The sequence below is a fragment of the Pseudorasbora parva genome, chromosome 23 (assembly GCF_024679245.1).
Source record: "Pseudorasbora parva isolate DD20220531a chromosome 23, ASM2467924v1, whole genome shotgun sequence".
Lineage (NCBI taxonomy): Eukaryota > Metazoa > Chordata > Actinopteri > Cypriniformes > Gobionidae > Pseudorasbora > Pseudorasbora parva.
The window spans coordinates 9428744-9717101 of NC_090194.1; the positions used below are offsets into that span (position 1 = coordinate 9428744).

The 288358-nt window shown below is 37.9% G+C and overlaps 22 protein-coding genes and 5 non-coding genes across 49 annotated transcripts in view; 13 read left to right on the plus strand and 14 right to left on the minus strand.

Annotated features, from left to right (window-relative positions):
* Positions 1-40840: 40840 nt before the first annotated feature.
* Positions 40841-63873, minus strand: ltn1 (listerin E3 ubiquitin protein ligase 1). Its single transcript, XM_067433999.1, has 30 exons — positions 63756-63873; positions 62901-63107; positions 59913-60011; positions 59417-59647; positions 58721-58773; positions 58306-58486; positions 57300-57473; positions 55874-56064; positions 55222-55369; positions 54414-55148; positions 53841-53882; positions 53538-53727; positions 53203-53442; positions 52900-53053; positions 52618-52765; positions 52282-52489; positions 50466-50625; positions 50230-50334; positions 49411-49553; positions 49170-49305; positions 48038-48182; positions 47565-47775; positions 46743-46980; positions 45874-45954; positions 45410-45596; positions 44975-45146; positions 44216-44436; positions 43948-44142; positions 42908-43075; positions 40841-41839 (listed from the first exon to the last, which is right to left on the minus strand). The coding sequence occupies exons 1-30, from the start codon at positions 63795-63797 to the stop codon at positions 41777-41779; spliced, it is 5268 nt and encodes a 1755-aa protein (XP_067290100.1). The 5' UTR covers positions 63798-63873; the 3' UTR covers positions 40841-41776.
* Positions 63832-71181, plus strand: nle1 (notchless homolog 1 (Drosophila)). The gene is made up of 13 exons (XM_067434000.1): positions 63832-63940; positions 64131-64270; positions 65426-65643; positions 65763-65842; positions 65937-66013; positions 66109-66206; positions 66823-67015; positions 67127-67262; positions 67772-67818; positions 67892-68094; positions 69622-69781; positions 70550-70620; positions 70730-71181. Exons 2-13 carry the CDS (start codon positions 64136-64138, stop codon positions 70740-70742), a joined length of 1431 nt encoding a protein of 476 aa, XP_067290101.1. The 5' UTR covers positions 63832-63940; positions 64131-64135; the 3' UTR covers positions 70743-71181.
* Positions 71182-71356: 175 nt separating this feature from the next.
* slc25a1a (solute carrier family 25 member 1a) lies at positions 71357-81368 on the minus strand. The gene is made up of 9 exons (XM_067434001.1): positions 80989-81368; positions 80368-80475; positions 77014-77113; positions 76794-76932; positions 76052-76136; positions 72710-72814; positions 72511-72626; positions 72345-72418; positions 71357-72259 (listed from the first exon to the last, which is right to left on the minus strand). The coding sequence occupies exons 1-9, from the start codon at positions 81224-81226 to the stop codon at positions 72145-72147; spliced, it is 1080 nt and encodes a 359-aa protein (XP_067290102.1). The 5' UTR covers positions 81227-81368; the 3' UTR covers positions 71357-72144.
* A 4648-nt stretch (positions 81369-86016) lies between these two features.
* Positions 86017-130624, minus strand: LOC137062103 (uncharacterized). 8 transcript variants are annotated; one of them, XR_010901200.1, is made up of 8 exons: positions 118582-119631; positions 99531-99607; positions 95567-95624; positions 89956-90076; positions 89565-89626; positions 89258-89297; positions 89043-89169; positions 86081-87537 (listed from the first exon to the last, which is right to left on the minus strand). XR_010901200.1 is itself a non-coding variant. In XM_067432911.1 (6 exons), exons 1-6 carry the CDS (start codon positions 116313-116315, stop codon positions 86060-86062), a joined length of 729 nt encoding a protein of 242 aa, XP_067289012.1. In that variant the 5' UTR covers positions 116316-117518; the 3' UTR covers positions 86017-86059. The 8 variants fall into 8 exon arrangements, 1 of the variants encoding a protein (XP_067289012.1); XR_010901198.1 differs by having other exon boundaries at positions 118549-119631; XR_010901199.1 differs by lacking the exon at positions 118582-119631 and adding an exon at positions 118343-118540.
* On the minus strand, positions 100815-105066 carry si:dkey-175g6.2 (neurosecretory protein VGF). The gene is made up of 2 exons (XM_067433689.1): positions 104868-105066; positions 100815-103921 (listed from the first exon to the last, which is right to left on the minus strand). Exon 2 carries the CDS (start codon positions 103886-103888, stop codon positions 102146-102148), a length of 1743 nt encoding a protein of 580 aa, XP_067289790.1. The 5' UTR covers positions 103889-103921; positions 104868-105066; the 3' UTR covers positions 100815-102145.
* LOC137062101 (uncharacterized) lies at positions 130187-140464 on the plus strand. Of its 3 annotated transcripts, none has more exons than XR_010901197.1 (8): positions 130188-131013; positions 134061-134199; positions 134817-134956; positions 135261-135313; positions 135455-135579; positions 136826-137137; positions 137220-139469; positions 139581-140464. XR_010901197.1 is itself a non-coding variant. In XM_067432909.1 (8 exons), the coding sequence occupies exons 2-8, from the start codon at positions 130799-130801 to the stop codon at positions 137550-137552; spliced, it is 1317 nt and encodes a 438-aa protein (XP_067289010.1). In that variant the 5' UTR covers positions 130188-130588; positions 130782-130798; the 3' UTR covers positions 137553-140462. The 3 variants fall into 3 exon arrangements, 2 of the variants coding, with proteins under 2 accessions (XP_067289011.1, XP_067289010.1); XM_067432909.1 differs by having other exon boundaries at positions 130188-130588; positions 130782-131013; positions 137220-140462; XM_067432910.1 differs by having other exon boundaries at positions 130187-131013; positions 136877-137137; positions 137220-140463.
* A 633-nt stretch (positions 140465-141097) lies between these two features.
* On the plus strand, positions 141098-149303 carry im:7136398 (schwannomin-interacting protein 1). Its single transcript, XM_067433397.1, has 7 exons — positions 141098-141448; positions 144125-144348; positions 145334-145464; positions 145552-145639; positions 145745-145861; positions 148474-148594; positions 148748-149303. The coding sequence occupies exons 2-7, from the start codon at positions 144160-144162 to the stop codon at positions 148846-148848; spliced, it is 747 nt and encodes a 248-aa protein (XP_067289498.1). The 5' UTR covers positions 141098-141448; positions 144125-144159; the 3' UTR covers positions 148849-149303.
* Positions 149304-150678: 1375 nt separating this feature from the next.
* LOC137062495 (P2Y purinoceptor 3) lies at positions 150679-153620 on the plus strand. Its single transcript, XM_067433364.1, has one exon. The coding sequence runs from the start codon at positions 152109-152111 to the stop codon at positions 153381-153383; it is 1275 nt and encodes a 424-aa protein (XP_067289465.1). The 5' UTR covers positions 150679-152108; the 3' UTR covers positions 153384-153620.
* Positions 153621-154795: 1175 nt separating this feature from the next.
* LOC137062734 (PPP2R1A-PPP2R2A-interacting phosphatase regulator 1) lies at positions 154796-161297 on the plus strand. The gene is made up of 9 exons (XM_067433631.1): positions 154796-155692; positions 156044-156128; positions 156219-156275; positions 156382-156428; positions 156502-156559; positions 156648-156715; positions 156871-156926; positions 158463-158547; positions 158644-161297. Exons 1-9 carry the CDS (start codon positions 155607-155609, stop codon positions 158759-158761), a joined length of 660 nt encoding a protein of 219 aa, XP_067289732.1. The 5' UTR covers positions 154796-155606; the 3' UTR covers positions 158762-161297.
* c23h17orf49 (chromosome 23 C17orf49 homolog) lies at positions 161131-165398 on the minus strand. The gene is made up of 6 exons (XM_067433632.1): positions 165134-165398; positions 164956-165050; positions 164699-164800; positions 163590-163819; positions 163379-163480; positions 161131-161997 (listed from the first exon to the last, which is right to left on the minus strand). Exons 1-6 carry the CDS (start codon positions 165152-165154, stop codon positions 161933-161935), a joined length of 615 nt encoding a protein of 204 aa, XP_067289733.1. The 5' UTR covers positions 165155-165398; the 3' UTR covers positions 161131-161932.
* Positions 165399-165528: 130 nt separating this feature from the next.
* On the plus strand, positions 165529-167474 carry rnasekb (ribonuclease, RNase K b). Its single transcript, XM_067433637.1, has 3 exons — positions 165529-165734; positions 166153-166235; positions 166728-167474. Exons 1-3 carry the CDS (start codon positions 165657-165659, stop codon positions 166870-166872), a joined length of 306 nt encoding a protein of 101 aa, XP_067289738.1. The 5' UTR covers positions 165529-165656; the 3' UTR covers positions 166873-167474.
* On the minus strand, positions 167461-170175 carry med11 (mediator complex subunit 11). 4 transcript variants are annotated; one of them, XM_067433636.1, is made up of 4 exons: positions 170049-170175; positions 168493-168576; positions 167954-168084; positions 167461-167856 (listed from the first exon to the last, which is right to left on the minus strand). In XM_067433636.1, the coding sequence occupies exons 2-4, from the start codon at positions 168560-168562 to the stop codon at positions 167713-167715; spliced, it is 345 nt and encodes a 114-aa protein (XP_067289737.1). In that variant the 5' UTR covers positions 168563-168576; positions 170049-170175; the 3' UTR covers positions 167461-167712. The 4 variants fall into 4 exon arrangements, with proteins under 4 accessions (XP_067289737.1, XP_067289735.1, XP_067289736.1 ...); XM_067433634.1 differs by lacking the exon at positions 170049-170175 and adding an exon at positions 168704-168837; XM_067433635.1 differs by lacking the exon at positions 170049-170175 and adding an exon at positions 168756-168829.
* On the plus strand, positions 168987-170701 carry si:ch1073-143l10.2 (uncharacterized protein LOC565165 homolog). Of its 2 annotated transcripts, none has more exons than XM_067433629.1 (6): positions 168987-169124; positions 169210-169261; positions 169370-169457; positions 169976-170049; positions 170129-170404; positions 170486-170701. In XM_067433629.1, the coding sequence occupies exons 1-6, from the start codon at positions 169037-169039 to the stop codon at positions 170583-170585; spliced, it is 678 nt and encodes a 225-aa protein (XP_067289730.1). In that variant the 5' UTR covers positions 168987-169036; the 3' UTR covers positions 170586-170701. The 2 variants fall into 2 exon arrangements, with proteins under 2 accessions (XP_067289730.1, XP_067289731.1); XM_067433630.1 differs by having other exon boundaries at positions 170153-170404.
* A 714-nt stretch (positions 170702-171415) lies between these two features.
* Positions 171416-185744, minus strand: arrb2a (arrestin, beta 2a). Of its 4 annotated transcripts, none has more exons than XM_067433626.1 (16): positions 185608-185744; positions 185021-185051; positions 184881-184941; positions 184725-184769; positions 184033-184229; positions 181043-181102; positions 180849-180916; positions 179449-179584; positions 179288-179372; positions 179114-179186; positions 178776-178913; positions 175849-175932; positions 175400-175423; positions 172493-172569; positions 172322-172376; positions 171416-172221 (listed from the first exon to the last, which is right to left on the minus strand). In XM_067433626.1, the coding sequence occupies exons 1-16, from the start codon at positions 185628-185630 to the stop codon at positions 172137-172139; spliced, it is 1242 nt and encodes a 413-aa protein (XP_067289727.1). In that variant the 5' UTR covers positions 185631-185744; the 3' UTR covers positions 171416-172136. The 4 variants fall into 4 exon arrangements, with proteins under 4 accessions (XP_067289727.1, XP_067289729.1, XP_067289726.1 ...); XM_067433625.1 differs by having other exon boundaries at positions 171420-172224; XM_067433628.1 differs by lacking the exon at positions 175400-175423 and having other exon boundaries at positions 171418-172221.
* A 2307-nt stretch (positions 185745-188051) lies between these two features.
* On the minus strand, positions 188052-193807 carry ap4m1 (adaptor related protein complex 4 subunit mu 1). The gene is made up of 15 exons (XM_067432781.1): positions 193585-193807; positions 193063-193148; positions 192861-192967; positions 192659-192755; positions 192455-192565; positions 191591-191671; positions 191437-191499; positions 191276-191342; positions 191130-191183; positions 189435-189541; positions 189263-189354; positions 188909-188953; positions 188733-188783; positions 188525-188642; positions 188052-188450 (listed from the first exon to the last, which is right to left on the minus strand). Exons 1-15 carry the CDS (start codon positions 193640-193642, stop codon positions 188259-188261), a joined length of 1329 nt encoding a protein of 442 aa, XP_067288882.1. The 5' UTR covers positions 193643-193807; the 3' UTR covers positions 188052-188258.
* and3 (actinodin3) lies at positions 193808-201302 on the plus strand. Of its 3 annotated transcripts, XM_067432784.1 has the most exons (7): positions 193885-194036; positions 194129-194223; positions 199101-199243; positions 199512-199566; positions 199656-199697; positions 199831-199985; positions 200643-201302. In XM_067432784.1, the coding sequence occupies exons 3-7, from the start codon at positions 199157-199159 to the stop codon at positions 201255-201257; spliced, it is 954 nt and encodes a 317-aa protein (XP_067288885.1). In that variant the 5' UTR covers positions 193885-194036; positions 194129-194223; positions 199101-199156; the 3' UTR covers positions 201258-201302. The 3 variants fall into 3 exon arrangements, with proteins under 3 accessions (XP_067288884.1, XP_067288885.1, XP_067288883.1); XM_067432783.1 differs by lacking the exon at positions 194129-194223 and having other exon boundaries at positions 193808-193931; XM_067432782.1 differs by lacking the exon at positions 194129-194223.
* Positions 201303-201712: 410 nt separating this feature from the next.
* On the plus strand, positions 201713-201794 carry trnal-uag (transfer RNA leucine (anticodon UAG)). The gene has a single exon. It is a non-coding gene; the product is annotated as a tRNA-Leu (tRNA).
* Positions 201795-202023: 229 nt separating this feature from the next.
* Positions 202024-202097, minus strand: trnat-agu (transfer RNA threonine (anticodon AGU)). Its single transcript has one exon. It is a non-coding gene; the product is annotated as a tRNA-Thr (tRNA).
* A 273-nt stretch (positions 202098-202370) lies between these two features.
* trnas-gcu (transfer RNA serine (anticodon GCU)) lies at positions 202371-202452 on the minus strand. Its single transcript has one exon. It is a non-coding gene; the product is annotated as a tRNA-Ser (tRNA).
* A 172-nt stretch (positions 202453-202624) lies between these two features.
* Positions 202625-202758, minus strand: LOC137063220 (U8 small nucleolar RNA). Its single transcript, XR_010901357.1, has one exon. It is a non-coding gene; the product is annotated as a U8 small nucleolar RNA (small nucleolar RNA).
* A 1004-nt stretch (positions 202759-203762) lies between these two features.
* trnal-aag (transfer RNA leucine (anticodon AAG)) lies at positions 203763-203844 on the plus strand. The gene has a single exon. It is a non-coding gene; the product is annotated as a tRNA-Leu (tRNA).
* A 518-nt stretch (positions 203845-204362) lies between these two features.
* Positions 204363-210992, plus strand: vamp2 (vesicle-associated membrane protein 2). The gene is made up of 5 exons (XM_067432687.1): positions 204363-204645; positions 207273-207378; positions 208645-208803; positions 209069-209120; positions 210228-210992. Coding segments are annotated over exons 1-5 (336 nt in total). The 5' UTR covers positions 204363-204643; the 3' UTR covers positions 210245-210992.
* Positions 210993-218460: 7468 nt separating this feature from the next.
* per1a (period circadian clock 1a) lies at positions 218461-235553 on the plus strand. The gene is made up of 20 exons (XM_067434054.1): positions 218461-218608; positions 220526-220963; positions 222585-222838; positions 222928-223049; positions 223139-223340; positions 225250-225444; positions 225789-225867; positions 225959-226065; positions 226158-226311; positions 227186-227429; positions 228460-228568; positions 228681-228819; positions 228981-229096; positions 229283-229450; positions 229561-229878; positions 229968-230920; positions 231001-231184; positions 232729-232912; positions 233480-233630; positions 233930-235553. Exons 2-20 carry the CDS (start codon positions 220659-220661, stop codon positions 234095-234097), a joined length of 4152 nt encoding a protein of 1383 aa, XP_067290155.1. The 5' UTR covers positions 218461-218608; positions 220526-220658; the 3' UTR covers positions 234098-235553.
* A 2992-nt stretch (positions 235554-238545) lies between these two features.
* pcolcea (procollagen C-endopeptidase enhancer a) lies at positions 238546-245889 on the plus strand. Its single transcript, XM_067434055.1, has 9 exons — positions 238546-238701; positions 240849-240957; positions 241045-241303; positions 242103-242227; positions 243412-243548; positions 243659-244020; positions 244108-244200; positions 244788-244958; positions 245087-245889. Exons 1-9 carry the CDS (start codon positions 238613-238615, stop codon positions 245215-245217), a joined length of 1476 nt encoding a protein of 491 aa, XP_067290156.1. The 5' UTR covers positions 238546-238612; the 3' UTR covers positions 245218-245889.
* A 5339-nt stretch (positions 245890-251228) lies between these two features.
* si:ch211-237l4.6 (uncharacterized protein LOC446130 homolog) lies at positions 251229-254867 on the minus strand. Its single transcript, XM_067433119.1, is given in 3 exon segments — positions 251229-251912; positions 254467-254638; positions 254641-254867. Coding segments are annotated over 3 exon segments (393 nt in total). The 5' UTR covers positions 254707-254867; the 3' UTR covers positions 251229-251757.
* Positions 254868-257177: 2310 nt separating this feature from the next.
* Positions 257178-262569, minus strand: tmem88a (transmembrane protein 88 a). Its single transcript, XM_067433100.1, is given in 4 exon segments — positions 257178-257821; positions 257824-257851; positions 259840-260246; positions 262239-262569. Coding segments are annotated over 3 exon segments (657 nt in total). The 5' UTR covers positions 260218-260246; positions 262239-262569; the 3' UTR covers positions 257178-257570.
* Positions 262570-265927: 3358 nt separating this feature from the next.
* kdm6bb (lysine (K)-specific demethylase 6B, b) overlaps positions 265928-288358 on the minus strand; it is a 33236-nt gene continuing 10805 nt past the window's right edge. For 4 of the 5 annotated variants that reach the window (XM_067433048.1, XM_067433047.1, XM_067433046.1 and 1 more), the window contains 11 exons: positions 280854-280926; positions 280635-280758; positions 279736-279816; positions 278588-278780; positions 278271-278483; positions 277899-278033; positions 277315-277671; positions 274566-277039; positions 274076-274202; positions 273773-273878; positions 271667-272331 (listed from right to left, as the gene is read on the minus strand). In XM_067433048.1, coding sequence (XP_067289149.1) covers positions 272030-272331; positions 273773-273878; positions 274076-274202; positions 274566-277039; positions 277315-277671; positions 277899-278033; positions 278271-278483; positions 278588-278780; positions 279736-279816; positions 280635-280753 — 4107 coding nt within the window. In that variant the 5' untranslated portion in view covers positions 280754-280758; positions 280854-280926 and the 3' untranslated portion in view covers positions 271667-272029. Of the gene's footprint in view, positions 267617-269294; positions 269466-269555; positions 269683-269768; positions 269911-270021; positions 270210-270334; positions 270450-271158; positions 271308-271462; positions 271532-271656; positions 272332-273772; positions 273879-274075; positions 274203-274565; positions 277040-277314; positions 277672-277898; positions 278034-278270; positions 278484-278587; positions 278781-279735; positions 279817-280634; positions 280759-280853; positions 280927-288358 lie in introns of those variants that run through there. The other variant, XM_067433050.1, reaches the window with a different exon arrangement.

Consider the following 288358-nt stretch of genomic DNA (forward strand, 5'->3'; position numbering starts at 1 on the left):
TGTATTGCATCCTTCATATCTGAAAAGTCTTTAGTTCTATCATATTTATAAAAGACAGATGCGGTGTTCAGAGTCTTTCCGAATAAATCCGAGCGGCTGTAGGCGCTGTGTGGGCGGAGCTAGAGGCAGGAGTGAGCACAGCTACTGTGTGTAAAAGCTGTGTGACATCCTTAGAAAACGTGGAAGAAAACCATTGTCCTAAATAAACGATGGCTATCAATCAGATTCAGCCATACATATATGATCCAGAATCAGATCCAGAGTCTGAAATTGAAGAGGAGCAGCAGCATCAACGACTACAGCAGGAGTTTGGCCATCAAATCCTGTTCGCTAAACGGGTCTATTCTGGTGTTTTTCTGTTCCAGCTAGCTGAATATGTAAGTCTCCCTGAAAGTGCAATATATTAATTTGCTGTAGAGGAACTAAGACCATATGGGTATGTGTATGTAAAATATGTTTTGCTTGATTTCAAAAAAAGTAAAAAATAAAAACGATTTGACCAATTTTCCCTTTTTATTTTCATAATATGCTCAGCTGTTAAAAGTGTGAAAATAGACATAAAATAAAAATATTCTGTTTCTGTACAGAATTTGCCTTTGCATCTAAGGATGATATGAAACATTCCTAGCCTGGATGCCAGCCGAACTCAGCTCAGAGCAGGCTTTAGACGATGAAGGATGATAAACAGTAATTCAAAGGCACTTGGGTTGAATTAGTTCTAATCCTAAACGGAGAACTTGTTCGTATAGGCATTCACTTTAACTATTCCTTTCAGAAATTATGCTCATGTTGGTAAAGTACTCTGTGCATCCTAAAATTCTTTTTTTTACAACACTGGCAAAGATCTTTTACCTTTTTTGTCTAATGTTATTTATTCCTGTGTGCATGCAGACAGGGTTGGCAAGTTTTTACAACAAACCCCGCCAACTACTCGGTTCTCGGGTTAGCATGTATTATTTTTTAAGTTTGTTAAGTTTTTTTAATTTCCTATTTATTATTTTTCTTATTTATAATTTATTACCCAAACGTTTAATTCATACTGAAAGCCAGAGGGCGCCCTCGAATGGAAGGCGAGAGACGCTTTGATTAAACATGACGACAATAAACACGACTGCAGCAAAATATGGTGTATTTGAGTTCTTCAAGCCGTCAAGCCGAAAATATTATTATTTTCATAATAATAAAGTATAATGCAGTGCTGATTGACGTAGAATACTATAAAATAACGCATCGTCTGCCTCAGTCTGTGATGAGAAGACACATCAGCTCACAAACACTCGACTGACGATATGAAGTGAGGTAAAGCATGTTATTAAACGTTGTCTTTTGTTGAACAGGTTTATGAACGCTTCACTAGTTTGTGAAGATGGTTGACTCCTGTTGCTTTTTCAAACGCACGTTATAAGCGACTCAAACTCGCAGTCTTTCAGACGGAGCAGCGTTTATTCCTGATCTCAGAGCCGCTCTTCGCTAACACACTGGGCATTTATTTATATAATTAAAATCGCAGCCCTTGAGCTTTCATAATCGCACACAAGCCAAATCGCGATTGCAGTTCGATTAATCGTGCAGCCCTACTACTTACACAATTAAGTAATGATATTCTTGATATATAGTGTGGAGTAAAAAAATGCTTACCACAATTAATATTTTAATAAATAAATCTACCTCAGTTTTAATAAATTGTTCACCTGTTTGGGAAGTGTTTGTCATGTTTTGACAATAAAGGATAGTTTAAAACCACAGTTAACTGTCTGTTTTCTACATCTTTCACTCAGGAGCAAAATATGCCTTTGAACTTTAAAGAAATAAAGATTGAACATTTATCGTGATATTTATTAATATCGACTGATATGGAAAATTATATCGTGATAATTTTTTGGGCCATATCGCCCAGAATTACTAATTGACTTAATTTTTCTCTGTTGAATTCTATAGGGGGTCGCTGTGTACCTTTCTTGTTCTATGAATGTGAAGCTAGCGCTGTAGGCTGCATAAAAAGAAGATAGAAACACTTTGACTAATTAAACATGAAGACAATAAAAATGACTGAAACAAGATATGGTGTGTTTGAGTTCAAGCCCTCTCTGTTATTTTCATAATAATAAAAATGTATGCAGTGCTGACCGACATAGACTTTATCACTGTATAGAATACTAAAAAATAACGCATTCTGTAATGAGTCATATCAGCTCATAAATACTCAACTGACTATATGAAGTGAGTTAAACGTGTTATTAAAAGTTGTATTTTGTTGAACAGCATGCTTATGAACGCTTCTTGCTATTAGTTTGTGAAGCTGTTTGACGCGCTGCTTTTTCAAACACACGACTCAAATGAGCGACTCAAACTTGCAGTGTTTTCAGATGGAGCAGCGTTTACAAGGTTTAACTATATTTAGTTTTCCCTTCTCTTTGATTAATCAGAAATGGTGTTAGAACAGGTCTACATAGTGCCCATTTGGGCACATTTGCACCTGAAAATTACTGCGTGCAACTGTGAAAAAATATTTAAGCACACCAAATCAATTTGGAGTGACCAAATCGATTTTCATGAATTAGATGTGTAATACAATACAGAATAAAAACTACAACTCCCAAAGTGCATCAACACTGAGAAACTGTTTCCCGCTGCAATCAACTGCTTTCCATGCCTTCAGTCACTCTGCTGAGTGCAAAAAGCAATGGACTACACTTCAAACTAAGATTGTTTACGAGGTGAAACGGGTGTGACGACGCAGCCATGCGCACTTACCAGACGCCTCACGCAGATGATGTGCAGCCAAACCAAAAATAACTGAAAATACCACATTAGGATTATAAAAAAGCTCAGAAATTAACAGGGGCTTTGGGCAAAAATGCCACCAAAAACGAATTAATTAATTAATTTATAATTTTAAAAAGCCCTTGAGTTCTTGATTTTAATCTTTGTCACACTGTTAAAAAAATACTAAATGTATATAATTAACGAGTATATCATGATTTTTTTTTTTTTTTGTCTCATCCTAAATCACTATGGTACACATATAATAAGTGTTTATATTCTCGCTGGGGATTAGCACAATACCTGTACAACTCACCATAGACACAAACAGAGAGAAGTAGATCCGGCTGCAATGTTCTTCTGCATGACGTGTGCAGTTATGTTTATGAAGCGCCAGAGCACCAAAAGTTACGGCTTGCTATTGCTCGACTATTGGCATGATGGCATATGTGATACTGATCTTGTACAAAAGTCCAATAGACAAGTTGATATTAAGTAAAAACATTTTACACTGTCCACAACACTGTCTATTTCATGAAAATCAAAGTAGGGCTAGCCTAGGGGTGTGCGATATACATAATCTGCGATTAGGGTTGTGTATTGCCAAGAATCTGGCGATACGATACGTATCACGATACAGGGGTTAACGATACAATATATTGCGATATTGTAAGAAAACATTCTTTTAGAAAGATTAATTTAAAATAATAAAGAACACAACCATATGCATAAAAAAATGACATGTGACTGTTTTATTTAATTGATACAGTTTCATTTATATCACTAATCACTATTTTGTGCAATCTAAGTAAAGGGAAATGGTAAAGTGACTGCAGGATTCTTTATGTGTACGTTTTAAAGGTTCACACTTCAGCTCTGTAAACCACGGGAGCAGAACAATTCTATCATCTTGTGAGGTTTACTAATGCTAAATGCACACACACACACACAAACACACACACACACACACACACACACACACACACACAAACATTCACCTTACGATTCTCCGGCTGCGCACGCACAGTTACATTCTGAAATAACACACTGCCATCTAGCGGTTGGGTTGTATACAGTCTGTGGTTTAATTTGAACACAAAGCCACGAATCTTGGATGTTAATAAATAAATATTAATACAGTGTTTTTGAGAATCGATGCGGTATCGCCAAACAAAATATCGCGATACTCACATGTATCGATATTTTCTTACACCCCTATCTGCAATAATACCGTAATTGTCGTTTTAACGTTGTGCGATCTGACATTATCGAGTATATCCCTCACACACACCCAGAGAGTGTGTGTGCATACACTACATGCTGTAGTCATGAAGATTAGTGCGGGTGCCCGCTTTCAGGATGAATCAGTTGAATCAATGATTCAGTGACTAAGATAGATTAAGATAGTCAAATGATTCGTACTTTTCACAAGTAAGATTTAACTTTGCCATCGTACTATTGGTTGTATCTTGTCCTTAAAGGGGGGTTGAAATGCTGTTTTATGCATTCTGAGCTTTTTACACTGTTAAAGACTTAAATTCCCATCCTAAACATAGACAAAGTTTCAAAAACTAATGTTGGACGTTTGATGGAGTATTTCTGTGTCAAAAATACTTCATCCGGTTTCTCACAAGTTTCGGAGAGTTTTTTTCGAGTATGGGTCGGCATGACGTTAATAGAGCGGAAGGTCCTTGTATGGGCCGTACGGGCTCTTCTCCCGGTAGGGTGCGCGTGTGACTAGAGCGAGAGAGGAAATGCACGCCCATAAACACTCGCTCAGCTGCAGATCCAGTCGTCCGTGAACAATTATGTCGTTATAGTCCGCGCCGCGCTATCGACGCGTGAGTAAACATCAGTAAACGACGCGATCGCGTGCTTCGTCATTCAAATGCGCTAACGGTTACTCCATTGTTGTTCTATGTATAACGTTACACTAGTCTGACGTGAAAACCGTTTTGCTTGCTACTGCTAAGGTTTAGTCGCATACAATAGTCCATAAACCGAATCATGTCCTCATAAACTGCGAGTAAAGACACACAAATGTTGACAGGTACATACCACAGAGACGGACGTCCTGCTGTTGCTGTTTCTCCTGTTCAATTTATTTCAGCCTCCGAATCTGATTCTAGATCGACAGCCATGGGTTTCTCCACGCTTAAGGACGTAAATTGTTTCAACTTATTACAAGATCTTCTTTTACTTCAACTATCTGTTTCTGCTTCTTTATCATATTCATATTGTGTGGTTTTATAAATCACACAATAAATGAATTTGGACGTCTGGTCACATTATATCTTATATCAGAATATTATGTAACTGTTAAGCCCACTATAGCCCTATTCGGACGGTGTGGACGTCTGTAAAAACACATTTGCATACCAACTCAGTGATAAAACTAGTCTATTCGGATGACGATTTATTCCCGGTGGATGAGCGAGTTTTGTGATCTTCCGCACTTGGAAACACTGCTCTGCTGTAAAAATGTCATATGCTTGAAATAAAAATAATTTTAAAAAATCATATTTAATAAAAGGACATTATTAATTATTTAAATGTCTTGTTTAAAAAAAAAAAGTAATTTTAAAAATGAGTGGAAATAACCTCTCATTTCAAATGTTTACGTGTTTTTTTTTCTCTTTCTCTTTTGAGCGGTGATGAAAGATTATTCTTGTAAATACTTTCCAGCATTTTAGTAATAAAAGTGTAGGCTTCAGATCTTTAAAATGCATCCGAAAAATACCTTACGACCCTACGAGTAACAATTACCATCCGAATATGGCTTAAGAATATTAAAATACACTGAACCATGTGTCCTGTATCAGAGCTACATTTATGACCTTTACAGCACAAAAAAAACCACGCGTTAAAATCGGTTAGGTATTCAGTGAGATATGATTAATCAAATGCGCTGACAGCTCACTGCACCAGGCAAACAAGTTACACTAAGTGGAGCTGGCGACCGGTTCAAGATGGCGGCTACACGGCTCGACCGTGCCAATAGGCAGTAGCGCTCGATAGGGCGTCTATCTATATGATGTCTATGGATTAAGATAGTCAAATGATTCGTTCCTGAATGAATCAGTCGTTTGAATGATTCGGTTGAATCTCAATGACTCACTCATTAACAGTGACTTGCTGCCGCCTATTGGCGGTTTTAAAGTATCTTTTAATGTTTTAAATAATTTTAAATATCAGTAGGCTATTCAATGTTATGCGTTTAAAACATCAAAACATTATTTATACATTACTACAGGTCATTTGTCACCTCTAAGCTCATTAAACAGTCTGTAAATGCCACTTCAAATGCAGCTTCTGTGTTTCCTCTCAGTTGTGAAGATGAATTTTGTTGATTCTTATTTAATTTGGTTGTTACCAGCCCTGTGTCCTAATAATATAACTGAATTTGATTAAATTCATGAAATCAACTAAATTTGTTTATTTTGTTTATTATATTTATATTAAAATGTGTTTATTATAATTTGTTTATTTACTCCACAATTTGTGACTGATAATGCAAATCTTGGAATTTTTTTTTTCATTTTCAAATGGGGCCTTTGGAAAATGCATGGAGTCGCTCTAATTTATTTAGAGAGTGAACAATGTAACTTTATTCTAAATACCAACTATTTAAAACCGTAAAATGTAAAATGTTTAAATTGTAACTGTAACAGTGTTACTCATAACTTGTATCTTGAATACGTAACGAAGGTACATTCCGTTACTCCCCAACACTGGCTGTGTAAATATTTGCTTATAGTTTTACTCACCGCCTGCGGTTTCTACGTATGACCATGAACCTTTATCGTTGGGAGCGCTCCATCTTTCAACATTAGACGATCTGCAAATCCGGAGTTGAACTGGGCCTTGTTAAAAATCGTCTCTGAGATGCAGGGAACAATCAAAACAACTTGCGCGACTCCGTTACTGCTCCAGAAAAACAAACTCCACCACCTTAATGCTGGGTTCTTTGGGAAGCTGGACACGGTAGTCTTTCCTTGACAACCAAAAACACACTTCTTTGGTGACATTGGCCGCGTTTCCACCGCAGAAACTTTCCCCAGGAACTGGGAACTTTGGGTGGTACTCGGTGCGTTTACGGTTGGGACAGGATTAAATAGAGTTTCGGGTAAATATTTCCCCCCTCAAACGGCCCAGCTCGCGAGGTAACCGTAGTACTTCAAAGTTCAGGAACTTTCGGGGGTGGGACTTGGGAGCCGAACATGCTGATTGGTTGAGTTCAAGCAGCATTTTATTTCAACATAAAAGTCTGTTGCGGACCGGTGCGTGCGGTGAAAGTTGTTTGCTATTCGAATCAACAACAAAATACTTGGGTTTTTTTGTTTTGTTTTGTTTTGTATAATTTCTACATAGACTTAAATTATTTTGTTTTATTAATGTTATGCCCAGTTTAACACAAGGGCTTAAAGCAGCCTTTCTCAAAGTGGGTGCAGCGGCACACTGGGGTGCCCCGTGACTGTGTCAGGGGTGCCGCCAAAAAATTACGTTGGCTAAAAATAAATAGGGCTTGGGCGCCGCGTTGCATTCTGGGACGTCGCGGCCATGTTGATGGCCTCGCGAATGTAAACATACAGCAAGTCGAATGAGGAGAAGCAGAGTTGGGAGAATTAAAAAACATGTTAAAATCCTGAAAGGGATGTGGAATTTACCGGGATACGTTAAATAGGGAAGGCAGGGACCGCTATAGAGACAAAATCGGAACTATTAAAGTTTTGGATCCACATGAATTTCCAAAGAAAGAGCGGAGCACCGACGACGACAAAAACTTTAATTTGTTGGTCCCCAACAGACATTCTACTGACTATAAGTAACTTTGCAACTACAATTCAACCTATTCTACTGTGTTAGTTGACATGCTGTTGAAAACGTACATAGTTAGTAGAATGTTTAAAGTGGACTATCGGAATAAAGTCTAACCAAAACCTATATATTATTATTATTATTTTTATTAAATAAGAAATTGCTCTGCCTCCGTTTTTATTTGTTATTGCAATGTTATTGTTTACTATATTTATAATTTGCACTTCCTCCAGTTTCTGTGTCTTTTGTTGTTATTTTATAGATACCTATTTATTTGCTCATATAGTATTGAAAGAATTTATTTTTTTAAAGTGTATTTATTATTGTTATCTAAAGTGCACTCCGTTATATAAAGTGCAACAACTTGCACTCCGTTTTCTGTGTTCATTTTTTATTTGTAACCTTTTACCTTGAAGCATTCCACATTTCTGTGTTCTCAGGTTGCACTACTTGCAAATAAACACTAAAAAACATCTGATTGTGTGACAATTCTTGCTTTTTGCACATCGTACTGTTATTACTTCTTGTCCGTGGTTGAGCCTCCAAGCATGAAAGCGGTGGAAAGTTAATCCATTTTCGACATTTCCCATGGTGATTATGTGTTGCGTTGTTACACCCCAAAATGCAGCAACGGTTTACCATAGTTGAAATAACGCCAAAATAATCAAATTAAGACACGACTGAGAGGGAGTACGTCTATAAACAGTGCGCAGTAGTCCGAGTAGCAGTAAAGGATGCCATCAACATGGCCGCCACGCCAAGTAATGACGTCATGACGCCCAAGCCCTATAATAATAATAATCTGAAATTTCATATATAGAATATATTTGAATTTACATAAATACATTCTTCTTCTTTTTAACCCTTTCGCACGTATGATCATTCACACATGTGATTAGAACGGTCAGTGCATCACGTTCATTCAAATGTGCTTTCGCGTTGGCTTGCACTGAGCCAGAGACAGGCGCGCTCAGAGCTGTCATATATCACAACTTTTCAGTGTTTTCACCGGTTTTCACCCACATAATGTTTATTTTAGGTTTCAAACATATACGTACTAAAAAAACAATAGATTTAGAGTTTGTAAAATACACAATGATGAAAAATGAAGAGGCAATAATAATAATTTCCATTATAATTAGTTTTATTAATATCAGATACACATTGTGTAAGTAACTTTAAAGTTTACTCTATTCTTCTGCCAGTTCACCTGCCACTTACTTGTATGTATTTTGGGAGAAGTGGATGAATTCACGTCTTGTAACTTAAATCTAACAGATCCGATTTTCTGAACTGCGCCTGCGGCGGCGATGGCGGCGCCCATCGTGCATACAGCTCAACTAACGCGATCATTATAAAGTTGTTTAAACGACAAAACACTGCCACTTGTATATATTTGACAATCGGAATATCAGATATTTCAGGCCATATCTAAAAAATGTGAGAATATTTTGAATAAAAAAGGGAAAATGACATAAAGCAGATCATCATTCATTCTCTGTTGTTGCTGCGGTGTGTCACGTGACAAGCAATGACGCGTCACCATGGAAACCATAAAGTGCCTTCTAGACTGAGAAAAGACAGAAAATGTATTTGTGTCTCATGGGGAAGAAAGACTACAATTCCCAGAATGCTTCACTGCCCCGTGAGGCCATTCCCAAAGCCACCTACTGGATTACTGTGACTGAGTTGGAGAAGACACTACAATAAAAACTGAACGTGTCTGTTCAATATAATGAGTGAGTCACTGCGCGAGTCTCACAGCACTGAGCACTAACTGCTGGAGTGAGATAAATGAGCTGAGCTCGTGATGAGAGCTGAGGTAATCGCGACTACACTCGCGGCATACATTCACAACGCAAGTTCAGTCTGGTGCATTTCGGTTCATGCCTTTGCAAGCTTAACTTTCATAGAAATTAATTTCAGAAGTTAAAAGACTTACATTGCTCACCATAGCTCCGTTTAAATGAGTGCCTGTAGCTGCGAGCTGAGCTCTGAGTGTGTGATCTCCCTCCCCCATGCGCGGGTTCAAAACATGCGGAAATGGCTCCCTCTGCTGGCTGTAGTCTTTAGCCTCTGGCCAAACATTCCTCCTATGATGCAAATATCGTCTCAGGGGGATATGAGGGGGGAAAGCACATATATTTGAATATACTCCAGGGTTTCTACTGATACAAAGTCATATGCTAATCGCTGAAGTTCAGCTTCAGCGGTTCGCCAGTTTCTGTGTTTACCAGTAGCACGCAAACGCAACTCGGCTGTCATTATGTTAAGCCCCGCCCACCGACTCTATACACGATGTGATTGGCCTGACCAGAGTTTGGTTTTTACAGCTCAGAAGTGTATTGAGAGTTGCTAGTCGCTTCTGTTGTGCAGCTTATAGTCCCACTGAACCGGAAGTCGCGAGTGATTTTTTTCTCAGTGCTGTGACGCTTTTCCAATTAAAATGGAATATTGAATAGAGGGCAAGGTTTTACTTCAGCACTCCTCCTCTCCATCTCGCGCTCATAGCAGACGAACGGTAGAGGGGAGTGGTTATGCATTTTAAACCGCAAGCCTTCAAAATGACATCATCTAAGAAGGTACAGTTTCCTTTAACTTTTCAGATTTTGATTAAAGATTACTACAACAAACTATTTTTTCTGTGTATTAACTTGCACAGATTTATTGTTCACCCTAAGACCTGTAATATGTGCTAACTAAGTAAATAAGATAGATTTTGATTTCATGAGGACTTTAACAGCATCATTGATTATAACGGCAGTTTGGACAAGTGCACTGCAGATATACATGTAATTGACAGACCCTAACATTATAAAGAGTGTTCTTTGATCGTTCTCTGTAGTTTAATCATTTAAATAACAGATTTGTTTCATGCTACTAAAAAAACTACGTGAAGTTGATCGTTTTAGTGACTGGCTTGACTCACAGATGCATCAAGACGACCAGTGGCGGGACTGACAGTATTAAACGATTTAGAAAGAAAATCTGTGTGAACTTGAATGATTAGCTACACATCAGAACTCACTGATCCTAGATCAGGCATTAATGAAGACTGTTACTCACTGTTTGTGGCGGTGCGGTCAAATCCATATGGTAAAGCCTGTGCTGCTGACATCGCGACTGATAACTGAATCCTGAATGAATTCATTCTCTACTAATTCTCTGGGCAGGCAAAGCAGATGAAGGGGAGGTAACCTTTACCGGTTATGACATCATAACAGGAGAATTCAAGATCAGCTCGCCTGGACTGTCATTTTCTCAAAGGCAGAGAAAGACAGGCAGAATTTGGTTTACACCGATCCAATTTTAGCAATTGCAGAACATATTCAGGCTAGGGGAACTCATAATGTTGAATAACCTCAGAAAATGAACATTTCATGCAACGGGACCTTTAACAAAAACAACGCTGATCTACAGCAAAATAAGAGAATGTTCCAGGCTCACAGTATTTTACCACAGAAAATAATTTAGACTCATCTCGCAATCAAAAATGGTGTTCGCAGTAAAGCACTCACAATGGAAGTCTAGTGCTCCTCAAAATCGTTATCAATATCAAAATCAATATCATTTACACAAGATACACTATATTGCCAAAAGTATTGGGACACCCCTCCAAATCATTAAATTTAGGTGTTCCAATCACTTCCATGGCCACAGGTGAATAAAATCAAGCACATAGACATGCAGACGCTTCTACAAATATTTGTGGAAGAATGGCTCGCTCTCAGGAAGTCAGTGAATTCAATAGCTACAGTCCTCCAAATTTGCGTGGCCTTCAGATCTGCAATCAAGCCTTACAGTGGTGCAGTGGTGTAAAGCACACTGCCACTGGACTCTAGACAGGGAAGACATGTTCTCTGGAGTGATGAATCATGCTTCTCCGTCTGGCAATCCGATGGACGAGTCTAGGTTTGGCGGTTGTTAGGAGAATGGTACTTCCCTGTCTGCAATGTGCCAAGTGTAAAGTTTGGAGGAGGGGGATTATGGTGTGGGTAGTTTTTCAGGGGTTGTGCTTGGCCCCTTAGTTCCAGTGAAAGGAACTCTTAATGCTTCAGCATACCAAGACATTTTGGACAATGTTATGCTCCCAACAGTTTGGGGATGGCCCCTTCATGTTCCGACATGACTGAGCACCAGTCAAGGTCCATAAAGACAGTGATGAGCAAGTTTGGTGTGGAGGAACTTGACTGGTCTGAAGAGTTGAAGCTGTTATAGCTGCAAAGAGTAGGCCAACTCCATATTAAACCCTATAGACACATTTGTTCATAAGAACTACGCACTTATAATAGCAGTAGACACATATATAAAAAAAAACTTTTTCTGAACACCATGGACCGTTTGCCCTTCTGAACCTTTTCAAAAACTTTTTAACAAAAAAAGGCACGAGTCAAAAGTGCTCTGTGGTAAATTAACATCATTCCACAGGTGCCGTTAATATAGTTTAACTTGTTTTGAGCCCAGAAGATTGATTTAATAATGGCCATTATCTAAGTAAGAATCAACTACTTTTTAATTAGGCAAGTTTAATGAACTTATTTACTTAAAATAATTGTTGTAAGGGTGGGTAATTCCTATGTTCCTTGAAATCGACAAAATAGAATTAAAGTAAACTAAATTAAATGACATCAAGATTTCTGGAATTAAATCTAGCAAATGACAGCTTACCTGCCTGATTTTCAATACCAGATAAGATCCTGCTCTAAATGCATTTATGCCTGTTCTGAGAGCATTTCTTCATGCTGTTGAATATGGAGGCAGAGTTTAATGCATTTTGTGTCAGAAGTGAGAGAACTGAATGATATACTGTCTGAGTTATGAGAGTTTCACCTTTCCCATCAATCATTCACTGGACATGTGACCTTCTCCACCGGTACTTTGGATTGATGGGAATGCCGTCCATGACAAGAAACCTTTTAAAGGGGTTTAAGACACCCACAATCTTCTAGAGGACTGGAATACAGGAGCCACCGATAGCATGAGACTTCCTGTGGAATCATGAATTGGATTGTTAGCAGGAGTTCAAGTGTGTAAAAATTTAATTAAGTTTTGCCATCACAGGAATGAATTACATTCTAAAATATATTAAAACAGAAAACAGTTATTTTCAATTGTAATAATAAATAACTAAATTACTGTTTTATAGGTTTTTTTATCAAACACAGAGAGCATACATATCTGGGCCTCATTTGGGCCAACAATGGCACATACAGTCCATTTCTAGGAGCGGCAAATACACACAACAAGCCACAACTCACACTAAAACTGGCTTAATGTATGTTGGCCAGATGCGGCCTGTATAACTTTTGCCGCTGACAGAACTGAGCCGTATGTGCCCTAGTTGGCCAAGATGAGGCCCGGATATATGCTATCTGGATTTCATCATACTTCTCCATCTTGTTTAGTTTAAAAAAACTCTTTAAAGAGGATAAAAGCTGCAGCTCGAAAATTGAAAGCCGGCTCATATACGTACACCATCATTCATCTTGAAATCATTCTATGCACGTCTTCGGATTGGTTCTGTGAACTTAGAGGCTTTTGCTGACAAAGGAAAGTGGCATTTAGAGGTTTCTTGCCGGTATTTATAAATGGGCTGGCACTGGGATTTATCATGTTTGAGGCGGAAGCATTTGATAAACATATACTGTGTGGAGTGCATTCATTCAACATCGTTCTCATTTTCGACGGTTGTAGTGCTTAAAGGCTTTTGCATCTGATGACTTCATAAGATCTTATCTGGTTACACTTCATTTGGATGGTCCCCCTTCAAAGTTACCTAGTCAGTAGAATGTGTGAATAAAAGTGTTCTCAGATATTAAGCAGACAGTTATTTGACATTTATTAGTTAGTTGACATACAGGTGCAACAGTCAACAAGTTGTCTAAAGGGGGCCATCAAAATAAAGTGTTACCTCATATCTTTCCTAGGGTTTTATTAAAGCTGTAGTTCGTAACTTTTTGCGCTCTAGCGGTTAATAAACAGAACTGCATGTTCAGGTTATTTTGGCTATAAGTGGGTTACCCGGGTCTATAGTTAACTGCGATGGTGCAATGACAGCAATTGCTTGCTGGGTTGTTATTGTAACTTCTCATTTACCCAAAGCAACTTATAGAACTATACAGGGAGTGCTCACCTAGGAGAAATCTGTTGGAAAGTGTCTCATTTAAGGGCACAATGTTGATAGAGATCTTATATCGCTCCAGTTCACCAGTTGACCCCAGCGAAGTCACCTCCCTATAACCACAAAAGACTTCCACCACCCTGTTCAGTGACTGAAGCTATCAATCATCCCACACTGTTCTCTGAGGCTTTTGAACACATCTTTGTTCTTTTTTTTTACCTGAAATTAAATATGGTGTGCCAAGTAGCACAAAGCATCTTTCAATATAGATTGATTTCGTAGTCTAGGCATGCGTCTGCCATAGCATGTGAGAACAGCTTTTGATCGAACACATTTATATGCACTAAACAACAATGAAATCCGAATGCAGATTTGAACATGCATGAAAGCCAATACTCTCAAGTGTACAGAAAGGGTTTGCAGCCTTTTCTGTTCTTTTTCTCGTGGCCTGCATGTGTTTTGCTACAGCAGCAGGATGGAGAATGTAGTGTGTCTCTCGTGGAAAGTATGCCTGCTTTTGCACTGTATGTTAATGCAGTCGTGTGTCTGCCAGAATTTTCCCCTCACCTGGGCCTGAGCTTGAAGCAACAACAAGCACCATACACATAAACAAAAGAGATGGACAGTTTCTTGTTAGCAGGCTGCTCAGACATACACAGCCATATGCACAGACACATTGGGAGTATACATTCAGAGAGATGATGTCATACATATTCATCCTCCGCTAAAAAAAGAACCATCACTGTGCCGTCCCTGTGTCAGGCTGCATGGTGGAGATATTTTCTCTCACACAAACACAATTTAAAGGGATACTTCACACAAATATGACAATTCTGTCATCATTTACTCACCCTCGTTGAGTCGTTGCAAACCCGTTGGACTTTCTTTCATGGAGAGTTGTATTTTGAAGAATATCCCGGCGACTCTTTTCAGTATAAATGAAGTGTATGAGGGCTGGGGCTGTCAAGCTCCAAAAGCACCAAAAAGCAGCATAAAAGTATAGCCTATTATAAAAGTGGTCCATGAGACTCATGTATTCCAAGTCATCTGAAGTCATACATTATGTGACACACAATAGAAGGTTATTTCCTTCTTTTCATATCTCACAATTCTTACCTTTTTTCCACCTCAGAATTCTGCATGAGTGTGGTCAGGTGTCTAAAAATGCTGGGTAATTGCGACAACTGTGGAATTATGTGGAAAATGTAAAAAAATTGAGGGGTAAAAAATAACCGCAATTATCTTTTTTATATTTTGAATCCATGACAGAAATAAGCTTCCATAACAAAGATAAATATACGGTAAATTGTTCTCTTTGACACATTCACAAGAGCTCATAAAAGAAGTATAGCCTAGTGATTCATGAACAAATTGTGCTTTGATACAGATGAATCGATTGAACTGAATCAATTTCATTAGCGAACAAATCCTTTCATCTGATTTAACTAACTGATTCAGTTATCATTTTGCACTAGTTTAAAATTCTGGACTGATCTTGAATCTATGGTACAACTTACAAAAACCTTTTTTATCACTTGTATGACATTTTATACTTTTATGGTGTTTGGTGTTCACATTGGATGAGAAAGCAGCGACTGGTCACAAGCACAAAATCCTCCTTTTGTGTTTCACACAGTTTTGTTATTGTTAACTAAAACTGTTCAAATCTTTTTCAGTTACTGAAATTAAGCCAAAACAAAACACAGATATTAGATAAATAAATATTAAGTACTAAAATGAATAAAAATAAAATAAATCTAAAAAGAAATTAAATAACAAAAGAAATAAAAATTCAAAATAGTAATACATATAAATAATTCTAAAATATACTGTTCAAGGCTTTTTTTTATAAAATAAAAAAATCTAATGGATTTGGAACAACTAAGTTTTTATTTATTTCATTCCTTTATTAGTCTCAATAGAGCCATTTGTGGCTCTAACAAAAAACAATGAAAATGTTTATTTATTTATTTTTATTTCAGAACACTCTTTATCCTCACATCTGACTGACACCATTTTGGAAGTTGCACTCATTACCCTCTAAAGGACGCAAGAGATGTAACCATTAATATTAAAACAGTTCAACTCCATCGAGCGTATGTCTACCTCATTCACCTTGGGCTTGTCTAGGGAGCCAGTGTCTTATTTTACATTTTTATGTATGGCATGTCAGACTTGAGCAGATGGTATCTGTATGAATATGGGCGGCTTGTCACCCTTTCTTATCACCTCACACCCTTACCTGACGAATATCACTTCCTGAAACAAGACCCCCTGCAGGAAGTATTGGCAGAGGCCGAGGTGTGTCAGCCCGCTCTCAGTAGGACACTCCCAACCCAGACGTGACCTTCAGCGCCAAACTCCCTCAACTGTCTCGTGCTGCCTTATTCAAGATGCGAGTTGGAGACTCTTTCTGTCTGGTTGGTTTAGCATGCAGGGGTTTATTCAATCAAATTACCAGGGAGGTGCTTTAATGCTTGTTAACCTTCCCTACCACCGGTGTTCAATCGAAAGCAATTTCAGCCCGTTTTATTCACATTGATAATACGCCAATAACTGCTGTTGATTCAGCATTGATCAAACTAGTTTTTCGCCTTAAGGGAAACAAGCAAAGTCACTTTGTTATTTAGTAAACAGCTGCTGATGGAACAGCTCCGTCACGTCCTGTATTCGCGGTCTTTCATGTCTGTCTAGCCGTTACTTTTTTACAGTTTGGTTCTCTGTCATTGCACTGCAAAACACGCAAGCTTGCCAGAAACCTCGGCACACGTTTGGGAAGTCATTGCCCTCCCAGGGGAAAAATGTGAAATGCCTCATTTTGGCTGTCCTTCCCAGCACACATTATCCTTTGACTTGTTTTCTCGCTTTTTCTTTCAAACCTCTTCCTCTTTAATTTTCAATTGACTAAAATAGTACACTTACACACTAACATAATAGGTACTGTTTCTGCGGAAAGTGTTTACTGTGCACAGTGTGTACATTTTCCGTAAGCACTGAATGCCTGAATGTACCATTACAATAGCCAAAATATTAAAATATATTGCCAAAACAGAGAGCACACTGCACACAATACCCTATCCCACAAATGCTTGATTATTGCCTGTACACTTTTTAACCGGCCTTGGTTCACAAAATATTTTTCCATTAGGGAAAGTCTTCATTGAAGCATTACAAGCCATTAAACAAACAAACCAGCTGCGAGGTTAAACAACATTAAACTTTGATTTGAAGAAAAAAAGTGTTTGAAAATTGGACAAAGGTCATTGTAAAAAAGGTTAAAACAAGGTATCCTAATGGCTTTTGGGATGCCTGCTTTTACTTGCACATTACATCCCACTCTTAATTCGTAGGGTTTAATATGGAGTTGGCCCACCCTTTGCAGCTATAACAGCTTCAACTCTTCTGGGAAGTCTTTCCACAAGGTTTAGGAGTGTGTTTATGGGAATTTTTGACCATTCTTCTAGAAGCGTATTTGGGAGGTAAGGCACTGGACGTGAAGGCCTGGCTCACAGTCTCCGTTCTAGTTCATACCAAAGGTGATCTGTGAGGTTGAGGTCAGGACTCCTCCACACCAAACTCACTCATCCATGTCTTTCTAAAACTTGCCTTGTGCACTATAGAGCAGTCACGTTGGAACAGGAGGGGGCCATCCCCAGACTGTTTCCACAATGTTGGGTGCATGATATTTTTCATATTGTTATTGTTAACATTAAGAGTTCCTTTCACTAGAACTAAGAGGCCAAGCCCAACCCCTGAAAAACAACCAGCACCATAACCCCCCCTCCACCAAACTTTACACATGGCACAATTCAGTCAGGCACGTACCGTTCTCCAGACAACCACCAAACCCAGACCCCAAACTGCTAGATAGAGAAGCATGATTCATCCCTCTAGACTAGAGAACCGTCTCCACTGCTCTAGAGTCCAGTGACAGCGTGCTTTACACCACTGCATCCGATGCCTTGGTGATGTAAGGCCTGAATGCAGCTGTTCTGCCATTAAAACCCATTCCATGGAGCTCTCTATACACTGTTCTTGAGCAAATCTGAAGGACTGTCTGTAAGGTCTGTAGCTATTGACTCTGCAGAAAGTTGTCGACTTCTGCACATTGTACACCTCAGCATAATTTTTACATGGCCTATCACTTCATGGCTGAGTTGCTGTTGTTCCCAATTGCTTCAACCTTGTTATAATGCCACTAACAGTTGAATGTGGAATATTTACTAGTAAAGAAATCTCACGAACTGACATATTCAGGTGACTTTGGTGATTGAAACACCTGAATTCAATGATTTGGAGGGGTGTCCCAATTCTTTTGGCAATACAGTATATTTAGTGCAACTTGCAATGTTTTGTTTTTTGCAGAATCATGGGTATCTCAGGCCCCATTTACGCTGCATGGTTCAAGTGACCCAATTCCGATTTTTTCCTCTCATGTGGCACTAATCGGATATGACGTGAACATGTAAGCAGTAAAAAAACGCATGAATTCCGATATCCTCAGATAGGATTCAGGCCTCACTCATATGTGGTAATAAATCCGATATGATTCGGATGCATCCATTAGCATCTGCCATGTAAGCGGTCAAATCAGATATCCCCCAGTAAATGCGAGTCGTACGTCATTGAAAAAAGGACGGAGGCGAATGACATCAACTCAGGTGGACACAAACTGCGATCCAGTGTTGCCAAGTTTGCGGTTTTCATGTGGAATTGGGCTACTTTAACATAGTTTTGAGGCCTTAAGAGAGAAATGTTTTGCCGACTTTAAAGATGTGTGGAACAGTGCAGACAGCAAAACATTGTGCAATCATTTTGTCTGCATCTATTGCATATCGCGCTGTTTTACTTCCCTTCACCGGTTAAGAGCGTCTTGGGCTGTTTTCCCAGTGTACAGTGTAAATGCAAATATCGGATACGGGTCGCTTTTGAAAAGATGATGTAAGCGGGTCGTAAAAAAAATCGTATATAGTCACCAAATTGGAATTGTGCATCAAGACCTGCAGTGTAAATGCAGCCATAGTTTTCCCCATGAATTCACATTTGGGAAGTCATTGCCATCTCAGGGGAAAAATTTAAAATGCCTAATTTTGGCTGTCTTTCCCAGCACACATTATCCTTTGACTTGTTTTCTCTCTTTTTCTTATTTATAAAAATGTTTATGTAGTTTGAGAGCATAGGGAAACTAATAAGTCATTTGCACTGCTTCACAGCAGTGGGCGGGGCTAAAAGGGGATTTTAGCGCATTTGCTTGTTTTAATGATTGGTGTGAAAAAAGTTTTTTTGCAGAATCATGGGTAACAGTTTTCACCATGTTAAACACAATTGCTGAAAAAGAAGTTGAGAGGAGTTTGTTGCAGAAGTTGAAACAATGCAGGCTGAAGACTTTAAAAAAAACACATATACAAGCAAATAGTAGTCTTGTAGCTCACAGTAAGTCTCTCTTAAAGGTTTATAAGTTATTTATTGTTCCCTTCTGGGAAATATAAATAGGATTTTTAACCTCTAAAACCCGGCTGTTGCACTCTGTACTTTCCATTTCCCTTGACGTTGGCCATGTTCAGAATAGCATATTCAGAATGCAAATACCTGGATAACTTAGTATTTGCTATATACAACGCACTGCATAATATCCCACAATGCAATGTACTCGATTGGACATTCTAGTCCCATACTTTTTCCCACTCATTATTTTATCTGCCAAAAGCTAAAGCTATTTAAAATAAAATTTTGAAAAATGCTAAATAACAATGATGCAACATAAATAAATTAAAAACATGTCTATTTCTAAAATAACTTCATGTGAGGTTTGAAATGTTATTATCAGTTGATATGTCATATCAACAATGGTAACAAAAATCTCTATTTTTTTAAATAGTTGGTACAGTGTATACAAGGCAGTGTTCAGAAAGTGGTGAACTAGTATTCCTTTCCAAGCCATGTACTGATGAGAGGGCGGCTGGAATTACAAGCGCACAGTTTGATCGATCCTCCCTCTTGATTTTCCATTTCTTATTCGTGGTGTCAACAAGATGAAGAACTTCCATCCCCTCATCTCTATATTTAAACTATTCTCTAGTTCTTCCTAATTCATCATGCGCTTGCTGCTTCCTCAATGGGAACTAATGGTTTTGTATAAAAAGCATGTTAGTTCATTTCAGACACCCATGTGTGTTAGATTGGGCTGGTGTAAATGATTCTGTTATTTTTGTGTTCTTAAAACACAAGTTTATAGTTGCTACAGTAGCACATGGAATTAACCCTGAAGATATGTAATGCATTTCTTTCACACATTGCTGAATTATGTTTATTAGTTGTGTTTAAAAGGCCAAGAAGATTTGACACTTAAATGATACTTAAAATGTATAGATGTCATTGCATTAAAAATACCAAACATATAAATTTCCAACATATTCTGCACGGATCAAGTCATTTGCATGTGGAAAGACCCTTTTCCCTCTTGAATGTAATTACATTGCACTAAATGACGGCTCTTTGAATCCTTAGTGCAAAGCATGGTGGGTTGGGACTGCAATTTTAAAGAAATAAGGGACTAATTTGACATAACATAGATTTTTTTTGCACAAACCATTAGGGAATGTCTCCTTTTTTGCAGGTCAGCACAGGCTCGTGGTAAGTTACTGCCATCTATGGTCTGAAAGGCTCTTTTCAATCAAACATGTTCTTTTATTTAAAAGAGTCTTTTAAATTATTTAAAGAAAGATTAGTGAAGGTATGGGAATCACGAGTGCATAATAAAAGTCAGGAGATTCTAGAGAATGTTGCACCACATTTATAGATTGTACTAAGAAAGCATAATGCTGCAACACACCTAAATAGAGAAACCACATTGTTAAGTTGTGACGTAAGTAATACTGTTTCTGGGCATAAGCCTCAATATTCTATTGATTCATAAAAGATGAATCACTGTCTGGCCATCTGAGATTTTGGGATGGAGACAAGGAATTACAGCACACCGTGAATGTATAGAGCACAAGTTTGTTGTTGGCTTTTGGCATCTGATAGAGTATTTGGACCCAGAAGCGCTGATTCATGACATCAGACTTAACAAGTAAATACAGCAGATTCTAAAGAAGAAACCATAATGGTGCACCACATCTTTTGTAGGTTTTGTCATATTTCCTCTTCTCAAGTGTCTGTAACAGTTATCTAAATTAGAATGACTGGCACACAATTGAGATCCGCTCCATTCTAAATTCTCTGTGTCCACCTGCCTAATTTCAGAGGCAGGGGTATCTATCACGCTCTGATAGCATCTACATCCAGCAGGCGTTTATTCTGTCGCTACCACTCTGCAAGCTAATGAATCAGGGGTGGACCAAACTCTACAAAGAGATCCTATCAGGGCCTGCCACAGCGAACACAAGAAAAATGTATGCAGCCTTTTATTATAAGACAACTCAGCAGGGTGATGGATGGTCCAAATTTAGCCTCAGCAAACTTCACTGAGCTTCTGTTGATACTGCCTGATTAATGACTGTGTGATCCGTTCAACAAAGGGAGGAAGATGGAGGAAGAGGAGAGATGAGATTGAAGGAAATGTCTCCGATATTAAGTTTTATTGACTGAAGCATGCCGCTTGACGAGGTCTGGAATGCAAAATAAGTTGGCTGCTTAGTTAAAATAATTTGCCATTGACGTCTGTTGTGCTGCGCGAAGTATGAAGCCTGTCCAGCAAAATGGGCAGCCAGGATGATCCTCCAAATGATGCATTTGGAGCAGGAATGGAGAATAAAAGATCTCCCGTGGAAGTGGTCATCTGGAAACTTTTAAAAAATGCTTGGCTGCCCACATCAATCCAAAGAGGTCTATAATACCTGGAGAAAGCCATCCATTAGCATTCCCATTCATCTCAGTGTCAGTCGTTCGGCTGCCATATGCAGCCCTGTAAGAATATTTTGTTCATTGGTAACAAGTGATGAAATAAAATATACAGTATGATGTGATTTATAATTCTTTTCCAGCATAATGCTGTAGCTCTTGTCCAGCTAAACAAAGATCCATTGAATCAATCCTGCTGTGCTATAGTGTGCACTGACCAACAAATGTCCATTAGATCCATATCAAGAGGGATTTTCAAAAGGGCATTGAAGTCATCTAAAAGTAATGTTTTGGTAATAACCTCCCAATGGCCTTTGTAAATATTTATAGAAGATGTCCTATTAAGATCATGAATGGGGGTCCTAGACCCAGATAATCTGTAAACAGCTCTTGTTTAACCTCAGTAATTTGGTTCCAAAGATAAATCTCTTCATGGACCAATCAATTTTGTTTCATTACATCTGATCCAATCAAAGTCTAAACTATTTTACCTAAAGTGCCCCATCAAACATCAGCTGACGGTGGTTTCTGAAAGTCATAGGTAAGCGTATTCTAGCAGCAAAGTTCATAATTGAAAAGCCCTGAAACTTTTACAGTTTGATTGTTATGCTGATGGTCTCCATCGAGCCATTTTTTTTTTATGCCATCACATTCACATCAACCCCATGTCTCTGATTTATTGCCACTGCTTTATTAATTTCAAGTGCCACCGAACTTCCTGAATGGTGATGGATGTTCTTGATGCATTGTATTGATCTATCCAGGACTAGAAGACAAAATTGGGCTCTTGGATCCCTTGCAAAGATTGAAAAAAACAAATGTCACAAATCTCCTCATCTGTTGCTTACACCTTAATGTATTAAAAAGGACTGAAGATGGAGATGTCTTTCTTTCTGTAAACATAGCAATAATGACGATCGTATAGAGCCTGCTGCTGCAGCATAAATGAAGGATCCCAACGCATGCCAAAGACGTTGTTAGAGAAATTAGAACAATATAAATGAGGTGCATATAATAATAAAGGGTTCTAATAGGAGAATTGCCAAGCACTTATAAATATCCATGTATACGACACACACAGACAGTTATTACACAGACAGGACCTTCAGGCCTGGAGGTACTTGATCAGGTTTCAATTTTGAAAAACGGTATGTATGATTTAAATTATTAGATATACTCATACATAACCAAAAATAATTAGAATTTAACAAAAAAAAAATTTTTTATAAATCCATTTTAATTTCATAATAATCAAGTTTATATAACTTCTCAAAGCAACTCCCATTTTATATTTAATGATATTTTCTTTAAAATGATAGCAGTGAAGTTCAGTATAAAGTGAGCCTGTTCTTACAGTCCTACTGCTCTTCACTTACACAGTGCTTGTGCATGCAGTGTGAATGAATAGAAATGAATCATAAAAATGCCACTTTTGTCACTTTTTTGGCATCCAAGCTGTGCACATATTTTAAAAAACCTATATGGGTAAAATCTGATGAAAGCTGATGGAAGCAGCATTAGACTTTTCTTACATAATCATCACTTTAAAAGCTTTAAAAGGAGACGAAAGAGTTCGAAGGAATCAAAATCAGGAGAAATTGCACAAATCTAATCCACTTCTTGAAGCTAAGCTGTCGAGTAAGTTTCAGCACAGCACTCTGAACATGCACCGCTCAGCTTTCATAAAGTCCGTTCTCAACCCTGTCCCCCTTCAATGGGGCCCACGGTCGCCCGTCGCCGCCACGACAAGTACAATAACAAGGTCTTCCGCTGACTGGCGACAATTTTCTCGAACAATTAAAGCACACTCTGAGATTCATGTTCTCTTTTCTGGGTTACTGAGCGGGCTGTGTAGCTACTGAAGCCTCTCCCTCCAGGTGTGCTCAAACCTGCCATGGAGCGTGTCAGAGAAAGGAAGCCCATGGGAGACCATTAAGCAGCAGCCTTTCTCCCCACCGAGTGTAACAGCAGGTGGGGGTAAAAATAGTGCGCCATCTGTTAAAGCAAGAGTCTGAATATCCTTCCCGAGACTCAGCAGGGACTCAATTAAAATGTGCATTTTCCACAGTGGCTAAGGGGAGAAGCGTGGCCACCCCGGTCCATGTAGGCACAGATTCGGCTAAAGGCCCCCCAGGCGGAGCGGGGTCCACATTTACTGCTCGGGTGACAGAACCACCGAGAACTGGGCCGTTTGCTCCTTCAAGCCAATGTCTTTCTGTTTGACTTCCCAGTCCTTCAGACCTCTGAAAAAGGATATGGCTTTTTGTAAAGTGGTTAAGTGAAAATGTTTTAAGGCTCATGACACCTGCGGTTTAACCCCATGTGCATTCTAAATTTATTCCAACGGCCTCAGGAAATCAAAATTACAGAGCAGCTTAGAAAATCTGGGAAATGGTGTTTTCACACCCTAGCTTGTTATGGATATGGATGTGGATTCATCATAATACGGTTAATCACATTTGAATGTGTCGGGAGAACAGTACATCAGATGCGGATGCTGGTCTGCGCACGCGCATTCGCAGTCGCCCCGCAAGGGTCTAACCATTACCCACTCCAAATTCTGAGCCAAATTAGTATGAATGCTCTGGGTACAGGCACAAGTACCACCTGGCATATGGAACAATCAAAGTAGTAAGATGTTTAGTCAAGAGACCACCTGCCAGCCAACCATCTGAATCGATTATTTTTCAAAAAGTAGTCAAATAATCAAAACTTATTGACCCGAACAAGAACAGAAGGTTCAAAATGTTGCCAATTCTGTCAAACAGGAATGAAGACTGTTGATAGGTGATGCTGATGTTAACTGATATCAAAATGATCCTTCTTGTCTCGGGTAATGAAATCATCTGAAACTGAGATTCGACACTTATACATACATATATACACACACACACACACACACACACACACACACACACACACACACACACACACGTTGGTCTATGTGGTTTACAGGGACTCTCCATAGGCGTAATGGTTTTTATACTGTACAAACCGTATTTTCTATCCCCTTACACTGCCCCTGCCCCTAAACCTACCCATCACAGGAAACATTCTGCATTTTTACTTTCTCAAAAAAACATCATTTAGTATGTTTTCAAGGCCATTTGAATTATGAGGACATTTGATATGTCCTCATAAACCACATTTATAGTGTAATACCAGTGTAATACCCATGTAGTTATACAAATTTGTGTCCTCATAAACCACATAAACAGGCTCACACACACACACACACACACACACACACACACACACACACACACACACATATATATAAAAATGAATCCATGTATAAATATAAAAATGTTTTATCAAAAACAACATATGTCCTTCAAAAACAAGAGTATGTGTTACTACACACCAGCAAATTCACTCATCATAAAAATTCAAAGCTTAGGTATGATGTAAATGAGATTCATTGTGCGGTGTGTAGTTTAAGGTTTTGTGAGCTCCGGCACACTATAAACACTATAAATCATATAATTAATTCAGAATTTAAAGAAAACTTTTGTTTGACATGCAGACGACCAGCTACTGACAGCCATTTAATTATGCGAGTAAATCCGCTAAATTCTTCAGAGTCCCTCCTGAAATTGCTATGATTGACAGTAATAACAGACTGGACATAAAATCTAACAAGCCTGTGTCAAAATCGCTCAGTGCAAAAAAAACGAGTCTGTATTGGCAGAATACGTTCAGCTGCTTCTACAGTTATAAAGGGGGGGAAAAAAACTTTAAAATAAAGTTATTAAATTTGTTATTCAAATAATTTGTTACATTATTGGTAATAATTAATAATTATTTTTATTTTATTTCCAAGTACAGTAGGTAAATAAATAACCCTTCTAGGCTGTTAGGGTCTGGGCTTAAGGAAAGGGGGGGGGGGGTCCCTTCATCTAAATGGCATGAGACCTAGTGACTTTTTATGTACTTGCCATCATACTTCAGAACAATAAAAAGTACTAAAGTTTGCTTTAATAGTAATTTCTGTGATTCATCTGTGAAATTATGCCAAATCAGCTAATGAGTGGTGCAGCCCATAAGCCGATTCAGAATTTGGATCGCCAATGTCATGTGACTTCAGCAGTTTGGCCGTTTGACACACGATCCGAATTCTGAATCAATATGCTGAATCATAACCGTTAGAAACTTTGTTCGCCGATTAAAAATAAACACGGAAGAGAAGACAATGCTGAATAAAGTCGTAGTTTTTGTTATTTTAGGACCAAAATGTATTTTTGATGCTTCAAGAGATTCTAATTAATTAATTGATGTCACACATGGACTACTTTGATGATTTTTTTTTACCTTTCTGGAAAGGGACAGTATACCGTACATACATGCAATGGCGGAGCAGAAAGCGCTCGGTCTAAATATAAAATATCTGAAACTGTGTTCCGAAGATGAACGGAGGTCTTACGGGTGTCGAAGACATTAGGGTAAGTAATTATTGACAGAATTTTCATTTTTGGGTGAACTAACCCTTTAAGCAATAAGTGTTATGTTCCTACAATTTTTGGGCAAAGAAAGAAAATGTTTGTGTGAAAAGTTTTCTTGTTAGGGGTTGGATTTTGCATACTCTGTGTGAGATATTATCGATCACCTGCCTGTTTAAGTGACAAACTGTGCTACTTGTGGTTGTTTTATGAGATGTAACATACTTTTTATATTTCTGCTACAATTATGATGACCTGTGCTACAATATTTATTCTTCAAAAGCACTAAAAGTATCATTAATGGAAAAAATAATGAACTAGAGTTGTTAATATGAATCTGAACCATAATCATTCTTTTTCGAGAAGCTCTTTTGTTAATACTGAAATGTGTACTATTGTTCAATGCATAATTTCACATACACTTTTTACACAGTAAGGAGTATTTTGGTAATATTCTGGTGCCAAAAATAAAAGATTAACAATGTATTATTTCCCAAAAGTTCTAAAAGAATCATGAAATGTAATCATTAGCAAACTAGATTTGTTAGGAATCAGAATTGAAACTAGAATCGTTAAACTACTTACACGTCTCATCCCTTTCCATAACACTTCTCGGCTCGTTCTGAATTCTGTAATCTGTGGTGCACAGAGGCCTTTTATTTCTGTGTAACACAGCAGGACATGATGGCTTACACTTCAGTGCTGTGTTTGTGCACTTGTGAAGCTGAGAGTCTCAGACTATTCCTGAGCCACTGCTTAAGCGGAATCCATAAACACAGCAGAGGCTGCTATCTGTGTCCGGCAGCTGAATATGTGTCCTTACTTAATCCCGCTTTCTGGAAACGGTCTCCGTAAATCACCTGTCAACGGTAGCAGTACAGCTCGGAGGGCTTCGCGGAACGGGAACCGGGAAACGGTGCAGGAGAGTTCAGGAAACCGGTAGGACTTTTATTAAAAACATCTTTCACTCATAGATAAATGAGATCACCACAGGGGCAGGACAAAAAAAACTGGACTTGTTTTGCTACAAAAATAAATGACTGTGTCTGTCAGTGAAAAAAAAGAGAAGATTAAAAAGTTGTATCAGGTATTTCAGGCAAATCTTTTATTTTTAGCATTTTGGTGTCAAAAATAAAAGATTAACAACTTGTGTCTGGTGAGTTACTACTACTACTACTACTACTACTACTACCAATAATAATAATAATAATAATAATAATAATAATAATAATAATAATAATAATAAACATCATACAAAGAATAAAATATTAAAAAGTTGCATCTGGTATTTAGCGTAAATTTAAATGTTGGCCATTTTGTAAATATTCTGTTGTAACTTTAATTTTGTAACTTCATTTTGTAAATAAAGATTATTAACATGTAACCAAGTTACTCTTATTATAATAAATTAATGAATAATAATAATAATAATAATAATAATAATAATAAGTCAAAAATTAAAAATTAAAAAGTTGTATCAGGTATTTCAGGTAAATATTTTATTTTTGGCTCTAGAAATATTCACAAAACACTACTTCGAAAATAAAATGGCAGGCCTATGTGAAATTATGCATAATTCATATATTTTTCAAACAATACTGACATGCTTGTTGCTTAAAAAGTTTTCATCAATTTTCTTTTATTACCCTCATGTCGTTCCAAAACCATAAGACTTTCGTTCATCTGTTGAACACAAATGAATATCTTTTTGATGAAATTTCTGTCCCTCCATTGGCTGCTACACAACTACCACTCTGACGATTCAAAAAGTTCATAAAGAGATCGCAAAACTAATCCATATTTAAAGAATCTATTGCTTTATATGATGTACAGACTGAATTTAGGCTTTTATTGACATACACATTCAACTCACACATCAGTTTTGGTAAACCATATTCACTTGACGTGCAATAACTTTTGCGTCAAAGGGGGTAGATGTGTAGCTGTCGATGAATGGACAGTAGAACTGACTCTGATTTTATTTTCAAAACATCTTCATTTGTGTTCTGAGGTTGAGCAAAGGTGTTATGGGTTTGGAACGACGTGAGGGTGTGAGTAAAAAATGACAGAATATTCATTTTTGGGTGCACTGTCCCGGTTATTATAAACAACATGCTTGTTGCTTAAGCTTTCTCGGGTATTGGCAACATACTTGTAGCCTTAAGCCCATTTGGGTAATTGCATTTAAAGGGGCATGCTGCTCCTCTCAGTTGCTTGTAACAGAGGAGCACACCACTCTCCTTCAGCAAGGGGCACAATGCCCCAAAGTCTCTGCTATTTCAGAGGGACATGCTGCTCCTTTCCAAAATGTCCTATTCTTGCCTGTCTTACTCTTTCCAGCATCAGGGCCTGAAATAAAACCATAGCCAGGTTATACGCCACAAAAAAATTGGCATTCAGATTTTTCACTGTCAGCTTGTGGTTGGAAGATATTGGCTTTTTTGGGGTGGCTATGGCTGCATTCGTTGCTCTTATAGGCTGCATGGATGAGTGGGGAGATCTTGCCCAGAATAAAACCATACCGCCAATCTAAACGGCATGCTAATTGTCAGACTATTGTGGTCCTAATAGAATTCTCTCTTATGGCCTACGTTATAAGACGCCCAGCAGTGATGGTGCGCAGTTAAGGCTGTTGTACATAGATCGCATTTGAGGTAAAAAAAAAAAAAGTTTTATATAAATACTGTTCGGTTTCTCACTTTCTTAAGACATCAATGTGTTGTTACGAGCCGTAGGGTTTAATATGGATTTGTATGTGTATGTATTTTTACTCTCATAGGTCTCATACTCTAAAATGTTGCCATTGACATGCATTATACGACTGACAGACCACAACGGTTGGAGTTAAAAATCTTAATTTGTGTTCTGAAAAAACAAAGACACCTACATCTTGGATGCCCTGGGGGTAAGCAGATGAACATCAAATTTTATTTTTTGGGCGAACTATGCCTTTAAGCGCAGCCTAAGAGTTAAAGGAGCAAATTCGATTGGCTGAGATTGGTCTGGCCACCAATGAAAGATCTTAGAGAACCAATCATCGCATCACTTCACAATGTGTTGTTCATTGTTTCAGTTCACCCTCTAGCTCTAGCAATTAGATGTCAGATGTGGAATAAGCACATCATGTTTTGTTCAATAGCTCCAAACTGTTTTGAAAGGCGACAATACCTGTTCAGCCCTGCGCTCTCGCTTTAATAACAACAGATTGCTCTGATGATACTTTTTCACTCCACTGAGCAAATTATTTACTTCGTTCACACCATATGGGCTGTGAATTTAGGGCCCAGTCCCTGAGGTTTTGACACGTTAGATGCTTGACAGCACAGCCATGTGAGAACCGTGTCTGCCATTGACATCACACAACTGAAGACAGCACTATGTGATCAGATGGTCCAGAACTCATCACTTCAGCCACGAGAGATGTGAAACATTAACTGCAAAGCCATGAATTCACATAGCAGCTGATACCCCGCTAGACAGGAAGTGACTAGAGCTGATGTGCTGGTGTCAACTGTAAATCAATGCAGAAGAGCAACTCCCTTTTCAATAATGACTACCAATAAAGTGGCAGACTGACACTTTCTCATTCGGTAGAGTCCAGTGCCTGTCTGGCTTCTATCAATCTCGAAGTTACCGCTTCGTCCTCCATCTGATCCCTTTCTCTGAAAACAGCCGGGTTTCCTGAGCTGGGGGCAATTACACAAAGTAATATCAGACTGCCTATAAAAGTAAGGCTTTCGCGCAGAGGTTTCTTTTTCAAGAAAGGACTTGTGACACTCTTCCTGCCAACTTCACAACTTTGTGTCACTCTGGCTTTCTCGGTGAACACAGAGGCCAGCTACCTGGGGTTTTAATTACTGTTTTTCAATTAGTATGCGATTCCAACCACCTGCAGGTGTGTCCACGGACTCCACACTGCCATGGCATAATGGCTTTCCGTTAAAACTAATTAGGACCTGGGGAGAGGGACATACCTGGGCAAGGAAACAACTGTTGAGATTCCATATTCAGGTGTGAGCCAAAGTATGCAGGTCCTCCATGGACTTTTTACTAATTGCACAACCTCAATAAATACATGTCATCACATTTAAATGGCAAGTTACATATAAACAAGAGTATACCAAATATCAAATATGTATACACTGCCCGGCCAAAAAAAAAAAAGGTCGCTTTTTGGACATAAATAGACAAATGCTTTACATAGTGCTTAAATCTTGCATTGTCAATTCAAGATCTCGACCCAAAGACGATGTTCCAACTCTTGATGTAAATAAATGCATTGATGTTTTTTCAGTGATGATCAAGATTTGTGTACATTTTTAGTAAAGATCTTGTATTAACAATGAATGAGTCAAGCACTCTGTAAAGTCTACTGCAGCACATCCCAAAGACTTTCATTGATTTTAAGGTCTCGACTCAAACTCAGTCTGGACTGCCAATTCATATGTGAAAATGATTCTTCATGCTCCCTCCCAACCATTCTTTCACAGCCTGATGAATCTTAACATTGTCATGAAATATGGCCATGATACGTCTCCCTACATGGTTAAGAAATGAAACACTACACCCTAATTCTAAACCTAATTGATGAAGCTACTGCATCAATTAGGGTTAGAAGAACTGTTGTCAAGCTTTATATATATATATATATATATATATATATATATATATATATATATATATATATATATATATATATATATATATATATATACAGTCTTGTTCAAAATAATAGCAGTACAATGTGACTAACCAGAATAATCAAGGTTTTTAGTATATTTTTTATTGCTACGTGGCAAACAAGTTACCAGTAGGTTCAGTAGATTGTCAGAAAACAAATGAGACCCAGCATTCATGATATGCACGCTCTTAAGGCTGTGCAATTGGGCAATTAGTTGAAAGGGGTGTGTTCAAAAAAATAGCAGTGTCTACCTTTGACTGTACAAACTCAAAACTATTTTGTACAAACATTTTTTTTTCTGGGATTTAGCAATCCTGTGAATCACTAAACTAATATTTAGTTGTATGACCACAGTTTTTTAAAACTGCTTGACATCTGTGTGGCATGGAGTCAACCAACTTGTGGCACCTCTCAGCTGTTATTCCACTCCATGATTCTTTAACAACATTCCACAATTCATTCACATTTCTTGGTTTTGCTTCAGAAACAGCATTTTTGATATCACCCCACAAGTTCTCAATTGGATTAAGGTCTGGAGATTGGGCTGGCCACTCCATAACATTAATTTTGTTGGTTTGGAACCAAGACTTTGCCCGTTTACTAGTGTGTTTTGGGTCATTGTCTTGTTGAAACAACCATTTCAAGGGCATGTCCTCTTCAGCATAGGGCAACATGACCTCTTCAAGTATTTTAACATATGCAAACTGATCCATGATCCCTGGTATGCGATAAATAGGCCCAACACCATAGTAGGAGAAACATGCCCATATCATGATGCTTGCACCTCCATGCTTCACTGTCTTCACTGTGTACTGTGGCTTGAATTCAGAGTTTGGGGGTCATCTCACAAACTGCCTGTGGCCCTTGGACCCAAAAATAACAATTTTACTCTCATCAGTCCACAAAATGTTCCTCCATTTCTCTTTAGGCCAGTTGATGTGTTCTTTGGCAAATTGTAACCTCTTCTGCACATGCCTTTTTTTTTAACAGAGGGACTTTGCGGGGGATTCTTGAAAATAGATTAGCTTCACACAGACGTCTTCTAACTGTCACAGTACTTACAGGTAACTCCAGACTGTCTTTGATCATCCTGGAGGTGATCATTGGCTGAGCCTTTGCCATTCTGGTTATTCTTCTATCCATTTTGATGGTTGTCTTCCGTTTTCTTCCACGTCTCTCTGGTTTTGCTCTCCATTTTAAGGCATTGGAGATCATTTTAGCTGAACAGCCTATCATTTTTTGCACCTCTTTATAGGTTTTCCCCTCTCTAATCAACTTTTTAATCAAAGTACGCTGTTCTTCTGAACAATGTCTTGAACGACCCATTTTCCTCAGCTTTCAAATGCATGTTCAACAAGTGTTGGCTTCATCCTTAAATAGGGGCCACCTGATTCACACCTGTTTCTTCACAAAATTGATGACCTCAGTGATTGAATGCCACACTGCTATTTTTTTGAACACACCCCTTTCAACTAATTGCCCAATTGCACAGCCTTAAGAGCGTGCATATCATGAATGCTGGGTCTCATTTGTTTTCTGAGAATCTACTGTACCTACTGGTAACTTGTTTGCCACGTAGCAATAAAAAAATATACTAAAAACCTTGATTATTCTGGTTAGTCACATTGTACTGCTATTATTTTGAACAAGACTGTATATATATATATATATATATATATATATATATATATATATATATATATATATATATATATGGTGGGATCAGTGGAGACTTCAATTTGTATTCTTATCGTTTAGACAGGGAAAAGTATGGCAACTTTACCCAAATGTATTTTTAAACCTAGACTATTCACTAAAAAAAGTGATAAAAAGAGGCATTGAAAGAGAAATAGTTGGATACCTTACAGCTTGAAGGTTGTATTTGAGCCAGTCATATATCAGCAGAATGAGTTGGCCTGTGACAGAGCTCGGAGCACCTTGGATCTCGACCCAGTGATGGGCGTCCAGATTTCCTGGGCCGCTCATACACTACGCATTCCAATAGGATGAGAAATGTCGTTTGCTTTAGGCCACAGTATATCACTCTACGGCCTTGCCACTTGTTGACAACTGTGACCTTGTTAGAATCTATAAGAGAGACATCCACTTTCAAGTCGTAAAAACTGCAAAGCCTTAATACATTTTTCCCCACTAGTTCTACCCTTGAAGAGAGACATGTATATAGAAATATAAAACCAACTTCAAACCATCATCATACATGAGTATATTTTTAGGTTAGTTTTCTTTTGTGAATTTAATGATGACAATAGAATCATTCATCTGAAATTCACAGATGTTCTTTACAAGTTTGGTGTTTCAAGGGATTTCAGTTTGCTCTGAAAAAGATTAATCAGTGTGAAACAACCTTATTAATAAAGGAATTCACCAGAGTCTACAATGATTTTCTATTTCTGGGTGTTTAACACCAACAAAAAAATGTGCCAAACCAAAAAGACACCTCATTCTTTTTTTAAGAAAGCAATTACCATGTTCAATTACCAATGTGCCATTAAATGAACTCTTGAGGAGCAGTTTAGATTATAAATCAAGGTAATTGGCAATTAGGATTTGCTTAATGGTATAGAACAAAAACAAAGTTACTTCCATTACCCTAATATTTCTCATTTAAAAAAAAGAAAAAAAAAGCATTCCTTTACCCCAACAGTCTTGCTGACTTTGATTGTAGCATCTTATAAGATACGTACTCCAACTGTCTCGACAGCAAACAGACATTCTGCCACCGAGCATGTCATAAACAGGGCCTTATAAAAATTGTTTTCAGCATTACTGTCATGTAAGACACTCTCTCCCTTCAGCTCCCCGTGAGGCGGACGCCTCGGGCTCCTGCTCCACGCTGAGCCTCTCTGATCTCAAGACCTAGAGGCTATGACCTCATTAGCATACTTCCGTAAACAGACTACGCTTTCCGTAAACAACAGCCCGGCTCGGCGCAAACAACGGATGATACGGGCAGAGGTCGTCCTCTCCCACTGAACGGCGAGCGGCACCAATGTTTCGCTCGTAATGAATAGATATTTGAATGAGGGGACCGTGGTCGGTATGGGACCGGTTTTCTGTTTACAAATCCGCTAGGGTAAGTAATGATGCATTTGCCTCAGATGCATTGTTACAGCCTATCCTCTGCCAGCCATGGCCATTCCTTTACATGGCGGGCCGTTCGAGCTGGTGTAGCCGAGGACTGGCGTTAATGGCCCCTCTCTTAAAAGGCTCTTAGCTGAGACGCAGTCCTAAGCTTCTCCCTGGGCTCTCCATTTGTTCTACCTCTGCAGCCCAGTCACGGCAAATAAACAACCTGAAGCATGGAGAATGGCAGCTCCTCTCTCCTCTCCTCTCTAATTTAGATATCCCGGCTTCACAGCTGAGGGAGATTAAAGAGTGTGGCACATGGGAGACGGCCCACAGCCACAGCGAGAAGCCATCTGGGTACGCATCGCAGCCTCTACACCCGGTTCTTCCCGTCCTCCAATCAGAAAGAAAGGCAACGTTGAGAAAACGTGCCTATACCTAATTTTTGTGTACTTACTACACACATACAATTTGCTGCAGTTTCCAGCTGAAATTAACACTTAGAAGTAGTGAAACGCTTTTCACACAGCTTATGATTTCAAAGGTAGAGCATTGCATTATAAAGATTACTTTTCCTTGTACAAAACTGTTATAACCTCTTTTACCACAACTAACATAAGCTTGTTCATTTTCTGTTACAGTGTTGCACTCTCGATGCAGAGCTCTCAGGTATGAGTCCCGTGAGACACAATAAAAGAGCTCAAAGACTTGTAGAAGCAAGCTGAAATTACATTGTTGCTTCAGCAAATGCATTTTAGCTCATGTTTGCTTTTGTTAACACGACAGGTTAGGTTTAGGGTCAGTTATTGTGTAGGTAGGTGGTATGTTTTCAATTTTCAAACACTAGTTAGCTTTAACTTTTTTAAGTGTCACTCATCAGACAACATATGTACAACAAGCAGTGCAATAAAACATTGCAAGATTCACGTCCATCTGTTTCAGATAAAACGGAACATGCTTTTAAGCTCCACTCAGTTTTAAAAGTTTTGCAAAATGTACAAGAAGCCATTGTCTGATCATTTAGACACAAAATAGCACACGTCAACAAACTGAATGGTTAGAAGTGTCAATTGCAAACACTGCAGGCAAAGCTGAATACGCACAGCTCTGGAAAAAATTAAGTCTCTTAATTTTTTCCAGAGCTGTATAAATCGAACAAAGGGTTCACGCAGACAAAATTACCATAATTATGAGATTCTTATTAAAAGCACTGGCATCCTCAAACTTGTTATTACTACCAGGGTTCATTTACATTTTTACCAATAAATTTCCATGACTTTTCCAGGTTTTTCATGACTGTACGAACCCTGTACAACTCTTAATTTTCTAAATTGTATCACCTGATTGATGTAACACCATGTGGAAATGCTTAGAATGGTAGTGGCTTTGGCAGTAAAATGTTAGTAATTTGGTAATATTTTTGTTTAATAATTGTCTTAAAGGGTTAGTTCACCCAAGAATGAAATTGATGTCATTAATGACTCAGCCTGATTTCGTTGCACACCCGTAAGACCTCCGTTCATCTTCGGAACACAGTTTAAGATATTTTATATTTAGTCCGAGAGCGTATCTAAGTGTATGCACACTATACTGTCCATGTCCAGAAAGGGAATAAAAACATCATCAGAGTAGTCCATATGTGACATCAGTTGGTTAATTAGAATCTCTTGAAGCATCGAAAATACATTTTGGTCCAAAAAAAGCAAAAACTACGACTTTATTCAGCATTGTCTTCTCTTCCACGTTTTTTAAACCTCAAATAAAGATTAAAACGGTCATGACTCAGCATACTGATTCAAGATTCGGATCACCAATGTCATGTGATTTCAGCAGTTTGACACGCGATCCGAATCATGAAATGATGAAAGAGTTTCAGACTCATATTCAGACTCTTATGCAAGAGTCTGAATATGAACACATATACATGAAAATAAAGACATGTAATACAGTTTAAAGTAGCAGAGTTGAATAACTATTATAACTATAAGCTTATAAATAATAAGACATTTACACCGATCAGGCATAACATTATGACCTAGAATTGTATTGGTCCCTGTTTGGCTGCCAAAACAGCCCTGACACATCAAGGCATGGACTCCAGTAGACCCCTGAAGGTGTCTGGCACCAAGATGTTAGCAGCAGATCCTTCAAGTCCTGTAAGTTGAGCTGTGACCTCCATGGATTGGACCAACGGATGCTGGAGGCCAAGCCAACATTACCCTGCTGAAAGAAGCCACAGCCACCAGGGAATACCCTTTCCATGAAATGGTGTAAATGGGCTGCAACAATGCTTAGGTGGTATGTTTCCAAGTAACATCCACATGGCTGGAAGGACCCAAGTAGGGGTGGGCGATATCTCGATATTTAAAATATATCGAGATATTTTTTCAACTCGATATGGATTTGGACATATCGTATATATCGATATATTGTTTATTTTTAATTCTGATTCCGCCACTCTGCTTGTTTGCCTTCTCTGTGTTGTGCTCGCTCCCGCTCGCGCGCCTCCCGCCTCTTGCTTTTGTTCCCCCTCCCCTCGCGTGTTGTCTCATTGAACACGGCTGCTTCCACAACCAGGTGAGGATTAGTTATCATGTTGACAAGCGCGCGCGTTGTTCGGGACTCAGTTTAGAGACCATGTTTTCATTCTAACACAACTGCTTGCTAAAATTCATAAAGAAATATTAATGTTCATCATAGTTCAAAGCGCAAGTTTCACCCACAGTCAGGTGATTGACACTATTGGTGCGAGACGCGGTCGCAATCATGTCAGTTTATGATTTGTGTCTAACTGATCGCATGGTTTTCGGTTAAAATGTCAAAATGATCGCAAATCATTTGAAAACATTTATAAAGTATTGCAATATCATTACTATTATTATTTTGTCAGCTTTATCACGGGATTATGATGAATGGGTCTATTCATGTTTTAACCAAGAGGGAAAAACGCGACATCCCGGGTGTCCTGAGACACAGTGCTCTTCTGTCAGTTGTACTGTATCATATTATCATATAGCCTACCTTCTGACATTCATATTTCCTTCTGTAACTGGAAAAGAAGTGAAATTCAGCTCATGTGTAGCCTGCATGATGAGTTTGAATTTTGTCAAACTCATGACAAACATCACTGTTTGAACTTTGATACAAAATCAGTTTATTTATATCTCAGTCATGCCCCCATCTTTCTGCAAAATGCTTACTGTTTACTTTAAGTGTAAAAAAGGGAGTCTTTGATTCATCTTTTGAAAGCATGAAATAAATGAAAAGGAAATATTATTTATTTTCTTTTACAGTTAAATTATTATTATTTATGTAATCAGGGAGTTTTTTTTAATGTTGCAAAAGCAATTTGTTCCTACATGAACTGACTACCTCTTTGCACTTCAATAATAAAAAAAAGAATTTGTGGTATTTCGCATATTTGTTTTTGCTGTAGTTTTTAGGGGGTTATTTTTCCTGTAAAGATATCGAGATATATATCGTATATCGAGATATAGCAAAATATATCGAGATATATTTTTTGCTCCATATCGCCCAGCCCTAGACCCAAGGTTTCCAAGGAGAACATTGCCCAAAGCATCACACTGCCTCCACCGGGCACCCTCACTGGTCTGCGACTATGTAGGCCCAGACGCAACATACTGCGATGCATTGTATATTCTGACACCCTTCTATCAGAACCAGCATTAACTTCTTGAGCAATCTGAGCTACAGTAGCTCATCTGTTTGATCGAACCACATGGGCCAGCCTTCGCTCCCCACGTGCATCAATGAGCTTTGGTCACCCATGACCCTGTAGATACGGACCACTGTAGACCAGGAATGCCCCACAAGAGGTGCAGTTTTGGAGCTACTCTGACCCAGTCGTTTAGCCATCACAATTTGGCCCTTGTCAAACACACTCACTTACTTGCCTATTATTCCTGTTTCTAACACATCAACTTTGGGGACAAAATGTTCACTTGCTGCCAAATATATCCAACCAGCTAACAGATGCCATGATGATGAAGAAATAATCAGTGTTATTCACTTCATAATGTAAAGTCTGATAGGTGTACATTATTGCAGTACTGTAGTTTATTCTGGTGTTAATAGTGCTGTTATAACTAATGTATAATTAGTTGTATAAGACATGAACAGCTGTTCAGAATGTCCCAGATTGTCATTTAGTATCTACAGTAATTACGGCATGGCGTGAATGTGGCAAAACCTAATATGTGCATTACCGTGCAACGTATAACATGGCTGGTCAAGCCAATTTCAAGAGCTAGAGACATGTGACTTGACTGCATGAAATGTTGAAAGCATTTTCTTCATCATTAAATAATCCTGACTTGGCTGCATTAGCAGATTTTTATTTTTTAATGTTTTTTTATGCAGTAGAAATCAATAACTGAGTTTAGTGCAAACTGAAAGTCTTCCAACTGGCTAATTCTTGACCAGTCAATAGCCAAGCTCCTAGATGAGATTGGATGAATCCTACACTGCCAGTGGGTAGGAGAAAAAAATCTGTGAGTGGAAAAGTGACCTTATCGTCAAACAAGTGCATTTTCTAAGATAGCCAAGTGTGGAACTAGTCAAAAAAAAAATTTTTTTTTGGAAGCAAGAAGAGCATAGCTGGTCTCCACTAGGGGTCAGCCAAACCACTGGCCATGCAAATTGGCTACTTTAATGGCAATAATGAAAGTGGAAAGAAGGCGGAGGAGTGCTGGCCTGGTTTCATTGTGCTGGCAGAGCAGCAGTGACATGCTGCTATTTAGAGAGCTGAAAAGAAGCCTACAGCACTGAACTGAGGCGTGACAACTCTGGAAGTACCAGCAGTCCTCAAATGGGTCAGGATGGACTGAATATTAACTAGGCCCTGCGCAGTAGCTCTAGCAGCAGCATTATGCTGAAAATTGAACATGCAGCTCTGGCCCTGCCTACGCTTTCTGTAACACACACACTTTATGAAAAGGCAGGAAGAGTACTGATTGCATTAAGATTATAAGAATATCCTGTAAGAAAGAGGGTGTTTTCTGATAACAAAGTTTGTAGATCCATTGTGCAACACTAAGGAACAATATATATATATATATATATATATATATATATATATATATTCACACTATCACGCTCACACTATAATCTATCTATCTATCTATCTATCTATCTATCTATCTATCTATCTATCTATCTATCTATCTATCTATCTATCTATCTATCTATCTATCTATCTATCTATCTATCTATCTATCTATCTATCTATCTATCTATCTATCTATCTATCTATCTATCTATCCATCCATCCATCCATCCATCCATCCATCCATCCATCCATCCATCCATCCATCCATCCATCTCACAATAAGTCTATAATCTGGCATTGAGGATGCAATAAAGTAAATTTCGCAAATGGCTTTGGTTTGATCATTTTTAAAGCAATAACCCTCTCTTGACACTGAGCGAATTGAATAAAAAAACATTTTTTTACAGCAACAAATCCCAGGCAACCTTACATTGACACCATCCAATGCTGCCACCTAGTGGTTCACATTAATCCATAGCTGCCTTGTGGAAACATCAACGGTGAGTTCAACACTTGAAGCTTATGAACAATGATGGGCCAGTTTTCAAAGTATCATAATCCTAAAACACCACACCGTATCATCTGTCATGTTTAATTACCTAATGACTTCCAAACAAGCGTGTAATGGAATCAAAGCCTCCATTACAACAATAAATGACTCAAATGCCAACGATACAGACCTGAGAACTGAGAACCACTGCCATTTTGGCGCCAGCAGCTGCCGTCTAATTGTTCCCGTTTCCAAGAACTAGCAGCTAAGGCGTTAACGCTTTACAGTAACACAGAAATTGCTATTGGCATCCTGGGCCTAATAAATCCAATAAAAGGCTTTTGTGAGAGGAAATCAGGAGAGGCTGTTGTGACAGTGCTCGTTATAAGTGTGAACTCTGCGAAACTTTCCCCGCAAATTCTAGAACGTTGACCTTTTCTCTTCTTCCTCTCATTCCACCTTTTTCAGCTGACTTCTCTCTGACACATCGTTAACCATTAAGGCAGTCCTATTAGCGCAGAAGAGGGACAAAAAAGTATGCGTTTCTTCACGCAATATATCCTGAGCCTACCGACAATCCTGTCTCCCTAGTGCTCATTGTAGTCTTTACCGCTATTGATTTTTATCATAGATAAGGCAGCTAAATCTCCCCGAGAGCTCTAAATCCTTCCTCTCTGCACCCAGAAGCATCAGCTTCCCCCTCATGCAACAGAAAATGATCTTTTCTTTCTGGTTTTGGGGGACCTCTGCTCCATCCTCTCTCAGGAGAAAAGCCTCAGTCACGGCGTACAGAGCAACAATACAGAATGAGGATGACTGATAGCAGCTAGTGCAGGCTTTGCATTTAAGACATTGATGGGACTACTTGTGTTATTAAGTACATGGATATATACATATATATACATACACACATATAACACTGTAATTACATTGCAATAATCTATATATCCATATATTGATTATTGCAATGCAATTACAGTCTGTTATAAGAGTGTTATAACAAAACTGTAATGAAAAATATGCCAGTAAAAAGTGGTGCCATGTGGTGGTTTGACAACATAATGTATAAACTGCTTGGTCACACTGGTTGTGTAAAGGAAATCAACTACCCTATGGGATTGAAGATCAAAGGCATTCTCTGTCCCGCTTGTCATACACTTACAAAAGCTGCAATAACATGAACAAGTTAAAATTTAAACATGGCTAGAGGAGACACATGGGTTTGTTCATATTTGTTTCAGGCAGTGTTCTGCATCATGCAACACACGTGGGCTCTTCAGTGGGAACCTCTATTAAAAATTAATAGCTGAGCAACAGATGTATTTAGATGTGCTTTGATCACCAACCTTTTTTGCCTCAGAAATTATTCTTCAATGCATGCCTTCCCTGCGTAAATGCAAACTGCAGCTAACCCAAGAGCTTCGATAGATAATTTACCATGACTCTGGGGAACAGACACAGGCACAGATAATGTGACAGAGTGACTGACAGGAGCAGATTACGTAAAATGACTTATGATCAACAGTGAGGCTGAAAGTATGATAAACATCTGTATTTCAGGACCGCAGATTGGATGTCATGTTACACAATCCATGACAACTAAAGATCAAAGCAAACAGAAATGTCTGCTGCATACAGCATTATGCGTCATTATACAAAATATAATCAAGCCCAGTTTAAAAGCCAAAACTTTGTCCATTCTTTTTACACAGGTCATCCATATGGTCCCACATTTGCCGGATTAAAATCCATTATTTTTCACATTAGCAGAAGCTATGAGCTGTTTAATTTCAACAGATATCTAAATATGACTGGCCAATTTATGTAACCAGATGTGTGACAAACCATCTGCCCACCTTGGACACTTGAATTGAATTTAAAGAGATAGTTCACATACAAAAAAATATATATTTTGTGATTATTTACCTAGGTCATTCCAAATATATTATATCAGGGTATAACAACCTACATTTTGGACCATTCTTTTCACAAAGCTAGCATATGACTTTTAAATACATCACAATTCACACTGACTAAATTTGTTCTTTTATGGAGCTTGACAGATTGTTGTGGAGAAAAGTGTCAAGATTCTTCAAAATTCTGTGTTCCACAGAATACAGGTTTGGCATGACAGGAGGATGAGTAAATAAAGACAAAATGTCAACTTTTGAGTGAACTATATTCCATTAAATCCATGAATTATTCAGCCATTAATGCCCTGTTCAGCTATCTTTAATTCAGTCCGGCAGTTTGTTTTCTGGAAATCCCACTGTTTATTTGCTCATTCATTTCGTTGTTTGTGATGGATGTTGTTGGGTACGTCTTCAGAGTCAGAAACTAAAAGGCCACAGTAATTTGCAGCTGCGCAAAAATCATATGTACAAACAAATGAACAGAACACTTTTTCTGAGTCAGCTGTTCGCCAACGACGTCATTCACCTATTATTTGTGTCCATGGAGACAGAGCTTAGAAGAACGTCTCTCTGCACAGAGGACATGTGGATTTGTTGCTAGATGTGAACCATTTATACTGTGGAATGAAAGAAAATGGAAACAACTGGTCAGTGAGGAACGAGAAGCGCTAGAAAACATTCAAGGCTGCACATATTGCTGATTCTGAAATATCCACAAAAACGGAGTAATAAATAGAGACAGATTGAGAACTTCACTGCGGAGGGGAAATGATTACATTTCAAGTGCATTGGTGACCTTCTATAGAGTTTAAACCTCTGGTATGAAAAGGATGCAGTCACACTACCCATTTACTTTCTGAATACAGTTGAATATCCTGTTTGACTCAGAAATACATCAGATTACAGAAGTAAAATGTGTTTCATGTTGACTTTAACCTGCAGATATTACAGATAGTGAATACAGGGTTAAAATCTGTATATAGGGTTCCTACACATTTTCCAAACTCAAATTTCCAGACTTCTCTGTAAAAAACAAATTCAGATCATATTTAATATCTGATAAATCCAACTTCTAACATTCTGAGTCTGATTTTTTTAAGTATGCTATTTTGTTGCTAGATAATAGCCAGAAACTACTGTCTACTGTAGCTAATACAAATACAAATCAAACCCAGACAAAACAGCATTAAAACTGCAATGCTAAACAGTGCACTGTTATTCATTGTCAGTTTTATTAACTGTAAACCTTAGACCCCTACAGCAACATACTCATCTTCTAGGGAACTAGAAAACTAAATTGACATTGCTGCCTAACATTACAACATAACCAATCACAGTAGACCGTCTCTCCAGTCTAGCAGTCTAGATCTTTTGGCAGCGCTGGCTGAAATGTTTTCTGCTTGTGTGAAAATTATTTTAAGAAATTCTATATTTTAGATATATATTTCAGAAAACTAAATAGGACCATTAGTCTGAAGCACAATTGTTCCCCAAACTTATCAAGAAATTATTCAGATCAAATTCCATACTTTTCCAAACTGCAAAGGAGTGCTGTGTATTTGTAAAAAATCACATTAAATTCTCAAACCTACACTTACTGCTATCAGTGTTTAAAAATAATAATAACAATAATCTAAAAAAATAACTACAATGGAAAAGCAAGAGATAGTGTATGCGTCACTCACCAGACAGGCAGAGTGGAACTTCTTTTTGCAGGTACGGCAAGCTTTCTTTGGCAGCGAGTAATTGGATCCATGAATGACAGAGAAGCAGATCATACAGTCCTCCACCCCCTCAAAACGCTTGTCGACATTGTTCTTCCACAGCGACAGACCCTCCAGAATACTGCCATTCTACCAAACACAACACATCATCTAAATTAGTTTGGGCAGTTTTAGTTATTATTCATGTATTAAGCAAAAATCACTGTTACTCTAAAACACCAGTTCAACTGGGCCAATTCCAACCTAAAATGATAACACACCATTTACAGTGGCTTCAAAAAGTATTTGGACACTTCTAGACAAAAAGTCTAGAAGTCTACTAAATCTCACAAAAAGAAAAAGGTTTTCAGAACCAAGTTGTAAAATTAGTAAACTAAAAGTTTAATTTTTCATGAAGGAATATTTAAATTCATGTAGGAATATTAAATCTTAAATTTCACAAAAATATTTTATATACCATGTACAAATGTATTTCTCTATTTTATAAATTAAATAATATTTATTAATTACAGATGCATTAAATTGATCAAGAACTGTATTTAAATTACATTTCAAATAAATGCTGTTGTTTCTTTTCAAAGAATACTGTTTACAAAAATGTGCAAAAATTCCACAAACATGTTAAGCAGCATAACCGTTTTCAACATTGAGAAAGAAATGTTTATTGAGAAGTAAATAAGCACATTAGAATGATTTCTGAAGGATCAAGTGACACTGAAGACTGGAGTAATGAAGCTGAAAATTCAGATTTGCCATCACAGGAATAAATTAAATTTTAAAATGTATGAAAATAGAAAACAGTATTTTAAAAATCTAATAATATTTCGCAATATTACAGTTTTTACTATATTTTTTGATCAATTAAATGCAACCTTGGAAAAAAAAACTTTTCTGACCAAACTTTTCAATGTTAGTCTATAAATGTTTATTTTTGATTAAACTAAAATGTTATAAAAATTGTATTAAAAGGTTTAGATTTAGAACATTTATCCTTCCTGTACCTGGTGTGTAAGGTACGTGCTGAGCTGAAGCATCCAATTGCGCCACTGCTGAACGGCCACGCCCACTCTTCGCCCACTCTCCACTAAGATAGACCCAAGGGGATAATTCTGAGGCAGCTGAATCACCAGCTCTATGAAGATATCATCAACAGAATAAGTAGCGATCACCTCCCGGGTGGCAGAACGCGCTTTCACCTGTGAATACAAAACACATTAAATCACAATGCAAAAAAGCAAAGAACATGTCCTTCTCCTTAACTAAACTCACCATCATGTTCTCAAAAGTCAGGGTGCTGGACTGCACAGAGGCAATCTCCTGCGCAGACAAAACGCCACTGACGTACTTGCTGGTGAATTTATCCACCGTGCTAAAGACGCGTTTCTCTTGGCTGTTCCACCACAGACGCACCATTGCGGGCAAGTCCTTCAGCGCACCATAGTACACGGAGCACGCCAGATGGGGAACCTCAAACTGCAGACCTTCCATTTCTACAACACACACACTTAGTGAGATGATCTCAGATGTAAGAGAATAGAGATCTCAGAAGAAGAGAAATGCATGAATGTTATAAATCATTGGCTGTCAAAAGATAGGCCGCAGGTCTGTTCTGATTGGGTCACAAGGAAGCAGGCAGTGTTGGTATTGTTGACTAAAACTATCAAAAATTAAATAAATAAAAAAAATGAATAAAATAAAGATCAGATGAAAAACAAACTTTAAAAAAACGTAAACATTAAAAGTGTAACGTTTAAATACTAAAATGACAAAAAAATATAAAAAATAGAGACTAAAAATGCAAAACCACATAAAAAATGTACTAAAACTTTAAAATAAAAATAAAAGATAATTGAAAATATTAATAAATACTATAATAGTATATAAATAATACAAACAATAAAATAATTGTGCCTAGTTATAATACTAAATAAATAAAATACATTTATAACATTTTAAAAACATTCATTTCTGTTTACAATAAATAATTTTGGTTATGGGAAGTACAGTTATTAATGATCTGCAACTTACTCTGGGGGGAGAGAGACAAACTCTCAGTGAAGAAGGTTTTGGGTTCTTTGCTTGAGGGTTCTGCTGGCTGTCCAGGCACTGATGGGTTCTCTGGCATCAGACGGAACAGGTGGAGCAGAAGTTTATGAAGAGAACGAGACTTTTTCAAGTGCAGAGAGTACTGAGCTCGAAGCTGAAACACAAAGATTGACATTTTCGCAAAAGACATGTCATCTTGCTTGCATTACAAAACAAGTACTGTGGGCATTGTTCACATTTACTCTGTATCAGAAAGGGCTGGCAAGATGAAAGTTGTGACATTATGGCTCGATCACAACAAATGGACATGTCTGAGAGGCCATTTAACCTCTAGAATGTCTCTGTTAGAAGTGTATGAGAAAGGATGAGGCAATGAGTCACAGCTTTCCAGAGCATTATAACTGATAATTTACTCACATGAGATGAAGAAGCCTTGAAGAATGTAAAAAGGAGTTTCCAGGACAGAAGATATCCCAGAATGCAGCAGTGTTCCATACTGAGGGCCTGCACCACTGCAAACTCGCCCACTTGCACACCACCTAGAATATTCTCCAGTAGCTCTTCAGTGGCAGAAAGGATGCTCATCAACGCTGCAGGAGGAGACCTGTGGGAAGTGCACACAAGTCAGTCAACCAAAATCTTAGTCTTTGTGGGGAAATGTTTTGGTTCCTATGAGGCAAAAAGCTTAAAAATCATATACAATGATGTGGGTTTTTTTTGTGTGTGTGTGTAAACATGCAGAAAGTTTTCTTTGATGGGTAGGTTTAGGGTTAGGGGAAGAATATACAGTTTGTACAGTATAAAAATCCTTATGTCTATGGAAAGTCCCCATAAAAGATGAAAACCCAACATGCGTGTGTGTGTGTGTGCGTGCGTCTTACAAGCATGGTTCTTCTCCATCTTCGTCCTCAGATTTAGCGCTGGCACTCTCGCTGTCACTTTCTGGCAACAAAGGCATCACCCTGTAAGACACAAACACATCACTCACATTTCTCCCGAGACGACTTGACGTCATCGCTGAGGCTCATCCAAAGGCTTGTAATGGACATAGCATTACAGCAACAGTACAGAGGAGATCTCAGCTAACCCCGTGGAATATAAAACTGTTTCTCTCCCAGAGGCTTGTACTCTCAATGAATCATATTTAATTAAAGCCAAAGCGGAACGCATTGTGGATTAAACTTCTTCCGTACAATATGACCTTAAGGCTACGCAAAAACTGGCCGTCCCTTGGAGTATTCATTTCAATTACATTTACAATTATGTTCTCGACAGACACTTTCTAACCAAAGCAACTTACAGGAAAGTCCATTATAGCTTTTCTGCAGACGCTGCAGAACAGGCAAAAAACAAAGATAATGTCTAGGTGGTAAGACACACACTGACTCCTTAATGCAGTGTTCTACACTTAGCATATTATTTTTCTCCTAAATCCAATTATAATGTTAAACAAGTTTTCGTGTGCCAAAATGTTATATTTATTTAGTTTAACATGCCCATTTTCTGCCCTCTCGCCGACCCTTTAGTGGCAAACAGGTTGTTTTAGCTACTGTACCTTTAAGACTTTTATAGGTCATATATTATAAAGTTCATATATTAATGTGCTCATGTTTGCTGATTATGTAAAAGACCGTTTAGAATACATCTACGTATTATGTTGAACTTAAAACAGTAAGTCTTCTATAATACGACCCATTTAACCGCTAAGCTGGTGTAACGTAAGAGTTAAAGAAGGTAATAGAGTCTGTACTTGTGCAGGATGTGGTAGACAGCAAGCTGTAACGGGCGGGCTTTGAAGAGCAGTAGGGGCGAGAGGGTATTCAGCAGGGTCTGGAGGGGCTCTGGCAGACTGCTCCTCTGGTCGGCTACAAACCGAGGAGGGAGTTTATTCTGTGTGAGCAGCTCCACAGGGATGTAGGTAAGGGCCTCCCCTATCACCCTCAACACCGGCAGGGGGAACAAAGGGTCATCCGGCTCTGTAAAATCCACTGAGACAAAAGTTTGACATTTCAAGCAGTCTGTTAACCAAAAGACATCATGTTTCCTTAATATAATATATCAAAAGTCTAAATGTGTTTTAATTACACTGTTTATATAAAAATAAACTAATAATTCTACCAAAAAGATAAGCTAGTTTACCATATACAAAATACTGTTAAATTTATGGGTTTGCAAGCAAAAACTATGATTAAACCGTTCAATTTATGATGAAAAACATAAGGACATTCCTAACCCTCTAGGGTGTTTTGTGTTATTTAGGTAATATTTACTGCATTGTTTTAGTGTCATGTGTGTTACCCGTATGATGTTTTGTCTTTGATTGTACAATCTATCTATATATACATACACACAAGTATTGGCCATGTTGATAAAATATTACACTGTTAACATTAATTAATCCATTAACTAATATGAACTAACAATGAGCAATGTTTTTTGAGCAAAATATTTACAGTTTTTCTTAACCTTTGTTGATATTAATTCATAAAAAATGTTTCATTCATTTTGCATCCACTAATGACAACAGATACAACTTTTGGTTAACATAAAGGTCATTGTTAAGGCAACTCACTGGGGATCTTAATAAGCAGTGGGAGTAGAAGGTTGTGAATTCCCTCCAAAAAGAATTCCTTCCATTCTGAGGTCAGCTCTGGGAGAAGTTGCTCCAGACCAGCAGGGGGTGATGTGAAAAACTCACTCAGCCTCACAATCAGCTCACAGTTTGCACACACAAACAGCTGTACCCAAGGATTCCAGAATACAGCGCAGTTCTCACTGGTGGTCTGTTAAACAAAGACAGACGACATTTGTTTATGTTGTCATCTGTATGCAGCACGGTTCTCAGAGTAGTCATGATTATTTATAAGATCAGCCATATGTGTAAAGCATTTCAGATCTCATTTACACCTGGTGTTAAAATAAAATCTGTTCAAAATGCAGATTTGATTGTGCACTGGGGTAGAAAGGCCAGGACAGGACAGGGAGTGTGTCACTCTGAGTCTGTATACTGCATATAAACGGTGTGAATGAAGACAAAAATATCACCTCAAGCCATGCCAGCATTGAGCAGAGCAGGAGATCCCAATGAGTGTTTCCCAAGACTGTGGGAGAATGATCCACCATCCAGCACAGGAAGCGCATCATTTCTACTGCCAATGAGAGCCCTGCAGCGGAAACCGTTCCAAGGTCACTGCAAATGGACACAAAGAAAAGAGAATAGATTAGGGATTATCTTAATTAATGGTTTTAAAATAATTAGACTGTCAAACGATTAATCGTACATCCAAAATCAACGTTTGTGTTTACATAATGTGTGTGTACAGTGTATAATAATAATTATTATTATAATTTTATTATATATATATATATATATATATATATATATATATATATATAAATATAAAATTATAATTATTAAAAATATATATTTTACTATGCATTTTTAATTTTATATTTTGTAATCTTCATTTAAAAAAAATAGAAGTTATTTTTCTGTTTTTCAGCTACTTTTTTTAAGAACTGAATAAAATGTTTATATATTGTGTTATGTATTATTTCAAGTTGCGTTACATTTTTGATCTAAAATTATGACAGATTTTTTATTACTTATTAATGCATATTCATGCATTATGCAAATATTGTATTCTTTATTTAAAAAGATTAATTCAACAATTGATAGGAAAAAGTTTATTGATTTTAAGGTTTTCAATAATAATGATATTTTTCTGAAAGCATTGTGAGCAACATTGTTATGCATCATTTCATTATGTATCACATTGATACATCTTAAATAGTGATAATAACTGTTATTTTTTATTATTGCTTAATTTTTTTAATACATTTACCTATGCCTTTCTCCAGAGCAAGACATCAACAAATAGTTTTACACCATATAGTAGCGTATAGTTTTGTTGTTGTGTGCAAAAAACTTCATTAACATTTTAAGTGAACCTCAAGGAACATAATAAATAAAGAAACTTTTACATTTTTTTCTCTCCCAGAAAGATTCAATAAAATGGGCAAATAAAAAAAAGATATGGAGAGAAGAGCAGAAAGGGACTGAGTTTTGAATCCTGCACCCCCACAAGCATCACGCCCACAGCCCTGACATAATAAATACGACTGCAATTGCGGTCTACCTCATTACAGAGATACACATATAGCAGAGGCATCTCACCTGTTGAAGAGGAACCACTCCTCTCTACTGTTCCTCCATTCGGCAATAGTGGCTACGACAGCCAACAAGATCTCATCCTCCACATCTGTGCCGGCCTGTAGACAGCAGAGCAGCACGGCCAGACAGCCTCGCACACCTACGCACACAACATTATTCTTTCACATCAGTTAAGTGAGTGAGATTGGTCTTCCTCAGCCTATGTGACTCATCATGTGTTGTGTGGATATGATTTGAATCTCACTATCGATGGAGTCCTGCTCTCTGTCCTGCCAGTTAAGGAGCTCTGCAACACACAAGGCGATGAGGGATTCTCTCTCTTCACTGGCTAGAAATGGACACAGCGCCTGCACCGTACTCACACTGTGTTCTGAGAGGGGAAAGAAACTGACACACAAACAAGCCACAGAATTAGCAGAAACGTCACAACCACCTCACTGGTTAGGCTGACATCTCTCATCAGAACACTGTGCTGATGGCCAGCTGTAATCATGTGTATATGAAAAAGCTGACAGGCTGAGGTTACTCCAGGTCCTTCTCACATCAGTGTGTGCTGTTTAACACACTACTGATCCAGCAGCAGACGGGAGAAACTACCAGAACTGTCTAAGAGGCCAGTTCTATGAGAATTGAACCAGTTACAGACACTACCGTTTAAAAGTTAATAGTTTTTTTAAATAAAATTATTACTTTTATTCACCAAGGATGCATTATATTGACCAAAATGTAACAGAAAAAGACATTTTTTAAAGTTACAAAGATTTCTATTTTAACTAAAATGCTGTTCTTTTGAACGTTCTATCAAAGAAACCTGAAAACAATGCATCACGGTTTGCAAAAAAATATTAAACTTTCAACATTCATAATTTAAAATCTTTGTGTGACACTGAAGACTGGAGTCATGATGCTGGAAATTTAGCTTTGCCATAATTTACATTTTAAAACTTATTTTATATTGTAATACTACTTTGCAATATTACTATTTTTATTTTATTTTTTTATCAAATAAATGCAGGCTTGGTGAGTATAAGGACTTCTTTCAAAAACAAAGAAAATTGCCAACCTTTCTACACTGCCATATAAGCCTATGATGTCACTTGGGTCCACTTTGCTGTTCTGCATATATTTTGCCAAAGATAGTGACCAGAGAGAGCCCTCTTCTTGTGACCTGTGATAAAAAAAAATATATAAAAAGGTCAATAAATTAGGCTTATTAAAAACAAATTAAACATTTATACAAATTCTAGGTCATTACTAATGAACTTTGGCATTTCTGAAAGAAAAACAATACACATTTACCTTGTGAAAAGTGTGTCTATAAGAGTAGTTTTGGTCAGGCTGTTGTTGTGGATTCTCTGCTCTAAACTCCAGGACTGCAGCAGTTTATGATATTCAGACACCATGAGGGGTGAGAGCTCCATTTCTTCACACCACTGAAGTCCATAGAATATCTCTGAAACTACATAAAACTAATATTTGTAAAAACAAGCACAAAAAAAAACAAAAAAAAAACAAATGCTCATTATTTTTCCAGTCCAAAAATATTTTTGCTGTAAAGTGGCCTAAATTATTATTTTATCAAGAAAGAAAGAAAGATTACTTCCAACCCTGATTACAAAAAAAAACTCACCTGCCTGTAGCCTTAAGCCACAATATGTAATTTTTCACCCATAGAGGTCACTTATTTAAAACAAAAGGGTTGACGACACCTTGTAAAGCCCTGCATTTATGCCCGAGCCTGAAGGGCCCTGACTTTTTTACGCCCCTAGGGCCTGGCTTCAGGCCAATTTTCACGTCATACCTAAAACGCGGGCCGTGCTTCAGGTCTTTTTTTAGGCTTCATTTTATATTTATTTGATTAATTACTAAACAAACCAATTCAGATAGAATTGGTTTGTAGAATTGTAGTCAGATAGATATGATGGTGCTGCAACACGCATCGCTGCAAAGGAGCAAAGCAAGCCAACGCAAATGGCCCTAAATGAAACTTAAAATAAGTCTTAGATGCTCAAAAGCACAACCATCTTCAATAAAAATGGATGAGACTTAATGATCTCACCAGTGCTTAGGTCGCTCTTTTTCATGCGATCTTTGGATTTGAAATGAGCTGCTGAAAATAAAATGCATCTTGAATCGTTTGCCTTTGTTGCTGTGAACTCCGTTAAATGAGCATATACCGCGGGAATTGAAGATCGGATTTATATTCATTTTGCGTAGGTGTAAGGTATAAGACAACCTGCATGTTGTTTTTTTTTATTTTATTTTATTTTTAGATTGTTTAGCTCATTTTGTGTGCGAGAGCCACGAGCAGTATCAGCCTGCCTCAGCTCGTCAAAAATGCCTTTTACTGTGGTGGTACTAGTAGGCTAAATTAACTAACATTGTTTTGCTTAAAGTGTTTTATATCTATGGATTTTATTATAGGCAAGACAAGTCAAAGAGTTGATTTGAGAGGCTAAATTGATTAAACATGCGGTTAACTCTCTGTCGGCCGCTGGTCGCTTGGTCGTCACTTGAAAAAATTAAACCTTTAATTTAACAAACAAAAAAATCCTCTGAACATTTTTCTAAATTAACTTAATAAAAAAACTAAATGAAATATAACTACTTTGACATTAAAAACAAAACTGAACTTTTTTAATGGCTGCAACAATGAAAAAAAATCTAATTTACGTGCCGAGAATTTTGATATGCTGTCGGACACGGGCCGGGCTAGAGCCTCAGCGCCTTGGGCCAGGGCCGGGCCAGGGTCTAGATTTGAGGCCTGTACAAGGTTCTAACACCTTGATTTTGTGGAGTCTTCATAACGCAGCAGACGACTACTTCCTTTTTCCGGTTATGAGCATGTGTGGTAGCGCATTAAAGCTTCTTGAAAGTTGTGTTATAATGCTACTTTGCATTTGCTCAGCTGCCACTATGAGACACTAGGTATATAAGACGATATTAGGCATGGAAAAACATACATATTGTGCCTTTAGTAATCCTGAAGATACTAATTCGCTTGTTCAGATTGTTCAGATCTGATTAGGGTTGGAGCTAAACTCTTCCGGACTGTGGCACACCACCGCTGACCACCGTTGCCCATCCCTGTGCTAAACAAATAAATGAGTCTCACCTATGTGTTTGAGATCTGGAATTTCGGAGAAGTCTGCCTCCACCTGCTGGTCGTCAGGTGAAGTTGCCGTGAGGATGACTCTGCCCAGTAACGCACTTACACACAGGTGTGTGGGAAGCCGGTTAGAAGCCCTGAACTTCCACGTGTCCATGCAGAGTTTTTCACCAGTGACTCGGAGGCGACCACACAGCAGAGGGTGTCTAACCCACTGCAGAGATACATGAAGACAATTACATAAAAACAATGACAAAGAAATAGTATGTAGAAGAAGTACTTTATATACTTCAATTATTTCCTCTCAAAATGTGTGAATGTCATTTGTAATTGGATGAGGACCTGAGGGGGCAGGGCCCGTCTAATGCAGCTCCACTCCTCTTCGGTAGGAGCAAGACAGCAGATAAACTGAGACAGGAGACAGCTGGTCTTCTGGGCCGAGGCGATGGTCTGAGCTAGACTCTCTACAGCCTGCACCAAAACCTGCAGACTGACATCAATAACAGGAGAGATTTTAACAAGCTGTCACACAATTCATTCAATCATCCAAACTATTTATAAACCAAAAAGCAACCGAATTTGGACACAGGACATTTATTTAAAGATGGTTAGAAAAAGCCAAACCTTTTGACAGTCAATGGTGTGGAGAGCAACTGACTTTTAACCCAGAGAGCAATGTTGTGGAGAAGGGTGCCCTTTGTGACCCCAGCACCCAGGTGACTGATCAATGATTGAATGCCAGCTGAGTAGGCGTGCTGAAGCTTCAGGAGAAGAGCATCTGCCAAAAAACACCCAACATGCATTATGCATAATAAATATGCACAAATAAGGAGACCATTTTGTACAATAGTCACAGGTGTTTAGAATTCATTCAAATATTTAGAAACTGTTAAAGCATTTGTTTTTTTGTGTGTGTGGCGTCTTCACCTGAGAGGCGAGTGATGGTTTGGTCTTGTGCACAAAGCTGGAAAACAGTCATAAGCAGCTCCTCTGCAGATGCCAGCAGCAGGCAGCCCTTAACTGAAGAAAAGAAGGTGGCAGCCACATCAGAGATGAAAGTAACCAGGGGCTCCATGTTTCCGGCGTCAGACATGCCCTTTGCTTCTGACAGGGTGGCGTGAAGCTTGTCAATGATCTTCTCGACATACACCTTACCAATAAGAGGCTCTGCAGAGAGAAGAAAGGGTGAAACAAAATTATTCTACCCGTTAAGTCATTTAAATATAATGAAACAGACACAACTGTTCAATATAAAGACTTACCATTATTGTGCTGCTGTGACAAAGCGAGGCTGATGAGAGGCCAGCCGTGTGCATGATGGGATGATGAAGAAGGGGACCCATGCAGACCCATCACACACAGCTCTCCAGCCAGATCCACCAACCTCTCCCCTAACACGGGACCCCTCAGCCAGCTAATACACACCTCCAAACGGACAGGATCTGCACATGCCTGGTGTCATGAAAGTCAAGAGAATATTTAGTACGTCTTTTTAATAAAAAACACTGTTAAATGTAAAGCTAAATGTAACCTAATTGAAAAGCCCCTTTAATAAAAACAGTTACCTTTTCAATAAGTTGAAGAGTCACGTTCCAATTTAAATCCCTCTGTTATAAAGAGACAATAATTGATTATTGATGTTACATGTATGTAAATTAGAGAAAAAGTCTCTTGGTAGGCATGTAAAGAAAAAGGTTAACGTTTAATTAAAAAAATACTCGGGTCAGTAACATTTTTTTGTTTTGAAAGAAGTCTCATATGCTCATCAAGTCTGCATTTATTTGAATATTATTATATAATTTTTATTAAAATAACTGTAGAAAACAGTCTGAATTCTTTGATTAATAGAAAGTATATTTTATACTTAAAAACTTTACTGTCACCTTTGGTCAATTTATTGAATTCCTACTGAAAAAAAAGTATTAATTAATTTTTTTATCTTACTGACCCCAAACTTTTTAATGGTAACGTATAAGTTATCTCTAGCAAATATAAACATGCATTACCAAAAAAATGTATGTTAAGTTTGGTTAAACAGAAAAAAAGCCATATTTGTTAAGCCCTTAGTATAAAAATTAATATTATATTATATTATCCCTGTAGAATCCCAATCCCTCCCAAATATGCGGGTCTCTTACACTGATGTGGTTGAGGATCAAGGTCTTGTCAGCACTGGAGCTGACGCACTGCAGAGAACTGAAAACCATGTCCACCAGGAAGTCAGTGTCCTTCCTGCCGTCCTGTTTTAACCATAAAGACACTTTCTGCAAGAGGAAGCGGACAGCTGCGTTCTCGGCAAGTGGCGTGAGCTCCGACCCTATTTCAGGCTTCATTTCCTCCGGACTCAGCAGCACCTGGAACACCTGAGGGCTCGGGAACGCCCCGAGCAGCTGAGACAAAAACCGCAGGTGCCTTTCCGACTCTCGTTCACTCACATATGCCATGTTGAGCTCAGCCAGCTGGCACACCAAATCCAGCAGGTGTCCATTTCTCAAGGGACGGTCTTGTTCCTCCACCGCTGGAATTTCCCTCGGAGGTTCCTCCCCTTGGCTTTTTTCTTCCTGGTCTGTGAAACGAATTTTCACTGTTTTCTTCTTCTTGGTCTGTTTACTGGCACTGTTCGGGTTATGCATAATCTGCAGGAGCAATGCAATGCCCTCAAGGGCGGTTTGCTCGGCCTCCTCGTGGTCCACGCAAGTTGTGCACAAACGACCCAGACCCTCCCAGAAGTCTGACAGCAGTCTTTGAAAAGTGGAAGCCTCTTTTCCAGCTGCCCGCTTTTCCCACGAAAGCAGCATATCCGAGACCTGAGAGAACAGAGGGCCCGTCTGCAGCGATGGGTTTCCCAGAGCTTTGTCAATCAGTGGCAGAAGCTGTGGAGAGAGAGAGATAAATGCATGAGGCATCAGTATGTTTACTGAGATCTTTTCCTTGTGACCCACAGACCTGTTCTGAGATCAGCATGTTCTGGATGCTTCTCTGCTCCTGCTCGACTCCGGCATTCTGCAGTATGATAAACCGCAGACATTCCATCGTGGCAAAAATGATGGCTGCACTCTCTGAGGGACTGGACGTGGCGCGCTCACTTGACAACCTGGACCAAACATACCAGCATAAATAAAAACTGAGCGAAAAGATAATATAAAGCTCAATAATTCATGGCATGTATTCTTAATTAAAACATTATGCATTCATAAAACTACACCATCCTGTTTAAAGCCACAACATGGAATTGTTTGCCGCTAGAGCTGACTTATTCAAAACAAAGGCGTAGCTTGATGATGCCTGGATTTCGTGGAGTTTTTATTATGCCGCAGACAAACACTTCAGCCATTTCCAGTCATGTGTATGTGTGTTAAAGCAGCCCTTTTTTTATCATATTAGATACATTTGAGTGTGATGAAAGTTATGTTATAATACAGTACTCTGTGAAAATATATAACACTGTTCTAGTGGTTTTTGGATATTTTAATCCAAAAATCTTACATATTGTGCCTTTAATTCTAAGGGTCATGGGAGGATAGATAACATAAACAGGCTGCAATTACATGATTACATGAATGAATGACTATGCAAAAAAGAAAATGACATTCTTTACCCCTGAATGACGGATGTGAGGAATGTCCTAGAGAACTCCAGGTCGGGCTGTGTGACCTCTGCTGGCAGTTTGCTTATAAATGGCAGCAGGTTTGGATGCAGCGATGTTGCAAGACCTCGACCTCCTTCATTAAGAAGAACCCAGAGCTTCGGCATCACGCCTTTCCTGGCACTGACATGCGTCCAGCAGTTCTGCTCAGATTTCACATGATGACAGTGAATTTGAATTTCCAATGACAATAGACAACAGATAACGGTGCAATAACATTTCTATTACAATGCAAAAGATTAAAGGGTTAATTCACCCAAAAATAAAATTGATGTCATTAATGACTCACACTAATGTTGTTCCACACCTGTAAGACCTCCGTTCATCTTCGGAACACAGTTTAAGATATTTTATATTTAGTCCGAGAGCGTATCCAAGTGTATGCACACTATACTGTCCATGTCCAGAAACGGAATAAACACATCATCAAAGTCGTCCATATGTGACATCAGTTGGTTAGTTAGAATCTCTTGAAGCATCGAAAATACATTTTGGTCCAAAAATAACAAAAACTATGACTTTATTCGGCATTGTCTTCTCTTACGCGTTTGTGTTAAATCCTCAAATAAAGTTTCAAACTGTCATGAATCAGTGAATCGATCAATGATTTGGATCGCCAGTGTCATGTGATTTCAGCAGTTTGGCACGAGATCTGAATCATGAATCAATTCGCTGATTCACAACCATTTGAATCTTTATTTGAGGATTGAACACAAACGTGGAAGAGAGAAGACAATGCTGAATATAGTCATCGTTTTTGTTATTTTTGACCAAAATGTATTTTCGATGGTTCAAGAGATTCTAATTAACTAACTGATGTCACATATGGACTACTTTGATGATGTTTTTATTCCCTTTCTGTACATGGACAGTATAGTGTGCATACACTTAGATACGCTCTCGGACTAAATATAAAATATCTTAAACTGTGTTCTGAAGATGAACGGAGGTCTTACAGGTGTGGAACGACATTAGGGTGAGTCATTAATGACATTCATTTCATTTTTGGGTGAACTAACACTTTAACAATCATTTTAGATAGAATGTGGTCTATTATAGAGCTGTAAAATGTGAGATTTGTCTTTATAATCATATTATACATTATTTTTTTATCATTTATTAACAATTATTATTATCAAATGCTGAAGGTTGTACTGCTTAATGTTTTTGGATATATATATTTTAAGGTTCTTTGATAAATAGACAGTTCAAAAAACAGCATTTATTTGAAATATAAATCTTTTGTAAAAATGTCTTTAACGTAATTTTTTATAAAATTCTTTAAGAATTTCTTTAATAAAATATATATTTTTAAATCTTACTAACCCAAAATATTGAATAGAAATGTTTATAATATTTTTTAATATATTAGTCTCACATCAACACAAGACAGAATATGAAGGACTGCCTCCCACAGAGGGGGCAGCACCACCGGGTCTGTGTCGTCAATTGACAACAGCACAGCAGAACATGCTCGGGCTGCTTCTGCCTGGATCAGCTGGGGTGTTTTCTCACACATGGAGGCAATGAGCTCAAAGTATGCCCCTCGAACCTAGAACAAACAAAAGACAACTATGAATACTATTAAAACACCTGATGTGAATCATAAATAAAACTACTAACAAACAGCTAACATACTGGCAATTGTTCACAGAAATTCTTTGGTATATCTATCAATATTTTAATGATGACATTGTTTTAATAACCATTGAGAGAATGGTAGAAGACTAACACAGATGAGAAGAAATTTTTGAATAAAGTTGTTATTTTTGTTTGTTTTTTGCACATAAAAAGTATTCTCGTCGCTTCATTCATCTCGTCCCGTCGCTTCATAAATTAAGGTTGAACCACTGGAGTCACCTGGACTATTTTAACGATTTCTAGCTTTCTGGGCCTTGAAAGTGTTAAGTAAATTGCTGTCTATGGAGGTGTCCGAGAGCTCTCGTATTTCATTAAAAATATCTTCTGGTCTTACGGGATTGGAGTGACATGAAATGTCATTTTTGGATAAACTAACCCTTTAAAGCTACACTGTGTGATATTTTCCCCCCTCTAGCGTGTAAAGGTATATGGCCATCCAGTGAATATTAGTTTCTGTTCCTCTCAATTCCGATTTCGTTTTAACTCCTACAGTGGCCTATTTAGTCCAAGATTAACATAAGATGGAGGGGCAACATGGCGACCGGCATTCAAACCCCTCACCCGTATGTATTTTCAATGGCATATTATAAACTTACGAAAATACTTTACTACTTGAAAGAAGTAAATATACATTAATGAGCACAAATATTTTTGAAAGAACTAAGTGTTTTTAGCTAAGAATAAACTAAAAAATGTACACAGTGTAGCTTTAAGTTTTTACACAAACTGAACATGCAGCTCACTTGTGGGCTCTTGTGTTTGCTGTACTTCCAGAATTTGCCCTGTGAAATGAGTTGGGTCAGCCGCTCATTCAGCAGCCCTCTGTCCGGCTCGGGTAAAACACTCAGAAGTCTCTTCAGGGCCAGCAGAGAGCTGGTCAACAGACGGATGTACTTAGCCTCTCGCTCCTCCTCTGGTACACTCCTTGACAATAAATAAAAAAATAATAATAATATATTTTTTTTAAACAGAAAAATCACTGAAATTACATATTTAAACATAACTAAATTATATATGCAACATATAAACTAAAACTATTATTATTAATAGTTTTAGTTTATATGTTGGCACAAACAGCAACTATTTTAGAATATAATAAAATGACCAAGAAAAAAAACAATGTCTCTAAGGTTATTTCAGTACATATAAAAAACTTACTGAGGGTCACTGAGAGTGTTAGCCGTTTCTTTCAGCAAATTGTCTTGGAGAACCTGAAAATCACAGAGGATATATGTAAAAACGTTAGCTAAGCAATGATAACAAGCATCAATAAATTTGCATATTGTCTCACTATGGACTATATGTAAACATTTGGACTTTTTCAGATCTTTCCATCTAATGGACAAAATAAGTTCATATATAAATTGAAACATGTTCAATTTATATATGAACATGACCAGAGAAAACAGAAAAACATAAGCAGAAAAAGTTTAGTTTCTGCTCTTACAGCAAGGCCATGCTGAACGCGGTGAGTGCGTGTTAGAAATCAGGAATGGCGAGAGAACATTGTACTTAGTATGTTTTTTATCTTCAAGGCAAACTTGGGTCTCTAGCCAAAGTTTAAATTCCGTCTTGCTAGCGCACTTCCAATAATATTTACTCATTAAGTCAGTAAGTGGAGAATAGGCATCCTTTTGCGTGTGTACGAACACATTTGACCACATGAGCATTTACACTACGAAAGCAATCCGTTCCAATGCATTTTCATCTACCTCTGGAAATGGCCGAAAGTAGACAAGCTCAAAACCTTTTAGATCACATTTAGACCGGTATTTATTGTTGCCCCCTTTGGTCCAATCGACCAAAACGCATCTCAATGCCAAGTGTAATTTCCCAACATGAGCTCTGACTTACATTCAGGACTTCATCTTTACAGAAGCTGATGGCCTCTGGTTGTTTATTCAGGGGAAATGCGGCCTGGAAAGCAGCGCTGGCGGCTGAGGCAGCAGGAGAGTATGTGTCACACTGAGAGATGAGCCAGTGACCCATGATGCTCTTCAGGTAGGGGGCCAGATTCCTCTTAACTTTTAAAACCAGCTGCTCAAAGGCCTGCTGTGTGGCCTCTCGTACACGGCGATCATGGTCCTGATAAAATTATATAATAACAAATACATATGTTTAGCAAAGAGGGAAAAAAAACAGCTGCCTCTAAATACAGTACGGTCCAAAAGTCAAGACAAGCATGCTTTTAATTTTATGCAAAACATATTAACATTTTTTATTATATATAAAATAATTTATCAGTTTTATAATTAGTATTGCTATTTACACCAATACAAAAAATTACTTACAATTTATTTTTTATATATATAAATATACAAATAAATGACAGGTTTTATTATTTTCTTACCACTGATATTCGGCAGTATATCCGAGGCCAGTATGGGAGGACACCTTTTACAACATCAGGCTGTCGCTCCTGACACATTGCTCCAAACTCCTGTACTGCCTGAAATAGACATTTACCAGCATTTATGAGCCATTCAGTTTCTGAGTCAGTAAAATGAACTGTCTTATATAAATTGATATTGGACAATAATGTGCTTTGGCTTTCTTTCCTTCACTACATGAGGACATGTAACCAGGTTGGATTATCCAGGTTTGGAAAGTATACATTTATTATGATTATATTAATTACATTTACAATATACAGGATATGTCCATTGTATTCCCTCATGCAATTACATGATGTCAAGAATAAAAATGTCCAATATATGAAGTGATTTCAGAGTGTTTGGAGAAGTCTTAAATTTAAACTTTAATTGTTCCCAGTAAATAAGTAAAAGCAAAAAGCAAGAAATAAAACATGTATATCTATAGACATCTACATCAGTACCACATGTTAAGCACAGAGAAATGCTGACACTTAACAGACAGTATCACATAAAAAAGACATTATTTAACAGAAAAAATAAAATAGTATTCAACCTTAGAAAGAAATGCATCAGAACTGAAAAGAGATTAGATTTTCTTATAGAAAAGAAGCAAAAAGAAAAGACAAACATTGATGTTGCATGTCTCAGCCTTGTCCCAGGTTGCATTTACAATCTTCAACATTTAACGCGCTAAAGGTGCAGTAAAAGCGATTACTGAAAAACGCTTTTGAAAGTGGGTCGGACCAAGCTCCACATTGCGTTTATAGCCAATCAGCAGTAGGGGGCATGTCCACTCATGATGGGGAAGAAGAGGCAGTGTGAAAGAAGGAGATCTGAAAGACTGTAGAAAGAGAGGGCTGAGAGACATTACAAGAGTTGATTTCATGAGGACTTTAATTGACCCTCCTTTTTGAGCATAGATCTAAACTTAAAGAATCATAATTCATGAATGGTTTGGAATACAGACCTATGGTCTCTTTTTAAAGAATACACTCAGAAGAGCAAGCAAAAAAATATTGGGCCCTATTTTAAAAGAACACTCCACCGTTTTTAAAAATAGGGCTTATTCAACTTCTTTCCTACATTTTGATATGTGGGCAAATGCATTTTTGTCTCAGTGCATGCATTGTTTTAGTTTGGCAGAGTAAAAGTGATCAAAAAACAAAAAAACAAAAATTGATAAAAAAGTGTGCTAAAAGTGCCAATACCAGGACATGAGTGGTAACAGGCTATGAAAATATGTGTGGAGATCCTGACCCTGACAATGCTCAATTCATCACGGATCAAAAATTTACCAAATACAGTGCCATGCGAAAGTATTCAGCCCCCTTGAACTTTGCGACCTTTTGCCACATTTCAGGCTTCAAACATAAAGATATAAAACTGTAATTTTTTGTGAAGTATCTACAACAAGTGGAACACAATCATGAAGTGGAATGAAACGTATTGGATATTTCACTTTTTTAACAAATCAAAAACTGAAAAATCGGGCGTGCAAAATGATTCGGCCCCTTTACTTTCAGTGCAGCAAACTCTCTCCAGAAGTTCAGTGAGGATCTCTGAATGATCCAATGTTGACCTAAATGACTAATGATGATACATAGAATCCACCTGTGTGTAATCAAGCCTCCGTATAAATGCACCTGCACTGTGATAGTCTCAGAGGTCTGTTTAAAGTGCAGAGAGCATCATGAAGAACAAGGAACACACCAGGCAGCTCCGAGATACTGTTGTGGAGAAGTTTAAAGCCGGATTTGGATACAAAAAGATTTCCCAAGCTTAAAACATCCCAAGGAGCAACGTGCAAGCAATTAATATTGAAATGGAAGGAGTATCAGACCACTGCAAATCTACCAAGACCTGGCCGTCCCTCTAAACTTTCAGCTCATACAAGGAGAAGACTGATCAGAGATGCAGCCAAGAGGCCCATGATCACTCTGGATGAACTGCAGAGATCTACAGCTGAGGTGGGAGACTCTGTCCATAGGACAACAGTCAGTCGTATACTGCACAAATCTGGCCTTTATGGAAGAGTGGCAAGAAAAAAGCCATTTCTTAAAGATATCCATAAAAAGTGTTGTTTAAAGTTTGCCACAAGCCACCTGGGAGACACACCAAACATGTGGAAGAAGGTGCTCTGGTCAGATGAAACCAAAATTGAGCTTTTTGAACCCTGAACACACCACCCCCACTGTCAAACATGGTGGTGTGGTAGCATCATGGTTTGGACTTGCTTTTCTTCAGCAGGGACAGGGAAGATAGTTAAAATTGATGGGAAGATGGATGGAGCCAAATACAGGACCATTCTGGAAGAAAACCTGATGGAGTCTGCAAAAGACCTGAGACTAGGACGGAGATTTGTCTTCCAACGAGACAATGATCCAAAACATAAAGCAAAATCTACAATGGAATGGTTCAAAAATCAACATATCCAGGTGTTAGAATGGTCAAGTCAATGTCCAGACCTGAATCCAATCGAGAATCTGTGGAAAGAACTGAAAACTGCTGTTCACAAACGCTTTCCATCCAACCTCACTGAGCTCAAGCTGTTCTGCAAGGAGGAATGGGCAAAAATTTCAGTCTCATGATGAGCAAAACTGATAGAGACATACCCCAAGCGATTTACAGCTGTAATCACAGCAAAAGGTGGCGCTACAAAGTATTAACTTAAGGAGGCCGAATAATTTTGCACGCCCAATTTTTCAGTTTTTGATTTGTTAAATTGTTTGGAAATATCCAATAAATCTCGTTCCACTTCATGATTGTGACCCACTTGTTGTCGATTCTCAAATTATAGTTTTATATCTTTATGTTTGAAGCCTGAAATGTGGCAAAAGGTTGCACAGTTCAAGGAGGCCGAATACTTTCGCAAGGCACTGTATCTGCTCTCTAGGCATTAGGCAATATTTATTTGTAACACTGTACTGGGAAATGGTGCTTAAATCAATCATAACAAGCCATACCTTCAATTTTGTTACTGTATCTCTCTTGGACAATTTCCGTAGAACCATACGAAAGTCTGCATCAACTAGATTGTCTATCTCCTCAGCCCCCTGTACTGCAGGTACATATCCTGGATCATTGGAAGTCGAGACACCGAATCCCACAAACCCAGGTACGACGCCACTCTCCCTGGCCAACAGATCAGCAGCTCTGCCACTGCTGGATGGCTGAAAGAGAGATAACACAGGGCTGTCATTAAACATTCATGACTGTTTCATATCTTGAGGATTATGGCCCTATGGTATATAGTCAGCTAATCAGATTAGAGTAGCACCTTCTTTATCACTCTTTTGAAAATGTGCCTGTTCTCCGTAGCTTTAACACATCAGTGTTGCTCTCTGTATGCATTTTAATTGTTATTTTTTGTATCTGTGCTCCTGCACAGCACTGTTTTAAATGTGCTTTATAAATAGTGAACAAAAAGAGCTAGAGTTTATCGACTGAGTACAGCAGAAACCGAGCTTTTTACTTTTGTCAGGGCTTTTAGATATTGTCTTTCTATTCTTTTACAGTCTATGGATATTGTGCCAGACTACAATGACTTTGTCTGATACAAACACGTGACGTCAGGACTACAACAATACAGGCTTTACATAAAAGACAGTATAATGCCTTATCTAATGTTTCATAAACATTTTTTTTTAATACAATAAGTTAAATCAAGTACATAATAGCGACTTGTTGTAGCAAGCTACAGTTTACCATGCTGTAATAGTTCACAACACTGTCTTGTTATTCACTGACTTTAAATCATTTCAACGAGATGACTTGTAGTTAGGAAATATTAGAAATCGAAAAAATTTAATTTGTCTTACTCGAACATTTCCTTTAGTTCTCTGTTTATTTTTGCCACCCATTCTCGTGACGGCTGAGCGCCTGCTTTTCCGACTTCAGTAAAGTCACACTAGGCGCGCTGTGATGATGTCACGGCACGCGATTTGTGCGCGTCCAAAATACTGTTCGCTGCATGCGTGAAGTGAGCAGCTATCAATAACGACAGGTATTTCTGTGTTGTACTATATGGAAACTCTCTTATTCAGTATATATTTGGAATTCCTGTTCATGTCTCTAATTTATAATACTTTTCCTGACAGGTATTTGTTCAAAACAGCCTGTTTAACACGTTCGGGCCTCACGTCACGTGCTTTAAAACTTATAGTGTTTAATTCAATGTGTTTGGCGTTTAAAAGGAAAGATGAGCGTGGACGTGGAGCGCGTGTTGATCCAGCTCCAGGATGAGAGCGGTGAGGTGCTCGGATCCCCCTTCGATGTGCCGCTGGACATCAGCCCAGATAAACTGCAGCTGGTCTGCAACGCACTGTTACAGAAGGTAGGAATGATGGACTAGATCTTTCTAAACACACTTTTAATACAAAATCTAAAGCATTTTATTAGAGATATGACAATTTTATGTCTTTGAAAGAAGTCTCTTATGCTCACTAAAGCTGCATTTATGTGATTACAATAATAACAGTACTATTTTATTACAATTTTAAATAACTTCTATTTTAAAATGTCATTTATTTCTGTCATGGCGAAGCTGAATTTTCAGCATCATATCTCCAGTCTTCAGTGTCACATCATCCTTAAGAAATCATTCTAATGTGCTGATTTGATGCTCAAGTCAAGTAACATTTATTATTATTATCAATGTTGAGAACAGTTTTGCTGCTTAATATTTTTGTGGTAACCATAATAATTTTTTAGGACCCTCTTAGTGTCGCTTTTGTAGCAATATAATATTTATTTTATTTTTTATTTCTTTATTTCTTTATTTCGGCCTTTGCATAACATTATCCACAATTAATAAAACAAAACAAAAACACAAACAAAAAATATATAAATAAAATATAACAAATAATATACATAACAGAAAAAGGTATAGGCAGAAGCCATTGGTTATTATACCTAGCCTTTATAATATTTCTCTAATGAGTGTCAATAAAAAAAAAAAACCCTCTTTTTCTTTTCTTTTTTTTCTTTTCTTTCTAATGGATTAGACATACAATAGTGTTACTATAAATATTTCCCATATTGATAATTACAAAGATCATATATACATTTAAGATATTATTACAATAAATTATGTATTACATACACCAATTATTTATACAATAATATAATTACGTATTACCTTGTTTTTAAACACTTTCTTAAATTTGCAGAATGATTACACTGTTTTAATTCCATCTCTAAATTATTCCAAAAGTTTGACAGATATACATCTATTTTTTTATATTAGCTCTTGACCTTATTTTTTTTAAACATGTGAATTCCTTTTACTTTGTAAACTTGTAAACTTTGTGACTTTCTCTTATTTCAAACAGTCGTGCTGATAAAAGTATTATTATTTTTATTTTATTTTAAAACATTGCACTGAATTTTTAATTGTAGTGTATAACTGTACTGTAAACTACTTGGTTTAGTGCAAATTATCTGACAGGTTTTATCATTTCATAACCCCTATCTTTTTGTCGGTCTACAGGAAGATCCTGTGCCATTCCTGTTCTTTGTAAAAGATGCAGAGGTGGTGTCATCCCTGGGCACTTGTGTGCAGACGTTGGGCCTGGAGACTGAGCAGGTGCTGCCAGTTGTGTACCAGCCGCAGGCCGTATTCCGTGTGCGGGCCGTGGCTCGATGCACCAGCTCTTTGGAGGGCCACACAGAGGCTGTCATCTCTGTAGCATTCAGCCCTACTGGAAAGTAAGTGGATTAAACGGAAACATTACATCCTAATTTATATAAAGAAAGATAGATATATAACATCAGAGCGTATGCATCCAGATAAATCTTTTTGTTTTCATTTTGGGGTTATTTTTCAGATATCTCGCTAGTGGATCTGGGGACACGACAGTGAGGTTCTGGGATCTGAACACAGAAACACCACACCACACCGCTAGGGGTCAGTTTATCACATAGCCATTACATGTTATTAAATACAGTTCATCTGTAAGTTAAACCAATCATCTGACATTCTGTCCATCATGTTTTATAAGGCCACACACACTGGGTTTTATCCATTGCCTGGTCTCCAGATGGCAAGAAATTAGCATCAGGGTGCAAAAACAGTCAGGTAAGCTTGTCATGTTCATTATAAGTCACTGAAATTCCAGTGTTTTGGGATTAAAATATTAAAATATTGTTTTGTATCTGCTGTGTACTTTGCAGATCTTCTTGTGGGATCCGATCACAGGAAGTCAGATTGGAAAGACCTTAACGGGACATACAAAGTGGATTACCTGGCTGTGCTGGGAACCTCTCCACCTGTGAGTTTTGAAAGTGGTAGACTGATATATATTGCCATGGCCAATATATTATTCAATTATTGGCATCGCTTGGTTGATGTGTCTGAAGCAGAACTTTTATTTTAACATCATACGGGACGTTTAAAAGCACATCTGAGCTCCCATTCTCTGTCTTCATTTACTGTTAAATTATTAGACAGAACTCTAAAAACAAAGAAAGTATTTGTCAAAGGTATGTGTAATAGAAAGTACAACACTAATACATTGTCATCTACCTTCAGAATTCTGCAAATAAATATTTATATAATTTAAACAAATAAAACATTACATGTTGTGCCTTTAAAATAAATATAAATTTAATATAAAGCACTTCTTATTCTTGTAATCTATGTTTTATATTTATGTTTTATATTTGTTAATTTGCATTAAATTTGTTAACTTCGTTAGCTCTACAGTGAATTTATTCAAATTTGTTATAAATTAAAATAATTTATTAACTTATTTTTGTTTTTTGTATTTCATTTTATTATAATAATAAAAATATTATTATTTAAGTATTGTTTAATTCAATTATAATTCAGAATATTTTATAATAAAATAAAATAATAATTTAACAGCAAATTTCACTCCATCACAGAAACCCAGAGTGTCGGTATTTGGCTAGCACCAGTAAAGACTGTTCTATTCGGATATGGGATACGGTTTTGGGGCGCTGTGATAAGATCATGACCGGCCACACACAGTCTGTGACGTGTGTAAAATGGGGAGGTGATGGTCTCCTGTACACCTCATCTCAGGACAGAACCATTAAAGTCTGGAGAGCCAAAGATGTAAGATTTGTCCATTCATAATGCATCAAATATAACTTGAAACCATGTTTACTAATGTGAGGAGTTTTACTGAGTTATGCTATTGAATATCTGCTCTCATCCATGCCGTAGGGGGTTCAGTGTCGTACGTTGCAAGGTCACGCTCACTGGGTCAACACATTGGCCCTCAGCACCGACTACGTTCTGCGCACAGGAGCGTTCGAGCCAGCTACCGCAACCATAAACCCTCAGGATCTTTCTGGATCATGTAGGTTTCAGCACAATCCTGCAATGGTTTTATTAATGTACACTACTGTTCAAAAGTTTGGAGTTGGTATAATTTTTTTTTTTTTTATGTTTATGAAAGATGTACAACAAGGCTGCATTCATTTGATCAAAAATACAGTAAAACAGTAATGTTGTGAAATATTATTACAATTGAAATAACTTTTTCTATTTTAGTATATTTTAAAATGTGATTTATTCGGTGTCCCATGAAATCATTATAATATGCTAATTTGGTATTCCAGAAACAGTTTTTTTTGTTTTGTGTGTGGAAACTGATATAATTTTTTTTTAGAATTGTTTAATAGAAAATAATTTATTTGTCACATTTATAAATTACTTTACTGTCACTTTTGATGAATTGAATGTGTCCTTGCTGAATAATTTATTTTTTTATTTTATTTTTATTTTATTAACATACTGACCCTAAACTTTGGAATAGAAGTGTAAGTAATACGGGTAATTTTATTAATATAAATCAATTTTCCTCAGTGGACGAAATCAAGGAAAGAGCTTTGAAGCGCTACAACAACGTCAGAGTGAGTGAGGCCAGTCTATATACAGTATCGATTTTTATGAGAGATAAAAAACTGAACATTTGGTCTTCTAAAGGGAGAAGGTCATGAGAGGCTGGTGTCAGGATCAGATGACTTCACAATGTTCTTATGGAACCCAGCAGAGGAGAAGAAGCCAGTGGCCCGTTTGACGGGTCACCAAGCGCTGGTCAATGAGGTGCTCTTCTCCCCGGACACACGACTGATCGCCAGTGCTTCCTTTGACAAGTCTATAAAGATCTGGGATGGAAAAACAGGAAAGTAAGTAGGGTGGTCATGGATCCCTGATTGATTTGAGATTTTGCCTATTTTTAGATTAGCATACTTCCATATTTTTTATGTTATACCTACCTGCAGTATTAGTATATACACCAATCAGGCATACCATTATGACCTGATATTGTGTTGGTCCCCTTTTTGCTGTCAAAACAGCCCTGACCTGTCGAGGCATGGACTCCACTAGTCCCCTGAAGGTGTGCTGTTGTCTGGCACCAAGATGTTAGCAGCAGATCCTTTAAGTCCTGTAGGTTGCGAGGTGGGGCCTCCATGCGTGGCCATCCAAGTGATGTAAAAGACAACATGATTCATCAGACCAGGCCACCTTCTTCCATTGCTCTGTGGTCCAGTTCTGATGCTCTTGTGCACACTGTTGGCACTTTCGGTAGTGGACAGGGGTCAGCATTGGCACCCTTACTGGTCTGTGGCTATGTAGCCCCATACGCAACAAACTGCGGTGCACTGTGTATCTGACACCTTTCTATCAGAACCAGCATTAACTTGAGATATATGAGCTACAGTAGCTCGTCTGTTTGATCGGACAACAAGGGCCAGCCTTTGCTCCCCACGTGCATCAATGTGCCCCACTGTTCCTTCCTTGGACCATTTTTCATGGATACGGACCACCGCAGACTGGGAACGCTGCACAAGATGCTCAAGAGTTTTGAAGATGCCCTGAGCCAGTCGTCTAGCCATCACAATTTGGCCCTTGTCAAATTCACTCAAATCCTTACACTTGCCCATTTTTCCTGCTTCTAACACATCAACTCTGAGGCCAAAATGTTCACTTGCTGCCTGATATATCCCACCCACCAACAGGTGCCGTGATGAAGAGATAATCGGTGTACAGTAGTAGTATGTAAAGTATGTGCATAGAATGCAAATATTCTATATGGCAAGAATACCCAGATGACATACTAAATTAGACAGAAATGTGTCATTGGATATACCGCAATGCAATGCACTTTCAAAAGTAAAGTTTTTTTAATACAAAGTTAAATTATAGTATTTCCTGTAATGAAAGCTGATTGCCAATTGATAAATTAGACATTTAACAATGGGTGTTACTGTTTGAAATGCTTATTGTTGCGTATCAACTATTGTTTCACATATTATTTTACAGTAGTATGCCATAAGCTTGTATTCTATTCAAGACAGTCTGTTGCTGCATCTGAAATTATAGTTTTTCTGAGTAGGTACATTTGAATGACATGCTACTCTTCAGATACTGTTTTTCTCCTGCTTTATAGTACAGAAATGTGATTTCAAAAGCAACCTTTGTAAATGGAATCATAGTGATGCAGACCCAAGTGTACTTCCAGTAGTGTACACTTGGAGGCACTCAAATCACGTCAGCAAATCACGGCATATTTTGCTTGTTTGCACATGGCAACAGCACAGCCAGTATCTTGAAGTATAACATGCAGTCAAATATGTTGATATGTTTTCTCCAACACTGTGAAAGTGTATTAAAGGACTTTAAGATCTTTTTTTTATTTTTATGTTTTCCAGGTACCTGACCTCCCTTCGTGGTCATGTCGGGCCAGTGTACCAGGTGGCGTGGTCTGCAGACAGCCGTCTGTTGGTCAGTGGCAGCAGTGACAGCACTCTGAAGGTGTGGGACATTAAGACGGGCAAACTGAACGCTGATCTGCCTGGCCACGCTGATGAGGTAAGGAAGTGACTGGATTTATTTCAGAGGTTAGCCTTACACACACCCAGGGTCATTTTACTAATAATGATATATTTATAATAATATTTATAGAGCATATATTATATACGCTTATATTTTTATATTTTCAGCTTTTATTTTATTTTTTATATATTAACATTTATTTTAATGTCAGTTTTAGTAAGTTTGTCATTTTTATGTTTTTTTTATATTTTTTATAGATTTCTTTATAGCTCTAATTTAGTTTTAGAAATGTTATTACTTTTAGTTCCCAAGGCAAAACCATTTAAATTTTAATCAGCTTTATTTAAATTGCTCAATGTTTTTAATAGTTTTAGTTTACGTAACAAAACTGAACAGTTTTTTTTTTTTTCAAAACTAGTTTTAAAAAGAAATATCTGTATTCTGAGTTGTTTAAAACCTGAAAACAGTAGGGAATTTTAAAATTGTGATTTGCACAAAAGTGGGTGGATTTATTTTATTATAAAATCATTGGAAACGTTAATTTTTATAGTAAATAAGGCTTTTATTTTAAGCTTCCTTTTTAAATCCCATATCATAATAAAGTAGTTTAGAGTAATTTCCCACAACTAGAGATGACTTAGATTTCTAAGCAATCACCTAGCAACTACCCAGTACACCCTAGCAACCACATAACATGCCAAAAACGTTTTATACTTTAACAGCATAGCAATGCCTTGGCAACCACCCTTGTGTCAGAGCAGCAAGTTGTAGATGGACAAACTAATGTTTTCTTTTATTGCTCAGGTTTTTGCAGTTGACTGGAGTCCTGATGGACAGAGAGTGGCCAGCGGTGGTAAAGACAAGTGTTTAAGGATGTAAGTGACCCCTATATCCTGCAAAGATTATTTATTTCTGTTCAGAATGCAGTGTGGCACGCCACCTGGTAGGAACACCAGGCATGTCTTATCGTCTTCTCTCCTTTAGATGGAGGAAGTAACCTGGAGAAACCAGCAGCAGGGGCTCCGCATGCAACAGCCAATCAGGTGTCTCGAAGCATCACCCCACAGGACAGTGAACAGCAGTGTCGGAACATTAATCCTTAGCCTATTTGTCCTACGAAACTGCTTCGACAGCATCACAATAGCTGACATATAATGCTCTCTGATGTTGTCCTGATAGAAGGAAGATAAAACACATGATACCCCACTCAAATGAGCAATTGCCCTATGGAAGTGCGAGTGATCTGACCAAGTTTAATCTGTGTAATCTTTCTCACACATTCTTTGTAATTAACTTAATCCCTAATGCTGTGATACAGGCAGTATTAACTGGGTCTGTTCCAGCACCGAAAGATAACCAGTGTCGTCACAGCGGACCGCACTACGTCAGAAGACGTTTTCTCATTAAACAAGCAGTAAAAGGATTTTTATGGGGTCCATGTTGTGTGTTTGTGTGGCTTTCTTATCTTGAATTAACAACTGTAGAGCATCAAAAGCAGTTTGTTGTTATCGCACAACACATTTACGACGTTAAAAGCCATGAGATAGAATTCAAAGAGTTTGGATTGATTGTTCAGAGCCAGCTATTCAATAAGGTCACACAGGGACAGGAAACGGAACCCATTTGGTTTATTGAATCTGTGTGACATTCAGAATCTGTTTAAGCACTGCTTATATATCAGACACAAACACAAAAGTAGCATAACTAGTACAGCACAGGCAACCTTTGTGAGGAAATGCTTGTTAATGGCCAAAAAAAGCTTATGAACAAATTGGGCAAATAAAAAAAGCTGCTATTTACATTTGATAAAAAACACAAAAACGAGTTATATTGACTCGGTAATTGAGCTTGAACAACCCGGACCTGATGCCATTCAAGCATGCAAACTTAATATCAAGCAGGAATGTCTTAGCCTCTACCAGTTTTGAGATGCATGATAACATCAAGATCTTACAAAAGCAGGGTCATCAAGATACAAGATCTTACAAAAGCACATTTAAACCAGTTTGCATGTAACTGCACATGTAAACTAGAGCAAAAGAATAAGTGCATTACAGTGATATTTGTGCATACTTGATTGTGCTATTTCTTTTTCATGCCACATGAGTAAATTGTCTTAAGACAACCTCTAGAAAAGCATGGTGGTGGTGAGAGGACACTTGCATGATTTTACCGAAGTGCGCAACTTGATATGCTTTTCATCCATCAATAAATATATGCTACAGGTTGCGTCTCATGGCTCAAGGTCCTGGCTTCAACTATTCAGACACAGATGGATTGTTTAAATCCTCTGGGCCAGAGGTCATGGTTCAAGTCTGGATCTTTAAACTTGACTGACATGGCCCACTGTGTTTGGATAGTTCAGTCTGTCACGATCAATTCTGCACCCTGGTCCATCTTCAGTCCGTTCTCCAGACGTTGTTCAGCAGCTTCACGACTTCCTCATAGAGAACAAAGACAATGGCCACGTCCAGACACACGCGGCCCAATCGTGGGACTGTGCCTTTGTAGAACCTGTGATTCAAAGCAAGAAAAGTGTAAGAAAGAGGTAAATAAAAGGAAGTTAAAAAGGAAATAATATTTATGAGGCATTGCATACGCTTGAGGGCCTTCGTTTTTCAAAATTTGGAATGCGCAATCCATGGTGCTCTTGTAGCGATGAGCCTCCAAGCCCTAAAGCAAATTGATTAAAAAATATTAACAAGTGGGATTTAAAAGAAGTTTTCTTAAAATTAATTATTTGAAAATCATCAACTTCTGCTAACCTGCATTCGAGTCTTCACCACGTCAAGGGGCGTATTCCCAAAAACACTCGCTGCCCCAGCTGTCGCTCCAAAAATCGCCGTAACCAGCGGGTGCATGTCACGACCTGGGTCATCACCTGAAGATAAATCCATGATCAGCTTTGTTAAACGGCCATACTGAGATTAATTTCAGAGTATTACTATTAAATCTCATCCTCACCTTTGTACCAGTTTCGCAACAAGTTCATAACATAAAAGCGTATCGCCTGGTTGCTACCCTGCTTCAGAAGTGTAGCAGTCAGTCCTTGATATGTCCCTCGAACACCTACAACCACAGAATATATTATTTGAATATATTTTTTAACTATTATTTTTATTTTATATAGAATATGCTATTAGAAATCTATATACTTTATTTCCAAAAAAACTATTAGTCTTATTTTACGTTTTATGCATTATTTTTCTTTCCAACGGTTTAGGAGTGTGTTTATAGGAATTTTTGACCATTTTTCTAGAAGCGCATTTGTGAGGTCAGGCACTGATGTACGACAAGAAGGCCTGGCTCACAGTCTCTGCTCTAATACCTCCCAGAGGTGTTTTATCGGCTTGAGGTCAGGACTCTGTGCAGGTCGGTCGAGTTCCTCTACACCAAAATGTTCCCACAAATTTGGGAGCATGAAATTGTCCAAACTGTCTTGGTATGCTGAAACATTGCTGAAACTTGTGCCACGCCCATAGACTGTAAAAAAAAATGAATGTAGTGTCCGTGAAGTCACCCGTAGAATTCCGAAGAGCATTTTTTAAGCGTAAAGTCGGCCATTGCCATCTTGCCAGCGCATCACTCGCAGATAACTGAAAATGAGCAAAGAGGCATCCCACAACGAAGGTAGAAGGTGAGAAGCTAGAGCTAAGGTTACGTAATAGCTAACAGACAGAAGATAAACGACAATCCACCTGTCACTCAAGTGACCACAACCTTAATTATGCAGAACTTTAAGGACAACTCCGGTGAATTTTTAAGTTTATCATGATCGTTATATCTTTGTGAGCACAGTCTTTAGAGAAAAAAACGAACCGGATTGGTGCTTGCAACACGGAGTTATTACAGTTAATGCCCAGAGCCCCCCCTCAGCTAAAACGTCGATCCAACATGAACAGGGCTCTTACATGACAACGAGATGCATTTAGCCACTTAGCCATTGTTTAAATTCACCTGTTTAGATGGCTAGCTGTGTCTAGGGCTGAAATCCCGTGGGGACCGTGGGAAAAAGGTAGTCCAGTTGGGAAGAGCGTCATGTGTGTAAAGCAAGATTATTTTAAATTATTGCACATCTTTCCTCAAGCTGAGTGTGCCCAAATGGAAGGATAAATAAAGTTTACATTACCTCCACAGTGGCTGTACCTTTCTTTAACCACGGAATAGCATTTTTCTTCAACCGGCCCGGCTGTGTTGTGTCTGTGTTAGTTAGTCAAGTGTTCGCTGCAAATTTTCACAATTCGGAAAGGCAAACGCGAACAATTTCTTCTTCACTCGTGAGCCCGATCGGATCATCACTCTGGTGATGTCTGGTCACGAACGAATCATTCTTTTTAACCGGTTCTTTTGAACCAGTTCTTTTTAGTGAACCGGGCGAACCAGTTCACCAAATCAGACTGAATCGTTCTAAACGGTTCGCGTCTCAAATCAGCGCTGATCCCACAAGTTACTTTAGTTACTCACTTTCTGACATGAGTGACAGTCCCTCCGAATATAAGTAAACTAATGTCTTGAATTATATGTTGTAACTCCAACCGTTCACTGAACAGAGACATGTTTTACTGAGAGATCTGATGAACCGCTGATACGGAGCATGCGCGAGTAACTGAACGAGCAACGGTCCTCAGGATCAGCAGTACAGAATTTAAAACAGTTTCTCTCAGACACGTTCAATACTGAGGACTGATGAGCCGATGAGCAGAGCCTCTTCATAAACACGATGCTCTTCTCGACTGGACTATTTTTCCGGCTACAACGGAGTTCCCACTGGACTTCAGCGCGAGACACAGCTAGCCTTTTAAAACAGGTGAATTTAAACAATGGCTAAGTGGCTAAAACGCATCTTGTTGTCATATAAGGGCCCTGTTCATGTTGGACAGACATTTTAATTGCATTTTGTGTCTGTTAAGAGGCACAAAGACACCCTTTATGTGTATGCCCCCAAAGCTGCCATTTTAGCTGAGGGGGGGCTCTGGGCATTAACTGTAATAACTCTGTGTTGCAAGCACCAATCCAGTTCGTTTTTTTTTCTATAGACTATACTCACAAAGATATAACGATCAAGATAAACTTAAAAATTCGCCGGAGTTGTCCTTTAAGGCTTAATATAATTTAAACAAATTAGTTCTTTTTTTTTTTTTAAACCCCCTTAGTTATCATGAAGGGCAAAATTTGCACAATAGACCAAAACCACAATTTAAACCAGGCTGTAAACATGTTTCTTTCTGCTGTAAAGTTGGGCATTTTAACTTGGAGCTCAATGTGATTCTACTCCCTTTTGGAGCCTGTGCGGCCAGTCGATGAATTGCAGTTTAAGTCACTTTCATATTGGCTTTAAAAAAAACTGGGGGAGCTTGCCACTTGGCCAAGCCCAACCCCTGAAAAACAACCCCACACCATAATTCTCCCTCCACCAAACGTTACATTTGATAATGCTGTCAGGCAAGTACCGTTCTCCTGGCAACCAAACCAGCTGCTCGACCATGAATAGAATACCCATTCCCTGAAGCTCTCTATACACTGTTCTTGAGCTAATATGCCTGACTGCATTATAATACCCCTTACTGAAATGCCCTGTTTTTAAGGAAAAAACTCAGAGCTTCCAATGGCATAATGTCCAATACACTCTTAGTACATTGTGTTTTTCTTGGTGTTATCTCAGAAATCCACTGCAACAGTATGCAGCGTCTGGCAGTAAACAATATGATTTTGAGCAGCTGGATCTTGGAAGAGCTCCAGTTGTTATATAGAATAATCCATAAAATACAGACTAGTGAATCCAGGTCTAAGGAAAATCTTATTAATTTCTCAAACAACATCTGACCAGAATACCTAAATATGAGAACACTCAAAAGTGCAATGAAAATATGTACCATCCTCCATTAAACCTTGAAAATATATCATTCCCTTCCCTAACGAAGCACATTGTACTATGAACAGCAAGTACTGAGAATGGTGCACAAACATTATATATATATACACTTTTTTTAGGTTCTGTTTTGTGTTTTCCATGTTTGAATGTATATGTGTTAAGTGTTAAATGTGAAGCACCATGAGAGCCTAAACTAATTTCCCCAAGGGGATAAATAAAGCTCTAAACTAAGCTAAACTTCATCTTGTGATGTTTAACTGGAGATTTGAATCCTGTGTAACTTTAAATTGCATTTCAACTGCCTTATTAGAAACTAAATACCCAGACAACCCTAAACACATGGCATTCCTGTCACGCTCATTGATCAGAGAGACCAGGTTTCGCTCCCACAACTCCTATATATAAATACATCTGTAGAGGTCTCCTATTAGTACCTTGATCTCTGATGATTTCTCGTACACCGTGGAAGAATCCTCGGTAGCGTGGCCTCAGAGAGCACTGGTCATGAATGAACTTCACCTGAAAATAACACAAACAGGAGATATTTTGAGTAAGATACAATTCAGAATCTATGACTGCAAGACAGAATGTATGAACAGAGGAATGCAAATAATTTCTCCGTCTCTGTGAGTAAACTAAATCCGTCATTATACAGTTCACTGTGGCTGTCAGAATATACAGTATGACGTGGCAGACAACTAGTTGTCCAGGGCGGTTCAGTTCATTCAGTCCTGAAAATGGGCAGGGGTCAGAAAAGGGGGTTATCAAGCTTGGTACATACTCAGCTCCATACAAAGGATAAAAACAGGTACAACACTTCTGAAATGATAACCAATCACACAATAGTTCTCGGACACCCATAAGAAAAAAGTTCTGCTCAGATGATGAGAACAAGCTGCGAGAACTCCTAAAACATGGCTGCCCTGGGAGCGAGAAACTTTTTTCTTGCGGAATATGTAATGGCCTTCAGGCTTGTAAAAAACAATACGCTGTAAGAAACACAACCATATTATGGCACAGACATACAGGCCAGTTTTTGCTCTAGAGTTTTGTTTCGTGTAAAACATGATAGGGGATTAAGGATGAACATAGATAGTATGTAATCAAAATAATCGATTATGTTGATGCGTCGTTCCAGCCCTAATGTATAACCAAAATTACAGGTTACCGTCCCACCTTGACTGTCTCCATTGGACAGACCACCAACACCGCCTCTGTAATTCCCGCTCCAAGCCCACACAGTAAACTTCCTTTATTGTCAAGCCGACCTGTGGCGTCCCTCATCGGGTTACTAAGAACCTCGAATGTTCCAAACCTGCCATAATGTCAAACAAAAAAGCATAAGCAAAAGATACACTATTCATACTAAAACACGTAAAAGACCAATTTTTCTTACCGTACTGCAGATTTCGGGATGGATCCGTAAAGCAGTGAACTAAGCCCTCTATACAGACCCCTCAACCCATGATCCTGCACTGTCAGCTTAACACAGTCGCCTGCACAATAATACAGGTTACACAATTTTATTTACACATTCAGTTAAGGCCGATATACAGTACGTTGCAAAAGGCACATTAATATTTTCCCCAACAAAAAGAAAATGGTTTAAAGCCGTTTATTTATATCTATTGCTGTAGTGTGTTAGTTGGAAATATCAGTTTACACTCCAAAACACTATTTTTGCCACTAATTATAATAATCCAGTGCATGGGTTTCGGGTGGGTCCTCCCCCAGATTTTTTTTTACTGGAGTAGATGCCATTTACATTAAGTGCAAATAGCCCGCTCTGTTTACGAAACGTCTGGTTGGGCCAGACAAAATGAAAGAAGACACCGAATTATTTACAGTCGCAAAGGTGTAGGGGTAAGACACATGGTAGAAAGTTGACGCAAATCAACCCGAGGTTCGAATCCACCTTTTGCCAAACTCGCTCTACTCTCTTTTACCATAACATCTCAGATCGGAAAGGCATTTATTTTTAATAAAAATAAAGAAAATATTAGCCTGACAAGCCAGACCCACATCAAGATGTTTGGTCTGGAAACTCTCCATTGACAGGGCTCAATCCGAGGGGCGGGAGAAACTCCCTCTGCACGCAATTGGATAGCGCTACAACCAACCAGAGCAACGAAGGTGAAGCGACAGATAAACTTTCACTGTATCGGGTCAGCAAAACTCCGAACACATCTTCCCTTTTTAAGAATGACTTCATTGCCATTCTTTATTCTTTTCTCAGAGAAAAGCTTAACTCCAAGTCTTCCAGAGTCACAGCCAAAGTTGATTCGAAAGACCGCCATCCGCCAGCTTCTGTGTTTACTAGTAGCACGCAACCACAACCCTGCCGTCATCATTAGCCCCGCCCACCGACCCTATACACGATGTGATTGGCCTGACCAGAGTTTGTTTTTTTATAGCTCAGAAGGTATTGAGAGTTGCTAGCTAGACGATACTCATGGCAGATTAGATTTGCTGCCGTTAGGGATTAGATTAGATTTGCTGCTGTCTAGCGGCACTATCACATATTAAAAAAAAAATGTTTTACTCACATAAGTGTGTTGCACCATTCCTGTCGGATCTAATATAGAAGGAACAGCATTGTGTTTTAATCTCAATATGTCTGCAAATCCAGCACGGCCTGAGACTTGTTTACAAATGATTCCGCGATGAAATGAAGCGAATGCGCATACGTGTCTTCCCTGCACTGTAAAAAAAAATGTATTGGTTTTTGTTGGTTTAACTTAAAGTAAGTAACCTGGTTGCTTTAAAAATTTGAGTTGATACAATGAAGGAAATGTGTTTAATAAATAGAAACTCAAAATATAATTGTGTCTGAACCACATAAAAAAAATGATAAATCATGAAAATAGCACTATTTGGTGTTAGTTTCACTGCGTCATCAGAAATAAAATGCACACAATTACCCAATATGCTAACAAAATCTTTAAATAATATTTTAATAAAGGTTGTCGAATCTCAAAAAAAAAATTAATTGTATTAACTCAATTTTAATTTCAATGAACTCAAAATTAAGGCAACCAGGTAAAAAAATTTCTAAATATTTTTTTACAGTGTGCGTGAGCTGAAACTTCATTAAAAATTAAGTTTAACCACCACACATTCCTAATTTTAGAATTTGAAGGGAGATTATGCAGCGACTGTGTTCTTCCACAACTAGGAATAGCACAATACATTGCCATCTTCTGCATGTTTATTGCTTCTGGCTAGCGCGATCCAAACAACTCCATGAGTCGGTGGGTTGGGTTACTGAATTTGGCGTGCTTATTATTCTATAGAGGCGTGTTTCGCCACACGATGACGTCAAGATGAGGCACATTCTGAAATCGATCGTTTGCTGGGCCTGGTGTCTAAAAGCTTTTCTTTGACTAACAAGGAAGTTTTCAGCTCTGAAACTTACATTATATTCTTATATTACCATGACCTTTTATATATCAAAAGCTCAAGGGAAAGCTGATTTCTCAATTTGTGACCCCTTTAAAATGAGTGGGTCCAATATCATTGGTCTTAAAAAGTAGGTGGGCCTTGCCCCACCCACATACAATGGTTCTGACACCCACGATCCAGTGAGATTTTTGTATGCACAAGGAGTCGGTATGCTCCAACAGAGATCAGATCTCCCCATTATCAAGTAGTTTTGTGGTTACATGAAAAAAACTGAGACAGACTTAATCCAGAAGACCTGCGGCAACGTCTCCAAGATGCTTGAAGAAGCCATTCTCAGCTGTGTGGGCACTGTTGGAAGGTTCACTTAACAGTATATCGCTGCAAAGTTATTTCAAACTTTACCGTGAGAATATCGAGGCCTACCATCACCCATAATACCACCCTAGACGATGAGATTTTAAAACAGGTTGGGGAAACTGGCCTCTATTTTTGGACATCTGGCATATTTTGTATGGCGGAATAAGCATCTATCTGCCTACACTGAAGTAAGAGTGTATGAACCATGTGTTCCGAGCGTCCTGTTGCATGCCGCTGAATGCTTGACTACCTACAGGCATCAAGATGCCTTCTATACAAGATGCCTCAGGTTTATTATCTAGAAGGATAAAATGTCAAATAAACATCTATTCAAATTGACCAAAAGCGAACAACTTTCCTCCTTCCTAAAATTCATTCACCTCAGATGGGATGGACATGTCATTACCAGAATGCCTCCCTCTCACATACCCTACGCAGTTTAACAAGGGTGGACACAAAATTAGGTATAAAGATGTGATAGATTTCAGCATACAAACTAACTCCTGGAGCAGACAGCAGACAGCAGACAGCAGACATAAATGCAGGGCTGATCTATAGAGGAAACGCTCAAGACCACGCCAACAACCTCCGGCGGCTAAAAGAACGACACCTGGAATCCAACCAACACACAAACACATACAATGCTAGCCATATCCTATTGTCCCCCGCATTGTTGCTCTCAACAGAAGCATGCAAAACAGAGTCTCAATTAAATGAATGTAGCAACAGATCTTTTCTTCTGTATTGTGGGATACATCTTAGGAAAAATGTAGGGTGGGTTGGATGTTGAGATGTGGTTGTTGCACTCAAAAGTGGAGGCAGATGAACATGAGCTTGCAGGTTAATTATTGGATTAGTCACAACACCGAAAATCCAGATATGACATTTTGTTTAAACATTAGGAATACAAAAAGAAACATAAACGGTGTTATATAGCATGCATTTAGGAATCAGATATTGGTGATTTTTCAAATCATGCCATTGCCCTCACCTATGCCTCGGTATCGGGGAGGGTTTGCTCTTTCATCTAACTGTAGTTGGGTCTTCACGTACTCCGTTGGGAATGTGATGCAGATCTCAATGCCTCCTGCAATGCCACCTGTTTAAAAACAATATCATAAGTAAAAAAGGAGTGTCTAAATTGCAAGCAGCAATCTGTGTGATTCGTTTAAGCTACAGCTGTTTAACTCGCATCAAGGACAAATCCGTTTTATTATAAAAGTTCATTTTGTTTTAGTTGGTTGTTTAAAACACAGTTGTTTGCAACATTGCACCCAACCAAACCAGTTTTGTTGGAATATGGTTAAGTAGTTATATTGAATTTTATATTTAATAAAGCACACTGTTTTAAGTGCCCAAAGCTGTATAAACTGCTATTAGCAGAGTCAACAAATTACATTTCTGGAAGCTACTATTTGGTTGACCCAGCAAAGACATGCAGGTCATGGACTGACAGTGAGTTTTAATGGCAGACTGTACGTGTTGTGAAAGGGGACGTGCCAGCGTGTCACGCATGACTGTTGTTGTGGGCTCGCGCATAATGGGGACTAGCTTGATTCACCAAAACATTAGCGCTTGTGTGCTTCTAACACAAACACAAATACGCATGTACCTGCAAGAATAGCCTTCCACAGATGGGTGATTTTTCTCCCTTCGATTGCAGCGGCCGCTAGATTCCTCTGGCCTGGATAAATGTTGGGAATTGGGGTAAAAGTGCGCGTCGACCCCCTGCCAGCGGAGGGAATCCGGGTCAGCGCAGCGGGATGCTGTTGCGACGTGCATCCTTGTCTCAGTATAGCATCTTTGCAGGGTCCCTCCGAAACAGAGAACGGTTTATACAAAGACGACATGATTTGAAGACGTTTTACTCGCAAAGTGAAAATCTGTAGGCAACTGTGTGACGACGCGCAGGATGCGTCTGCCCAATAGCACGAAGACAACACAATCACAGGAAGACCACTCCGAGGCGTGGCGGCGACGAGCTCATGAATATTAATATAGAGGTCATGCAGCAAGCTCAGTCATTGGTCCGTTTGGAACATTTGCTTAATCTATTGCGTTACTCATCTTATGTAATATTAATAAGGTGTATTAGCCCATACGATTGGTATTACTTTACAACCACGCCCACATTATAGCGGTTTTACTTTATATAATAATAAATGTTTGATCAGAGATTTGATTGTACTGTAGCAAACAGGGCATCTAATTGATTGCCTATACATTTAATGTATATTGAGATCTTGAACTGACCTAACAATTAAAACCATGTAACAATAATGGAATATGTTGAATTTACATAATTCAATGTATAAAATATTTTTAAAACGAATAACTTTATTTTAATTACGAAAGTGTTGACAACATAGTCCAATGCCTAGTCCTTATTGTGTGACGTGACGACTATTTAATCTAATATTTCAACCCTTTTTATTGAAAACTGTGTTTCTTTTTGAAATTGTATTTTTAATGCTGATATTTATTTAGCAAGAAAATTGCTAACTCATAAAAGCAATATTAAACTTAAAAAAAATCTAAAATAACGTATTTTTAATGTCATTACATTATTTAGAGCATAAGAAACAAAATGGGAAAAATATGTTATTAATTTGTTATGTTAAAAACGTTGTAAAGGACACCAGGGGCCTGTACCATGAAGCTGGTTTAGCTGGCTAGCCTGATTTGTTTAAGCTTAGTTTGTGCCAATCCTGGGTTTTAGGTACCATTAAAGTGGTTTGGCTTTTAGCTGTGTTCATCGCCATAGTAACTTATGCTCCACGGCTAACCTGCTCCAGGGCAGGTTATGTTCTGGATTAGAGATCTCAAACTGAAATTGGGCCAATCAGCTGTGAGAAAAGTGACACACCTCTGATGCAGTAAAGCCACTCCCCCTGTTTCTGCTCCAAATTAAAGGTCATTACATAGCAAATGGTTTTAAAGACTAAAGCGTCTTGCTTTTAACAATGCTTATTTATAATAATATTAATTTTGAATGATTTACTTATAATTTATGTAATTATTATACCTTAAATCAATTACACATTTATCATTTTAGTTAATCAATCATTAATAGGTACTTTGTTAAAATTAATACATAAGTCATATAAATAACATCACCTGCATAAAGTCATATGGACAAAGTTTTAAAATCAATAAATAAAAATAGCCTATAAAAAAAAGATGCTCACTGAGCTTAAATGTTTTATTTTCTCTATATCAACTAAACTAACTTGATAACTTTTACTTGCATTGACGTATACAATTTTTTCTTAAAGTTGTCCTCTTTCATAAACAGCTTTTCTTCTTGCTGTGTATTTTTTTTATTTTTTATTCTTAATATTTTTCAATCATGCAATATTCTGCAGAAGAGAGAAATTAATCTCACTGATTGTCTCGCGAGAAGTGAATCTCAGTTCCACAGCGTGTGATTGGCTGTTCACTGCTGATGTCACAGCTAAACTCCTGAAGTCAGGATCAAAGCCTGAGTTGACAAAGAAAGTTGATGATCAGCATCATGGGACCAACAAAGCCTTAATACAATGGTTTGGTTTTGTCAACTCGAAACTAATCCTTTAACCCTGAGTTTGTTAAACTACCATCATGGTACAGGCCCCAGGAATCTGTTAATAATAATAAAAATAAAAACATGAATAGGCAAAAATGGGATTTAAAAAAAAATCACAAATAAATGTTTAGGTTTCAGGATTTTTTATACCAAACTTTGTATAAAGATAGATGATTCTCAACTATGTTCTGAAATATTGCTATAACAGAATGATTTGATATACCATTTTGCTTTATGCAATATGTGTTTAAAATAACCATAAGCGGGTTTTCCTGTTATATACAATATTTATGTGTTCTTGGGGTAATATGTAATTTAAAAAAAAGTGTAATAATAGTTAGAATTTTAGAGTTATTATAATTTTTCATAAGAGTGTTAAATTTGATCACTAAATTAATGTCAGTCCAAGGAGAGGCATTTGTTATTGTGAAACTTCCAAACATTTGGAAGCCCTGAATGTGTAGAGTAGATTTTGGTTTAGTAGAGACAGGATGTGATACTTTGTACATGAATGCGATGAAGCGCATGTGTCCCTCAAATGCTGCAGACAATTTCCCAATTTTGCACCCCACCTCTTGGCCACACATTTGAGAAACTGGAACAGGGCTCGAGATAAGAGCTCCAGGGTGACAATGATTGAAGGTTTTGCTTCATCACTCCAAGTGAAAGGAAATCTTTCTGCTTTTTTAACATCTGAAAGGGATCAAGCTTAAATTACCAGGAAAGGGGAGAAGATTGATCAAAAACAATTTCTAAATACTTAACAAATACAATTCAGTTAAGTATTTAGAAATTGTTTTTGATTTTGTTGAATCTATCTATCTATCTATCTATCTATCTATCTATCTATCTATCTATCTATCTATCTATCTATCTATCTATCTATCTATCTATCTATCTATCTATCTATCTATCTATCTATCTATCTATCTATCTATCTATCTATCCATCCATCCATCCATCCATCCATCCATCCATCCATCCATCCATCCATCCATCCATCCATCCATCCATCCATCTATCTATCTGGGATACAAGAATGATTTCATATTGTTTATGCCAAATTCTGACCCTACTATCTGAACGTCACATTTTTCCAATCTTCTACGGTCCAATTTTGGTGAAACTGTGCAAATTGTAGCCTTAGTTTCCTGTTTATATCTGACAGGAGTGGCAGTGTGTTCTTCTGCTGCCCATCTGCTTCAAGATTCAACGTGTTGTGTGTTTACAGACGCTCTTATGTAGACCTCAGTTGTAATGAGTAGTTATTTGAGTTACTGTTGCCTTTCTATATAAGCTTGAACCATTCTGAGCATTCTCCTCTGACCTCTGGCATAAGGCCTTTTTCCCCACTTTCTCTTTTTTCAGACCATTCTCTGTCAACCCTGTAAATACTATTGGGTACATTGGCAGTGGGAGGATCACACAGAATAAAACAGCAGACATTTAAACACGGAACGTGCATTTCAAAGTAGTAACTTGGCTGTAGAATTGTTTTTCAAAAGAAACAAGAATGTGAACTAAACACACATAGTTCCTAAATAAATATATTATTATGTTTTTATGTTTTACTACAGTCAACAAATATACATCTAGCACATTTAATTGCTGCCATGTGATTACATATTTGCATGTTGAATTCCTAATAAAGTGGCCAGTGGGTGTATTTACAGCCTATGGCAAATCATCAGAGCCGTAACAAGAGCATTTGTAACCTTACTAGTATTGTGTATTTTAAGAACAGTAGTCTTTATGATTATGACTGTGTACACAAAAGACATTGAAAGAAAATGAAAGTGAATGATAGAGGCCGCCAAACACAAAGAGAATCGTGACCAAACAGAACAACTGCAGCACACCTCAATATTCATCATAACCATTTCCAGAAAAACTGACCACAGAAATCTTCACAAAGCCAACATCAATGAAAGAGCTTGAACTGCTAAAAAAAATAAAAAAAATAAAATAAAATAAACGGATGGTAGATGTTTCTCAAACAGTTTCTCCTTCCTATGAAGGCTGCGTATCTCGACTGCCATGTCATCAAACGTCACTGAAGGCCATCTCAATTTGAAGGATCCTCAAAGCAGCCTTCTTTTCGCGTCCTTCATTCAGCCTTTTGAAGGATGCACCGGATATATACTTCACAGCCTTAAATAACCCACAATCCTTTGCACACATTTAAATGCACAAAAATAAACTGACAGAAAACGGGTTGGTACTGAGCTCGTCTGAGTTTATTATGAAATGTAAGACAAAAATATTGTTTTCGGACATGAAAGCATAAATGTTATCTTTTGTTTTCCTGTAAATGAATCACTTAACACATAACTGCCAATAATGTAAGCCACTGGGAGAAATACAACTGTCATTCACTGAAAGCCATAATATAAATATTTGTAATACAAGGTATATTTCCAAAATTAAGTTTTACTAGTATTTTTGTGACGTGACTGTGGGGGGTGGGAACACGTGTGACATGATAGGCACACTTACTAGACCATTTCAGAGCCTCAGTAGAACGCAGCCTTCCGTTTGAGAAGCACCTGTGTTATGATCATAAAACCAGCCATCTGCCATAGTCAGCCCTAGTCAACTTAATCACCCGACCTGAATATTATGGAACTACTGTGGGCAATTTTGGAGAGAAGAGTGAGAAGCAGATTCGTTCAACATCTCTGAAGCAGAAGTTTTGCTAGACGACATTCAACTCACTGTAAACCTGAATAAGTTGACAAAAATAAAAAAAATTAGGCAATTTTAAAGTTAAGAAATGTACAGTTTAAGCAAGTAGACCTTGCAGAATTTTATTTCATACTCATACATTTTAATTGTTTTTACCTTCAAATATTTGAGTAACCTAAGTCTTTTAAGTAAGCTATTTTAAGTAAGCTAAATTATTAACTTTAATATTTTTAGTAGTGAAAACCTTAACTAGCTAATTCAATAAATGCTACATTGCATTTGGTAACACAATGATTTGATTATTAGCATAGCATAGCACTTGCTAAATGAATCTTTCCAAAATGACTGATATATACTTGGTTTTAAAATGCTAGTAACATAATATATTGCAAGCTTGTTTTGATGCGAAATGGAGTTGTGTCCTGTCTTGAATTTAATTTATTTTTGGCTCTCCTGCATGTCTTTCCTCATAAGCCAACGTTGTCTCTGGCTTCAGAATGTTGCTCAACCCTGTTGACACGTCTCTCCAAGTGTGAATTCTTAGCTTGAGGCAACTTTGAGTCACCCAGGTTTTGGCTTCCTCAGAAAACACCTGAAACATGAGGTTTGGGCTTGAGATTTGAACACTAATATTTACATACATTTATAGATCAGTGGATATGAACCTCTCCATGCTCAACTATCAAACACAAAGGTTCAAATGCATCTGTAATGATACACTATATGGCCAAAAGTTTTAGGAGAACATGAACTTTAGACACATGAACTTTGATGACATCCCATTCTTAATCGGTAGGGTTTAATATGGAGTTGGCCCACCCTTTGCAGCTTTTACAGTAACGTGAGTAGTTGTAATTCGTTACTTCTACCTCTGCTGACTCTGTAGATAGTTGGTGACTTCTGCGTACTGCACCTCAGCATGCGCTCACCTCACTCTGTGATTTTGTGGCCTATCACTTTGTGGCTGAGTTGCTGTTGTTCTCAATTGTTCCCACTTTGTTATAATACAACTAACAGATGACATTTCACAAAATTAGATGAAATTTCACAAATGGACAGGTAGCAACCTATCACGATACTACACTTGAATTGACTGAGCTCCTGAGAGCGAGCCATTCTTTCACAAATGATTGTAGAAGCGTCTGCATGTCTAGGTGCTTGATTTGATAAACATGTGGCCATGGAAGTGATTGGGTCACCTAAATGATTTGAAGGGGTGTCCCAATACTTTTGATAGACAGTATATAGTGTACCACTCTTGAAATAAAGATGACTTAACTGAAAAAGCAGAGCTTAGCCAAACTTGATAAATCATTCTTTCTCAAAACATGTTTCAGGTATTAATAAATAGTATGAAATAAATTGTTTTAGACTCTGAACATTGTTGACAATTTTAATGTATGCAGTGCATACTCTTTTAACAATGTATTTGTAATGATATTTTTCATATTCATAACAAATGGGCAATACATTTTTTGACATTCCTGTTTCATCCTTAGCAAATATAATTTGACAACATTGCACATAATGCATTAGCATAATTTCAAGCTTATAATAATACAATAAGAACTGCAGTGAAGAGTAAAGACAAGAAACCCATGCTCTTTATAGAAGATTAGATTTCAGGGTTGTTGACCGCTGTTTTTGACCTCACAGAACAGTAATACTTTATTATTGAAATGCAATTCTATTATTTCACATAGTCCAGTCCTTAAATTGCTAACAATATGTTACTGAAAAAATACTAAAACTTATAAATAGGAAAAAAGGATTTAGGTAAAAGAAAATTGAACAAAAATATTGAATGATTTCATAGCTTATTTCAGGTAGCCATCAACAGACGAAGGAACATTTAATGGACTTTTATTGAGATGAACTGTTTCTCTGTCCATCAAACATCAAGCACTTTACCTGCACAAAAAGACAAAAATCAAACAAAATAAAAAAAATGCAAGCAAAGTCAGTAAAATGTACAATTCTTATCACACAATACTGAGCATTCATTTTCAAGATATCATTTATTTTTCACATCATATTATTTTAATAACCGATTCACATTAAAAATTATTAAAAAACTGAATGAAAAATAACAAAGTGTTTGTGGTTAGACACTCACCGGCCACCTTGGTACACATAGCTTTAACTGCTCATTAACGCAATATCTAATCAACTTAACATGGCAGCAACTGAATAAACAATTGAAATATATCAGTATGTGTGAAATAAATTAATATAATATACAAGTTAAAGATTAGGCAAATTAGTCCGGTGAAGTAGGATTGTGTGCAACTTTTTAGTTCCTGCTGGATTATGTCCTCCGCATTTAAGCTTAAAGGGGTCCTTAATTGAGAAATCAACTTTCCCTTGAGCTTTTGACTATAAAGATCATAGTAATATAAGAATATCCTGTACGTTTCAGAGCTGAAAAATGTCCTTGTTAGTCAAAGAAAAGCTTTTATTGACCTCAGGCCCAGCAAACGATTGATCAATCTTGACATCACTGTGTGGTGAAACATCGCCTCAAGAGAATAAGAACAACCCCTGATTCTGTAGCCCCGCCAATTGACTCATGATATGACACAGGCCTAGAGCTAAACCGGATCGAACTTCTAAGCAATAAACATACCGCATAAGCTTCATTCGGATTCCAGAATTATGAATACATGGATTAACTTTATTTTTAATGAATATCAGCTCGCATGGGGAAGACATTGAGTGCTTGTTCCTTCATTTCACCATGGATTCGTTTGTAAACAAGAGACTGGATTTGCAGACGAGATGAGATTACATGAATGAATGAAGCAACACACTTATGTGAGTAGAAAATGTTTTTTATATGTGATAGTATTGGATTGTTTCAGATCGTTCGATAGGTATTAATAAATGTGTACATGTCTAACAGAACATACCTTAGCACGCTGTCAAAGAAAGCTTTATTTGTGGTGCTGTTGGTTCATTGTGCTGCAATTCGGAATCTGACTCGGACAGGTAACATTTTGACACAGTGAGGCTTCTCTCTGTGTGTGTGTGTGTATGTGTATGTGTGTGTGTGTGTGTGTGTGTGTGTGTGTGTGTGTGTGTGTGTGTGTGTGTGTGTGTACAGTTTGTGGTTATATCCACCAATCCAATCAATTCAAATAGCAAACAACTCTTACTGCACGCACTGCAACAGACTAAAGTGGTGGTTGAAATAAAATTCTGCGGAGTCAACCAATCAAAATGCCGCGTGACCTCAACCGTTCAGTTAATTGTAATGACAATATTTTGTAATAATTATGAATTACCAAAGCATGATTTTTTTTCTTATGTTGCAGATATAAGTTGATTTACTTTTTTATTATTTAAAGTCTGTAGTATACAATGCTGTAAGCAGTACACTAGTATTCCATTTTGAACACAACTGTGTGTCTACTTACCTCATGCCAGCGCAGTGTATCACGTGGCAGCCCAAGATGGCAGTGAGGACAACAGCTGACAGAATCCACCGCCTCCTCCTTCTCCTCCTCCTTCTCCTCCCCCCTCTTCATCTCTCTTGGCCTATCACTGTCCCACAGGGGAAAAGGCACAGAGCGAGATGAGTGGGCTACTCCAAAATGTGGCCTAGGGTCTCGCTGGTAGTTCATGCGCTCACCACTGGGGGGCAGCGTTAGCTCCTCACTGTCCACCTGGAGCTAAGACAAAACTGTTACTGAACTGCTCCATCTAGTGAACAGATATGGGAATTACGCGTTATATTTTGCAAAGCTTTAGCTACATAATTTACAAGCAGCTGAGATGGTTGCAACAAGATACTGAATGCATGCCAGGTCAAATGAAATCCAACCCCAGAGTCTATCTTGTGTTAAAAGGCAGACAAACTAGATCATTAATCTATTAACAGCATGCCCTATATTTTATATCAGCCTACACATATTAAAAACATGAGCTTGTCACTGTACCTGAGGTATGTTGAAGTCTTCCTGAGATTTCAAGCAGTACCAACAGAGTTCAACAGCGACTCCTATAGGGAAGTACACACTTATTAATTTACTTAATATTGCCTTGTTCACCTGTGCCAACAAGATCTTTGAGCACTTAGTCATGTTTCACTCTATAGTTTTATTTTTATCACAGAACAAACTGCCCAAAATAGCCAAAAGTAAATTAAGCCTTTTGCACTAACCATTGTTTCCCATCATCCACCTGAGTAAATATCATTTGCATTTCAGGGCTGAATAGACTATTTGCTCAAGGACGAACTGTTCAGCATTTTTAAATGTTCCTTGTCCGTAAGCTATTATCAGTTGTAAGCATTTATCAGCTGGGTAACAGTGACAGGTTTAGACATACTCTGTGTGTGTACAGGAGTCGCTGCCAAGGCCTGTGTAATGTTTGGGGTCTGACCGGATTCAGATTTCTCCTGTGTAACACTCTCACTAACACAACAGCTCCCTTCCTCGCATGAAACGGTCTGTCAAGCAGCACATAATGAAATACAAGAGAAGGATTAGCATAGTTTAGGGACAGCTCACACAGAATTCATGTAAACATATACTTGCTGCTTTTCAGACGTTTTAAGATGCGAAGTTAAAGGGGACCTATTATGCCGCTTTTTACAATATGTAATATAAGTCTCAGGTGTTCCCAGAATGTGTCTGTGAAGTGTCAGCTCAAAATACACCACAGATCATTTATTATACCATGTTGTAAATAGCCATTTTGAGTGGAAGGAAAACATGCTGTTTTTGCGCATTTCTCTTTAAATGCAAATAAGCTGCTGCTCCCACTCTTTCCAGAATAGGGCGGAGCCTTTACTGCTCTTTACCTTGGAATACTCTGCCAAGAATCGCTATCATCATCTTCAGTCTAAACTTCTGATATATGGTTTTCTGAGCGCACGTATCTGAAGCACACCAACAGAAAGCTAGATTTCAGACAGCGCATGTGAGTTTTAAACAAAGTTCCCTTTTACGTGTTATTGCATTTAAACTGTCAAATACACACAAGGTTATGTCAAAAACCCACAAAGTTCACATAAAGACTTTGAAAGTAGCATAATATGCAGCAGCACTTACTGCTAAATATGCTGTTAATATGAATCAAACAACAACAAAAGCAGAAAATCAAACAACAAGAAAATAACTATGTTCTTGATTGAATTCACTTTAGTAGCTTTAATAAGAATACATTTCTTATTGAATGCTGCTGTTAAAGGTGCACTATGGAGCTTTCCGTCCACTAGAGGGCGCCTATTCAAAACAAATCGTAGTTTGATGACGCAAAGTGTGAGCGCAGCATCTTGGGAGATGTGGTCTTCTCATCACAGCCGGTGGAAAATAGGACTCGGGCAGAAATCACGTTCATGCATGCGGTTATTAACGTTACTGTAGTCTAAAGCAGAGCAGGACCGAGTGTTATGGACCTGAGCACAGTTGCTGGAGCGATTGTTAAACAAATACCCGCCTCGCAAATACCGGGACTTTTATTATGAAGGGACGGGAGACATTCGCTGGGCGCCTGCACAGATCCGCTCTTCCGGTTATGATTTTGAGGTAATGTAGCTCTGTTTATCATATTAGATACATTTAAGTGTGTTCAAAACGATGTTATGACTTTACTCTGTGCGTTCAATTGTTCACACTGCTAAGAGTAAAGCGCTCCTGTCAAATAAAAGCCGAAACCGAGGGTAACGCAGATATGACGCAATTGACAGGCGACTCCCTCAAATGCAATGTTGAAACGTCCCTGTCCTTAGTTAAAATAGCAGTTTTCTCACAATTTACAAATAGTTGGAAACTTCTGGGATATTGTAGGTACTCAACTGAACAAAATATATAACACCGGCCTAGTGGTTTTTGGATATTTTACTGCAAAAATACTACATAGTTCACCTTTAAATGTTCTGGCGAGATGGTGGACTGTGTACAGCTCACTCAGGACAGGGTCTATGCTAATTGGATGCAGTTGTGGGCTAGGCCTAAGCACATGATGTCACAAATGCTATGTTCTGAGCATGGTTTTGAGACACTGCCTATGATTTATGGGGATTAAAAAAGAGGAATGGTGGATTTTTACCATTATAGGGTAGTTGTGTACACACATTGCCAACACATTTATGTTCAAACACCATGTAAAAGTGAATTTTGCATGATAGGCCCCCTTTTAATAACCAAACGAGTTCAACATTTAAAATCTCTCACAAGCATGCGCTCCTTCTCACTTTCACTGCTGTCTCGCTTTTTGCGTTGCTTTTTAATTGTTTTATGAGAACATGCATGATGCGAATTCTTCGCGTTTTTCGCTGCTTTTAAAGGGATAGTTCACCCCAAAATTTTAATTGTCATTAATTACTCCCCCTTATGTCATCTCTAACCTTTAAGTCCTTAATTCATCTTCGTAATGTAATATATTTAACAATTCCATTCTAGCCTGTGTCAGTCTCCTATGTAGTTTCCGTTGTAAATGCAGAGCAGTTCCTGCGTCATGCTCACGTGAACAGCATCGGCTGCTGTAGAACAGGAAAGCACTGCTTTCAACAGAAACTGCATAGGAAGTTATTTTTGTTTGAATTTGCACACCTTAATTACTTTTAACACATTTTTCACATCCCCCTGAGACAAGAGATTTATGCATTTTATTTCTGGAAAAATTCCTCCCATGATGCAAATTGACAAGATTTGCGTCATCTTTGGAATTTTTGGCCAGAGGATAAAAACTATAGCCAGCAGAGGGAGCCATTTCCACATGTTTTCAACCCGCACATGGGGATGGGAGATCACGCTCACAATTCAGCTCGCAGCTGCAGGCATTCATTTAAACTCATCGGGTGCTGAGCAATGTAAGTGTTTTAACTTCTCAAATTAATTTCTATGAAAGTTAAGCTTCCAAAGGCATGAACTGAAAATGCGCCAGACTGAACATGCGTTGAGAATGTATGCCGCGATTGTGGTCGTGATTACCTCAGCTCTCGTCACGAGCAGATTAGGAGAGCTCATTCAGCTCATTTATGACCTTAAATGTAATCTGACTCCTGCAGCGTTAGTGCTGTGAGACTCATGCGGCGACTCGATCGTTATATTGGACAGACACGTTCAGTTTTTAATTGTAGTGTCTTCTCCAACTCAGTCACAGTAATCCAGCGGTGGCTTTGGGAATGGCCTCACGGGGCAGCAAAGCATTCTGGGAATTGTATTCTTTCATCCTCATGAGACAAAAATACATTTTCGGTCTTTTCTCAGTCTAGAAGGCACATTTCACATTTCTACTACTTTCTATTAATGACCTAGTTTAAATACAGATTCATCTTTCCAACGCTGAAGTACCCCTTTAAATTGCTGTCTATGGAGAGGTCAGAGAATTCTCGAATTTCATCAAAAATATCTTCATTTGTGTTCCAAAGGGTTTGGAACGACATGGGTGTGCGTAATTAATGACAGAAAGGGTGAACTTCCCTTTAATTTTTTGTTTTTGTTTTATGTAAACATGCGCACTGTGTCTCGCAAAAGACGCCAAGTTAAAATTAATAAATAAAGGAGAGACCGGGTGTGGTTGAAACAGTAACACAACGAATTCCACCAATCAGTGATAAGCAAGTCCTATGATCATTTCAGTGTTTACCCACTTCCTCTCAGAACCTATGATGATGCTCAAAGCGGCACATTCAGATTTTATGAAGAAAAAAACTATTTTGTGGTGAGAAAGTAATTGTTTTGGCCAAAACCAGATTTAGTTTGGTAGGCTAAATATACTTTTGCAGATTAAAGAAATAATTTCTGTTTCTCAGGCAAAATGTGGTGCATTTTAACCTGCTAATATCTTTAAAAAGTGTTACAACAAAAGTTGTTTTAATGGACTGATGAGGTTTTGAAGTAGGGCAGGTCAGTCACAGTCATATTAGTTGTGAAGAATGCTGTAAAGCCAGTGGTGATGATTATGAGACCTTAAACAACTGTTGTTTGTATGGAGCAAATTAGCAGCTCAAATCCAAACGAAATATTTGTAAAATGTGCCCATGCCATTTCACCAAGCCTGCACTCCGGGGTTAACAACATTCAATTGTCATCATTGTGACTCTGATTGAGAATATTTGCACATTGATAGACAAAATCACTCACACATTGACAGTGTTTTTGTTAGACCTAAATGTTCTTCACACAGGTACAAGTGTCAAGTGTTCATTAAGCATTAATATTGTTAAAGAAGTTTGTCCTTCTAATTTACAGACATGCACACTAAGTAAGTAAGACAGAAAGTGGATTTGAGTTATGTTCAGTCACACACACAGAGACAGAGAGACAGAGAGAGAGAGAGAGAGAGAGAGAGAGAGAGAGAGAGAGAGAGAGAGAGAGAGAGAGAGAGAGAGAGAGAGAGAGAGAGAGAGAGAGAGAGAGAGAGAGAGAGTGTTGTTTAGGATTGTTCTTTTGGATTGTTTCATTAAACAAATTGCATAATGTGGCCTCTGTTTTTGCTTACTTGTGTTACATCCTATTGAGGTTGGTTGTAACAAAGGCACACAATGCATTTGACATCAATTTAAAATGGATGGGATATTCGAAATGGTTCGAATATGTGTCTTTTGAAGTTAGCAAATGTTGTTTATCACATAGCTCAAAAATTTAGCGAGTTATAGATGCAGAAGCAAATAGTGTTACAACCATACACCCGGTCTTCCCTATTTTTAAAATAAGTTCAACTTTTAACGTGTCTCGAGCTTGTGTTCTCTTCCATGTCATTGCGTTTTTTATTTTTTTTTAATTGTAAACATGTGCGTTGCAAAGTTTTAGTCAATAAAAGTTAACGTTAAAGTTTAAAACGCGCCGTCAAATTTCGAGTTAATTACCATTTCCGACACTGCTGCTCGATTTAAACGCAAGGCGGCTTTCTGTGTGATCTGTTCCATCTGACCAATCAGAATCAAGAATTTCTAGTGCAACATGTAACAAGCAACAACATCAAATCTTTACATAGAAATTAATGGCTTGTTATCTTAAAGGGTTAGTTCACCCAAAAATCGTATCGAATCGAATTACTCACCCTCATGTCGTTGGACACCTGTAAGACCTTCAATCATCTTCGGAACACAAAGGAAGATATTTTTGTTGAAAGCTGATGGCTGAGAAAGCCTTCAGAAAGGCCTCCATTGGCATTCAGTACATTTGCACTGACCCACTCACAAGATCCATAAAGGCACTAAAGACTTCGTTACAAAGTCCATCTCACTACAGCGGCTGTACAATAATTTTACAATGCGACGAAAATAGTTATTATGCGCACAAAAATCTAAATAACGACTTTATCCTCCAAGTTATTGATGTGAACTCGACGCGTGCGCGAGAATGTGACGCAGATCTGCCGTTCGGATACATGACCCGGAAGAGGAGGAGCGCCGCTATCGAGTGAGTTCACGTCAGAGACCTACACGGAAGACAATAACTTGGCGGATAAAGTCATTATTTCGATTTTTTTTTGCTCACAAAAACTATTCTCATAAAATTATTATTGTAAAATTATTGTACAGCCACTGTAGTAAGATGGACTTTGTAAGGAAGTCTTTAGTGCCTTTATGGGTCTTGTGAGTGGGTCAGTGCAAATGTACTGAATGCCAATAGAGGCCTTTCTGAAGCCTTTCTCAGCCATCAGCTTTCAACAAAAATACCTTCATTTGTGTACCAAAGACGAACGAAGGTGTTACGGGTGTCCAATGACATGAGGGTGAGTAATTCATGAAATAATTTTCATTTTTGGGTGAACTCACCCTTTAATTGAAACCGTATAGAATTAAAATCATCGAAAAACACAAAAACACACACACACACACACACACACACACACACACACACACACACACACACACACACACACACACACACACACCTAATATAATATAGAGAATAAATGTGTTACATAAAAATGACATTAGTGTTTTAACTGCATTGGTCCATTTATAAAGCACAGCTCTGACCTGCTCCTGTTGGTCCTGAGGGTTTTGTTCCTTGTTGCTGGGATCACTCAGACTCGTTCTGTATTTGTGTAAGAAAGAGTGTAGATATCAAAGGCAGATGTTGTTTTTGTTTATTTTTACATTTGAATAAAGTCCTTGACACCTGCCTGTGTTTTTCCTCACACAGTGCCTAGACTATCTGTCTCAATTCCTGCTCTTTAGCCCTCACCGGGAAGTTATCAATTAATCCATCTGTCTACGAATTACACTCAGAGGCTTGAGTATCCCCAGCCGAGACCTTTTAATGCACTCTGACACTAGCCAAAACATCAGCAATTAAGTGTTGTATTCATGGAGAGCTCACTTACCCCACTTGGGCCGCTTGGTCGTCATTAACCATCCCTGCCATCTCACTGACCTCCCGTTTCCTTGGGACAACCTCTTTTTGTTTTATCTGCTCTATAGTTCTCTCTCTCTATCTCTCTCTCTCTAACCCCTTCTTCTCACGAAACGGAAACTGTGGCCATTCAATATTTGATGAATCTCAATGGCTCACAAGCAGATTTGCTGTAAAGAGTGACAGCAGTGGAGCTCAGGTGTCAGGCCTCGTCTGCCTCAGTCAGTCAGCAGTCTGGACTCCCCAGCTGAGGATAAACACCCCTGAGGGACATTTTACCCCATCTGCCACAATAGCACTTGATGTAAACATCAAATGGATTATGCCCTGGAGACAAGAGGGCTGTTTGCACACACCGTGTGGACCTAATATAGTACCAAGAGTGAGTGTAAGTGCCTGTGGAGCAATATCTATGAGTGTGTGTTTAAGTGTTGTCCCTGTGGGCTTTTAGAAAATAGACTCTCTTAAAGGCATTTGTCTCCTAACAATGTCAGAATATGCATAACTCACAGAAGAATAATGCAATTTGTTCTGTGTTGTCATTTCCATTATATATACAGTGGGGCAAAAAAGTATTGAGTCAGCCACCAATTATGCAAGTTCTCTCTTAGAAAGATGAGAGAGGCCTGTAGTTTTCATCATTGGTGCACTTCAGCAATGAGAGACAGAATGAGAAAAAAAATCTAGCAAATCACATTTTTAAAGAATTTATTTGCAAATTATGGTGGAAAATAAGTATTTGGTCACCTACAAAAAAAAGCAAGATTTCTGGCTCTCACAGACCTGTAACTTCTTATTTAAGAGGCTCTTCTGTCCTCCACTGGTTACCTGTATTTATGGTACCTGTTTGAACTCATTATTAGTAGTAAAGACACCTGTCCACAACCTCAAACAATCAGATTTCAAACTCAACTATGGCCAAGACCAAAGAGCTGTCAAAGAACACCAGAAACAAATTTGTAGACCTGCACCAGGCTGGGAAGACTGAATCTGCAATAGGTAAGCAGCTTGGTGTGAAAAAACACAAAGTGTGGACCTAGTGAATGGCCTGCAGAGAGCGGGGACCAAAGTAACATCAGTAACACACTACGCAGTGCCAGATGTGTCCCCCTGCTTAAGCCAGTACATATCCGGGCCTGTCTGAAGTTTGCTAGAAAGGATTTCGATGATCCAGAAGAGGATTGGGAGAATGTCATATGGTCAGATGAAACAAAATAGAACTTTTTGGTAAAAACTAAACTTAGCGTGTTTGGAGGAGAATCCAAAGAACATCTGTTTACCTACTGTGAAGCATGGTGGTGGAAACATCATGCTTTGGGGCTGTTTTTCAGCAAAGGGACCAGGACGACTGATCCGTGTAAAGGAAAGAAAGAATGGAGCCATGTATCATGAGATTTTGAGTTAAAACCTCATTCCATCAGCAAGGGCATTGAAGATGAAACATGGCTGGGTCTTTCAGCATGACAATGATCCCAAACACACCGCCCCGGGCAATGAAGGAGTGACTTTGTAAGAAGCATATTAAGGTCCTGGAGTGGCCTAGCCAGTCTCCTGATCTCAACCCCATAAAAAAATCTTTGGAGGGAGTAAAAAATCTGTGTTGCCCAGCGACAGCCGCGAAACATCACTGCTCTAGAGGAGATCTACATGGAGGAATGGCCCAAAGTACCAGCAACAGTGTGTAAAAACCTTGTAGCGACTTACAGAAAATGTTTGACCTCTGTCATTGCTAACAAAGGGTATATAACAAAGTATTATGATGAACTTTTGTTATTGACCAAATACTTATTTTCCACCATAATTTGCAAATACATTTGTTAAAAATCAGACAATATGATTTTCTGGATTTCTTTTTGCATTCTGTCTCTCATAGTTGAAGTGAACCTATGATTAAAATTACAGGCCTTCTTTTTAAGTGGGAGAACTTGCGCAATTGGTGGCTGACTAAATAATTTTTTGTGTATATATATATATATATTGTATTTTAAGACTTAAAGTCCGGGCCATTTATATTCATTTATATTTTCAAATATCCTTTTTTTTTGTGACAAAAAAGAAAACATTGGAATCTATTACGTTTAACCCCTGGGACAAAAATGTGCCCATATTTGAAGAAACCCCCCTATATATGAGAGCGTTCAGTGCTAGAGGAGGCAGGCAATGAGCTTGTTACTCTGAAGGTGGTCCACCACTTTACAGAGCTGCTGGATAAGTACTTATAGAGGGTGAGTCACTCAGACCTTCACCTTTATTCTCTCGGTTTCACTCGCTCCCTCCATTCTCTCTGACTCTATCAGCCCCTCAACCCTCTTCACCTCCCCCATTTCTTTTTTAAATGCGGCAGGCACCAACCCAACCGGCAGATGAATGAAATGTTGATGTTGTTTTCCACTCACTGTTAAACTTCTGCAGGTGTTTCTGCAGAGCCGATCGTGATCAACACTTCAGATAGAATCATGGGTAGCTTGTGTGACGCAAACACAATCCTATGTGCTTTCTGTACTTCTGTTTAAGTCAATACACTTCAGAAAAGATAGCTAGTCACATTAATCAGACGTTATATGCACCTGTACTTGATAGTTATGGCATTCCCCTTGTTTTACTGTCAGAGAATTCAAAGCTCTTTAATGGAAACATGACTGCTGGTGCATGCTGGGAGCCGAGAGCTTGACGCCTGTGTGCCCTGCCAGTGCTGTCAAAGAGCATTCTCCCCCCGGCGGGTGAAATGGAACATTTTGAATTGATTCTAAAAGAAAATCATTTCACACAGTCTTTAATATGAAACCTCTAGTATGTGACATATTAAAGCTGTTTGCCCGCCGTACAATACAGCAAGACAGTACGCTACATTTGAAATCGACAAATGCAGTTTGATGCCAGAAACTGGTGTAAATGCAAAAACATCCCGTGAGACACAACGGCAGACACTGGCAATCAGCTCTTAACGGACACACTGACAGCTCTTACGGCGAGAGCAGAGGGTATAATTGAATGGTAATTACATGGTAATTATCATCATGCATAAAGGTTTGGCATACAGAAAAGGATCGGGGGAAGAGGAATTTTTTATTTTATCATTTTTTTTAACAACCTCTCCGAGATTTAAATGATTCTGTTCAATTATGGCTAATCACTGAAATCCAGGAAGGGCATAAATGGAGGTTGTCTATCTACAAAGGCAGCAGAGAGCTTCAAGGCACTTTGAAGCACCTTAAAGCGCGCGTGTCACGGAGAGAGTGTTTTTTCCCGTGCCGCGTCGGTCGGTCGGCTTGTCAGAATGCATCATTAGAGCTGCTGTCTGAGTCACAGTCATTATCAAGCACTTTTTACCTCTGAAGTACTGGCGCCACTGTCATCAGTGCATCAGGCTGTGTTTATGCCTGATTTTTGCATGAGCGCGATCAACAGATGGAGAACATGGGGCCGCAGTGTACATTAATGACTCGGAACATTTGCCGTGCGAAGGTTTTGAACAGTCAGGCGTCCATTTACAGTAATTACCGGCGTAACTTAACAGACTCTTTGCATATTTCAATGAAACTGTTTCAAAATGGAGGTTGAGGCAGAATGTAAGTGGCCATGACTCACCAGCCTCCAACAGCAGCGCCGTGAGACTTCGCCGCACTTACGCTCATTCACGGCCCTCTGCGTTTCCGACACAAAAGCTGAAAGAAAGAAATGAGAGAAACACATCAGAGGCTCATAAACGGCTGTCCCCCATAGCCGCTGCACTCTGGTCACTAATGGAAAATTTTCAAGCGGTCGTCTGCCATCGCAGTGGTTAATTTGCTGTGGGATTGACCACTAAAGGCAGCTGGAGCGAAAGCCACAGACGTTTAGAGTGCATCAGTAGGATAATGAACGCGTGTTTGGGGTTAAATCCCTCTATTATTGGCCGGCGTAAGGTCTTAGTGGCGTCTTAACAAAATGCAAGTGAGGTTTGAATTAGAGAGCAAGGCCTCCTGGCAATAGGTGTATTTGTATGTTGCCTAATGCAGGTGTTTTTTGAGCATAATTGAGTTCTGCATTGTGTCCAAAGTCAGGGTGTGGGGGAGTGGGCTGGTGTTTGTGCCTCTGTGTGTGTGTGTGTGTGTGTGTGGAAGAGAGGGAGAGGGTATAAGTGCTCGAGGTTCTGCAGTGGTGCATGGCAGTAGATGACTCACCCGTCAATCATGTGACTCATTAATCACTGCAGCTTTCTCTCTCCCCACCCCTCTCTTTCATTTGGTCTCAGTGTGTCTCCATGTATTCCCTTCACATTACTCTCCTTTTATTATTCTAAGTTCTTTTTATTAGCGAATGACTTTCATCTAGCAGCGTCTCATTGAACAGCATGATTCTCAGGAGGTTGAAAACACGGGTTTGTTTTTTGCTAGATAAAGACGCATGCATTCAGATGCACTTACATCTTCTTTCATGTAAGATGTGCGTGTTTTGGTCTTATGTTTGGTAAATACATTCTACGTATTCTATATTAATAATCAGAACTCGTTCAAATGAACATGTTTGTTACGGAACACGAGTAATGCAGTCATGATTTGTAAGGGTTTTCACAAAGCTGCATATCTATCTGTTTCATTAGAGATCTTCTCAGGCACATATAGGTATGCGAGTGACTGGAGAATGAAATGTGTTTCTACAGTCAATCAGTTTGTGTTTTCGGTGTTCTGTTGATACAGCATGCTTGTGGAAAATACAGATAAAATTCAAAGAAGTACTGGGCATGCTGGTTCAAACTCTCTGTGACATCAAATGCTATTTCTGCTACAGGTGAGATAAGAAACAGCATGTGTTGTCCTAGCCAGCACCCTCTATGGTACAGAATGTATTAATTTCTGCTCAGGATCTGATCAAAGACGTTCCAATAAGACATTTGTTAAAAAAACTGACTTTAATAAAATAATTGCTTTTATTTTTCTTCATATAGCAAAACTAGTAATCAACATGCTGTTATTTACACATTGCACACACATTTGTTTATTTGACACTGTACAACTCACAATCTGAAAGTTGACAACAACAAATTCCTTTCACAAGACAGTTCACTGATGAAAACACTTGCTATAGTAATTAGAGTTGTCTTTCTTTGTTTTCTTTTTTTATTATTAATTTTTAAAATAATCACAGTTTGATCAAGGAAATTTTCCCCAAATTTGGCAGATTTTTTTTTTTGTGTTTTTTTTAAAGATGCAAATACAGATAGACGTGCAAACTGTTCACCCTCAGAGTATTCCTCACAAACTTCAGACGTTTTAAAACTTATTTTTAGGAACAAACATTATACTATACAGCGTTCTGTTGGCTCTCAAGACAAAGATCCTGTACTCAGTGGTTGAACATTGGAGGTAACCCATAGTAACAGGGGCTTTTTTAAAATTAGTTTGAAATGTTGGCAAGATGTGAAGTTCACATTAAATCACATGTGTACAGGTATTCCACCAAGTAGATTGACAGGGCACTGACCTAGCAAAGGTATTCACCATTTTGCATTTCTGTGAATAAAATGGAAGATTTCGTTTCAAGCATTGTTTACAGCCTGCATGACAGAATTCATTTTCTTTTTTTCTTTTTTTTAGTGGTGCAAGACCTGCATGCACATGGATGAGCTAAAACAGTGATCAGTATTAAGGCAATAGGAACATTGATCAAAACAATCCAGCAGACCTTCAGGAAAAGCCTGTAATAATTTGACATTTTCTTGTTTTGTGTAATTAGTGCCATAGCAATTATTACTGTGCCCTGCAGTGTCAAGATCTCAACCACAAGCTTTGCTTTTCAATTAATCAAGTGTTTCCTAAAGAAAATAAATCTTTGTATAAACATGGGTCTCTTGCATTTGGCACCGGAATTCTTTTTTCATTTGACCATTTTGTCTGCTTGTTTTTGTTTTTGTTTTGTTTTGTTTTTCACATGCAAGAGAATCAAAAACATACCTGAATGAAACCTTACAAATTCACCTGTGTATTCTCTCACCAAATTAAAATGTAAACTGCGAGAGAAACCAAATGAGTGCACGCAGAGAGGTTCTGATAGCAGCACCGTCTCTTCCGTTCTAGATTTGGAATGTATCAAAACACAAGAGTGGAGAAGAAACACCTAACTGTCTTTTCATAGCCCTGTCGCTCAAATTCCCTGCCAGCTTTTTCTCCTCACTCTTTCATCGCTTGTTTCATCGCTTGAGAATATCCTGAACTCGTGACTGACTAAAATAACCTACGGTTGTAATAAATCTTCTCAATGAAGTTCTCCAGTTCTTCGTCGCTTTCCTGCGGAGACTCAGGCTCATCGTACACATAGTCAGGTGGGTAGACGTAAGAAGGTGCTCTCCCGCTTGGAGGAGAGCGTGGTTTGGGCATGGGGAGAGCCTGGTAAGTTCGGGGATGGGGAAGAATGTAATTAGATATGACAGTGCCAGGTTGCGGGTAGGCGTTCTGGGAGCGTTGTGGGGCTTGCGCCCATTTCCAGTCCCTTGCCTTTGGCCTGTCTCTGTACCTACGGTTTGGAGGCTTCAGACCGTACCCCATGGAGCCCCCAAAGTTGTAGTCAAATGACAGAGCAGGATTTGTATAGAACCGCGGCTTGGGGGGTGGGAAGAAGACCGGGTAATAGGCTCGATATGGCTTCTGATAATAGGGGAATGAGGGATAGGCCAGAAACTGCTTCTGCGGCTTAAACCAGTAGTCCTGCTTGCTGAGCTTGCCTTTGTTTTTCTCCTTGTACCATTTCTTATATGGATCGACTGTATAAGAGGATTTCTTAGGTGACTTAGGATATTGATACGCCTGAGGCCTTGCCTTGGCTTTGAGAGGAGCTAGAGGGCGGAAACGAGGGGTGTTGCTCAGGGGTAAATCCTTCCTCTTTTTCTTCTTCTCCTGAACATCACTGATTATTTCAACCACGTCATCAGCAGGCAAGTGCAGCTTACTGGAGATCTCGATCAGCTTGTCGATGGTCTGGGGATCCATTTCATCGTCATCATCGCTGTCCTCCACCTCGTTCGAGCGCTTATCCTCGGCCACATTGTTCAGAAGAGCCGCCTTCTCCATGTCTCTCATGTAGGACGACGCTTTCTGCTTCCTGCCCATGTACTCCAGCAGCATGTCAGAGGCAATGTCCGCCAGTCTCTGCTCCTCCTCACGTGCTTCCTGCGCCTCCGCCTCCTGCCGACTCACCTCCTCCTGCTCTGCACGCGCCTGTGCCTCCTCTTCCTTGCGGGTTAGAATCTCCTCCTCCTCTTCTTCCACAAAATCGAAATCATCCATGAAGTTTCTGTCGAGCTGGGATGGGTTTTTTGTTCGCTCCTCTTGCCACTTAAGCTTCTTGGTCGCCTGTGCCAACTGCTGGTTATAGGCTTTGTAGCCTTTAAGAGGTGGGAGGATCTCATTGTCTTGCAGTCCGAGGTCAATGTTTTGGAAATAGCCCCTGGATTTGCGCTGGAGGGGGGTGGCCACATTAGACTGACTCTGCCCGTCGTTAACCTCATCCTCTTTTTCTATCTCACTTTCATCCTTCGGCTTTTCTTCTCCCCCGTTTCCCTCACCTGGCTGTGACGATTTCTCTGCGTCCTGCTCAATGTCTCCCAGATTCCTCGTCGCCTCCATTGCGAGTGCTTCTTCAGAATCACCCTGGATCATCTTCTCTCTAACTGGGTGGTCGAGAGCCTCAAGCAGAACTGAAGCTAGAGCACTGGCAGAGTCCATATTTGAGATCTGTTCCTGTCCCAAGGGTTCCTGGAGCAGGCTGTCCACTTTCCTATGTGTCCAAGCAGCTCTTTCTGCTGCCCCCGGGTCCTCTTTTGCCAAGTGGAGAGCCTCATTGATGCTGCTGCTGACTGAAGATCTCTGTTGAAGTGCAGGGGCAGCCAGGGCCAGCAGGGGGGTGAGGCAGAGGAAGACTAACAGGAGAGCTGAGATGCTGGAGGGGTAGCAACAGCAGAACATGACCATGCAGAGAGGACAGGATGGGGGAGAGGGGAGCACCTTACAAAGACAAAAAGAAAAAATGGTGATTAATCTCTGTGTGTTTTTTTTTTTTTTTTTTCGTGTTTTTTTCTGAGCATTAACAAGACTACCGTTTAGGGCGCTCAGATTTTAACATTTAGTCGCTGCAGCAAACACAACGTGCCGGCACAATCTGCCTAATTGAATTAGTTTGACCAGATATTAAATCGTGCATTCGTTTTACAGCAGTACGTGGCCAACACAATACATTCTCACTTTTTTAATTAAATTGAGGACACACTGAAACTACATAAAGGCAAGATTCCCTGGATGCCTCTTCACCGATCACTTTTTGAATCGGATTAGCGAAGCACCACCACAAGCCTGCATTTAAATAATGACTATATGAAAACTACACTGTCAGTGGAAATGATCTTTCTTGAGACGATTTCTAGAGATTTGAAAGTAGGCTATGTATGAGTGAAACATAAATCCACCTGTGCTCTCTCACCAATTTAAAATGTAAGCTGCAAGAGAAAAACCTAGGCTGCTATGTCAGTCAATCCAAGCGATCATTATTTTCTTTTTATTCATTCACATAAACACAATGTGACGCGACCGTTTTCTTCTATCGGTTTTCAAAGAATTAACTCTGAACGAACAAGCCTTAAGATTTCTTTCAAATGTACACAGACGATCACAGAATATATTTTTATTGTTTAAAGAAAATCATAGGCATCACATGTCATGTTTACATTGTCAGAAAGATACAGATACGGACCTTCTTGCAAGAAAAAAAAAGGCGTTTCGAAATTTATGAATGAAACGCTTGTTGATCGGTCGACCTGTATATCTTTGACAGCATGCAATCTCAAAGTAAATATAAGCGGATCATGTCTAGCCCTTTATAGCCTCTCTACGTTTTTTTGAAGAAACTATGAACTATTTATCGAGTGAATGAAGAAACGTCAGTGCACTTACTCACCTGATTTGCCGAAGAAATAAGCTGGAGCTCAAAACCTTCTGCTTCTTGGATGAGGTTTGAAAACAACCGCAATCCTTAAGTTCATTTAAAACTTGAGTTAAAGTAAGTTTGCTTCCCAAAACAGTTATTTGAAACACACTTCGGTCTGTCTTGCACTGTTGAGAGATGAATGCGGAGCGTGTATTTTTTTTTCAGGACCACGGACAGCGCAACTCCCATTTGTATAGACGCGTCTGGACACGTGATCCACGAGTCATAACTCCGCTGTTGACGTCAGACTCTCCATTGATAAGAATTTCGTGTCTCGTTTGAACTCGGAGGGTACGCTACGGTGCTCTGATGAATGAACAGAGACTGCATGAATGAAACTGTCTCTCCATTAAAACGGAGCACTGTGGTACACAGAGAAAGCAGCACTGCTGAATTAACTCGCGCATAAACTAAATCTAATTGTAGGAGTTGATTGAACGCTGACAAATTGCTGTTTTTAACATTATACATCTAAGTTTGAATATCAGTTTATTCGCAAATAATAGGATGCATTTTTGGGGTATACATGTATCTAGTACAAATTGGCACTGTCAGTTACCTAGCAGACCCGTTTGGCCTGTTGATTGTTTGTGAGGTGGCCCTAATCAGAGCTGGAGAGACACCGAACGGCTGCACCCACCGTGACGCATGCGGTTCAGCTTCACTGCTCTACTTCCGCTCAATTTCCCGAGCTCGTTCAATTTTCCGCTCTTTGTCTCCTGCCGCCCCTGACTTTCATCCATCTGTCTCTAACGTCATTCTCATGTTTTCACATTAACATGTCTTTTTATTTATTTATATGGATGTACAGGTTCAGTTCCTCCCTTGACCTACAAACAATCCAGATGTGCAACCTTTAGGCTACTTTCACGTTCTCTCTTGCAATTATGCGTTTCAAGATAAGCATTCCGTCTGACGTTGTTTTGAACCTTTACATGAATACTGTAGGAACAGGCCTAATTGAAACGCTCGCGTGGCATTGGAGCCAACAGCAATCCCGCCAATCACAGTTTATGATTCGTGTAATTGGATTAGTTGCAGTGCGGATATTGAAGTCCCACGAGCCACACTCGAAATGGCAGCATCAAAGCTGTCTCATTATAGAGTGGGAACCTTATTTCAATATTTTCAAAGGTTGCATCCGATAGACTCGTGTTCTTGAATTGCCGTGAAACGTTAAGTCCCCTCCTAACCCTATTATTGTGTATATGTTTGCTTTTTATTTCATTTTATTAGGCTACAGTTATTTACAAGCCAACTTAATCAAGTTAGAACCAAATGAGTTTGCAACCTGGTCTCATTGCAGAATCTTTTTTTTTTAATTTTAAGTAGGCTACCTTTTATGTCTCCATAAACCCAAGCGTTTTATGTCACTTCCATCTAAAGAATCTATAATGAAACATAAAAAGAACACTTTAAATTTACAAAGAGCCATAACCAGCCCGAGAACCATGGACTTGCAGCCAACTTTGCGAATACTAAAATGATCCAAAGAACACTGTCATTTTAAGGGTTGCACTTAAAATAAATTAAATGGTACATTTCAAACTTCAGAGATGGTAGAAATATTTTTCAACAGCTATACAGTGCCAACAAAAAACTTTTGCTATTTAAGTTGACAGGGAAAATGACCTTTTATTCTTTACAGAAAAATGCGCCATCCAACAAAAGCGCGAATGGCTATGAGTGCGAATGCGTGTCCTTTTCTACCTTGGTGGCGAATAATTTAAGAGCTCCAAGGGCCAAGGGTCAGATTTTGATACGGCTTGGCATTATCGACTGCCACTCAGCATTAGCGCAGTTGCGACCCTTAACCAGCGCTCTCCATCCCCCGCGCTGACTCACCTCCTCCTAGCTGCCCATGCACTTCATGCAGGACCCAAAATGCCCACTCAAGGATAGAATGAATACATTATATGTTGAAAAAACTTAAGAGAAATGGCCAAATAGTGGATAAAAGCGTTTTTGAGAAGATATTCTTGGGTATATGGAATGATAGGATTTATTGTTCACACCTGCACAAGGAAAAGATTCATCAAGATTTTGAGAGATATTGGCTGCAATTATGAAAATGTATGTTCAGATACACTCAAAAATGCCCACCGCCTAATGGAAGTGACATAACACGCTCATGAATAAAAGAATTCATACTCCCACGAGGCTGAAAAAAAGCATCGTCCTGGGATCGATTAATTCTCCCATTTCACATTTTACTCAGCTGCGGCTCGAGCTTAATGGTGTGTAGCCCAAGCCTTGCGCCCACACACGAGCATCGCATCTGTTTTGATGGCAAATTCTCGTAAGCGACTGCTCTCTTGAGGCTATAACCTCGGGTTTGTTGAAAATGTCTGACTGAAAGGTGCCTCAGTCCGTGAGCCCCTTGACACACTTAATCATTTGAGTCAAACCGAATACTATTACACGTAGGCTAACTATTGACAACGAAGAACCGTCCCCATCGAGACAGACAGTTCATTGTGTCAGGACGCGCTCTTTGACCATTGTAACGGTAACTTGCGCGCAGAAATGATCTGTTCTTTTTATTCCGTGCAGTGTCCCAGTTTCAAAAATGTCGACCAAAGGGAGTGTTTGACCTCGGGATATCTCAATATTTACACAGTTTGAACAGTTCGTAACACTGCGAATGGAACGCACTCGTCCTCGCGTGCGTATTCACACAGCTGTTCCACGCGCTTCTCGTTAACCAAAAGTGTTTACTTGTATTGTCGCGTTGTAAATTGATGTCTTTTGCCATTTCAAATATTTTATGGGTAAATGGTCAGATGATAACACCAACATGTTCATTATTTTCTGTCCTGGAAAACGACATTTTGCGTTGTAATAAATACAGTCGATTGGTTGCCGCTTAGTTGTGCTTTTTAAAAGGCGCATATAAATAATAAGCTGTTCATTCTAAACGATTTTTTTGTCGTTTCCTTATATATTTAGCCTACATTCAGTATCTCGTGCGTTTTTGTTCTTCCGCGAATTATGCGATGAAACCCTTTGGTCAGTCAGTGACATATTACGTCGGAGGTTGGCTTCGTATTTGGAGTTAATGAGCCGATTGATATCAACGAGAGTCATCGGTTCCCTGCCATCAATCTCTCTTTCTTTCACGGGGAGAGAGGATGGATCAGATCGCCCATAACATTTCGACTTGGTGCAAGCGATGTTTTAAAAAAATATATATATTTAGGCTACATTTGTTCGATTATAAAATTAGTGATGTCTCGACATTTTAAGAGACATAAGGCAACGTATTAAAATCATGTTACATATTGTGTTCGTTCACACTACAAAATATTAAATAAATACCTCTGTTTGTCTTCAGTCTGTATTTTCAATGTTTTGAACTACAGATTTAAATTTCGACAGAAATATCTTGTTGTAGCTAATACTTAAAGTTTTAATATATCTCTGTATGATCTTTATTTCATTCACAAAATAATAACCTTAATAGGCAGGTTAATGGATAACATGGAACCCAGTATGGTCACAAAATGTATAAAGATGAATGCAGCTTTTAAATGAATGCGAAAATAAAACTGGAAATTATTTCAAAACATGTATTAGCAAAAATATCAAAGTGTGTTTTTATAAATATTTATATAAGAGGGCGAGAAACATGGGTTCGGAAAGACAAGTGACAATAGGATATAGAAGTTTTGTTTTGCCATATTTAATGTAAAATACGCGTTTAGACATAGATTCGTCATATGGGCCTACAGCCAAATGTATGTATTTTGTCTTTTATTTTCTTTGCTTGTCTTTATTTTTGAAAGACAAAGGACACTACATGGAATGCTGATATTTTTAAAGGGGGTTAAAAAGTAATTTGTATATTGAATTATATAGACATAACTCTAAATTGTGTTTCTATTTCCATGTAGACAGTTTTAAAAACTATATTAAGTACTTTAATAAATAGTCAATTTAGTGTAGCCTACAGTAGAGTGTTTATTGAACCGCTTTGTCTGATGAGCTCCAGGAAATGAATCCAGTAGAGGGCGCTGTCATTACGTGATACCAAGCGTTATGGGTCCTCGGTTCCTCTGTGATGCTGCTGCCCATTTCACATTTAAAGTTGGCATCAAGGCAAATATTAGGAGAGAGAGAGAGAGAGAGACAGAGAGAGAGAGAGAGAGAGAGAGAGAGAGAGAGAGAGAGAGACTATCAAACTGTTTTCATCGTTCCAGAGATTTTACAAAGATATGGAGATATGGTAGGCTATGCGTCTTCTGAAAAAGCCTTTTGAAGATTAAAGTCGATGGAATGCACAAACGAGAGAGTTAAGTATAATAAAAATAAAGATAACAAAAGATAAACTGCAGCTGAACGTCAACAAGAAAATGCTAGGGCCATTCAACAGTAGCAGCCTACAGGTAAAAAAAAATATTATTCAGAATAGCACCTTCAATTAATTTAGACCCGACAGAGTTAAACTAAATCCGTTTATAAACCTGTAGGTCAGTGTAACGTCTTCGTCACTGTTTTCTGCCACATGTTCCATGACTTTCGGTGTTTACGGAGCACGCGACTTGCGTCGCACGCATGCGCGGCTCAGCACAACACACAGGCACCGCGCCATAAACACGCGCGCCCAACAACACGAGCGCACTAGTGTCCTCCAAATCTCCTTGTGGAAACGAAAACTGTTATCGGTTATCAGCACGGTACCGAACTGGAAGGGAAGTAATTTGAAAGATGCTTTAAACTGGGTAAATTGCTGATATGACTCATCCAAGACACCCACAAGCCTCTGATCAATCCAATGGGAGGGAGGGAAACGAATTTGTGTGTGTGTGTGTGTGTGTGTGTGTGAGGGAGAGAGAGGGTGAGACAGGGAGGGGGAGGCAGATAGAAAACGCAAAAAGATGAATGGAAGCACACCATCAGTATGCGATACATTCCCTGAGCCAAAAAGAGAAAAACATTGTAACGAAATGTAGAGTCACGTTTTCTTAAAATTTCCATGAGAGCAGCTCTAGACAGATGTTTCCCCCTCTGTCGTCATTTTGACACCCTCTACACCCTAAATGTCGGATAATTCAGATGTTTAAAAACCCTTTGAAACATGAACATGTAAAAATGACCACCGGCATCACTGAAATACTTTTAATTTACATTTCTTTAGACGGCCAACTATGGATTTTTTTATTGGTTGTAGCACGTTGTATTTTATTGATCAAATAGCTTCAAGATTGAATATGTGCCCTCTATTATATTTGCATATAGTGCAGGATTAGATCATATTTATTTTGTGTAAACACATTTGTGGGTGCAAATATAAACACCAGTGCATAACTCATCGGATAGAAATCTTATAGTTTAAGAAGTTACTATTTAAGCCGAAAGTATCTCTCGCCACGAGTTACAACCCATGTGAATACTGTCTAAAAAATAAAATAAATAAATAAATGCGCATGTGCGACTTGGGCGTACAGTGTACTTGCGTGATTACAAAAATCCGGCGTTGTGCGTACGCTTCTGATGACGAAATTCGCGTTACGTGCACTGTACTCTCTCGTAGGCCTAAAGTGAAGTAGGCTATGGGTTTTATAATGTATCACTTGTGTTGTAGCCTACTCTTATGCAAAAAATAAAATAAATAAAAACATGTCAAATTAATTAATGTAACCATCGATTAACCAGCGATAACAGTGGCTAAAAGCAACTCTTGATCTCGATGAAATAGCATTCGCGACCATAACGCAAACATATTCAATGAAAATGAAGAACATTTTTTTTAAGCCAGAACAAGTTATTGCATATTGATGAAAATTTGATTAATCATTCACAAGATAAAAAATGTGTAGACAAAATCCATTATGATTTCATATTGATTTGTAAAGGAAGCAGGGCTATTTGAAAACTGAGGGGATGCATTAAAAGCATTGATTATAGAAATCAAAAAGTGTGTGTGTGTGTGTGTGTTGGGGGTGCATTAGGAATGGCATTAGGAACACATTTATAATGGTTGCCATGCCTCAGTGGAGAAGAGTGCGAGGAAAATGTTTGTTGCCTTTAGACGTTGTGAAATAGCACATGCAGAGGAGTTGGCTTGATCAGATAATGAGGACGGCGCCACGTCAGCTTCACCATTATTTGTTTTTGTGTCATTTGACATTGGTTTGGCGTACGCATACGTGAGCCTCCGCACCAAACGCTGATTGCGTGTCTGTCTACAGGCAAGGAGAGCGATAACATCTGTGTAATTTCAACATGATGACGGGCCCCACGGGAGCCAGCGCAGGAGATGATCTGAGTTGAGCTAAGTACTATTAATCGTTTAATTACCACTGGCTGATTCAGTCCATCAAAGCCCTCTCTGCATCGCCTCATACAAATTCATCCACTATGAGGTCATTCGTGCCCTCGTCAATCAAATCGCACCACCCCCAACCAGCCATCCCAGATTGTGTTTTTAGTGTGCTACGACTAGGTGACGAAAGAACAGTAGCTCTGGTCCTACTCATTGCTCCACTCAGCGAGCCAGATGGCTGTGTTGGTTTACAGCAATATGTTTAATAATGAGGCCTATTATAACTGGAGATTAGCACATAAGCCCCAGCACAAGAACGGAAGATACATTGAGGATATTTAGACGAAACAGACGGTGGCCAGCGTCTGCGAGGATGAAAGAATGTAGTTCTTGTTGCCTTTGTGTCTCATCTGTTGACTGAATATCAGCATCAATGTGGAAGAGCCGCATTACAAAGCATGATATTCCATCCGCATTCATTGCGGTAATATTGCCTCTCAGTTTATAATGGCTTTCCTCTCCACAATCCAAAGGTATTATATTCTCTTGTATTACTTTTGTGTATAGGAGAGAATTTGGCTATTGAGATTTGTAAACATGTGTCCAGAAAAATGCACTATGCTTCCCTTAGGCTAATTGATCCTCCACAAGCGATGTTCAGTCTGCAGATAACTGACCCAACTTTAGCTGATTCAATTGATATTATTGATTTGTTTATGCAAATACAATCATTGAAAGTAGGACCTATAGGTAAGCAAGTTATAAAAATGGGCAGATAGGATATCTGTGGCTATAGGCTCATACAGTCATACCAACATTTATAGACACCTTCAACATTTACTCACATTATCAGCTTATTTGCTATAGTTTAGAAAATGGTAATAAAATATGACAAGAATTCAGATTTAAACTGTGTCAGAACAAATTCATCTCGATAATGTCAAATAACTTTGATAGAAAGGTATGTAATGGATTACAATCAACCAATCAGCTGTTAAATTTAAATACACAATTAGATCATTTAGGTCAACCAATGGCCAAGCAATGCTTAACTTTGTTCGTGGTTTAAAATGTCGCATTAGCAATGAAAGAAAAAAACTCTGGAAAACATGCTCAGGTCAAAGTGTCTGATTAATTTTGGTCCCATTTAAAAAAAAAAAAAAAGTTTTACTGGTAGTCCACTGAAGAATTTTTGGGTACAATATGTCACAGTTTACTTTATTTTGCTATCCCCACTTAATTCCAACATAAATGAACTAACACCCTCTAGTAAAAAAAATATCTGGTGTCTGAATAAATTTGGTTTGACTGACTGTATAATCCTTTTTAACAGATGCATATCAATCAGCCATATTGTGGAAGTTATATTTAATGCAAACATAAATCTCTGAGAGAGAGATGGTTACTGGCTTGGACTTCGATCCTTCAGCCACGTAAAAATACTTCTTGCAGGCGCGGCGTGCTCACGCAAGCACACGCACACACACACAAAACTTTGCTTGTTTTTGTTTTGTTTATTTTTTTATTAAAAAATAAAATACAAGAATATATATATATATATATATATATATATATATATATATATATATATATATATATATATATATATATATATATATATATATATATATATAGAAAGACACTGGTTAATAAAGATTAAAATTAGTTAAAGTGAGATTAATTAAATACATGAATTAATTAAATTAATTAAATATTTGTATTTAACATATTTAATTATTGCAAGTTTGCATAATTTTTATTCATATGGGGGCATACTGAATCTGTTTGTCAAAGTCAAATGAGTAAATGCATGTTCAGATTTAACCTTACAACAACCATAATCTTTACACCAAACACCTCTGAACCTTACGATATATATGGGGACAGAAGAGCTGTCAGTTTGTAAAAAGGAAAAAAAAGTAACTTGCATTACATATCTGAAAAAGTAACTCTGATATTTTGTTGCAAATTTAAAAGCAAACAAGCAAAACTAAACAAGTAATGCATTACCTTTTAAGTTACTTGAAAAAGTAATCTGATTACAGAACTTGTTACTTGTAATGCTATATCTCCAACACAGTTGATAATAAGAAGAAATGTTTCTTGAGCAGCAAATTAACATATTAGAATGGTTTCTGAAGGATCATGTGACACTGAAAACAAGTAATGATGCTGAAAATTCAGCTTTTCCATCATAGGAGTTATTTTCAATTGTATAAAACACAGATCAGGCATAACATTATGACCCCCTTCCTAATATTGTGTCAGTCCCCCTTTTGCTGCCAAAACAGACCTGACTTGGCAGGACCCATGGTTTCCCAGCAGAACATTGCACAAACCATCACACTGCCTCCGCCTGCTTGTGGTGGTTCCCAAAGTGCAATGCGTTTCCCAGGTAAGCAACACATACACCCGGACATCCACGCTCTATGGTCCAGTTCTGATGCTCACATGCCCACTTTTGGCACTTTCGGCAGTGTACATGGGTCAGTATTGGCACCCTGACTTGTCTGTGGCTATGTATATAAACTGTGATGTACGGTGTATTCTGTATTCTGAAACCTTTATATCAGTACCAGCATTAACTTCTTGAGCAATTGTTTGATTGAATTTGGACAGCACGGGCCAGCCTTCACTCCCCACGTGCATCAATGAGCCTTGGCCGCCCATGACCGTGTATCGGTTCACCACTGTTCCTTCTTTGGAGCACTTTTGAAAGATACTGACCACTGTAGACCGGGAACATCCTACAATATCTGCAGTTTTGGAGATGCTCTGACACAGTAGTCTAGCCATCACAATTTGGCCCTTGTCAAACTTGCTCAAATCCTTACGCCTGCTCATTTTTCCTGCTTCTAACGCATCAACTTATTGACAAAATATTTACTTGCTGCCTAATATATCCCACCCACTAACAGGTGCCGCGATGAAGAGATAATTAGTGTTATTCACTAGTCAAAATGGTATGCCTGATCCGTGTATATCACAATATTACTGTTTTTACAATATTTTTTAATAAATTAAATTCAGCCTTGCTTAGCGTAAGAGACTTCTTTCAAACTTTTGACAGTACTACGCATACACGCATAGATAACAACACAATGCACTTGTGCTCTCGTACAGTCTGAATCAACTACTGCCTGTCGGATTATTTCTTTAAGCTGCATCTTGGTGGGTGGTTTTTAAACAGTGTTCTAAGTACAGAAAGGTGTCCTCTGGCGAGCAACGACCTTGCTGTCCCAGATAATGTTTTGATAAGGACATACCTGCTCCCCTACATCACACCATCGCCTCCACTAACTCGCCCACACTGCCTCTCCATTCTGAACCTCTCTTGAGGACGAGGAGACCAGATTTCAAAACCACGCAATATTTAAATGAACAGATGTAGGCAATATATCACAAATTCACAATGTATTCACTAGGATTATGCTGGCGTTATAAAAATCAAACGACATTGTAAATATCTTAGTGATATTAAAAGCTTTTTTGGCCATTCAATTTCCTAAAGAGCATGTTTATAGTCTCTTATTGTGACACATCTTTGATGCAGGACATACAAGACAAGCATCCACTTTTGACTTATTTCTTTCCTTCCATTTTTATGTTACTTTCTTTAAACTTACCACCATCTGCACTTTTCCACCCTAAGCATCCATTTTAATTTAATTTGATGCAAATGTAAAAAAGATGCCAAAATATAAGAGAGACTTTGAGAATGATAAAGCGACTGAAAATGATGGAAGATAAGAATAGTGAAAAAGCAGTATAATTTTGTGGGAGAGAGACAGAAAGACTAATGACATTAGACAAATTTTGCAATCCCTCCATGTAAGAGTGAGATTGAGTGTCTGCCAATTAAAATGTAACCATTTTTGCTAAATGAGTCTAAAAGTTTAATTCATTTCTATTAACTGGTCTACACTGTACATAAAAACAAATTCAGAATGTTTCATTATTTGTGGTAAAACTCAAATATTTACAAGTCTCATTTGGCATATGTAAAACATTTGTCATGTATTCAAATTGTATTCATTGTGTTTCTTTAGAGAAACAGTGGAAACTGGATTGTTATTGTATGCCATACTACTCGCAATGAACATTTTGAGTTTACTTCAAACTTTTAAAACATTTTAGGGCAAAATAAAAAAAAGCATACAGAGGCATCACGAAAAGCTGGAAATTGATTATATAATGTAATTTACCACCAGCCGTACTCTTTATCACATGTAACCAAAATATAACATCCTACAGTTGATGTACACACTTGATCATGTTTGAAACTAATTTACATACATTATTGCGAGCAGAGACCATTTGGGAAATCAAAAGTTTGTAGTGTGACTCTTTACGTAGTCATGGCACATCTACAATGGCTGAGCAAATGGAATGAGTCACAGCTGTAACCACTTTGAGAATTTGAAAAGTTAAAGTTCCGGGTTCTCTTTATTTACATGGGTAGCCAGCTACCCACTCAGCCATTATTCTACAGCCACTTTCATTTTAATAAAAGAATAGATTTCATTTGATTGTGTTTCAGCAGAAGTCTTTGAGAGCGTTTAAATGGCTACATAAGTATGTTGCTCCCCATGCATATCCGCGTTTTAGATGAAGCTAATTGGATAACCACGGCAAGTTAGGTGCTAAATTGCTTCTTTCTTCTTCTTTTTTCAGGCGATGAACTTCTTTTTATAGTCAAAGCCAACCAGGGCAGTGATCACAATTACATGACTCACGGATGTGATCGGCCGCCTTCTTCCCACTTCTTCCAAAAATCTTTAAAGGACAGAATATTAGCGCATGACCTCAAAAGCTACACAATATTTAAGCACCAAGCATGTGCTTAAATCACTTTTGATTGATTTCTAGTCACCAAGTGACCCGTTTCCGCTTGCTCGTACACTTCCCTATACCACTCTTTGCTTGTTTTGGTTGCAGCTGTCAATTTTGGATAACGTAGTGATTAAAAATGAGTCATATATTGAGTCAGGATTCTGTTTAGCTTATACGGTTTTAACTATGTTTATCTCTCTTACATACAATTACTCTCTTGGCAGATCACCTTATATGAAAGTAACTTGCCAGTTTACATACACACCTGTATATAGTCTCTTGTGACGCATCATTGACGCAGGAACATACAAGACAAACATCCACTTTTGACTTTGTTTCTTTCCTTCACTTTTTTCCCTTTTTTATGTTACTTTCTTTCTTAAACTTACCACCATCTGGACTTTTTCATCTAAAGCATGCATTTTATTTTTATCGATTGATGTGAATGGAAAAAAGATGGCAAAATATAATAGACTGCGAGAATGATAAAGTGACTGAAAAGGACGGAAGATGAGAACAGTGAAAAAGTAGTAACATTTTGTGGTAGAGAGACAGAAAGAGAAACGCAGAGAGACTCGCATATGGGGGGAATCGGTCAATAAGTGAAAAAACGTGACTACAAAAATCAGGGGGGACAGTGAGGAAAGGAGACGAGGGATGGAGTGGCAGGGACTGAATGGAGGAGGGTAAGAGAAAGAGGTACAAGGGGGGACAGGGGAAGAGGGGGATATAGAGATAGAGGGAGGGCTGGTGATCCTCAGGGCTGGATGACTCACTTTGCTGCAGCCGTTTGTGCGTCACTGGCGCAGGGCTGGAGGAGGAGATAGTAGAGAGGTCTGCACATTTAATTACAACCTGCCAATTTATATACAGTGTACACACACATTCTCGCCAATCCACCCCCCAATCCCCCTCGCTGTCCCCCCAATAATGCCAGCATATGATAACATGAACGTTCAAAGACCCCCACATCTATACACATGACAGCATTTCAGGCCACAAAATCTCTACATTCACACTGGTGCGTGCACAAAACCACTCATCAATGCAAATGTAGGTTTCCACCGGCAGCTTGGCATTTTATCAAAAGAGATGCAGATGCAGACAGAGAGTGTTTACAAGGATGTAAACCTTCACAATTCCAGGTGTCACACTATAAATTAAACGAAATTGATGGAAAAAGCCAGGCAAACACAGCCCCAGCTCTGCCTCTAAAGGCAAATGTATCTTATGAGATGGTACAAAACAACATCTGACAAAAGTCGTACTTCAAGTGGAATGAAACCTCAAAAGATAATCATAGCCACATTAACAGATAACATCTTTTAAAAATCACGATGGCTTCGGGGCTCTGATGGAGCAGACTATTCTCTGAACGTTTCCATCTCGCTGACATCGCCTTCAAGCAAGGCAAAGACACACATCACGGTGAGAGATGGGACTTCAGGTTACAAGCCGCAGACTTGTCTTGGCACACAATAAACTGCTATACAATCCGATAGATTGTGTGTGTGTGTGTGTGTGTGTGTGTGTGTGTGTGTCCCATTTCCCACTTGCCCTTGACTGAGTACGTGTGCAACAATGAGAACGGGTGTTAGTACACATAGTTTAAAAGTCCCTTTTTGGTAACTAACTAGCATTGTTGGGAAAAAATCATCATAAATTATAAAGCAAAACCCTTTCGACACCATTGGCGGCTCTGTTCTCATCCTCCTTCTAAACACACAACACACTCGCTCTCGCACACATACGGTCTCTCCCTTTGGTGCACGTCTCAGCCTCCTTGAGCGGCAATTACCCAGTGAGTGCCCATGAGCCACACTCGCTAGACAATAGCCGCAATCAGCCGCCCTTTCTCGAGCCGTGTGCTCTGTTCCGGCTTTCTTGTGTAAGAAGAGAGCAATTTAAGCAAACAACAGCATTCCAAAGAAATCACAAAGACGGAAGAGACTGCACGCTGCGCCAATGATTGGCCAATGCGGCAGCACGCTCTCAAAGAACACGAGAGCAAAACATAAACCGCCACCATTTCATTTCAGCTCTAATATGGCAGCTGCTGATTGGACTGAAGGGATTGTCTTGCTTTGGTATAAATACCCCAATGGAGCGACCTCAGAGAGCAAGAGTCCGGTCATTGTTCAATCAGAACTGAGTGAGCCGAGTGCAAAGCCATTGGCCCCGTCACTAAAAACATGGCGAACAAACGTCAGGCAGATTTTGCTATGAACTGTTGAGAGGGGGAAGGGAGAAAATGACTTTTTAATTGCGAAAACAAGCTGCTATCTCAAAAGAGATCTGCTCTGGGAGGCCGACATGCAATTTCAGAAAATACAGAATAGGAACCTACAGAATGAGTCAGGGTTTAGGTGACATCATAAACAGCTTGCCATTTCCACGCTTGAGCTGCACTCATTTTCAGTCAAATGGCTTTGAAACGCTTCAGCAATCACCCCTGGCTGTGAAATAAAGGCATTTTGTGTCCTTTTAAAATAATTTTTGATAGACCCCCAAAAGGACGAGTAGCACACAAGTATAATGAAGCTGATTACAGACCCGCACGCAGCAGCTCTGGCACACAGTCCTTACTCGTCTGACAGTTTAATTCCTGTGTAGCGCGTGGCGTTTATGATGTGTGTTGGTTTTTGCGCACTCCCACTTCCAAGTTGTTTCAGGCACCAGTGTTTTCATGGAAAAAAAGGAAACGGCACAGCAAGCTGTTGTAAGCCTGAGGTGTTTTAATACTGTCAGAGCGCAAATGAGCAATAACAATCATGTAGACGTGATAAATGGAAAAGGGAGGATGAGCAGACTGATACGGCGAGAAGAAATCGCAACGGAGAAGACAGAGAGATGGATGAGGGGGGCAAGAGAAAAGTGATGATTGATGCCAATGTGACGTTAAATGAAAAAAGGGCGGAGTGGGAAAGAAAATAAAAAAAGAAAACTGGGCGACACTCACAATAAATCTCAGATTTGAGCCGATGCTCCGCACTGCCGCGTGCCCACTCGCTACGCAACGCGCTTACACGCTTCACACACCCTGTGACATCATCATGACAGAGCGAGGGGTGATGTGTATTGTCCAGTGATTGGATGGCGGGTTATTTAGATGCTAAACACGCATGTGAAATTGTGTCTTTTCACATTAATAAAGTGACCCATCGGGGGCGGGCTCTCATTTTACATTTAGAGAGAGCAAGAGAGAAAGAGACAGACAAAACAGATACAGAAAAAGAGAGACGGGGACACAAAGAGACAAAGAAATATGCATGAAGCAGGTGAGTCACCAGCAAACAACAGTCAAAAACAACAAAGTGGGAATTAGTTTTTTGATGACAAACACTCATTGTCATCATTTCGGTTGTAGTACAACAGTACTTAGACAGTGTGAAGTGGAGGTTAACAGATCTAACATATTAATCTTTCTTGCTGAGTTAAACAAACACCGAACATATAATTACATACGTAAATATACACAGACATTTTCATCCGAGCCTTTTTGATATAAGGGATCAAAAATGTGGAGGTTAAATAGGTTTAGAGAATAAAAGGAGATGAAATAGAGCCACCCCCCACAAACACACACACACAAACATAAAGACATAAACTGTTTATATAGTTGGTCCATCATCCTAAGCTTTGAGGTATAGCATCAGAACGAGGATTAAAGCACAAAATCATTACCATAGCACAAACACACACACACACACACACACACACACACACACACACACACACACACACACACACACAGAGGCCTCTGTGAGCAGTACACACACAGTCCCCTATCAGGCAGAGCACATAAAAGGGACAGATGTAAAAGGAGTGTGATGGGAGAAAATTGTCTATCAGAAAGGACCACAATAAAGGAATAATCGTACGTGCTGCTTGTACATCTGACTGCCATGGGCTAAACGATAACATAAATGGACACACACATGAAAAAAAGAGAAGTTATAGTTTATGTTAAAGTATAAACTAAGATGTACACATATAACCAGTCAGCCATTTGGCAAATCCTGGTATTCACAGAGGTTTTATTCTCTCCTCTCCCCCTCGGTGAATGGCTAATGTGTGGTGTGCATGGTGGCGTGACACAGCTGCAGTGTGCTGGTCTGTCATCTCTGCTGGTTATTGTGTCTGAGATTAGCCTCTCCCATTCTGCCTAAAACCCTAAGGGCACTAGAGCCGAGACGATGGCCGTTATCACAGCGCGCACAGTCTTTATCTGGGAAGCCGAGATGACGAGCAAGTGCTGTCACATGCGTATCTGGCTGCACAGGTGCCGTCTGCGACAAGACCATGTAAGAAGCATGTGTGTTCAAATGTGAATGCGTGAGGCTTTGGATTTATGTGTATTTTTCTTTTCTATTTACCAACATTACTATTTTTTTATGCTTATTTTTATTGTTATGGTTTTTATTTTATTAATCACTATCGTTATTAACTATTGTAAGTAATACCATTACATTATTTGTACTTAAAATATTATAATAATAACAACAACAACAACAATTAATAAATAATAAAAATATGTGTCATGGCTCTTTTTAAAAACCTCATAAAATATAATTAATATAATATAATATATTATAAAGAGGTACTTAAAAAGCCATGAGTTATTGTTTATTGTAATCACTATTGGTGTTATATGTGTATTTTTTAAGTATTAATATAATACAGTGTATTCAGAGGTATTTAAAAAAAGCCATGAGAGTTATTAGTCACTATTGTTTTGATCATTGTATTCTTTTAAAGTATAAATATATAATATATTCAGAGAAGACTGTGATATTTATTGTTTTTATATTCACTATTGTTTTTATCATTTTTTTATATATACTATAATTAATATAACAATATAATTAGAGATATTTAAAAAGGCCAAGAGAGTTGTTTTTATTATATTCACTATTGTTTTTATCATTATGTTTTTAAGTATAAATAATATAATACATATAATTAATATAATATAATATAATATAATATAATATAATATAATATAATATAATATAATATAATATAATACAATATAATATAATATAATATAGAGGTATTTTAAGGGAGGTAAAATATTTTATAAATGAGTCCTTTTAAAAATGAGTGGGTTTAGATGTCCAATTATTGCAATTAATTTTACTGTAATGTTTTGATAAAATCATCTATTACTGTCTGAGTAGGGTATATATAATCCTTTAAGATTTTCAAAAATAGCACAGGAAAGCAGCTAATCCTTCAGAACAAAGGTGCATAAATTAGAATTGTCCCACTGAGCAGATGTTTATCATTAGACGGGCGATGTGACTCTGTCAAGACAGGCCTGTAATGAAACGCTGGCACATGTTTAAAAGATGCTTAAAGGCAGCTGAAAGCAGAGCAGTCATGATAAACATCTTTAATTTACAGAACATCTAGTTCCTAAATGTTTGACTCATACACTTAATTTGGCTGCAGATTCATTACTCACCATTTCCAAACTGATGGAGCCCCCACCCCCATCTAAAGCCCATCTTTCTCTCTCGCTCTCTCTCCTCGTCTTCCTTTTTCCCTCTCCATCCCTCCATCACAGACGGCCCTCACTGAAAATTAGCCCAATTTAGCCCATCACTAATGGCCCTGGTGCCCGTCGCCCTACAACTAATGGCACTAGGTCTTTTCCTTCATTTATGACCAGTAATTAAGTCTCTGTTGTTTCAAGGCACATTTGCACACTAAGAGCCCCAATTTTTAACAATTAATTCTGGCGTGCTCATAAAAAGTGGCTTTTAATTACTGTATAAAAAAAGCAAGCACCTGGGACTGCAGCCTCCTCAGGGATTCATGACGATGTGGAGGCAGATTCAGAAATATTTCACAACGTGCTTGCATCTTTTATCTGGATTTAGTTTGATTTTCCATGCGAAATATCTTTAAATAGGCATTTCAGATGTATAATGAAAAATGTAAACATCTTAAATTGTAATGCTAAGCTATAAAATATTATTTGCTATAGAGTAGATCATTTTGTTTGAAGTGATTTAGTGTGGCGGCAACATGCAGTCCCCCTGGAGGAACCCGAGGTTAAATGCTTTCATGATACAATTATCCTCTTGAGACCTAGCAATTCATTTTTCTCTCCACTATACTGGACGTTTTTGTTGTAATATCTCAGAGACTATTCTTGTTACTATTATATAATATAAATATATCATAAAATATAATAGATCAGCTGACCGTACATTAACAAGACATGCTAATATTAATTTGAATTTAAATTCTCATTATGTTAGAAAAAAGTAAGAGAGTAATATGAGAAATATGAATGAAAGGAATATGCAATGTGTGTTATTATATAATTATATATATATATATATATATATATATATATATATATATATATATATATATATATATAATATTATATTAGAATGTACATATATATACACACACAAAACTAAAACACTGGCCAATACAGTGTTAGGGGTTTCATATAAATGCACAGCCTAGTGGCCAATCTTCACCGATTTAAAATCCATCAGTAAACACACAGTGGGAAAGTTGAGTTAGCAGAGATATGGCACAACTGTACATACAATATGGCAATCCACACAACATAATGGTAAAAACAGAGTTCAAAAAAGGACAAATTGCTAGTGCCTATCTTGCTGGCTCATCCGTGAACAGGACACCAAGTCTGTGTCGTGAGCTATGGTATCCAGGGTAAATTTGGCATTACAAAGAAGGACGAACCACATCCAACAGGAATATCTATCAAAGCAAGAGGAAGCTGTCTGAAAGGGATGTCCAAGTCCTAACCCAGAAAAAAAAACACAGGTGCTTAGCTAACTGCAGAAATAAATGTACACCTTGTCTCTTCTGTTTCCACCAAAACTGTTCATCTGGAGAGCCACAGAGATAATATTCATGGCCGGGCTGCTATAGCCAAACCAGTGCCACTCATCCCAGTGCCAAATGTCGCTTTCATTGGTACCAACAGTGCACATCTTGGGCTGTGGACAATGTGAAAACAATGTGGTATTGCATGAGTTCACCTTAACTGTGTTTCCCACATCCATGGGAGTTACAGTGTGGAGAAGCCCCAAAGAGGCTTAACACCCAGACTGCTGCTGCCCAGAGTGAAGCATCACTGATGGTTTGGGCTGCAATATCATGGCATTCCCTACTGTGATTGATGGGCGCATCACTGCCAAGGACTACCGAACCATTCTGGATGATCATTTTCACCTAATGATTCAAACATTGTACCCTGAAGGGGGTGTGGTGCATCAGCATGATAATGCACCAATACACACAGCAAGACTTGTGACAGAATGGTTTGATGAACATGAAAGTGAGGTTGAACATCTTCCATGGCCTGCAGAGTCACAGGATCTAAATATTTTTCAAGGGTCTCGTGTTAATCTTGAGTAGTATTGCAGTCGTCATATCTCCTAACAGTCTTTAGTTGTATCATATTTATTACTGGTTCTTTCCAAAAACAGTTGAGCTCATCAAGGAGTGCAGTGGGTGGGGCTAAAGAATCACGAGCGCACACACACACAGTTCATCATGGCATTATTCCTAGATAACTTTTGATTCACTATACATTCATGTTGTTTACATTATATGTCAACAAAACAGACATTTGATGCAGTTTCACTCACTGCCTGTGGTTTCAACTCATGCCCGGAAACAAAAAAACACACATGTAGAACTTTGTTTCTGCTCTGGAAAAAAAACTGCATCCACCTTTTCCTTAACGCTGTGTTATTTGGGAAGCTGAACAAGGTTATCTTTATGTCACAAGTAAAAACTATTTTTTTTTTGTGTGACATTGTTGATTTTGTGGTGTGAAAAAATGACAGCGCAGCCGACAGCTTCCGTAACCGAAAGAAAGTCGTGGATGGGCGCGCTCTGGTTGTGCATGCATGCTGCAGCACACCCTCTTCTGGTAGAAGTGCCCATAGAATGAATTCTGCCCTTTATGACGACAACTGCATTTTCATCAACCAGTATCACACCCGGTCAATGACCTGGAAGAGTAATGGCTCAAAATATCTCTGGCCAGAGTGAACGACTTAAAAATTCATTCCTAAAAAATGCATGCTGTATTGGTAAAAGGAGGCCCTACAACATACTAATAAATTATTGTACATGTACACACATACACATATATAAGAGTATAATATATTAATTCAATATTGTTTTCAATGAAAACATTGTTTTCATTACACACAATGAAAATCTAATGTTAAAACTAAACAAATCCCAAAACCTATATTGAGATCAAATTAACTCTCCAATTTCTGGATTACACCTGTTTGCGAATCTTGGCAGCTATAACTACTCTCTAAAAGTAACATCTGCTTATTTACATATTCAAAGAAAGCTAATTACGAAAGCAAGAGCCATTCTCGCCACGAAATGCCATCGAGCAACGTGCGTTCACATGTCATTTCACCGGCAGCATTTTTAGATGCTATTCTCGGAAATCAATAGAAGCTTAACTTCCAGCTAATTGACTTAATTGCTTATCCTCGTACCTCAAAATTAGCATGAACTCAGTCCAGAAGTCCTTTCTGCGCATTTGTGCGAGCACAAATCAAGGATGCCATTTTTAGTTACTGAGTCAGAGCGTCATAGTCATCAGCATACGAGACAGGATAAAAACACCTGTGAATGCAAAAGAGTATCCATGAGTCAGATTCGAAACACAAAGTGTACAGCAGTTACAACACCAGCAAACCTTTTTTAACCACTTGTGTTGAATTATTAAATTAAATTTGTGATAAGGTTGCAATTGTTCAGACGAAACAACTGGGCTTATGTTTAGTTACACTGAAGAACGAACTTGTGTAGATTTACTTTGAAACCGTTTTCACTCACATTAACAAATTGAATTAAATGTGATATTTCAAAGTGGAAAGACTGAAATAGTATTTTCTTGTAAAATGTACTCTAATAATTTCGATGTACTGTACTATGGAAAATTTTGTTTACATTGTACTTAGTAAGGTGGTCAAATAGGGATTTTCTACACTGTCAAACAAAGGTTCCATGATGTAGATGAACCTTTCAGTCAACAACAGTTTTTTTCTTAGTGAGAAGAACATTTTAATAATCAGAAGAATCTTTTTCTACTATAAAGAAGCTTTTGTAAAATGGAAAAGTTATGGATCTTTATGCAACTTCTGATGGCATTTTCAAGAGTGTTGCTTTGGTAAAACATTTGCTTTCTTATCAAAAATGCAATTTAGCAACATAAAGAAAGAGCCAATGAGAACAGTAACAAACAAACCGCCTTGCCTATCTGTCCTTTAGATGTACAGGTCCAACAAAGAGGAGCTCTAAAGGTGGAGAGGGCGAGTGGGTAACTGCCCACTCCTGAGCACCATCCGAACAGGACTTACAGATGAATGGGCCACCAACCTCAGGCAAGAGTGTAATCAGCAGAAAATAGAGGCAAGGGGGACAGATTTGAGGGCATCACCACATAAACACCTACACATGCACGCACTTATGCACGAACACACAGAAACGCATACGCGCTCACGCCCCAGGATACTGCAGCATCTCCACTGCAGTGTGTCAGAACGGCTGATAATCCTAACACGTAAGCAGCTGGCAGGACGAGAGCGACATGGGAAGTTGGTTATTACTGTTATCATCATAACTATTATCATTATCAGCCCGAGCAGCAGCAGGTCCCCTTCATCTGGGAGCGGTGCGTCATACGGCTGGGTCGAAACCATGAAGTGCCAGGAAGCGACCTGCGCAGAATGTAAAACACAAAGACAGGGGGAAAATATGGTTGATTCACTCTATTCTTTCGATTTCTCTGCCTCTCCCTATTTCGGTCTCCCACACCCCCTCCTCTCCTCGCCACTCCTGTCCTTCTCAATTTTGTGTTTTTCTTGCGGTAGCACAGATCCATTTCTCTGCTTTTTAAGGATTTGCACCATCTCCTACTTCGTTTGGGACACTGTGATATAAGGAAGCACATACATGTCCTGTCATACATAAATTTTCTTTGCTTGCGCCCCCTCGCCATGTATATCATGGGGCCACGCAACTGTATGCTGGTGGGCTGAATGAACCACCAGCTGTCTTGTCTCTCTCCAACACCTTTTCTCCGTTCCTCCCCCTCTGGACAACAGTCGAACCCCCGCAAGAGTTTATTCGCGTTCTTTGGAGACTAGCATCTTATCTCTGATTGGCACGTAACGGAGGACGAAAGGAATCGTCATATTTGGTTTTTTGGACATCTCCCACTCCGACAACCCACAGCCTGTCTCTGCAAACACCACACACAATGCCCGTCATTGCGCTTTAGGGCGCCAAACCAGAGAGGGTGACTTACTGCTGCCATCAAGTGGCCTCCTGGGGAAACTGTAACCTGTTGCTCATAACGTTTCACAATGGACCTGAAGGATATGGAGGCCCAATTCTGCAGAAATTAAAAATAAATTAATTAATTATGTAACATTAAAGGAATAAAAGACTTGGATAAAATAAAATAAAATATTTTAATTAAATGTAGTCTTCATTTTGAAAGTACTTTTTTCCTTTATTTATTACTTTCTATTTTTTGTTCAATTTATTTATGCTTTCATTTATTTTTATACCCACATGCATTTATTTATTTATTATTTTTGTATTTATTCTTACTTTTATTTTCTGTGTAAAAATGTAAAAATTTCAGTTAAAACAGCTCAAACATGCATTTTAATCTGGGACTAGGTTTAAACTATGTCTGTGAAACCTGGGGATAATCCATTTCCTATCTGATTCACCTAGTTCGTTTGGACATGAACTTGGCTTTTTTATCAAATACATGACTTCACATTCTCGCGCAATTACCTTCAGTGGGAATTTTTTTAAATAGCAATAAAGACTGCACTTACCGGTTTCAGGCATCCAAGAGCTGTTGCTCGCTTTCTCTAAAGAAAAAGTAAATTGTTGTCAATAACCTGGTTTTACAGGGTTTCAAGTAAACACTCTCCAGCAGTGGGGTAGGCTGTCTGTAAATAACATTAATGATTATGGATGTCAAGTACATAATTGACTGAGGAGGTGGACGCAGGAGGTTTATCTTTCCCAGAGGGGTTAATCAGGTTAAGTACAATGTTGTCATGTGTGCTTGACGCTAATCCTGCTTAATCTGAGGACATTATCTTGATACATATCTGAAAGGTGGAAAGATTAATGCTTCAGAAACAAAATGCAAACCAGAGATGTGACATGAATGTGTTATCTGGATTAAAAATTATTTCATGTTCCAGGCCCACGTGCCTGTGGAAAAGGACTCCTCATCCTCTTGGTTTTTTTATACTTCATTGGCTATGACTGATCAACAACCCCTTGAACAAAACCTCTAAGACGAACTCAAATTTCATGGTGTTTTCTAAAATAAAAATACTTATAAATGGATGTGTGTACTGCAACATTTTTCTATCTCTTTCTCTGCATTGCTCTCATTCATTTAAATCCTCAAGTAAGACCTGATTTGTTTGTTTTTTAAATGTTATATATGTGTGCACATGTGATCCTGGTGGCTGAATGGTTCAGGATGTGAGCTGCAAGGATGGCAGGATCATTTTGTACAGTAGTACGGTAGGAGTGATCCATTGGAGATGACAAGACTTGAGCATTAACTTTGTTAGGTATAGAGATGCAGTACTAATCACACATCGCTGATCCTTGACAAAAGCCATAAGGCTTACAAAACAGCTTACTTTGGGCAAAAATCACCCACTACTTAGACAAGAAGATACGAACAATCAGCATGTATAGAAGCCAATCACAGTTTGCTTTTACGTGACAGCAAGGGACAAGTTCATCTCAAATAGATTATCAAAAACAGAATATCAATTAATTGTATTCCCTGCCATTGACAAGATTTGCACATTTCTGCAATCTGCAATGATTGTTATATACGGTAGGGGGTGTTGTATAGAGTTTCTGTATAAGTCCAAAATCTGCAGATCTAAAAACATGTGTAACCAGTATTACTAAACTCACTTCAAGTAGGATTCAAACCAGCTTGGGAGGCAAGTGCGTTGACAAGGACCCTAAAGACGGCAGCTGCTAGCGTGCCTCTTGAGGACAGGAAAGTGAGGTTTACATACACAGCTCTTACTGACCTATGTCTGTTTACACTCACCCCCCTAAACCTCACTCCCATATGGGTCATCACACCAAATATAACCAGAACTGCTCAGAGCAGGATTCGAAAACGCAGCCACTTGCATGTCTCTTAAGGCCAGGGGAGTGAGGTTTACACCTACAGCTCTTACTGGCCTACATTACACTCACCCCCCTAAACTTCACTCCCATCCGGGTCATGTAACCGGTCCTACTCGCCCTGCTCCGAATGGGATTCGAACCAGGGTCTTCAGAATTGAAGGCTAAAGACTGCAGCACAAGCAACTTAGTTCGTTTTTTTTAATGGGTTTTGGCTGAAATAAGGTTTGCGGTGAACACAAACTCAAGGCACTTTCATGTTTTATTCTACGGCATAAAATACATCATTATTAACCCACTCATGATTTTTTGAAGCTGTTATGTGTCTTGAAAATGGCAGTTTCTAACAAGTAGCTAAATTGGACTGCAGAGGAGGTTAAACCAACAAGGTCCGACTCCGACAAGGTAAGCTAAATCTGCTTTTACAACCTCATTATGCTTATAATTGTGCTCTTATAAACTATTCTAACTCAAACTTTCTGGGAAAATATTTTGAGATAAAAACTGAAAGAGTTGTCAGAAGCTTAGGGATGGTGACGTTGAATTTGTGGGGCCGAGGTGTAGTTAGTTTATAGTTTAGCTTTTTACTTCTGATGACTTAATTTAGATTTAAAAATTCATAAAAGTTGTGTTAATCTGTGATAATTATCTTAATGTACAAATATCATAAACGTTTCTTGATCACAAAGCTTGTTTTTAGCGATAATCCAAAAGCCTATAAAATTCTATATCGTGACTTGTTCACAATAAGATCTACATCATGTATTTAGCAAATAGATAGAAGGAATAGAAATTTTAATTTCATGCCAACTTTAAGGCCTTCAGCGTTTCTGTCCTAAATGTGAAATATATGCCCTTAAGCATAACAATGTCAACGATCTGCAGAAATGAAGCTCATCATCTTTATCTCTGTGGCCTGTGTTCATCCTGCTCTATAGACATTCAGACCAGAGAAGCTCTGATAAAATGCCACCATCGGATCAGTGAGCCTGATAAATGTCAGTAAACTCCAAGTTTACTCAAGTCAAAGACATAACTTTGGAAAAAGAACAGGATGGTATTTAGAGGCAGAAAACAGAAGCACTCTGTACTTGATAGGAAAGATAATCCACAAAAGTGATTGATGTTATATCTACTACTTTTTCTTATACCATCCATCCCTTAACGTTTTAGGACAATAACGTCAACATTAAATGCAAGAGTATATTTATAGGGTCTTTGCTAGACTTTTCCTGGAACCGAGTCAAATTCTGCATAATTATAATAATGCAGTTCAATCAAATATAATTAACTTGAACATAATCTTTATGGTGATTCTCAATGTAATGTAACAACAATTCATACTTTAGCCTCAAGTATTTCTGCTCCACTCAGTGCTTCTATTCAATTCAGTAATAACAGTAGTCTAGTTAGTGGGGGTATATATATATATACACACACACACACACACACATACAGACAGACAAACTGCCTGAATAAAGCTAAATCACATTTTACAAACCTGTTGACCATAAAATCAAATATATATATATATATATATATATATATATATATATATATATATATATATATATATATAGTACACAGTGTCTTATTGTACAATTATTCTCAAACTAATGTACAACTTTTTTCTTTTTTAAAGTAGGCCTAACAAGTAAATAATATATGATATTTGCCTATATCTGATACCATCCACCTAGTAGCCCACCTTTTGTAAGGGGTATCTCAAACACCTTACCATGATGTGAACGAATAAACTAACTTGACTTGATGTCATTAACTAGCTAGAGTAATCTCTGGGTGCATAGCATTGCCTACTTAAAGTAACCGCTCTCCTAAATTTCTCTAATTTGCTGTTTCATCGATTTTTTTTTGTGATAAAATCGTTTTAAAACTGACTGAATGAAAGTGAAAGTGTGCCTTTATTTTGAATTCATTGCACACATTTTGTATCATCCGCTCCGCTTTTACAGTCAGTCAGATTATTACTTCGAAAAAGAAACGAAGGATGTGTTTGGAACGGTGTTGGTATCGTGAAACTGTCAAAGAATTGGCAGTGGCGTAGGCTATACACTGTGTGAGTGTGTGTCTCGTTGCCGATAAGAACTGACAGTTATAAAGTGAGCTTGCCGGAAGACTTTCCTTTCAGCCAATGCATCCGTCCAAACAACAGGATTGGAAGCAGCTGACTCAAAGACCGAAGTTCACATTAGTGACACATTATTCAACTGTTGTGGTGACCAAGCATTTCTTTTCGAATTGCCTTCAAAATGGAGGATTATGCTAGCTAAATCTCCGCAGTAAACAGCTTTGTGTGTGTGTGTAGTGTGTGTGAGTGTTTACCGGCGGTGAGTTTTCAGATCCAGAACAGGTAATTGCTTCTGACTCATATGAGACCTGCAGGTATGCTGATAAAGTTCGACAGTGCGCACGCGCACATTCGTCAGGAAAATAAAATAATTGTTTATTTTTTTAAATTACGAAAATTGGAGGGTAAATTACTTTTTACTTTTTCCTCTTGAAACTGTATTTATTGCTGTCTGTTTATTTATGTGTTGTTTCAGTAACATTAGTTACTTAAATGGAGCGGAGGAGTAGAACACGTGTAGCGGTGATAGGGGCTGGGCCGGCAGGGCTTTGCGCCGCTCGACACATCCTGTCTAGGCCCGAGACGTTTGATCCACCAGTGGTGTATGAAATTACGGATCATTTGGGTGGGACCTGGTTCTACGAGGAACAACGAGGCACATATGACAATTTGTATCCCATCCACAGCAGTATGTATAGGGACCTCAGGTAAAGACAAAAACTGGTCACCTGCTGAGAATAAAGACATCTTAAACCTTGTGGTTTTCAGGACTTTTGTGCTGGTTTAGACCAGTCGAGCTTGTCTGATCTCCCAGACTGACAAGCTAAACCCTATTAAAGTTGCCATGAAATGGGAATTGCATGCCCACTACAGAGCTCACCCCCCTTACTGGATGTAATGGGGGCTTCATCCATTGGCTCTGTAGTGAGCAGCAGCATCTACTTTACTTCCCTATTATGATATGTATCGTAGTAAAATGACTTTTCGAACAAGAAAACATTTAGGCCGGGCCTAGATTTTGTCCATTGTTTTTTAAATATAATAATGTGCACAGATGAATAATTTCTAACAAATATTCCATTAAAAAAACGTTCTTCACACCCTGATAGCAAGCAATTAATAATAGAAGTGGTTAAACATGTTCATTTATCTTCCGTGAAAGTCTCAGGACCAAAAAATGCGCGTATCCACGTACCCTGCTCAGACATCACACGTCATCAGCGTTGTTGTAGGTCAGACAGTCACAGAGTGCCATAAAAAGCAGCCACCTTTTACATTTCCTCCTGAACCAAAACAACATGCTTATGCTGCGTTCACGCCATGTCGTAATTATCATAATTTAGAGACTGCAACCTGTGACATTCTACTCAGAGTTGTTCATGTTCTTGTATCTATGCCAACACAATCAACGCCTAAATGAATCTCGTGGGACAAGTCAGAGCTTGAAGATGTTTACGTTCATTATTGTTGTAATGTTATTTGCTTTGAGACATCAGGTAATGTAATGCTTTACAGACTGCTCTGACTGTGCGCTTTTATGTATCTTTGAGGAGGCGTGACTTTGGAGAGCTTTCTGAAGGGAGGGTGGGATCCTATAGCCTGGCTTCGCCCTCCTACGTACTTCCTCTCTATTTTAATTTTCCTTCAGTACTACGTCTGGGACTGTGTTGTATTTTGGCCGGTCCAATCAGCGAACAGAGGGAGTGGCTGAGAATGATGACGTTGATGTTCTGCGCTAGTTTGAGTTGTAGTTTAGTAATGGCGGCAGAGAAAGATGCGAGCGAAACCATTCAGTCGGTTGTCGCACCGCTGCCGAATATCCAGAAGTTAAAGCCGGAGCAAGAACAACCTTTGTTAGGGTTTGTTGATGGCCATGGTGTTGTGGCCCTCCTCCCCAACAGGGTAAATTAGAGAAAAGTTTAATTTTCCAGCTTACTCCATTAATGTTGAAGGAGTTGGCTGGGTGATAGTTGGCAGCTAGCCTGGATGCCAGCTGAACTCAGGCCCGCCCACAAATTTTTTAGGTCAGGCGGTTCGGTCTGGACTTGATCCATAGAGGAGTAATTATCCCCGAACAGAAACAGTTCGGACCAAGGAAATCATCAGGGCAGGTGTTAGACGATGATGGACAGATGATAAACAGTAACATAATCATGCACGTCATCAAAGGGGCTTGGATTATATTTGTTCGGATCATACACGGAGAGCTTGTTTCTATATGCATTCACCTTAACAATTTCTCTCAAAAATTATGATCATGTTGGGTAAGTATTCTGTGTATCATTAAATTCTTTTTTTTTTTTTTTTTTTTTTACAACACCGGCAAAGATCGTTTATTCCAGCGCACGTGCAGACAGGGTTGCCAAGTTTTTACAACAAAACCCGCCAACTAGCCCTAAACAATAGCTTCTCCGGGGGGTTCTCTGGAAAAAAAATGGTGTTTGGGGGCTAAAATGTGTGTTATTTAGGCAAGGTTGTCTGCTAAAATTCGCACTCATGGGTCTATCACATAATAGTCACTTCAACCCGCGGACATAGAAAACAACCGGCGGAAAAAAACGTGGACTTGGCAACACAGTGCAGTTAAGCTCTGTTGACGTTTGACAATGCGTTGCTTCATCGCTCTGATTGGTTGTAGGTCTATCCAATCGAGGTCTTCCCTGTTTCGGTTGAAACGCCCCATAATCACAGCCCAATGGAGCAGTTTCAGACTCATATTCTGACTAGAATTGAGTATGACCACGTCAGGCTAGTTGGCAGCCCTATTCAGATGGTAATTGTTCCTCGTGGGGTCGGAAGGCATTGCTAGTTACAGGGGCTGGTCAGTTATTTTATTGCCGACTGTCTCCCACCAACCGTGGAAAAATTCCCGGCCAAGTTACCTACTGCTTTTGACAAACCAAGGTCGTGTGGTGATGTAATTGCTGTCAGAATCCACATCTCTGAGTTTTAAAGAATATATCTCTTCAAAATGTACTGTTTATAATCCTCTTTGACCACTGCAGAGCACCATACGTTTGCGCTTTGCTGTTATTTGAATGCACTTATATTTCTTTAAAATGCTGGCATGTATTTAATAGAGCAATATATTTCATCAACACTCAAAAATGTTTAAATAAAAGCACATAAACATTTGAATTGGGCCGTTATTTATAGCAGCATTTATTATCATACATACCAAGCATATGATATTTTATTTACAGCATACGATCATGTTATTGACCACGTGATCAGCATGTTCCAGATCACAAAACTCTCCTATCCACAGTGAATAAATCACAATCCAAATGCATAAGTTTTAGGTTTTATCACTGAGGTGGCGTGCGTGCACATTTATTTTGACGGGTTTCCATGTGAGAATGGCGCATGACATACGTCACGACCAAACGTTAACGATTGGTTATGGCAGATCCAGAGTAGCTCTGGGGAGATCCAATAGTTTTAAACTTCAACAGAGTTCCCGTCTTCGCAGAAGTACACACTTGTCAATGGAGAGTGGCCAGACTCTTTGAACAAATGAAATATACGAGAGTCTGGTAAGACCAGTCTAGGTATCCTATGCATTCAAAGCTTGTTTGCTATTGCTATCCTCTCCGAAGTTGCCTAACCTACCTTTAAGTGAATGTCCTACCAGAAAAAAAGCAAACCAGTCTAGGTTTAAGATGTCTTTTTATTTTAATTTATTTATTTTTCATTTGTGTCTAATTTTTTTATACGATTTTATGTACTAAAAAATCCCATATCTGTTTTAAAGAACCAATTTGCCTAAGGAGGTTATGATGTTCCCTGATTTTCCCTTTGACGACCACCTACCATCTTTTTTGCACCATACGTCAGTTCAACTGTATTTGGAAAAATACTGTGAGAGACATGATATCGCTCGTCACATCAAGGTATGTTTGTCTTGAATATCAATTCTATGTCTGTAATGAAACTTAATCAGTTTCCTGCTAAATATTTATTTCAATGCAAGAAATGTGGGTTAACAATATTTGTTTTTTATTAAATCCTAAACCAGGGGACAAACCATTACCAAACCACTGGTTATAAACCAGTCCTTCACCAGGACTGTTTATTTTGCAGACTTAAACATATTGAGAAACAATATGGATAAATCATCAGTTTACCCAGGCTTGGCATGTGTCCATATATTCAAAGTCTGAGAAAGCAAGGCATCACTCAAAACGTCTGGTATTTACTGATGTTTCTTTCCACAGTTGCAGCAACATGATCATAGTCCACCTATATAAAACTGTGAATAAATTGTAGTTGAGTAACAACAGCTATTAAGGTAAAATTGTTAATCAACTAGTTGGCAGAAAGTTGAGATCATTGCGGATTTCCTATTGATCTGGGTTGTAGGGGCCACTGACCTCTGCTTGTCAGTAAAAAAAATCAAAGGACCCAAGTGTTTTTTCAAAGCCACTGTATAAACGTTCTCAGTATTAGTATTTTTCTTACCAACAGGAGCAAGAATATTGCTTATGACAGACTGCTTTGTCCCTCACAGTTCAACACCGCGGTGGAAAAGGTGAAGCCCGTCTCCATGGAGACGGAGACAGGGGGAGCTGTGACGTGGGAGGTAATTTCGCACCGCACATGTGGAGACCGGAACACGCAGACGTTCGACTCCGTGTTCGTCTGCAACGGGTGAGGAATGCCATCTTAAAGAGTCCTTTTATCTCCTAGACATGCTCAAATGGACACAATTGCATCTAATCTCCAATTGCAGCTTCGCGGTGATGTTCTAAATGCATAGCATTATTCAAATAGTGGCATGTTCATTTACCCCATAATATTCCCAGAGGCTTTTATCTCGCTGAATTCTCTCAGAGGTGATGTGAATGGGTATTATGTTATGCATTCATGTGACATTTCTGTGAGGGAATTCAGAAGACCACAGGAGCCCTTTAGCGTCTCAGCACTGACTCATATTTCCTTCCTCTTTCTGCAGGCATTATTCCGACCCCCACCTGCCCTACATTCCTGGAATAGAGCATTTTAAAGGTACAACAAATGATCACTGATCACTACAAATGCATAACCCTGAAAGCCCCAACCATTAGTCTCATTACACCCCTGCATCTCTCCTTTTTCTCGCTGTCTCTCATCATTTATCTTTGCTTTTACTCTGTTGCTGTTTTGCAGGAAAAGTCTTACACAGTCACTCATACCGCTATCCAGAGCCCTTCGCCAACAAGTCTGTTGTGGTCTTGGGGGCCAGAGCATCTGGTGTGGACATTTCCATTGAGTTAGCCCAAGTTAATGCTCAGGTTTGTAGCTAAGCTTCTTTTTTTTTTAGAATATCACATATACTATTTTAAGTGGCATAGCTTTGCTTGGTTGTGAATTAGAGGGTTAGTCTCCCAAAACTAAAAATCTGTCATTTCCGCTAAATGGAAGGTAAAAACTATTTCCATATCCATATCATTATCAAAAATAAATATCAAAATTTATTTTAATTAATTTAGACTATTTTTTTGATGGGAGGCCTTTCAAATGTTAGAAACACTATTAGCTGACAGGACAGATCAGACTGATCAGATTGAATTTTATTTCAAGTCACAATTTTTTTTCTTTTTCATGCTTTTAGTTTGAGTTAACAATAACCCTGATTCAAAGTCCTGAATTAAAGTCATGAAAGTGTAATGGAGAAGTATTTAAAGGGATTTCTCACCAAAAGATTTTTTACATTATAATCATTTGCTCACCCTCATGTCATGTTGTTCCAAACCTGAATTAATTTCTTTCTTCTGCAGAACACAAAAGAAGATATTTAAAAAAATGTCAGACACCAAACAGTCGATGGGCCAAACAGTCGATTTCTTTCTCTCCATACTATGGAATTCAATCGGAAATCTAGTAGTTTAGTTTCCCATTTTATTACAAATATCTTCAGGTTCAACCTTGCATTAAATGGAATTTTCATTTTGGAGTGAACCAACCATTCAAGGTCAACATGACCATTCATTTTCTGAATTTATTTAGCATCTCATGCTATAGAACAATGTCCCCACCCTACATTTTTACACTGATGTGTCACAATAATGAAAAAATGTGTCACATCATCTGTTTCATCGTGACTTTAAACGTTCCCGCCGTGCATTGTAATTGCATCAATAAGATCAGCATGACTAATCCTTTTGAGTTTCACAAAAGAAAGAAAGGCAAATGGGTTTGGAACAACTTGAGGGTAAATAAATAATGACAGAAATGCTATTTTACGATTGCCATATTCAAAATCCCTTTAAATCAAACATTGTTCTTGATTTGTCCATCTTATTCATCTCAGTAGTTAAAATATATAATATCATTATAAATTTAGTATACAGATACACTCCTTAGCGTCTGTATCCATACCATGGATATTGTGACTGATCATGTCCAAACCTTTATGGCCTCCACAGTCAGATATCTATCCTTTAGAGGAGTGAGAAATGAAGCTGGCCTCACTGCTAACAATTGAGAGTTGAATGACTCTCTCTCTTACTCATCTACAAATGTTTTTTCTCCTTTTAGGTGATTTTAAGTCATAGCAATCCGACTTTATCCTTACCTCTGGGTATCCAGCAGGCTACCTCTGTTGTTGGAGTCTTGGAGGATGGATCTTTACAGTTCCAGGATGGATCAGTGACCCGTGCTGATATTCTTCTGTTCTGTACAGGATACAACTTTAACTTCCCATTCCTTTGTCCATCAGAGCTAGGCCTGGAAGTACAGGATCTTTTTGTGACTCCACTCTACAAGTACTTGTTGCCCCCTGGCTTCCCGTCAATTTTTTTCATCGGCATTTGCAAAATTATTTGCCCTTTCATACATTTTGACTGTCAGGTGAGCAGAGAGGAAAAACTGGATGGTTTGAATACAGTTTGAATTGTGAAATGTGATTCATTCTCACAATTTTTATCCATAGGTTCAGTTTGCTGTTGCTGTTCTGGAGGGTTCGGTAAAGCTGCCCACCAAGGAAGAGATGGAGAAGGAGTCGCAGAGAGAGATGCAAAAAAAATTAGACACAGGTGTGCAGGTGAAGCACTTGCTCAATTTGGACAAGGATCAGTGGGATTATTATCTGGATCTGGCCAGGGTGGCCCGATTCACTCCCCCTCAGCCTGTGTTTAAGAGTCTATATGATGAGGTGGGCAAACAGAGAAAGAAAGACCCACAGAAATACAGACAGATCAACTATAGACTCATTGACGCCACACAGTGGGAGCTTTTGGAAGCTTCGCCAGAACAGACTGATTGACTGTAGCTAGAGTTTGAGGAAAATTAATGGGATTACACAGTTTTCCTGTCATACCTGAAAGGCTTTCTTTTTGTAGGAAAATAAAGTCTGTAGAAATACTAAAGGAAGAAAATTATCTTAATGATTCTAATAATAATACAAAAAAAATTAGATATCAAAGTTAATTTTATCTAATCAGCCAATCAGATGGCACCAGCTCAATGCGTTTAGGCATGTAGACACGGTCAAGACGATCCGCTGAAGATGAGCGTCAGAATGGGGAAGAAAGGTTATTTAAGTGACTTTGAATTTGGCATGGTTGCTGGTGAAACTGATGAACTACTGGGATTTTCATACAAAACCATCAGAGAGTAACACAAATAACCATGCATTGCAACCGAAGCCTGCAGAAGAGCATCAGTGAATGCACAACATGTCGTAGCAGAGGGGCTACAGCAGCAGAAGACATACCAGGTGCCACTCCTGTCAGCTATGAACTGGAAACTGAGGCAAAAATTTGCACAGGCTCATCAAACTTGGACAGCTAAGATTGGAAACTTATTTCTGCTGTGACATTCAGATTGTAGGGTCAGAGTTTAGTGTAAACAACATGAAAACATGGATCCTCCCTGTCTTGTATTAATGGTTCAGGCTGCTGGTGGTGTAATGGTGTGGGGGATATTTTCTTTCCACACTTTGGGCCCCTTAGTTCCAATTGAGCATCATTTAAATGCCACAGCCTACCATACTATGGATATTGTGGCTGACCATGTCCAAACCTTCATGGCCTCCACAGTCACCAGATATCAATCCTTTAGAGCATCTTTTGGATGTGGTGGAACGGGAGATTCACATCATGGATGTGCAGCCGTCTAATCTGTAGCAACTGCATGATGCTATCATGTCAATATGGACCAAACTTAAGTAAGGCAGCTCTGAAGGCAAAAGTTAGCCTGACAAGCCAGACCCACATCAAGATGTTTGGTCTGGAAACTCACCATTGACAGGGCTCAATCCGAGGGGCGGGATAAACGGTTGTCTTTCAAACGTCCTCAGCACACAATATGATAGCGCTACAACCAACCAGAGCAATGTGAAGCAGAGCTAGTTGATAGATTAAACATTTGCTGCATCCGGTCAGCAAAACTCCAAACACATCTTCCCTTTTTAAGAATGACTTCAGTGCCGATCTTTGTTCTTTTCTCGGAGAAAAGCTTATCTCCAAGTCTTCCAGAGTCGCGGTCAAAGCGGTTTCGAAAGAGCGCCGTTCGCCAGCTTCTGTGTTTACTAGGAGCACGCAAGCGCAACTAGGCCGTCATAATGTTAAGCCCCGCCCACCGACTCTATACACAATGTGATTGGCCTGACCAGAGTTTGGTTTTTTCGCACTTTTCATTTCATTCCAAAGTGCAACAATGGGAAAAGGGAAAAATAACAAAAATGAATAAAAAGTAAAAATATAGAATAATACAAACAATCAACACATAAAAGCCTTTCTAAACAGAAAAGTCTTTAGTTCAGCTTTAAATTGGTCCAGGCTCTGTACTGCTCTCAGCTCACTGGGAAGGCAATTCCAAAGCCGCGGTGCAGTCGAGCAAAAAGCTTGATCTCCCATGGTATGAAGCCTGGTGGTGGGAACATGAAGAAGCAGGTGGCCTGAAGATCTGAGGGTGCAGGTGGAGGATTTCAGACTGACCTGTAGATATGGTGGTGCATGTCCGGTGATGGATTTATGTGTGAGCAGGAGGATTTTGTATTCGATCCGGGATGAAACGGAGCCAGTGCAATGAGTGCAGGATGGGACTTATGTGATCGTATTTACGGACTCTCATAAGGACTCTGGCAGCACTGTTCTGGATGTATTGAAGCGTCTGGATATTTCTGCCAGAAATCTCACAGAAGAATCCGTTGCAGTAGTCCAGCCTGGTCGAGACAAAGGTATGGACAAGTTTCTCTGCATCTTGAAAGGTTAAAAGGGGACCAAGTTTGGAGATGTTTCAAAGGTGGTGGAAGGAAGTTTTACAAATGTGCTTAATGTGGTCATTAAAGGTCAGCTGTGGGTCAAGCCGACCCCCTAGATTTGTGATTGAGGAGGAGAAAGTGATGACATGGCCGTCAAAGATGAACTGGGATATGGGAGAGGAGTGGATCTGATGAGGGGTGCCAACCAGTAGTGTTTTACTAGAGTTCAGCTGGAGAAAGTTAGTTCCCATCCATGCCTTAATCTCCTCAAGACATATACTAACAAACTTCCGTTTGTTAGATTAGGCACTGATGTTGGAGAGAAAAGGCCTGGCTAGCAGTCTACACTTTAATTTATCTTAAAGGTGTTCTGTTGGGTTGAGGTCAGAAACTCTGTTCAAGCCAGTCAAGTTCCTCATCAAACTCGCTTATCCATGTATTATATAGACCTTGCTTTGTGCATTGGTGTGCAGTCATGTTGGAACAGGAAAGGGCCATCACCAAACTGTTCCCACAAAGTTGTAAGCATGAAATTTCCAAAATGTCTTATTATGCTTTCACAGGAACTAAGGGGCCCAGCCCAATCCCTGATAAACAACCCCACACCATAACACCACCACCAAACTTTACACTTGGTACAATGCAGTCAGGCAAGTACCGTTCTCCTGGCAACCACCAAACACAGACTCGTCCATTGAATTGCCAAACAGAGAAGTGTGATTCGTCACTCCAGAGAACACGTCTCCACTGCTCTAGAGTGCATTGATGGTGTGCTTTACACCACTGCATCCGACGCTTGGATGCTGGATGCTGCTCGGCCATAGAAACCTATTCCAGGAAGCTCTTTATATACTGTTCTTGAGCTAATCTGAAGGCCATACGAAGTTCTGAGTGCTAAATTTACAATGTCTAAATCTATTTTGTTGTTGTTGTTTATTTGTGTTTGTTAGCATAACAAATATAAATAAAGGTTTAAGTTTAATTGAAACATTTGATTGTGAAAATGTCTTGGTGTTTACATATGTTTTTCTTTTGTTTTAATGACAGACAAGCTGTATGAACTCCACAAGTAATAGAATAGATAATGGATCTTAACTAAAAAATCATTGGGGATGGATCATTGCCTTCACTAACCCATGTAGCCTACATACATAAATGAGTCAGGGACAGCCTTAAGCAGGCTAGGCTATACACTAAGAAATAGGTATCATGAAAAAGCTCATATTGCTAGAAGAATTGCTAGCTTTTAATTAAAAATGTCAATATAATAGTTTTAGTCAATAAAATTTTTAATTTTTTTTTTAAATATTCCATTACATTTTTAAATTATTTATTTATTGTATGATTTTGCTGAATACAATTATTTCTGATGTTTTTACAGTTTTCACTCTTCATCTAAACTGGCGAATCAGTATCCTCGTGGTCCACCAGAAAGTTTTAAATATTTAAAAAAGATGCGAAGTGAAGTTTATGTTAGGGTTAGGTTTATGTGATTTTCTACATAACTGAGGCATTGCATCACAGCTTTCATCAGCAGTGTGAACACGACACAGTCCCGCAGACTTTCCCATCTGCTCGCAGTCTTCATCTCCCAACATGTGAAATCGGACACCTACTTTCTCAACCCTTCCCAAACAGTCTTATCTGCACTTCCAGCTGTCACTATAACAGTTTACAAAACAGTCGTGCAATTCAAACTTTAACAGAAGCATCTAACTGCACAAGTTCAGAAGATCGACATCGATTAAAAAGTATCCGTTAACTTGCTGTTTAAGAAAACGGGAGAAGAAACACGGACGAAGGGCGGGTGGAAAGGGAAAGCCGTATGGGTGTTTCCTCTCCAGCAGAGGAAGGACTTAAGTAGTGAGAAATAATTCACTAAACTGCGCGAAATGTGTTAATATATTAAAGTTTAGGTGACAGTCGCGATGTCGACATCAGTTTTCCGATAAAAGGTGAGTGAATTAATGTCATCAACATCTAAAGAAAACAGGAACTGGAGGGGCTCAGCAGCAACTTTGTTACTTGTAATATTAAGCATAAGGTGCTATTATTGCTAGAAGAAAACATCTTGGAGTTTTTTTTTAAAGATGCAAGTAATCATGCGTCACTAAACAACCGGAAAATATAGGCTACTTCACTTTAATGTGACTGCGTGTGCTGAGTTGTTTTCTCTGAAAACAAGAATTTTAATAGCGTGGGTTTACTTTAAAGGTCTGGGATGAAATGAAATTCCCCAGTGTCTAATTGTCTCCTTCATGATGTGTAAACAATGACACGAGCAATAAAACATATTTTAGTGCGTTAATACGGGCATTTTATCATGTAGCCGTGTAGCAGCCTATGTAACTACAAAAATGTGGTACATGTATTCTTTCCCTTTTGTCTCCATGAGGACGTTTTTTGGCCTGTCCCCAGCCATGTTTCCACATTCTCCTGTGTTAGGAAATATACCCAGTTTGATTGCAACATTTTTGAAAAGAGTTACTGTAAAGGCCTAGGCTCAGAAACATAGCCTATCATGTTTTCAACAACATATTAAGCAGCACAACTATTTTCAATATTGATAAGATATTTCTTGAGCAACAAATCAGCATATTAGAATGATTTCTGAAGGATCATGTGCTGGTAATAATTCAGCTTTGCATTACAGGAATTTATTAAAATAGAAAATCATTATTTTAAAAGGTACACTTTGTTAGATCTATGTATTAAAATATCCAAAAAAAAAACACTATGTTATTTGTCTGTCTGTCACCATGACATACCCGCGTTACCCTCGATTTCTGGAAACACCAAAGATGCTTTAATATATGTTTTACTAGACAGGTGAGAAAATTATTTGACAGAAAACTAACCATTGTTATATAGCTCAACAGAGTTAGTCTTATTGTTTAAATCTCGTTTTCATGGTTTTCCTAATATTGATCTAGCTGCAGTGTGCAACAAAGTGTTTCATAGTAGCCGCATAGCGAACTGTTAGGGGAAAACAGTTTAGGACCCAAGACCAGTCATGAAAAAGGAAGACAAAGAGTCAGGAGTGCAATTAATTAAAGTCCTCATGAAATCAAAATTGACCCTGTTTACTTTGTTAGCACATTTTACAGGTTTTAGGGTTAACAATTAATCCGGGCAAGTTAATACACTGAAAAATATTTTTTTGTCACAGTAATCTTTAATCAAAATCTGAAAAGTTACTTCCGGTCTGGAAACGGTGTTCCTTCTCAGATGATGTCAGTTTGACGGCTTAGGCTTTAAAATGTTTAACCGCTCCCCTCCAACCGTTCGTTTGCTATGAGCGCGAGATAGGAGGAGCACTGAAGTAAAACCCTGCCCTCTATTCATTATTCCGTTCCACTTGGAAGTACATCACAGCACTGAAGGAAACTCACTTGCTACTTCCGGTTCACTCGGACCTTACAGAAAAATGAATAGTTTGCAGTTTCATCAGCAAAAGCCAGTTTTACGTTTCACAAGGAGTTCATAGGCCGCACTTCCTCTTTACCAGATTTTGTACATCCAATTTCTCATCAGATGCTGTTTTCAAGGTCTAAGCCACATAAATACTGCAAGTTGGATGGCTCAGAGAAAATGGACAGTCATCATGATAAATTTCCACTCATTGTCAGTTAATCAGATTCACTTATACATAGATTACTTGTTGACGTTTTCACTCCGGAATTAGGCACGTAGTGACCTTCCAGGTCCGGAGCAGACGCCAGCTTCTCCAGAACAACAAGTCCACCCATCTCTTAGGATGCCCATAATCCACCTCCGTTACTGATCTGTAACACAGAATATTTACACAAATAACATTCTCTCCAAGTTGTTTAAGCTCCAGTTCTGACCAGAACGTTTTCAAAAACATATTGATAACATGTGCTGTCTCTCAGTGAGAGATACAGACAATAGTACAGGCAATATTCATCTTGATTCTTTAGTGTTTCAGTAAAAGGAAATGTAAAATGAATAAAATATAATAAAAATGAAAGACAAATCCATATTTCATCTCTGGAAGCCAGGCTAAGTCAACATGTTCTGAAATCAAATTACCCCAGTCACCACTCAGAAACCAAATTCAAACTTTAGAGAACGGAGGCGGTTGTCTGCGACTGCGGCATAATAAAAGAACCATAAAATCCAGGCGTCATCAAACTACGCCTTTGTTTTGAATAAGCGACCTCTAGCAGAACTTATTGTGGCTTTAGGTTGAAATAATATTTCACAGTATTACTGTATGTACTGTATTTTTGATGTGGCCTTGGTGAGCATAAAATACTTTAAAAAAAACAGCTCTAAAAAACTAAAAAATGATCTTACTTACCCACACGTTTGAACAATATAATGTATATTACATTTTAAATCTCAAATTGTCACAACTAACCTCATCACTTAAAGACTTTCTGATAGGATGTTTAAATCTTAAAGAAACATGCTTTAAAAAATAAATAAAAAAAATCAAGCTCAAAAATGTGTATTTTGTGGAGTGACCAACCATGGATAAATGTATATTGTATCCATCAAAATAATTTAACTTTATGAAAGATTTGGAAATGATCTTAATTCTTTTTATTTGATTATATTTATCATTGTGTGACTTTAAATGCGTGTGGAAATGCATGTGCTTTTAGCTTGTGTATGCTGGACTAGCATCACTCTCCAACGGATGGAGGAGAGCGACAAGCATTATGAGAGGACCACAGATGACCCCTCACGCTCTGGCCAGGGGACCAAACAGAAGAGTGAGGAGCCCACCCTGGGTGATCATGACCTACCCATCATGCACTGGGAGGATTTAAGTTTACGGATTGCAGAGCTAGAAAGGCAGGAAGAGGAAAGAAGGACAAAAGCAGAGGTAACATTTTATCTAGAATTTTATAAAAACACTATAACATAAAGTTTGGAATAATTGTTTTTTATGTTTTTGAAAGAAATCTGCTACCAAATTCTCACCAAGGCAGCATTCAATTGACCAGAAATACAGTAAAAAAAAAATAATAAAAAAATTAAAATAATAATATGATATTATATATGACAGCTGTTCTTATTAGTTTGTTTTCTTTTTTCAGGATTCTTCAATGAATAGTTAAAAAAAGAAATAGAATAGAAAACTTATGAAACAATATAAATATCATTAATGTCGTCAATTTAAAGTATTCTTGATTAATACAATTACTAATTTAATCTTTTTTACATCTTACTCACCCCAGACTTTTGAATGGTTTTACGGTTTCCATTAAAAAAATGAAGCAACCATTTTCAACATTGATAATAATAAGAAATGTTTCTTGATCAACAAATCAGCATATTTGAATGATTCTAAATGATCTTGGGAAAAATAAGCATTTATTTTCCATTACAGGAATGAATTACATTTTAAAATATATTAAAATAGAAAACAATTATATTAAATTGTAATAAAATGTCAGAATATGAATGTTTTGCTATATTTTCGATTAAATAAATGCAGCCATGGTGAACATAAGATAATTCTTTCAAAAACATCTACATTTAATCTAATCTTTATTTTACAGTGTCATTGTTACATGTTACATGTAATTACTATAGTAATATCTATAAATTATGGATAATTACATGCGACTCAACTAAACCATACATAATCCAAACCCTATAGTAAGTACATGTAGTTACTTAATATTAGTCAGTATTTAAATGTGTAATTATAATGTAACAAAGACACCTTAAAAATAAAGTATTATATATATATATATATATATATATATATATATATATATATATATATATATATATATATATATATATATATATATATATATATATATATATATATATATATAAAATACCTCCTTGTGTTTTAGAGTCTGGGTTTATCAGACCGAGACAGAATACTTGGATGTTGGACAGGGGCAAAACACCATTCACTGCACCGGGAGCCATGGGCAGATGAGAACGACTACAGTCCCTGCCGTGTTCCTGTCATAACGTCAAGGTATTACGCACATGCAGGTTCATAATGTTGAGACACGTTGTTCTGATGTTTCTATTTAAATGTGCATTGTGTGTTTCCATCAAACAGATTTAATAGTCCTAAAAACCTTCAGCTCTGTTTCATCAACAACAGTGAGAGTGAGGGGGAGGATGACGAAGGGGCATCTAGCAAAGAGGTGGGTGCTGAAAGTCGTGATAGTAGTTTCCCTGAGGTTTTCAAGTTGTATCTTAGGTCATGATTTATGAGGCTGCAAAAGACATTAGTTTTTTGTCATCCTCAGAGATCCTCATGTGCGGCGGAGGTACGTGGGAGTTGCACTCCAGGACTAAAACAGGAAGTAAAAACAGCTCTCAGGGCTCTCAGAGACAAGCTATGGGCAGAACAGAAAGAGAAAGAGGTGAGAGGTTTCAAAGGCATAGTTCATCTAAGAGTATGGTCTGTCTTTCTTCTGCAGAACACAAAAGGAGATGTTTTTTTTAATGGAGCTTGTAATGGGGACTAAAGCTTTCAAGTATCAAAATGGATTCAAAAGCACCATAAAAGTATAATTCGAGATATCTACTTTTGTGTTCCACAGCATAAAGTTAGACAGGATCACATAAGTGTGAGTAGATGATGACAGAAAAGTGGCCTGGCTTTCGGAAGTACTTTTCTCTTTCATGTTCTTCAACAAAAAATCTTCAATAAAGAGTTCATAATCTAAACCAACCAGCTATGGGATGAATCACATAATATGTTTATATTTTGTGTAAGAAGTCTCACCAAGGTTGCATTTATTTAATCAAAATAGCAATAAAAACAGTATTATTGTGAAATATTATTACAATGTATACAATAAACAATACACAACTGTTTTCTATTTTAATCTATTTTAAAATGTAATTTATTCCTGTGATGGCAACGCTGAATTTTCAGCATCATTACTCCAGCCTTCAATGTCACATGATCCTTCAGAAATCATTATAATCAACAAACATTTCAAAACAGTTGTGCTGCTTATTATTTTTGTGGAATATTAACATTGAAAAATTGTATACATTGATAAATAGAACACATTAATTTGGAAAAGAATCTTCTGGAATATAAGAAATGCTGTTACTGTCTCAGTAACTGTTCTCAACCCTGGGGCCACTAGGGGGCCTCAGCCAACTTTCAAGGGGCCCTCAAGATGACTCAAAATTATTTACATTTAAATGTATTATTATTTTTATTGTATAAATGTGTGATTTCTAGACATGTACATTTATAAAATCTTAAAAAAGGTCATAAGAATTTCTACCCATCCATTTTACAAACTGCTTGTCCTATATAGAGTCGTAGGGCGATTAATAACGAATAAACATTTTTTCTATGCCACATATTTTCTTTATGTGTAACATATTTTTAAAATCTCGATTATTAATCCTTCATATTAAGGGGCCTTGAAATCAAAAAGGTTGAGAATCAAAGTCCCTTTAAGTCATAATCTATTTCTAAACGCTCAAATCATGACAAAAACAGCATTTTTCAGCCGGACAAAGCCAATGCGCATGCGCAATCCTAAACGGGAGTCTCAGAACACTGCCTGTTTCTATAGCAACTGGAGCTTCTAATGGTAGCTGCAGTGATGTGATGACTTTACTGTTACTGTTATTCTATTGGCTCTTTCATTTAGAAGGCGGGGCTTATTTACCATATTGGCACTTTCTCCCAATCATAATTAATCAGAGTGCACCCTCTTCCTATATATAAAGTCTTTTGTTGAGAACCATCCACTAATTATTAAAAGGTGCACTGTGTAAATGTTATCGGCATCTAGCAGTGAGGTTGCAAATTGCAACCGCTCATCCCTCCCTTTTCGAGACAGGGCCATAGAGAAGCTACAGTTTGGTAATTTAGGGCTACTGTAGGAACATGACTCCGCAAAATGGCGACTTCACTGCAAAGGGACCCGTGGTCTGTGTGTAGACAGAAGTGGCTAATTCTAAAGCCCTATTCAGACGGGATTAGATTAACATGGGGACATGGGGGTAAAGTCATTTTACCTCAGGACGTCTGTAATATTAATGGCCAATTCGCACGAGATAAGACATCTCAGTAAAACTAGCAGAAGTGGGAGGAGTAACTCGCTTTACGCACCTCCTTGACGTCATGTGCGTATGATGTTACCGTTATCACGTGAGCAAACACACAACCTGAGTGCCAGTCTGAACTCCGTCTCCAATATATATGTTTGTTTTAATAAACAGTTAGGTCCAGTCTAACGATTCTGAGTGGATTGTGCTGGTAATAGACACTTTCCTAGAGCTAAAATAAGTGTTGTGCCTCTAATAAGTACTTTTGATCTTCTTTTTGCTTTAAATGATATGCGGAAAACACTGGACGTTTGCCACAGATTTGTCCCACCACCTACAACGCAACCGAATGCTTCAAGCGCCTTCAAGTTCGCAAAATGCGTGTTTTTTTTTTTACTTTTACACAGGAAATGACGGAATTTTACCATACATTTTTACAGCAGGTCTATTCGAACGGGATTAGTATTACCCGAGGTCATTTTTCCAGACCTTTTTCCAGAAGGTAAAAGTCTCGGTAATCGTTACTGACATTGTCCGTAATGATTACCGAGATGGCACATTCGGACGGGACTAAAATCACAGAGAACCTCTGGTTATAATTACTTTACCCCCACATCCCCATGTTAAACTAATCCAGTCCGAATAGGGCTTTAGGCAATAAAAACATAACGGTTCATTATGCAAGGTCTTTAAACACCATTGAAAACATAGTTGTGTATATAAATACTACACACTGCACCTTTAAAGGTTTATACAGAATCATTAAAAATCTGGAGAAGATCAATGGGATTTTTATTTCTTCAATGTTGCTGTGGTGTCTTTAAGGCAGAGGAATGTAAGATTTCTATGTAATTTGAACTTAATCCAGCGTGGGCTTTTTGTGTGTGACTGACTGTCTTGGTGGTCATTAATTTCTCTAGTATTTATTTTTTGCATATTTATGTTTTATTTTCAGCAAGAAGCCACCCACAGTAACATGAACATAAAGAGAAAGATTCTTAGCCTTAGTGATCTGCAGACATGCTCTTTCCTGCAGTTGAATGCACTCAGGGCGTCACTAAATGAAGACATTCAAGGTATCTTTTTCCTCAAGGTTACAATCTGCAATCATTTCTAATCAAAAATGTGTTATAATTTCCATGCTTCTTTAAACACTTATCCAAACTGTTTTTGCGCTTTTCAAATGACATTGATTTGTACTCGTACACTGATTTGATTTGTGCTTTTAGATTTGAGCTCAGAACTGGTGAAACATCTTGTAGTACGAGACCACCTGCGGACTACGCAAGATGCTTTGCTCCTGGATGTACAGGATATGACATCATTGTGAACGATTTTTGTTTGCAACAACTGCATAACTGCAGTTCAACGTTGGCACTTTCTGAAAGCAGTAATTTACTGTTACTCATCCTGTGGACTAACAAGGCCAGAATATCCTATTTGTTCTTGAAGAAATGTAGCCCTCAAAGAAACTTTTTGCTAAAATGTGAGTCACATTGATTATAGTCACAAGTTTTATTGTGAAAAAGTGCCTTAATAACGAAACCCTGATGGCTCTGATTCATGTCTCATCACTCATGGTTTAATTTTGCATCTGTAATAGAGAATATAATAAGCTGCTGTCAAAGCCATATGTGATCAATGACTGTGATGTATATTAATCATCCTTTACATTAAGCATTCCAGTGAAATACAGTATATGTAATCGTCATAAGAATATAAAATGTCTTAATACTGTCATATGAATGTGCCTTACAACTTTCCTGTGTATCAAACTTATACATGAAAATGAGTATCTCAGTGCTCAGTATTCACAATAATTTAATAAAATGTTTTATTTTATATTTTATACACAGTCATCTGCCTTTTTGTGGAATTGGAAATGCATATATATATATATATATATATATATATATATATATATATATATATATATATATATGGCATCAAGATGTTAGCAGCAGATCCTTTAAGTCCTGTATGTTGCGAGGTGGGGTCTCCATGGATCGTACTTGTTTGTACAGCAAGTCTCACAGATGCTCCATTGGATTGAGATCTGTGGAATTTGGAGGCCAAGTCTCTTTGGATAAAAGCGTCTGCTAAATGATTAAATGTAAAAAACATCGCACTGCGTCCGCCGGCTTGTCTTTTTCCCATAGTGTATCCTGGTGCCATGTGTTCCCCAGGTAAGTGATGCACACGCAACTGACCATCCACGTGATTGAAAAGATAACATGAGTCATCAGACCAGGCCACCTTCTTCCAGTACTTCATGGTCCAGTTCTGATGCTCTTGTGCACACTGTTGGCACTTTCAATGGTGGACAGGGGTTAGCATTGGCACCCTATACGCAACAAACTGCGATGCACTATTATAAAACCTTTCTATCAGAACCAGCATTAAATTCTTGAGCAATTTGAGCTACAGTAGCTTGTCTGTTTGATCGGACCACACAGGGCAACCTTTGCTCTACACGTGCATCAATGAGCCATGGCCCTTACCCTGTCGCAGATTCACCACTGTTTCTTCCTTGGACCACTTTTGATAAATACTGACCACTGCAGACCAGGAACACCCCACAAGAGCTACAGTTTTGGAGATGCTCTAACCCAGAGGTCTAGCCATCATAATTTGGCCCAGCTCAGAACCTTAGGCTTGCCTATTTTTCCTGCTTCTAACACATATATTTTGAGGACAAAATGTTCACTTGCTGCCTAATATCCCACTAAATACCACTAACAGGTGCCGGGATAATCAAAAATGCAAAACACCAGTATTGAAACATTTGAATGGATGCCATTTGTAGCAGAATAACGAAATGTGTAATTTGGAGTAAACTGCAATATGGAATTTTTAGCCACAGTATTGATTGTCTGTTTTGAGGTGACTTAAATCATATTAAAGGCCTGTTCACACCAAGAAAGATAGCTATAAAGATAACAGTCAAGATATATTTCTAAAATTCGTTCTCAATATTAACGAATAGCAGAGTTCACACTGAAGAAATTATTTGGAATCACTTTCAAAAAGTTTTTTTTTGTTGCTTCTGACAATATATATATATATATATATATATAGCAAAATTATGCCAATATAATTATAGTTATCGTTCATGGTGTGAACAGGCCTTTAAGGTGATAGTGATACATAATTATATCCAATATAAAATGTGTTATCAGCCTAGTATGATAAGGTCTGCGGGGGTTCATAAGACAAAAAAAGTTGGAAACCACAGCTTGTTATGCTTTGTTAAAATCATTTGTACTCACTTGTTTAGCCCTGGTATGTTTTACATAATTAACCTATGTGTTGAACATAAATGTACTGAACTGCATGCAGCTCAGCTGACTAACCATTCAAGCACAGTGGATGGTAAGCGAGAGAGCGAGAGAGAGGGCAGAGAGGTGAGACAGAAAAGAAGGAAGCACACAGAATTAGTGATTGAGACATGATCAGTAAAATCTTGAAGATCTGGATAGTAAATTGATAAAGTAATTTGTAAACAGAGTCTGTAGTTGCAGTGCAGCAAAACGTACACAGCACTGAACTTTTCATCTTGACCTTTTATCAGATGCGTGAAGAAATTAATGCATTTTGGCTGCACGTTGGAGTTTCCTTTTTTTCTTGACCTTTAAACAGGTAAGATATTTCATATAGATCTATCAGAGAAGAACAAACATTGCTTTAATACTTTAGTGGGGGAAAGATAGTTGCTTTAAATTAATAAAGATGACCTATATATTTTATATATCTCAATAAAACAATCTTTTTTTTTCTAGTTTAAGTTTTAATAATTAAATCATGGTGTTTATAATTGATATGCACAGTTTTGTGTTGAACTGTATGCTGGATTGGGTTTCCGCTCAGCATTTCTTGTCTGAATGAATGAGTATTAATTATTTACTGGAACATACCTGCAAGAACACATGATATTGTAATACCAAAGCTGCCTCTGTAGTACACAGGAATATTTCTTAAGAAACAAACTCAAGTATTACATGAACTAAACATGGACATTGGCATTAGTGCTGCATGTTATGTACTATGCATATAGATGACTGCATCAGTCATGTCTTGACATAAATTAAGCATCTTAACGCACACGCTTCACAGTTTTCATTGCAAACGAGGTCAGTTAGGTCAGGAAGTGACGCGTGTTGATACTTCTAAATTTGTGAAAAGAAAAACTGCAATGCAAAAGAACTTGTCTAATACATGGGACACAAAAATATTGGGGGATGGAAAGATGAATGAAGGGTTTACGGAACGGTTTGTTACTGATTAATGGAGTAATAGACCAGAAGAGGCCGAATCAGCACTATAGACAGATAAAGTTGACGGGCTGAGTCACTGGTCAACCTGCAGTTTGCTTGGAAATAAACTATAGGACAGACTGCTAACACGAAAGTTCACATTTACAATGCAATCACAGTAAAAATATGTAACGTTCTTCTGTTTTCTCTTTCTCGGAGCGATGTCCTCACAGGATATCCTGAAGATTGAAGAATGTGGTGCTTCTAGATTGAGTTGAAGAGGCGCAGAGAAGACAGTGATGTGGCTTTGTGGTTACAAGATCAAGGACAGCTGATCATGAAGACCACGGCTTCAGTCTCCAATGCATCAATGCAGGCAGATGTTCGAAACCACAGCGCGCTGCACAGCTGCAGCATCGACGAGTCCTACAAGTACGTCATCTTGCCTCTGTGCTACTCCTTGACCTTCTTGCTCAGCCTCGTCCTGAACTCCACCGTCCTCCTGCGGTCCTACCGGTGCAAGGGTGGCCGTCAGTGGAACACTTCGCTGATCTACATGGTCAATCTGGCCTCCACGGATCTGATGTACAGCTTCTCACTGCCGTTCCTCGTGGCTAGCTACGTGATGCGCGACCACTGGGTTTTCGGAGACTTCATGTGCAGGCTGGTGCGTTTCTTGTTTTACTTTAACCTGTACTGCAGCATCTTCTTCCTCACCTGTATATCCGTCCATCGCTACATGGGCATCTGCCATCCGATCAGAACCATCACCCTGGAGAGCAAGCGGGCGGTTAGATGCATTTGCGCTGCTGTTTGGGTTGTAGTGTTCGTACTTACCTGCCCCATTGTCCGGTTTGCCAAAACCGGGGATGTTTTGAGGAAAATAGGGAGTGGAGTGAATGAAGGAGATGATTCTTGGTCGGAAAGTAGCAGCGAAGCTGGAAAAGTCGAGGTGGAGGTATACAGGAACTGTTGGGATGACGCAATAGACACGGAGTTTTCTGAATACGTGCCTTATGGAATCATCCTACACCTTCTGGGCTTCTTTTTCCCTTTTATCGTCATTGCGTGGTGCTATTCGCAGGTGGTGCGGACCATTTTCCAGACGCTACATTCCCAGCCACAGGTGCAGGAGGAAGGTGGAATGTGTGGTGGGGTGGAAGGGGTCAAGGACAGGACATCCGTGTCCATCTCTGGCTCTCAACACGCACCGTACCTCAACAGGCGACGCAAGTCCATCAAAACCATCATCGCCATCACCATCCTGTTCGCATTATGTTTTCTGCCCTTCCACATAACGCGCACACTCTTCCTCGTCCTCAAAGAAACGAAGGCCGCCGAGTGCCAAACCATGCGGATGGTTTCCATTTGCTACAAGATCACTCGGCCACTGGCTTCCTGCAATTCGTGGCTCAATGCGCTCCTTTATTTCTTAACAGGAGACAAAAGCTTAGCCTGCTGTGGACGGTCCAACGTCGGTCATAACACCCACCTTCTCTGGCCTTTACAGATTCTTGGAGGGCAGAAAGAGGCTGAGGATCAAGAGCAAGGCAATTCACATAAAGCAGACGAAGCTCATGAAAGTGACTCAAAATCATCAGGAATAACATAGATGAGGCTGAGAATGCACAAAGGGACAGACCTACTTTAAATGCTCCAGATTTCCTATTATTTATTATTCATTAATATTACTGAGTAATTTCACACAGTCTTGAGTATTGCAGCATGTTTTATGCTAGTATGTGACCAAGCAGTTATATCCAACCACCTCTTTTAAACATTATATTTTTTTTGTGTTTGTTTGTGATGGATATGTGGTGAGTAAAAAAATAAATCAGTAAATGTTATTAAACTAATAATTCATCAAAGAATAAAATTGCCATTTCTTAAGCACAAAATAAGTTATTAATTGCTGACCAGAAGTAAAGTACTGTTAACATGTCAAAATAATATACAAAAGAAACAGGAAGCAAAAAGTTACTAATTTACATCTTGTGACAATTAAACTGATTCACTCACACTATATTAGCAAGATATCATCCTTGGTATTTTAAAATGTAAGGCCTAGTGAAAAGTCATTTTAATGCATCTCATAAGATAAATCACACTTTTTACAAATGAAACCCTTAATTTTATTAATGCTTGAATTTGTAATTCCTAGCATGCACTAATTCATAAGCACCACTAGACATTTGATTCTATAAACTTCAATTACTTTATTTTATTTTGTAAAAAATAAATAAAATAAATATGCTAAATTCATAATATGTAAGAATTTACCAATTCATAAACACCTCTAGACATTTGCTTTATAAATGCTATTATATAATTTTTTGTTTAATGTTTGCCTTAAATGAAAATTTGCCTGAAAGAACACATACTTTCATTATAAAAGGTTAATATTGAATATGTAAGAGTGTAAAACTCATTAGAATTCACCATCCAAAATTAAAACACCAGATAAGTGTTATATAAATGTCATTCACTATGGCGGACTTTACTTAGGAACACGGTTTGATTTGTTAAAATTAGTTAATGCATTTGGAATCATGAACAAACAATGAAAAATACTTTGATAGCATTAATAATATGTTTAACATTTTAATTAGTTTCATGTATTAATAGCGTTTTTCTGAATCAGCATTAACCAAGATTAATAAATAGTGTGAAAATATTTAAAGTTCACAATAGGCCATCAAAAGCTTCCATACAGGTAAAACACAGTTTTGTAGAGCATTACTGATGTATTATGGTTTAGTGTGACTGTCATGCATCCCAAGGTGACTCTTTTGATTAATCCTCAATGAAAAAAACCTTCAATGTTTGCATTTTTCCTTTCATTAATCGTTTTAATTAAATAAAAAAAAGATTAATCTGAAAAGCAAACTCTACATATCTTGCAACAAGGCCAGAATAATTGGCAAAAGAATATGCAGTAAACAGTTGCAAGCCACATATTCACTTCTCTCGAGCACAGTGCTTTACATCTATGTGCAATTCTCTTGGCTACCAGAGCGAGGCGCTGTTGTACAAGAGGATGCACAATCTCTATTTGGTTGCGAGAATTATGTTTTATTTTCTAAATTAAGAAATGACCGGAAAACTTTTAATGTATCCAGTGTTTCAGACTGTATCAGGGAGACACTTTCAGATGAGGATGCTTTCACCGACAGAGCCGAAGATAACATGTTTGATCGGAATTGTTATGTCATTTTTCCGACTGCTTAACAAACTAGCAGGTAAACTTGAAAAATAAGCCGTGGCATTAAGCTTCACCTTTATCACATTTGACCGAAAAGACCCGAAAGCGTATTTTCGGACCACTTTGAACCGTGTTGATTCGCTTATGTGCTGTTTGCGCTTTTGGATGTTTTATTTACTCTGTTTGGATAAGTTGGATTGGATTAAAAAGCCAAAGGACCTTGTCGAGTTAGTAGCTGTGCATTGTAAATAGCGCTTGATATACATAATTAATGGTCTGAATACGAACATTCTCCTTAATGCACATAAATAACTGTATTTGCTTCATGTTTACGCCGACGAAATCAACCTGAGGAGTTTATACCAAGTTTGTGCGCGAACCGATAAACCAGCTGTAGCGCGAGCTCACAGCTGTTCATCAAATTACTGTACCAAGCTGACAGCATTTAATTTAAAACTACAACAAAATGCGATAGATACGAAAAAGCAGTCAAACAGTTAAATTGGATCGGGTGTTTTGGCGTGAGGCCTGCTGGTCGGGCTTTTGCCGGGTGAGAGTTGGTGCTCTGGCCGCGTCAGGGGGCGTTCAGCCCGGCCGTGAGTGACGCACAGCCTCGGTGCCAGAGGACGAGCTATGGAGAGGATGGAGGTGGACCAGTGCGCAGGCGCAGGAGGAGCCCTCCGAAGGTCGAACAGTGCCCCCATGATCACAAACGTCAGGTGAGGGAACTGCACCCAAGCCTGAGTGACTGGAACAGACTTCCCCAGTTTCACAGACTAGGTTTAAGCCTAGCCCTTCTCCCAGACTAAAATGCATGTTTGAGCTGTTTTAAATGAAAGCAACTTGCACTGACATATCTTAAAACATGTCAGTGCCATTGTTTTGTCTCAAGATGCACACCAGTCATGATTTTTCCCCCTCTTAAGATATCCTACTTAAGCCCTGTCTGTGAAACCAGGCCAATATGTATTACATTCTGTTTAAAAAGTAATATACACTACAAAATATTTGATCCCAAAACAAATATATTCTTTGAACTTTACAACTTTTCATTGCTGGCACGACTACAGTGATGGGACGACAGTGTTCAGCTCTAATAGTTCAGCTCGGTATCGTCGGAGCAGCGTATCTGTAAATCCGAGCTTTCCCTCCCGGGTGAGCGTTCAGATGGTCTGTGAATATCAGTGTTGGACATTTATTTTTAAAAAACCTTTAAGTAAATACGACATTACCTTTGTGTTTCAGACCCTCCCTCTGTCCCCATTCTCCCTGCCTTGTGAGAGATCCGAACACAAGAGACAGGTGAGAACTAAGGAATTGATACTTGGATGCTTTTAAACAGTAGCGAACTTCACATGTATGTTGATCACTTGTAGTGAGGTTTTATTGTAAAATGCTTTTCCTCCAGATTGAGAACATGGAGCTCACTTTGAGAGGGAGTTTACAGAGACTAAGGTAGCTAGATATACATAAATGAACAGTTTATGTTATCAAAATATATCTTTAACTGATTTTAACTTCATTCAAGTGCCTCATCTGCTGTTCCCCACCCTCCTGTGAGTCATTGGCATGGCCATCTGTCTCCAGTAAGTATTTCATTCTCTTTGGGTTTCAGTTTATCAGTGTCAATCCATTGTCATTCTTTTTATTCATCTTTCTGTACGTCCCACGCAGGGATTCCATTCCCAGGACAGTGGTGTCACACCAAATTCCTCACCCAGTCCCACTCGAAGGTTTAGAGGGTATGCTCATGAATAAAACATATAGAATGATTATAATATTAGATGTCAAGACTACCCATGTTTTTCTGAATCTATTCTCATTTATTTGTTTTAAAATGTAAGATATACAAATATCCTTTCTGAACATTTTTTTTAAATGTGTTTTGATCGAACAGAGGATCTGTGAGCTCTGGAGTGAGATGGCCATCAGTTGCACCTTTGAAAAGGAAAGGTAGTAATATTCTATATAATAACCTGTTGTTTCTTCTAAAGACATTTGCAAAAGAACATTATTTGAAGGGATGGGAATTCTAATGAATATAAGGAAAGAATTCCAAATGATTACCAATTTTTAATGTTTTTTTAAGCAATATTTCATATTAAACCACCATTCAAATGCGCGGTCTGTAAATCTTTTTTATGTTTTTGAAAGAAATCTCTTTGGCCACTAATGCTGCATTGATTTATTTAAAAAATGAAATCTGAAATTTACTTAATGCACCCTTGCCGAGTAAAATTATTAATTTCTTTAAAAACATCTTATCTTAAACCTTTGAATGGTAAATATGTATGTGTGTGTGTGTGTATATATATATATATATATATATATATATATATATTAGGGCCGGGACTTTAACGCGTTAATTAAGATTAATTAATTACGTAACTTTAACGCGTTAATTAATTACGCAAAAAAATAAAAAATTTAACCGCATTTATTTTTGCACCGCGGAACGTTTTTCAATGAATCAGTTTCGACGGACCGATTATACTGGAACACCAACTAGCGCGACAACTACAACAACAAACAATGGGTGCGTCTCAATCCGCTCCCTAGTTCAGTAGTCAGGGCACTGATCAGGGAGTCAGCCCATTGACTTATGTCTTGATCAGTGCCCTGACTAGGGAACTAGGGAGCTGATTGAGACGCAGGGCATGCGTGAACATGAACGAAGAAGCTGATTAGACCGCTTTGCTTGGCCCCGTGGATGGGAAATTTTGTTTTAAAAAACGAAAGAATGGAAGCGTCGTCAAGAGCATGGTAGTGTGCAAGCTATACAACAAGGAATTTGCGTATCACTGCAGCACATCGAGCCTCAAATATCACTTTTGCTTAACTTAATGGCAAACATTGCACTGGTCTGCTGGACTGAAATAAATAAACAATATTTTGTTGATTAAGCTTATGTATTCAGTCATTATTCAATGGTATACTAAAAATACATGTGAAAAATTACTTCTCATTGTTCTCAGGTCAAATATTTATATGCGATTAAAATGCGATTAATTTCGATTAATTAATTACAAAGCCTCTAATTAATTAGATTAATTTTTTTAATCGAGTCCCGGCCCTAATATATATACATACACACACACACACACACACACACACACACACCAATAAGTCCTAACACTGATTATCTCTTCATCATGGCACCTGTTAGTAGGTGGGATATATTAGGCAGCAATTTAAAAAAAAATCCCCAAAGTTGATGGGAAAATGGGCAAGCGTAATGATTTGAGCGAGTTTGACAAGGGCCAAATTGTGATGGTTAGAGCAGGTAGGAAGGTGGTCATAATGTTATGATCGGTGTGCGTATATATGTATGCAAGATGAACCACTCAAGTGTTTTTTTTTATTGATTTAGTTATAAAGGATCAGCTATTTTGAATTGAACTACTACTGGTAACCAATAATTAAATTTTTTTCTGGTAATTTTGTTGTCATATATTTTCTGTCATTTTTTTCTCCAACTTCTACACCCAGGTGGAGTGGAATCGGACGGTCCGCCTAAAAAGCTCTTTGTTGCTGGAGTCACAGACCCTGCCCACATAACCAGTTACACAGTGAGGTGAGTCTATAAAGATGCTTCAATAATAAACTGAACTGAATATCATGCCTCAAGAATATCATCTTCAGTGTTTAATGAATCTCTTCACATATACAGTGTTTCCCAGGCAGTGGACTCTTCCTCTGGGACCGGTCCTGTCTGTTCAAACACCCCGGCCAGCCCCCTGTCCCTCTCCCCCCCGCCCCCCTTCACCTCTCATCACCCTAGCATCTAAACCTCAGTATTCATCACACCGGAGTCCAGATCACCAACTTGTAGAGCTTTGGACTCAAGGTGTTGTTAAATGAAGACCAAACTACAACCTGGCCCTTTTTTCCTGCTTTTTATTTTGGTGCTTTGATACGTTTTTCAGCTCAATCACTTCTGAAGGAAATTTGTCCTAACTGTGACTTAGATTTCAGAGGAAATCAAAATGCAATACAAGAAGACAAAATCTTCTGGATGTATCTGACATGACAACATGGACGCTATTATGTAATTTGTGAATAATTATGGATCTTCGGTCCTACAGAAAAGTGTATTGTATATCTGAAATAGTATCTGCAATAACACGTGGCAATGAAAGTGTTCAGATGATTGCTACCTGCCGAATCTGGACGCAAAGACCCATTCCTTAGTGTTCAGACTCAAGAAAAAGACCAGTTTTGCTCTTTGCTTTCCTCATTTTGTGGCAAAACACTTTTTGTATTTTGGTACATCTTCAGCTTCCATTAACGGGGTCCAACGGTCTGGTGAAACGTCCAGAATGCGTTGAAAATAAAAGACTGGATAGAGAGTATTAAAATCAGTTGGCCATAGAAGTCAACTTTTTGTAAAAATGTGTATAAATATGTGAATAATCACAATTATTTTGGTAAGTATTAATCCTATGTTTCTTCTCTTTTTTTGCATTTATCCAAGGGGTCTGATATATGTAAATATGTTTATTTTTCCATGTAGCTTTTAACTTGGACTGAACTTTTTAAGTTTGAAAAATATTCTTTAAATCATTTGAAATGATACCAGCGCATTCAGGCAACTCCCATATTTTGATTCGCTTAACGCTTACTTAAAACAAGTACTGTAAAGACTAGACGTCTCACATTGCGTCTAAAAATCAATTGTTGGAGTATGGGCAAAGCACTTCCAGTGAAAAGTCCACATCGAAAACTGACCTAGAGCTTGAGAATGTATCCTGTCTGAGGCAAGATGCTTTATTCAGTACCACCACATTGTGAAAATGTAAACTGTTTCCACCTAATGAAACCTTAAGCGAGACCCTTAAGTTGAGAATTATGTACAGAAATTAAGGACTTGACATGCAAGGAGCCTTTGCATTACAAAACACGATAAACGATTTTTACATTGATACAATCACAGTTTCAGCTGATATCATACTCTTCCTCTTGTACTATTTGCACAGTGTTAGATATCAAAGTTGCTGTTACATGAGTGGGATCATATTTACTTTTATTGTAAAGGATCTTATTTTGTATGGTTTATTTGTTTGAATCCTTTCACTTGGGAAATGTTCGGTTCTTTCAATGAGCCGAGAACAGTCTGTCCTAAGAGGTTCATCGTACTGTGTTCTTCATAAGATGGATTGAACTTTTAGCTTTAAGTTGACCTACTTTTTTGTGTATCTGCAAACATTGGATGCAGCAGTTCAGGATGGATTTTATTAGGCTTGTTGAAAATTATGATGTCAAAAAAAGTCACATGCTGCAGATTATTGAACTGGAAGCCCTCCTAAAGCAAGTTTCCCATGATACTTCACAACATAATGCAAAATATGTTGACTGTGGTGTCTCTTATACTGTTATTTATGAATGTGTAAAGGCTATGGTTGCATACTTTAATACTTAATGTAAAGAACACCATTCTTGATTCCCAAAGTCTATGTTATCAACACTGGCAGCTTGTTGGTCTGTAAAGCTGCAGGTTGGACATTTTAAGCTGTTCCTCTGTTTCCATATTCACATATCTGGAGGAATATGGCTCATTCTTTGCTATGAAGTCATTGCCTTGTATTTGTACTCATTTAGTTTTTAATTCACACTCGCAGTGATGAAAAAGCCTTACCGGTTTTGAGTCTCGAAGTTTCCTGAATTCCAAAGTTACTTGCACTGTTTGTGAGGTCCTTGAAATTTCAAAGATTGATGCCAATGTTTATGGATCTTTAAAAGTGATTATGAATGTGCAATATGCAAAGTCGCTGGAATTAGTATTTGTCACATTCACCGGGATAATCAGTTTCACGTATTTATCAAGAACCTGAACGTAAGACTTGAGATATGTTTGTTCTGAATCAGTTGTATAGTCTTTTTATTATTATTCATTTCCCTCTATTACCTGCAATATGTACCATGTCATTTATTTTTCAGATTTGCCATACATTTACTATAAGATCTATTGTATCTGTACGTCAGAAATGCTCATGATTTGTGTATTTTATTTTCCTCAAGTGATTGAGTGCTGTTACTAAATGGATTGCGAGCGCACAAAAAATATTGTAAAAAAAAAAATGCCAAAGCCGATAGAGTCTGCCTATCAGTAGTTCAAATATATTCTAAAAGCAAGAAAAAAAATTAAGTGAAAGATAGATATTTTTTTAATGTATTGGCAGCAAAAGTAAATTTATTCCCTCTGTCATCCAAGATGAATGTCCAGTTATCCAAGAATAAATATCATTTACCATAAAATGACATGTATATGATACCATATACTCTAATTATGAAGATCATAATAAAAACTCAATTTATTGATTTGCATGCTGTCTTTTTATGTGAAGACACTGTCAAGATGATTTTTTCATATGTACTTTAAACAGTGTCTTGTTTTTGCTGTTGAAATAACCCGTTTAATTATGTAACGTAATGTTAAAATAATATATATACGTACAATAGAAGCTAACTCTAGAACACAGTGAAAAAGGTAAAAATCTGTTACTATTTTTGATTGCATGCTGCCACTTTTCCATTACCATCAGCATCTTATGTCACCACAAAAGGGCCTATTAAAATACAAAAGAATAAAATAAAAAGTATTTACAAGTAGTTTGACCCCTGCACCACTGTCCTGTAAATCCCTTTTCAACTGTGGGCCAAGCAGCTCACACAAAATGAACCACAAAAAAAACTTTTTCCATCTTCCTTTAGAATCCTTTCCATTTAAAAAAAATGTTTATACTATTGTAATACTTCCTTACTGAAATGGGTAGAGATTGGTTGGTGATGTAGTAGAGATTTGGTCCCACAGTGGAAAAGGTATAATGGGTGCCAACTGCTGCCTTCGCCATTTTGTATATCTCACGATCAAACTGCAGAATCTTCACATGTGCTGTCCTTAATAATCTGTGATCTGTGTCCTCGTTCCCCTCAAGATCACTTTGACTTTCCAATGACGTTCAGCGGGACAGCAGGGGCAAATCACTAGAGTTCATAATAAGACTGGAGTCCAGATTCAAGCTCTCTGCCAGAAAAAAGGAAAAGAAAAGTTAATCAACAAAGTCAAAACACTTTTCCACTTGTTAATGTTATTTGTGTTGAAATACATTATCTTAGCATAGTTTGTTGTTCATTGACTACTATTAGTATGCAATTCATGTGTTTATCTCCCCCAAAAGTGTAAACATTGACCCTCCCAGGCACCATTAAAACCAATGGCCCTGTTTACTGTTATTAAGGTGCGTTTTGGTCGACTGGATTGAAAATGGATGACGGAAAATACAGATGTAAAAGGGATCTAAAATGTTTTGAACTTGTTCAGAAAAAACTATGGTCCAGTTAATAATGTTTACTTAGACATGTCCAGTGTGGACAACCTCAAATAGTTGCTGCGTGTCTTGTCAAAAATAAGCTCGGTTTATTATAAGCAAGACGCTCGCATTCTTTCTAGACAGTGTTGCTTACTCGTGACACATAGCAACACAGCTGAAAGTATTCCTAATATGTTGGACCTTTTATTAAAAGTAGCCTACATTTACCTTTTGAGACATGACTTTACAAGCCACTGTAAGAGCGTGTTTTTGTGGTGTTTGAGTTGGAGGCGCTATGCACAAAAGGTTTTTTTCAAAATATGCTTTATTATTATAAATGCCACTACAAAAAAGTGGTCATAATTTATTTCAACCCTTCTTCCCTTCCAAACCTGTAAGCATTTCTTATGTTACATTTGTAAAGCCACAACATGTATTTTTTGCCGCTAGAGGTTGCTTATTCAAAACAAAGGTGTAGCTTGATAACGCCTGGATTTCACTGAGCTTTTATTATGCCACAGACGGCCTCTTTCGCTTTTTCTGGTCATGTGTATGTGGGGTAACACAGCTGTGTTGTATCATATTAGATACATTATTTGAGTGTGTTGAAAGTTATGTTATAATGTGCGTTCACTCAGTGGCTACTATGAGACACTTGTTGCACAATGCAGCTCGATCGATATTAGCCATGGTAAAACATGGTACTCGTGGTAAATCAAGAAAACAAGATTTAAACAATAAGACTAACTATGTTGAGCTATATAACAATGATTTGTTTTCTGTCAATGGATATATCCAAACAGTTGCTCACTTGTCCTGGATTTAATCATTATTGGAAACATTTGGGATAATTCAAGTACACAAGTCAACAAAATATTTAACAATGTTCTAGTGATTTTTGGATATTTTAATCCAAAAATATTGTGCCTTTAATACATGTAATTAAATTGAATGGAAGTTAAGCTTCAAAACTAATTCACAAGCACCATAAAGGGGTTTGGAACGATATAAGGATGAATAAATTATGTCAGAATTTTAATATTTAGAATTCATTTTCAATGTTTATTATTTATATGCATTTAAAATGGGATTCACCTTGGTCGAAGTTCGGTTTTTTAGTGGAGCCCTCTCCAAGCCCCTCGATATCCACCAAATCACTGTTCACATCAGAGTCATTGAGAGCACTCAGAGTCACATCTGAAAATAGAGAGCCAGTCTATTTACAAACATATATCCACATTTGTAAACTGATATGGCCAATGATGAATGTTTTCATTTTTCATTCCTTGTAATCAAAGTGAGTCACCTGATGGTTTAGGGTTTTTTATTGCTGGTTGTAAAGATGAAGAACTCTGCAATCCAGTAGTGACGACAACCTGTGAGGTTGGAACAGTGATAACGGTGGGGGCCACTGATGCAGGAGGCGGTGGCAGCGTCACTGGGGTTTTCTTCATTGTTTTTTTAGGGGACTCTGCCGTGAGAGGAACTCTACTGTCCTCATACAGCTTCCTTTTCACTGTGGTCTTAATCTGGGCACTACAAGATGACAAGGAAAGAAACAGCGATACATTTTTGTGCAATATTACGCATTTTCTTTTCAAATATATTTGAATATGCAATTTATTCCTGTGAAGCATCATTACTCCAGTCTTCAGTGTCACATGATCCTTCAGGAATCCTTCTAAGATGCTGATTTGCTGCTCAAGAAACATTTATCAGTATTATTCTCAATGTTCAAAATAGTTGAGCTGCTTCATATTTTTGTTGAAACTTTTTTTAAAGCTTGGGGTAATATAAAAAAAATATTGGAATTTATATTTTTATTCAACAAAGATGCATTAAATTTATACAAATGACAGCAAAACATTTGTTACAAAAGATTTCTTTCAAATAAATACTGTTCTTTTGAACTTTCTATCTAGCAAAGAATCCTGAATAAATAAGCATCCATAAAAATATAAACATAAAATAAGTTTCCATAAAAATATTAATAAGATTTAAGGAGACTTATTGATAATAAGGAGAACCATTATTAATAATTGAGCACTAAATTAATTTCTAAAGGATCATGTGGCACTGAAGACTGATAATAGATGCTGAAGTAGTGATGCTGAAAATTCAGCTTACGCATTCAAATAGAAAACAGATATTTTAAAATGTAATATTTCACATACTATTGTTTTACTGTATATCTAAAAAATGTAGAGTAGATGAGCATAAGAGACTTAAAACGTATTATAATAAACTTTTGACCCCCAGTATATTTATTATTTGACTATTATGTACTATTATGTTTTAATTGAACCCAGCACGTAATATATAATATTCAGCTGATTAAAATTAGAATATAACATTTTATCAAACAGATATGTATATACATATTTTCTATTTGGGGGGGGGAAAATACACACTTACACTGTGCGTTCCTTTATGACTGAGCTGATGCTGTTCAAATCTTCACCAAAGCGACGAACTGCAGATCGCAGCATCTCGATCTCCGTGTCGGTCCATTTGGCTCTGAGAGGAGAAGTGTGCAAAATGAGTCATTTATAAAATATTGACTATATTTAAACAATAGGACAAAGCAAATCAGAATATCTAATATTGAACATGAGAGAAACCAAAGAATACATTCGAAGTGAGTTACTGCAGTTGCAGTTTCAGCATCTCACCCTGCAGGAGAAGAGTCCGCCACTGGATGCAGCTGCATGGTCAGTTCACCCAGTTTAGAGAAAGCCGCGCCTGCAGCCGAAAATATCTCGCCCACCTGATAGACATTTATATGTGTTTATTATTTATTTATCAATTATTAAGAATATTTATGATGCAGAAGTGACGCAAGTGTTCTACCTTTGTGGAAGCTGAAGTCATGCTGGAGTGATGAGCCGAGATAAAAAGAACTGACACAAATACAAAAACAATATAGTCGAGTCTCAATCTGCGGCGCTGAAAGGCTGAATCTATCAAACCGCTTTTAAATGACTGCTACAGTCATTCAGCGACCTTCCGTACGAAAAAATAATACTCGAACTTTATTATATATCTAACAAAAAGTCTCTAATAATCAACATGAACGCAACATAATAGTTCGAACTAAAAATTCCCAGAGTACAACGCGCTTCGAAAACGATGCGTGTAATTGGTCAGCCCATAGCCAATCAAATGATTGCACAGGATCTGCGCAACATCAATACGAAAATAGCCGAACGTTGCCGATTAAGCTCACGGAGCACGTCGAACAAACACGAGTGCCGCTGATATACATCCGGTCGATTGGGTCGAGAGACGACTAGAGGCAGGCTGTAATCCCGACTGGATGTAGCATCCTTTTCCCAGTTTTGAGAGGAAGATTCTGTGGGTGATAACGGATAAAATGCCGTCGCTTTTATTCTGTGGGCCCAAATTGGCCGCATGTGGGATCGTGTTAAGCATCTGGGGTGTCGTTATGCTGGTAAGGATTATAGTCTTCGTCACATCGCTTGCTAGTTGTTGCTAATGGGATTCACCCTCAATGACAGAAATATTATATGTAATAATAGTAAATATTGGTGTATTTGGATCTTCATTAATATATACTTGTGCAGATTTGTTATAAATTAGCATACAAATATTTGTTCAGTGACCTATTTATCAGTGTAATATACCTACCAGAAGCATGGTATGAGGAAAATAACAGCAGGTGTTAGGATCATAGGACGTGAAGGCCTATTCTTTACCTTCTTGACTTATATTTTCTGTTTTTTTTTGTGTATAGGTATATATCATAGATTAGATATTATTGGGTGCTTTTCCATAATCCAATTTATGTCCTAATATTAAATATTAACAACAAACCCTGTTATTAAGAATTATGCACTATTTTTTTTCAGTCGATGTTGGGAATCTTCTTCAGTGCAAAATCTGCTGTGCTGATCGAAGATGTTCCCTTTACTGAGGAAGACATTCGTGATGAGTGAGTTACAGTCCCCCATCTTTAAATAAAACATTCCAGAAAGAAAAGAAAAAAAATGTATTCAATAATGCATTGAATTGATCAAAAGAGACAAGACATTTATAATGTTGGAAGATTTCTACTTTAAATAAATGCTGTTCTGTTGAACGTTCTATTAATCAAATAATCCAAAGTAAAATATATTGCAGTTTCCACAAAAATATTAAGCAGCACCACTGTATTACACATTGATAATAGGAAATGTTATTTAAGCAGCAAATCATATTAGACTGATTTATGAAGGATCATGTGACACTGAAGGCTGGAGTAATTATGGTGAAAATTCAGCTTTTTGTCACAGGAATACATTACATTTTCAAATTGTAATAATATTTCACAATATTACTCTATTTTTAATCAAATAATAAGTATAAGGGTTCTCATTTTTAATAGCCTGCCTGTGTAAAAAGAGAACTGGTGGATCTGAGCTATGATATGTCTTCTCTTCAACAGTAAGAATCCTCCACAGACAATTTACGGACTCTACAATCAAGTTGGCATCAACTGCTTCATTGCTGCTGCCATTTACGTAGGTGTTGGCGCAGTGTCTCTGTGTCAGGTTCGCCTTAACAAGCGCCAGGAGTACATGGTCACATAAACCCATACAATTTCAAAATAAACTCCCAATTTTTCGTAATTATTTATTTTAAAAATACTTCTCAACAATCTAGGATTTTCTTTGTTATTTTGTCTGAAATTGATATATTTGCCAGTTCATCTTCAAATACTAGATATATGGATATTGTAATGAAGACAAAGTGTCCAAAACATACAGTAAACAGGCACAAATACATGCTGTGTGCATATATATGCATGTTATGTGTTGTTAAGTTCCAGAAATATTCAGAACTTTAAGGGAAGGAACTTCGACCCCATGGTTTCCGTCATACAAATAAACAAAACAAGCTCACTGTCTTTACTTTAATGGTTGTCTTCTGAGGATTAAGCTATAAGAAGGACACTATAAACACAATGGGTCCAGATGTTAGTAGCTGTTGTTCATGTTGAAGGTGTGTATGGTTGACGTTTTTTGAATATTTAAATGTTTATGTGGAAATATAAATGTATATTATTTTATTGATGTACACCCTGCAATCTATGTGCTGTGTACTTTATATTATCACAACATTGATGAACAATGCAAGATAAGTGAATGGAGAGTCTTATGTTCCCGTCAATAAAAAAGTAGTGAAAAAATAATTTTAATTGTGTTTTTTTTGTTGTCAGAAAATATGACAAAAAAAGACTAAAGCTTTGGTGCTATTACAACACAGGGAAGATATTCAAAGCAAATCACTGGGTTTGTCATGCAAGATTTCCTTGGATTATGGAGAATAAGTGTTGATTATAGATGGTATTCAAACAGGTCATGAAACACGTAGACACTTATGAAGTCGCCTGGAATATATTACAAAGTAATAGTCCATTTAATATGTCTTTACGTCTGTGGATCGAGCATTATCTCACAGGTACGTCCCAGCTCTCCCAGTTTGACACGGGCATAATCTGCACGATTTAAGGCCATCTGACAGTCCTTTCTGGCTGAATATGTCGATCCCTCGTGAGGCTGACCTGTTGCCACCTTTACTCAGAAAACGAAATAAATAAAATAAAAAGTTAGTTATCGATCGATCAATAGTTAGATAGATAGATAGATAGATAGATATTCACATACACACCTGTGTCAGATATCGGATCTGTGCACTCAGTTCATTCTCAACTCTGCTGATGGAGGTCTGGAACTGATTCAGCTGTCGGTCTAATAAACTAGCATTGGCCTTCTCTTTAGAAAGCTCCAGCACGATAGTTCCTGATAGACAGATTGTTACAATTCAATTTGCACACTAGATTAAACAACATACAAAATGATAAATCCTAACCTTACAGTCTATGATCCTAACACTGTAATGCTGTAATGATAAGATTTAAAGAAAATACGGTTACAAAACCACTAAATAAATAATAAATTAAAAAAGTATAACGTTACTGGTTTTAAAGGGGTTTTTCCTTGTATGACCAGCTAAAAAACATAACTAGACCATCGAAGACAGGCAAACTGGTTTAAATCTTTTTTTTGTCCATGGGGACGTCAGTTTTACACCTTTAATTTGATTTCGTCGTGATTTGGAAGGCAATACTACATACAAGAATTCAAAGACCAAAGGTTGGCAAAGTGTCTGAATTGATATGCAACTATAATCAACGAACTGACACAAACCTGCGCTCTGTAGCACTAAAGCAATCTCCTTCTCCACATCTTCTAAAGCTCTCAGCCTGTCATTAGCCATTCCGACCACACAACCTACAGAGAAAATATTAGCGTAACATACAAGAGACAACACGTTAGCATACAATGCGATTCATTATCGAAAAATGAAAAACGCTCTACAAAAATCGATATGTCTGCAAAAAATACTTTTTCTACTTGCATGTATATTTAAGGACCCAAAGTAAATTTTGACGAGATATTTAACCACTGACTGTAGCAGACAAAGCACTTTCAGTATATTGCGAAGTACGGAAGCCGCAGAAGAACAAAAATAATAGAAACGCGAAATCTTCCGACTACCGTAGAAAAAACTAAACATGGGTAATGCAGCAACTTAACTACCATAAAAGCGACTTGCGCAACATCTGGAGATAAGTAAGGCGCCTAACTTGGTTGTTTAGAGCTGCAAGACATATCCAATGTGAAAAACGCTGTAATAATACATTAGACGAGACTCGAAAGTGTGAAATAGGTGAATGTCCATCTGAGCTCCATGGAGTCTTGGAAGAGTCACGTGCGAGCAGAGCTGTTTCACAGGGACTGCAGGCAGAGAGATCCTTTTTCTGGCCTCTTTGACAAGGGTGAGTTTAATACAGAGGCTGTCAAATGTACAGAAACAAGGTATAAGTACTGATCTGCTTCAGTAATGACTGGGTGCTCTGACAGTGTCCAGGCTGGAGGAGATGCTGGACTTTCACATCAAACTCTGGCAAGCCAGGTAAGTTACACAATGCTTTACATCTGTTATTGTACTGATTTGATTTCTTAACTTATTATATTATGCATATATCCTGGTGTTTGTACTTGTTTACCGTATTTGATTCAGCTCCAAAGAAAACAGAAGCTCTACATACCCAAATGAAGGCGACACACTTTATTTGAGAGTGAATGAGGAGGAATTTCTTAATCAACAGGTGAGATATATTTTTATGCTATATATATATATATATATATATATATATATATATATATATATATATATATATATATATATATATATATATATATATATATATATATATATCAAACATCAAGGATGAACTGTCTTATTGCTAAAAACTAATACTTTATTTCCCACCAAATCTAGAGATTTTATGCATAACATGTTGATACACACACCTGGCTATAAATAGACGGATAGGACGATGCATGAAACGGTGGATGGATAATATGCCTGCTGCCAAATTATGAGATAATATGAAAACGTCTATAGGGCAGTTTTTCCCCATGGTATTGATGTCAAAATGTTGGCCAGTGAAAATGTTGAATGGCTACTAGTAACTTTGGAAAACCACTAGCCACAGTGGCTGATGAGCAAAAAGGTTATTGTCAAGCAGTGTGTGTGTGTGTGTGTGTGTGTGTGTGTTATACATCAGTCTCTCACTATTACTAAAACTGTGAATTACCTTTCCACATCTGTCTTTTTTTCAAGCTCAAGCAAAAAATCTCAGATCTGACCAGCAATATATACATGAAGGAGGCGGAGTTACAATACTGTCACTCACAGTAGGTCAAACAGCCAGTTACATCTTGAAAAAGATAACAACATCAAGACAAGCAGTCCTAATTGGGTATCCAAATTCAGTCCTAATCTGTCTTCTTGCTGTAGAGTTGCCCGTTACAGGACCGAAGCGGTTTTGTTGGCCCAGCGGGCTTCCTTTCTGAAGTCTGATCTGGAGGAATATGAGTATCAGCTGGAGTGCCAATCAAAGGAACTGACAGCACTGAGACTGGAGCACAACACACTGAGAGAGGAGCTGGCTGCCACAACACTCCAAAAGGAAGAACTCCTAGACCGCTGGTTAGAGGAGAAAAAAGAGGAGGCAGAGAGAATTAATTTGCACAATGCAACAGAAGAAAGGTTAATCTTAAACCGTTATATTGTATTACTTCTTTAATGGTTTCACATAAATTACTTGCAATTCATTATACCATCCACTAGGTGGCAACGTTTGGCTTGTCGACTGAAGAAGCGGTATCTTGGCAGGTCTCGCCCACCGTGTGCAGCGAACAGCGGCTCGGATGTCAAACCCACAGTCTAAAATGAACGTCCTTTTCCTTGATACTAACGTAGTTATATAGGAATGTGAATTGTATTAGGTTTCTGATTATCATTTTCTACAATTTTGGATCTTACAATAAACATTTAAAAACTTTTTATTTATTTATTTTTTGTCGTTTTTCTATTGATATACATTTACTTAAAAGTAAGGAAGTGTATGTAAGATTATGGCCAAAACTGGTACTGCAATCACGATTCCCTCTCCCCCTCCCCCTGACTCGAGATTGCCAGATAGGCTGCAGGATCAAGCAGTTTGTAGCTGCAGCTGTGGTAACTAGAGCAGAGCTGGCATTCCGGATGCAGAACCACTACTGACTTTGTGATTGGTAGATAGGTGGAGGGTGGAGCTTCAGGCCAAAACACAACATGTCAACATCAATTGAGGGCTGCAACAACTTTTAAATGACAATATCCTGGCCGGACTACTGTTGTCAGTGATATAAGTATTTTAAATGAACATGATTTCTTAATGTCCAGTGACATGTCTAGGGACATTTTATGATTAATTGAAACACTTTTCTTACATACAGTTCCTTTATGATATTAAGGCGTGTTTTCTGTATCAGGGTCAGGAAAAATGATCTTAATTCAAAGTGAAAAGAATAATTCCCAGACCCCATTGCCAGATGTTTTTCTTGCTTAAGCATACACCCTCTTAATTTTGATCAAGACTTAAGATATTAAGTCATTTACCAGTAAACGTGCCTTAAGAATGTTTATATAGTTGTGCTGGAAAACGAGAAAGATAGAGTAAAACATTTTTTTGCAGTGTGAAAATTTACAAAGTGCTTAACTCAACGGTTAGTATTAATAACACAGCCATGTTGTATTTTTATTGTTTTATTAAAAAAATTAAATAAAAAAAGTTTTAAAAGAAAATGGCAAACAGTGTTTCCTGTGATTATGAAAATTGTTAACACAACAAATTTCCTTTCTCCTGAGGGATGTTAAATCTCTAAACATCCATTAGCCGTTTTTTTAAACCAAATGCAGCAGCCCAACAGATTAAAAGCAGCACGTTCATATATTTACAACCTGCAGAAAGACAATATGTGCTCAATCGCATACAATCCTCACAGCAGCAAAGAGAAACATGCACAGCCCATGTCATTGAAAATGTCCATCTTTGTGTAATGCACTCTTGTGCATTATTGTACACAGATCACAGGAAAATCAAGACGGTCTTTGTAAAGGAATAAATATGGAGCCATTTAGCCATCTGTACAGACTGGCTTGCAATTCATAACATAACAGTTGACACAATATCAGAGTATAATTATCACATGCCCTATACAAAAATGTATGAAATTCCCTGGAATCCCCTCTTTCCTTAGCCTTTGACAGGTATATTAACAAGTCATTTACTTTTCTCCACCTTTTTTACCAATTAAAATGTCCAAATACCGCTAATAACAAATCAATACATCATAATGAGATGAAAGGAATTATTTCTGTTACACCCTTGGTAAGACAAGAGATGCAAAATGTGATGTGAAGCGCTTCTGTTCTTGATGAATGAGATGATACAAATTTAGCAGTCTTCCTCCTTGTCAACTACTCCTTTTAACCGCAAGCGAGCAAAGTCCTCAAATACAATGTCGTCATCTGGGGTTAAACTGCTGTTAGAAAGAGTAACAAGGTTACTTAAAGCTTTAAATGAGAGGGAAATCTGATCATTATGTTTGAAGTTAATAATATTAACAAATTCTTGCATACTTTGTGTCAAACACTATCAAGTTGGTGTCGATTGGTGGATCCAACATTGGAGCAGCTGTTAAACAAAACAAGTATTATTATTAAATGATTAATGAAGGTGTTATTACTTTTGACAGCTACACACGGCCTATTTTAGTGCAATTAATGAGGTGTTTTGTGTTTGACACAAACCTGAGGTCGAATGGAAAAGGGTGGAGTCTGTGGGTTTTGGATGCATTAAGACAAAAGGCAGTTCCACCGAAACATCCCTGAATGAAAGAGAGAAAAACAACACAGAACCAACGCTGACATTATTTGAAATACTTGAGGTGTGCAAGAGTTCTTAAGATGGCAAATCTCTCAAGAACTGACTGGGACATATTTCATTACAAAACCCAAACTAATATATAATGCACGTGTGTGTACACTCACCTAAAGGATTATTAGGAACACCATACTAATACCGACTCCCTTTCACCTTCAGAACTGCCTTAATTCTACGTGGCATTGATTCAACAAGGTGCTGAAAGCATTCTTTATAAATGTTGGCACATATTTATAGGATAGCATCTTGCAGTTGATGGAGATTTGTGGGATGCACATCTAGGGAACGAAGCTCCCATTCCACCACATCCCAAAGATGCTCTATTGGGCTAAAATCTGGTGACTTTGGGGAAGATTTAGAACAGTGAACTCATTGTCATGTTCAAGAAACAAATTTGAAATGATTCAAGCTTTGTGACATGGTGCATTATCCTGCTGGAAGTAGCCATCAGATGATGGGTACATGGTGGTTATAAAGTGATTGACATGGTCAGAAACAATGCTCAGGTAGGCCATAGCATTTTAACAATGCCCAACTGGCACTAAGGGGCCTAAAGTGTGCCAAGAAAACATCCCCCACATCATTACACCACCACCACCACCAGCCTATACAGTGGTTACAAGGCATGATGGATCCATGTTGTCATTCTGTTTACTCCAAATTCTGACTCTACCATCTGAATGTCTCAACATAAATCAAGACTCATCAGACCAGGCAATATTTTTCAAGTCTTCAACTGTCCAATTTTGGTGAGCTTGTGCAAATTGTAGCCTATTTCCTATTTGTAGTGGAGATGAGTGGTACCCAGTGGGTTCTTCTGCTGTTATAGCCCATCTGCCTCAAGGTTGTGCGTGTTGTGGCTTCACAAATGCTTTGCTGCAGTTGTAATGAGTGGTTATTTCAGTCAAAGTTGCTCTTCTATCAGTCGGTCCATTCTCCTCTGACCTCTAGCATTAACAAGGCATTTTCGCCCACAGGACTAACGCATACTGGATGTTTTTCCCTTTTCACACCATTCTTTGTAAACCCTAGAAATGGTTGTGTGCAAATCCCAGTAACTGAGCAGATTGTGAAATACTCAGACCGGCCCGTCTGGCACCAACAACCATGCCATGCTCAAAATTGCTTAAATCACCTTTCTTTTCCATTCTGACATTCAGTTTGGAGTTCAGGAGATTGTTTTGACCAGGACCATACCCCTAAACGCATTGAAACAACTGCCATGTGATTGGTTGATTAGATAATTGCATTAATGAGAAATTGAACGTGTTCCTAATAATCCTTTAGGTGAGTGTATATATATATATATATACACCAACCAGGCATAACATTAAGACCTAATATTTAGTTTGTCCCCTTTTGCTACCAAAACAGCCCTGACTTGTCGAGGTATGGATTCCACTAGACCCCTGAAGGTGTGTTGTGGTATCTGGCACCAATATGTTAGTAGCAGATCATTTAAGTTCTGTAAGTTGAGGTGTGGTCTCCATGGATAGGAATTGTTTGTTCAGCACATCCCACAGATGCTCGATTGGATTAAGATCTAGGGAATTTAGAGACCAAGTCAACACCTCAAACTCATTGTGCTCCTCAAACCATTTCTGAACCATTTTTGCTTTGTGGCAGGCACATTATCCTGCTGAAAGATAATAGAATACCGTTTCCACGAAAGCGTGTACATGGTCTGCGGTTAGGTAGCCCCATACGCAACAAACTGTGATGAACTGTGATCAGAACAAGCATTAACGTCTTGAGCAGTTTGAGCTAAAGTAGCTCGTCTGTTTGATCGGAGCACATGAGCCAGCCTTCGCTCAACCCTGTCGCCGGTTCACCACTGTTGATATATACTGACCACTGCAGACCAGGAAAACCCCACACAAGCTGCAGTTTTGGAGATGTCGTCTAGCCATCTCACTCAAATCCTTACACTTGCCCATTTTTCCTGCTTCTAACACAAACTTTAAGGACAATGTTCACATGCTTCCTAATATATCCCACCCACTAACTGGTGCCATGATGAGGAGATAATCAGGGTCATTCACATCACCTGTCATAATGCTATGCCTGATCAGTGTACATATTCGTTCAGTAAGATTTTTTTTATTACTTTGAAAGAAATTAATGCTTTTATTCAGCAAGGATACATTCATTTGGTCAAAAGTGACAGTAAAGACAATTAGAAAATATTTCAAATAAATGCTGTTCAGGAATGAACTTGAGGAAAAAAATCTGGCGTCATCTGACACTGAAGACTAGACATCATACCGATATCTAATGATGCTGAAAATTGACATCACAGAAATAAATTGCATTTTAAAATATTAAAATAGAAAACAATTATTTTAAATGGTAATACTATTTCACAATATTACTGTTTTTACTGCATTTTTTGATCAAATAAATGCATCCTTGAGCGTAAGAACCTTTCAAAACATCAAAAAATCTTACAGACCCCAAACGTTTGAACAGTAGATTTTTATGTATTTTTATGTCTTATGTAGCCCAAAAAAAAATAGGCTATTAGGATATTTGCATTACAACATGTAATTCTTTGGATTTAAAGTTAAAACATCACATAGACATTTCTCAGTGAGATTAATCCATTCATGCCGTTTCACGTGTGTGTTGAGATTAGTGTTCTACCAATATCAAAGTCAGAAAGGAAACATCAGGGTCAAGTTTAGCAGATCAGTGAAAACCATGCAGATCTTCTTTTTATGGAAAACCTAGAAACACTACAGCAAGCCATCAGAAAGCACAATGTATGTATTTACCTCTCCAGCAAGCTGCTTAAAAGCCTGACGTGACAGACAGATGAAGGGGAAGGAAACAGACAAGAGAGAGATACATAAAACAATGGGAGAGTGACAAAATGATTCAATAACCAGAACAAAGCAGCACAGAGAGGGGGCGAGAGTTCAGGGAAGGAATAGAAGGCTCGCACAGCATCCTGCAAGAGCGTTTAACAGCTTAAGCACAGCATGCTAATTAAAGCCCCACCACTGAAAATATCAAGAAACTGATACATATATAGATAAACTAGTCAACCTACACTAGTCATACATACACAACGACTATATGCAAGATAAAATCAGATTATTATCATTTCTAAAACAACAGCTACATGTATAACAGTCCTTCATGTGTGGAGGAGTACAGACCAATCAAAACTACTCCCCAGTGTGTGATTGTAGAGGGGAAGCAGGTGTGACACATGACTCACCCTCCACGGGAGACCACCAGTTTGACTTTGACCCGATAGGACACCAGGACACCCAGAACTTCCTTATTACTCACATCCTTCACACTGCAGTCAAACACACAAACAGAATCAGTCAGTCAGCTCTTTATTCTAAAAATAATTAGTCAACATGAAACCTACTTATTAAAAAATAAGGAATTTTACTGTTTTTACTTTTATGAAAGATTACAAAGATGCCTGAACTGATGATTTTTATTTTTAAAAATCCCAGTTAAGTACATTAAAGGCCCACGCGCAGCATTATTCAATGTGTTGACGTAATTTCCTCGGGAAGACACGCGGAACATATCACAGCCAATAGCGTTTTGTTTATATCACAGTTTGACCATAGTTTTTCAGCTCGGTAAAGCTGCAGTTTCCTCCTAATCTCTAACCGTTTCTCATCATAATCTCCTCCATATTGCTTTGAAATACAGCATTCTGTGCAGAATTCAATTGGGCCTGATATGTTTTGTGGTCTGCGCCGACTCAAGCATGTGATCCACTCTGTGCTTTTGTGTCTCTGGACCGGAGCAGACCTTGTATGCTGCATGTGAAACTTACGTGAAACCAGACTTCATTCACTTTAACTGAAAGCATGTTTTCACTGTCTGAATAATTCCCTATCCCCTATATAGTGCACTATGTGCCATTCACCATGTAGAAAATAATAAATGCGTGAACAAGTGATCCATTAGCTGCAGCTCCATCATCAATTTAGGGCCTGGACGCTTCAGATTCAAAGAAGCTGAAGTCCGCAATGATGTCATTAAAAACGGTGATCAATTTAACCGGAAGTGAGAGACTGTACATTTTGAATGCTTGTGTCTCCTAAATGCGAATTTTGTCATTATTTTGGACGATCCTAGCTTAGGAATAGGGTCTTATCTAGCCAAACCATCTGCATTTTCAAGAAAAAATAACCATGAATACGTCGGAATCACGCCGAAAAGGTCACGCTAGACCCTACCGTTTGTATTAGTCTTCACACGTTCGCTTGGGGGCGGTCTACGTAATAAAGAAAGACACAAACATCTTGGATGAGATGGGGGTGAGTAAATTATCAGGAAATTTTCAATTTAAAGTGAACTTATCCTTTATGAAAGCAATTAGGGTCAAATATGATTTAATGTACATTACGTTTAAAGGAAAAGAAATTTGATTTTGCAAAGCTGCATTAAATTAATCAAAAGTGGCAGTAAAGACACACAAATAAATCTATTTCAGAGAAATACTGTTCTGTGGCACTTTCTATTAATCAAATAATACTGAATAAAAAAGATCACATTTTCCACAGAAACTTTGAGCAGCTTGATTGGTTTAAACACTGATATTAAAGCCGCACTTGGCTACTTTTGCTCTCGGGGTCCCCCTACAGTTTGGAAAAAATAATGTCCTCAACTACTGTCGTAAGATCTGTCATCCTACAACAGGGGATGCCATCGCGCGTGCATTTGTTGACATGACAACCCTGATAGCCCTGAACTAGTGATGCGTGGGTCGTCTCATAACCCGCGGACCCCGTATGTCTATTTAATGGTCGCGGGTGTGCGGCGGGTTGTAAAAATATATACAGTGGTGCGGTGCGGGCCAAATAACTTCATAAAAGTGGCGCCGCGGGTCGGTGCAGCACTAACAGTTCCCCTGAACACTGCAAGAGGAGTTCAGAGTTCTTCTGGCGTCGCGTGTGAAATGTCTTCATCCCAGGTAACGTTACAGTCAGTGGCATGTTTCAGCATGTCATATGAATATAATTTCATGGGTTTTATTTTTTTCAAACGCCAAATAATCACGATGCTCACGTTTACAAGCCAGCGTCATTATAGTAGTCTATTGGTTACCGTTTTACAGAATCTATATGATACTTCAGTTCAATGTTTGAGTGGTAGCTCACCGTAACAAGCAGGACAGCATCGGTCGGGCACGCCTCCTTCAGCTCACGCCAACGAGCAAACGCTAGTCCCATGTTGATCCTCGTCCTGCCTTTAATCCAATCACTTTTTCGTTTCCTCTTATTGCTTTCCTCCAACAAAACCTTTTCTTTCTTATTTGTCTGTCCTGCTTCGGACATGACTATATTATCCGACGAACAAAGTTGGGCTCGCACGTCCGAATTTAAGGAAGTGTGGGTGTTGGTGGAAGTGACGTATATGCCGTAAAGCAGTCGAATTTTGTAGTTCTTTTTGTTCTCGGGTTACTACCCGAAACCCGAAGTTTAAAAGTACGATTAAAAACGATACAGACCCCATCAGGCTATGGCAGACGTGTCATTCAACCTATTGTAAGTTGATTTATCATCACAAGATACAAAATTTATTATGAAGGTTGAAAAGTTACCTAGTGCTGCTTTAATAAATGTCTCTTGAGCATTAAATCATCATATTAGACTAAATGTCTGAAGGATCATGTGACACTGAGGACAAGAGTAATGATGCAAATATTCAGTTTGCTTCACAGAAACAAATTTACATTTGATAAATAAATTAAAATTGAAAATAGTTATTCAGCCTTGGTGAGAATTAAAGACTTAGACATTAGTCTTTAAGCACAAGTTGATATCTTACTTTTCATTTACTTTAAAATTACAACACTTTGCTTTTTGTGACTATCTGCTTAGCCTGAGCTTTCCACATTTGCCGGAAGTTTTAATATGGATATTTTTCTTACACCAACCCATTGATTCTCTTCAGCAGGCCTCTATTAAACCCAGGAGCCGTGTGGATTACTTTTATAATGGATGCATGCATGTTTTTGGGCTTCAAATTTTAGGCTGCCATTCACTGTCATTATAAAGCTTGGATTAGCCATAGCATTTTGTCATATACACCTAGGATGGCTTGAGGGTGAGTAAATTATAGGAACATTTTAATTTTTGGGTGAACTATCCCTTTAAGTACAGTAATACTCACATGGTACTGGACGCCAGGTTGGTGTCCTCATGTTTGAGTTTTCCGTCCAGCGCCAGTCCTCTCTTTTCTCGATTGTTGTTGAGAGTGGGTGTGAGAGTGTACACTTTACAGAATGTAGAGCTGGATGCCACTTGATCGCTGCAAAACACAGAGATGGAAAGGATACACATTGTTTCCCACAGTCAGCAAACAGACAGAACACAACATGTTTTTGTGTCGCTTTTAAGCAGGTTTGTTCTCCCATTGACATCTTAATCATAAATCTTGAATAAATGAGAACAAAGTTCAAATAATTTCAAAACACCAACAACTATACAGTCGAAATAAAATACTCTTACTCTGCCTCTATATGAGCCACTGGACATTTGTACTGCGCTGTGCTGAAGAGACAGATATCAGCATACTGTCGTACTGTAGAGACACAAATGCAAACAGATCATAGATGATGAGACTGATATGAAAAGAATGTCATTAACTACACCGCAATAGATGGGCTAATGGCTGTGACTCACCTGATATTTTAACCCTTTTGACAGTCTTGGTCGAGTTATTGGTGACATGGACGTTAACACTGATGGGTTCTCCATGGTAATATAGCTGTGTGAGAAGATCATGGTTAATTAAAGGTCATTTTTTGCTAACTAGTGCTGATCTGTATTAAACAGCATGCTACCTCTTTATCTAATGAAGCCTCTAGGTGTAAAGAACGGTCTGACATGAGGAAACTCCTCGTCGTCTCCACCATCGGCTGTGGACCGGGTTTCTCAGGGGCGTACTGGACTTTACGAATCACTAGTCGCACAGAATTCCTGTTGAGGATGAAATTATCTTCAAATAAGATCTAAACTTTCTTTTCTAAAATCATTTACACTAAAAACTACAGAAGCTTGTTTCTACCACAGAATAAAAAATAAAAAGGAAACTGTGACTTAATTGCAAGATATAAACCATCAATTCTTAGCCTGGCTTCCAGCCGAACTCAGCCCCGCCCACAACATTTGAACTCGGGCAGTTCGGTCTGGACTTGATCCATAGAGGAGTAATTATGCCCGAACAGAAACTGTTTGGACCAATGAAATTGTCAGGACGGGCTTTAGATGATGATTGACAGATAGTAATCATCCATGTCATCAAAGGCTCTTGGGTTGAATTTGGTTCTAATCCTAAACGGAGAACTTGTTTGTATCTGCCTTCACCTTCACTATTTCAGCAATAATGATCATGGTAAGTACTCTGTGTATCCTTAAATTATTTTTTTACAACACCGGCAAAGATCGTTTACACTCATTTTTCTATCGTTACTTATTCCAGCGAGCGTGCAGACAGGGTTGTTACATTTTTACAACAAAACCCACCAACTACTAGCCCAAAACAAGCCCAAAAACTTTTCTGGAAAAAAAATGGCATTTGGGGAGCTAAAATGTGTATTATTTTGGCATGGTTGCCTGCTAAAATTTGCATTCGTGGGTCTATATATAACATAACTGATGTCGCTTCAACCCACGAACATGAAAAACAGCCCTCGGGAAAACTGCAGACTTGGCAACAAAATAGTTCAGTTCTGTTGACATTTGACAACTAAAGTTATGCGCCGCTCTGATTGGTTGTGGGTCTATCCAATTGAGGACTTTCATTGGTTCGGTTTAAACAAGCCCCATAATCACAGCCCAATGGAGCAGTATCAGACTCATATTCTGACTAGAATTGAGTATGACGACATCAGGCTAATCGATTCTGAGAAAAGTCAGAATTGTGAGGTAAAACGTCGCAGTTACCTTTTTAATTTTGTTATCCCATTTGTTATCCCAAAAAGATGCAAACTAAGAAGACCCCCCCCCCACCCCCCCAAAAAAACTTGCAATTCTGAGGGGGAAAAAGTAAATATCTTGCAATTACAGATATATATCTTGCGATAAAGAGTTATACATTCACAGCTATGAGGAAAAAAGTTGTAACTGTGACATAAATGTGCATATCTGAGGGGGGGAAAAAGTTATATTTCTGAGATAAAAACTCACTGACTCTCACTGCCAACTCTTATTCTTTATTAATTGGCAGAAACAAATGATTCACCTTTTGTGATTCTTCTCTTCCATCGATTTGGCACAAAAAGCCCTGATCTCAAAATCCACCCCACAGGCCTGGAGTGAGAAAGACGGATGTAAACAAAGCAAACAAAGTTTGCCCAAGCTTCACAAATAGGATGTGCGCAAAATTGAGTGACAAATTTTAAGGTGTTAGATGGAGCTGTGTATAAGTGCTAATACCTTTCCTGTATCCTCAGGCCCGGGCTGCAGGGTAACTGAACATGGCAAGTTTTGAGGTATCTAAAAAACAGAAGAATATATCCACTTAAAGGGTTAGTTCACCCAAAAATGAAAATTCTGTCATTAATTACTCACCCTCATGTCGTTCCAAACCCATAAAACCTTTGATCATCTTCGGAACACAAATAGATCATTTTGATGAAATTCTGACCCCTCTATTTCCGGCAATTAAATTAAAGGGTTACTTCAGCGATTAGCATATGGCTTTGTATCAGTAGAAACACTGGAGTATATTCAAATGATTGTGCTTTCCCCCCTCATGTCCCCCTGAGACAAGAGATTTATGCATTTTATTTCTGGAAAAATTCCTACTATGATGCAAATTGACGATATTCAGAATGTTTGGCTAAAGGCTAAAGACTACAGCCAGCAGAGGGAGCCATTACTGCATGTTTTGAACCCGTGCATGGGGGACGGTGATTACACTCAGAGCTCAGCTGGCAGCTACAGGCACCCATTTAAACGGAGCTATGGTGAGCAATGTAAGTCTTTTAACTTCTCAAATTAATTTCTATGAAAGTTAAGCTTGCAAAGGCAGACTGAACTCGCGTTGTGAATGTATGCCGCGAGTGTAGTCGCGATTACCTCAGCTCTCATCACAAGAGCTCATCAGCTCAGTTTTTAATTGTAGTGTCTTCTCCAACTAAGTCACAGTAATCCAGTAGCGGTGGCTTTGGGAATGGCCTCACGGTTGTTGTCTTTCATCCCCATGAGACAAAAATACATTTTCTTTCTTTTCTCAGTCTAGAAGGCACCAAATTCAAAAATAACTTCACATTTCTACTACATTAATGACCCAGTTTAAATACAGATTCATCTTCCCATCGCTGAAGTACCCCTTTAACACTTTCAAAACCCAGAAAGATAGTAAAGACCTAATTAAAACTGTCCATGTGACTCCAGTGGTTAAACATTAATTTTATGAAGCAACATTTTATGAATACTTTTTCTGTGCAAAAAACAAAAAAATAACTTTCAAACAATTTCTTCTCTTCTTTGTCAGTCTCTGATGCCGTTCATGTGAGAAGGCCTTGAAAGTGGTGATTACGTTGCCGTCTATGTGCGGTCAGAAAGCTCTTGAAATTTCATCAAAAATATCTTAATTTGTGTTCCAAAAAACTTACGGGTTTGGAATTTCATGAAGGTGAATAATTAATGACAGAATAACTCTTTAAATATACACTTCACACACCCTGATATCTGTTCACATGCTTCATATTTAGGAGAGATATTAAATATTGTTTTTGTTCCTCGAAAACCTTAATTTCTTTTCGACTGAAGAAAGCCATGAACATCTTGGATGACGTGGAGGTGTGTAAATTATCAGGAAATTTTAATTCTGAAGTGAACTACTCCTTGAACATGAGCAAACAATAAGCAGTATATTTTTTACAGCATTCATTAACCTGAAAATGTTCAGGTTTATTTTAGTTCACTGAGCATGAATTAATATTAACAGATGCAATGTTTGATTAAAATGTTATTAGTAAACATTAACTAAGATTATTAAATGCTGTACAAGTATTGTTTATTGTTAGTTTGTTAACAAAACGTCTTAATAAAGAAAGAAAGAAAAATATTTTCATGTTATAGTCAATACACTGACAATATTTAAACTTTACAATATTATGTCTTAATAAATAATAATATAAATGAATAAATAAAACATTATAAATAATACAAAAATATTACAAAGTAATATATAAACTCAAATGCAACAAGTGAATTAAGCATAAATTAATTAATTGAAGCATTTAAAGCAGCACTAGGTAACTTTTCAACCTTCATAATATATTTTCTAGACTCTTGTGATGATGCATGGACTTACAATAGGTTGAATGACACGTCTGCCATAGCTTGATGGGGTCTGTATAGTTTTTAATCGTACTTTTAAACTTCGAGTTTCGGGTAGTAACCCGAGAACAAAAAGAACTACAAAATTCGACTGCTTTACGGCATATACGTCATTTCCACCAACACCCACACTTCCTTAAATTCGGACGTGCGAGCCCAACTTTGTTCGTCGGATAATATAGTCATGTCCGAAGCAGGATAGACAAATAAGAAAGAAAAGGTTTTGTTGGAGGAAAGCAATAAGAGGAAACGAATAGGTGATCGGATTACAGGCAGGACGAGGATCAACATGTGAGCTGAAGGAGGCGTGCCCGACCGATGCTGTCATGCTTGTTATGGTGATTACCTACCACTCAAACATTGAACTGAAGTATCATATCGATTCTGTAAAACGGTAACCTATAGACTACTATAATGACGCTGGCTTGTAAACGTGAGCATCGCGATTATTTGGCGTTAAAAAATAAAACCCATGAAATTATATTCATATAACATGCTGAAACATATGCCCACTGACTGTACCTGGGATGAAGACATTTTACACACAACGCCAGAAGAACACCTGCATGTGAACTCCTCCTGCAGTGTTCAGGGTAACTGTTAGTGCTGCACCAACCCGCGAGGCCGCTTTTAAGAAATTATTTGGCCCGCCCCGCACTACTGTATATATATTACAACCCGCCCCGCATCAGCAACCATTAAATAGACATACGGGGTCCGCAGGTTATGAGACGACCCGTGCATCACTAGTTCAGGGCTATCAGGGTTGTCATGTCAACAAATGCACGCGCAATGGCATCCCCTGTTGTAGGATGACAGAATTTACAACAGTAGTTGAGGACATTATTTTTTCCCAACTGTAGGGGGACCCCGAGAGCAAAAGTTACCCAGTGCTGGTTTAAGAGAATTTGTTTAAATATTGGATAAAGATAACACTTAACAGTGTAATTAAATAATGAATTAATAATATTATATTTATAATATGTAATTAATAAGTAATATATCACACATTGCAAACAAATATATACTGTGCAGCAATAGCCTGGGTGGATTCTTAAAGGTAGGGAGAAACTCACAGTGAAATGGAAAGGATAAGCATTCTGGCCCAGTTTCTTCAAAAGTCTCTCCTGCAGACGACTGTGGGGCTTGGATTCCTCTGGAATTGGAGGATAGGCTTGAAAAGTGAAGACGTAAAGGTCTTTCCGGAAGGACAGCCCTAAAACGTCAAGGTCCTCGCGGCCATATCGGAAAGCACAGGTTAAAGTCACAAACACTGGATGAAAGAAAGACGGAAGAAAGTATTAGGGATTATTACAGAAACAACACAAGTGGGACATCATTTGCATTTGATGTGAAGCAACATGAGATAAGCATGGAAAACAAGTGATCCACTGGAAAACTAAACAGAGATGCACAATGTAGTAGTATCATATCATTTATATGTGTATGCTCATTTCCATATATTTACATTTAGATTACCATTGCAGCCATCTAATACTCACTTAAATGTTTAAAAACACTAAATTAGTAACACTGTTAATGGAATCTTTAAACAACAAATTTTAAAATGAATATACATTTTTCATCCTGTACTTTGTAATGTTTGAGGTGCTAAAAACTCACTTGTAACACTTATTTATTGATTTTAATTGTTTAATTATTTAGGCAACACTATATAGAATTTTACTATCTTCAATTTACAAAATAAATATTGCCTGTCATTTCAATTTACATTTATGCCAAACAGCAAAGATGCTTTCCAGCTCACCTTTTCTATCTTTGAGATATTCAGGTTCGACCAGGATCACACCATCTGTAGCAGAAATACAATGTTGTATCATAAAACATCAGTAAAAGTCTTCTATTGAAAGTTCACTGTTTTACTTCTCCATTTAAATGCAACTTTTTATCTTAAGTCACTGACCGACGGGGTCTACGTGATCAAGATGATCCACAAAATCTCTTTTTCCCAAGTATACTGTAACCTGCAAAAAAACAAGACAGGGCTGTAACTACAACTTGTGGAAACCAAAACTGTGACAGTGTGATAGAGAAAGGTTTTACCTTGCAATTAGGACTGGACTTCTTGAATACCCTTTAGAACAACAAGAACATGTGCATGAATAATCACAGACAATATCAGAGCTGATCGTTTGTACAAATAGATGGGAACCCTTTAAAGTGAAGCAGATGGCATGAACCAAAAGAGCAAACAAATGGTGGAGAGCAACAAATGGCATGCTGGGAGAACTAGTTTGATTGCAGAGTCCAGTTATACTACGACAATGCGTGTCAATATTAATACTTTACTGTTTCATGAAATTATTAGAAAGAGCAGAATGAGATTTTTGCATATATCTTCCATGAGCAGCTGTTGTTAGCTCCCAGGCTATTCCACATGCATGCTAAATGATTAACTTACTTCTAATAAAGCCTTAAAATACATTTCTAACAAAAATATAATTTAACATTTTTAATATAATAAACGTGCATATTAGGTGCTGTTTCTCCATCATGCTCAGTCAGGTTATCCAACCACGTACATTTACAATCCAGCTAGTATTAGCTTTCCTACTGTTCGCTTCATATTTTGAGCAATAAGGATCACAAAAATTATTTATTTGATGTCTGAGGCTTTAACGAATACTCACCGGGTGCCTGCCTTGTCCCCCATAATGAGGGAGGAATTTGCTGTGGGAATTTGTGGAGGAAAGTACAGCTATGGCACAGAGTGTAAACACAAGCGTTCAATCACTCCCTGGTAGCTGGCGGTGGGCGGAGCTACGGGCGGGTCACGTGACGTGCCACCCACAAAAGTTGCAGCAGTACAACAACAACCGAATCACAGTAAAAAAAAAAAATCATTATTTATTTATCTATTAATATACTTATTGAATTATACGGATTAATCATATGTATTCATTTGTGTTGATTATATTATATTATATTATTTATTTATTTATTACACTACTTAAAGGAACTTTATATAAGAAATGTATTTCAGTTAATCATAAAATGGCCCTGATTTGTCATTAGACATTAAGATATCATGTTAATTTCAGATACTTTTGAAAATTCATGTTGCTTTTAGTTGTTGTTGCAGCCCTCAACTGATGTTGATGTTGACATGTTAGGTGTGTTCGACATCGGCTGCGGCTGGATGCATGCGATCGACGAGAGTAGCCGAGTGCAGGCAGGGAGGAGCTGCAAAAGGAGACGCGAAGTCAGACACTTTCTACCTCCTGCATGGACGCTTGCGCTGTGTTTGCAAACTTTATCACAGCTGAAGTTAAATAAATGCAATATTTCTCAAATACACAGATGTTTCAAATGACATTTTCCTTCAATACTTTATTTACCGCTTAATAAAGCGTCTATTTGGGCAAGATTAAAGTTCAACATATAAACCTACACTATCAATGAAGTGTTGTCAATGGTTTTTATCAGTTTTAGTTTGATAAATATGACACGGCACATGGTGGTCATCAAGGGATGAACATGGTCAGAAACAATGCTCAGGTAGGCCGTGGCATTTATTGCCCAATTGGCACAAAGGGGGCCTAAAGTGTGCCATGCAAACATCCCCCACATCATTACACCACCACCACTAGCCTGCCAGTGGTGACAAGGCATGATGTTGTCATTCTGTTTACGCCAAATTCTGACTCTACCATCTAAATGTCTCAACAGAAATCGAGGCTCATCAGACCAGGCAACATTTTTCCAGTCTTCAACTGTCCAATTTTGGTGAGCTTGTGCAAATTGTAGCCTCTTTTTCCTATTTGTAGTGGAGATGAGTGGTACCCAGTGGGTTCTTCTGCTGTTGTAGCCCCACCTCATCCGCCTCAAGGTTTTGCTGCATACCTCGGTTGTAACGAGTGGTTAAGTTGCTCTTCTATCAGCTTGAATCAGTCAGCCCATTCTCCTCTGACTCCTAAAATCAACAAGGCATTTTCGCCCACAGGACTGCCGATACTGGATGTTTTTCCCTTTTCACACCATTCTTTGTAAACCCTAGAAATGGCTGCGTGAAAATCCCAGTAACGGAGCAGATTGTGAAAAACTCAGGCCAGCCGTTCTGGCACCAACAACCATACCACGCTCAAAATTGCTTAAATCACCTTTCTTTCCCATTCTGACATTCAGTTTAGAGTTCAGGAGATTGTCTTGACCAGGACCACACCCCTAAATGTATTGAAGCAACTGCTATGTGATTGGTTGATTAGATAATTACATTAATGAGAAATTGAACAGGTGTTAATCCTTTAGGTGAGTGTATGTGCTGAACAAACAAGTCCGATCCACAGAGGCCAGACCTCAACTAAAGCTTGGAACATATTCTGCAGGAACAAATAAATTGTTCGTTTTCTCGAGGTGGCAAGAACAAGAACAAAGTTCGTTCTGGCAGTACATGCCATACTTCACGAGAAAACCAGGTGCCGAACATCTGCGTTTCTCTGCATTAACTACGCCCACATTAAATAAATGACCAATCACACGATAGTTCTCGGACACCCGCAAGAAAAAAAGTTCTGCTCAGGCGATGTGTCGAGAACAAGCTGCGAGAACTCCCAAACCAGGGCTGTGAGAACAAAATGACGTCATTTTGTTCTCACAGCCCTGGGAGCGAGAAATTTTGTCTCTGTTCTTGCAGAGTATGTTGCAGTCTTAACAGGACTGCTATGCCCGAAGTCTTAATAATGAGTTGCTAAGTCATAAGTAAGATTAAAAAGTAGAAATTGACATAATGTCATAATAATGATACAAAAGTATTACTGAAAACACAAAATGGCAAAATTATGTTATAGACATAGTTATGAGAAATGATGACAGTAGTCATAATTATGACATAAATTGTAAATTATGAGATGCTAAGTGATAAGTATGAGATGAGAAGAAAATGAAAAATAAAGTAATTGCTGATTTACAAACTTGTTGATGTCAATGTTAATTCTCAATTCTCATAATTTTGAAAAGTCATAAATGTATAAATGTATAGCTTCTAAACATTATTAATACACTCTTATACCTGCTTTTTCATGACGTTTAATTAAAAATATGACAACAAAACCAAAGGTTTTTTTAATTACAAGTCATTTATTTAAAATGTATACACCAATGGGCTTATTTTATTAATAGTGTTTTATAGAGATAACAATTTTTGACAGTTATTCTGAACACAGTTCTGTTGTACTTCCAAAGATCTCTTGGTTCACTCTCTCTCAAATCAAAAAATAAAAGGAGCAAACCTGTAAATCTGTTCATATGGAAAGATTATCATATATTTTCACATCTGGTCGAGTCAGATCCGCATGGTGTAGGAGTCAGAATGAGTGACATATCGAACCCAACGTTGTGACAGTCCTGTCTGAGTTGGAGAGAGTCGGAGGAAGCGGATCTGAAGGCCCGTGCAGGTTTGTTTGGGCAGTTCGAATGACATACTGACAGGGCCGACCTCCAGTAAAGAGGCAGAGCTTAGACCAGGAACGTCCACCTGTGAGATCAGAACAATATTATCAGTGACTGATGACAATTTGGGTGAGGCAAATAATTGTATTGTGACATCACCTTGAACAGTGCCGACAACTGTGCGCCTCCTGGAAAACGTGGGATCTCCCAGAGCAGGGCTTTGTTCTTCGGCTGCAGTTCCGCAGTCTGGTCAGGACTACTGAGCTCCTGAGACATACTGTACAGGATGATGAAGCATAAGTGGTTATACATGGCCCATAAAACTTAATTACACTAACAATCATGGCAATGCAATGCGTAATCTGACCTTATAGAGCCTTTAGGCACAGGCACGGTGATGGAAACATTAAGGGCCGTACTGCAGCAAAAAGTAAAGAACATTATTTGTAATGTAACTGCTATTATTTACTTGATGATTATGCCATTTTTCACACTCATCTAATGTATGGCTTATTATATGCACTATTCAGCATGTCTACTGACCTTTTAGGAGGGAGATCACAGCGAAGTTTAAGAAAGATCAACACCCTGCAAAGAAAAATCTATTAAAGTAATAATTACAGCGATTGTATCACAATCGAGAGATGTATAAGCAATATCATAGTCACTAATATTCAATAAATAGAGCAATTCATTATTAATAATAATCAGTTCAACTTCTGTCGCTCATGTTGTCTTAAATCTCCAACTCACAATGACAATAAATGAATGAATATTTATTTATCTTTAATATATTGAATTTTTAATTGAAATTAAATAATTCACAATTGAATTAAAATTCATGTGAATTAATACACTATGAAAAGGCCAAAAGGATGAATAAATCAGTTTACAGACCTGTTAACATAATCCTTCTCTACAGAGGGGAATAACTGAAATGGTGGTGCGCACGGCAGCTCATCACACAGCTGATACTGCATCACTGTTTGCTGAAGAGGAAAAAACATCACTAACTATTCATGCAGGAATTACACTAAAGTGCAGTTCTGTGTGTGTAGTTACAATTTACCTCTCCTTGGCTGGGACAAACTTTCAATATCCGGAAAGTATCAAATTCATCCAGTTTAACAGCCTGGTGGAATCTGCATTCATCTACACGCACAGCTGAGCTATAACCTGAAGAATAGAAGGAAACAGATTTAATCACACCTTTAAAGGTGCAGTAAGCCATTTCAGGGCCGTAAACAACATAGACATCGCTAGACGGCGACAACATAGACGGCGCTGCCTCATCGGTCTAACAGCACTCGTCACTGTCAGAATGAGTGAGATGGTCAATAAAATCAAAGAAAGCGGGGCTTACTGTTAGGGCTTACTTTAGTTAAAGCAATGAAAGAGTGACTTTTAAGTTTTAAGTAGCTAAACACGTGTACGCGCACACACACACATGTAATGTTTCCATGTTTTATGGGGACTTTTTCAATAGGTGTAATGGTTTTTATACTGTACATACCATATTTTCTATCCCCCTACACTGCCCTTGCCCCTAAACCTACCCATCACAGGAAACATTCTGCATTTTTACTTTCTCAAAAAAACTCCTTCTGTATGATTTATAAGATGTTTTCCTCATGGGGACCAAAAAATGTCCCCACAAGGAAAAGGATTTCGGATATTGCCATCTTTGTGGGGACATTTGTCCCCATAATGTAGGGATTACCAGCACACACACAACTGTTTTATGATAACTGCTTGATATTTTGTATGAAATTTTACCATTTTAAATTGAAAATATGACATCATATTGTCAAATCGTAACTGAATTTGATATGATGAACGTTTTGCATTTTTACATATTAGGCAGACGAAAATAAGAGTTAATGTGTGCATATTATTAAAAAAATTATTATTAGCAAATAGTTTACTTAATAACTACAATAGAACTGGAACTTTTACAGTTGTTATTACTTTTTCTTTATGTCCTTAAATCCCCTTTAATAATTAAAATTCTTTAAATAAATAAACTTCCCTTCCCCATGCAAGAAAAAAACAAAACATTGATTTCCCCCCGGTTACAGTCTTGAGCCATTTCTGAGAAACACTGTTGATATTTGAAATCAACCCAAACAAACACACTCCTACCTTCATTACTCTACTCCCACATTGCACAAACATGCAACGCAAGAGTGGATATTTCTTTACCTATAGTTGAAAGGAAGCAAAAAAATTCTGAAAAATAAAGCAAAGATGACGAACGAATGACAAGGAAGAACAAAAAAACCAGAACAAAGACCAAAATCCAGACAAACAATGGCACTCATATATGTCCTGTTACTATAGCTAACATTACAACTACTTTATATCTTAGTTCTGTGAAACATGGCAAAACCAATGTTACTCACATATGGAGCAGAAACAATGCAAATTTGCACCTTCTCATCCATTTTCAGATCTTCCTGCTTAGGTCTCTCCAGCGCTGGAAAGACTTCACAACCCTTCTTTTTCCAGTAATATTCCTCTGTGCTTTTATCTTTTGTAATGTCTTTCAGCCATCTACCTTTCTAGTCTTTCTCTCTCTTGCTCACTGTCTCAGAAACATCCAAAACCCATCACGAGTGGAAACGCCCCCTACTGCTGATTGGCTACAAGTGTGTTGTGGTGTTCGGTCCGACCCATTTTTTTAACAGTGTTTCTCAGAAATCGCTTACTGCATCTTTAATGAAAGATATATGGGATGTATTGATCAAAGGTTGGCATACTCAACCTTTCAGCTGGGACTTTCCAATACTAAGCTCTTCATTCAGTCCAATCCGCATCTCTACAGGACGAAGAAAAGAAATATACAATCATTGAAGGGAAGATCATTTCACAATCTGCATTAACATGGGCTGCAAGATGTAGCCAACTCACCTGAACAGGTTGGAAGAAAGCATTTTATTCTTATCTCACCCTGAATATCTGCTTTCATTAAAACTCCCTTTAAAGAAAATAAAATGTAAAAGATAAGCAATTTAAGCGAAGAAACTGCAATTAGCAGTTTTATTTCAAAATGTGATTCAAGTTGTACTCACATTGGAGCCAATAACCACAGACAACCTCTCTATCACATCCACGAAGATCTCATTCTTTCCACCCTGCACCCAGAGAGAGTGAAAATTCAAACTAATTTCCTAACCTCATCTCATATAATAATGTCATAAAACTGATGAATCTTGGAAAACCCACCTGCTCTCCTCGACTGGACATTATCGGACGACTGGCTGCAACACTAGGAGCCACTTTACTCTGTTGTGTCTCAGCCCCAAACTACAAAATATGAAAAATAAAATGTTTACATATATTATTAATGTTAACACAAATAAATTAAATATTATTAAGATCCAAAAATAGTTATATGTTCACTTAAAAAGCAGTGGTTCTCAACTAAGAGGCCAAAACCCACTATGGGTTTCAGCACACTTCCAAGATGGCTTAAAATTAATTCAAATATGACAAAACAAGCAAAAAACAACATGATTTAAGCTGTTAGTTGGTGGGATATATTAGGCAGCAAGTGAACATTTTGTCATCAAAGTTGATGTGTAAGAAGCAGGAAAAACGGGCAAGTGTAAGGGTTTGAGTGAGTTTGAAAAGGGACAAATTGTGATGGCTAGACAACTCGGTCAGAGCATCTCCAAAACTGCAGCTCTTGTGGGGTGTTCCTGGTCTGCAGTGGTGTGTATCTATCAAAAGTCCAAGGAAGGAACAGAACCAGCGACAGGATCATGGGCGGCCATGGCTCATGGATGCACGTGGGGAGCGAAGGCTGGCCCGTGTGGTCTGATCAAACAGATGAGCTACTGTAGCTGAAATTGCTCAAGAAGTTATTGCTGGTTCTGATAGAAAGGTGTAAGAACACACAGTGCAGCGCAGTTTGTTGCGTGTGGGTCTGCATAGCCGCAGACCAGTTAGGGTGCCCATTTTAATTAGTATTTGTTTTATAAAACAATTGATATGTTAAGGTTATTTTAGTGCTTGAAGTAAAACTAAATGAAAATGAGAAATGTTGCAAAATACCAATAAGACCATAATAACACAACAATAACTTACCAAACCAACATTACTGAGGTCAAATAGACTGAAGGGTTTGGATGACACAGCTTCTGTCTGGATGAAATTTTTCAGTATGTCAGTTGAGGTCGTCTGAATGTATCCAAAATCCTAATGATCAGAGACATGGAGAAAGGAGTCTGCATGCTTTTAAGGCATATTTGTTTGGTGTGACAATACAAATTAAAGAGTGAGAACATTTACCACCATCTCATCCAGCAGCTCATAAATTAGAGCAAAATTCATCCGCACTGATTTCTCTGACAAACTGCCACAGTAGTCCTTTGTAAGAGCTGCTAATCTGTGAGACATAAAAGTTGCTTATCATCATGCCATCTACACAGGTAACACATAACTGTAATAATAAAATAATATGGCATAACTGATAAAATAAAGATTTGTTAACCTGTTGAGGAACTCAATTATGGTGAAGGGGGATGGGTTTGCCTTGGTGGATGCCACCCAGTAAAGCCCACCCTGCCTTACGTGAATGAAATGATGATCTTTGTGTGTCTGCAACAGGATAAACAACAATAAGTACATAGTTAATACAATTCATCTATTTCCAAAAATAGCTAGTCAGACATCAGATGAACACATGCAGTTACCATGACAATCGGAGGCTGATCCCCACTAAGAGCTGTGACCATCTCATAGAATACATTGATAGAGTCTTTACTGGCCTCTCCTCGGACTGACACACAGAATTAAGAAAAACTAATAAGCATAAAGTTAGTATGTTAAGTTAGTAAGTTAATATGACTTTTACAAGCACTAAAGACACTAAAGCACGTTATATAATGTGATTTTTGTACCATTAAAATCGGCGTATTGGAATGATTGGAATGGAATTGACGAATTCATGTGGCATTGAAGCCTCGAGTACTGATAAAAATTCATCTTTGACATTACACGAATAAATTACATTTTTAATTATTCAAATAGTTATATATTTTAATTTGAAATATTGCACAATATTACTATTTTACTGTATGTTGGTTCAAAGAACTGCCATGGTGAACATAACCTCTTTCAAAAACATAAAAAACGTAATTATTCCAAACGTTTGACCTGCAATGTAAACACGTTATATCTCACAAATTAATTTTTAAGCCCATGTGTAAGGATACAGTCTTTATATATGAGATGATCTCCCTTTGATGACAAGATGAAAATTTGACTGATCATTTTCTTCAGCACACACGATTCTTTTCATATCATTAAATATCACTCTACTTTCTCTTCCGCCGTCATTTGTATTCTGAAATATGACAAAACAAACCCGTTGAACTGCTTAAAAGTTTCATTTCTGCTACCTTCATGACTGTAAACGGCTGGGTTGTTCTTCTTCGTGAACTCTCTCACCTACTGATAGTATAACCTTTATTGCCATCTACTGCGCTGGAATATGAACTGCTCCTAGGAAACGACACCATGCGCCTAGTTTCTCTCATATCCACATTAACAACAAATTCATGTAAAGTATAATTTTAAGTTATTTTATCTTTTTTTTTTTTTTAATACATGTGTTTTGACGTACAGGGAAGATTATGAAGTCTATGAATAGGTGAATTCCAATCAGGTAAAATCACGAAACACACTGAAAGATGCCTTACTCAACATGTTCTCACTCAGTCAGTGGTGTTTATAAATGCTGATAATTTTTGTCTTCAGATAAAATGTTCAGAACTGAAATCTGAAACTTTCTTTTGATACATGAGCGTGGTTGAAAGGAAGACCGGGGTTGTAGGCTACTTGTTTGAGCATCAGTAAGTGCTTGTTTGCTAGTCTCGCATACGGCCGCACATTTGTCTGCTACTCAATTAGACATGTAATACTCAATCACAGTTTACGTTAGTTAATGTAAAATACAAAGAGTTCCTTTGTTACAACAACCAAAGGCCTACTACACCATTGATTTGTGCACAAACATCATTGAAGAACAAAGGGCCAAAAAAAACAAAAAACAAAACCCGTTTTGAACAACGTGAACAATTTAAACTGACAAAAAGAAAAACACACCTTTTTAAAAACTTTATGTAGTGCAAACCAATTGCTGTGTTTGTGTGTATTCCTGTTACATAAGGGTTGTTCAGTCACTAGCATATAGGCCTCTGTGATCCAAGTATTTTTACGTGAATTTTGATATATTGCATTCAAAACGCTGGATGGAAATATCAAGATGCGCATACATTCTAATAATGTGCACAAAAAACTTGTAAGTTCAATTGAGGCAGATCATTTTTTTTATCTGGTAAGAAGACTGCGTGCATAAACTGTGATAGAAACACATTTATTTGAATAAATCCCTCAATTTGCAACAACAAAACAATCACATGACTTTGCCACAACAAAAGATGTGATTGAGAACTGGTTGTAACATTTTTAATAAACTGTTACAACTATCCACACCCCTCACAGCCATAACTTAGCTAACTGTTTTAGCCAGTGGTGGGCCGTCAGGGCCAGCAGGGCCTTCTCTGCTGGCCCTGTCAAAATCATTATATATATTTATATATATATATATAGTTACGATTATATTTCCAGAAAGAATGTATTTATTTTTGGTGTATTTTCCATATGTCATCATCTAAACGCATCACAGCCCCGAGGACCAGCACTAGTAGAATAGCTTGCCTTCCATTGAAGCTGCTATTTTCCATTGGACCATAGCTTTGACTGACGTGGGTCATTAGCCAATCAAAATTTGATGTGTAGTGATAGAACGGCCCAGAGGCCCAGCGATGTGTCGGTGTGCTACCCCCTGCTGATGTCATCAGCCGTCTGAACTTTTCGCGGGTTGTGAGAATTCTGTGTGAAATAAACTATGGCCGCCGCGGATGACGGGCTGCGTGCGAATGATGTCAAGCCGGTAATGTTAGCTAACAAGTAGTGTTTTTTCTGTTTCTTTGGATGTTCTGTTGGTCCGTATTTTTGTTTGTTTAAGAGTATTTGTGCCAGCTGATTTTGATTCTTTTCACCATTTGCCTAAACGGTGACACGTGAGTGCAGTATCATCAATAAATAGTCAAATTGCCTTTTTGTCTCGCGTGTACTTTTTGCTTGCCCCCTTCCCAACGAACACTATGAAAGCAAAGTTCGTAGTAGTATTGCGTACAGTGCATTATTGTATTTTGCGTGTGTGTGTGTGTGTGTATTATGACACACAGGAGAGGGTGAAATATGAGGACATTGGCCATGTCACTTTTCAAAATGCTTATAAATCATACAGGATGCGGTTTTTTTTAGAAAGTAAAAATGCATAATGTTTCCTGTGATGGGTAGGTTTAGGGGCAGGGGCAGTGTAGGGGGATAGAAAATACGGTTTGTACGGTAGAAAAACCATTGCACCTATGGAATGTCCCCATATGTCACAAAAACAAACGTGTGCGTGTGCGGGTGTGTTGTTATGGCGACGGCGTGGGGCTTGTTGATCGCGCGCGCGTGTGTGTGTGTGTGTGTGTGTGTGTGTGTGTGTGTGTGTGTGTGTGTGTGTGTGTGTGTGTGTGTGTGTGTGTGTGTGTGTGTGTGTGTGTGTTTGTGTGTGCGTGTTGTTATGGCGTGGGGCGTGTTGATCGTTAGTGAAGGCCCTGACTGAAACCCCACGGTACGCTACTGGTTTTAGCATATGGGTTTGAAGTTAGCATAAATACAAAGCATCAAATTAAACTAAAGAAATAGCTAATTCAGGTCTTGTAAGTTAAATAACTGTACTTACAATTCAAAGATTGATAGGCAAAAAAAAAATATCTTAATGAAAAATTTTACTTTCTTACCTTAAAATCACTTTTTTTGGTAATAAAATCTATTAAATTTGCTCAGTCATATGCTATTTCTCCTCTAAGCTCAAAAAGATCTGTATGATATTAACACTACCACAGCTCTTTTCTGAGCTGTCAAATTTACAGTGTTACAACCATCCCTGGTCAGGGTGAATGCAATAAGACTAACTAATCTGAGACCAAGTTAAGACTTATGTGTGTTGAGATCAAGACAAGACCAAGACTTAAAGGGGTTGAGACCAAGGCAAGACCAGACTAGCACTCCTTAAATTCATAAAGATCCACATTACCGCCTGGGAAATGACTTATTTTTAAAGGTGCTCTAGAATTAGTAGATATCTACATTAAGGGTTTGTGGCTTATTTAAGGGCAAAAATTGTCCAGATACAGTTTTACAGGTCCCATTCACAACCCTATAAATTGTCCTTAGGATGTAATGCTCTGTTTTTGCCTTATTTGGAAGAGTCATGAATATTAATGTTGAGCTCTGCTCTGATTGGCTTATTTCAGCAGCTCACAGCAGACCATCTGACCATCCTGACAGAACACAGACTGACTGAATGACACTTTAAGCAGAACATCTCCAATGGAGATAGCTAAAATGCAGCTTTCTTGTTTATTGGTGTTTTCAGATCATCTGTGTTCGAGAAAGAGCTTGCTTGCTTGCAGTTGCCAGATTTCAATAATTGAAAGCTCTCTCTCGCGCGGATAATCTGAAAACACCAATAAACAAGTAAGCTGCATTATATCAATCTCCATTTGAGATGTTCTGCTTTAAAGTGTCATTCAGTCTACATTTTAGACTTGTCTTTTTTCGTCAACGATATTGCATGTTTATATAACGTAGTCACAATGTAGGCTAACGTTACGCAGTGACTGTGATGTACTCTGAAATACAAGTATGCAAAAACATCATACTTAAGTTCTCAAAAATATAAATATATAACTTATATTTTTACAAAATGAATAGCCTTGTCAAATGACTATCGTTTTAACTTATATGGTGTAAAAGGTGACGTTTGATAGAAGGATTGAGTGAACGATCTGTAAGCAATGTATCTACGGTTGTATTTGTAATATAAAATAATATTAACCTTTGTCATTAGACACACTATTTAGTTTGTATGGTACTTTATTTTCCTATTGTTACTGTACTAGCATCTTGCGTTATCTAGACAATGCTGTCTCTCTAAGAAACTTTCAATTTAATCAGAAATTGTTTAAACAGCTAGTCAATAAGTGGATAAATCACTTCTTACTGCTTGCAGAAATAAAGTTGCCCCTTTCTTCAGTTTAAGACGCTGAGCGAAGCTTGCTTGATATGGGCCGAACAAACGAACGATTTTGAAATAAATTGTTGTGGTACCCGATTATAATAAAACTCAACCATGACTGTTGACATATGAAAAGTCCTCACGTCCCCTGCACAGCCTGAACATGACGTGTGTCATGACGGCCGTTTTTGCTATCCTCCAGTGTCTTGTTTACTTGCAGTCCCAGTTACCGTCAGTTCCGCCTGACAATGAACATGTTTGAACAGATGCAAATGTTGGGGGCGTGCATATAAATGATCCTCAACGCTTGTGTTATGGTTGGGTTTATGTTGAAAAGCACTTATTTTTCCTTGGTGTTTTTGGATTCACAAGATTTACATATGAAGGAGGAGGCAATGGTGTTTGAGACTCACAGTATGTGATGTCCATGTACTGAACTCTTACTATTTCACTTTGGCAAGGTTAATTACATTTTTCATTCTAGGGCACCTTTAACCAAAAAATATAATTAGAATAAGGCACTTTAAAGAGCTGTTACCAATCAAATGAAATTCCCAGAATTTATCTTTGCACTTCAGAGGTCATTGAGAAGATGAATTGGTAAATTACAAATGTATAAATAATGTTTACTGAATAAAAATTATTGAACATATAAAAGAAATATCATGTTTGCAGTCATGCTCAAATTTGGTCTTGAAACTAAATCCAGATTCCTCTAAGTCTGGGTCGAGACAGAGGCTACTGACAGGATAATTTGTCATTATTTCTCATGAGGATGAGAGTGAACAGAGGCTGAAAGGGACCTGTGCAATAACACCTTGATGTTGAGTCCTGCTGTTATTTGATCATTATCATCAGCTACCCTCTGTTTTCCCGCATATCTCAGATTCCAGCTCTGTTCGATCACACCTGTTTGGCAAACTGTTTGCTAGTTTTCTCCGCCTACAAGTGTCCCAATCCTTCTTCTCTCCTGCTATCACATGTGCAACATAATAAATTATGCAAAAAAAAAAAAAATGCTTTAAATGGAAAAACATAGTTATGCCTCATAGCCCTTTCCTTAACATAACCTTAACTTAATCTTTAAATCATCAGTGTAAAAGTTCAGAAGATTTGGTCCGAGAGGTATTTTTTTGTTCTCAGGTCCAAAATTAGAGCAGCTGTTTCTGTTGGAGTAAAGGTTTAATTTTGTGCGGCATCTCTAAAGACAGGGGCGCTTATGTTATCATCACCTGAACACACGCATCTGAGTTATTTTTCAAACCAGCTGACAGCTGAGATGTTGAAACAATGTTCTGCTGAAGCAATGACTTCTCGACCCTGTATCAAAACACACACCTGAGGGATCAGATTTACAACATGTCATATACATAATAGATCCCTTAATGGTGTGATTTATACCATTAAGTTTAGAGGCATGTGTTCTAACTAGTTTCTGTAAAACGTTACTGGTAAAACCTATTTAGTTAACTGAAACTGTAAAAGCTACTCATTAGGGAACACACACAATATACATTTGACAATTTTTTGAAAATTAGTTTCAGTTCAGCTCGTTTTAAATGATTTTAAAGTGTGTGTAAAAATGAACAGGGTGGTACGACCGGAGGGAGGAGCTTCTTGATCTCTACAGCCAATGAAATGCAAGGATGCAATTGCTGGTATTGAGTCCAGTATTTAAAGGTTCGCCATTTGAAATTCTCATATCTGAACAGAGACCAAAGATGAGACAGAAGGTGAGTGATTTTATGTGGCTTTCAGTTTTCAAAGATAAGAAGTTAGTCAGCTGCATGCAAAACAAAATGCTTAGATGTATAAACCTTCATTTACATGCAATCATTTTCATCTAGCAGTGCCAAATATGTAGTTAATTTTTTTTATAACGTTGACTAGTAAATTTCAACATATCAGACTAATCAGTTGAGGAAATGTTGTAGGAGCTCTATATCAATATTTGTTAGTTAAAATAGGGATTGTTAATAATAGTACAAAAAATGTTTTCAGGTGACATATCTGCTGTGCCTTCTTGGGGCTCTGTACTGTTTATTAATTCTGCCAGGTATGATTATTTATATCCAAAACCTTTTCTTCAAGAAATTAATATTCAGCTAAATATATATTATATATTAATATAAAATATTTTTGCAGTGTCGCAGGCCACATCTCTAGCAAAAGTCTCCAAGGACAAAGGTAAGATTGAAATATCTCAAATAACATTTAGTGTCTTCACTTTTGCCAGTGCAACACCATGTGCTTATATAACGTAAACTAATCCATCATGATAGCTGGTTTAATTATACATTACAACTAATTTCTCTCACAGCATCTAATCCAGCTGTCAGCATTGACTCTGATCAGGCCCATGATTTTCTGGCACATGCACGTCTGAGAAGAACCGCTGACCCCAACTGGCATCGCAAAAATCCGGACTTTCAGTCCTATTATCGTTACTACAGTAGTATTGGCCACACTGAAGGGGTAAGAAAAACATTATATGTGCTTTGTTTAAAAAAATGTTTAACCTATCATTGGTAACTTTTCCACTGGTAGTAAATAGCTGTTCTTGTTTAAATGAATGATGACTATTATTCAATAAATCGGTCTAAAAATGCTAATTTATTTAGTGTAATATTAATAATTCTTCCTCAAATTATGATTCTGATAACTAAATTATTTTTTAAGCTATACTTCAGTTTAAGATGAAGTATCAAAAAATACAAATTCTGTTATCATTTACTCACCCTTGTGTCATTCCAAACACATACAATTTTGGTTAGCGTTCAAAATGAAAAATGAAAAGTATGAAAATATGAAATATGAAAAGTTTCTGTCCATTCATTGAAAGTTAACCAAAGCTTAGAAGATTCAATAGGTCATTTAGGCGTCACAAAATGAGTCCATACAATTGAGCAGTTTAATCCAAATCTTGGATCGTATACCTTTTCAAAGATTAACCAAAGTCTTATGGACATGAGGGTGAGTAAATAATGACTGAATTGTCCTTTTGGGGTGAATATCCCTTTAAGCTTTTGCCTCAGCCAGCAATATACAGAAGTAACAAAATAAGTATTGTCTACTGAAATGCACAAAGGAGCTGTATTTTCTTTTGATTATCCTTTTCTTTTTTTCTTCTAGCTCTATGAGATAGACAGACTTCGAATGCTTTACCAGCAAATGCGACATCTGGAGCTCACTTATGGCCCTGATGCATCTAAATACCAGAATACCCTCGGCCTTCAGCTTATGTCGACACCTCCACCCACAACCCGGCCTCCACCCCCTACCTTACCACCTGTCTCCAAGATGGATGTCATGTACCTGTGTAATTCAGAAGACCCTCAATGCAAGCCACATATTGTGTACCTGCCTGCCGGTGGGATACCTGTACTTTGCGATCCACGTTACCACCCAAACTGTAAACTTAGCCCTGTCCAGGATCTCCCCTCTCCATCTGAAACTGCCTCAGAGCCAGTGACGTCTGCTCCTCCTCCTCCTCCTCCCCCACAAAAATCCACTCCACCACCACCTCCTCCTCTAATGATTATCAAAGGAATGGAGTATGACTGTGATCCCTACTGGGACCCTGACTGCCTCATCGATAGTCCTCCCAGGCCAGTAAAGATGATCGAACCACATCCAGAATCAAACAAGGAAACAGGGAAGAAAGTAATCCAAAATGCCCCAGTTCCAACCTATGATCCATATGACTTCAATCAAGATCTATATGATCCATTCCGCCACGCTGCTTGATTAAAAAGATAAAAAAATAATCAGTCTAAAATATTGCATTTAATAATTTACCCTTACATGTATGTGTTTTAATCAAATTGATGTATAATTTTTAACATAAAGTATAATATGACTATAATATGTAGGTTAGTCAATGTCAGATTTAAATTCTTTAAATAAAACAAATGGGGAGGCCAGAATAAAGGATATGCACACAGTTAGTACATGCTCACGTTTTTTATTGACATAAAATCTATTGTTTGTTTATTTATTTTAAGTCGTGTCCATTTGTTTCATATGTTGGAAATGGAAATATATGGGCACACTGACACCATCAGGTAATAGATAGGAAACGCTTACAGAAAAACTAATCCTTACGTCTCTCAAAACACATTATTCATTAGTAAACTAACATCGGGAATGAGGAAATAGAATATTGTATCAATTTGTAAACCATTTTCCTGGTGGTCGCACAGGGTAGCGTGGCCGAGCGGTCTAAGGCGCTGGATTTAGGCTCCAGTCTCTCTGGAGGCGTGGGTTCGAATCCCACCGCTGCCAAATATGTTTTCAAAAGTTAAGGTATTCAACCTCTTTTAACATTACACGCTTAAAAGCAAAGACTTTCAACTGTCCATATATTTGTTTTTAAACATGTGTATTGTACATATATGTGAACTGGTCAATTTTTCACAAAATCCAAATGTTACTTGAGTTTTCAGAGCAAACGCATTATTTGTGTTATCTTCTAAATATTGAGCAAACTGAAACACGATTTGTGAAATTCAAAAGGCACCGCTGGGATTCGAACCCAGGATCTCCTGTTTACTAGACAGGCGCTTTAACCAACTAAGCCACGGCGCCTGCGAGCACAGCTATATAAGGTAGTTTTTTGAAAATACATATGATTACCTCTTTTAGATATGTATTTGGGTTACATTAATGAACTATGAAGCCAGAGGGGCATTCGTATTCCCTATGTTGGGCAAAGTGAATTTCCCACAATCCTTTGTACCTTTCATAATAGCAGGACTAAACTGCTATTATGCAGGTTAGTGGAAAGTGGCAGATATTCTCAATTTGCATTTTCTATTAGCCGATAACGTTCACACGTATTACAACAACTTGAAAATAATTCGACGAGGATGGGATTCGAACCCACGCGTGCAGAGCACAATGGATTAGCAGTCCATCGCCTTAACCACTCGGCCACCTCGTCTTCACGCCTGCGCACTTCAAACATTCCTTAAAAATATATCACAGCAATTCCTTAAAAAAATTAATTCTACGACACTACTTGAACATAAATAGCCAGCGTAATAAAAATAATTATACAAATCCAAAAATTATTAAGATTATATAAGTTTCTTTACAGACTTTTAAAGAAGAAGTTCAGACAGGATTCATTAAGGGGTCGTTACTCCCAAAATAAATACGGTTTATAATCACGTATTCATAGAATCCAATCATCATGTACTGAAACCTTATAAATAAGGTAACAGGTAAGGATATACCAAACCGATGTACTGATTGCAAGGTCTCGGGATGCTTTTGTAAATGAAGCATGGCTTTTCAATCACGGTTGTGATTTTAAAGCAGTTAAATGATTCATTTACAAATCAAGTACAAATCAAGTATGGTGTGAAAAATGTAATGATTAGTATGAGAGAAATGTTTTTAATGGGTTTAAAAGGTAAACTACAGATGTTAAATTCAGTTTCTTACCGCTCTCATTAACATTCTGGTGTTTCCAGCAATCCCATTGGTAGATTTTAAAATCGATGGTCTTTTCGCTGTTTATTTGCAAATATATGCTGTACCCGTCAAATAACCATCTACATACATAGTATTTCAAATTTATATACAAATTATTTGTTTAAAACACTAAAATTTAATTTTATTTAATTATAAACGAACAGTTGACATGAGTGGTGAGGAGGGGCTGACAGGATGTGGGCGTTTCCACACGGTGGGAAGTGGCACACAGGCCGAAGCTGAGTGAATCATTACCATCATTACTCTTAAGAAGTGTTAGTAATGCACACATATTTAAATCAAATTACTGCTAACGATTCAAGTTTAAATTATGATTCATTCATATTTAACGTTGACTTTATAGGGACTTTAATACAAAGTTCCTAGCAGAACTGATCAAGGACACATTTTTTTAAGTATAACCTTATTCTTGTATTATATGATTAATACTATATGCATATAGCGTCATCTAGTGGTCGAACAACCGTGTTATTTAAAAGTTCCCATGTGTATTATTTTAAATTAAGGATATTACATATATTATTATTATTATTATTATATAACGTTAAACTATAGCGCGATTTTGTCACTTTAATAAATAATAAGACTACTATAATAAACAACGTTTTTCAGTACTTTTATGTATGATATGAACGATAACAGTTGCATACACCTGGCTATTAAACTAAATAAAAGTTTAGAAATCCAAATAGCATGTCATCACATCGCACGTCTATAGCTTTTTATAGTAATGGAAAAACTTCCATTCACAACGGTAGCGTGGCCGAGCGGTCTAAGGCGCTGGATTAAGGCTCCAGTCTCTTCGGGGGCGTGGGTTCGAATCCCACCGCTGCCAAACACTTTTCATCTTTTCTTTTGTAATATTGACAACATATCTGTGTTTCATACAATAGATAGCATCGCACGTAGCCTTCAGTAGAGTCGAAATATTTAGAAACTATCACTACTGTAGCGCTAAAAGTAGCCTATTATGAAATTATATTGGTGGCCCATGCGCTAGCAGGGTTATAATAGGCTACTAGCTACCGTTCCAAAGGAAGTGATATCAAAATGTTTTCACCAAAATGTAATCAAAAAGCCTGCATACGCAGCCCGAAGCCCATTCATAGACCGCCATTTTGTTTGTTTCAGCAATCCTTATAAATAAATTAAACACAGGCCATGTTGTGCCAATACAATCCATGAACTCCATCCCACGTCCTCTTTAATATCCGTCTCAATGCGTTCAATACGTATAACATAAATATGACCTTTCAATCTAGTCATACTGTCAACATGCAATGCATCCTCCATCTCCTGTCTCTCATGGTCGTGCTTCCAACCTGCAACTTCCCGGATGACGAGTGACGTCAACGAGCCATCTTTGTTCCCCTAATCCGAGCATCTATTTTTTATGTGTACATAGTGACAGAAGCGAGTAGCGGTAGAGCGCCCTTATTATAAAAGGAATAATAGCGAGGCGCGGCACACCGGTGGAAATAAATAAATACAAACCTTAAAAAACATACAAGGAATACCTCTTTACTGGAATAATCTGGAGAGTGCATTATTTATCCCGGAGACGGGGAGAAACGCCTGAAGCAGCGCGTTCATCCACACACTTCTTGTAGACGCACATAAAACCCCGGGTCAAAATGTGAGTACAAATTCATTACAAATATTATTTATTATCTGATTAAGTATTAGAACCTTATTCTTTGCTCGGTTATTTATATTTTTCCATGGCATAAACATAAATAGGCTACATATGCACACAATGAGCATACTTCATATTATTGTATTTTTATATTTGATTATATTATTCTGATTATACATTATTCTACATATAGCCTATTAAGCATTTCACGAGTCCCACTGAATTCTAACGAGCGCGCTTGCTATAATATAGTCTATAAATAGGTTCCTAATGGCCAATGTTTTTCCATTTTAGTTGCTACTACTGACATAATTGTGTCCAAATATTTAAAATTGTTATCACGGAACTAATTTATTTATTATGTAGATATTTTTCGCTTAATTCTGGTGTTTGTAATGAGCGATAACGATAGAATCACGCCTAGACTCCGGATTGGACTGGTTTGGCTGGAATTGGTCGCGCGCTTTTAAGATAATTTATTAATTGACATTATGCATTGCAATTAATAAATATGTCGACCCAAATCTATGTCCAGATGTCAATTTCAATGTAAATAATATCAAATAAAAATAAACAGGAATTAGTTTCAATTAGCCCAAGGCCCACTGTATTTCATACCCGGTCTGTTAGACGGACCTTTAGATGAAAATAGTTTTAAAAATGTCGCTCGCGGTTTTGGGAAGAAAAATAAGGGGAAAAAAATATTTAGCCTGTAAACTAGAGGCGTGATAGTCCACACGAGTCGCGGGGGCTGGTAAACGGACGGTCATATGCTTGCGTTCAGTCAAAGGGGGCGATACAATTTGTTATATTTGCGAATTATATTATTCCCCAAATCCACTCAGCACGTTTCTATGGAACCAGGCCTTGATATTCATTGATATGTGGTTAGACTGAAGCCAAATGGCTGGCACAATGGGCGCAGGTGTTCCTCTGCAGGAAAGATGGCCGTGTATACTAGTATTTTCTAGGCACGCTCGTTTAACAGGTTTAAATAATCGAGGCTGTAAATGGCGCACATCTTCAATAACATGTTGCCAGTCCCTACCCAATTGGATACTTTTATTTAAGGAATGTAATGTGATGTTACATTTTGGATGAAATGCCTACTGTTGTTTTAAGGTTCTAGCATTTGCCTACAACAATGTAGAAATAGATCAATGTCATACAAGTGTAAACATCTGGTCCAGTTATTTGAGGGAAAAAATGTATGTTGATTGTGACGCAACAATGACACACATGTACGCTTAATGAAGGCCTTGTGTGGGGGTGGGGATGTCCTCCTCTTCATTCATATGACCCTGTCTTTACCAGTCAAGTATAAAGAAGGGCCAAGAAACAGAAATTAACCTCATATTAACCTCATATGATTAACCTCATATTCATGTAAAACTACAGTAACAATGCTTTCCCACTCACATATTTGGAATTTGTCAGTGAGCAGGGGAAAAGGCCTGTTTATGCAAGGCAATTTTCTGATGGCAAAATATAAGTGTTTCATGTGTTATTTCATCAAACTCAGGCATGACACATAACACATTTTGTTTTAAATAAGACATTTTTTATCTCAGCCATTAGATAATGAAACTACAAGGATTTTTGTCTACACCCAAATCTATGAATACTGCTATTTTTGTACTGAATCATGACTGAATCACCGACTTTGTTCTTAAAGCCTATGATAATAAAAAATAAAAACAAAGAGCAGCTATACATTCGTTTTTTTGGATTTGTTGAATTCAGTCGATTTACAAAGAATCATGAATTGTATTAGTGGATTTTAGACACAAAAATAAAAATATTGAGTTGCCCGAATGTTACATTAATGTTCTGACCATAAAAATCACCAAACTGATACTGATATTAAATCCTTTCCTGTCAGTGAAGGTCCCAGGTGCCAAGACTTAATGTCTAAATATAGGTTAGTGTAGTGTAGACCTAAATGAGGAGCAGGTAAACAAGGATGGCTGGTAAACAAGAACAAAAATGTTGTCAGCGTTATTCTCAGCTCACGCACTATGCATGAAAAACTTTATATGAAAAAAAATATCCCAGTAAGAAAAAGTCTTTCCTTTCAAGCAAGAAAAGCAAACAGGGATTAGATCCAGGGATCTTTCAGAGGTGACCTTTATACAGAGTTTTGTCTTCCTCTGGTGGATGAGAGTGGCATTAGCAAGGACGTTTTTTCAAAAATATCTGTTTACTTACGATTCTCATTTCTGTCAGTGAACATTTTAAAGTAATTACTACATTTATTAAAATACATTTAATGTAATTACACAAAATTTATGTTTCTTTACAAAAATGGCAAACAGCAGCCACTAGTCTGCATGAGGTTGCAATAACAATATATGACTGTATGTAATCTTGTGATTAACACATAACTTCCTATACAAATATGTATTTTTTGTAACTAATTTAACATTTAAATTGCAATTTTAAAACAAATTACAAATTGGGATATTTGTTCTAAAATAGAATGCAAGCAAACCAATAATTTATGACAATGCATGCGAATGTGTTTCTATAAATCACTGTACTAATAAATACAAACATGTATTATTATATAAGTAAGACTAATACTGTAATAGGACAGAGGAGAGGAGTGACAGTATGTTGATTTGCAGGTCTGCCCCAGCCCCAGCCGGTGCCCCCGCTGCAGAAGGAGCTAACCAACCTCCTAACCTCACCAGCAACCGTCGCTTACAGCAGACACAGGCTCAGGTGGACGAGGTGAGTTAACCCCAACTCTTTGTCTTCTGTTAACGATAAGTGCATTTTTAGAATAGACCATTGGCATGTCCTTTGAGGAGGCAAGGGAGGCAGTGCCTCCTCAAAAAAACTGGATGACAAAATAATCAATATTACAAAAATAAAACAACCCACATATTACAAAATGTGACATTAACAAGTGTAAAAGTCAATACTTTTCATAAAATAACACTGGCTCAACAGTGACACCTGCAGGTGAAGTGATAGTGGGAGGCTTGCCTCCCCTGAGCCTATTGACTTTTAACAGACCCCCTAAAGAGTGTGGTGGGTTTAGAGGAGGGTAAATGAGAATGAATGGGGGAAAGTCACAGGAGATGAGGCAATCCCTATGACTGGATATGATCGGTTATGATTGGATATGATTGGTTTGTGCGAAAATACTGCCTCATTTTCGTGCACGTTCTCTAATCGGCCTGAATGAAGATGATGACTCTCACTTACAGGGCTCGAATTTCAGCATTGGATTGCTGCTATTGTGCATCATTTTAATAATTCCTGTAGGTCTCGCGAAATTCCCGCAAACATTCATTCACTTTACAATCCAAACAGATTACAAGATCAAATCAGTCATTTTAAAACTTTCTCTGAGATGCAATTTCCCAAACAGCATGAGTGATTCAGCGGTGATGTGGATCGTATAATGGATCCATGCACAAGCCCTTAAAGTGACAGCAGCCTAATGCCGTGTGTCTTTAATGTAGATAAAAAAAAATAAAAAAATATATATAATTGTAAGGAATCAGGATTAATAGCCAGTGTATTTAACTTATGCATGATTAAAGGACTATCCAGTGTTATTTTACATTTTATGATTTTATTCAGTTTCTGTAGTATGTCTGAATACTTGTGTTAGAGCTGCCCAGAACCCCCCCCCCCCCACACACACACACACACACACTGCTCTGTTACATCAAAATCAAACTTGAAAAGGCCTGAACATATTTTGATTGTGTTTTTTTTAATGAACAATCAGCTTGAGAAAATTAAACGTACATCATTGTGTCTGTGACCAGTGTGTGCAAGTTTGATGACTACTGAAAATAATTTGATTATTATTAATAAGAAAAGTAGTATATTAGTTCAGAAATAATATACATTGTTTAAACTGTTATTGCCTTATTATTTTGGAATAAGTGTAAAAATGCCCAATATACATTTTAAAACACCATCACACACCACTGGAACAGATGTAACATTTTACTAAGAGTCACCTTCATCATTTTTCAGGTGGTGGACATTATGCGTGTGAACGTGGACAAGGTTCTGGAGAGGGACCAGAAGCTGTCAGAACTGGATGATCGGGCTGATGCCCTGCAGGCTGGAGCCTCACAATTCGAGACCAGCGCCGCCAAGCTCAAGAATAAATACTGGTGGAAGAATGCCAAGGTAAACAACACACAAAGTTACTTGAGTAAAACTAAAAAAAGCAAAGTATCTCATGACAACACATCTAAATCAAGCAAACAGCTAACATTAAACATTAAATCAGTGTACTGTTTTGAAATAAAAGTCCTCAAATGGAAATATAATATATTTTAAAATAATAAAACAGTATCTGATCAAATGTATGAATTTGAATATTTTTTGAATTTGAATTTGTCTAATTTGTACTGCTCTTAACTCATGTTTCCTCTTTTTAACTCTTCTTTAGATGATGATTATCCTGGGGGTGATATGTGTGATTGTCCTCATTATAATCATTGGTAAGCAATGGAAATCGTCTCGTTCATTTTTAAAGGAATGTTCTGGGTTAAATACAACACAGAATTTTTTTTTGACTCTCAAAACTGAAATTATTAGTTTGTAATAAAAAAATGCATCCCATAATTTTATTTTAACAGTTGCATCCCATGTTTACTGCTGACAACATGGGCTTTACATACTATTTGGCTGTCTGTTCAATATCATTTTTTTGTTGATGTAATCTGTATTATATGAAGTGTTCTCTTTCGCCAGAAAGGCAGGGAAACTTCAACACCTATACTGCGCTGGGCTAGATCTGGCTATCCATAGGCAGGGATATAAAAATGCGCTAGTATGATCTGTAGTTTTAACAAACGGAGCTGTCACCTGGGGGATTTTAGCTGACAAATAATCTGGGAGAACTGGGTGTAGGTGGATTATTAATTTACACATATTTAATATACATAATAAAAAGCTGGTTGAAAATCAACAAAGTTGTCCTTTACACGCTATACACTTACATTACTTCTGTTTGATTTCACACGATGAGATACAAAATATTTTTGAGAGAACATTGTATGTGTAACCCAGAACATTCTTGTAAGACTAAATCTGCCTTTCCACTATCCCCGACATTCTCCTAAGATCGTCACATTGTGTCGCTGTAGTGGCAGTCGCACAGAACTGGCCGTGAAGCGACCAATACCCTCTGCTTTTTCACCATTGTAAAATGAATGAAAAACATAGGTTTTAAATAATGAACAGTTATGCGAAGTACAAGTCTCTGTAAACTAAGAGAATTTGTGAAAACGGTGATGTCATGTGCACGCGTATTAGTTTTCAGTCTATAGATGCGTAGCCTTCTTTTCAAAGTGACCATCGCTACCTACTGGGCTGGTAGCAGAATACAGCATTTTTAGTCGTTTTCGTGGATCCGTATGAATGTGGATCGATTTCACAACATGTTCTCTGTAAACGAAGGAGATCTTATTACATAGTTGTCGTGTATATGTACCCTAAGCATTTTCTGTGAAATCAGTCCACATTGAGTCATGTTATATAATTATATATCTTCTTATATTGTGATTTTCAAATGTTGACAATAACTAATTTCTTTCTCTTCACAGTGTACTTCAGCACCTAAAGTGCAATGTTCCTACCCCACTCTGAGCTTATGAACGCCCAATTCCAAGCCACAGAGAAATCCCTCCCAAAAAAGATGAGAAAAACGACTTCTCACAACAATCAAATGATTTGCCCTCAAAGATTCTAAATCCGCCCTATCCCGAGCCCTCTTGCCCCCTGCCTCCACTGCCTCACAACTGGGCCCCTGTCACTCCTCGTTCGTCCCGTCTGTGAGTGTGTGGCCATGTATCCTCTGTAAATACCTCCGGCTTTTCTGAAATACTGTTCATACTCAAAACTCCTGATTACTTGTGACAACAACAACTGATAAAAAAAAGAAATCACAACCCTTAAAATACGATAAGATTATACAGTATATATTCCAAATGTTCTTTGTAGAGTTTTATTCTGATATAATGGTTTTTTGTAGTTTGTGTGTGAGTGTGCATTTGTATATTTTTTAAGTTTTGTAAGACTTATTTTGCTTCAGGTTTAAACTACTGCCTCTTAATCTGGATGTTTGTATCTTGCACGCTCTATTTCACTCTTTCTTGCTAACTGAGTATTGGTGTATTTTTGCACAAGCGATGGACTCCCTTAACCGAGGTACTAAATCAATGTCCCGAAATTTTTCTTTTGTCACATCCACTCTATCTCAAACCCACGTTGCTCCCCAACCCCTTTCTTTCTTTCTTTCTTTCTTTCTTTCTTTCTTTCTTTCTTTCTTTCTTTCTTTCTTTCTTTCTTTCTTTCTTTCTTTCTCTCTTTCTTTCTTTCTTACCAAAAGTACCTACTCTATTAGTGAACTGCCGCAACAGACTGGACCAATGACTGTAGATGTTTATCTTAATTTGATGTCTTTAGTGTCTTATCTCTTAAACATTCCTTAATAGCAGTGTAGAATTATGCTGTCTATCAAACAGAGTAAGTGTATTTATCTTAAATAATTCCAAACAGGTCTTAAACAACCTCAAGTATTTCTGACAGTCAAACTACGTTTTGACATGGATGGCGAAGTAATTAATCGCACAAAAAAAAAAAAAAAAAAATCACATGGTTCAATTGCGCTATAAGTGAAACGAAACACAACAAAAGCAGGACCAAAACTGCCTGCTTGATTCTGCTGGTAAAGATTTTCAAGGCCAGAGAGTCTCCATACAAAGTGTGGAGTGGGACTGACCGAAAAGGGGAAATAGTATCATGCACAAAAAGCTTGCGTTTTAAAAGGTTATACCCGGGATTCCTAACCACATTCCTGGAGTCCCCCTCAACACTGCACATTTTTAATATCTCCTTTGTCTTGATACACCTATTTCAGGAGTCTCTACTAATGAGCTGATGACCTGAACCAGGTGTGTTTGATTAAGGAGTGTTGGGGGGCTCCAGGAACGTGGTTGGGAACCCCTGGATTAGACTGTAGGTCCGACTGGGAGAGAACCATGAGCTATGTTACTTCCTCGCAGCAGAACTACTGCCAAACCGATGCACGGGTTCATCCGTCTGAAAGCACACAGGTTGATCTTACTGCTTCAACCTGAGCTAGTTTCGACAGCTGTGGTTCTCTCTCTTGTATCTAGATACTGCCTTTTTTTAGCCTTTCTTTTAATTTTAGAAATAGATTTGTATATTATATTTTTGTGTGTGAATCACGCAGGAAAGGGACCACGTCGTTTCAGGACTCGACGCCGTGTGCACAGCGAGCACCTTTGTGTCCCTCGCTATTATCCACCTCTCTGTGTGCCTGTTTGTTGAGTTCAGCTGTAGTTTACACACTGCCAAGCACCTGAGGGGAGGTTTTTTTTCTTTTTGTGTGTTTTATTTTTTCACCGTGCCCTTCCCGGTCTGCTCTCGCACATACATACGCCTCCATCAGCATCACCCTTCATTCCCATCCGCCCAATCTGTCGTCGAGAAGCGAGCCAGGCGTGAAGTGTGCATCTGCACGTGAACACCCCCACCCCCCCTTCTCGTTTCTAAGTTAGCGCCATTAGCTTTCCTCCTTTCACACAACACTGTTAGTAGAGTTTTTGTGTGTGGAGCATTTCAGCTTCATCCTGGGAGATTAAACTGCTTAGACCTTTGCAGGTAAAGAAAGGCTGTTCCCATGGCAACCTGGGGGGAGGGCATAGATTAGTTGATTGATTGTGACAGGAGGCGGAGCCACATGGTTGAGGGGGTGGGGCTAGAGAAATGATTCCACTGGTGTGTTCTTAAATTTCATGTTAATCATCTGATGACTAGTTGTAGGCTGTTTATGTCAATGTAGGCTATGGTTTCTGAAGAAACAAACTGCTTGTTTCATTTTGACTTCATTCATTTTTCTTCTTTAAAAGGAGATAGCCTAAGTTCATTTCATTTTTTTTCATCCCTGCATGCTCAGTCACTCCTTTGTCCCACTCGCATTGAGCTATTTTAATGAAAAATGACCAAAGACCATGTTATATCTTGCTTATACTGCCAAATGCCATCAAAAATGTCCCCAAATCTCTGGTTTTTAAAAGCCTCATCCAGCAAAAGTAATCAAGAAATCCCTTATCTCTGCATATTTGTCAGGTCTATGTTTATTTTACTTGAATATTTAGTATCGGTAAACAAGTGACGTGATTGTTAACAGGATAAGGAATTTGAAACCACAATCCGACGGACAAATCCAGGCCTGATATCGGAAATAACGATAGCACAACTTCTCCTTTAGGTCTGTAAATGTAATGCTAAGTATGAAAAACGAAACTATTACTTTGTGGCTGTTTAAGAAGAAAAAAGACAAAAAAATAATCTGTATTGTTTCGTGTTGTAGTGTGGGCTTCATCTGGGGGAAGGGGGTCCTTTTTTTAGATTTTACATTTAAGGCATAAACAATCTGGAATTAGAATAAGATGTTGATAATAACAAAATAGAGAATCTCTATATTATATTAGGCATATATAATGATTTTTTTCTCCCGGGGCTTGTAAAAACTTTAAAGGGATCTGTAACTAATAAACTACACACATTGGGGTAGGACGAATTAATCAAAGCGTTTAAAACACTTTACCAATTATAAGGATTCTAATAGGGGACTACTACAAATAATGTATGTGCTATTCTGTTTCTGTTTTTCTTTGTGTGAGTGTATGAAGACATTTTCTTTTGTCTTACTTACTGTATGTTTTGTTACAAAACCGTGTGGGTTGAGAGGGATGGTGGGAGTAGTTTTGTCACACCAGCCTGTTAAAGATGCTGCTTCTTCTTTATTGGGAGGGAACCAATGAAGATGCAGAACTTTACCGGACAGTGATTTTGCCATTCCTCACATCATACAGTTGTTTAATCTTCAGTTGTTTACTTTATTTTATTTTTTAGAAATTAGTTAAGGCTTCACAGTGGTGCTCTGTGGCACAGCTTCATTGTGCTTAGTCAAGAGAGGATTATTTTTTTTAATATATATAATTCAAGTTTAAATGTAAGGACAGTGACCTAAGATATCAGAGTAGGTTAACACTGGAAATTGAACCCTGCCTTATTATAGGTTAGTGTGTCAAGAGTTTTTCAGAAAGCTTGTACAGACTGAAATACCAACTTTAATCGGTTGCTATTAGTTCAGAGAGGTTTTAAATTAAAAGTTATGGAGTTTTACAAGAGTTCGAATCATTTTAGAAGGTTTTTGGGAATGAATAAAGAGTATAAAGAAGCAGAATTTCAGGGGGTCCATTCCATAGAGCTTCATGGAGGTCTAGAAATGCATTGAACCAAGAGCCAAGTTGCTGTATTGATAACAATTTGTGTTTCATTTGTTTATTTATTTGATTTATGGAGGTTTGTTTGGGGAGGAAAAGTTTTAGATGAGTATTACCCCTTTTTGTCTGGCCTCTTTGGAGGGACTAGGCTGGATGATCATGGGTAATGCAATCTTCATAATCTGACTTTATGTTGTTGTTTTTTTAATTTATTTATTTGTGTCATAAGTTATAGTGGACTGCATATTAAACAGAACGAAGTACATTGTAACAGGAAACCATTCGGTAACCAGACATACATGAATTCAATTGTAGAGTAAATCTGTCAATGTCTATTATATGGATGAACATCTTGGGAATATATATATATATATATATATATATATATATATATATATATATATATATATATATATATATATATATATATATATATATATATATATATATATATATATATATATTGCAAAAAATGACAAAGTTATGATGACCTGTGTTTATTGTTCCAAGTTAGAAATTAAAATGTGTGTGTGTTTGAAAACAATGACAACATAAAAAATAAATATATAATAAAAGTGAGTCTGTGTTGATTTTTACAAATAAAATATTTGATGTCAAAAATATAAAATATATTATTTCTTAACTCCTTTAAACAATCATATAGGAAGACACAACATATTCCAGGATGACAATGTCAAGATTCATCAGGCTTAAATTGTGAAAGAATATTTGGGAGGGAGTACAATAATAATTTTCTCACATGTGTAAATGCATGAAAATAATCCATATGACTCTGTCATTAAAATTCTGTCATTAATTACTTACCCTCATGTCGTTCGACACCCGTAAGACAGTTGTGTCAGTGTGTAAGGAACACAGATGAAGATATTTTTGTTGGAATCCGATGGCTCAGAAAGGCCTCCATTGAAAACAATTTCCTCTCACAAGACCCATTAAAGACACTAAAGACGTTGTTAAAAAGTGCTTCTCGCTATAGTGGTTTTACAATCATTTTATAAAATAGGGCTGTCAAAATTAATTTTGACGGCAGCGCGGATTTTCTGTTTGATCCGTGGCCCGTAGTTGAAGAAATTGAGATTGGCCATAGACGTAAAGGATGCAGCAGCAAATATTAATAGGGAAAAAAAGGGTTAACAATAATATTACTCTAAGTGCTGTTATGCCTACATAAGCTACATAAGCTATTTTCTGCTTAACTTTTATTAGACTCCAGGTCGAAAGAAAAGTGAGTTTTTACACTGATCACATTCTCTGCTAGCCAGACAAGCCTGACCCACATCAAGATGTTTGGTCTGGAAACTCACCATAGACAGGGCTCAATCCGAGGGGCGGGATAAACGGTTGTCTTTCAAACTCCCTCTGCACGCGATAGGATACGGTACAAAACCAACCAGAGCAACGTGAAGCGGAGCTAGTTGATAGTACTTACGCCGTATCCGGTCGGCAAAACTCTGAACACATCTTCCCTTTTTAAGAATAACTTCAGTGCCGTTCTTTGTTCTTTTTTTTTTAGAGAAAAGCTTAAAGGGTTAGTTCACCAAAATGAAATTCATGTTATTAATGACTCACCCTAATGTTGTTCCACACCCGTAAGACCTCCGTTCATCTTCGGAACACAGTTTAAGATATTTTATATTTAGTCCGAGAGCGTATCCAAGTGTATGCACACTTTACTGTCCATGTCCAGAAAGGGAATAAAAACATCATCAAAGTAGTCCATATGTAACAGCAGTTAGTTAGAATCTCTTGAAGCATCGACATAAATTTCACTTTTGGGTGAACTAACCCTCTAAGTCTTTCAGAGGTCTTCCAGAGGTCAAAGCTGATTCGAAAGACCGCCGTTCGCCAGCTTCTGTTTACTAGTAGCACACAAGTGCAACTCTGCCGTCATTATCTTAAGCCCCACCCACCGACTCTATACACGATGTGATTGGCCTGACCAGTGTTTGGTTTTTATAGCTCAGAAGTGTATTGAGAGTTGCTAGATTAGATTTGCTGCCGCTAGGGTACGTCTAGATTTCTAAACTAATTCTCTGCAGTTCTCTGCAAGCTCACTCTCGCTCATCATGTCCAAGGTAAATAATTAACACCATCACCACTTACACTACACGTGTTTTATTGAACTAAATACATTACAATCGGCTAAAACAAATACGCAGGTTACTTTTCTGAACAAGAACGCTCCCAAGTCCATGTTTATCACACTGTTCGCGTGAATCGCGGCACAGTTAGGCACACACACACACACAAAATACCGGCACTTCAATAGGGAATGAACATCTCTTAAAGGGGCCACACTATATTCCTACTCGTGGAATATGGACCTCCTTCAGGTGGTGTGTTACTGGTGCGCTCCCAGGTCCGCAAGACAGCTTTCACATCACCAATTTTTCATATGAACCGTGCCCTGTTCTGAACTAAACTGCCAGTGTAAAAACGCTCTTTAATTATATTCTTAAAATGAGAGAAATCACTGCTTATTCTGAATTTCTAAGCTTAGGCTTAAGAGACACGAACAAGTTCTTTGAAAAACATATATGACCTTTAATACATGACTAGTCTTCATGCTCTGAGTATGGTTTCACTAATAATAAGCATAAATTTGCATAAAGCATGCATATTTGTCCATACCCATGTTGATTAGAGTATTAAAAACTTGAAACATATGAATTTAAGGTACATTTAGAACTGATAAAAATGTGCGATTAAATTGTGATTAATCGCGAGTTAACTCATGACGACAATATACGATTAATCAGGATTAAATATTTTAATCGATTGACAGCCCTAGAAATTTTTTTAAATAACGACTTTATTCGACAAGTTCTTGTCTTCCGTTTGGGCCTCTAATGTGAACTTGTGTTACATTGCGGATTTGATAAGACACTTTTTTCTTGCATTTATTAATTTCTCACGGTTTGGGCATCCAAAATGCACACTTAAGCACCATTTTGGCACTATGCCAAGACCTTAAGCACAATCAATGTAGAATTCAACAGCTTAGATGGCGTTCGCCTTCCTCTGCTTGTAAACAGTTCCTCGAATTGAATTGAAGTTTTTTGTGCACAAAAACTATTCTTGTTGCTTCATAAAATTATTGTAGAACCACTGTAGTGAGATGGACTTTTAACATCTTTAGACCCATTTTATGGGTCTTGAGAGAGGAAATGACATTGGTGTCAATGGAGGCCTTTCAGCCATCGGATTTTAACAAAAATATCTTTATTTGTGATCTGAAGATGAACGGAGGTCTTATGGGTGTCGAACAAGATGAGGGTAAGTAATTAATTAAAAAAATATATATTTTTTGGGTCAACTAGACTTTAAAAAAAGGCCTTCTGAAACAAAGAAATGCATTTGCGTAAAAAAATATCCATACTTGAAAAGTTATAAACTAAACTGTGAATGGATGCATGGATGGATATACAGATGGACAGATGGTTATGATGGATACGTCATCCTCTATTTACTGCCATCTTGGAAAAACCATGACATTTTAATCTATCTCCAATTGTATTTGTATGAAAGAAGAAAGTCATGTTTATCTAGGGTGGCTTAAGAGTGAGTAAATCAAGGGGTCATTTAAATTTTAAGAGTGATTAAAAGACCCAGTGATACACAATATGGTTATTTGTCACCACCTACTGGAGTAAATATATTACATGCAAAAAAGTCCTTGAAAAATCGAGATATCCCCACCATTTATGCACACTAGTACAGTCAGCCGTTTATTATCTTAAAATAACCCATTCAAGGTCATACAAACCCTTATCACCCTGGCAGGGTTAATTTTGTACCAAGGTATTACTATCAGCTACCACTAGAAAACTGTGACATCACCAAAGTACATTTAGAAAGGGATGCCAGGGTTTGGAAGTCAGCCTAAAGACTAACTAAATGTATTAATCATTAAAAATTATAATTAATGAAATAATAAATACAATTATTGGAGTATTTTCTCAAAGGTTAACACATAGTCCACACATGTGCACAGTTGTGATTTACTTACTCACCGTGTGTTTGAGCAGGAAACGAAGGGAGTGCAGTCATGAGACAGATTTTGAACATTAATAGCTGGCATGGTCCTCACACGCCCACATGTGTCTGTGACAGGTGGACAGACACGCTAAGAACGCACGGGCACGAGGGACTGCTCCGCGAGAGTGTGTTGATGTTGTAATCCACATAAAAGACGCGACATTACAAACGGTAGAACGCGAGACATATCTTCAGCGACGTCGTGTATCGCATTGACAAAAAGCCCATATGCGCCTCCACAGCGGTTAATACGGTTGGGGGAAGTGCGAATTCAGAGGGAAGCTCTGCTACAACGTGACAAAGGAGAGCCGAACAATCGAGACCCCGCCCATATGCCCAATACCAGCACGAGCTTCAAGTTGATGGGCGGGGTTTATGCACAACAGGCGGGGTTATGGTAGTTTATGAGCCAATGAGAGATGGTTTAGGGAGTTGCTGGTTACACGTGAAATTTGTTCCCAAAGCAAGAATGATGGTGGTGTCCGCACACACACGGGTTAGGGAGTTTCTGTATTGTAACTACTGTTTAGCACAGGCGTCTACATTCGGATACAAGCTCTGAAAAGTAGCCTAAACTTCAAGTCGGATCATTGAAATTCTTTCATTAGGTGAGAAAAATTTACGTGTTGTCATAGTATTTTGTTTATTGTGTTTATAGCCTTGCTTCGAAAGTGTATACGTGACAGTTTAAAAACTATTTGATAATAAAAAAATTATAAAAAAAACGTTTAACCCTAAAACGTTTAATATTGGCATTTCCGGATGGCACTGCCTAAACATTGTTAAACAGTTTTTTTTTATGGTGATTTTTTTATTTTTATTTGGGTGGCCATTGTAGATATGGCCAGTTGGTTGCTTATTTGATGTCATTATATTCCAGTATATTTTAATAACTTGCTTATATATGTTTCAAATATGTAGTATGCATTTAATGTGCTTGGCTGTATCAAAATATTTCTCAGTCAGTGTTTGTTTATATGATGTCAGGTAATTCCACAGGTCTACAGATAGAGGACTCACAGCCATCTAAGCGCATATATTTCAATCTGTCAAGGAAGGCAAAGGAAACTGAGTCTCGAAAAGATAACTGTAAATGTTGTATTTCCAAATGCTCAATCCATATAAAGTAGTTTTTTTAGTGCCATTCTAAAATATTACTTCATTATGAATGATGCACAAGTCCAACATGCATTGAAAACTGAAACTTGTCAGGGTAAGGAAAAACGGGAGAACAGAAAAACAAAACATAGGGGAAACCAATATTTTAGTTTCATGCTGAATGGTTGTAAACAATACAAAATGGATCTTCCCACACATCCTGTGTTTTTAGGTTACACTCTTTATCTTTGTTTTATACCACACGGAAGATTAATGGTTAATATAATTTTATAGCTACTAATGATTCCATAGTATATATATATATATATATATATATATATATATATATATATATATATATATATATATATATATATATATATATATATATATATATATTAACATATTACAGGCTTTAAACAAATCTTAACACTTTAGTTTAGATTTATAAGTGAAAAAATCACTATATTTATGTATTATTATTATTTGGATTAAAAACTTTTAATAGTTTTTGGATTAAAAGAAACCAACAGAGTAGCATTATAATATAACTTTCAACACACTCAAATGTATATGATAAAACAGCGCTGGCGTTATCGTCACACATACACGACATGAGAAAGCAGAAGTGCTCATCTCCGGCGCAAAAAGTGCCTCGAAATCCTTTTTTTTTATTTTTTTATAAGCGACCTTTAGCTGTGAAAAATTACACATTTTTCAAAAATTACACATTGTGGTTTAACTTGAAACATATTAAATTAAAAGTATAAAATATGTATTTACAAATTAAAAAGAATGTTAAACTTTCTTTAAAACTTATTACATTTACATTTACATTTAGGGTACACAGTGTTGGCAATAAAATAGTTTCTGCATGATCCAGAGAAAAAAAAAGAGAGACAAACACTTCTTCAGTTAAGGTTAAAAATATATATGAACATAAAATGCATTTAAAAGTAAAATAAATACAATAAATAGTGAAAATAGATTTTAAAAAAAGTATACTGTGTGCAATATAATATGTAGGCTATGTACAGTATATAAATTCAGCTAAATACTTCTTTGACCCTCCCACTTTAAAATATGTTTAGAAGATTACAATGTAGTGTCAAATATAAAGCTCTGAACATATTAAACTAACATATTAAAGACACTTCATCATAATGACAAAACATCATAACAGTAATGTTAATGCATGTAAATACATGAATATGTTAGTTTCACTCTTAAGGGCAGGCTTAAAATGATACACTTAGTTTTATACAGTTGTTACATAATTGACAAGAACTGCTCCACCAAGGGGTTGAATGCTGAGTACTTCTGTTTTATTCTCTGTTCTCTGTGTGCTTCTGGAAATCAGTTTAAATTCATATCTCTTCATATCTCTCTAGTTGCTTATCCTGTTTTTTATTATTATTTCCTACCAGATGGTGTGCAACTTTATGGTCTATTAAGTGGATACATCCAAACATAACCTTGGAGTTCACATGCCCTGCTTTGTCAGAAATTCCTTACAGATGCACAAAACTGACGTGATATATACATTTATACTGCTTCATTATGAGTAAAGACAACTTCCAAACACCTGTGAGCTTTGTCACTAGTACAGGGAAGGGAACAACACATAAGGATGAAAGGGAAGCCCATAGTAATCCTTCTCCCGGGATGACTGACAGCCAGTCCGTCTGTCCCGGACTGGACATGTCAACAGCGCCTCAGCCAGCGCACTCAGATGACACTGATGCCCATTCCAGCGGGAATGACTCGGCTGAGAGGGAGAGCGAAGGACACATGGGACGAGATGCATCCACCTGCAGCTCTCACAATGGCAAGAGTTCATCCACAGAGACTACAGAAAGCAAGAGGTACGTGATACATAGAATTAAAATCTATTCAAAAATACTTTTATCAAGGATGTCGAGCTTTCCACAAAAACTTTGAACTAATTTAGTCAGCAAAGAGAAAAAAACATTATGTATGGGGGAGGCGGTTTGACATAAATAGCTCACACATGAGGTTTATTAAGCTAATTGCAGGGTTTTGGTTTAGCTTGGCAATTTTGTTCCAAAGAAACCTTTTTATTTGGAACTGGTTAAGGCATAATGATGCTTCACTCAGGGCTAATTAAAATTGTATGTAAATCATTTTATATAATTTTGAGTAATCGACTGGTTTTGGACAGGCTCATTTTGAGATGATCGGCCAATAAACAGAAGTGGCCAGAATCTCCAAAAAGCTTTTTTTTTTTTTGAGTGAGTGAATTATGAATACATATTATGGAGGTTGTGGGTAAAGTTTCATTTCTGAAATGTGGAATGTATTGTAATAATTAAATTTTGGCCAATTTACATAGGCAGAGTTTAACTTTTGTGCTTGGGGCTTTTTTGTAATTTTGTACTTTTATTATTATAAATAATAATAATAAAGAAATTGAATAATTAAAGGATTAAAATGGACGTTCTATGTCTTATTGTAGTAATGAAAGGGTTAGTTCACCCAAAAATGAAAAAAATGTTATTAATTACTTACCCTAATGTTGTTCAACACCTGTAAGACCTCCTTTTATCTCCGGAATACAATCCGATGGCTGAGAAAGGCTTTCATTGACACCAATGTCATTTCTTCTCTCAATACCCATAAAAGGCACTAAATACGATGTTGTTACAAAGCCCATCTCACTACAGTAGTTCTACAATAATTTTATGAAGTGACGAGAATAGTTTTTGTGCGCAAAAAAAACTTCTAAATAATGACTTCTAGTGATGACACGATTTCAAAACAAAGTTTTGTGTGAAAAACATCAGTGTATTGATTCATGATTCGGATCGCGTGTCAAACTGCTGAAATCACGTGACATTGGCGATCCGAATCCTGAATCGATACGCTGAATCGATTCCTAACAGTTCGAATCTTTGTCTTGAAATCGGCCCATCACTATATAAGTCATTATTTAGTTTTGTTTTTTGCGCACAAAAACTATTCTTGCCACTTCATAAAATTATTGTAGAACCACTGTAGTGAGATGGACTTTGTAATGATGTCTTTAGTGCCTTTTATGGGTCTTGAGAGAGAAAATGACATTAGTGTCAATGAAGGCCTTTCAGCCATCAGATTTCAACAAAAATATCATCATTTGTGTTCCGGAGATGAACCGAGGTCTTGCGGATGTCAAACGACATTAGGGTAAGTAATTATTGACAGAATTTTAATTTTAAGGTGCACTAACCCTTGAAGTAATCAATTTAAACTCATAAATTCAGTCATATTCTTATGTCTAGAAAATGCAAAGGTTTTTTACCTCCGCGTCACATTTATTTATGAATTACATGAATCATGGTTGCATTTTTCCAATTCAAAACAGTGAAATTCATAAAAAGTTGAGAAGTTTGCATCAATAGATAATCTATTACTGTCGGTAGCAGAACATTTCTATCATAAAACACTTGTCTAATGCTAGCATCAACTTCGCCCATGCTAATTTCTCAGCTCAAATGGAAACAGCCCTTCGCCTCCTAGCAGCTCGGTGTCATACAGTCTTTTGAGTGGCAGCTCGGAGCAGGATCAGCTGACCTCCCAAGCAGCCAGCGGTGACCAGTCAGCCCGGCTGCAGACCCAGAGAGAGCTGCTGAAAGCCCTGCGCGAGCTTAAGATCCGCATGCCAGCGGAGCGGCACAGGAAGGGCCGATCTAGCACCCTAGCCTCCCTGCAGTATGCGCTTAGCTGTGTCAAACAAGTGCGGGGTGAGTAAACAAACACAAACTTTGATTAAATCTCCTTGTTCTGGCATGATGTGTGTGCCAATGAAAGGGTGTGTTGTGTTCTCCTGTAGCTAATCAAGAGTACTACCATCAGTGGAGTGTGGAAGAGAGCCATGGGTGTTGTTTGGACCTGTCGTCGTTTACTATCGAAGAGCTAGACAACATTACATCAGAGTACACCCTTCAAAACACGGTATGACTGGACAGGTTACCTCGTACACATCATGCTGTGACGCTTTAGAAGAATCTAACACATGCATTTCTTTCTCTATTCCATCCTAGGACACGTTCTCTGTGGCAGTGTCGTTTCTTTCTGGTAAAGTGGTGTACATCTCATCCCAGGCTGCCTCTCTGCTGCGCTGTAAACCCGAGCGGCTGCAGGGGGCTCTGTTTTCCGAGCTGCTCGCGCCTCAGGATGTCAGCACCTTTTACAGCAGCACCGCTCCCAGCCGCCTGCCGCCATGGTCCTCCTGCGCAGGCACCAGTATGTTGAAGCTTTTTGACTGCACGAATATAGCGACAGTGCACAGAACATTTTGTAAATCAAATACAGACAGTGCTTAATTTGTAAACTAATAATTGCCGGATCCAAAACAACAATTAAAAGGTGCTGTGACCAACACTGACCATACAACCTTAGTCTTCCTGGAATGCCAAATGACATTACTAAACAGTGATAGCACAATAAATAAGAGCATCATTCATAAGCCTCTGCATGGCCCTAACTACAGCCTAGTTTATTATTTTCTCTATTATTGAACGTACTGTAAATAGCTACCAGAGGTGTCAAGTAACGAAGAACAAATACTTTGTTCCCTTAGTTAGTGTAAAATTTGGGTATCTATACTTTAAGTAGTTATTTTTCAGCCGACTTTTTACTTCTACCCCTTACATTTTCACGCAAAAAGCGTGCCTTGTTGGCAATTGTTATTCGCTATAGCTCCGCCTAACAATTCTTGGCTGTGCCAAACAAGTTTTAAAAAAAAAACGCCCATGGTTTAACATCCTCAGTGGCGCAATCAGTAAAGTGTATGCATGGCTAATAGATCACTGTTTGTGACGTGATCAACATGGCTTCGAATCCGTCTTTTGCAAAGCTGGCTCTTCTCTCTTTTCTCATCACAAATCACATCGGAAAAGCATTTATTTTCAATAAAAATCAAGAAAATGTTCTAAATGTGGAAATAAAGTGCCAAACTAAATGTTTAATAACGATAAAAGCATTTATTGGATAGGGTTAGGGATAGGGGTAAGAAGGGGTTTTTCTTGGCCCTTTAAGGCGGCATCCATTTAATAATTTAAATAAAAATAATAATTTACAACAATTTATTTATATGGCAAAGAACTGCTACTTTTATATGGTGTAAATAGAATATATCACTATTTTCACTTGGTAAATAGAATCTATAGCTATTTGCACTTAGTGTAAATATCATCCATCGCTAAGAAAATTTTATTTTCACTGAGTGTAAATATAATCTAGCTGCTATTAACACTTGGTGTAAATAGCATCTATCGCTTTTTGCACTTATTGTAAATAGCAACTAGAATAGCTGCCTTAAAAATAGCCTTCTTACTCCTATTTCCTTCCGATTTGCCATTATTAAAAAACAGCCTATCCGGATAGAGTGAATTTGATTGTGGATTTACCATTCTGACATGCTATTGGTTTGTACGCGATCCATCGCACCTGCACTTGACACAAATCATGTAATGCTCAGTAGTACACATACCTGAATATGGTTCTTTAAAGGGATAATCCATCCTGAAATGAAAGTCCTTCTATCTTTTTCGGACCTCAAAGGTCCTTCCTATAATGGTAATGAACAGCAACCAAGCTAAAACAACAAAAATTATACAAAAGTATCATGCAATGATACAGTGAGATGCGCCTCGTATATGTACTACGTACCAGCTTTACTTGTGTCTTTTTTACATTTTGGGGATATTATATATATTTTTATTGAATATCAGGTATATACACTCTCTCCAAACGTTCCACTTCTCCCTGCATGAACATGCATGCTCTGTCACAAGCCAGATCTTTTAAAAACAAATCTGACATTTTCCTAAACAGGATTCTGGTTTAAATTAAGCACTGGTTACAGACAGTTGTATTTACCATAAAAAGTTATAAAGCTACCATGCACATGTGTTTTTCCTAACCAGCCAATAGTGTTGATATTGGCACACTTAAAAAAAGAATAATAATTTTGTTACTTTACACAGTATTTAGCTTTAAGTGACAACTGAAAAATTTCCAAAATTCACCTAGTTAGGATGAGGTGTAATGGTATTGCGAAGTAAACTTCTATTCAAACTATTATTTATAAAGTTTGACCAAAAGTACGCTGGGAAAAATGAGTATTTACTAAAGCTCCATTTGTGTGCAGCTTCACAGGTAGACTGTGCCGAGGAAAAGTCAATGTTTTGTCGGATCAGCAGAGGTAGGGACAGTGACACTAGTGAAGTGAAGTATTACCCCTTCCGTCTCACGCCATATCAGCTAACCCTGAGGGACTCGGACACATCCCAACCTGAGCCCTGCTGCCTCCTCATCGCTGAGAGAGTTCACTCGGGCTACGAGGGTAAACAAGATAGTTTTAATGTCAAATACACTACCATTCAGAATTTTGGGGTCAGTAAGATTTAAGTGTTTTGAAGGAAATCAATGCTTTTATTCAGCAAGGACAAGTAAAGACATTTATAATGCTACAAAAGATTACTGTTTCAAATAAAGGCTATCATAGGAATAATGCAATATTAATAAAATGCAGTCTTGGTGAGCATAAGATAAATCTTACATACCTCTTTTAAATGGCAGTGTACTTACTAAATGAAACCCAATATTGACACACTGTAATAAAATAATCACACCTTGCTCTCTGTTGTTGTGGCTGTTCTTAACGTTCTTCTGCTTTTCACATAACAGCACCTCGTATCCCAGCAGACAAGAGAATTTTTACCACCAGTCACACCCCAAACTGTCTCTTCCAAGAGATTGATGAAAGGTTCGCATTTTACCTGGAGCTGTCTCGCATTGATTACCCCCCATGTTTCTTTTAAAGACGTTACATGAACCTTCTCCTCTCTCATTTGCAGGGCTGTGCCATTACTTGGTTACTTGCCTCAGGACTTGGTTGGGAAACCGGTACTTATTTACCTGCATCCAGAAGACCGAGTCCTTATGGTGGCCATTCACAAGAAAAGTGAGTCAGCCATTCTAGACGCAGACACAATTCAGTAGTGACTATTTGTGCAGCAGAATTAATCGGTCTTGTTTTCGTCCTTCCTTCATCAGTTCTCCAGTTTGCAGGGCAGCCATTTGATCACTCGCCCCTGCGTATGCGTGCACGAAGTGGGGAGTACCTGACCATCGACACCAGCTGGTCATCCTTCATCAACCCCTGGAGCAGGAAGGTGGCTTTCATCGTGGGACGTCACAAAGTTCGGACGTAAGTGGCTGCACTTTTTCTCATTTCTCCTTAAAGGTGCACTATGTATTATTTTTGCAGTAAAATATCCAAAAACCACTAGGCCAGTGTTATATATTTTGTTCAGCTGAGTTCTTACAATATAATAACCCAAAGGTTTCCAACTATTTGTAAATTGTGAGAAAATTGCTTTTTTAACCATGGAACCAGGACATCTGAGGTATTCACCTATCAATTGCGTCATATCTGCACCCTCAGTTTCCTGTATTATTCTGCAGAAGCGCTTTACTCTTAGCAGTGTGCAACAAGTGTCACAACAGCCGCTGAGTGAACGCACAGAGTAACATCATAACATAATTTTAAACACACTTAAATGTATCTAATATGATAAACAGAGCTTTTTTACCTCATACTCATGACCAGAAAAGCGGAAATGGCACCAACGACCTGTCTTAATAAAAGACCCGCTGCTCTCGAGCTGTGTGATCAGCAACGATCGCTCCAGCGGCCGTGCTCAGCTCCTCAACACTCAGTCCTGCTTTGCTTCACACTACAGTAACGTTAATAATCGCATACATGAACATGATTTCTGCCAGATTCTTATCCCGATTCTTTTCCACTAGCTGTGCGGTGAAGACCACATGTCCCTAGATTCTGCGCTCAAACTTGGCGTCATCAAACTACGCCTGTGTTTTGAATAGGCGCCCTCTAGCGGACAGATAAATTACATAGTGCAGCTTTAATATGGGAATCATATTAAAAAGGAAATCAACGTCTAGATAGAAACCAACACCCTTGCAACCATTCTAGCATGATGGTAGTGAGTTCTAAATGAGCATGCAATCACATAAGCTAATCTACTGTTAAGTGGTCTCACAAAGCTTCCTCTCTGTAGGAGTCCACTGAACGAGGATGTGTTCACTGCCCCAGAGGGCGGGGAGGTAAAAACCATGTCCCCAGATGTGCCGCAGCTGAACGAGTTGATCCACCGGTACCTGGTGCAGCCCATTCATGGTGGGAGCTCACAGGGGTACGGCAGCCTGGGAAGCAGCGGCTCCCACGACCACCAGCAAAGCGCCGCTTCCTCCTCTGAGAGTAACGGACATGCTTCCGAGGACCAGATCAAGCCCAGGAAACCAGTGAGGGCATTTATCATTATCAATCCTGATGTACACATTACAGCATTTTAAGGCCATCACAGTCAAACGCCAACAAACATGTCTGTCGGAGTTCATTGGATCGGTGTGTTAACCCTGTTTGTTGGTGTTTGTCTGTGCAGTGTGCAACACACACTACCATTCACAAGGTCGGTGTTGACCATATCATTATTTTTCATGTTTTAAAAAATAAATATTTTATGCTCACCAAGTATGATCAGAAATATAGTAAATTGTACAGTAAAAACTGTAATATTGTGAAAAATTTGTACAATTTAAATAATTCCAATTAAATATATTTTAAAATATAATGTATTACTGTAATGCCAAAGCTAAATTTCCATTATCATTCTAATAATCATTCAAATAGGCTGATTTGCTCAAGAAACATTTCTTATTATTATCAATGTTCAAAACAGTTGTGCTGTTTGATATTTTTGTGAAAACCGTGATGCATTCTTTTCAGGATGGTTTGATTTATTAGAAAGGTCAAAAGAACAAAATTTATTCAAATTGAAATATGTTAAAAAACGTCTTTAAAAGTCTTTACTTAATGAAATAAGAGTATGAATTAATTTAATGATAGTATATGATGTAAAGAGAGAGTTCACAAAAATGTATATAATATAATATAATATAATATAATATAATATAATATAATATAATATAATATAATATAGGGTTTAAAAGTAATGACATAATTACATATTTAAATGGGTTAACTATCCCTATAAGAGCAATTATTTGAAATGATAAACTTTTGTATCATTATAAATTTCTTTTTTTTTTTTTTGGATCAATTTAATCCATCCTTAATGAATAAAAATATGAATTACTTAAATCTTACTGACCTCAAACCTTTGAATGGTAGTGTACATGCGTATCCCAAAAAGTATGTTGGCTTCTGAAATTTCATATCATTTTCTGTCTTCATTTGTATAAATGTTATTATTGTATTATATGTATAGAATGTACCATGTCAACCTATATTTCCTCATTTATTGCTTCCTAGATGACGTTTGAGCAGATTTGTAAAGACATGCACATGGTAAAGGCGAGTGGACAGCAGGTCTTCGCTGAATCCCGTAACCGACAACCAGCTCTAAAACAGGGTAGCTTAGGTAAACATTGCTAATATATCAGTAATAATGACCTGATATTAAACTCTTTAGCCTGAGGGCACAGGCTTGTTATTAAATTTGAAGTGACATGATTGCTGTCATGTTTTTGAAGCACTGGCAAAGGCAGCAGACACAGCAGAGGCATCTGCTAAAGAAGGTCTGGCAGATTTAGCACTGTCCACTCCACCCAGGATGGAGCTGCCCACCATCTACTCATACCAGCAGATCAACTGTCTGGACAACATCATACGGTGATTCTCTTGCCTTTGTTTCTGCCTATACCAGGATTTGTTTTGTGTGAATTTATTTTTATTTCTCCCATTTTATGAGACAAAATATGTTTTATAGGTTGTGTGAGAAGTATGTGTATTGGATATGTTGGTGGTCTTATGTTTTTCATTGTGTTGTTCAGATATCTGGAGAGCTTTAATGTCCCAGGCACAATAAAGAGGAAGTGTGGCTCATCTTCCTATACCTCTTCTACCTCTGATGATGATAAACAAATGGAAGGAGCTGGAGCAACCGAAGGTCAGTAAATTATTTTTAAAGGGCAATGGGAAATTCACCCAACACATCCTTTATGTATTCAGAAAGTCAGGCACAGAGAACCAGACTAGTGCAATCAATCACTAGTCATACTTCTTCAGTATCACCTGATGTCTGTGTATGCTCTGTGTGTAGCTGTACATGATTGAAGTTCACTCTTCTCTTTAGACATAGCAGTGGTGAACAAGGGGTCAAAAGTTGTCGCTGCAGCCCCAGGACACCCCCTAACCCCTCTGGCTTTACACTGTAAGGCAGAAAGCGTCGTCTCGGCCACTTCCCAGTGCAGTTTCAGCAGCACCATCGTTCACGTTGGTGACAAAAAGCCACCTGAATCAGGTCTTAACACTTTTCCCAGCCTATTCTTGTCATTTGACTTATGCAAGGTATTGTATTTCATGTCAGACCGTGTAAAATTAAGCAATCTCTTCTGTTTGATCTACATCCAGATATTGTTATGATGGAGGAGCCACCAACCACCCCCACACCTTCCATGTCAGCTCCACCTACTGCTGTTGCCTCTCCTATGCGTGTGAACCCTCAGCAGACCTTGTCCCCCACTGCTGCTGTTCCTGAAAAAGAAATGGAGAACCAGAGAAGAGGTGGAGGAAGTGCAGGAAAGGGTCTCACTAAGGCGGTGTTATCCACACATACCCAGCAAGAAGAGCAAGCCTTCCTCAACCGTTTTAGAGATGTGAGCCAGCTGCGGATGGTCCAGCCCAGAGAGCCACCACAGCGCAGAAGCACGTCTACACCGGGGACAAACGGTAACAGCATTGTTTGGTTGTTCATGGGTCATTTATCTGTGGGACTTCCTTTACTTAATCCCTTATTATTTTTGGCTTGTTCTGTCTAGGAGTGATTTGCTCCCAGAATTATCCTTCTGTGGGTAAAAGCAACAGTCGCCGGAATGGCAGAGGTGGGAAAAGGCGGAAACACCAAGTAGATGGCAACATTCCGGACATTCCCTCCCTCTCTAAATCTGACCCCTATAGAGGAGCCAATCCTGCAGATATAAGACCCAACTTCCCCTCAGCCCAGCACTCTTCAACATCTTGGTCACCATCTGCAGCATCCCAGACCAGTGGTGTTCCCATGATGACCTCCATTCCACCAGGCTACATGCCCATTCCCATTTCGTCGCCCTTCATGCCTCAGATGGGAATGGATCCCTCCTTGCAACCGGGAGTCCCTAGGTTCCCCATTCAAGGCTTTCCTCCAGTGATGCCACCAGTCATGACCTTCATGTTGCCCAATTATATGTTTCCACAACTTGGTAATCCAGGACCTCAGTTGAACCAAGCCAACTTTCAGCTCAGTGGGCAATTGCCTGCCCAGATGAACCCCTTCGGCCAGTTCCCTTGCTCTGTTGTTCAAATGAACCCTGGTGTACAATCATTCAACCCTGCAATAGGGCAGTTAAATCCATTGGTCTCTCAAATGAATCCCACGATGCCTGCAGTTATTCCCCAGCAGTTCTACAACCCAAATCTCCCATTCATTTCCCCCAACTGTCAAGCAATGCCAGCAGGAAATGCCAACACTACACCACATGGACACTCTCGTTCCAGCACACCCCAGTCCACCGGGCAACAGGCTGGCGAAAGAGAAGGGGTCGGTTCCCCTCTGTTTCAGTCCCGATGCTCCTCCCCACTTAATCTTCTACAACTTGAGGAATTGCCAATCAACAGAACAGATGCTACGCAACAGACTCCACCCCCAGGAGTAGGCGCAACTCAAGGGGGCGGGACTATAGTGCAGAATTACAGCAATCGCAGCAACACCAAAGATGCCAAACCAAATAACAGCGTAAGTATTAAGAACCAGTTTAAACTCAGATGTTTTTCATTACGTTGTTTCTTGGCTAACTTTAAGTTAACTTCTTTTAGCATGAAGTCAATGAATCCAACCAGGATTCCATGTCGACTTCCAGTGACATGCTGGACCTGTTGCTGCAAGAGGACTCCCGCTCAGGCACTGGCTCTGCTGCCTCAGGCTCTGGGTCATCAGGGTCTGGGTCTGGGTCATTTGCCTCTGGATCTAATGAGTGTAGCACATCTGGAAGTGGCACAAGTGAGTAATTTACTAATGTATGCTTCGTTCTTAAAGGGATCCCCTGGTGTTGAGACTTGTATGGCTTAATATAACATAAATGATGTCTCTTACTGAATTATGTAGTAGAAAACCCATGAAAGATCTACGTTATTTTAAAAATCGATTTTATATTTGGACCATGGGCGGCGCCATTTTGTTTGCGTTCTAGGTTGATGACGTAGAGTGGTTGAACTCCTCAATCAGCTGGCGTTACCCGTAGCTATTTTTACCACAACGCAACTCGAAAATTGTTTCAGAGTTAAACAAAACCAATGAATTCCTTTGTAATTATACTTAAAACACACTCAAACATACATGTGCACACAAACTCACCTACACAAGTCACAAACAGATCGGCGGGCGCGCACACGACAGGCTCTGTCTCAATCGAGATGTTGGGCTGCTCAGTCTCCACGACAGGGGCTGAATCTGAAATCGACCCTATACCCTTAAATAGGGCATTATTTGAAGGGACGGACATTTGTAGTGTTGTCCGACACCATAGTGCATGTTCGAGTGCAGTCATTCAGTCTCACGTTCCACCGCAATAACGAGTGTACAGCCGATTTACAAACAGCTGTCCGACTTCACGCACTCAAACATACATGTGCACACAAACTCTCTCTCTCACACAGACTCTCACACACACCCCAACAGATCGGCGCGAACACACACACACACACACACACACACACACACACACACACCCCAACAGATCGGCGCGAACACACACACACCCCAACAGATCGGCGCGAACACACACACACACGCACGCACTGCGCGCGCATACATAACCCTCAATCTATTCCCTGTGTTGATATCCTGTTCAACACATCCTGTTCCCTAGATAGACTGTTGATAGTAGATTAACTATAATGCCTAATGTGACCAGCAGAGGGAAATATCTAGGTAGGACGATGGGATAAAGTAACGTGAGGAAGAGAGGCAGGATGTTTTGGTGATGATGCATGCGATTGAGACAGAGCAGTCAGGTGTGTGTGTGCGCGCGCCCGCCGATCTGTTTGTGACTTGTGTAGGTGAGTTTGTGTGCACATGTATGTTTGAGTGTGTTTTAAGTACAATTACAAAGCAATTCATTTGTTTTGTTTAACTCTGAAACAATTTTCGAGTTGCGTTGTGGTAAAAATAGCTACGGGTAATGCCAGCTGATTGAGGAGTTCAACCACTCTACGTCATCAACCTAGAACGCAAACAAAATGGCGCCGCCCATGGTCCAAATATAAAATCGATTTTTTAAATAACGTAGATCTTTCATGGGTTTTCTACCACATAATTCAGTAAGAGACATCATTTATGTTATATTAAGCCATACAAGTCTCAACACCATGGGATCTCTTTAAAGTCATAAATTACCCAAAATCGCCAATACTCAGTCTAAGGCAATTTCAAACCTGTATGATTTTCTATCTGTGGTGGAACAAAAATTAAGAACATTTATAAGAGTTGTACTGGTTGCTCTTTTCCATAAAAATAAAATGTATTATTATTATTTTTTATCTCAGGGAGCAGTAATACTAGCAAGTACTTTGGAAGCATTGACTCGTCAGAGAATGATCACACTCAGAAACCAGCATCTGGAGATCTGGGAGGGGAACAGTTTATAAAGTTTGTCCTGCAGGACCCCATCTGGCTCCTCATGGCCAACACAGATGACAAGGTCATGATGACATACCAGATTCCCATCAAGTAAGGCCATTTTACCAAAGTTAGCTCTAAATCTGTTCTGACACCTTATGATGTTTTATAAAAAATGTTCGGGAGGAACATGTTCAAATTGCCTATCCAATCAGTACGAGATGAGGCCTATATATGAACTTAGCCAACTCCCCTAGGTTCATTGACAGTGTCCTGCATCAACTCACCGTCTCTTCTAATCGTAAGATACGGGGGGAGTACTCTGGGTTCTGGCCAAAATTCTGAGCTCGGAGTCCTCCCCTCGGACACTACGCCAAATACGCATTCATTTTTATTATCTGATTGTTTGTAAGTATGAACTTGTGAATGTCTGTTATTTAAAAAGAACAAAAACATCACCCAAAGACCTTGATTAGCTGTTTCTGGTGTATTTGATTGGAGGTAAAAAACAGTCTGTAATTATGAGTTTCGGCACTTTATTTACAATGCAACTTGGACTCGCTGGGCTTTTTTCTTTTTTCTCCCTGTTTCACTCCCTGACAAATACAGGAAGAAATATTGTATTATTAAGTGTAGCTTAAAGATAGAGTTCATTAATTTTTATGTGTATGTGCACAGAGACAGAGACTCAGTACTGAAAGAAGACCGAGATGCCTTGAAAGCTGTTCTGAAGCATCAGCCTCACTTTACGGAAGACCAGAAGAAAGAGTTAACTCAGGTTCACCCATGGATTCAAACCGGCTGCCTACCAAAAGCCATCAACATTACAGTGAGTAGTTCCAAAATTACACAGTCTGTACTAACATTTTGCCTTCTTTCTAGTTCTGGCCAGATTATGATGCTGTTCTCACTGCATATATCTTTCACAAATAAGATAATTACCAAGAATGCGTTGCAACAAGCTCATTCAACATTTTAATTCAAGATGGTGGATAAGAGAAATGTCAACTCCATAGATGTAGTGTTCAGTACTAAAGAGTGTTTTAGAGTGTTAGCTTAGCAACATGCTTAGTAACATAACTAATGTGGCCTCAAATGGAAGTTCTAAGTTATTGCTTTTCTTCACAGTCTTGCACAGGATGTGAATCTCCCCCAGATTCCTCAACTCCTCCTCCATTCGATTTGGAATTTCATGAGATGGATCTCAGCATGGTTTTGCGAGAAGAGGCCAAACAACAAGATACACTTCTCCCTGCAGAAACAGCCTTTCCCTTGAGCCCACCTTCATCTGATTAAAAACACAAAGACAGTCAGGCTAGCACGAGCACATAGGAGTGAGCCATGGAGGAGGTGGAAGTGACATCATCAGTGAAGGTGAAGAGGGGCTTCACCCTGACTGCTGGACAGTGATTGGTTGTGTTGCTGCCTCAGACTTTTAGGACCAAGTTGAATTTGGACCACACTGAAGGTGTGAAAGATCATCCTCAAATTATGTCTGCTTGCAGGTTCTTATAATTATTCAAGAGCCTGCCTGGCCTTATCCGATGACAGGTGCTGTTTCAGAATTATTCATGACACCATGTGACCTTTTCTTTTACATGCATTTCTTCAAACTGTGAGTTGTTGAGTTGATAGAATTATGAACAGCTGGAACAAGAATTTACTAATTATTTCACATAATTTTGAAATACTCATACACTCATAGCCTTTATTTTTTTACAGACACTATGTGTCAATTATTAAACCGCTCTGAACAGTTCCTAGGAATTATGGACAGGTGGATGGGGAAAAATTGGTTCCGCTCTGGTCTGTAAACAGGACATGATTATTTTGGGGACATTTTGAAATCTTTGACATGCTCTTCAGTCGGTTGCTTTTCATTTTATTAAATTTGCGACAGGCTCCAGTTCTCCTGGTGGAGTACTGGGTCTGCCATAGGAACGCAAACTATTTTGGTGGAAAAGAGGTATAATATGCTGGAAACATCCTTTAACCAAGTTGACAATGCATTGCAAGCATGTTTTCCCATTTTACGATAGTTACCTTCAAATGTCTGTATATAATGTGGTTTAGGATTGCAATCCTAGACAGACAAGAATACAATGACACACAAAATTAAGTTTGCTTGGCTTAAACCATTTGCGTTCACGTACCTTACATTGAGTATGTTCCATGGTTCCAGCATCGCAAAGGATATTCTTGTAGTGTAATTTATTTATTTGTTCATATTCAAATAAGCGGATATGGCTTACAATGTATTTGAAGCTTCTTTTGATACTATTAAGTCCATAGAATGTAAATGAAGGGATGGCCGAGAATTTTGTGAATTTTGTTCATATGCACTTATTTTAAAGAGAGATTTATTTACTTCTAAAAGTCTCCCGGATGAGCTTGACAATCCCTTTCACTAGATGGTTTGTAGAAGCACAAGGACATGTGTACTATTTTTTTTAGTATCTAATGTCTTGTTTAGTTCCTCAACAAATGCAGGATTGCATTATTTAAATAAAAAAAAATAAATAAAAAAAAACACAACTACCCTTGTTTCCTGTTGCCCTCATATTTGTATGTGAGGGTTTTTCAAATGCTTTTCTGTGAAAGCAGAAAGGCCCAATCAGTTTACATGCAGTACAGTTCTGTTTAAAGCATTTGTAAAATGTGAGGGAATTGTAAATTGATTTTGTACATTTGCCAGACTTTTACTTTTAAATGAAATAAATAAAATGTTAATAAAACGTTTTTAATAATCTGCTTTGACCATCTGTGAGTTCTTTATTTTCTTTATGTAACATACTGAATTGATCTTCATAGCCACTAGAGGGCACGATGTAATATATCTGGCAACATCCACAAATCTTTCTTTATCCTTTGGTTTGACCAAAACAAATATTTTGATCTTCAACCAAAACAAATATTTTCATGATTTTGACTACTCTTCCATTTTCCAAAAGAAAACTGCTTTTACAACAAAATTCATTGAAATGAATCTTTATATTTCTAAGCAAGGTGACATTACGGAGAAAGCATTCCACTTTCCCTGCATACTTTCCAAAGCTTAAATATGTAGTTTCCCCCAGCTCAGGAATGCATATCAGACTGTCCAGATTAGTAAAACTGACAGGTTTCTGTAAGCTCTTCTTGTTAATCTCTATGAATATTTACATAGAACTGAAAAACCTGAGATAGGAAAGAGAAGCAAGGAGCTGTTTGTTTTTTCCGCTGTGTGATAGAAGGTTTCTTATTCAAACCATAATGAGAGGAGATGACTGTGGTGGCATGATTTATCTCAAGCTGTTTGTGTATAATGAGTGATGGCAGCGATTGCATCAGAGTTCTGTTTTTAATTCATATCCACTATTTTTATCAGATTTTTAGGAATTTAACAAAGAACATGACAATGTTTGACTCATGTCATTTCAAACTTGTTTTCTTTCTTACAATAAACACAAAAGGAGATATTCTGAAGAATGTTCATGCTGTTTTTTTCTCCATAAATGAAATAGAATGGTGACCGAAGTTAAATTTTGTAACTGGATATTAGTTTAGGACATATGTTTGAATCTTCTGAAACACATTTGAAAGCGTGTCAAAAATCAGTGAATAATAACAATCTGTACAAACCCAACAATCTGTACAATTTTACAATTGTACTCTGTAAAATAAGATTTTAATTTTAATAGTAAAACTATAAAAATGATACAATAACAACCATCAATAGGTTAACCTTAAGTTTCTATATAGAGTGAAAAAATATAATGAATCTAACAGGACATTTCATAGGATAAGTCGTTTTATAAAAAACATAAATTGACATTCCCAGTTTATTATAAAAGCAGTATGCAAATTTTTAAAAATATATCCTTTTGTCTTTTACAGAAGAAAGTAAGTCATACGGGTTTGGAATGACATTTATGAATACATGATGATAATGATGTTATAGCCTTTTAGAAACACAGTAAGAGCACATAAAAAGCCATTTTTCTAAACCCATGTTCTACTGCCAAATGTAATTGTGAAATATCTGAATTTCAAAACTTAAAATTCCAGTGCCCCCCTCCCCCAGACCTCCCTTTCCCAAATGATTCCTCTTACAGTTTCTAATTCTGGCCTGTCCCTTTGCCAACGATATATTTTGTTTTTGCTGTGATACTCAAACCCTTGACCTTCCTCCAGGTCTTCAAGCCATTGTTGGCCTATAACACCGCCCTCTCCTCCCTCCTCTTCCATCCGTCAGCCAGACCTCACACTCCTCCACCCCCCAGCAAAGTCCCACGTCACCACATTCTTGTGCTATTGCCTGTCATCACAACGCCAATCACATCCCAGAGAGAGCAAACGGAACCAGACGCCAAGCACAACACAGAGTGAGCAGCATCTAAGGATTCACATGACACCGTTCAAATGCGTTTCCATTATTGCATATTTTTGGCTTTTACTTTGCTAATGCTTAGCTTTTCATCTTTTATATTGTTCGTTATATTCAATGGTGGTGACTAGATATCTTTATGCCGTCCTCCTCTGACATTTGCTGTGATCTTTTATGGGGTTTATATTTCTTCTGAAGGTTTTATGTGAATGTTCCCCTGTACAGGCCCCTGTAATGTTGATCGAAAGAACAGAGCTGCAACAGAACACCATGAGGGGTGAATCCTTCAAACACTGTGACTCATTCTCAGACACAGATAGATAACATCAATGCATTCACAAGACTGAGGTCACTTGTCCCAATTACAACCAGAAGTGCCTTTTATGTTCCGAGTTGAAGTGTAGATTATTGGACAGCATCTGTAACATGTTGTTGAATACAACAGAAAATTCACTCAAATAGGTTACACTTTATTTTGTGGTGTCATAGTTTTAGTCTAATTATATATTTAAGTACCGAATAATATTAATTAACTACATACTTACTAGGGTTATGGTAGGATTATGGTTTGGTTGATATGTTAGATGGATGTAATTATGCATCATTTACTATTAGTAAGTACATGTTACATATGTAAAAAGGGCACTTTTAAATGTTAACCCCCGAATGTCCACCTAATTTTAAAAATGGGGCGGTGGGGGGTGGGGGTCCTTCCTGCCACAGGCAGTAATGGTTAAACTAAACTTAGTATTTCTTGTTTCGAGTTTGTGGAGAAATTGTGATTAAAGTCAGATTTCTGAGCAAGTTGCATAAAGTTGTAATTATACCTTTTGGTTTATATTTTTTGTTAAAACCCAGAAGACTGCCATTTTTAAACAGATTTGTGTCCATTCTCTATAAAGTGAATACAAGGTACTCAATACCAGAACTAATAACATTTGACATTTTTTAGTTGCGATAATAAAATATGCTAATATTAGCCTATAAGTAGGCGTAAATTGTTAAGGTATGTAAACACAACCTCTTGATCTCTGCAAAAGAGCCTATGGCGCTTTCTGAAAGCACACGAGTCTTCAGGTCACACCTAAAACCTGATAACCAGAGTGGCATGGAGAGCTTCTCTCGAAAGATTTAACTTAGTTTAAACTCAAGCAGAATAATTTTTTTATTACAATGCTCCCACGCAGAGTTTGCTTTGCATTTCTTAACTTTCCTTTCCTGCTTTTGTTGATGCAGCACTCTTCCCTTTGGCCAAAGTCAATGAGGCCAATACTCAGCCCAAAGTGAACATCTGGCTCTAATTAAATACCCCCCCCCCCCCCGCCTTATAGCGTCACTTTCCCACTCCCTCTACCCTTTCCTCAGCATCCCTCCCTCCATACCTCCTCTCTGTGTCATGTGTCTTGTGGCCGCATTTGCATGTGTGGATCTCAGTGCTGAGGAATATGGAACGTTTGGCTGCTGTGTGGAATTTGGGGATTCTTCTATGTCTGAGTTTTGGAGGGGCCTTGTGTCAGACCACCAACTATACCAGGTGTGTGGTAGGGCTGTGGGTGAGGACAAACTAAGTCTGCATGTCAAGACCGCTCTTTGCTGCTTTACAAACCCTCATGAGTTTCTACTGCAGGAACTGTTTAAACATGCTAGCTTTTTAAGTCTTTTTAAACGTCTGGTATGGTGTCATTTTTTTACTCTTTAAATGTGTGTGTGTGTTTGTTTTTGTGAAATATCTGGACACAATGTGTATAATGACATGGGTATCCTTCCAATAAATATATAGGGAATACATCATAAAGAATTCGTTTTAAAAAAAAATGTAAAATGCAGAATGTTTCCTTTGATGGGTTTAGGGGCAGGGGCAGTGTAGGGGGATAGAAAATACAGTTTGTACAGTATAAAAACCATTATGCCTATATGGAATGTCCCCACATTTCACAAAAAACAAATGTGTGTGTGTCTGTGCGTATGTGTATTTCCAGTAGGTTGCAGATGGAACTTTTTAGGGTGAATCAGGTCGCTTTACCCTGCTTCAGGTCCAGCTTTCCTTTGAAGGAAGCACCATTGCTTTTTCTAAATAAAACAGATGGATTATTTGTTAAATAACTAGACTGTGTAATCTAACATCCTTATAAATCTGGAAAACTTTTTATGCTATTTAGGCTGTTGCAGTTAAAGAAATAGTTCAGCCAAGAATTAAATTTCTAGTCAACCCATATGATTTTCTGACTTTGTTGGAGAAATGTAGCAGAATGTTTATATATATATATATATATATATATATATATATATATATATATAGAGAGAGAGAGAGAGAGAGAGAGAGAGAGAGAGAGAGAGAGAGAGAGAGAGAGAGAGAGAGAGAGAGAGAGAGAGAGAGAGAGAGAGAGAGAGAGAGAGAGAGACACTAGTGCTTCACTTCATTTTTGTGTGCTTGATCATGTTTCGGCAGGATTAAATGTGTGTTGTGTCAAATGCATAGCTTAATCAGAAAAAATGTATCTAATTGGTTGTCTTTTATATTTTCTTGCTAATTTCTATCAACACTTACAATATTTGTAAATATTTCAAAAGGTCACTGAAATTATAACGTGTCCCAATTACTGAGTTAAGAGAATCTGTCTCAGACTGGGTCTTTGGGAGTAACTGCATAATGACAGTATTTGGACAGTGTTCTGGCTCTGCACTATTATATTACAAAAGAGCTGTGTTTTATTTCGCAGTGTCATAGAGTTTAAGTCTATAAACGTATTGCTGTAGATGTCAAAAATATTTCTCAACAATCAAAAGGGATTTTGAGCTGTCGGTAATATTAGAAATACTGCCTGTGATGTTGTAAACACTGAATAAAAGTGTCTGCCTCTCTGAAACCCTAAAATAATTCAGTCAAACTGCTCTTTTAAAAAAAAAGGGGAAAACAGTAGTTAGCTACACTAACTCAAAGCTGCTGAAAGCAGACAATATATTTTTAATGTAACTGTCAGGATGTAATATATATATCACTTGTGCATTTTTCTGGCACAGAGAAGCTTTTAATTTAACACACTTAAATGATAATGTTAAACTTGAAAAAAATTAATTGACACTAAATGCTAAACAAAAAAATGCAAATAAATTTAAAATAAATTAAATAACTGAGTTATGCACTAATTCATATTTTGCTATTAAAAATGCAGAAATGTTGCACATAAACAATTATGATTATGTTAAAAGCATACCGGCTTTTAAACCCTGATTGCTACTTTAGTTTGATGGCAAATTGTTAATAATAATTATTATTATTATTTAAAGCCTACTAGCTTTCAAAGCTTGCTTCTACTATAATTTGATGGCTAATTGAATTAGCCGGTAGTCAAAATAACTTTTTGTTATGGGACAATTTTGAAGACTTTTTAAACTTTTTTTTAATTAAAGTATCTTTAATAGCTTTTGGTTAGCAAAATATTTATCATGGATGCCTGCCATAATTATTATTATTTTATAGTGTGTGTATTGTAAGTTCATCTATGTGCATCTGTTTGTACTTTGATTATGTCTTTTGCAAACTATGTCTTGGTCAAGCTTTTGACTCGCCCTTCATAATATAAACACACTGTGTTTATTGTGCAATATAAACACATTCACATCAGCATTTTCTTATAGTCACCAGAAATCCCTCTTTTTCACTCTTCCTCGTCCTCTTAGGCCTGTGTTTAACTGTGGTGGTGATCTGGTTGGAGACTCAGGCTTTGTGGGCAGTGAAGGATTCCCATCATACTACAAACCCAACAGCAAATGTACCTGGTACATCACAGTGAGTTCACGCAGAGTTCACACTCGAGATTCTTTGTCATCCTGGCCATATCCCAGAGTAAAAAGTATCCCTGTCCCTTTGTACTAGGTTCCAGAAGGCAATGTGGTCATGCTCTCCTTCAGGATTTTTGACCTGGAGGCTGACCCTCTCTGCCGCTACGACTATGTGGATGTGTATAACGGACACTCTAACATGGTGCAGAAGCTCGGGCGTTTCTGTGGAACATTCCGGCCCGGGGCTCTCATCTCCACATCCAACACCATGATGGTAGAGATGGTATCAGATTCAGGAACAGGAGGGAGAGGGTTCCTGGCTTACTTCAATGGAGGAAAGCCACATGTGGATGGTGAAATCAAACGTTTGAATTTTAAACAGAAAATGTGTTGCGATCAATGTTGGGGTAATGGATTTGCAAGTAATCCGATTACTTTTTTAATGTAACAAGTGAAGTAATGCATTACTTTATACATTACCACATTCATTTCAGTTAATTCTCTCTCCATAACATTGGACAAATCAATTACATCCTAATCAATTGGACATGTACACTGACAAAAGTACAAAAGTAACAGTGTACAAAACAAATTACTTTCAACTTTCAAAAAAGGAAGAGTTGTAGAAAAGATTATATTAACCATAATGTTAAGAGATCTTTTGTAAGGCATATATAGAGCTCTATGAGCCACTATTCTAAGTGGTCTGAATATAATAATATTTTGCATGTGTTTATAAAAGAAAATGAAGGTGTAAGTTATATAGGGTGCCTTAATGTATTACTGCAAAAAGAACTTCTCAGAAAAGAAGAAAAAAAAAAACCTGCAAGGCCTGAAAGAGATAGAGCCTCAGCCAGGTAAGGAAAAAGATACGCTTAAGTAATGTAACACATACTTTCCATAAAAAGTAACTAAGTAATGTAATTAGTTACTTTTAAGGGAGTAACACAATATTGTGATGCATTACTTTTAAAAGTAACTCTCCCCAACATTGCTTGCTATTGACTCTATGCCATTCGTTCAGCTTTTAATTTTAATCAGCTTTTAATTTTAATCAGACATGATACTTGATGCTGGAAATCTGTTGTTTCGACTTTGAAGTTTTGCATATAACAGCCTCAATGGTCTTTCTTTTCTTTTTCTTTATGTCAGAGCACCAGTTTTGTGGTGGGAAGCTCACAAAATCTCAGGGCACAATCAAAACTCCCAACTGGCCAGAGAAAAATTATCCGCCGGGCATCAGCTGTTCCTGGCTTATAACAGTGGAGCCGGAAATGGTCAGGAAAAATCATAAGCCTGCAGTACAGATCGTTTTCAATTAATCCATTAATATTTCAAGTGGCGGCATGCCAGACATTTTTGCTGCTTATTCATTAAAGGATAATAGGTCTGTTGGGAAATATTGACTTTCTGGACTATTGTGTTTTATATTAAATTTCCCACAATACAAATAATTGTACACCTCACAATAAGGTTTCATTTGTCATTAGTTAAAGGATTAGTTCACTTTAAAATGGAAATTACCCCATGATTTTCTCACCCTCAAGCCAAGGTGTATTTGACTTTCTTCTTTCAGACTATCAAAATCAGAGTTATATTAATAAATACCATGCCACATCCAAGCTTTATAATGGCAGTGAATGGAACCCACAAGTTTGAAGCTCAAAAAAAGTGCATCAATCCATCATAATCGTACTTTACACGGATCCGGGGGTTGATACAGGCCTTTTGAAGTGAATCTATGGGTTTTTGTAAGGAAAATATCCATATTTAAAACTTTATAAAGTAAAATATCTATCTTCCGAAGACCACTTTCAGTATTTAACTTATGAAGAAGGTGTAACGCCTCTTACAGTTCAAAACACTTACGCTACGTCCAACGTCACAGACTGGTGGCAGCTACGCTTTTTCCAAAAGCGCTTTATGCTTTTTTTTTGCATACAGAAGGTGGTCTAGTGGAAAATAGATATTTTATTTGATAATGCTTTAAATATGGATATTTTTCTTATTTTCCGTGTGGAGATGGATGGATGTACTTTTTTGAGCTTCAAACATGTTGGCTCTGTTCGTTGCCATTATAAAGCGTGGAAGTGTCAGGAATACAGGATATTTATTAATATCACTCCAATTGTCTTACACAATTAAAAGTTATAACTAGGATGGCTCGAGGGTGAGTAAATCATGGGCTACTTTATATTTTAAAAAGTAAATTAATTATTTAACATGAACTAACAATGTAAAATACTTCTAAAGGATTTGTTAATGTTGACATTTACTATTACATTGTTAAAATTATACGTTCTATCTGTTGCTATTATTAAATGGATCTGAGCTAACGTGAACTAACAACACTTATTAAATAACATTAACATGGATTGGGTCTATTAAAATCTGTAGTTGTCTAATGCATTAACTGTTATCTAATGTGACCTGATTGTTGTGTTTTTGTTTTGTTTTTCAGGTGATTGAGGTGAAGTTCGACAAGTTTGATTTGGAGTCTGACACATACTGCCGCTTCGACTATGTGGCGTTCTTTAACGGAGGAGAGAAAGACGATTCAAGGCGCATAGGAAAATACTGTGGAGACGTTTCGCCTCAGTCAGTAATCTCATTCTTCTTGGCTGTCATTTTATTACAGATATCATATCGATGAAAATGTAACTTATTACACAATTCACACTAATCACTGTTTTGTGTCCCATCTACAGGAGCATTGTTACAAATAGCAATGTGTTATTGGTGCAGTTTGTATCTGACCTTAGCGTGACTTCGGACGGATTCATGGCGTCATACAACAGCGTCCCACGTGGCCTTCGTACTCCGACTGCAGGTGGCGATGTTGCGTCAGGACCCAGAGTGTCTTCCACACCCACAAAACCCCGTCTCACTCCGGTCAAACCGGTGAAACCTATTGTCTTGACAACAGAAGATGCAACTACAACCACAATCACAACTACAACCACTACTACAAAGGCTCCTGAACCGCCAAAGCAACGACCCAAACCCGTCAGACCCATTAAACCTGTGAGGCCTCCAGTCCGTCAACCAGAACCAGATAGATCCAGACCATGTAAGGATGGGAGAGATAAGAGTAACAAATTATGATGGTTACGGTTGATAATAACTTCTCAGACTGTTGAATTCATTTGTTCCCCAGCCACTGACACAGCCACAGACACAAACCCACTGTGCCCAAAGGCATGTAAAAGAGATAGAACCATCAAGACCAGCTTCTGTGCTAGTGAATTTGGTAAGACACAACCATTATAATAACATAAAGCACACAGAGGAAACTTTTACACTGCCATTGTAGGGTTGATAATAAATATGTTTAATGTTTTTTGAAAAGGCTGCATTTATGTGATCAAAAATACAGTAAAAATAGTAGGCTAATACTGTGAAATATTGTTGCAATTTAAAATATTTTTATTTATTTGAATATTAAAAAAAAAAAGTAATTTATTCATGTGTTGGCAAAGTAAATTTTCAGCATCATTACTCCAGTCTTAAGTCACGTGACCCTTCAGAATTCATACTAATATGATGATTTGCTGCTCAAGAATAATTTCTTAATCAATGTTAAAAACAGTTGTGCTGCTTCATAATAAAATCTGTGATTTTTTTTCTGTATTCTTTGATGAACAGAAAGTTAATAAGAACAGTATTTTCTCAAATAGAAATAAAAATGGTAGCATGTTTTTTTAAGAGACTGTTCCCCAAAAAAGTATATAATAAAATATAATGAGTGTACATAAGTAATGACAGAATTTCCTTTTTAAGGTGGGGAAAAATATCCTTATAAGGGCAATTCTATATTTCATTCTTTCTGTTTCTCAGTGATCACCGGTACAATGACAGCATTGACTTCTGGACCTAGAGGAAGTATGCAAGCCACAGTGTCCTTAATTAAGGCATATAAGACTGGTAGTCTTACAATCACCCAAGCTGGAGAAACCATGTCTGTCAAACTTGTGATGCCCTGCAAAAAATGTCCTGTGTTGCGCAGAGGTATATAGCCACAAATGCATAGATAAATACACACCACCGATATGCATTTATTGGTCTTTATTGCTCATTAATTTCTTACTTATCTTCAAATTATCTATTTATTGACAAAACATATTTCTCTTCACAAGGTCAAAACTACATCCTGATGGGTCAGGTGGACGAGGAAGGCCATGGTGTTCTCAGTCCCGGTAGTTTCACTGCCCTGTACAAAACTCCACACCACAAGATGTTGGCCAACATCAACAACCAGCCATGCTGATCGCTCAGACCCATGTTAGCACAAGCAGCCTTCGGAGCAAAGACACTAGATGTAATGCAATGCCTAAGGACTGTGATTAGACAACGGCCCCAAAACTAGTCTGGATGTGAAGAGGTATTTTTTGGCATTGTAACATAATGCTCAGGAAGTTACACACAAAATTCCTGGATTGCCTTGATTTAACTATGGCGCAATTCAAACAGCTCAGAACTGAATTTTATAAAGTAACAATATTTTTCATACAATTCATTATATGCAAACATAGATGTCACAAAATATATTTCTTATTTATGATGTCTTCTAATACAGGATTTATATTACACATTAATACAGTGAGTCTGTGTTTTATTGGGATGGGCTTTTTTTTTCTTTCACTGAAATCTGGTCCAGAATACACTATTGACACTGATAAACCAAGAACACATATTAATCTTTCTTTTTCTCTTATTCTATTCCACCTCCCTTCTCTCTTTCTATGTTCAGAATAGCTTACTACCATACTATTATGCAGTATGGTCATTTTGCTAATTTATTTTATGCATAGAACACCCAAATTACCTTCTATATTAGCCAAATGGGCTTCATTGTTGTTATTGTTCAAGGTACTGTAACTCTTATTGTTCATAATTTGAAATATTGTGTCAATACATCATCAATCCTTCTTTTAAAAACATGTTTTGTCCTGTTTCACTATGGTAACCCTATTATAAGTGTTGATATTTTAGACCTGTCCGGATGGTTTTCTTGTAAATATTGCATACATAGTCACTCCTTGTGCATGTTGTCATATGTGCAAAAGCAGTACCCTAGTATTAAATAGCCATTCTGTTTCTCTCTCAAACTAAAATTATGGGTTTATAGCGTCATCTAGTGTTCAACATTTTTAGAAAAGCTCAGGATTCAAAAACTCTGAAAAAGAAAGCTATTTGTTTGTCTCGGCATAAAGAGATTCATATACACTGCAGTTCAAATGTTTTGGGAGGATATTGTTTGTGTTTTTAGAAGAAGTCTCTTATGCTCATCAAGGCTGCATTTTATTTGTATTTTATTAAAAAATACTACAACAACAAAAACAAAGAAACAGTAATATTGTGTGAAATATTATTCAAAAGTAAAATTACAATTTTCTATTTAAATATATTTTAAAATGTAATTTATTTCTGTGATGCAAAGCATAATTACTCCAGTCTTCAGTGTCACATAATCCTTCAGAAATAATTCTAATATTATGATTTGATTATTATCAATGTTGAAAACAGTTGTGCAAATATTTTTATTATTATTTGATGAATAGAAATTTCAAAATTCTGTGATGCATTTATTTTAAATATATATATTTTTGTAACAATATAAAAGATTCTATTTTTGATCAATTTAATGCATCCTTGCTGAATAAATGTATTCATTTTTTAAAGTTCTTTCCCAAAAAATAAAAACAATTCTTACTAACCCAAAACTTTTGAATCGTACAATGTTGAAAAGCTTTCTATTTCAGATAAATACTGTTCTTTTGAACTTTCTATTCATCAAAAAATCCTAAAAAAAATTTTTTTGATAAAAATCATAATTTCTGATTTCATGATTCTTAAGGATCATGTGACACTGAAGACAGGAATAATGATGCTGAAAATTCAGCTTTGCGTCACAGAAATAAATTATGTTTTAAAATATATTCAAATATAAAACAGTGTTTTGGTATTCTTAATAAAAATGAATGCAGCCTTGGTGACATAAGAGACTTCTTCTAAAAATATTAAAACATTAAAAACCAAAGCGGTGTATATGCATCACGCAATCATAAAAAGCAGAAGCTCTTATAGGCCTGTATCATCAGAGACATCAGAAGCTTTAGAGACATCCATCAACGTCACTTTAGGCCTACTTAAAGCGGATAATGACTTGCAAAGGCACAATGAAGCTAATTCTCGTCCTATGTCTGGCAACCTGGGAATTTATATCCTGTCTGACCTCTCTGCGTCCTCCCTGACAACAAAGAGCCACTCTGCCATCTCTTATCTGAACTCTGGGTAATGGTTTTGTGTTTACACTGTGAAATTAAATGTTGGATGTTGCATGACAGTAAATCTACCCGGCCAGATAAGTTTAATGTTTATCCCAGGATTATGAAGAGAACATTTTAGAAGCGGCATAACATCCACAGCATTATTAGTCTTGAGCCCATAGATACATTGCAAATTACAGTAGAGAATGAAACCAGCAATGCGTTTTTTAAAATAAATTATAGGATGCAATAGCAAACAAAGAATTAAAGAGTAAAGTTCAATTTATTATTATTTTTAAACCACACACACACACACACACACTCCAAAATGCACATGCACACACACAGACTTACATACGTAACCTGTTGTCGAATTCAGAGGACTTTTATTTTGAAACAGTGACCTGAAATAATCTGTAAATGAATAGATTTACTCACAGTCACTATTTTATGGCTGATTTAGTCTTTTGCAAATCTAGAAAAACACCCTCAGTTAATTTAAATTAAATGGAGGAATCTCACAAAGTCTGTCAAGAACATGTCAGGGTCATGTTTTAAACTTTAAAATGTTATTTCAAATGTTTGTTTGCACAATCTTTTAAAAATGTTTTGATTTAGTTAAAGGTACACAATGTAACTGTTTTTGTTCAAAATTAACAAAATATAAATTAGTCAATACATTATTAATACTATATACAAGTTATATTATTATTAGTGCTGTCAAAATTAGCACGTTAATGCATGCATTTTTTTCTTCTAGTTTAACTATTAAAAAATAAAAATAAATGCAGCATCTGTTTTTTTTCTGTCATTTGACTATAGTGTTACATTCTATGATCATGCCTGTATTCATGCAAATGCTTTTAAACGTTTAAGCGTGAGAAAGACAAAAGAGAACACGTCTGTGAATGTCCTGTCTATCTGAAACACACGAGTTATGCTTAGATTAGTTAAATAACATCTTAAACAAACTTAAAGAGTTGTGAGAAAATGAGATGCGCGTGACATGTTTGGCAGCGGCAGATCTTAAAGTGACAGCAGCCTAATAAACCCGTTGCTGTGATGTCTGTCATTGATGTTGTTATCAAAGGACTAAGGTTACTGAGAAAGTTGTAGCTTTAATAAGGAATAGTTTATATTTAATTTTTTATTTATGCAGCGCAGACTGTTTGATAACGTTATTCAATTTCTGTTAGACATAGGAACGCAACAGGTAAATTTGACATTTATTATAATGGGTGTTCACTATTTTTTAAAGCCTGTTGAAGATGATAGCTTTCAATTATACTGTAATGTAAAAGATAGAGACACCAGTAAGTATCAGTGATACTGACCTTCATTCAAAATGTTGCTGTTACAGCAAGTATTTAAAACATTCTGTATTTAAATTGTTTTTACATTGATTTTGGTAATTATAATATAAAAACGTGGATGTTTTTATTTGCGATTTAATTGCAAAAAACATTGCGATTAATTAGTTATTTTCATATATATATATATATATATATATATATATATATATATATATATATATATATATATATATATATATATATATATATATATATATATATATATTAGGGCTGGACGATATGGCCAAAATTTATATCACGATATATTTCTTAATTTTGGTCGATACAATATAATTTCGATATCGATATGAACTATATAAAAGCTTTAGAAAAACTACCAAGAACTGCCACAAAGGATTTCTGTACCTACAAACTTCTGACAAATTAATTTGCCAAGTCTATGAAACCTCCTCCTATAAAACTATATAATATTTTAGAAATAAAAACGGTACAAATAAATTAATGTTCACCTTTTATTTGTATTTAGCCTTTATACGAACAAGAAATGTGAAATCACCATCAAATAAACAAGACTCACTTCGCAGACGCAGTTTATTGAGCATTTTCTTTTAAGTTATAAATTTCAGTGAAGAACGATTCATAGCGCTATATTCTCCTTTTATGCAAAACTATATCTTTATCTACTGATGCACAAAAAAATAAATAAAATAAGACTCAATTCAGTGGCCTATTTGTGCTCTGTTTGAGATGAGTGCACGCTGCTTTTTGCAAGGCTTTAAACAGGAGAAAATGATACATTTTCGTGAAGCCATGTCTGACCGTCTTTCACAAGCTTTGAAAGGTAATTTAAACGAGAATGAACGCATTGGTGTTAATACATGACATTGTGTGCAAATGTGGAAAGTATTAAAACAAATGTGCCACTTGCCTCTTACATAAATAGTCTACATGGATTATTTGTAACGCTTGGCATCGTATTGTTAGACATTAGATTGATGCATCTATGTCGATGTATTGTTACACCCCTAGTCGGCACCTCTCCGGCACAAGTTTAATATCAGTCCCATTCGCACGGGATTCGTATTATCTGGGGACCTCTGGTGATTTGTAATAATTGCAGAGAATGTCTGTGATCTTAATCCCGTGCGAATCGGCCATGTCTGTAATTTGTAAAGTAAAAATTCCCCCGCAAATTAGCCTACCTACCATATTTCGCCGAACACCGAGGTCCTGTGATAACATTAGTCCCGTGCGAATCGACATCTCTGTGATTTGGCCAGGATTAGGCGGATTGTATATACTTTTTGCAAGCTTTTTTTCTCCCTGTGAGCATTTCTATCTTTATCTTTCACGAAGAATAAAGTCTGCATTCATAATGCGCACCGTTAATTCCCGTGCAGCCGCGCCCACACGGATTATACTTTCACTTTAGAATGAGTATCAATTTGAGAGTAATCTGATTGAATGGTGTGTTTAATATTAACATCAATACTGTTCTGAATGAAAAACATAACAGAACAGTATAGTACAATGACAATCTTGTTTAAATAGGCGCTTTTACATTTAGTTTTGAAACTGAATCTTCGCGTATATTGTCAGCTTCCTACTCGTGATAAATGAAATCTGATTCCTGCCGCTGGTCTGAGCTCAGTTCATGGCGTCTGTTCACTAACTGAACGAAATTATATTTATTTATTAGGCTACTGTAAAATAATCAAAACGATATCGATGCCTGTTTAGGATTTCATACAGCTATATCTATAACGAACATCATATCCGGGAGAAGTCAGTAAATTCGAGTAAAATCACAGGCTTTGCTTATCCCGTGCGAATGCGCCACGCAAAACTCAGATGTGGAGGAGTCATTTCTAAATCACAGAGGTCCCTAGATAATACTATCCCGTGCGAATAGTGCTTTAGATAGACGAACCACTTCCACGCCACTAAAGAAAGTTAGTCTTTCTTCTCTTATCAACTATTTATTTCTCCTTACTTGTGGAAGCTCGTTCAGTCACATTTGTGTTGCGGTCAGGGAAACTCTGTGCGTTGGATCTATCAGCCTACTACTGCTGAGCACTGGCTGCGTGTCCGTGGTGTAGGCCTACGTCATCACGCAAGAAGCCAATCGTGTTCTGCTCTTTCTGATGGCATGCGCCCTGAACGTCAGTCATATCGAAATATCGGAAATGTGTTTAAAAATCATATCACCGTTATTGAAAAAAATTATATCGCGATATATATTGATATTGAATTATTGTCCAGCCCTAATATATATATATATATATATATATATATATATATATATATATATATATATATATATATATATATATATATATATATATATATATATATATATATAGGCTATTTTTCAGCTTCATACATCTAAAATTATTTTCAGATTATATTTTTGCAGATTATTTCATTTAGTGGGCCTACATTTTAAAGGATTAATATTTAGTCATCAACATGCAAACTTTTGCATTTTATGAAGTCTTAAATTAAAACTTGTTAATTAAAATTAAATGGGGAAATCTCACAAAGCCTGTCAAGAACATATGCAGGACATTTTTACCACCACATAGGAAGAGAATAAAGCATTTGTGCACCTCTTAGATATTATATTTAATCAGTTAAGCGCATATTTATCCCCAAAACAGAAACTGCATTTGAATGAAAATGACAAAAATGAACAATAAATGTATATATTCACTTTATTAAAGATTCAATCTCCTTTAACAGAATTAGAGAAAAATATATATATAATATTTACTAAACATAGAGACATTTTATATTAGAATTCCAGTGATTAGTACAAAATTTTATCATTATCCTGAATGCATTCATGAACCTCTGAAAAAACAATTTTGTCGTCTAAAAACACAACAAAAGGAAATCATACATCCAGGCCCAGATATATGACAAAATGCACATACATTGTATTTATTTACAACATCCAGCTCAGTCCTTGTTTTTTCATGTGGCTTGCATCACTCTGTCTCCCTTAAAACATTTCATTTTATTTCAACACAGTAAGTACAAGACAGGTGAATGCCAGGTCTGGCAAAAGGGTGGAGGAACCAGAGGAAACACTGACATTTTTACTGAATATAAAAGATTTTGTTTAATTACACACGGCGAAACGGTCTAGTAAGTGCTCCTCTACACTGTTTTCTGGAGGTCTACAGGTACAAGGCAAGGGATTCTGGGAAAGGAGCCCAGAGGTCAGCAGGTGGCATCGATAATATTGCCATCCATCTGGTGGCGGTAAATTACTCGCGCTTTGTGGGAAAAATAGACGGGACGTGCAGCGCTTTCCTCTCCGTCGTAACCCCAGGAGACTGTCGGAGAGAAGCCAGGTTGCACCTCAACAGATGGCACTGTGAACGCAGAGAGAGAAAATTGAGTTTATACAATATGTAATATTGAAAGACAATTTGACTTCATTAGCAAGGTATCAGGAAAAAATGTGGTTAACAAGGAAACTTACCAGGCGGAGGAGGGCACAGCCTGCTTTTACCCCGGTCTTTACAGCGTTTGTACCAGGGGAAACACTGCAAGACTTTCTTACCCATGGCTTTCCCAATCTAGAGATCTGGAGAGAGAATATAAATGCCTGAAGAACATGGAGTTTCAATGCCATTGTGTTTGTTTCTTCAAGCTTATCTCGCTTCTCTGACCGGAACATTAGCTGAGAGGTGAAAGCAGGAGATTGCTAATAATGGCTCAAAGAAACAAAGAGCTCATTCATCCTGAGAGGATTAATCCTCGGTCGTGTCTGAGGCTTGTAGCCTACTACGGTATATCACTTGAACGGGGCACACAGTTGTGTTCCCTGGCCCGCTTTGGAGTGCTGGAGCACCTGACCAAGAACAACCAGCTCTGACAACACAATTAGTTACGACGTCAGTGTAACACATAAATCTTAACTTCAGGAAGGGAACTGCTGAACACTTCTGTTACGTAAATAATAAGCAGCACCGCCCGTGTATTTAGCAGAATGGGACTGTGATTTATTTTGTCATCTATAAATCATTAAAACGTTCTAGATGTGACAAATGTATTGTATGTAAAAGGAAAATAATTAGTAAAATCAAGCATGTTGTGTATTTATAGTATGCTGCATGCATACTGGCAAAAAGTTTGGAAACATTAATGTTTCTGAAATAACTCTTTTATGCTTAGAGTATAAACAGCAAATAAAAAAGTCATATTGTGAAATATTTTTACAATTTAAAATTATGGTTCTTTTTTAATACACTATAAAATATAATTTATTTCTGTGACGCAATGCTGAATTTTCGTCAGCCATTTTTTTAGTCTTCAGTGTCACATGATCCTTCAGAAATCATGATCAATGTTGGAAACAGTTGTACTGCTTAATATTTGCAACCTAATATACTTTTTTTCAGGATTCTTTGATAAATAAACAGTTAAAAATGTTTTTTTTTTTTTAAATAGAAATATATTTTATTTAAAGTAATTAATAGGCTACTACTATTCAGCAAGGATGCCATAAATATTGATATATTTAGAAAATATTTATATTTTGAATAAATGTTGTCTTTTTATTTATCAATGTATCCTGAGGAAAAAGTCAAAGTTTCGCAAAAAATATTAATATCAATTAAATTAATTGTAAATATTTTTATTGTTAGAAAAGATTTATATTTTGAATAAATGCTGTTCTTTTTAACTTTTTAGTCAATGAATTCTGAAAAAATTTATCCCATTTCCAAAAACAATATTAAGCAGCACAACTGTTTCCACACTGTAAAAAAAAATATTTAGAAAAAAAGTTACCTGGTTGCCTTAAAATTTTGAGTTCATTGAAATTAAAATTTTGAGTTAATACAATGAACATTTTTTGAGATTCGACAGCCTTTATTAAAAGATTATTAAAAGATTTCGTAAGCATATTGGGTAATTATGTGTGTGTTATTTCTGATGACGCAGTGAAACATGCCAAATTGTGCTATTTTCATGATTTATCACATTTTTTATGTGGTTCAGATTCAAAAATATTTTGAGTTTCTATTTATTAAACTAATTTCCTTCATTGTATCAACTCAAATTTTTAATTTCAATAAACTCAAAATTTTAAGGCAACCAGGTTACTTACTTTTTTAAGTTAAACCAACAAAAAACACCACAATTTTTTTACAGTGCAACATTGATAATAACTGAATATCAAATCGTCAAAATAGAATGATTTCTGAAGGGTCATGTGACACCGAACACTGAAGTAATGAAAATTCAGCTTTGCAGAAATAAATTACATAAGTATATTAAAACAGAAAACATCACTTTAAATTGTAATATTTCATAAAATCATTTTTTCTGTATTTGATCAAATAAAAGCAGATTTGATAAGCATACGACACTTATCAAAAGCAAACACACGACACACATATTTTGGGGTCCCTGACATCAGCAGTTAGAAACTAGCCAAGAACATTCACATTCTAGTGCTCAGTGATCCCTATAGATGCACGAAAAAGATGCTTTGTCGTTCTATTGAAGGATATCTTACATAAAACTCTACCGAGGAGAGGTTAATCCCTCATTCAAGAAAATCAAACTAGAGCGACTTGGCGCGCGTTGGACACAAACACATCACAGATCAAATGAGTGCAAATCCAGACAGGCTAAACATGAGCTCATCTATTTCTAAACTATAGTCAAATGTTATAGGCTTCTAAATAATAAACTTTAAATACTAATAAATATATATAGCTGATGTATATTTGAGATACGGATAAATTAATATGTGCAGGTTAAAGTAGCTATTTGAGTATGCCTAATTTTTATTAAAACAGGGTTTTATTGTGTCAAGCACACTTATATTTCTGCATACTGCATAAAAAAGTTGTTTTGTCAAAACACTTTGCCTATACGTCACGCATCCCAATTTCAGAAAGCACTCAAACGTACCTGTAGAGAAACAAAGTAGTGCGCGTCTTATCCAGTGATCTGAAGGTTTTGCTTCGTTTGAAACTCTGGCTCCATGGGATTGTGCTCGTGAGGGTCCCTACAGAGATCGTGTAAGAGCAGCAAGCGGGTCGCATTCCCGACGGATACTGTCTGATGATGCTGTACTGACTCTATCTGCCCCTCTGTTCCGTTACCTCGGTTGCGTATTAAAGCTTTGATTGAGCGTGCGCGGAACGCCATGGGAAATTTCCACCGGCCGAGGCTTAAATAACTAATCCTGAAAGCCACAACAAAAGCTTCTGTCCTCAGAAGTGACTGATTAGATTTTTCCCCCTTAAGATGCCATAACAAACTTTCTTAATAAAGTGCATCCAATACAATGGTATAAATCGCATAAATCACGTTAATGTAGCCTGTGTGATTGCCCATAATGTTGGAAATAGATGTCTTAGATTTCTATTATTAGGAACAACACAACATTTTACAATGTTTTAACATCATGTTTTGCAGTCAAACACCATGTATATTTTCTTTCCAGAAAATAGGCTATGGTGAATTTATATACAGTGGGTAGGGAAAGTATTCAGACCATTTCGCTCTTTCTTATATTGCACCCATTTGCTAAAATCATTTAAGTTCATATTTTCTCATTAATGTACACACAGCACCCCACATTGAGAGAAAAGCACAGAATTGTTGACATTTTTGCAGATTTATTAAAAAAGAAAAACTGAAATATCACATGGTTCTAAGTATTCAGACCCTTTGCTGTGACACTCATATATTTAACTCAGGTGCTGTCCATTTCTTCTGCTCATCCTTGAGATGGTTCTACACCTTCATTTGAGTCCAGCTGTGTTAGATTTTACTGACTGGACTTGATTAGGAAAGCCACAAACCTGTCTATATAAGACCTTGCAGCTCACAGTGTATGTCAGAGCAAATGACAATCATGAGGTCAAACTGAGCTATCGGGGGAGAAGAGCCTTGGTGAGAGAGATAAAGAAGAACCTGAATATCACTGCGGCTGAGCTCCAGAGATGCAGTCTCGAGATGGGAGAAAGTTGTAGAAAGTCAACCATTACTGCAGCCCTCCACCAGTCGGGGCTTTATGGCAGTGTGGAGAAAACCAAAAACCAGGCTCCTCATCAGGCTGCTCATCACCTGTCCAATACAGTCCCAAGAAGCATGGTGGTGGCAGTATCATGCTGTGGGGGTGTTTTTCAGCTGCAGGGACAGGACGATTAGTTGCAATCAAGGGAAAGATGAATGCAGCCAAGTACAGGTATATCCTAGACGAAAATCTTCTCCAGAATGCTCAAGACCTCAGACAGGGCCGGTTCACCTTCCAACAAGGCATTGACCCTAAGCACACAGCTAAATTAACGAAGGAGTGGCTTCACAACAACTCCATGACTGTTCTTGAATGGCTCAGCCAAAGCCCTGACTTAAACCCAATGGAGAGACCTGAAAATGACTGTCCACCAACGTTTACCATCCAACTTGACAGAACTGGAGAGGATCTGCAAGGAGGAATGGTAGAGGATCACCAAATCCAGGTTTGAAAACTTGTTGCATCTTTCCCAAAAAGACTCATGGCTGTATTAGATCAAGAGTGTGCTTCTACTAAATACTGAGCAAAGGGTCTGAATACGTAGGACCATGTGATTTTTCAGTTTTTCTTTGCTTTCAAAAATGCCTCAAAGTTAGTGTTAGAAACAGGAAAAAGGATTTGAGTGAGTTTGACAAGGGCCAAATTGTGATGGCTATCACTACAGAGCATCTCCAAAACTGCAGGGCTTGTGGGGTGTTCCCGGTCTGCAGTGGTTGAAGTTACAGTGATGAACCTGCAGCGGGTCATGGGTGGCCAAGGCTCATTGATGCACGTGGTGAGGGAAGGCTGGCCCGTGTGGTCTGATCAAACAGACGAGCTACTGCAGCTCAAATTACTAAAGAAGTGAATGCTGGTTCTGATGAAAAGGTGTCAGCTGCATAGCTGCAGAGTGCAGACCAGTCAGGGTGCCAATGCTGACCCCTGTCCACCACCAAAAGTGCAAGCAGTGGGGAACACATGGCACCAGGATGCACTATGGGAAGAAGGCAAGCCGATGGAGGCAGTGTGAGGCTTTGGGCAATGTTCTTTTGGGAAACCTTGACTCCTGCCATCCATGTGTGTGTCACTTTGATTACCCTAAGCATTTTTGCAGACCATGTGCACCGTTTTAATGGAAACAGTATTCCTTGGTGGCTGAGGACTTTTTCAGCAGAATAATGCGCCCTGCCACAAAAATGGTTCAGGAATGGTTTGAGGAGCACGAGTTTGTGTTGACTAGTTCTCCAAATTCCCCAGAGCTCATGTGCGGATGTGCCGATCCATGTAGCCCCCACATCGCAGCTTATAGGAACTTAAAGGATCTGCTGCTAACATCTTGGTAACAGATACCACAGTGGAGTCCAAGCCTCGACAGGTCAGGGCTGTTGCATCACATTTACAACAGCTTATTAAATAGGCCTAAAATTAATTGTGTGTAATTGTCTAATGAAATAACGAGCGTATAAAAAATCTGCACTTTTGCCAAAAAGCTTGCCACACATTGACCTCTTTTGATAATTCATACATGTATTGTGGAAATGTATTATTTATTTTATAAGAAGTGTTTGTACAGTAAAAAAAAAAAAAAAAAAAAAAATCACAAAGACTTCATAGTTTCTTATTCATGTTAAAGGTACAAAACTGTCCTTAAAATAGGCCTACTAAAATGCCAAAACATGTTAAAAAGAAAAAAACATTAAACATTTGTAACAAACAGAATGTTCCACCCTTTTCATCATCATACAGGTTGAGCTAGTTAAAACATAACTTTGAGAGAGAGAGAGAGAGAGAGAGAGAGAGAGAGAGAGAGAGAGAGAGAGAGAGAGAGAGAGAGAGAGAGAGAGAGAGAGAGAATGCACGAGAGAATACATACAATTTGTAAAATTTCAGTTCAACAAAAGTGCTGAGAACATGGCACTGCTTGTATCAACATCTGTTTGGCATTATGGGCTCTGTTTGTCACCTATTCACATTAAATTCACCACTCTTTTGGGGTTTTTTTCTAGGCTGCTCAAACCCAGACGCTTCCCTTTCCCTCGCTCTCTCCTGCCCCCTGCTGGCCACAGCAGCCCCCCAGGCCTCGATGACGTGATGCAGGCAGGTTCTTATAGACGGCACGGCTGTAGGGGATAAAGCACAGGCCCAGCTGGAGGTGGCGTGCCATCCTGCAATAAGCGGCCAGAGCCAGAACCAGGAGCGGAGCCAGCAGCAGGAACCCCACCACCAACAAAGCCACACAACCTCCATCGTCCAAGAGATCGAACAGTAGACGGAAGTACCGTGGCGCTGAACCTTTGGGAAAAAACAGGGAGGAGTGCAAGAAAAAGAGTTAGTAAGGAAGAGAGAGAGAGAGAGAGAGAGAGAGAGAGAGAGAGAGAGAGAGAGAGAGAGAGAGAGAGAGAGAGAGAGAGAGAGAGACAGAGAGAGAGAGAGAGACAGAGAGAGAGAGAGAGAGAGAGAGAGAGAGAGAGAGAGAGAGAGAGAGAGAGAGAGAGAGAGAGAGAGAGAGAGAGAGAGAGAGAGAGAGAGAGAGAGATTTGGCAACGTAATATGTCAGATCAGATACGAGCATGAAAACATTGACCTGAGATCATTAATAAAAAAACATCCACATGGTGAGGCAGTGGGAGTTGACTGAGACAGCGCAGTTGGAGGCGGTTATGGTGAAATGATTATGTGAGACTATTACCCAGGTGTTTTGTGTTAGTTGCAATGAACTCTGGGGACGTGTATTCATCAGTGCTCGGATGACATTAGAACAATCTAAGCTGTTTTAATGTTCTTTGGGAATTGTGATTTAGGGTGGAATTGCAGTATGTGAGGACAAATAATGAAAAAAGATTAAAATGTAATAATTATGCAAGCACAATACCTTTCAAAAGTTTTGAGGAAGTAGGCTACCATCCCACCCCCCAAAAGGATTGAACACTTTTCATCAAGGATCAAAAGTGATGGTAAAAACATTTATAATGTTACAAAATATTTTCATTTGAAGTAAATGCTGTTCTTTTGAACTTTTCTGTTTATCATCCTGAATCATGCATCTCAGTTTCCATAAAAATAATATTAAGCAGCAACAACATATTTGAACACTGACAATACTCTTTCTTGAGCAAAAAATCTGCATATTACAATAGGGTGACCATATTTTGATTGCCGAAAACCAGGACGCTTGGCGCGGCAGTGAGATCCTCAAAAGATACTCAAAGTTTACTCAAAGATTCCTTATTAATTTCAACACATTTAAAGTATGCAGCATCTGTATGGATCAAAAATTGTTTTATTAGGGCCAGGGCAGGACTTGAAAACTTGATGTTTGGTCACCCTATATTACAATGATTTCTGAAGTATACTAAAGACTAGTAATCATGCTGAAAATACAGCTTTGTCACCAAAGTAATAAATCACATTTTAAAAATATTAAAATTAAAAACATTTCACATTGTAATTTCTCAAATAGCCTACCGTTCTACACTTTTGACCAAACAAAATCAGCCTGGGTGAGCATAAGAGAATTCTTTCAAAAACATTCAATAATTTTACCTCAAACACTATAGTGTAGTTTATTTTGCTCAAATCTTTGGATTAACATGCACTGGTGAATCATGTTAGACTATGAATGTACATTATAAAAGCAAATAGGGTCAATTTTTATTTGATACTGACTTTGAAGGGTTAGTTAACCAAAAAATAAAAATTCTGTCATTCAAAGGATTAGTTTACTTTAAAATGACAATGATCCCATAATTGATTTACCCTCAAGACATCCTAGGTGTGTATGTGACAAACACAATCTGAGTTACATTAATAGATACCCTGACTCTTCAGCTTTATAATGGCAGGGAACAGGGCCAATGAGTTTGAAGCTCAAAAATGTGCATCCTTCCATCATAAACCTATTCCACACTGCTCTGGGGGTTTAATAAAGGCCTGCTGAAGTGAATCGATGGGGTTTTGTAAGAAAAATATACATATTTAAAACTTTATAAAGTAAAATTTGGATGCACTTTTTTGAGCTTCAAACTCGTGGCCCCCCTTCACTGCCATTATAAAGCTTGGAAGCGTCAGGACATTTATTAATATAACTCTGATTGTGTTCATCAGAAAGAAGTAAGTCTCATACACCTAGGATGGACTGATGGTAAACTGCTGACGTTGCTGCCTATAAAATCTCTCTGATTTTATCAAAAATTGTGTTCCGAAGATGAACAAAGGTCTTATGGGTTTGGAACAACATGAGAGTGAGTAATTAAGACAACATTATATGTTAAAGCATTTACCGTTGAATGGCAGAGGAAACCAAAAACGACCATGACGAGCGACGGCAGGAGGATGAGGCCGAAGATAAATGCAGCCAAACCTACGTTGAGCGCTGCGATGATCAGATTCTGTGCTGTAACCAGAACGGAACAGGCCCAACAGTCCAAAGAGCCCCTCAGCTCCAGAGCAGAGTCGTTCACTGCACTGCCTGCTATTGAGTATGGAGGAGGAACCACAACACCTGAGCTGGACACATTAGCTGGAGTGCTGGAGGAGATGGAACCAGTGTGATGGAGACGTGGGTGAGGTGATTCAGGATCCCCCCTATCCATGGGGAACTGCAGCGAGGCGGGTTTCTCCAAGGTACCATTACGGGAAAGACTCATTTTGCCGTTCATTTGTCTGTCAGGTGTAGCCCAGTTTTTGTCTAGATAGATAGATAGATAGATAGATAGATAGATAGATAGATAGATAGATTATAAATTAAGGGTTATTTGTTAATAATGGTACAGTATTTAATGGCTACTATAAATTGAACATAAACAATGAAATTACTTAAAGGAATATTCCAGGTTCAACAACAGTTAAAAAGGTGGTTGCATGCGATTTCACTTTTTTAACTTTAGTTAGTGTATAATGTTGCTGCTTGATCATAAACAGTATCTGCAAAGTTACAGCGACGAAAGTTCAATGCAAATGGAGGTATTGTCTTTTAAAGTTATGGCAGTTTATTGCCTACAAAAATGGCCGGTTATGTTAAAATAAGTCAGTGCCATTGTTTTATCAAGATGCACACCAGTAATGTTTTTAAGGCATTTATAAAAGATACTTAAATAATCCAAACTGAACTAAGGCCTAATCCTGGTTTAGTCTCAGCCCTGTCTGTGAAACTAAACCATAGTGTTTATATCTTGTGGCTATATACTATTGAAACAATGAGTATTTTAACATTTACGGATTGGCCCCATTCACTTCCATTGTAAGAGCCTCTCTGAAACCCATACTTCTGCTCACTTCTTTGGGGGGAGGAACAAGTGGAAATACATTTTTGTGGATATCATCATTATACCACAAGTGCTGTCGATCAAGCTTAACTTGCATTTAATCAAAACTATTCCTTTAAAGATAATTATGTTGGTTTGAAAATTATAGATTGCATTTCTCTAAAAAGTGAACTGTTCTGGTGAAACGTAGAGAAAGAAATTGGTGATAACTAACACTAAAGATCAGGAAACGAAGCCGCTGACCCCACCCTGATCTCCAGGATGACCAAAAAACACAAAACAATAACTTTGGAATGGCTCATCAGGAAACCCTCTATGCTGACTAGATCACAAATAAAACAGCGGAACGCCAAAAGAGCAACATCCTAACGAAACGGCCGTAAAGAGCTGTCAACAGCTTGTTACAGTTTCACAAAAGCAAGTGAATGTCAGGAAATATTAATTTTCCCTTGATTTATGCTGTTTAGTCCCTTTGATCAAAAATCCGCATTGAGAAGTAGCAGCATTGATGACAGACATGTTCATTTTGGAAGAATTCAGAAGGTCACATGATTGCTTATTCTGCTTAGCTGTGTTTATTTGGAGCGAGCCCAATTTTTTGTGTGAATACAAGTATGATATCACTCTACCATTAATAATTCAGATGTTATCGAGACCTTGATTTAAAAACCTTTCCCACACAAACACCTTTAAAACTCTTATAAGAGCAATTTGTTTTGACCTTGAGGAAGTCTTTAATGGCCTATACATCACTTTTTAAAAATAAATAAATGTGACATAAGTTCAGAAAGACTCATTTATGATCTTTATATTTATTAATTCTACAAATTATATTATCCAAAGTGATGGAAGAACATTTATTTTTAAATGTATTTTTGATTATTTGTTCATTTAGCTGTATTTTATTATAACTATTTTATGTTGTTTTTAGAAGAGTAGTACAAGAATTTGTACATTTCAAGATTAAATCACCATCATGACTAATCTTACATTCTGATTCAGGGTCCCGAATATCAGGAAATTCCACAAAATACATCAAGGGGATTTTGACAGGACATAGACCATCTTTAGGGAATCAAAGTCAATAGATATGCCAGGGGGGAAAAAACAGAGCATAAACTGAACTACAAGTTGCACTGTTCATCATTTGTGTATTGAAAGCACTTGTTAGATTGAGAATATATTTAATATGGGTCCAACATAACGGGTCTTAATACTTAATACTGAAAGAGCTTGTATTCTATTTATCCAAAGCCCGAATTATCAAAAATCCACATAATAATTTTGCACATTTAAATATGCTTACATAAATAAACTCAACATCTAATATATGCTTAAATATTTTTTAAATTATGCACATAAAAACAATGTAAGTCATGAAACACAATACAAAGTCCAAAATCCTGTATACTTACATTAGTGTAATATAGTCGGCTGTTAGTTCCCTCAAAAATCACCTTTTCCTCATGCAAAGAAACGTTCCCCTTTACTTGTTATATCATTTTCTTTCCTCAATGAAATATAGACAAATCCTTCAGACGGGCTGAGACGATCATACAGGTCTGTAACGTTATTTTCATCTGGTTTTCATGTCCACCTGTAATATCTCCACTCGCTCTGTGTGAAACTGAACTCTGAAACGTTCACTCCTTTATTTCAGCCCTTTCTCTTCCTCCTTTCCTGCTCCGCTCTTTCCTTCCTTTGACGAAGATGTCCTGCCTTGGTAACTCAGTTATATCTCTCCACTCCCACTTCTCTTTTGGCCCCACGCTGCCCTAGCTGGGGCATTTATGAGTTTGGGGTGTTGGGTGGGGGGGTGTCTTGTCTAGGAGTACTTTTTTTTTTTGCTCAGTGAGAAGATCTATGACCAGGACTCCCTTTAGATTTACACAATCCGCAAAAGATTGTCAGTGTAGGTTTTAACAATTTTCTCAGAGATTCTTAGCTATTTTTCATTTGAAGAAAGATTCAAACTGAATTTACAATTTGTAAAATGTTCTTGTTTATTTAAAACTCCAACTCATTCTGATGCAAGTGCATTTTTATTTGTGCTTTGAAGACCACTGAAAATATCATTAGAAGCACGTCATACAAAACCCGGATTTTATAATTTAAGGAACATATTTCTGCACTTTCGTAATGCAATAATTGTTATTGTGAGTAAATGGACCACTTGAATAACTGAATCTGTTCACGTTCAAAAGCAAATACTCTGCTTGTTACATAACCCTGGTTCTTACATCACGACTTTTGTATTTTCATCACACTCTTAGAAAACAATTAGACCCTCTGGTCTAAGATAAGACATCTCAAGAACAATAAAAGGACTCCTGATGTTTTGAGGAAAATATAAAACATGATTAAGGGGTTTATATATATATATATATATATATATATATATATATATATATATATATATATATATATATATATATATATAAAATATAAACTTTAAAATATGAAAGAGTTTGGGGAAACTCCCAGTGGCACAGAAAGAGATTAAGAATGCTATTTCTCCAGAGTTAAAGTAAAAAATAAAGAATTAATTAAATAAAAGTTAGTAAAGGCTTAAACTTAAGTGGGTTAAGTCTAACCCACTAAGGGCTCTCTAACAGTTGGCTCTTTGTATGATGTTTCCCACTTCACCTTTAGTTCAGCTACAGCGAGGGGAGTTCATGTCTGTTCAGTATCTCTCAGGATGTGTCAGAGCTGTCAGGACACAGGGCTCCGGGAGGATGTTTTCTGGAGATTTCGACAGAGGGCACGTAGATTGGCTTTTGTTTTTGAGTGAGATACCTCAGGGACCAAATTTAATTCAAAATTGTGTAAAAAAACTAAAACTAAACAAAGTTACATATTGTAAATGCAGCTTCACAGAAATTGCATGTTTCAATGTTATAATCAAGAAGTATTCTGTTATCATTTAAATATGAGTAATGTCAAAGTATTGCCTGTATGGCAATAATATATGAGATCAAAATAATGTAAGAAAATAAGTATATTAGAAAGTATCTTAAGATAATACTTAAAGGTACACTATGGCCTCAAGTGGTTTAAACAAAATTGCATGCATTTTGGGGAAGAACATTGCTTTGGTTGTGCTTTCATTCTGCGTGACTGTGCAGACTGTGGATAAATATAGTAATCCTATTGCTCATAAAACATTCACAACTAGGCTTAAGAGAGATATAACCAGGATCGAAATAGTTTCGTGAGGTGCCTTTGTGCGCCTGTAGTCAGCCCAAGTGTGCTAGCCTGACAAGCCAGACCCACATCAGGATGTTTGGTCTGGAAACTCACCATTGACAGGGCTCAATCTGAGGGGCGGGATAAACGGTTGTCTTTCAAACTCCCTCTGCACGTGATAGGATAGCGCTACAACCAACCAGAGCAACGAAAGTGAAACAGAGCTCGTTGACAGATTAAACATTCGCCGTATCCGGTCGGCAACACTCCGAACACATCTTCCCTTTTTAAGAATGACTTCAGTGCCGTTCTTTGTTCTTTTCTCAGAGAAAAGCTTAACTCTAAGTCTTCCAGAGTCTCGGTCAGAGCTGATTCGAAAGAGCGCCGTTCGCAGTTTCTGTGTTTACTAGAAGCACGCAAACGCAACTCAGCTGTCGTCATTATGGCCCCGCCCACCGACTCTATACACGATGTGATTGGCCCGGCAAGAGTTTGCGGATTACAGTTTAAAAGGGTATTGAGAGTTGCTAGACGACACTCGCGGGCAGATTAGATTTGCTGCCGCTAGGGTGCGTCTAGATTTCTAGGCTACAAGTGTGCCGCACATATCGTGAAAAGTAAAGCCAAATTGATTTTGATCACCCCCAGGTTGGCTGCGGTATATCTATTTAAATGAGACTGTAATCATTACACTTCAAATTTTTATTTCCTAAGATGGTTTCTGTCATTTTAGGTAGCTTTTATTGTGCTGATGTAAGTTAAAGTGTTATTTTCTTAAATAAGTTTGGTTTTAGTTAGTTATTTGATGCTATAAAAACAGGAGTATGACCTCATGATTGACAGCCTCTCTGAGGGAAGAAGTCACTGAGGCACCAAAATACTTTTTTTTCTGGACTTTTGGGAGGAGACTCGAGCCTCAACTTTCATTTCTACATTTACATAACTGTTTATTTCTCACCGAAATGAGTTGTTCTGCAGATAAACGATTCTGTGGGAGTGTGGGCGGGGCCTTGATAGCTCGATTCCACTTCATGCTCACTACCGCGCAGACTCGAGACTCAAAGATGGCATCAATTCTCTACAATGGAAGCGAGTGAAGGTGTGTCATCCATTTTTTATTTTTTATACAGTTTATGATCCAGACAAGTCTAAAATATAAACACTTAATAGGCTTACCATAGTGAATCAGGGTTAGACAAAAACACGTTTTGGAAGGATTAATGTATTCATTCACTGCATATTTTTGAACTAAAACAGTAACATAGTGTATCTTTGTTTTTACTGAACATGCATTCAGTTTAGTAGAACAATTATAATATAATAATGGCATTTTCCCTTTCCTGAGGTGAAGCATTTTATTTTGCTATTCAAACTATGCACTATTAATTGTTAGTTTTTTAAATTACTATTTGCATTTAGCATTGTTTAGTTTACAGCTGTCTGTGACTTTATCAGAACAGACCTGCAAAACACTTTGAGGTCAGGACTCACCAGCTGTGATAGAGTGACCTGGATAAGATAGTGAGTTCATAGGGGTGAAAACAGGATGATGACTTTATCTGTAAGTAAATAAACTATTTACATTTAGTTTATTTATTCACAGCAGTGGATTATCAGGAGAGAAAGATAAAAAGGGCTCTGCTGAAATATACAAGTTAAGTGTGGAGGGATGGTGGAAAACAAGATATATCCTGAGAGTCTTAAAAAGAGGAAAACCTGTCTTCCTGTCCTTGGAGCCAGGATTTCCGCAGTAAAGTCCGCAGAGAGCGCTGAGGTGTCGCCGAAACATTACTCCTGTCCCATGACCTCTGCAGGCCTCCACTTCCACTCCGCAGACAGACAGGAGACTGTGAATCTGTAACCTTCCTCTAATACACTTCCACTCACAATCCAGAAATAGTTGACACGTAAACACATGGGAATTTATCAGTTTTATTTTTTTTAATAGTTATCATTATATCAGGTATAACACACAAAAATCACAAAATGTTTTAGACAAGTCTGGCTCAGATCCTTAATGTTTTTTTTCTTTTCATTTCTTTTTTTCGTTCTTTTTTTAATACAGTAAAACAAACAAAAATGGCAATGAACCTGAAAACAAACTCTGAGAGGTATCGATGGAACGCAAATCTGAGAGCTCTCAAAGATCTGAAATTCATCAACAATGATACAAATCCGAAAGGTCATTATAATCATAACAGCTAAGATGACTGGAATCATACACGTGTCACAATATCCTGTACCTCATGTAAAGCAAACAAATTTCATGTGTTAAATATACAGTACAAAGACATTCAGTTCATAAAAGACTCTGTTCTAAGCACCAACTTGTGAGATTAAATTCATGTTTTCAAACCTACAGATCATTTATACAGACAGAGAGACCCGGGAGGGGGAGGGGGATCAGCACCATTTTGAATCAGACGTTCCCCCGTAAGCCTCACCACATCAGCACAACAGAAAGGTTTACAAAATACGTATGAAGCATCACAAACAACCAATAAATACAAATGGAAAAGTCAAGTAAATAAATAGAAAACAAAACGGAGTATTTCAATTATGATTCCAAAAATCAGAAAATCAAATAAAAGGATGAAATCAATCGGATTGAGAAATGCATCAAAAGCCACAAGTTCGCAGGAATGAATTTTTTTTTTTTTTTTGAGTTAGAAAAGATTCACTTAACACATGTAAGGTTTTCCAGACAAATGCAATCAAATAAGTTTTAGATTAAACCCGTATATTTTGGAATAAATGTTACATATACTATACCTCATGTGGTATTTTAATGCTCTAAGAAAATGTCATTATTTAGTTAATCAAATATCATGAAATCACCTTTTGTCTAAATGCATATCACAAGGCCCAAATGGTGTTAGTCTAGACTGTTAAAAAAGTTTTTTTTCTTTCTTTCTGAAAACCTTTGACAACTTAAAAAAATAGCACCCAGTAAAATATGCAAATACCATTTACAAAGGTCTTGAGACTTGTAGTAAATATGACACGACCGAGAAAAAAAAAAAAATGTAATGCCACTGCAATGGTCATCAGCTCCAACAGAAATGAATCCCCTGCTGTTATACAAGTTGTATCAAAGCACCACTCAGATTAACCAGAGACATAGAATAACTGGACTGGTGAAATTGTCTTCCATTTGCATAAAAAAAGTAAACTACATCAGTACCTGAATTAATGCACATGTTCGGCATGTTGACTTTTTTTTTTTTTTTTTTTTAAGGAATCACAGCAGTTATCCATTTTGGATGGGTGACCTGATAGCCAAGTTACACATTATTGTTAGAGTCCAATGATGTAGCACCACTCTGGTCATTCTATAATCAGGAACATGAGAACTATCCGATGTCCCGTCAGTAGCTGGCTGAGGGGAAGACGACTGAGCTGGAGAGACATCTGCTGATAGTATTGTAAACAATGTGAAGTAAACAGCGATTTGATTGGCTGTTCTGTAAGTCTGCAGTAGTGGTTTTGGTAATAAAAAAAAGAGAATGAAAGGTTTGTGCCGCTGATTTGGGGCAGGATGGTGGGAGATTTGGTTATGGCTGTGTAGTTTCAGACATCAACTTCACCTACAGAATGGAACTGGAGCCTGGGAAGAGAGAACTTGTGCGTTAGAATTGTTGTGAGAATAATTTTAATTTATATGTGTAAAATAGTGGTCAGTGACAATGCTGATATCTGGAGAGCAGAGTCACTGATGGATTATTTTGTTTTATTTGGATCAATGTTTATGTCCATTTTACAAAATATTGTCAATTCCATTTTGCATAATGAGAATGATGCCTACTTTTAAATAAAATGTCCATTTTACAAAAATGTTGTAAATTCTATTTTTTAAATAAATATTTTAAAATAATATAAAACTATCATCACGTGTTCATACTTTATTTTTAAATGACCAGGTCAAATGTCTCAAAAATATTATAAATAAATTAAATATTATAAATTAAGAAATTAAGAAAAACATTATAAATTAATAAAATATATATTTTCTTACACAACTTTTATATTGTCATTTAACAATTTTTTTTAGAAATTCTATTTTTCATGATGAAAATAAAGCCTATTTAAAATAATCATTAAATGTTGATACTTTATTTTAAATGTCCAAAAATATTAGAAATAATTACAAATTCTATTTAGCATAATGAGCATAAATAAAGTCCGAGTGACAGTTAAGAAAACCTTATAAGTTAATAGATATTTTTAACATAATGTCTATTTTATTTTATTGTGATATATAACATTTTTATATATATAATACATTTTTTTATCACAATGAAATAAAATAGACATTATGTAAAACATATCTTTGAACTTATAATGTTTTCTTAATTTCAGATATATATATATATATATTAGAAATTCTATTTGTCATTATGAAATTAAAGCCTTTTTTCTACAAAATAAAACTATTACATCACACGTCATGTCATATTTCACAAAAATTAGCAATATTTTTTTTTGCATAGTGAAAATAAAGCCTATTTTTTAAATATAAATTAAAAATGCAATTCTAATGATATTTTTATAAACTCTTTTAACATTAAAAAAATAATAATTGTAAATTCTATTTTGCATAAAATAAAGCCTTTATATATATATATATATATATATATATATATATATATATATATATATATATATATATATATATATATATATATATATATATATATATATATATATATATATATATATATAAATAAAAATAATATCATTACATATTACACTTCTGTATTAGTGTGTATGTCCAGGTCACATTTCACAAAAATTATACATTCATAATGAAAATGATGCCTATATAATATTTTATTTTTTAACATGTCTATGTCCATTTTACAAAAATATTTATATAAATTATATTTTGCATACAGAAACCTATTTTGAAGAAAACCTATGAAGCCTATTTTAATATAAATAAATAATAAAAATAATATATATAATTACATGCTAATACTTTATTTTAAATGTCAGGGTCACATGTCACATTGTGTTTACAAAATGTTTACAAATATATATATATAAATAAATAATTATCTATACTTTTTATAAAAGTCACATTTTAGAAAAAAATATAAATTAAAACAAACACATAAACATTACATTTTTATTTTAAATAAACCTATTTAAAATAAAAATGTAAAATATATATATATTTACACTTTCTTTTTTTTAATTATGAAAATAATGTATTTTTAAAAATCAAATAAATAAAATATTACGTATTACACTTGTGTGTACGTGTGTCTGAGAGTGTCTTATACCAGGGTGAAGTTATCATATGTGTTCATCAGCTCATCGATGCGGTACTGCTCCAGCACCACCACCCCGGTCAGACTGTGGTTTCTCTCCCGAGCGCAGTCCTCACAGTGAACCACATACGTCTTTCTACTGCTGCTCTCACTGGTCACGAACAGCAGGTTAAACACCTCCACCTGTTCGCACATGCATACACAGTCAGATACATTAATGCAGTGTGTCATGACAGAATATCATTAGCCGTCATTGTGTTCTTCGCTCCTCACATCACACTCGTTGCAGTAATACGCTGGCTCATCCTTCACCCTGCTTTGATAGGAGATCTTCTTCCCTGCAGACACCAGCTGGTCCCTCAAAATCTGAATGTGTTTGATAGACTGGAGGAGACAATGTCTAAAAGAGAAGACAAGAAGGAGGTGGAAGTATAAAATCGTTTAAAGTAGATCTCACTGACAAAAATACTTCAACGGCGCACTCACTTGATCATCTTGAATGTGTTTGGGTCTGTGATCTTGATTGTGCGGGCGACGTTCCAGGACACGTGAATCATTGGGACGATTGATTTCACTTTCTTGATCTCGTTCCACTCAAAGCGCTCAAGAGCCAGCTGGTATTGATAGGCTGGGAAGACAAAGTGCATATAATGAAAACGACGTCATGATATAAAGCATGTGTCAAATACATTTACACTAAATGCTTAACAAATGTCTTTGGCGCCTCCTGCTGACTGACCGTTTAAAGGGCCTACGTTCCAGGCGATGTTGTTGCACCAGCCCACAGCCTGGACCCAATGTACAGTCCCCGCGTTGATCCACACCAGATCCCCCGGTCTCTGAATGAAGCGGTACACTGGGATGTTTGAACGGTACAGGTCCTCCAAAACCGGCCACCACGAGCCTGTCAGATAATCTACTCCATGCCTAACACACAGAAGAGACCGCTTTATATTTCAGTCAATACATTTGTAATTTAAAATCTAAAAAAACCCAACATGTTAATCTATAAAATTATATGAAATAATGTGTGTGTGTGATCCAAAACGTACTTTTCACAGAAGTCACTGATGGCTTTCCAGTAATGTTCATGAACAGCAAACCACTCACAGTCTCCAGGGCCAATATTGATGTTCACTGAACAGAAGTTATTATTTTCCTGATGTCCTAGAGAGAAGTCAAAATTTCATTTAAAACAAGGCTTGTGCTGTTTTATTTAATTGTATACTATACTGTCCAGAACACATTTCACAAATATATTGTAAGTCATAGTTTGTAAGGAAAATTAAATAAAAAAATATTTTTTTTAAAATCACTCCGCTCTACTGATAATGAAAAAAATTGAAAAAATAAAACAAAATATGTCTCTATGGTAATAAGTGTGTTTTTGGAGAGTGTGAGGTTTTGTTATTTTCAAGGAGACAAAACTTCTGTAAAACTTAACCAAACAAAAACAAAAAAAAACTCTACAAGGAAACCAACATGAAAAATAGATTTAAAGGAATAGCACACCCAAAAAATGAAAATTCTCTCATCATTTACTCACCCTCAAGTTTTTCCAAACCTGTATGATATTTTTCTTCTTATGCTAAACACAAAATAAACTATTTTGAAGAATGCGTAACAAAACACATATGGGCCCCAATGACTTTCACAGAATGGAAGAAAATACTATGGAAGTCAATGAGGTCCGTCAACATACTACAAAATACCTTCTTTTGTGTTTAGCAGAAAAAAGAAATTCACACAGGTATGGAACAATTTAAGGGTGAGTAAATGATGAGAGAATTTAAATTTTTGGATGAACTATACCTTTAATAATATTTCTAAACAAGTCAGAGAAGTCTCATGAACACATCAGTGTGCGTACACTGACCTGGCGTGCGGCTGCCAGGGACCTTCATATAAAGCTGGACGGTGTTCATTCCCAGTATAGTGTGGCCAACATGACTCAGCATGTTGGTGCTGGACGACACTCGCATGAACGCAGGCAACTTCAACAGCTCCTGCAGCTGCGGCTTCCACCTGAAGACAAGTGCCCACATTCCTTTTCTCACACCAGTTCAAGTAATAATGGCACTCATAAAAAAGTAAAACACTTAATAGTCTCCCTTTCCAACATTACTTAATGGACGATTGTCAACTAATGTACCAGTGATATCAAAGTGAACATCTCTCACCGTTTTGGGTCAGATAAGTCAATGTTGGTTCCAAATTTGATGATTTTTCCAGCGGCTTTCTGTTCTGAGCTATTAAAAAAAGAATATTTTAAATATATATATATCACAGACACAATTCCATCTGGATCTGGTAATAATAATCTATGCATTGTTGAGTGGTAGTTTATCCAATAATCCTTATTTTTGACTTTTACCTGGCTGTGGTGATAGAAGAGCCAGTGTTGAGTTGTAAGTTGGATTTTGTTGCATTTTTTTCCTCCGATTTGTCTTCCTCATCCTCATCTTCACTGTCTTTCTCTTCCTAAAAATAGAAATATATGTTAATTTTATTCTTAAATTAGTTTTTTTGAGTGGTGGTGGTGTGTGTCTGTGTGATTATAGCGATTGTGTCTGTGTGTACTTAGCACATCCAGGCGATTGCCTGGAACCTCATCACCATCAAACTGCAATACCCTTCCTCTGAAGAGGGGGGAGAAGGGACACTTCACGTAATAAAATGTCATTTCATAGAACATGACTTTACGGGGGAGGCGAGTGTTATGCCATCACCATAGTGTGTTTTCCCATCTAGATCTTCTCACACTGAGGAGATGTGACTCCCGTTAAGTGTGAGTTAGCGTTGTTTTCTGATACCACCGAGGCGCTCTTGGTAACATTACCAACCTGTAAGCTCTCCTGGAAACTGGATGCTTGGTACTGTGCATATTTAGCGATGGTTGTGTGAGATCTGCTACTTTCACAGGGCCAGGTCTGAGCGGATCCTGAATGGTTCCAGTTCTCGTCCGCCGGCTGCTGCACCTGAGTCCTCACCTCCACTGCATGCTCAGAGTTGGCCTCCACCAGGGATTTAGTGGAAAACAGACCTAGATCTACCATAAAGACGAGAATTCTTTCATATTTCCAATATTATAAAATATCTCGAGTTTATTCCAATACAATAATTAGGTCCTGATAAAGATTACACACAATATCCAATGATTGATGAATGTAAATCCACTACTGTTCAAAGGTTTGGGGTCAATATGATTTCTTTTTTTAAATAAATTTGTGTTGTTTTTGATAAGCTGAATGAATTCTTACTGAATGAAAGCATTAAAAGCACAGTATGTAAGTTTTGCTGCTTGAGGTCTTTTCTTCAAAAAAAGCAAAGCTTGATTAATCATGGGAGCGTGGAATCATGGGAGTTATCTTAACCTCCACAGCTGATGGAGACATTGTTTAGATCAATTCTTGATCAAGCAATATTCAGAAATGGGTGCAGTTAGTTATTGTTTTTCTGAAGTTTTTCCCGATTAAGTTTTATTCGATTGTAAAAAACACAAAATTACAAAAACAAGGATCAATGATGTTTGAGAGGTAACATGTCTTATTCTTACCAATAATAATACAATAATTTAATTATATGATTATAATAGATTTAGTGTGCCTCTTAACTACAGGGAAATGGTGCTTTAATGGGAGCATTGCCATGTGCGGACACTGCGTATAATAGGATAATTCTGTCATGTGACACCACGTTTATTTGCGTTAAAGCCCCTTTTCTCAACAAAAAGTGCTTCCAAACTAGTTTTCGTGACATTTGAAGTATCACCAACAACATAGAATTTATACGCTAAAGTTAAACAGGAAAAGATTGTGTCAACATTTGCAAAAAATTAACGATAATTGGCATTTCCATCAGCTATATCGGTAGATATTGTGACGGATCGAGCCTTTTTTTGCAACAAAAAAAAACTCCTTGGATGGAAACCTGGCTATAGACAGAAGACACAAATGTCACGGGCCATTACACAGGTTAAAATTGCTGATTTCTCTGGATTTTAACCTTGTTGGACATTTTTGGGATAATGCACACATGCCAACAAAATATATAACACTGTTCTAGAGGTTTTTGGATATTTTAAACTAAAAATCTTACATATTGTGTCTTTAAAGACAGTTATTGTTATAAAATATGTATTTTAAGCGTAAGAAAAACTTAACTCAAAGAATCCTGGAAAAAAATTATAATGATCTGTTTCCACAAGAAAAGAAAAAAAACTTAAGTAATGTTTCTTAAGCACCAAAAACCAAGAAATTAAAACACTTTCAAAAACTATTGTAATGAATAAATGTAAAATAAACATTAACTTTATGAACTTTTGTAATTAATAAGTTAATTAATGAAAGTTCGTAGGACAGCTGTTTTCTAGGATAGTGTCTTTACTGGTAAGTTGCTGTCTTTTAAAGTTCTTCCTGTTTCCTTCCATCTGTCTTTGGTCTGTAAATGAGTGTTTGTGTGTGTGTGTTTGACATATTGTGTTTTCTCACTAAGACGGAGAGATCCAGCCAGTCCTCTGATGACCGTGACAGCATTTTTAGGGTCTGTGCAGAATTGCAGCAACACAGGAGAGAAAGCGTCCCTTTTACTCTCCAGCTAAAAATACAAAAACATACACACAAACTAAGAATAACACACTGTGACACAATCAAACAGACAGCTTAAATGGTAATTGTTTTTTTGTTTTTTTTACAATAAATATAAACTATATTTATTACATATCCATATAAACTAATGTCTGACTGAGCATTATCAACAAATTCCATTAAAAAAACTGATTAGCCTGAACTCACATAAATGCTTGGTGTTGGAGGGTTCAGTTTCTCTCTGGGAATAGGAATCTCGCTGGACAGGACAGGCTTCACTGAAAATGCTGGGAGCAGGTACGACTCCTGAAACTTGTTCCTTATGTTTGCCCCTCTGTCACAGCAATAGAGAGTGTAGGTGCATGTGTAAATTCAGAGAGAAAAACAACAGTAAGAGACATGATTCATATTCCTCATCAAACTCATAATAACAATTAGATTAGTGATAGTGGTAAACATGCTGTTATGATGGTAAAATGTTGTGAATAGTTGCTAGGGTAGCGATATGTGCCTGCTAAGGTGTTCCAGGTTGGCTTTAAGCACATTTGTATGCTTTGTTAAAGTGTTTTGGGTAGACATGGCTCAGGTCCCTTCAATGTCAGCTTATGGCATTTAGACTTAGACTTAGCCTGAGCAAGCACCCCTTAAATAAGTCAATCAGAATAATTTGAGGTCCAAAGGTCACATGTGAACTCACTTGCAGGCTTGAATGACCTCAGCTGCATTGTTTCTGATGTTGACAGCATTGAGTGGCATGCTCTTCTGCTCGAGCTCGGAGGCGATAAAAGTCTGCCGACCTCTGCTCTCAACCTTGACCAAGCGGATCGTCAGTTCTTTCAAGGGAATTTTAGACAACTCTTGCAGATTAAGGAGATTGACTCGGTCTAGAAGTAAAGGTCTGCAGGAGACATTCACAGTAACAGAGGTTTGTGCGCTGGTTCTGGAAGATGTAGATGGTGCTGTGGTAGATGTATCAACCATGACTGTGCCTTCTTTCATAGTCACTTTTTTAACATCTGTCTCTTTTTCTTTCTCAACTTCTTCTTTCATGTCAATTTGTTGGTTTTCTGGGACAACCTGTTCGGTCCTTATTTCCATCAGCTGCTCATCTGAACCTTTAAAGGATAAATCCTTTATCTTGGTCTCATCCTTTACCGTTTTCTTCTTAGTCTCTCCTCCCTCACTTTTTTCAGGAATTTCTCCTTTCGTGCTCCTACCAACTTTTTTTAGAGGCCTCACTTGATCTTTCTGTTTCACCCGGTCTTGTTCTTTTTCTCTCTCAGAAGATATGGGACCACTGACTTTCATGGCCTTTGACATGGGACTGGAGTTTGGAGTGAGCAGTAGCTCACAGCTGTGAACTAGTTTCGCCTGCAGGGTGGCGGGAGACATCAGAGGTTCCTTCTCCTCCAGTGATGTGCAGGTTGGGTCTTTAGCCAATTCAGCTACTTTGGTCTCGGTTTGTACATCCATCTTCTGCACCTCAGTTTCCTCTTTTTCTTCTGCTATTTCTTCATTTTCCACTCTTTCTTCCTCTGTTTTACTCTCTTTATCTTTCTCTCTGGGCTGGGTCTGTGGTGGTATAACCTGATCTGGGATATCTGTTGTTGGGGAAGTGGCAGGTGGACTATGCTGGTCTGGAGGATGGATTTCAGGACCCAGGGACAGAGATGATGAGTATTTCACCCCAACTAAAGCACCAGGGGGAGGCCGACCAAATGGTCCACCCCTGTAAGTGTATCTATGGCTGCCAATTGCTGAGGTTGTTGATTGGAACTTGTCCATTTGGTGCAAGTGTGGTTTGTTGGGTTCAGAGTTGCTTGACGCATTAGGACTACTATCTTTCTGCTCTCCTTCTCTCTTTTCTTCATCCTCTTCCTCGGTGTCCATTGCTTTAGAGGAATCAGAAAGACCGTACAACTTGGCCAAATCGTTGTGGCAATAGTCAACTCCAGTGCTGATCTCCACTGAGTCGCTAAGAGGAGATGAGTGTGTTGGACTGGGTTGTAGCACTGGCCTTCTCAGAACCCCTATCATATCTTCCTCTTTCCCTTCCTCATCATCACTCAAGTCCGACACCGGAGAGCCCTGCCAGCTCAGAACAGGTGGACTTGTTGGCGGGTCCAACCTTAGGAGCTCCTCGCTATAGGTGCAGTGAGCTGGGAGAAGGTCTGGAGCACTATGCAACCCTGTGACACCCTCCTTGCTTCTAATGGGTTCTTCTTTGTAAACCTTTTGTTTATCAGGAAGTGTTTGTTTGGACGCACCAACATCACGGGTCTCTATACTGTCATCATCACTTGTGTCTACATGGTCAGGGTCAGAAGAGTCTGATTGGTTGTCAACCTCTAAGGCTTTAGTGTTGGCTTTGTGGGTTGACTGACATGGAGAACAATGGTTATTACTGACAGGAGATTTACAAGGTGGGATGAACCCTGAGGTATGTCGAGAGAACTCTTCCTCTCTACGACTGAGATGAAGTGGCTCAGACAGTAGGTCATCCAGGACAGGTCCAGAATCACTGGGGTGCAATGTTCCTAAATTGGGAGATGCTGATTTCGATGTGGGCATCTCACTCTTCCTGTCTTTGTGCATTCCTTGTTTTCTCTCCTCTTTTGCTCTTCTCTTCACCTGTCCCAACTTCCTCCCATTTTGATGCATGCTTTTCTTATCATGCCCTTTTCTCCCTTCCCTCATCTTTTTCTTTTTCCTTTCCTCCAGCTTTTTGTCTATCCTTTCCTTTGTGTCCAACAGTTCTCCTTCTTCCTTTCTCTCCTTCCTCTTTAAACGCTCCTTGTGCCTCCTCTTGGCCTGAATGTGTTTCAAGAGTTCAGTGTCCAACTTGCTGAGGGAGCTCTTGTGGGTGGATTTTAATCCAGTCTGGTGTTTAGAGTGTCTGCTCTTCTTCATTTCTGACCTCTGTGCCCTCAGACCTCTGTCTGAGGTTTGAGTGGTGAGCTCAGAAGGAGAGTCTGAGTCTCTCTGATCATGTTTTCTTAACCCAGTATCTGGGTTCTTCCATTCTGTAAAATCTCTGACTCTACCCTCAGCACTGCTGTACGGCTGAATGGGACTCCGTTGGCGGCTTATGTGTTTGGATGCGCTTGGGCGTTTTCTGTCCCCACCCTCAGACTGTTGGGATTCCAGGCTAGAGGTTGTACGCCCCATCTCCTGTAAAGAAACAAATGCCCAAACATGTCTAAACTAAACTAATATGAAAGAGCACTTCAGTATACATTATTTGTCTTCTCTGGTTGTATTAGTAATTTATATGGACTTGGTTGACTCATACTGCCAGACTTTTGACTACTGATATTAAATCTTGGAGATTATTCTAGCCAAGAACGCCCACTTAGACAGACTGTGTTGTCTGAGGCTGAGACTAGTTCTTTAAAAAGATTAAAAGGAATAGATGTCACAGAAATGAAAATTCTTCATTTACTCACGCTGTTGCCATGTTTTCCAGAGCGGCTCTGTGTTTTCCAGCCAGGCTGTGCTGTGTTGAATCTGGGCTGAGGTACTGAGGTGACTGGGCTGCTGGAGGGGACGGTGTGCCTCTGTTGTGGAGGGAGCTGGTGCTGCTGATTGTAAGGCACACTGGTGAGGTTTGCTGGTGATGGGCAATCCCAGCCCCCTTTGGCCCCACGGGGATGGGGGCCTGAATGATCTCTGACCAGATGATGGGGTGGCCCCTGTTTGGTGGGTTTCTTGCTGTGGGGGCCCTGGCTTAGGGCAATGTTGGGTGGTGATGGAAGGGAATATGGTCTGTAGATGTGATCTCTCATGACTGAATGACTGGACTCCTTTCAAATAAAAGAAAGAAGGATGATCATGAGCAAAACAAAGTATATTAATTGTAAATTATATATTTATAATAAGGCATCTGTGATTAGGGCTGCTAATGTTTTAAACTAACCCTTAGTTCACATCTGTTTGTGTAGTGCTATAAACCTTCTTATAATAGCTGCTGTCTTCCAGGTATTAGACAAAATCAACTACACAAAAAATATAGCTGTGACCACTGGTCTACCTGAAAGCGAGAGGGGGAGGACCTCTTCTCAGACAGGCTCCAGGGCATTGAGCTTTTGTATGCTGGGCTCCAGGGCCGAGGTGGATGTGATGGAGGTGGGCGGTTGATGAAATATTTATCTCTCGGGTGGAAATTCTGCAGAATTTATCAGGAGTTGAGTATTACATCTTAAGGATGTTCTCATTTCGTCCAGCAGATGATGCTTAAAGACTATACTGCCCTTTTACAGTTATAACCAAAACTTTTGGATTGGCCTTTAGCTATATAACCAAAAAAACTAACATAAACATATAGAAATTCAAAATTGTAAATGTAAATAATAGTTGTCTGTGACCATAAATTTTACAAAGAAAAGAACATGGTAAAAAGGACCTGGTGCGAGCTGATGCTTCTACTCCTCTTGCTTGGGCAGTCGTCTCGTGAAGGGGATGGGTCACGGAGGGTTGGTGAGTTATTGTGAGGAGGTGCTGGACGTTTAAAAGAGGGCCCTTGGTAAGTCCTGGACTGAGTTGACTGTGTCCACTTCTCTCCCTGGGTCTGTGGGGGGCGCCCAGTGGAACGCTGCTGCTGGTGCGGACCCCCATACTGAGATAGCAAATATAATCAAGCCAGTCAAGAAAATTAAGTTAAGTGATGTGCTCATCTCTAACAGCAATGTAACTTTATATATTTGGATGAAAGTCCCTCACCCTGTGTGGCTGGCTGCCGTGATTGTTGCTGCTAGAGAGGTGTGCTCCACACCCTGAGCTGTAGTTTAGGGTGGAGCGTTCTGGGTTGTGGTGCTGGTTCTGTGTTAGTCCGCAGCCCCTCGGGACCCTCTGCTCCTTTCCGATGCCTCTGTCTCTGTTAGTGTGGGGTCTGTCCCTGCTGAAACCTGGAGGTCTGTCCATGAATGAAGAAGAATATGAACCATTAATGTCACAAAACAGTGTTCACATAGAAAATTTGCACATTATCTGTACGATATAGCATGCATTATAGTGTGTAGATAGCCTGGATGCCAGCCAAACTTAGTCCCGCCCACTACATTTTTAGGTCGAGCAGTTCGGTCTGGCCTCGATCCATAGAGGAGTAATTATCCCCGAACAAAAACTGTTCAGACCAATGAAATCATCAGGGCGGGCTTTAGACGATGACGGACAGATGATAAACAGTAACGTAATCATGCACGTCAACAGAGGGGCTCGGATTATATTGATCGAATCCTAAATGGAATGAAAAATGGTGTTTGGGGGGTAAAATGTGTGTTATTTTGGCATGGTTGCCTGCTAAAATTTGCACTCATGGGTCTATAATATATCACGTAATAGTCGCTATAACCCACGGAAAAAAGCGCAGACTTGGCAACACAGTGCAGTTGAGCTCTGTTGACATTTGACAATGCGTCGCTTCGTTGCTCTGATTGGTTGTAGGTCTATCCAATTGAGGTCTTTCCTGGTTCGGTTGAAACACGCCCCATAATCACAGCCCAATGGAGCCGTTTCAGACTCATATTCTGACTAGAATTGTATGACCACGTCAGGCTAGTGTGTAGATATAGTGTGTCAAATAACCGTATTTTAATATTTTAATTCAAGTTATTTATATATTTATATTACAAATATTACATATTACAAACTATAAAATAATTGTTTAATTATTTTATTATAAAATACAAGAAAAATTATGTTAATTTATAAAATTATGTGTGCAAAAATGGGACAAATACATTACAAGTGGTGCAGTTGCAGTAGAGCAGTGACCTTGTTGACTATTACAAGTGCTCTACATATGTAGTAAGCTAATTAGGATTCAGCTTACGAGACAGTACTATTAAAGCAAAAAAATAAGGATTGACCTGTTGTTATAAGCTTTGTTTGGGTAGTTTCTTCCTGCTGTGTAGTTTTGGGACTGGGGTTGATAGTTCCCTCCGCTGCACCTGAAAACCGAAGAAATGAGGATTTAAAAACTGTAAGAATTGAGTAAAAAAAAGAAAATGTATCATATACATAATAAAACAGTGCTCAATTAATGGATGTTATGTCTTTAAGGGTGTGTTCACACTTGTAGTTTTTTTTTGTTGGTCTGGACCAATAAAAAAATGGAAAACATTTAGTCCTGGTCCGTTCAGTGTTCACAGTAGCATTTTAACACAGAACCTAAAGGCACAGGGATATGTTCACAACCGACTGGTTGACTTTTATTACATATAACTTGTGACAGAACTTACCGAGCATCCAAAACAATGCTGTGTGCAGGATTAGATGCTCTCGTTGTATGTTTGTAGCCTACATATGATGTGTTTTTTGACCAGCTGAGAACTTGTGAAGAGCTTATAAAATGTGTAACAAACACAAATAAAGATCTGCTGCGAGGAGATGCAGTTCTGATGCCTGTACCAAACTGTGATGGCCAAACTCACAACTATGACGAGAAAACACAGGTATGCGTGAGAATTTTGTCCTTTTTAGGATAGCATAGTTTTTGGTTTGGTTACATGTTTTTGGTCTGTGTTGCGTTCATATTCCATTCAAACCATTTGAATGAACCAGAGTTCATTTGGAAGTGGTGCAGAGACCCATCTTTTCAATGGTCTTGGTCCACTTGTTTGGTCCTGACCAGGGCTTGAGTGGCAGCATTCACACTTTTTCAAATGAACCACACTAAGCACAGATCAATCACACTGGGGTTTGTTTTTTTTCTAACCTAACATGCCAAGTGTGAACAAACCCTAAATGTATTTTGAGGATAGAAGACCTGGATGGAGGAGCCCAGTGCCTGTTGCTGCCTGGGGCCCATGGTGCTCGATTCGTCCCAGAAGAGGGGAAGGAGTCCCATGAGTTACGTCCAGAATACTGCTCTGCTATGTGATACATTCAGCCTGAGGCGACACAAACATACAAAAGCATTTTTTGTAGTTGTTCACTCGTGCTGTACCTTGTTGTTGAGAGAAGAAAGCATCTTGTGAATACTCACCACACGGATGAGTCTGAGGAACCCTCCACTGCAGATCTCAACAGAGATCACTACGCTTTCACTTCAAGCTTTTCTGCATTAAAGAGAGAAAAATAAATAAGGATGAATAAAACAAAGCATCCTTTTATAATTTCACATGAGAGTAAAGCCTTGTTTTTGTAATCTTCTACTTAAAAAAATAGGAAAATAAGGGATTGTCCCATGCATGCAAAAATTACATTTAGCTATAAGCAGCTATATCTACAGAAGGCAATAGCGTCATTATTAAGCTCAAGTCAGTTCAATGCAGATTCAAATCAGTTTAGGAGGAGGAGGAGGAGGAGGAGGAGGAGGAGGAGGAGGAGGAGGAGGAGGAGGAGGAGGAGGAGGAGGAGGAGGAGGAGGAGGAGGAGGAGGAGGAGGAGGAGGAGGAGGAGGAGGAGGAGGAGAAGCAAGTTTTCCTCTGGCCTAAATGAACACAATTTTTAGAACAAACAATACAGGACAAGTTACTGGTTTATTTATAAAGATTAGGGTTTAGGGATATGAACAGACCCTTAGTATGAGCAATGCCAATAGTGATGTTTGTCTTAGTAAAGTACAAAGGAAGCTAGAAACATAAATAGAACGAAACCAAGAAAGGGAGGGTAGAGTAGAAAGGAAATCTGTAGTATGGGCTCTTGTACATGATGGTCAATACTGGTTTCCTGAGAGAAAAGACAACATGGATCTCTGGTAGCCACAAGCTCGCTAACTCAATAGCATGTTTGTGGCCAACACAACACAATACAACAGAACACAATACAACACAATGTCTTTAACTCTCAAAGAAATAATTCTTTACAACACCCACACACCTAACACATCTTTGAAGATTTTTTTTGCACCTGACTAGCACTTCCTCTTGATTTGACCGAGGACACAGATCAAACATGCAATGCTGGAACAAGTTCAACCACAAGCATCTGCAGCAATCCACAGGCTCCTTTTCGTTTTATCTCTGCCCCTCACGTTCCACTCCACCCACACCAACTGTTCTTTATCATAGGAAAGAACGTAACAAGTATGCAGACGTGTGTGAGGTTAAAGGGGGGCATTTGTGCGCTTACTGGTGGCATGTGAATAGCTCTCATAGTGTGAAACTCCAGTTTTGCATTCTGGTTTAGATTAGGACAGACATGTTTCACCTCTTTTCTGCATCTCATAACACCCCACATTTAATACACACTTTAATTAAACACACACTCAAACTTTTTAGATTTGTAAAATGCATGGTAAACAATTGTATGCTTCGTTCACACACATACACATCATTGCCATAGCACATAAAAACACAAACAACATATTTTATACTGAGCGCTCTTGTTTCCCATAAACAGCAAACAGAGTAAATGGAGAACACATGGAGACATTTTGTCTAGAAATGTCACATGTGTCTCCTCTGAAATTTCAGATGAGACCTAAACAATAGGCATTTCAATCCACATCATTCTATGTGATTTTAGCAATACTGTATAAAAAAACGCTGGATGGAAACACCAAGTTGTGAAAAAACATGCTCACTTTAGGTAGCTTTTTTCAGTAAGAACATGTGTGCATAAACTATGATGGAAACACATTTACTGGATAAATTGTTCAGTAACTACCTGCTAATGCGCTCACATTCGTGTAAAGTAAGGGCGCATTTTTGACAAATTAGGATAAGGGCTAAACATGATATAATACCTTTAATGTCCTGTAGATGGTGTTATCATTTATTTTGTAGCAGAATTAAATTGCTGCAACAAAAATATCTTCATTTGTGTCCCGAAGATGAACGGAGGTCTTACGGGTGTCGAATGACATTAGGATAAGTAATTAATGAGAGAATTTTCATTTTTGGGTGAACTAACACTAAGTATCTGTAGCATTATAAAAAATGCTAATGCTAAACCCATCAAACTGTTCTGATGTTCTGCCCTATGTTTTTTTTCTTTTACAATAAATACCCATCTTGGTTAACTATAGACCTGGTACTATAGTAACCTAGCTTGGATGCCAGCCGAATTTAGCCCCGCCCACAAAATATTTAGGTCAGGTAATTCGGTCTGGCCTTGCTCCATAGAGGAGGGATTATCTCCGAACAGAAACTGTTCGGACCAATGAAATCATCAAGGGCGGGCTTTAGATGATGACGGACAGATTCTCAACAGTATTGTAATCGTGCACGTCATCAAAGGGATTTTGTTTGAATCCTAAACGGAGAGCTTGTTTGTATATGCATTCACTTTCACAATTTCTCTCAGAAATGATGATCATGTTGGGTAAGTATTCTGTGTATCATTAAATTATTTTACAACACTGGCAAAGATCGTGTATTTCAGCCTGATTTCAGCGCGCGTGCAGACAGGGTTGCCAAGTTTTTACAACAAAACGCGTTGGGCGGTAAAATGTGTGTTATTTTGGCAAGGTTGCCTGCTAAAATTCGCACTCCAGGGTCTATACATCACATAATAGTCGCTTCAACCCGCAGACATAGAAAAGAACCCGCGGAAAAAACGCGGACTTGGCATCACAGTGCAGTTGAGCTCTGTTGACATTTGACAAGTAACGTTATGCGTCCCTTCGTTGCCCTGATTGGTTGTAGGTCTATCCAATTGATGTCTTTCCTAGTTCGGTTGAAACACGCCCCATAATCACAGCCCAATGGAGCAGTTTCAGACTCATATTCTGACTAGAATTGAGTATGACCACGGCAGGCTAATAGTAACCCACTTCTACCCCAAATAACCTTATATTTGGTTACATGTCGTTTTTGCCAAAAACAACTTGAGAGATGTATGATATCATGTAAGCAAAGTCAGCAGTGATTACAAGGTGTTTGGTTTCATTTCTTTGACATGTTCATGTTCTAGACGACTAGTCTATACTTGGGCTATGGTTAAGCCTAAATATCAGGCCTGTGTTTAAACGGCTTTTAGATGTTTTTTTAAACACAATATTGCTTGTTGGGTAGTTTCACTTCGATGTACTTCACAATATGGAAAAAATTATCAATACCACCATTTCACCGGCACTTTAAATAAAATTCAGAAACTATTCTATTGATTTTTCAATAGAAACCAAAACACTTCTCATCAATGCCATTATCCTTATAACAAATTATCTCAGCTATTCAATCCTCATTAATTTTATAGCTCAGTACTCATACTATACGTAAACTATTGTTACGTATTAATATTTGGTTCTATTTTTATTCGTCATAAGGAAATTTAGGAGAAACATCTGGAACAAAGGTGCTACTAACTTCAACAAAGAGCTATGAAAGAGCACCTCTGAGCAACACAAATTTCCTTTGTTCTGCCCAACGCTCATGTAAGTGCCCTATCCCATTGTAATCAAATTTCAAAGCAGATCAACAACACACTGTCAAACAGGTTGAGTTATATCAGATTACGCAAACCTATCCAGGTATATCACACCTGTTCAGCCCACCTCTCACAGTGTACCTCCACCAGCAAGGATATAAAACACAATGATGCAAGACTGACGTGCACGAGTGGGTTGTGTATGCCAACGTTTTTATGAAATGCTAAAGTAGTTAGCCATACAAACCCAGCAAACTGCTTCGTTGGAAAGGAAGTGGTTCTAACTTCCTGTAAAAACGTGAATCTGTTGTGCAGTTGTGGTTGTGACCTCACATACACACACAACAGTATTTTACAATTGTGTCTGAAACTGAGTTTTCCCCTTCATGTTTTAAGAGGATTGTGATTGTGGCTGTCATTGGGACACTTGAGTGAAGCTTCTTTGCATTAGATTCAAATGAGGGGCGATTCAGGCAGACAGTTGGAGAATCATCAGGAGCTTGCCCTCACAAATCTTCCTCTTACTAAGATTTTATGAGCCTCTCTAGCTTCATCGCATGCACTTAGATTAAGGCGAGATTACATAAGAAAAATAATCAACCTAAGGCAGTTCAGCACTGTTTGTCTTAAATTTATTTTCCACACATATTTTGTTCTCCTTAATTTTATAAAGCCAGAGTAATACTGCTTTTGCATCATAGTTCTATAGGGTTCACATTATATTTTTTCTTCCTGAGGCATACTTATTATGATGTTAATCAAAATCATTTGCACAAAAACACTCTTTTTGTTCATGTATGTTTGATCAATTGCTACTCTCAGTCTGAATTAAAAAATTTTTTTGCTGCTCTGCCAATGTAATCCTAAGTAAGCTGCCTTTTTGCACATGACATGAGTAACAGAAGGCATGTCGTGATGTCTAGTTTAGTTAGTGCTTCCAATTTTTTAACAAAAGCATATATTACAACATGACCGATACTGAAATGAACCACATTCGCTGTAAAATCAGACAAAAAAAATAAAACAATTTTGGGATCTTGTTATACATAAACTTCTGGCCTTTTTTCCTAATGTTGGGATACAGAAGGATATGCGGCGCCAGGAAGCGCACAAGTTCTGGCAGACTATCCCACATTTTACTTTTCATTTTACTCCCACATTAAACATTTCTTACTCTGTTGTTTCGGTCTTTATTTTCTCTGTAAATCATTGAATGACATATGACATCCGAAATTTTTGGATGCCTAGTTTTAATTAATAGTCTTTCTGGAACTCTTTAATTTCTCAAGTTCAAGAAAAATCTAATGATATGACCTCTTTAAAACACCAAAAACAAAGTTTGATAGTGTCCACACAGTCTAGAATCCACATCGAAGTCTATTACAAACTCTACACTGACTTAAATTCCTCACAAAACTAAAGCTACGAACTGGATGAAAACAAACAGTCTACGTCGACTGTCCATCTGAAACATATCTCATGAGAGCAGAGGGGATCCACAGCAGGAATCAAACAGCCAGGAAGAGAGAGGAAGAACGGAAGGGGAAAGATAGGGGCGCCACTGCTGTCGGGAGCATCGAGATTGTGTTACTGACTGATATATGAGAGTAATTCAGACTCGATATTCAGCGGAAAAAAACCCACGCACACTGCAGACGTAAACAAAAGCGACTAGGCTGAGCTGCGAGGGGTTTCCTGTTTAAACAACTGAATTAGCTATGTTCTGTGTCTATTTTTTGAAAGCAAAGCACAGATGGTGTTACAGATGTAAATATAGACAATGGTCTAAAATCTCACAGATCATGCAATAAAATTTGAGGTTTTGTTGATCAGTTTCAGTTTCAGACGCAAAATGACATCCAGTTTCGAAAACACAATTTCACGTTTTTCACGTCAAGAAAAACGTTTGTTGTGGAGAAAATGGTCTCAAAAAAACAGACAATGTTCAATGATGCGGGACCTTAGTCATAACCGCTCAAATGTGATACTTTACAATGCTTTTGAGTGATCAGCCACATTTTCTCTGCGAGTAATTCTCACAGGATTTCTGTCTCTATGTCTCATTCTAAGCTTTCACACTTAGGTAGAGGTGCTATTGATACTGACAAGTCTTTAAAAACTCAACGTGCTATTGCAGCTGTTAGGGTCACAGTTGGTGAGTTTATGACTTGCTATCTGAGAGGAAGATATTGACATGTACACATATCTCATATTACTCTAAATAAACAGAGATAGAGACTTGCTCTCGTATAGAGCGGCTTTTATCAGATCAAGAGTCTGTGGAATGTGCGTGGTAATAAGCGGGACACATTTGGGGGTATATTTAGGTTATTAAACGTGCTACAGTACAGCCATGAACAAAGTAATTTGATAGAAAAGACTTTGATGTAACGTAATGCATGTGAGAAAAAAGACAGACAAACTCTCATACTCTCAGAGAAGTCTTTTTTAAATGCACTCACACATAGGCATTCTCTACCCCTGACTAAAAAGAAAATTGGTTGGGATGAGATTGAGAATTACAGTTTTGAAAAGAGAATCAATTGTGTTGTGCTGTACTTATATCGAACCTGGCTTGATGTGTCTTCCTGCATCTATTTGGAATACACAAAAGTGCAAATGAAATTCGAGCGAGATTATAAACATACGAAACTTTAAGAGACAGATCGACGTCATTAGTCACTGTTGTATCTCAAATATCCTTCTTCCTTAACAAATTAATGGTTTTTGGTGTCACTAACATAAATGTGGGTCTTCAAGAGACAATGGGAAAGCACAAATAACATTTGGAAGCTGGTGGAGTGTGAGATTTTCATTGAAAATTAACTGAAATTTCAGTCACTTCATTATACAAAGTAGGAATGTGACGGTGAAGAAATTTCCCCACCGGTTAATCAATGTGTGACAACACCAGTAATACTAGTATCACCGAGAAGGGGGTGACATTGAAGTTCCCTCTTTTGCACCTCACTTTTAAATCGTTAATTTGATTTGTGCACAGCCGCACGGACATTCATAAGTTGAGCTTTCATAGGAATTAACGGAAAACATTCGCTCTGCTCTTCGCCCACAGAAATGCACCACTAGGAACGGACGTGCGCATTTTACATTCGCTTTAGAATTAGCACCAATTCGGGGGCGCCAGTTGCTCGAATGGTAGGTTTATTATTATTCTTAATAAAAAGCAACGCAAAACAGTACAATGACAAACTCGCTTAAACAGACGCTTTTACATTTTGCTTTGAAACTCGTTTGGCTCAAGCTGCATTGTAGACTGGGTAAACCCAGCCTGATTTGCAGGAGATCTGATTTCGCCCTACAACTCTGGAAAACTGTACATTCATTTCTACTGCTTCTGTTACATTTCTGCAGGAACCAATCACACACTGGCTTATCCACCTAGCGTGCTATTGGCGGGTTTACGATAACAGATGGGTCGAAGCCCGTTGATCACGCCTCTTGTGGTCTGATTGGTTGAAGGACTATCCAAATGCATACAGAGTTATTCAAATAATGCTTGTTATTTAAACCTCTTGGGCAGTAAAAAAAACACAGAGCAGCCTCCCCAGACCAATGTTCAATTTTAAATTGAGCTTGGTCTGGTGATAGCCAGACAAGCTGCATTGAACATACACGTTTAGTTTTTGTCTGTTCTCTAAATGAAACTAAACGATTTTACCACTATAAAATAAATCTAAATAATGGTGGTGAGCAGTGCAGCGAAGGAAGTGATGAAACGGTGTTGCAAAAACCATGGCGGCTTTAAGACATATATAACACTTTTTGTCAATTCATAAGTTTAACATCAATATATTGTAGGCTTTCAATATTTGTAAAAGAACAATGTGATTCTTCCAAAATAAATTCTGCATTGAATCATTCCGTGTTTGAACAAAGTGAGCAAATAATGACCATTTGAAGTTTGGAGGAAATCTTAAGGTTAAAGGGGGGGTGAAATGCTGTTTCATGCATACTGAGCTTTTTACACTGTTAAAGACCCGGATTCCCATCCTAAACATAGACAAAGTTTCAAAAACTAATGTTGGACGTTTGATGGAGTATTTCTGTGTTAAAAATACTCCTTCCGGTTTCTCACAAGTTTCGGAGAGTTTTTTTCGAGTATGGCTCGGCTTGACGTTAATAGACCGGAAAGTCCTTGTATGGGCCGTACGGGCTCTT

Coding starts and splice junctions, on each gene's coding strand:
- slc25a1a (XM_067434001.1), bottom strand. CDS start 81,226: ATGTCGTCTTTGTATAAACCGTTCTCTGTTTCGGAGGGACCCTGCAAA. Junction 72,627..72,709: donor GTTGCGAAACTGGTACAAAG/GTGAGGATGAGA, acceptor ATTTATCTTCAG/GTGATGACCCAGGTCGTGAC. Junction 72,260..72,344: donor AAAAACGAAGGCCCTCAAGC/GTATGCAATGCC, acceptor TTTGAATCACAG/GTTCTACAAAGGCACAGTCC.
- LOC137062495 (XM_067433364.1), top strand. CDS start 152,109: ATGAAGACCACGGCTTCAGTCTCCAATGCATCAATGCAGGCAGATGTT.
- c23h17orf49 (XM_067433632.1), bottom strand. CDS start 165,154: ATGACTTCAGCTTCCACAAAG. Junction 163,820..164,698: donor GTCATAAAGGAACGCACAGT/GTAAGTGTGTAT, acceptor GTCATCTTGTAG/TGCCCAGATTAAGACCACAG. Junction 161,998..163,378: donor AAAACCGAACTTCGACCAAG/GTGAATCCCATT, acceptor TTTTTCTGGCAG/AGAGCTTGAATCTGGACTCC.
- LOC137062734 (XM_067433631.1), top strand. CDS start 155,607: ATGGAGAGGATGGAGGTGGACCAGTGCGCAGGCGCAGGAGGAGCCCTC. Junction 156,429..156,501: donor GGGAGTTTACAGAGACTAAG/GTAGCTAGATAT, acceptor ACTTCATTCAAG/TGCCTCATCTGCTGTTCCCC. Junction 156,560..156,647: donor GGCATGGCCATCTGTCTCCA/GTAAGTATTTCA, acceptor CGTCCCACGCAG/GGATTCCATTCCCAGGACAG.
- per1a (XM_067434054.1), top strand. CDS start 220,659: ATGAGTAAAGACAACTTCCAAACACCTGTGAGCTTTGTCACTAGTACA. Junction 220,964..222,584: donor GAGACTACAGAAAGCAAGAG/GTACGTGATACA, acceptor CTAATTTCTCAG/CTCAAATGGAAACAGCCCTT. Junction 226,066..226,157: donor GGTGGCCATTCACAAGAAAA/GTGAGTCAGCCA, acceptor TTCCTTCATCAG/TTCTCCAGTTTGCAGGGCAG.
- and3 (XM_067432783.1), top strand. CDS start 199,157: ATGCAATTGCTGGTATTGAGTCCAGTATTTAAAGGTTCGCCATTTGAA. Junction 199,244..199,511: donor GACCAAAGATGAGACAGAAG/GTGAGTGATTTT, acceptor AAATGTTTTCAG/GTGACATATCTGCTGTGCCT. Junction 199,986..200,642: donor GTATTGGCCACACTGAAGGG/GTAAGAAAAACA, acceptor TTTTTCTTCTAG/CTCTATGAGATAGACAGACT.
- ltn1 (XM_067433999.1), bottom strand. CDS start 63,797: ATGGGTGGCAAAAATAAACAGAGAACTAAAGGAAATGTTCGA. Junction 57,474..58,305: donor GCAAACACAAGAGCCCACAA/GTGAGCTGCATG, acceptor TGTTTGTTCTAG/GTTCGAGGGGCATACTTTGA. Junction 48,183..49,169: donor GAGTGGTTCCTCTTCAACAG/GTGAGATGCCTC, acceptor GTCCATTTGCAG/TGACCTTGGAACGGTTTCCG.
- vamp2 (XM_067432687.1), top strand. Junction 207,379..208,644: donor CACAGGCTCAGGTGGACGAG/GTGAGTTAACCC, acceptor ATCATTTTTCAG/GTGGTGGACATTATGCGTGT. Junction 208,804..209,068: donor ACTGGTGGAAGAATGCCAAG/GTAAACAACACA, acceptor ACTCTTCTTTAG/ATGATGATTATCCTGGGGGT.
- med11 (XM_067433636.1), bottom strand. CDS start 168,562: ATGGCTAATGACAGGCTGAGAGCTTTAGAAGATGTGGAGAAGGAGATT. Junction 168,085..168,492: donor TTTAGTGCTACAGAGCGCAG/GTTTGTGTCAGT, acceptor TCTGTCTATCAG/GAACTATCGTGCTGGAGCTT. Junction 167,857..167,953: donor AGATCCGATATCTGACACAG/GTGTGTATGTGA, acceptor TTCTGAGTAAAG/GTGGCAACAGGTCAGCCTCA.
- arrb2a (XM_067433625.1), bottom strand. CDS start 185,630: ATGGGGGACAAGGCAGGCACCCG. Junction 181,103..184,032: donor CTTATCCTTTCCATTTCACT/GTGAGTTTCTCC, acceptor TCTGTTTTTTAG/ATACCTCAAAACTTGCCATG. Junction 179,373..179,448: donor AGGCTTCATTAGATAAAGAG/GTAGCATGCTGT, acceptor CTTCTCACACAG/CTATATTACCATGGAGAACC.
- si:ch1073-143l10.2 (XM_067433629.1), top strand. CDS start 169,037: ATGGAGTCTTGGAAGAGTCACGTGCGAGCAGAGCTGTTTCACAGGGAC. Junction 169,125..169,209: donor TTCTGGCCTCTTTGACAAGG/GTGAGTTTAATA, acceptor GTGCTCTGACAG/TGTCCAGGCTGGAGGAGATG. Junction 170,050..170,128: donor TTACAATACTGTCACTCACA/GTAGGTCAAACA, acceptor ATCCAAATTCAG/TCCTAATCTGTCTTCTTGCT.
- nle1 (XM_067434000.1), top strand. CDS start 64,136: ATGAGCGTGGACGTGGAGCGCGTGTTGATCCAGCTCCAGGATGAGAGC. Junction 67,263..67,771: donor TCAGGATCTTTCTGGATCAT/GTAGGTTTCAGC, acceptor AATTTTCCTCAG/TGGACGAAATCAAGGAAAGA. Junction 69,782..70,549: donor TGCCTGGCCACGCTGATGAG/GTAAGGAAGTGA, acceptor TTTATTGCTCAG/GTTTTTGCAGTTGACTGGAG.
- LOC137062103 (XM_067432911.1), bottom strand. CDS start 116,315: ATGTTTGTCTTGTATGTTCCTGCGTCAATGATGCGTCACAAGAGACTA. Junction 89,627..89,955: donor GACTCCTGTACACACACAGA/GTATGTCTAAAC, acceptor ACTTCCCTATAG/GAGTCGCTGTTGAACTCTGT. Junction 86,219..89,042: donor ATACACTGCGCTGGCATGAG/GTAAGTAGACAC, acceptor CTCATGTTTCAG/GTGTTTTCTGAGGAAGCCAA.
- ap4m1 (XM_067432781.1), bottom strand. CDS start 193,642: ATGATCAGTCAAATTTTCATCTTGTCATCAAAGGGAGATCATCTCATA. Junction 191,672..192,454: donor ACCTCAGTAATGTTGGTTTG/GTAAGTTATTGT, acceptor CATATTTTGTAG/TTTGGGGCTGAGACACAACA. Junction 191,184..191,275: donor CTTTCTTCCAACCTGTTCAG/GTGAGTTGGCTA, acceptor TTCGTCCTGTAG/AGATGCGGATTGGACTGAAT.
- si:dkey-175g6.2 (XM_067433689.1), bottom strand. CDS start 103,888: ATGGTCATGTTCTGCTGTTGCTACCCCTCCAGCATCTCAGCTCTCCTG.
- LOC137062101 (XM_067432909.1), top strand. CDS start 130,799: ATGGAGCGGAGGAGTAGAACACGTGTAGCGGTGATAGGGGCTGGGCCG. Junction 134,957..135,260: donor TCCGTGTTCGTCTGCAACGG/GTGAGGAATGCC, acceptor CTCTTTCTGCAG/GCATTATTCCGACCCCCACC. Junction 135,580..136,825: donor TAGCCCAAGTTAATGCTCAG/GTTTGTAGCTAA, acceptor TTCTCCTTTTAG/GTGATTTTAAGTCATAGCAA.
- rnasekb (XM_067433637.1), top strand. CDS start 165,657: ATGCCGTCGCTTTTATTCTGTGGGCCCAAATTGGCCGCATGTGGGATC. Junction 165,735..166,152: donor TCTGGGGTGTCGTTATGCTG/GTAAGGATTATA, acceptor ATTTTTTTTCAG/TCGATGTTGGGAATCTTCTT. Junction 166,236..166,727: donor GAGGAAGACATTCGTGATGA/GTGAGTTACAGT, acceptor TCTCTTCAACAG/TAAGAATCCTCCACAGACAA.
- im:7136398 (XM_067433397.1), top strand. CDS start 144,160: ATGGAGGAGAGCGACAAGCATTATGAGAGGACCACAGATGACCCCTCA. Junction 144,349..145,333: donor AAAGAAGGACAAAAGCAGAG/GTAACATTTTAT, acceptor CTTGTGTTTTAG/AGTCTGGGTTTATCAGACCG. Junction 148,595..148,747: donor ACTAAATGAAGACATTCAAG/GTATCTTTTTCC, acceptor TTGTGCTTTTAG/ATTTGAGCTCAGAACTGGTG.
- pcolcea (XM_067434055.1), top strand. CDS start 238,613: ATGGAACGTTTGGCTGCTGTGTGGAATTTGGGGATTCTTCTATGTCTG. Junction 242,228..243,411: donor TAACAGTGGAGCCGGAAATG/GTCAGGAAAAAT, acceptor TTTGTTTTTCAG/GTGATTGAGGTGAAGTTCGA. Junction 244,959..245,086: donor ATGTCCTGTGTTGCGCAGAG/GTATATAGCCAC, acceptor TCTCTTCACAAG/GTCAAAACTACATCCTGATG.